Raw genomic sequence first — 288,358 nt, 5'->3', positions numbered from 1 at the left:
AGAAGAACTCAGCACACAAGTCTGCGTCCATCCAGAGTTTACGGGGAAACCTGCTTTTATCTAAACTCTGAAGAGCAATATCTTTCTAGGTTATATGTACCAAGACAATTCTCACCAAAATCTGTGACCACCTGTCACCTCAAATACAGCCTTGCACCTGTGCTGAGATTGCAGTCGTAATTGAAGTCTAGGTCACTGTCACATGCAGTTTCCTAGCTTCAGGGTAACTCCAGGTGAATGCCAATGATCCTGGCCACATTCTGTTGGTTGCCACTGCCTCATCTCACCAAAGCTCCAAACTTAAAGGGGAAAGTGCAACACCAGTAGTAAAAGGGCAAGTTGTACAGTAGTTGATTAACCGGCACACTTCAATAATCAGCTCATTATGTCAGTACAGTTCTGAGAGAGCTCTGGGATGATTTTGGGATAACGCTGAGGGAATCCCCAGATCTACATTGTGACACTCTTGACAGAATTCACTCATTCACCCCAGGATAGCACGCTAACCAGCAGGGCCACAAATCAGAACATCTAGAATACATAGAAACATAGAAACATAGAAAATAGGTGCAGGAGTAGGCCATTCGGCCCTTCGAGCCTGCACCGCCATTTATTATGATCATGGCTGATCATCCAACTCAGAACCCCGCCCCAGCCTTCCCTCCATACTCCCTGACCCCCGTAGCCACAAGGGCCATATCTAACTCCCACTTAAATATAGCCAATGAACTGGCCTCAACTGTTTCCTGTGGCAGAGAATTCCACAGATTCACCACTCTCTGTGTGAAGAAGTTTTTCCTAATCTCGGTCCTAAAAGGCTTCCCCTTTATCCTCAAACTGTGACCCCTTGTTCTGGACTTCCCCAACATCGGGAACAATCTTCCTGCATCTAGCCTGTCCAATCCCTTTAGGATTTTATACGTTTCAATCAGATTCCCCCTCAATCTTCTAAATTCCAACGAGTACAAGCCCAGTTCATCCAGTCTTTCTTCATATGAAAGTCCTGCCATCCCAGGAATCAATCTGGTGAACCTTCTTTGTACTCCCTCTATGGCAAGGATGTCTTTCCTCAGATTAGGGGACCAAAACTGCACACAATACTCCAGGTGTGGTCTCACCAAGGCCTTGTACAACTGCAGTAGTACCTCCCTGCTCCTGTACTCGAATCCTCTCGCTATAAATGCCAGCATACCATTCGCCTTTTTCACCACCTGCTGTACCTGCATGCCCACTTTCAATGACTGGTGTATAATGACACCCAGGTCTCGTTGCACCTCCCCTTTTCCTAATCAGCCACCATTCAGATAATAATCTGTTTTCCTATTTTTGCCACCAAAGTGGATAACTTCACATTTATCCACATTAAATTGCATCTGCCATGAATTTGCCCACTCACCCAACCTATCCAAGTCACTCTGCATCCTCTTAGCATCCTCCTCACAGCTAACACTGCCACCCAGCTTCATGTCATCCGCAAACTTGGAGATGCTGCATTTAATTCCCTCATCCAAGTCATTAATATATATTGTAAACAACTGGGGTCCCAGCACTGAGCCTTGCGGTACCCCACTAGTCACCGACTGCCATTCTGAAAAGGTTCCGTTTATTCCCACTCTTTGCTTCCTGTCTGCTAACCAATTCTCCACCCACACCAATACCTTACCCCCAATACCGTGTGCTTTAAGTTTGCACACTAATCTCCTGTGTGGGACCTTGTCAAAAGCCTTTTGAAAATCCAAATATACCACATCCACTGGTTCTCCCCTATCCACTCTACTAGTTACATCCTCAAAAAATTCTATGAGATTCGTCAGACATGATTTTCCTTTCACAAATCCATGTTGACTTTGTCCGATCATTTCACCGCTTTCCAAATGTGCTGTTATCACATCTTTGATAACTGACTCCAGCAGTTTCTCCACCACCGACGTTAGGCTAACCGGTCTATAATTCCCCGGTTTCTCTCTCCCTCCTTTTTTAAAAAGTGGGGTTACATTAGCCACCCTCCAATCCTCAGGACCTAGTCCAGAATCTAAAGAGTTTTGAAAAATTATCACTAATGCATCCACTATTTCTTGGGCTACTTCCTTAAGCACTCTAGGATGCAGACCATCTGGCCCTGGGGATTTATCTGCCTTTAATCCCTTCAATTTACCTAACACCACTTCCCTACTAACATGTATTTCGCTCAGTTCCTCCATCTCACTGGACCCTCTGTCCCCTACTATTTCTGGAAGATTATTTATGTCCTCCTTAGTGAATACAGAACCAAAGTAATTATTCAATTGGTCTGCCATGTCCTTGCTCCCCATAATCAATTCACCTGTTTCTGTCTGTAGGGGACCTACATTTGTCTTTACCAGTCTTTTCCTTTTTACATATCTATAAAAGCTTTTACAGTCAGTACCTACTGTATACACACACACACATATATATATATTTCTTCTGTGGGGAGCCAAAATTGAGCTGAATACTCCCGTCTCTCCCAACCGATGAAGTCAAAGGTTTTAGTGAGATTAAAGAAGCAAAGGAATAGTGGCTAGTGCTGCTCCCTGCATTTCTCTTCAGCTGCCACACGGTGAAGATCGCTGCAACTCTAGATGAGTGATATCCACACTGGGATTCAGGAAACAGTTCATAAACCATTAAGAAGGAGTTGAGAAGGAGTCTCTTAATGAATTTCCCTGAGACAGACAGGCAGCAGGAAGACTAAACTGTAGTTACCACAGCAGAATGTCTCCTTACTTGAAGGTGGTCAAGATTACAGCATGTCTGATTATCTCTGGTATAGCCTCACTTTCCCAAATCTCAATGATGTGATTGTGCATTCTTGACTCAAGCTTAGAAACATAGAAACATAGAAAATAGGTGCAGGAGTAGGCCATTCGGCCCTTCGAGCCTGCACTGCCATTCAGTATGATCATGGCTGATCATCCAACTCAGAACCCTGTACCTGCCTTCTCTCCATACCCCCTGATCCCTTTAGCCACAAGGGCCATATCTAACTCCTTCTTAAATATAGCCAGATGAACTGGCCTCAACTGCTTCCTGTGGCAGAGAATTCCACAGATTCACCACTCTCTGTGTGAAGAAGTTTTTCCTAATCTTGGTCCTAAAAGGCTTCTCCTTTATCCTCAAACTGTGACCCCTCGTTCTGGACTTCCCCAACATCGGGAACAATCTTCTTGCATCTAGCCTGTCCAATCCCTTTAGGATTTTATACGTTTCAATAAGATCCCCCCCTCATTCTTCTAAATTCCAACGAGTATAAGCCTAGTCGATCCAGTCTTTCATCATATGAAAGTCCTGCCATCCCAGGAATCAATCTGGTGAAGCTTGTCGCTGTTTGCCTCATGATAGCATGTAGCCCACGGTCCTAACCATCAGGTCTACAGCAGAACCCTTGTCAGTAAAGACCAGCATCATACAGAAATGTGTCATTGCCCCCAATACTTTTTCAATTTCTCTCACTGCAGGGCTGCATCTTACCTCTAACAAACTTCCCACAGAGTCAGAACTAATGGGAAACTATTCAACCTAGAGTAAATGCACTCCAAAGCCAAGACCACTGAAGAGCTGAAATGCAGTATGCAGGTGGCATTTGCATTTGAGCACACTTGAAGAACTATCTCCAGGTCACTGTTTGACTCATTCAAAACCCAAGAGGGTGAGCCTTATACTCAACACTCGCAGGATAAACGGCTTCCACCAACATACCCGGCCACACCACATTCCCACCTAATGATAAAGGTTTTCATTAGTTCTTGAAAATTGTGGACAACTCCCATGCCTTGGAGATCACCCCTCTGCAAAAGCCGACACTGAATATGAAATTCACTGCCACCTTCATTGAACTAGCACTGCCTTTGGTCAATTAAGAAAAAGGGATATTTGAAGATCAAAACATTACATCTGGCACAAAACACATGGTCAACTGGACAGCAGTGATCCCTGTCCTCCAACATTGTTTTGAGCCCTGGGCTACCAATATAGCAGTCACCTCAAGTCACTGCAAAGATACTACCAACACTGTTTCTGCAAAATTTTCAATTGACTGAAAGGATAAGCAATCCAATGTTCTCTCAGGCTAATATCCTAGTTATCTCCATTGGGCAGGCTACATTGATTGCATGCCCAACACCAGACTCCTGAAATAGACCCCCTATTTCAGACAGACAGGTGAAAGGATTCAAGGATATGTTCAAAGCTGCCTTGAGAAAAATTCAACATTCGCACTGACTATTGGCAATTCCTGGCCCACGACTGCTCAAAATGGAGTAAGAGCATTCAGGGTGGTATTAAGAATCTCAAGTGCATGTATCGGGAACACATGCAGACTCCTTGCAAATGACAGAAGGAAAGCGCCACATCACAAGCCACTTATCATACCTACCCTGCCAGGACCCTCCTACCCTATCTGTAGAAAAGTTTGCAGTTGCTACACTAAGCTCATCAGTGACATTAGGACGTAGAAAACTGGGGTGGAAACAATTCATTCTTGAATCCTAAGAATAAGATTGATATTCAGTTGTATAATCAAGCATTGTCAGAGTTATATGATACACTAAACCTCCATTGATGGATATGTAAAATTAGTTACTTTCCTCTGCCCTACAAATTCACTGATAAATATACGTATTTAATTGAGCTGCAGAGATCAACAAACTTCCTATTTCTATCATTAATCCCATCTGCCAATTCTCACCACGTAGGCTCGTATATCAATTACACAAGAACAAAGATATTTTATAGTGCAGAAGGCTATTTGGCCCATCTTCATTTATCTAATGTCATCTCTTTGTGGCATCCAATTAATTCCTGAATGCCAGAATCACAAACAAGAGAAAACCTGCAGATGCTGGAAATCCAAGCAGCACAGACAAAATGCTGGAGGAACTCAGCAGGCCAGGCAGCATCTGTGGAAAAAAGTACAGTCGACGTTTCGGGCCGAGGTCCTGCTGAAGGGTCTCAGCCCAAAATGTCGACTGTACTTTTTTCCATAGATGCTGCCCAACCTGCTGAATTCCTGAATGATTCCAGGCTTATTGCCACCCTTGCTCTATTCATGAGTCAATAAATGTGTTGGAGCACTTTTTGAAGATCCTATCTTCCTATGTTCCTAAGCTGCCTTTGACACTTCAGTGTGATCTGTCAAACAAGGACAGAGCAGCTTTGAGAAATTTTGTTAAATTCAAGCCTATCAATCAGAGTATTTGCTTGTCTTTATAAATAAAGAGAATTTCTCTTGCTATGTATGGAATGGGGGCTCAGGGTAATTTACAGAGTAGTGAGTTTTCTCAATGCATGGAATGTTTGTATGGCCATAGGATGGGGGAGGGAGGTTGTGGCTTTTCTCTCCACCTGCTTGCTCTCCGTTCTTTGGAACCGGACCTTGATGAGTCATGGAAACCGTGAAGCAGGAGGGAGGAAATAAATAATTCTTGTTCTTTCAAACTGAATATCGACCACAACCAGCAAGTAAGTGCCAAGCATAATAAAATCAGAGACTTGTTCGAGAATAAACCATTGATTTCTACAGAAGCCTTTACTGCAGAGAACCCAGGGATTTGGAATTAAATTCCTGTCCTTGCAGCCACTAGAAATACAGAGCAAAAGATGCCATTCAATAACCTTTTTTTTCTGAAAACCTGGCATCAGCCCTGACCATACTGTGACATAATAATATATAATCAAACAATCATCCAGCCAGATTAAATAGGCCAGTTCATTTAGAAACAATTTACTTCTGATCAATCAAAGTTGCTTTTGTAATTAGTATGAGTGCATTGTCCAACTATTTGAATTCAGCAACCCCGAATTTAGAGTAGGAGTCTATACCTAAAACTCACTTCCTGAATAAAATGCAATTACTGGCCTTTCATCCACACATTTTCTATCTCAAACCAAGTTGAATTCACCCGTCAATGCTATCCTTGTAAACTTACACTGGTCTTAGTATCACAAAGGCTTCAAATGCAAGATTCCCAACCTGGTGTTTAAATCACACACAGCTATCTGGACTATTCCTCTTCTCACCCTGTCTCTTGCAAAAACGCCATCCCCTTCTCGCAATTCCTCCGTCTCCGCCGCATCTGATCTCAGGATGAGGCTTTCCATTCCAGGACGAGGGAGATGTCCTCCTTTTTTAAAGAAAGGGGCTTCCCTTCCTCCACCATCAACTCTGCTCTCAAACGCATCTCCCCCATTTCACGCACATCTGCTCTCACTCCATCCTCCCGCCTCCCCACTAGGAATAGGGTTCCCCTGGTCCTCATCTACCACCCCACCAGCCTCCAGGTCTAACATATTATTCTCCGTAACTTCCACCACCTCCAATGGGATCCCACCACTAAGCACATCTTTCCCCCCCCCCCCGCTTTCAGCAGGGATTGCTCCCTACGCGACTCCTTTGTCCATTTGTTCCCTCCCATCCCTCCCCACTGATCTCCCTCCTGGCACTTATCCTTGTAAGCGGAACAAGTGCTACACATGCCCTTACACTTCCTCCCTCACCACCATTCAGGGCCCCAGACAGTCCTTCCAGGTGAGGCGACACTTCACCTGTGAGTCGGCTGGGGTGATATACTGCATCCGGTGCTCCCGATGTGGCCTTCTATATATTGGCGAGACCCAACGCAGACTGGGAGATCGTTTTGCTGAACATCTATGCTCTGTCCGCCAGAGAAAGCAGGATCTCCCAGTGGCCACACATTTTAATTCCACATCCCATTCCCATTCTGATATGTCTATCCACGGCCTCCTCTACTGTAAAGATGAAGCCACACTCAGGTTGGAGGAACAACACCTTATATTCCATCTGGGTAGCCTCCAACCTGATGGCATGAACATTGACTTCTCTAACTTCCGCTAATGGCCCATCTCCCCCTCGTACCCCATCCGTTATTTATTTATATACACACATTCTATCTCTCTCTCCTTTTTCTCCCTCTGTCCCTCTGACTGTACCTCTTGCCTATCCTCTGGGCTTCCCCCCCCCCCTTTTCCTTCTCCCTGGGCCTCCTGTCCCATGATCCTCTCATACCGCTTTTGCCAATCACCTGTCCAGCTCTTGGCTCCATCCCTCCCCCTCCTGTCTTCTCCTATCATTTTGAATCTCCCCCTGCCCCTCCCACTTTCAAATCTCTTACTAGCTCTTCTTTCAGTTAGTCCTGACGAAAGGTCTCGGCCCAAAACGTCAACTGTACCTCTTCCTAGAGATGCTGCCTGGCCTGCTGCGTTCACCAGCAACTTGATATCTATTGTTTAAATTCCTTACTGCTGTTTGCTATAATGCTTCCTCGCAAAATTTCAACTCTCTGGTGCATCCTTTGCTCTAATGTATCACCACAAGCTGTCACATTTTCAAGCACTTTAGCTTGGCAGTTGTGCTTTGAGATGGTCAAGGCCCAGAATAAAGATGTTATGGATGTTATGGGAGGTGAGGACCTCAATGCAATCGCTGTCACTAAAGAGGTAACAGTGAGCAAACTAGTGGGCCTAAAAGGTGGACAAGTCCCTGGTCCCAATAGGATACATCGCAGAGTACTGAAAGAACTGGGGGAAGTTATTGTAGATAATTTCCCAAAATCCTTTGGGCTCTCGACGGGTCCCAGCAGTCTGGAAGACAGCAAATGTCATGCCATTGTTTAAAAACGGATGTAGGCAAAAAGTGGTAACTATAGGCCAGTTAGTCGGAAACATGCTTGATGCTATCATTAAGGAAGAAATAGCAAGACGTTTGGATAGAAGTGGTTCCATCAGGCTGACATAGGATGGATTCACGAAGGACAGGTGCTGTTTGACAAACTTATTGGAGTTCTTTGAGGATATAAAGAAGGCAGTGGACAGAAGGGAATAGCTGAATGATGTACAGTTGTATTTCCAGAAGGATTTCGATATGATGCCATATGAAAGACTTATCCATGAGATAAGGATTTATGAAGTTGGGTGTAATGCATTAGGATGGATAGAGAATGATTAACCAATAGAAGGCAGAGAGTTGGGATAAATAGCCATTTCTCAGTTTTGCAGTCAGTGGTGAGCAGAGTGCCACAGGGATCAGCGCTAATTGTTCAGGATATGCATGAACGATTTGAAAGAGGGGGCCAGGTGTAATGTTTCAAAGTTTGTTGATGACACTAAATTGAGTCGAAAAGCAAATTATGCAGAGAGTTTGCAGTAAGATACAGATAGGTTAAATGAGTAGACAAGGGTCTGGCAGATGGAATACAATGTTGGTAAATGTGAGGTCATCCGCTTGGATGAAAAACAGAAGATCAGATTATTATTTAAATGGAGAAAGATTACAGCCTGCTGTTAGGCAGATGAATTTGGGAGTGCTTGTACATGAATCGCAAAAGATTGTTTTGCAGGTGCAACAGCTTATCAAGAAGGCAAATGGAATGTCGGCCTTCATTGCGAGAGGGATTGAATTCAAGAGCAGAGATGTTATGCTGCCAATGTACACTGTGGAAAAAAGGAAAGTAGTTGGAGCTGAGTCTACAGTCAGGTCAGCCATGATCTTATTGAATTGTGGAGCAGGCTCGATGGACCAGATGGCCTACTCCTGCTCCTGCTCCTGCTCCTACTTCTTATGTTCTTAACAGCCTGACTTTACTGTAGGGGGAAAAGTCAGGGTTTCGTAACAAGTTAAGGCCTGTACCTGAAATCTTTGACCCCTGACATCATGAATACCACTAACATTCCATAGTTGGCAGAATCTCAATGTAATCAGCAGGACTGCATCTTTGGGGACTATTTCTTCCTGTTCGTTTATTACTGTGACAGTATAAATGCACATTAAAAGACAGAAGAATCTAGTGTCCAACTGAGAGCATGTTCTGAGACAGTTGGAACAAGGCACCCGTTAAGTGCCTGTCATCAAACTGCTAACAAAATCCCCACAGGAACAAAATAAAATCTCAGCTGTCATGTTTCATTGGGAAGGAGCCAGAGCCAGCTCCATTTGAATGAGTTCAGTCCTTCACTTGTAACAATTTGTTTGACGTCAGTAACAGGGAAAGCCCTCATCACTGGCTCTATTCCAAATATGTGTGCAGCTCCTCCAAACTGTTTCAATTTTGATTGATTACACATTATAGAAAATTACCCCACATATTTTACAAAGCATAGAGCTGGCCTATCAATCTCACTCTCTTCAATCTCATAAAACCATCCATAAGTGATGCATTAATGGACCTTCACATCAATTAACTCCTACACTTCCTCAATACACAGATACTTTGTCAGGCTGTTCTGATATCTCAGCCACTCTACACACCATTGCCTCACCACTTCACCCTTTTCATTGATACCCTCCCAATATGGAAATCAGTCTTCATGAAAAGCAAAACTAGAAAATGGAAATATGTTTTCATGTTTAAGCACAAGTTGCACATCAAACTGATTCTCTCCAGGATAGGCAACATTAGGAATCATCTTTGAGCCAATTGATACCCAATGCACAATTGGTCCAGGCACTTCCACATGCTCATCAACCTTGATTTCATTGGTTAGCAGAGCAGGATCAAATAGCTGAATGGTCAAACCCTGCTCCTTTTTTTTCCCCTACGCACTACAAAAGCTCCCACCACCCCGCCTCCCCAACCCTTTGCTGCTTGGCCCACAGTAATTATTGCAAGGCCGGCCACAGATATCTCACACTTAGCGAAGTAGTTTGGATCTGTGTGTGTCTGCTGGTATGATCTTCGCATTATTTTCTGATCATTGCAGTGCGAATATTATCCAGCTCTTTACTGCTGCATTAAAAATTCAACCGAAAGTGCATTGTAAAGAGAATTGAAGTTCCAGACATCAGGAGACCTACATGTTTGGGCTGCTTCAGAACTCAATGTCATCTCCTCAAACATATCCCATAGTCTACACAGCATGCTTAAAGTAAAAGGGAGTGCTTTTTTTTTAAAGCAGTTAACTGTTGGCATATTCATTCCATGAGTGTCTCAGTGGTGGCCATGCTGGCAGCACTCTATTACTGGAGGCTTTGTTATAGCAACAACTGGTGTGAACCTGAGGGGAGAGGTGAGCACACCTATCAATGAAGAGCCTACTCCCATAGAGTCCTCAGAGACATTCTACCTTGACACCTTCTCGGCAACAGTGCATTTGCAGGCTCAGCTTTTCCAAACCTGTCATCACTGGGATCTGAAAAATGCTGCAGAAAGATGTTTGGGCTCACTCGAGCCTGGGTCCTTCCTCCATGGAGTAACCTTGACTCTCAACTTCATTGCAATAGGATCTTCTCAAGTGACAACAGCAGCTGTCTGCCATGCCTTCTGGTGTGCAATATCAGAGACGTCACCCAAGCAATGTATCCACAAAAAAGAGATCTCACTTATTTCAGTTTCAGTGAGGAACAGCTGCATTCACATGCTTATAAGGAGTCCCATTCAGAATCTGGACATTTTCATCTACAGAAAAGATGGACACTCTCTCAATATCCATAGGGTTTTGAATCTTCAAAGGAGTTCCCTCATGGTTATTTTCATGTGCCTACCCACAGAGGAACCAAACAGCCAGACAACTTCTACAGCCAGCTCTGCCTCGAGGGATGAGATCCTGGGTGACATGGGCTACCCTCTACTTCCCTGTCTTCTTACACCTGTTTGTTGACCCATAATGGCTTCTAAACACCACTGCATCCCGATCATACATGCACAAGAAATGACATAGAAAACACTATTAGTCTTTTGAAAATGTGACTCCTTCACCTGCCTCAGTAAGGGGACAGCCACTAGTATACTGGAAGCAGATGTAAAGATTTCATCATTGTGTGTTCTATGTTACACAACTTAGCCAAATGAAGATAGAAGTAGATCTGGGTTTGAGGAAAGTAAAGCATAGGCTGGAGCAGTGAATGACAAAGGTTACCAGAGGATGTTTTTAACAGACCACCTGCAGTCTAAGTATTAGACATTGGTGAGGCCTAATTTGGAGTATTGTGTGCAGTTTTGGTCACCTACCGACAGGAAAGATGTAAACAAGATTGAAAGAGGACAGAGAAAATTTACAAGGATTTTGCTGGGTCTGGAGGTCCTTATAAGGAAAGATTGAATAGGTTAGGACTTTACTCTTTAGAATGTAGAAGATTGACAGGAGGCTTGATGAGGTATACAAAATTATGAGGGGTATAGCTAGGATAAATGCAAGGAGGCTTTTTCCACTGAGATTGGGTGGGATAACAACCAGAGGTCATGGGTTAAGGCTGAAAGGTGATATGTTTAAGGGGAATATAAGGGGAAACTTCTTCACTCAGAGGGTCATGAGAGTGTGGATTGAGCTACCAGCACAAGTGGTCCGTGGGAGCACAATTTCAATGTTTAAGAGAAGTTTGGACTGGTACATGGATAGTAGGGATACGGAGGGCTATGGTCCCGGTGCAGGTTGACGGGAGCAGGCAGTTTAAATGGTTCAGTATGGACTAGATGGGCCAAAGGGCCTGTTTCTGTACTGCACTCCTCTACGACTCATTTCACACAGACAGCAAAAGGAAGCTCCAACTACAAGGCAATAAGGAATTCCCTGACAGAGAGACATCTCTCCTAAGCACCCTGAAAAATGTTAGACCCCAGTCTAGACTCTGACCTTCTTCCATACCAGATTAAACACTAACAGATTTCATATTTCACTTGTAATTAGCCAAGAAATGATACATAATAATTTCTGACGTCCTGCCGTGCAGGACCACCCGCTTTGCACAGCTGCCAATTGTCATTAGTGGCTTGTCAGTATTGCAGCTGTAGCAGCTGAAAGTAAAGCTACATAACAATTAATCACCTTGGCTTTCATTGGATAGGGAGATCTATTAGGGACTAACATTTCAAACCAGTGAAGTGCACACTCATTCTTTGATTAAGGGCCATGGTGGTCCAGTGCACTGATTGACCATTTCCAGTGACACATTAGGGCACAACTGATATAGTTTCAGAACTAGAAGCATCTGGTTTCACTCAGCTCATAAACAACTGAATCTCAGTCACTTTTCTGTCCTAGTCATCATTTCTTACTTGTGACCTGTCACGTAATCATATCCCTTTTAATTCCCTGCATAACAAATGGCTCTGCAATAAGCGGGTGGGCAACTTGGCACGGATGTCATCTGGGCTCAAAACAACCCTCAAATTTCTCTGCCTCTCTTAGGTATCCCTCCCACATGTGTGTGTCTGTGTAACACATACAAAATGCTGGAGGAACTCAGTAGGCCAGGCAGCATCTATGGAAAAGAGTAAACGGTCGATGGGTCTCAGCCCGAAACATCGACTATTCACTCTTTTCCATAGATGCTGCCTGGCCTGCTGAGTTCCTCCAGCATTTTGTGTGTGTTGCTTTGATTTCCAGCATCTGCAGATTTTCTCTTGTGTGTGTGTGTGTGTGTGTGTGTGTGCGTGTGCGCACGAGAGACAGAGAGAGGCAAGACAGAGTGGGACCTGGCTTGTTTCCACTGTCTTGTTTCAAGGGGCTCTGGGCAAGAAGGGAAAAAAAGCAATGCATCAAGAAATTGAGAATTCCAACTCTTAAATCACAAAGTGAAAGGTGTATCACATGTGTGATTTTTTTATCCTTTGGAAGTCGGGGACAGAGTCATATTAGATAAACAGCACTGTGATCCTTCATTTCCCTAAACTGATCTGGACTGAATGTTGCTACCCTGCATGAATCATCCAACTCAAATTCTATCTACCTCAAATCTCAAGCATCAGTTTCCTTTCAAAAACGTCTATACTATTTGCCTCAGACAATTCCAGAGGAACAGGTTCCACATTCTATTTATTTCTCCTTTTTCCACTTTATATTTTTTGTAAATGTCTCGGATCTACAAGCACTAGTTTTGGATTTCCTACAAATGAAAGCAATAGCCTAGAAATTTATAAACATTAAAGCTACACATTTAAAAAATGGAAATTATGCTGATATACAGGCTGAATCATGATGTTCTTGAAGTTCACCTGGTCATAAATCACACTTGCTTTGACTGCATGATTTTGTTTCACATGCTCATGCCAGTCCTTGAACATTCTCAAAATACATCCCCAATTCGACCTGGCAACTCACTCACTTATGCTCCCTCATTTAACTCCTTGCCTTCAGGCTTCACTCACAGCCATCCTCCCATCCCTCTAAACTTGGTTAAAGGTCCCTATTCCATCAATCTCACCCCCTTACTTTGCCTCCTACACTTACTCTTATTGCCCCCTAATTCTCTTGACACTACTTATTTCTGCCCCTCTCCCAAATGAGGCGAGAACGCAACTCAAGGCCCCCAAATGTCAGCTCTCTCTCTCTCTCTTCTACAAACCCCACTACCACACCCCCTACCCCAAATCTGCCTTTGACACCAGACTTACCTAATAAATTCTTTTGCACAGCTGCGATGGCACAATGTGCAAAAGAAAGTGTGTAATGGCTACTCTGTAGCAGATGATACCGCGAATCTAAGGAGTTGCTGATTTTTGCTGTGGCAGACTGCACAATCATCTCTCAGATACCTCCAGTGGCCCCAATGAATGACTGAACAATTCCTTCACCATCTACCAGTCCTGCAGAAAGTGAATAAAATGCAGCCTATTCATGATGGTTGTTATTTCACAATTCAGAGGCTCTTCTTGAAAGTCTTATTTATAAAACTTACTGCACTGTTTTCTGAACATCATAACTGTGTAGAATTCTCCAACATAGACCTGGCCAGGTCTTATGCAAGTTTAACAAGCTTCATTGATAAATCGTTTACCTCAAGAAATGAATCCCAATGCTTGGTCCTTCAATGTTAATTGTTTTGTTAATTGATTCCTTCAATGGCTGGGTTCTTCTATCCAATTCCATTTCTTGCTGCCTAACATTGAAATAATATTTCTTAACAGAGTGCATTATCAACATTAAATTGTATTTTTAGCTTACAGTAACTGGGCAATTTCTGAGTTTTCTGTTGTCTCCTTTTCATGAATTTGAACTTCTCCTGAGTTTAAGCCATTATCCCTGGTTCAAGGTCATCATCAAACTTTATAATTGAGTTGCTTATTCTTCTCCAGGTCATTAATATGAATTATTAATAACAGTGCCCCCAGCACTAATCCTTGTTGAACACCTTTTTCAACCTTACTTCAATATGAATAACAACCTTTCACCCATAATTTTCTGCTTTCTAATTGTTAACTTGTTATTCAGATTTAGAGGCAACACTATGTAAAGTCAGCTGATGGGATCTGTCAGTGGAAATATATTAAGTGAAGTGCAATATCCAACCATTAGCATCCAGCACTTATGTGGTTCCTTGTATAAGCAGCCACCTAAGTTAAATATATCCATCTTCTTTTGCAGTGAGTGCTCTGCTCCAAATGAAGTGAACACGGATATGCCCATGAACAAGCAATACTATTGTGATCTAAATTCACATACAAATATAAGCTTTATATTATTTCACATAATTTGTTAAAAGAAAAATAACTTACTCACTTGTTCAAGATCTGGACTGAGCCTGAAACTGTCCCTTCCATATGAAGCATATAACAAAGGTACTTTATTTTCACTTGAGTGACTATTTTGTTCTAAAGTATACTTTATTAAAGTGACGAATAGCACTTGATTAAATGTGGCTCCAAGAACATAGTAAGGTGTGGGGACAACCTTAGAAAACAGTGAGTGTAAGAATATCTGTTGGAGAGGTGCGGTAAAATGCCTTTCTTTGGTAATCAGACTCAGCAAGGCAGCACCATTACTCCATATCTATAAAAGCCCCGACCCATTTTACTCATTTACTTACAGAAATCACCAGCATGAATTCTACTGAGGCCCTCCGTTGTTCGGGGTTGACCATGGTTATTATGTTGTAGCTGTCTACGTGATACACAGGCCTGGGGAGTACAATGTGGAGAGCAAGCTATTGCTCATGTAGCAGGCTCCCCCTCTCCATACAGCTGATGAACCCAAACCTACGGCAGAGCCCGATACAGTTTGGCACCAGCAACGTCGCAAGAGTTGCCAGTCAGTGTTGAACTCAATGTGGGACTGCCTCAGGGAGTCCAGCTCCAGATTTTTCCTCAGGGTTTACTCCTGAAGCCTTGTCCATAAAGGGGTATAGACACAAGGCAGTGGAGGTTTGAGGTCAGAATACTTATTCAGTTCATACGTCATTTCCTTGTCCCCCATTACTACCTCTCCAGCATCATTTTCCAGCAGTCCAATATCTACTCTCACCTCTCTTTTACTCTTTATATATCTGAAGAAACTTTGGGTATCCTCTTTAATCCTATTGGCTAGCTTACATTTGTATTCCAACTTTTCCATCTTTATGACTTTTTTAGTTGCCTTCAGTTGGTTTTTAAAAGCTTCCCAATCCTCTAACTTCTCACTAATCTTTGCTCTATTATATGCCCTCCCTTTGGCTTTTGTGTTGGCTTTCACTTTCCTTGTCAGCCATGGTTGCATCATCCTGCCTTTAGAATACTTCTTTGGTTTGTATCTATCCTACACCTTTCAAATTGCTCCCAGAAACACCAGCCTTTGCTGTTCTGCCATCATCCCTGCTAGTGTCCCCTTCCAATCAACTTTGGCCAGCTCCTTTCTCATGCCTCTGTAATTCCCTTTACTCCACTGTAATACCGATAAATCTGACTTTAGCTTCTCCCTCTCAAATTACAGGGCGAATTCTATCATATTATGATCACTTGTCCCCTCAGGTTTCCTTTACCTTAAGCTCTCTCATCAATTCTGGATCATTGCACAACACCTAATCCAGAATAGTTGATTCCCTAATGGGTTCAAATACAAGCTGCTCTAAAAAGCCACCTTGTCGGCATTTTACAAATTCCTCCTCTTGAGATCCAGCACCAATCTGATTTTCCCAATCTACCTGCATATCGAAATCCCCCATGACTATTGAAACATTGTCCTTTTGACGTGCATTTTCTGTCTCCCATTGTAACTTGTAGCCCGCATCTTTGCTACTGTTCAGAGGTCTGTATGTAACTCCCATCAGGGTCTTTTCACTCATGCAGTTTCTTAGCTCTGCCCACAACGATTCAATACCTTCTGACCCTATGTCACCTCTTTCTAATGATTTGATTTCATATTTTACCAACCGAGCCACCCCACTCCCTCGGCCTACCTGCCTGTTCTTTCGATACAATGTGTATCCTTGGACTTTAAGCACCCAGCTATAATCTTCCTTCATAGAAACATAGAAAACCTACAGCACAATACAGGCCCTTCAGCCCACAGAGTTGTGCCAAACATGTCTCTACCTTAGAAATTACTAGGCTTACCTATAGCCCTCTATTTTACTAAGCTCCATGTACCTATCTAAAAGTCTCTTAAAAGACCCTTTCAGCCACGATTCACTGATGAGCACAACATCATGCATGTCAACCTCTAACTGTGCTACAAGTTCATCTACCTTATTTTTGTATATTCTGCGAGCATTCAAATATAATACCTTCAGGCCTATATTCATCACCCTTTTTGATTTTGTCCCCCTTTTATATTGCAGCTCATCCTGTTGACTGCAATTTTACCCTATCATCTGCTTGTCCTTGCTGGCAGTCTCACTACACACTGCCCCTCTTTGTCAACCAACTTCCCCATCCTGTGCCCTATCACTCTGGTTCCCATCCCACTTCCAAATTAGTATAAACCCTCCCAAACAGCTCTAGCAAACCTGCCCGCAAGGATATCAGTTCTCCTCGAGTTTGGGCATAACCTATCCCTTTTGTACCTTCCCCAGAAGAGATCCTAATGATCCATAAATCTGAACCCCTGCCTCCTGCACCAGTTACTCAGCCACACATTCACTTGCCAAATCATCCTATTCTTACCCTCACTGGCATGTGGCACAGGCAACAATCCAGAGATTACTACGCTGGAGGTCCTATTTCTCAGCTTTCTACCTAGCTTACTAAAATCTCTCTGCAGGACCTCATCACCTTTCCTACCTATGAAATTCATACCCAAAAGTACCAAGACTTCTGGCTGCTCACCCTCCCCCTTTAGAATACCATGGACCCGATCCAAGACGTCCCTGATCCAGGCACCTGGGAGGTGACATACCATCCGGGTGTATCCATTGCACCCACAGAACCTTGTCTCTGTCCCTCTGACTATGGAATTACCTATCAATACTGCAGCCCTCTTCTGAGGCACAGTGCCAGAGACCCAATTGCTGTTGCCCCCACCCCATGGTAGGTCATCCCCCTCAACAGTATCCAAAACATGTAGTTATTCAGGAGACCATACGTCTCCCAGAATTGCTGCATCTCCTCCTTGCTGACAGTCAACACTAGCACACCTCGAGAGTGCATGCTTAGCCCACTGCTCTACACCCACGTCTGTGTGGCTAGGCACAGTTCAAATGCCATCTATAAATTTGCTGAGCTATAAATTTCCTATGAATGTAGGACAGCTATTATTGCCAGAATTTCAGACGGTGACGAAGAGGCGTACAGGAGCGAGATAGATCAGCTGGTTGAGTGCTATCGCAACAACAACCTTGCACTCAATGTCAGTAAGACCAAGGAATTGATTGCAGACTTCAGGAAGGGGAAGTCGAGGGAACAAACATCAGTCCTCACTGAGGGATCAGCAGTGGAAAGGGTGAGCAGTTTCAAGTTCCTGGGTGTCAACATCTCTGAAGATCTATCCAAAGGTTCAAAGCCTCAAATGTTCGTTTATTATCAAAGAATACAACTCTGAAATTCTTGAATTCTCCAGGTAGCCATGAAACCGAGAAGGAAAAGAAAGGCAACCCAATCATGAACCCCCAAATCCCACCTCCCTACAAAAAAACAGAATGAAAACGGATCAGGCACATTGACCCTCCCAAATCCCTCCTCCTGCACAAAAAAAATGAACAAAACAGAGCAGGCACATCGATCCCCAAAATCCTCCTCCCACACAAAAACCAAGCAAAATGGATCAGGCACATTGACCCCCAAATCTCCCTCCCCACACAAAAAGAAAATTGAGAAGATCCAGCAAAAAGAAACACAGAATTTAAAAAGTATAAGACTGAAAAATAGAGTCTATATTCCAAGTCACATCCAAAATGGAGAAAAAACCTGGGCAGCACTCTCCGGGAGCAGTAGCAGGCTCTCCCCTCTCTAGTACAGAGGAACCGATCAAAAGGCAAGCAGTCGGCGCTCACCTCCTGCACACACTACGATATTTCAGTCTCCCTCATCGCTCAGTGAACAATGGAAGCTATAATCAGCAAGACTGGGGCAAACATCAGCTCGTGTGCCATCCTGCAGCCTTCTCCCCTCGAGGTTTGTTCAGGCTGTCTCTGTCTTGGAGACTGCAGAGCACTAGAACACCCAAATGATCCAAACCGCAAAACATAGGTTCCAACAGTTCCAGAATCACATTTATGGTGAGAAACAAACGTAAAAGACATAAAAAAGTGAAAAAGGTGGTTTTGTCATCTATCCAGAAGATGTCAACCAAAGGAGCGTTGTACGCAGACGCCATCTTGACCGGAAGGGCCCAACTTATTGATGCAATTGCAATGAAGACACAACTGTAGCTATATTTCATTTGGAGTTTGAGAAGACTTGCTATGTCACAAAAGACTCCTGTAAATTTCTACAGGTGTACCGTGGAGAGCATTCTAACTAGTTGCATTGCCGTCTGGTATGGAGGGGCCACTGCGCAGGATCAGAAAAGTTGCAGGATGTAGTAAACACAGCCAGCTCTGTCATGGACACTAGCCTCCCCAGCATTAACCAGCATCAAAGATATCTTCAAGAATCAATGCCTCAAAAAGGCGGCATCTGTCTTGAAGGACCTCCATCACCCGGAACATGCCCCCTTCTCATTGCTACCATCAAAGAGGAGGGACAGGAGCCTAAAGAGACACACTCAACATTTTAGGAACAGTTTCTTCCCCTCCACCATCAGATTTCTGAATGGACAATGAACCCATGTACACTGCTTCACTATTTTCTTTTCTTTTTTCCCCTCATTTTGCACTACTGATTTACTTTATAAAATATATTTATTGCTTATTGTAATTTGTAGTTTTTTAGTATGTAATACACTGTGTTGCTGTTGCAAAACAACTTATTTCACACCCTATGCTAGTGAAATTAAAGCTGATTCTGATTCTGAGAGTACCCTGCCAGTGCTTAATTGACATCTTACCAAATCTGATCTCATACCATCACAAGTAGCAGCACGAGGAAATCTGCAGATGCTGGAATTTAAAGCATCCGACAAAAAGTAGCAGCATGTATAGTCACTCAAGTATAGTTACGGTGGTGCACCTGATACAGCTACTGCCTCACAGATCCAGTAATCCAGATTTGATCTTGACAATACCTTCACAATTTATCCCTTTTCTCTGCATGAGTCCGACAATTTAGCATGATTGATAATTTACTGGACAATTTGATAAATCTGAAATTTAAAATAGAAAAGTTTTTGTAACAGCAAGCACAAAACTACTAGATTATTATGAAAACCAATATGGTTCACGAATGCCCTTCAAGGAAAGAAACCTCCTTACCCAGTCTAGCCTATAAGTAATTCTAGAACCAACAATGTGATTCACTCTTAATTGCCTCCTCAGTTCAGGGGTACTTAGAGATAGACAATAAATGCCTGTAATGCCTGTGACATCCATTTCCCATGAATGCATGAATAATTTTTAAAAGTTATTCAACGTTCCTTGTGCCACTGTTCTCCTTGCTAAGGTGGACAGCAGAACAGCAGTCTGGGAACTGAAAATGATGTTGAATATATCAAATAGTTGCTGAGGCAACACTAACTCTGCCCTTTTCCCAATGGAAGTGAGCTCTTTGCATCACAATATTAAGGCATAGACTGTATCTGCTGTTACTCTTTTGCCCCCAACTCCCAAAATTCCCCTTAGGACTAATTAGTCTGCCATCAGCACTATATGAGAGGGCTCTGAGCTATCTTACTGGGCACTGATAAGACACCATAGGAAAATGAAATTCTCTTTCAGATCCCTGGCACTAAACAGACTGGAGGATCATGGGATTTCTTCCGATATATGAAAATTGAAAATGCCGGGAATGCTTAGCAGGTCAGGCAGCATCTGTGGAAAGAGTAAATGAGATAATAGTTCAGATCTGAGACCCTTCATCAGAGGGGAACAGGAAGCCTGAGTCAACAGAAAAGCCTTCCATTGCAGACAAATATCTAGAATATCTCCGAGAAGTGATTTTTTGGAAGAAGATGATTGTTCAAATGCACTTCATCCATAGACACTCCAAAGTGCCATGTCTAGGAGCACACTTTGAATCCTATAGCCTTTGAACTCTGAGGTGTTCTTGCATGGTTAATTTTTATGTATGACTTTAATAACTGTCCTAAAGAAGGATGCTTAAAACAGCAAACTACAATAACTTAACTGTTGCCTAATCACACATCTCATATAACTTTATCATTTAACCTTTAGTGCAAATTGCATTCTATAGTTAGTTAGTAATTCAATTGTTTTTGTATCATATATCTACGAGGACAACAAAATGTAAACTAGATGAATCTGGCGATTTTCATGAGATTCAAATAACTGTAAATGGTGAAAATCTGAAGAAGAAACAGAAAACGCTGGAGGCACTCAGTAGGTCAGACAACATCTTTGACCTGAAACAGTCCAAGTGTTTCCATAATCTTCTGTTTTGATGTCTATCAATGCATATGTTCCTAATGATATAATGTTTCTTTTTCTAAAATCCAAAAACTCATTGTCCTCTTTTATGACTGCAAGTACATTCAGAACAAATTATTTGTTTATGAAGCGCATTCTCTAAAAAGTAAAAATTAAACCTAATAGGCAAATGAGCCACGAATCAAAGTGGAACCAGCAATAACCTTTCAGCAAAAATACTTCTGAAATGTCCCCCTTCTTACAGAAATGAGGCTTCCCCTCTGCTCTAGCCCCTCTTGCTCATATTTCCTTCATTTCATGCATGCTCGCTCTCAACCCCACCACCCCACCACCCTTCCCCAAACAGAGCAGAGACAGAGTCTCCTAGAACTTCACCTTTCATATCACTAACCTAACAAATCATAGCCTACAAGCAATGAATTTTCCAATTTCAGATAACCCATTTTCCCTATGTTCCTCTCCCAATCCCATCAGTCCACCTAGGTTTTCTTTCCCTTTGTGCACCTTTCCACCCCCTTCCCCTCAATAACATGTTACCCTCACCCACCTTGTCCCATCTGCCAATCACCCACATACCTATCCACCTAGGGTTCTTCTCCCTTGGTTCAACTTTCCTATTCCCTCCCCTACCTAGTTCCATCTGGAGATCATCTCTCCCTTCATCCTTCATCTGATTCTAACTAAAACCCACCAGCTTCTGTTGCAATCTCCCTCTCCTGGCTCTATCTGCCCATCCTTACCACCCACTTCACCTGGCTCCAATTCACCTGTCAGCCACAGTCTCACCTCCTCCTCTTGCTTCTATACACTGGCCAACCTCCGCCCACACTCTCAGTGCTGATGCAGGGTCTTGACCAAAAACATTCACCATCCCTTTCCCTCCATAGATGCTGCTTGACTCATTGAGTTCCTCCAGCAGTTTGTTTTTTTGCTCCAGTTTCCTGCATCTGCTGTCTCTTGTATCTCCAGTAATAATCTTGATGTTATATACCTTGTCTGTCCTAAACAATATCCATCAATCCTTTGTTTCCTGTTGGCAAACCAAAATTCCATTCATGATTCAACATTCTTTATACCATATCCCAAAATTTTTCTAAGAAGTCTGTTATGTTACATATTTACAGAATTACTTTAAGCTATTCAGTAATTTTTATTAAAAATGATTATCACACATGAAGATACAGAGAGTAGTAAGCACAGCCCAGTCTATCACTGGCACAGCCATCCCCACCATTGACAGGATCTACATGAGATGCTGCCTTAAGAAGGTAGCATCAATCACCAAGGGTCCACACTGCCTGGGCCAGACTACCTCCTCACTGCTACAACAGGTAGGAAAAGCCTGAAGCCCCATACCACCAGGTTCCAGAACAATCACTTTTCTACAACCATCAGATTCTTGAACTGACCTGCACACTCTTAATCCTACCACAGCAATGGAACACTACACACCATTTCTTGCACTCCCATGGACCTGCCTCTTATTGTGTTTGCTTGCACTAATGTCTTGTTTTGCATGGTCTTTTTCTTCACTATCTTGTACAATGTCTTTGTGTTGTCTATACCTACGTGTCTGTGATGCTGCTGCAACTGTTTCATTCATCCCTATACTTCACTGTACTTGTGCAAATGACAATAAACTCTAGTCTGACTTGATTTGAAATACCATTAATACACACTAGCTGTCCTTTTAATTCTGTGCACTTTTTTCCTCTCAGGAGGACATAAAAAACCTTATGGCATTATCCTACAGGACATAATTTATGGGATATCAGCATTATGGGAACTATCATTTATTACCCATCCCTAAATGGCCATGAGAAGGTGGGGCTGAACCATCTTCTTGAAACACTGCATTCCATGTACTGAAGGTGCTCCCATGGTGCCTTTGGGAATTTTGATATTATTTGCTAGCTCGCTTTCATATTTCATCTTTTCCCTTCTAATGAATTTTTAGTTGCTCTCTGTAGGTTTTTAAAAACTTCCTAAATCCTCTATCTTCCCACTAATTTTTGCTTTGTTGTATACCCTTTCTTTTGTTTTTACAAAAGCTTTGACTTCCCTTGTCAGCCATAGTTGTACAATTTTGCCATTTTGAGTATTTCTTCATTTTTGGAAGACACATGTCCTGCACCTTCCTCATTTTTCCCGGAAATGCACACCATTACTGCTCTGCTGACATCTCTGCCAGCAGCTCCTTCCAATTTACTTTGGCCAACTCCTCTCTCATACCACTGTAATTTCCCTTACTCCCCTGAAATACTGCTACATCAGACTTTACTTTCTCCCTATCACATTTCAAGTTGTGATATTGTGATATTGTCATATTGTGATATTGTCATATTGTCATATTGTGATCACTGGTTCCTAAGGGTTCCTTTACCTTAAGCTCCCTAATTGCCTCCAGTTCATTACATAACACCCAATCCAGTCTAGATGATCCCCTAGTAGGCTCAATGATAAACTGCTCTAAAAAGCCATCTCTTAGGTATCCAACAAACTCACTCTTGAGATCCATCTCCAACCTGATTTTCCCAATCGACCTGCATGTTAAAATCTCCCATGACTACTATAACATTGCCCTCTTGACATGCCTTTTCTATTTCCTGTTGTAATCTGTGGTCCACATCCCAGCCACTGTTGGGAGGTCTGAATATAACTGCCATCAACGCCTTTTTACCCTTGCAGTTTCTTAACTCAACCCACAAGGACTCAACATCTTCTGATCCTATGTCACAACTTTCTACTGATTTGATGCCATTCTTTACCAGTAGAGCCACGCCATCCCCTCTGCCTATTCCTCCGATACAACGTGTAACCTTGGACATTCAGTTCCCAACTACATCCATCCTTCAACCACGATTCAATAATGGCCACAACAGCATACCTGGCAATCTGTAATAGTGCAACAAGATCATCCACTTTATTTCTTATACTACGCGCATTTAGATACAACACCTTGAGTACCATATTTGCTATCCTTTCTGATTCTGCATCCCTAATGTTTTGATACTCAGCCTGTTGGCTGCAACTAAGTCCCATCACCTGCCTGCCCTTCCTGACAGTCTGACTGCACGCTATCTTTACTTTTTACCATCTGTCCTATCCTGAGTTCCCTCACTCCGGTTCCCAACCCCCTGCCAAATTAGTTTAAACCCTCCCCAACAGCTCTAACAAACCTGTCCGCAAGAATCTTGGTCCCCCTAGGGTTCAGGTGCAAACCGTCACTTTTGAACAGGTCATACCTCCCCCAGAAGAGATCCCAATGATCCAAGAACCCGAAGCCCTGCCCCCTGCACCAGCTTCTCAGCCACGCATTTATCTGCCAATTCATCTTGTTTCTGCCCTCACTGGCACGTGGCACAGGCAGCAATCCAGAAATTATGACCCGGGAGTCCTGCTTCTCAGCTTTCTACCTAGCTCTCTAAATTCTCTTTTCAGGACCTCTTTGCTTTTCCTTCCTAGGTCATTGGTACCAATATGTACCAAGACATCTGGCTGCTCCCTCTCCCACTCTAAAGTGTGTGGACATGATCTGAGACGTCCCTGACCCTGGTACCTGGGAGACAGCATACCAACTGGGTGTCCCATTCACGTCCACAGAATCTCCTATCTGTTCCCCTCGCTATTGAGTCCCCTATCACTACCACTCCCTCTTCTCTCTTTTTCCCTTCTGCACCACGGACCCACGTTCAGTGCCTATAATCCGGTCGCTGTGGCATTCTCCCAGGAGGTCATCTCCCACACAAGTATCCAAAGCGGTATACATGTTTTTGAGGAGAATGGCCACAGGGGTTTTCTGCTCTAACTGCCTATTTCCATTTCTCCTGACAGTCACCCATCTACTCGCCTCCTACAACCTTGGGGTGACTACTTCTCTGTAGCTTTGATCAATTGTCTCCTCGCTCTCCCGTAAAAGCCGAAGGTCATCCAGCTGCTACTCCAGATCCCTAACACGGTCTTCAAGGAGCTGCAGCCAGATGCACTTCACGCAGATGCAGTTCCCCAGGAGACTCTGGGTGTCCCAGTTCTCCAACATCTGGCATGAAGAACACACCACAGCCATTTAAATGGTACGGTAAGAGGGAAAAAAAAACAAAAAGGAAACCTTAACAGATGCTTTACACAGAGCTGACGCTTCTTCCTTCGATGGGAGTTCAGTGAAACCATCTCTCACTGCTCCCCATCTGTAATTTCTTTGGCTCTTCAACTTTTCAACCACAGCGTTCACCAGCAACTTTGATGTGGGTTGCTTCTTCCGAGCCGAAACTTCTTTTGAGCCAAAGCCCGTCGCTTCTACTCTCGCCACTGGCCTACTCCCGACAATGGCCGCTCTGCCAAAGGCCGCTCTGCTTATCCCTTCTGTACTTTTATTTAGTTTGCAGAGCTCAGTTGACGCCGCTGATAGGCCCTGTAGAATGGACAAACGCCCACGAAGCTCTCTTTTTAAATACTCGCCGCCGACCTGCGAGAAGCTCTGTTGACGCCACTGATAGGCCCTGTCTTTGAATTTGTCAAGGTTGTTCCATCCTACAGAATGTTACATCCTACTCCTGATTTGTAGCTTATAGATGGTGCAATGATTTTGGGAGTAAAAGATGTGTCAAGGTTTGCACTCTTCCCATAAATTGTTCATGTGGCACATTGGTATAACTAATTCCCTGTGGATACTGTGAAGCAGAGGCACTCCACTTGTTTTTTGTAGATCCTTCTACTCACTATTTCTATGGTATGTTGCCACATCTCTGACAGTTATCACTGTGCTGTGTTGGTGCTACTAATATGTTATGTTAAAGGCTATCCCAACTGAAAATAAAAAGGCCTCAGGAGCAGAATAAATCCCACTGAAGTTCTAAAACATAGTAGTGAAGACTAATTCACAATTTCATGAACAAAATTTGGGAAGAGGAAGATACATCAAGGGACACTGACATACCATATGCTTGATCATCTCCAAGTGAGGAGAGAAAGTCCAGCTGTGGTGTAGAGCGGTCTCCCTGCTGTCTGACACAGGAAATATCTTTAAACTGGGTCCTCCTCAATCACCTCACAGTGGCCAGAGGTACTCTTTGAATCACAGTGTGGATTCTGCTCAACTAGAGGTGCAGTGGACATGATCTTCAGCACCCAACAAATCCAAGAGAAATGCAGAGAGTGGCACACGGAGTCTGTGAGAATTCTTCTTTAATTTTCCTGCCCTCAGAAAGCCATCTCATTCATTCATTGGTTTCATGATGTCATGATATTAACCAATGGCAACCTCAGCGAACCAGTGTCCCTATCTTAACATATTCTCAATCACTTTGATCACTTTACTGCACCTCATCTCCAACAAACGACCCATGGTGAAGGAGTTATTCTTCAGAACTAAGGGAAAACCGTTCAACCTACAGGATTAACTTCAGAACCAAGGTCACCCGAGTGACCATGATTAGGTTTGTGCACGTGCACTCAAATGCCAATCACCAACTTGCTCACTGAAGCATACAACAGGATAGGGCTTACAGTCACAGCTGCAAGACAAATGTGTTCTGCCAACATGCTCCTGGTGCACGATAGTACACTCAAATGATAAGGGTTCAAGGAAAACGTGAATCACTTAGCATGGCTTTGTGAAGGGCAGATTGTGTCTAACAAGCCTGATAGAGTTCATTGAGGAGGTGACCAGGCATATAGTGCAGTGGATGTGATCTATATGGATTTTAGTAAGGCATTTGACAAGGTTCCACACGGTAGGCTTATTCAGAAAGTTAGGAGGCATGGGATCCAGGGAAGTTTGGCCAGGTGGATTCAGAATTGGCTTGCCTGCAGAAGGCAGAGGGTGGTGGTGGAGGGAGTACATTCAGATTGGAGGATTGTGACTAGTGGTGTCCCACAAGGATCTGTTCTGGGACCTCTACTTTTCATGATTTTTATTAACGACCTGGATGTGGGGGTAGAAGGGTGGGTTGGCAAGTTTGCAGACGACACAAAGGTTGGTGGTGTTGTAGATAGTGTAGAGGATTGTCAAAGATTGCAGTGAAACGTTGATAGGATGCAGAAGTGGGCTGAGAAGTGGCAGATGGAGTTCAACCCAGAGAAGTGTGAGGTGGTACACTTTGGAAGGACAAACTCCAAGGCAGAGTACAAAGTAAATGGCAGGATACTTGGTAGCGTGGAGGAGCAGAGGGATCTGGGGGTACATGTCCACAGATCCCTGAAAGTTGCCTCACAGGTAGATAGGGTAGTTAAGAAAGCTTATGGGGTGTTAGCTTTCATAAGTCGAGGGATAGAGTTTAAGAGTCGCGATGTAATGATGCAGCTCTATAAAACTCTGGTTAGGCCACACTTGGAGTATTGTGTCCAGTTCTGGTCACCTCACTATAGGAAGGATGTGGAAGCATTGGAAAGGGTACAGAGGAGATTTACCAGGATGCTGCCTGGTTTAAAGAGTATGCATTATGATCAGAGATTAAAGGAGCTAGGGCTTTACTCTTTGGAGAGAAGGAGGATGAGAGGAGACATGATAGAGGTGTACAAGATAATAAGAGGAATAGATAGAGTGGATAGCCAGCGCCTCTTCCCCAGGGCACCACTGCTCAATACAAGAGGACATGGCTTTAAGGTAAGGGGTGGGAAGTTCAAGGGGGATATTAGAAGAAGGTTTTTTACTCAGAGTGGTTGGTGTGTGGAATGCACTGCCTGAGTCAGTGGTGGAGGCAGATACACTAGTGAAGTTTAAGAGACTACTAGACAGGTATATGGAGGAATATAAGGTGGGGGCTTATATGGGAGGCAGGGTTTGAGGTTCGGCACAACATTGTGGGCCGAAGGGCCTGTACTGTGCTGTACTGTTCTATGTCCACTCCCCATACCTTAGGAGCCACCGCTCAATGAGGGCAGACATTGACGAGGAAATTCACCACCTCTTTCAATAAACCAGCACACCTTTTAATCAATTGAAGAAAAGGATGTTTGAAGGTCAAGATCTCAGACATCACAAAACTCATGGTCTACAGGGCTACAGTGATTTCTGCCCTTCTATATAGGTAGTTCAGAGCCTGGACTACCCAGAGCAAGTACCTTAAAGCAATAGAAAAAATATCACTAACGTTGTCACTGCAAAAACCTTTAGATTTACTGACAGGATAAATAAATCAACATCAATGTCCTTTCCCAGGCCAACATCCCCAATGTTGAAGCCTTAGTTACATTCAGTTGTCTCCATTGAGTAGGCCATGTCAGAATCAGAATCAGAATCAGGTTGATAGTCAATATCATATGTTGTGAAATTCGTTACTTTGCAGCAGCAGCTCAGTTAGTACATAAAAAATTAATATTGGTTCAGAAAGAAACATAAATAAACAAATAAATAATGCAAAAAGATAACAAAGTAGTGAGGTGTTGTTCATGGACCATTCAGAAATCAGATGGTGGAGGGGAAGAAGCTGTTCCTTAAACATTGAGTGTGGGTCTTCAACCTCCTGTACCTCCTCCCTGATGGTAGTAATGAGAAGAGAGCATGTCCTGGATGATGAGGTTCCTGAATGATTCTTTCTGAGGCACCTCCTTTGGAAGGTGTCCTCGATGGTGAGGAGGGTTGTGCCCGTGATGGAGCTGACTGAGTCTACAGTCGTCTGCAGTCTTTTTTCAATCCTGCTCGATGGAGCCTCCGTACCAGTCGGTGATGCAACCAGTCAGAATGCTCCCCACGGTACATTTTTATTACTATTATTTGCATACCCAACACCGGACTCGCCACAATGCATTTGATCCTGATTGTTTTCATGGGAAGAAATTACCAGACAGACAGAGGGAAAAAATGAAGAGTGTGCTCAATGTCACCTTAAAGAAATGCAGCATGCCCACTGTGGAGAAGCACTTGGGATGGTACTAAGAACCTCAGATCAATACATTGGGAGCACACAAAAGCTGTGCTTAAATGGCAGAAGGGGTACATCTTACCAACTTTGGAAGAGTCTGCAGGTCTGACATTAACTTCTTTGGGACCTACAAAACTGGAGTGAACACTAAGGAGAACTTACAGAGACAGAGGCAACATTACACAGTAACACTGGGTGGAGCATGGTAACGCTTTAAAGTAGCAATTTAAAAATGTAGCGAATACTTCTGCAACACAGACAAGATGTTAGAAGAACTCAGAAAGTCATTCAGCATCTATGGAGGGGAATAAGCAGTTGACATTTTGAGCTGAGACCCTTCATCAGGAAAGGAAGGGGACAGAAGTCAGAATAAGAAGGTGAATGTAGGGGAAGGAGTACAAGGGAATATTTCTGATAGTTAACCAATTAAAGATTTTAAAAGATCTTTAAAGATTAGCTTTATTTGTCATACGTACATCGGAACATACAGTGAAATGCTTCATTTGCGATAACGACCAACACAGTCGGAGGATGTGCTGCGGACACTCTGCAATTGTCACCATGTTCCCAGTGCCAACGTACTAACTCCTACTAATCCACATAAAAGTTGCTGGTGAACGCAGCAGGCCAGGCAGCATCTCTAGGAAGAGGTACAGTCGACGTTTCAGGCCGAGACCCTTCGTCAGGACTAACTGAAGGAAGAGTTAGTAAGAGATTTGAAAGTGGGAGGGGGAGGGGGAGATCGGAAATGATAGGAGAAGACAGGAGGGGGAGGGATGGAGCCAAGAGCTGGACAGGTGATTGGCAAAAGGGATATGAGAGGATCATGGGACAGGAGGCCCAGGGAGAAAGACAAAGGGGGAGGGGGGGAAACCAGAGGATGGGCAAGGGGTATAGTCAGAGGGACAGAGGGAGAAAAAGGAGAGAGAGAAAAAGAATGTGTGTGTGTGTGTATACGCAGGTTGGAGGAACAACACCTTATATTCCGTCTGGGTAGCCTCCAACCTGATGGCATGAACATCGACTTCTCTAACTTCCGCTAATGCCCCACCTCCCCCTCGTACCCCATCTGTTACTCATTTTTATACACACATTCTTTCTCTCACTCTCCTTTTTCTCCCTCTGTCCCTCTGAATATACCCCTTGCCCATCCTCTGGGTCCCCCCCCCCCGCACCTTGTCTTTCTTCCCGGAGCTCCTGTCCCATGATCCTCTCGTATCCCTTTTGCCTATCACCTGTCCAGCTCTTGGCTCCATTCCTCCTCCTCCTGTCTTCTCCTATCATTTTGGATCTCCCCCTCCCCCTCCAACTTTCAAATCCCTTATTCACTCTTCCTTCAGTTAGTCCTGACGAAGGGTCTCGGCCTGAAACGTCGACTGCACCTCTTCCTAGAGATGCTGCCTGGGCTGCTGCGTTCACCAGCAACTTTCATGTGTGTTGCTTGAATTTCCAGCATCTGCAGAATTCCTGTTGTTTGCCCTACTAATCCATACGCCTTTGGAATGCGGGAGGAAACTGGAGCACCCAGAGGAAACCGGAGCACCCAGAGGAAACCCACGCGATCACAGGGAGACCGTATAAACTCCCTGCAGTCGGCGGCGGGAATTAAACCTGTATCACTAGTGCTGTAAAGTCTTACGCTAACTGCTTCATTACTGTGTGCTTTTCCATTGTTGGCTGTGTGTAGCACTGTTACTATGGAGTGCTGGCACTGCTCTTGCCCATTGCTACTGTGCAATGTCGACACTTCTCCTTTCCACTGTTACTAATGAATGTTGGCGCTGTGCTTTACGGACAATGCTGCCAACAATTTTTACAATGAAATGCTGGCACTGCACCTGCTCAGTTACTGGGGAGAGCAGACATTATCCTCGTACACTATTGCCTTTCTCATTATTGCTGTAAATTTTGCACTGCTTGGACCCATATTTTTTAGTTGAATTGACATTGTTACTATGCAGTATTACCACTACTCCTGGCCATTGTTACTGTTGCATTGCTCCTGTTTGTTATTAATTTGCAAAACTGCCACTACTCCTGGCCATTGTTACTCTATATTGTCTATACTACACCAATCTGTTATTACTAAGTATTGTCATCACTGTGTTTTGTCCTTTGGTAAACTGTGGGCACTCATCCTGCATATTGTCACGAGTGCGGGGACTTGTCAACTAAAGCTAGTGGTCAAACAGTAATCAAAATTATTTACTGAAACACTCTGTCAGCTGATAATTTACTTATTTGTCTTGAAATGAAAAATTAATTTGGCCCTGCAATAGCACCCAGATGATCAAAAAAGTGCCTAATTCATACTTGACTCCAAATAGGCTTGTGTGGAATCCCGGAATATACCCACTTTTTGGCATCACACATCATTGAATTTTTAAAAGTCAATGGCACTCTGCCAGCATGCAATGTGTAGTCATCTTTTAATGGACTCAGTGCAGAAAAAGTAACAGGCCATGGGCATGAAAAACCATAATTGCCTTTTATTGGCAAGGCACACCCAGTAATGGGACTTCTTATTAATGTCAGCCTTTTTATACAAGATGTAATATTCGTTTTGGTAACTTCTATTTTCTAATTAGCTGTGCAAGGCAGCAACCTCTAGTGGCCAAGTAATGCAGTACAACCTACTGACACGAAACCCAACAATGTACTGTAGATTGGCACAAAAGTCTCAATGTTCCTTTTCTTCCCCCAGGAGCTGCTGGATTGCCTGGACTGCAGGAAAATCAGCTGAGAAGATTTCAGACTCCCAATTCACCATTCTAAAAGGACTGAAAATCCGATGGTCTCCTTTACAGGGATGTACTCCCTCATGCCTGACAATCTATCTGATGTATACAGACAAGTGTAACAGAAAAATCTATTCCATAACTCAAGCCACAAGCATCAAGGTAAATGAGTATTTTGACTTAAGACCAAAATCCATAAAGCCAGATCTGGGTAAGTTGGCCTTCTAGACTTACTTCAACCGAAATGGGTGGGTGACTCCAATTAAAATATTATAATACATTCAAATGAAGCCTACTGCAATTTTCCACTTGGCCAGGGGAATGATTCCACCTGGAAATGAGCCTGAGTAAAGCTTCATAAGAGATCAAGCTCTGAAAATGACTGTCAATTTTTAGCCATAATTTTATTTTGCAGTTTTATAGTATCAGTTTAATTTTGGCTAGAGCTATTACATTTTTTAATCCTTTCTACAGAGATATTTATTGCTAACACAATTTTCCAGAGGCTCCTTCTACTCTATTGACAACATTTTTTTTTAAAAAACACAAGTTGAGCAACCCCCTCATTTACAAACATAGACAGGGTTTCCACTAACCTATTGCCAAAAATATGATTGTGGAGTGAGGAAAGTTTGGGTAAATCCCAGCAAAAAATTCCAAGCAGCATCTGAATTCACTGGTCATGGAAAAGTTTCCAAACTTCAGTAAAATTAGAATTAATTTTCCTTTATGATAGGTTTATCACTGGACTTGCACTTGTTAAAAATTAATTTTCATGACAATGTTGGTAAGGCCAGCATTGATCCTCAATGCTTTGAGAAGACAATAAACAGACAGCATTCTTGAACCACTGCAGTTTAATAAATGTCGGTGGCTGTTTTCAGAGAAAGGTAAGGACCTATGGAGTAGGTTTTAACTCTGCAATGGCATGAAACAGGTAATAGTGAATTCACAGCTCATTTTTGCATCTCTCCTTACTTTTATTTCTATTGAAGACAGACATCTCCAGATGTAGGTTGCAGATTAACACTTTGCTGTTATAAAAATGCAATGCACTGCAGTAGCTAAGGATGGCATTTTCATCTCAATATTTCCCAGTACTCCATAAATGTGCGCTTCTTGAGTTTAAGTACATTCCATTCGCTGTTGAACATTATCTGCAGTTCATCAGTAACATGCAGGAAGCCCCAGGTTACCTTTTATAAAACTCACTGTCCTTTACTCATACCCAAACAGGTTTGAAAGCTGTAAACGACTCACATCATCTATGTTATCTGATTTCTTGCATCCGTTCTTACTCCCATTCTGGCACCTGAGCTGCATTCCATACGATGACATAGAGGAGGTCTTCACATTCTCTGCCTCCTTCTTAAAAGGGAAAATATTTCGCAGTCAAAGATAAGGGCATGCCAACTTAGGTCTCCCAGAAAGTCATGGTGGAAAAGACCAGACAGAAATACTTAACCCAGATAGAAAACAAGAGGAAATAGTGAGCTATGATATAAAGAACAGCAACTGTAAGCATGAAGGGGAGATGAAGTGGTTGAAAAAAAATCTGTAATAAGCATAGATTCTGTTTTATTAAAATGTATTCTTCAATAGTCCACCAACCATGTACTAACAGAGTGGTCCAAGCGCCAGCACACATCTCCCTCAATCTACCATCATTGCACCCTGTCTGCATAATCTCCTGCCATGTAACAGTAGGGAGCTTCATCCTTGCAGGAGCATTATACATGGAGAAACGAGTTAGTGATACTGCTGTGCCAGAAATGTGATGCTAATCCTCATCATCCGCTAACGCTACCATGAGCAAAGAATCACCCTTCAGCTTGGTGCAGAGAGGCTACTGTAAGGACTGGGGTGAGTAGGGCAGATGCTTAACACTGGGCTGTGAGATTCAAGACTGCAGCCATAGCTGGGGACTGACAGTACCCGCTCCATGTGTTGACAGACAGCACAGATCCTAGTTTCCTTCATCACCACCTGTTGGATGTGATGGAAACTGTTGCTTCCATCTCTCTCTGTTTGACTGTACAGCTCTTCTCAGTGCAGAGACTTTGCAACAGTATAGAGCTCAATTATTGGCCAAGTGCACTATAATGAATCAGCACTTTGCAGGACAGTATTAAATAGGATACCAGTGTAGATTGTGAATTGTTGAATGCCAGTGTGGTACCTCACTTATCACAACTAGCCAACTTGAGACAGATCCGTTTATTCCTACTCTCTGTCCTCTATCTTTTCCTCAACTCTCAATCCACGTTAATCTATCACCCCTAATACCATGTGTTCAAACCTTGGTCATCAACCTCTTTAGTGGAATCTTACTGTAAACCTTCTGAAAATCAAAATACATCACACCTGCTGGTTCCTCTTATCTATACTACTAGGTACATCCTCAAAGAACTCCATTAAATTAAACAAACAAAGATTCAAAGTACAAAGTACATTCAAAGTACAGTATACAACCTTGAGATTTGTCTCCTAACAGGCAGCCACACAACAAAAAAACCCAAAACCATACCTCATATATAAGAAAAAAAACTGTCTAACACCAAATGTGCAGAGAATGAAAAAACACATCATGTCCCTATGAAAATAAAAGAATGAAATAACTCATAAAAAAGACCTTCAAATAGCCAATGTGTAACTGGGGGGAAAAAAGACATTATGCAAACAGTAACTGCAAGCAAATAGTGTTTCTGAACTGAAGTCCACAAAGAGAGTCTGAGACCCATAGTCCAGCGCAAAGCCAATTAAACGTTATGGGGCAGTGATCTTAATTGGCCCGTACTTGCCTCGGGCCCCGATACTTTGTCCTTTTCTATCTGCCCCGGCACTTCACTCTCCATCCGAACATCTGGTTCTGCCACTTCAAGCAGCAATCTGAACCTGCTCACTTCTCACCACCCTGACTTTTCAATCTGCACAAGCTGCCGAGGCAAACATAGAGCTATATAATGATTATTATTACTATGGTTATTATTTTATTATGGATTTATTGAGTGCATCCACAAGGAAATGAATCTCAGGGTTGTATATGGTAACATGTATGTACTTTGATAATTAATTTACTTTGAACTTACTACTATGATTATAGTACAGGAGACCATTCATCCAACTCCCTACCAGAGCAACTCTCCAGTTTCAATCACCAGCGTTACAAATTTTTCTTCACTATAGACAGTTGTTATCTAATTCTCTATTGAAGGCAACAATGAAATCTACCTCCATCACATCTGCAGGCAATGTATTCCAGACTCCAACCATATGCTGTATATAAAAAAAGTTCTCCTCATGTCACTACTAAAGCCCTTGCCCTTTATTTTGCACCTGTGGCCTCTAGTCCTCAACACTTACACCAAAAGTAATAGTTCCCCCCCCCCATTACCAACTCTGTCCAGATCCCTCATTATTCAGATCTCCCCTCAACCTTCTCTGAAGAAAACAGCCCTAACGTTCTAACTGTACTTCCCTGTTCTTCTCTCAGTTTAAGTGGGCTCTAGAATTAGTCTCCCAATGTCAGTAAAATTTAGAGGCCATATATATACACACATACATATACACAACTTAATTTATGGACCACGGACTCTGGAAAAATTCAGTGACCATTTATGGCAAGTGACTAAACAAGGGACCAATGATAGAAGTCAATTCTTTCAACTACAAACACAATCACAACATGTATAAGGTCCACTGACATTAGGACATCAAATCTAGACAATACAAGAGGAAATCAGGTTGTTCTAAGAGTCGGTGTAGGCTCGATGGACGTCGTATATGAAACATTTACCCAATAGATTCGAATGGAATCTACTTCTTGGTAGCAATGATACAGGTATTTGGTCTCTTGGTGTAAGTAGATTGTGGATTTGTTCTCTGTGTCCCTTAATAGGGACTTTGTCAGTGCTACCTGGACATAGTATCTGAGAAACTCACCATGATGTTGCTGGCTTCACATTTTCTTCCTCTACCAATCTTTCTTTTTTGTCCTAACTTTTGTGTTTTGCGCAGATTTTCTTCAATGTGAAGTGTCAACAGCTTGTATCCCAGATGTAATTTTGTTACTTTCTGATAAAATGATGTTTCAACCAAACATTACAGAAGCAGAAGTTACAATGCCTTCAAGAGTCTAAACCTGACTGTGGAGAGCTGTCAGAGAATTGTAGGGGAGGCTTGCTGAGCAGAAGAGACAAATTAGCAGTAAATGATATTTTACTAATAAACAGCAAAATAACAAGCCACAAGGGGCCACAAAACAAGAGAGAACAGATACTTAACACCACTAGGCAACAAGGTAACTGAAAGCTAGGAGCAACTGGTTGAGGCTGACAGGCTCAGTGAATGAACAAGGACTGTGGATGTGAGCTGGGTTTAAATAGGCTGTAGGTGATGAGCTGGAAATGAGTGGCAGGTGACTCCTGTTAGCTGGGAGGAACTAGGAGGTGCCTGGCTCTGCAGGCCTGACAGGACTCTCACCTCCTAAAGTGAGCACTCAACGGCCCAGGATGATCTGGATGGCTCTGGTGGAACTCCTCGATGAGCGATGGATCCAAGATGAAACTGGACAGCATCCAAGCCCTCTCCTTCCAGCTGTACCCTTTCCAGTTGACCAGGTACAGTCTGAGGTGGATTGAGTGGTCCATGGACAATGGTCTTGAAGCAGGGCACATGGAAGGTAGGTGTGATCCTGAGGGACAGGGGCAGCCGGAGATGGTAAATAACTATATTGATGTGATGGGTAATCTTAAAGGGACTGATAAACTGGGGCAAGAGCTTGTGGGAATCGATGTGCAGGGGCAGATCTCAGGTGGACAGCCAGACACGGTCCCCAGACCGGAGTAGTCTGGCTGAGCACTGATGACAGTTAGCCTGGTGGCAGTAGGCATGGTTGACAGCTAGGGTGGCACTCCGGCCCTCTTCCAAACATTCTGACATCGGTAAACCAGAACCCTGGCAGATAGGACCTCCACCATTGGTTCCTCTGTGGGGAACAACGGAGGTTGGTAGCCATAAAGCACTTCAAAGGGTGATATACCTGTGGCAGAGAAAGTATTGTGTACAGATTGTGGGACAGCTCAGCCCAGAGCAGATTCTTTTTCTAAGTGGAAGTGTTAGAGTCGGCAAAGCATTGCTCAAGAAGCTTCTCCAATTGCTGATTGTCTCTTTCTGACTGACCATTGGTCTGTGGATGAATCAGTGGACAAACTCAATGAGGTGTGGAGGAGGGAGCAGAAGGCTCACCAGAAGTGGGGAAAGAATTGTGGGCCCCAGTCTGGCACAATGTCCTGAGATAAAAAGTGGAGACAAGCTACATGTTGGAGGACCAGGCTTGCCATCTCAGCGGCTGACAGAAGTTTGTAAAGGGCAATGAAGTGGGCTACCTTTGAGAGCTGGTCCGCCACTGTCATAATCACCATGGACCCATCAGAAAGTGGAAAATCTGTGATGAAATCCATGGCAACATGGGACTACGGGCATCTGGGATCCAGTAAGGGCTGCAGGACCCCAAAGGGCTGTTGACTGGAGGAATTGGACTGGGCATATTGAGGGCTGGCAGTGACAAACTGATGTACATCTGCGATCTTGGTGGGCCGCCCTAACCAGTATTGCAGAAAATCCAGAGTCCATCGTGTGCCTGGATGGTCAGAGAGGATTGAGGAATGGACCCACTGGAGTGCCTCAGAGTGCATGGCCACCAGCAGGTCAGGGGTGTCTTGCTGAAGGGCTGGCGGATCTGGTTTTCAACCTCTCAGATGACTGGAGCAAGTTATCGGTGAGGATGGAATGATGGGCTGAGGGTGAATTGTGGGTCTGTGGTGAAGTGTGGTGAAGTGTGGTGAATTCCTCATATTTACGGCAAATGGTGGTTTTATTGTCCCGGTTAGTGGTGGCCCAGGTCATAGCTTGCCCAGTCAAGAGAGAGATAATGAAAGAGGTCTTGGCTCACTCCGTAACATATAGAGATAGCTGGGGCCCAAAGTGTAAGATGCACTGGAACAGAAAGTTGTGGGACTGGGTTTGGAATCCGTTGAAGCATCCAGGCACCCAAATCCAGGGCTCCGAGGGAGGAGGTTGACTGGCGCGATGTTGCTGTATCGAGACGGAGAGTTTGTTGAGAGTAACGAGCAGATGGTCAATAGTTTCCTGCTCATTCTGGATTGCGTGCTCATGTCGACTGATGACATCTTTTAGGATAGCAAACTCTGTTGGGTCAATCTTTGGATCACTCATTCTGTCAGGAGGCTTGGCCCAAAAGCGGAGCAGCAGAGACGATTTAGCAGTAAATTATATTTTACTAATAAACTACAAAATAACAAGCCACAAGGGGCCCCAAAACAAGAGAGAACAGGTACTTAACATGACAAGGCAAAAATGTAACTGAAGGCGAGGAGCAACTAGTTGAGGCTGGCTGTTTCAATGAATGAACAAAAACTGTGGATGAGAGCTTGGTTTAAATAGGATGTAAGGGATGTGCTGGAAACAATTGGTAGGTGACTCCTCTTAACTGGGTGGAGACTGGGAGGTGCCTGCCTGTGCAGGCTTGAGAAGAGCGGGAAATTGCCATACTCTGATCAGATGATTGGCAAGAACATGCGGGAAAAGGGTGTAATGTTGTCTGGTAGGGCAGACCTGCAGGAATTGAGGTGAATAGTATACTGTCAAGATATCAGAGGAGATGCTGGGAAGTTGGCTCACTTTTAACTCTATTAAGTCTGCGGGCTGAATAAAATTATTTGCAAATTAGCAACATTTGATGCCACCTCACCACCCATCCCCACTAACAAGGAGCAAAGCAGTCAAAGAATTAGATCTGAGATCGCTGAGCTATAGAGACTTTGTAATATGGTTGAATGGAGCATGGATTTTGTTTTATTACCAGTTCTCAGCATATTTTTGTTAACACGTACCACGGACAAGAGAGCGTTTTGATTTGTTGCTTGATTGTAAGTTTTCACTCTCAACTGTGGCTCCAAACTGACAAAAGATCCATTTGTTTAAGTCATTATTGTGTGGATCAGGCCCCTCACTTCAGATTAGTCCTTCACAAACACAATTATTGCATGCTAAAAATGCTTATTTAACAGTCTGCTGCCTTTTAGCACATTCACTGATAAATTTGAAGATGAAAGCCATGAAGCAAGGTAATAGACCAGTGTTAAATAAAATTTGTGCATTGTTTTAAGAGGTTAAAATAATAGAAAAAATATTTTTCTGTTACAACATTGCTCCATCTTTCCCTCAAGTACTTGTTTTTTTTATATATTATTCTACAGATAAACTCAGCAATGGGCGTGAGCAAATTGGAGAACCATAGATGAAGGTGATGTTATGTCAGAGAAGCCAGACCATTCATTCTGCCCAAATCCCACATTTTTATTTAGAATGCATGGAAGCACTGAGCAAATTCTCATTACTGGTGCTGCGGATGCTAGAAATCAAGAAGTATTTGTTCAAGTTTGTCTTACCATTGTGATATAGTTTCTTAGTTCCCAACCCATACCTTTAAGTAGGTTTGGCTGGCCATATAGTAATGTTGTTTTAATTTAAAGCATGAGGATTTCAGTGTCTGAAATTCCATTACAATCTCAAATTTCATTCAGGGCTTGTGCTTGCAACACCAGAAGGAACAGAGGAACAATCTATAAGCAGCATTTTCAGCAAGGCGTTCTAAAATGAAAATCAGAAGGATGGTAAAAATGACTTTAAAATAATGCATTAGAAAAGTTAGGAAGTTAAAGAAAAAAGGCCAATATTTAAGTGCATGGTAGCAATATGAAAAATAATAATCAGAGTATAAACAAGAACAGACAAAGCATACAAATGTTAGAAAAGACAATGGTTACAAGCCTAACAGTGTACCCGAGAATAGGGAAAAATGGGAAAAATGCAGCTAAAACCATTTATAACAAGATGTGAATTGATGGCAAAAAAAGAACAAAATGGGTATGAATCTAACAACCATTACAAATATGAGGTTGCAAGCTAATCAAGGCAAGGAAATGAACATACTGCTAACATTTCAGAATGTTAGGTAGAAGGGAAAGAAGATCAGTTCAAAAGTTCAAAGTTAATTTATGATCAGAGCACATATATGTCATCATATACAACCGTGAGATCCATTTTCTTGCAGGCTTACTCAGTAAGTACAATCACCATACTAGAATCAATGAGAGACTGCACCAACAGGACGGACAACCTGTGTGCAAAAGATAACAAATTGCAAATACAAAAAGAAATAATAATAATAAATAAATAAGCAATAAATATCAAGCACATGTAAGGAAGAGTCCTTGAAAGTGAGTCCATAGGTTGTGGTAACAGTTCAGGATTGGGCAAGAAAAGTTGATTGAAGTTAACTCCTCTGGTTCAAGAGCCTGATGGTTGAGGGGTAGAAACTGTTCCTGAACCTGGTGGTGTGAGTCCTGAGGCTTTTGTACCTTCTTACCTTCTTCCTGATGGCAGCAGTGAGAAGAGAGCATGACCTGGGTGGTGCGGGTCCCTGATGACGGATGCTGCTTTCCTGTGACAGCCTTCTGTGTAGATGCGCTCAATGGTGGGGAGGGCTTTACCCATGATAAACTGAGCCATATCCATTACTTTTTGTAGGATTTTCCATTTAAGGGCTTTGGTGTTTCCATACTAAGCTATGATGCAGCCAGTCAATATCCTCTCCACCACACATCTATAGAAGTTTGTCAAAGTTTTAGATGTGATGCTGAATCTTCGCAAACTTCTAAGACAGTAGAGGCACTGTTGTGCTTTCTTTGTCATGGCGCTTACATGCTGTTCCCAGAACAGGTCGTCTGAAATGAAAGTACTGAGGAGCTTAAAGCTGTTGACCTTCTCCACCTTTGATTCCCCTGATGAGGTCTGGCTCATGGACCTCTGGTTTCCTCCTGAAGCCAATAATCAGCTCCTTGGTCTTGCTGACACTGAGTGAGATGTTGTTGTTGTGGCACCAACCGGCGACATTTTCAATCTCCCTCCTTTATGCTGATTTGTCACCACCTTTGTTTTGGCCTACAACAGTGGTGTCATCAGCAAACTTGAATATGGCATTGGAGCTGTGCTTAGCCTCACAGTCGTTAGTGTAGAGCAAGTAGAGCAGGGGGCTAAGCACGCAGCATTGTGGTGCATCTGTGCTAGTGGAGATAGTGGAAGAGATGTTGTTGCCAATCAGATCTGTTTGGGCTCTACAAGTGAGGAAATCGAGGATCCAATTGCACAAGGAGGTATTGAGGACAAGGTCTTGAAGCTTGTTGATTAGTTTTGAGGTGCTGATAGTATTAAATGCTGGCTATAGTCGATAAAGAGCATCCTGGTGTATGCACCTTTGCTGTCCAGATGTTCCAGGTTGAGTGAAGAGCCAATGAAGTGGCATTTGCTGTGGACCTGTTGTACCAGTGGGCAAACCGGTGCGGATCCAAGTCGCTTCTCAGACAGGAGTTGTAGTTTCATCACCAACCTCTCAAAGCACTTCATCACTACAGACGCAAGTGCTGCTGGACAATATTCATTGAGGCAGATCACCACATTCTTCTGAGGCACAGGTTCAATTGAAGCCTGCTTGAAGCAGGAGGGTACCTCAGACTGCTGAAATGAGAGGTTAAAGATCTCAGTGAACACTCCAGCCAGTTGATCAGTGCAGGTCCTTTGTACTCAGCCTGGTACCCAATCTGGGCCAGATGCTTTCTGTGGGTTCACTGTCCTGAAGGTGCTGTCACATTGACCTCAGAGATTGAAGTCACAGGATTATCATGGACGGTGGGAGTTCATGATGATTTTCCCATGATGGTAGCTATAGAGCAAAAGATGAGATCAGCACAGGAGCGAGAAACAATATTGCTCAGAAAATAACGATTTCAATTAATTTGGGTGGATAAAAGAAAAAAACAAGGGGAATTTAAAATAATCAGTGCTCATAACAAATGTAAAGCAGTAACCCTAGAAAATTTTTAATCTTCACATGGATTAGACAAATCAAATTGGCTAACATAGCCTTTAGGACATGTGCATAGAGTGCATTCAAACATGTTCCATGGATCAATGTTTTGATCTAAAAGTGATTCTAGTGCAGATAGTCCTTGTTGCCATTTTTGGAGCCAAAACAGGATATCGATATTGCAGTCCCTGATATCTGTCTGACTATTGATACTGCATTTGCCAATCCGAAAGACTGACATAAAATATTGGACTTGCAGACACGCTTCTATCTTTTCCTATCCTCTGATATGATTCAATGAAGAAGTTAGAGTATTGTCTTAAGATGTGTATATTGCAGCTCAAGGCTTTTGATGACCTTGATTCTGGTGTATAGTCACTAGGTTGAATGGTTTCCCTTTAGTGGTGAAGATCAGCTTGATTCCCACAGAAAATTTGTTGGAGATAAGTTGCAACTTTGCTAAGAGTAATCCAGGACCACCAGTCAGTCGGTGGAAGGTTCCATGACTTTGATGAACAGGCAGTAGAGTGAGGTCAGAGTGGCATGGCTTGATATTGGAGAGCAAATTGAATACATAATTGGGTTGTGGGTAACCTTAATGGACATTTCTTACTACTAAAGTTTGGTGCAATAAGGTGCTGTACTTTCTGCACAGGCAAGCATCCTGATACAGGGTGGATTCTGACCTCTTCACTTGTCTCAGCCTGAAATCTTAGTACTGCTCTCCTCAGATTCCCTATAGTATTACTCACCACCCTCCAACTTTACTCTAATATCCATTCTTTGAATGCAAACTTGAACTTTACTGTTTGATGACAGGAAGGCTCAAGGCAGAGTGCATTCTTATCAGATTGCACTACCTGAACTGTACAGCAGCAGCACTGGATAGACCATGAACCCTGACAAAGTATCTTCGAAGAAAAATCTCATTGAAGGGAGTTGTAGTATTTCAACAGCTACTGCAGGCAAGAAAGCCAACTCTGCTGAGACAGGATTTGAAATTGGTTGCCGGTGATATTAAACCTGATTCTGATTTTGATTTCAAATCCTAAGCTTGCCGAGGATGAGTCGTATCAGGAGGTTCTGATTTCACCAGGGGAAGCATCCTCAGAAATTTGTCTCAGGAAGATCGCATCTCACTATGCTAAATGGTGGATAACATAGGCTGAAGCTACTCTTTCAGTCCTCATGAAATTAGCCCTTTATACCATGAATCAGTTTACTGAACCTCCTTACCATTGCCTCGAAGACAAGTATACCCTTCCATAAAGTAGGAGACTAAAACTATGCACTGCTCCAGGTGTGGCCTTCCTAATTCCTTTATTAGGAATTCCTTAATTCCATTAAGAAAGAGGATGTGCTGGAGCTTTTGAAAAGCATGAAGTTAGTTAAGTCACCAGGACCAGATGAGATATACCCCAGGCTACTGGAGGAGATTGATGAGCCTCTGGCAATGATCTTTGCATCATCAATGGGGACGGGAGAGGTCCCGGAGGATTGGAGGGTTGCAGATGTTGTTCCTTTATTCAAGAAAGGGAGTAGAGATAGCCCAGGAATTTATAGACCAGTGAGTCTTACTTCAGTGGTTGGTAAGTTGATGGAGAAGATCCTGAGAGGCAGGATTTATGAGCATTTGGAGAGACATAATCAATTAGGGATAGTCAGCATGGCTTTGCCAAGGGCAGGTCGTGCTTTACGAGCTTGATTGAATTCTTCGAGAATGTAACAAAACACATTGAGGAAGGTAGAGCAGTGGATGTAGTGTATATGGATTTCAGTAAGGCATTTGATAAGGTTCCCCATGCCAGGCTCCTTCAGAAAGTAATGAGGCATGGGATCCAAGGAGACCTTGCTTTGTTGATCCAGAATTGGCTTGCCCACAGAAGGCAAAGGGTGGTTGTAGATGGTTTGTATTCTGCATGGAGGTCGGTGACCAGTGGTGTGCCTCAGGGATCTGTGCTGGGACCACTCCCCTTTATGATTTTTATAAATGACCTGGATGAAGAAGTAGAAGGGTGGGTTAGTAAGTTGGGGGTGTTGTGGGTAGTCTGGAGGGTTGTCAGAGGTTACAGCGGGACATTGATAGGAAGCAAAATTGGGTTGAGAAGTGACAGATGGACTTCAACCCAGATATGTGTGAAATGGTTCATTTTGGTAGGTCAAATTTGAAGACAGAATATAATATTAATGGTAAGCCTCTTGGCAGTGTGGAAGATCTGAGAGATCTTGGGGTCCGAGTCCATAGGATACTCAAAGCTGCTGCTCGGGTTGACAGTGTTGTTACAAAGGCATTGGGTGTGTTGGCATTCATCAACCATGGGATTGAGTTCAAGAGCCATGAGGTAATGTTACAGCTATATAAGAACTTGGTGAGACCCCACTTGGAGTACTGTGTTCAGTTCTGGTCACCTCACCTCAGGAAGGATATGGATACTATAGAGAGAGTGCAAAGGAGATTTACAAGGATGTTGTCTGGATTGGAGGGCATACTTTATGAGAATAGGTTGAGTGAACTTGGCCTTTTCTCCTTGGAGTGACGGAGGATGAGAGGTGGCCTGATAGAGGTGTATAAGGTGATGAGGGGCATTGATCGTGTGGATAGCCAGAGGCTTTTTTCCAGGGCTGAAATGGCTAACACGAGGGGGTGTAGTTTTAAGGTGCTTGGAAATAGTTACTGAGGGGATGTCGGGGATAGGTTTTTCACTCAGAGAGTGGTGAGTGCATGGAATGCACTGCCAGCGGAGATGGTGGAAGTGAATACAATAGAGACTTTTAAGAGCCTCTTAAGATAGGTACACAGAGCTTAGAAAAATAGAGGGTGATGTGCTAGGAAAATTCTAGGAAGGTTCTAGAGTAGGTTACATGGACAGCACAACATTGTGGGCCCAAGGGCCTGTAATGTGCTGTAAATTTCTATGTTCTATGTTCTATGAGATTGTTACCATTGTGGTTCTGCTTGTTAATCTAGTCAACCTCGCCTTCCCACTTTAAGTTCTTCTCCAGCCTCGAAGACAGCTCATCAGAATCAGAATCAGGTTTAATATCACCAGCATGTGTCATGGAATCTGTTAACTTTGTGGCAGCAGTACAATGAAATACATAATAATATAGAAAAAGTAAATAAATAAACAAAACAATCAATGCAGTAACTACATGTACATTGAATAGATTAAAAATACTGTAGTGCAAAACCAGAAATTTTTTTTTAAAGGTGAGGTAGTGTTCGTGGGTTCCATGTCCATTTAGAAATTCGATGGCAGAAAGGGAAGAAGCTGTTCCTGAATCACTGAGTGTGTGCCTTCAGACTTCTGTACTCCTTCATGAAGGTAACGATGAGAAGAGGGCATGTCCTGGGTGGTGGGGGTCCTTAATAATGGACATCGCCTTTCTGAAACACCGCTTCTTGAAGATGTCTTGTATACTTGTCTCATTACCCTAAACCTGACTGTGCAACAGTGTTAAGAGTCAGGTTCGCAGCTACAGTAACACACCACACCTACCACCATTTCTACATTTTTAAAAAATCCTTCTCCCCCCACTTCGCAGTCTTGCTGACATCCATGAGCTTCACATACAGTTTACCTTCTAAATAAATACACAGTCTGAGGCTGATCAGAAAGTACTTCCTGAGTCTTTCCACCTGTTTTGATACAATGGTCACATCCTGACCTCCTTGCCACCACCTAACCTAGGAGAGACTATTCCTTCCTGGTTGAATGTCCAGGAATCTTTCTCCCATCATCATTACATCTGCTGCTTAGACAGGATACAGGCATTTACTGCAGATGTGTTACTAAGAATCTCACTGCTCTGCTATGTATGCATTAACATAGTTTAATGAATTAATAATTAAATTGTTTACATGGGTATAATTTTAATTAGAATCATTAAAAAATCTAATTTTCATATGCTAATCTCAGTGACACTATTCATTCTGGATTAAATTTTAGTGACACAATTCACTCTGGATTAAATTTTACAATGAGCCCTTTTAAAATAGAAATGAAATACAATAGTCACCAACCATTGTCTTCCTGTGATGTCATGCATATTTTCTGCACCTACCCCTCCAACCCTGCCGCACTGACCTCACTGATCTTCACACTCCCACTGACTGCAGCTATCCTGTAATCCCTGTTAAATCTTGTCTATTCAAAAAGACGAGGTTTCTGTTTACTTTCTATGATCATTTCATTTTCACTTGTTAAGATATTAACACTTTGGGGCGGCATAGTAGTGCAGTCATTAGCGTAACACTGTTACGGTGCAGTGACCCGAGTACAATTTCGCCACTGTCTGTAAGGAGTTTGCATGTTACCCCTGTGACTACCATGGGTTTCCTCCTGGTGCTACGGTTACTTCCCACATCCCAAAGATGTATGGGTTAGGAAATTAATTGGCTACATGGGTGCAATTGGGCGGCACGGGCTGGTTGAGCCAGTAGGGCCTGTACCATGCTGTATCTCTAAATAAATTAAATCATCCATTTATAATCCACATTTATTTTTGCAAATAAAACACCATACAAGCCTTATTAACTACTTTCTGAAGCTTAGACATTGAAAACAGAAACAGCACCCATTCCCCTCCCACACTCCAATTCACAAGAAACCCAAAATCTTGACTTTTGCATTTTATTGAAGCTACACACTGGCAACCACTATGAAATTTAGAAAGGTTGATTCATTTAATTAAGCCCATCCACATTTCCAAAGTAATTATTCAGCTTTTATTGGCTATAACAACCGCTTATTTAGCAGTTGTAGCTGACCACCAAATTAACTGTTAAATTCCAAATGCCAAAATCTAAATCTTAAGTGATGCATAAAATTGACATTGATCCCTTACTAAAATTCCTGATTTTTACACTCTTGAAGCTGCAACTAGTTTCTTGATTCTGCCTGGACCACCAAATGAACAAAGATTCTTTGCTGAAATGTTGAACAAGTATCCTTGCTGCATATCTGTGGTTTGGAATGTTTCATGGACCCCTTGGATGAGCTAGTCAAGCAGTATCTAGGCTCTGATATGACTTTCTTTGAAGGAGGCGTTGTATGTAATTCTCATGGTAAATCCACTCACTTCCCTATATCCCAAATGAGGACTTTAGTCCCAGCCTCAACTGATCATGTGTCACCAACTGAGATCCTCTGGCCCAACCAGTAGCAGTAGGCCCCTTCTGACCCATGCCAATGCAGGAAAGTTTAGGACTTATCTGCTGAGTGCTTGCTGTTAATAGTTCTTCCTGCACCAGAGAGAATCTTCCTTCTCCAGCTTCTCGCATAAATCAACAGACTCTGATGTGCCACAACATCAGCAATGTTAAGCCCTCACTTATCAACTGAGCTTTGCTTGATAGAGTTTTGGATATTTACACAAGTTTTATAGGAGAAGCATGTGGCATATAGTCAGACCTTCCAGTGTGTCAAAGTTCTGGGTGGGGTAAAGTTTGTTCAGTGGTTGCTGTAACATTGAAAAAGGAAAGCCATTTCATATTTAATATTTCCTTCCAGCATAGGATACCAATTGGCCCGTCGAGCCTAGACCAGCTCTCAGAGTAATCGCATCATTCCTATTTCCCTACTTATTTCCATTAACATATCATGGAGGGGGTGCACTATTTTGTTGTAAGGATGGAGGGTGAACACTGGAGAAGTGGGGCAATGCAGGGGTGAGGTTATACAGAGATATCATAATAAAGTCAGTATATTGAGTAGTTCTCTGGAAACAGAAATGGGTTCATGGTCTTTTTTAACTTGAAAGGTTATTGTCTCCACAACTTAGATCTATATTTTGAAGGTTGCCCCTTAGGAACCAGTTATTGTGTGGCCTCACTGAACAATGACTATTTAATTTTACAAAGTTATTTATGTTATTGTTATTCAGAGATACATTGTGGAACAAGCCCTTTCAGGCCAACCAGCCACACTGCCTAGCAACCCACTGATCTAACTCTAGCCTAATAACGGGACAATTTACAATAACCAATTAACCTACTAACCGATATGTCTTTGAACTGTGGGAGGAAACTGGAGCACCTGGAGGAAACCCACGTGCTCACAGGAAGGACGTACAAACTTCTTACAGTTCTTAGTCAGAGGGAGGAGAAGATAGCGGCACGACGCAGCGCACGCGGCCGTTCTGAATGAATATCGATATGTGTAACTAGGGGTGCCGTGCACAATCCGGATTTGATGGGGACAGCCGTGAGAAGCACAGAGGAACATCTGGAGTAACTTCTGAAATGCCTGCTTTGCTGCCGCTGCTACTGTGCAATCGAGAATCTCCGGAGACGAAGGCCCCAAATCCTCAGCTTTGCGTATCGCCTGTGGCCGGGGCCAGGGACAAAACACTCGGCAGAGATGGTGCTCGGTGCTCGGTGTCAAATAGGTGGTCAGAGGCTCGGATTTTTTTGGACGGACTCGGAGTCGGACTGTGGTCGGATGCTTCTGGGATGCTGCATCGGCAAGTTGGCGGCGCTGGAGGTTTACCGTCTGCGTGAGATGATGGGACTTTCAAGAGACTCTGAGACTTTTACTGTGCCATGTCTTATAATTTAATCTTATCAAATTATGGTATTGCTTTGCACTGTTGTAACTATATGTTATAATTATGTGGTTTTTGTTAGTTTTTAAGTCGGTTTGTCATGTGTTTTCATGATATCATTCTGGAAAAACATTGTATCATTTCTTAATGCATGCATTACTAAATGACAATAAAAGGGGACTGCGTGCCTTCATAATCATATAATCATAATTGAACTCTGAACTCCGATGCCCAGAGCTGTAATAATTAACAATGTTTCAAATTGATGACTCTGAGGAAATATTTCACTCACTGTTCTATTTATCCTGGTACCGAAAAGTTATTTTTCATGCCCGTGCTTGGCACCGGCGACTGATGTGCACAAAGTAGAAGAGGACACATGAAAGGATTGCCTGCAGGGGGTAGGGGGATGTATTTGTGACAGATTTGCCTAAGTTCTGACCTTGGAACATTCTGGCTGTGGGTGAGATAAGCTATATTCCTGCCCAACAGTTCTTACATTCATAGTCAGATACAGTGTGGTATCAGGAACTATAAAGTGGGGGAAGGTTTTTTCATAACTCTGAGAATATAAGTCCTTAAACTCTCCAGAGGGGTAGCCTCCTCAAGGCTGCAATTCAGACAAGTGATATCTGGAGGATATAGGTCATGGTTTCCCTTCAGTGAAAATATCAGAGAGCAAATTGCCTTTGGCCACCGCTGCTCAATGTGACTGATTCAGATTCAGATTTATTTATGTATTCATCACAGGTACATGGAAACATACAGTGAAATACATTGTCTGTGTTAACAACCTAAGGACGTTCTGAGGGTAACACACAGTATCACCACACATTCCAGCGTCAACATAGCACACTCGCAATGCTCAGCAGAACAACACAGAACACAAGAGGCAACAAAAAAAAACAGCCAAACAAGCCCCGTTCCTCCGTCCCACCCGCTCACACAGGCAGTCCTTCAACTCCAGGTTTCAGCCATCAGGCTTCAACTTCTAGACCACTGATCGACTTTCGGGCTCTAACCTTCAGTATTGGCCCTGAACTCTGGGCTTCTTGCCTCCTGCTTATAAGGATTCCTGGACTGGAGATGTCCTTCACCAGCCGACCATGTTTCTGGCCCTGGAACACAGCGCCTTGAAAACAAACTCCTTCCACCAGTTGTATTCACCTCCACATATTTGATTCCATTGTCTTCAAGGGAAAAATACGATTATTATGCATGTTGACATAGGCTGTAGTCTCATGCAATAACATTGATTTTAAACAAGGGTTGGACCTGCTCAGAGGACATTAAATTCTGTAAAAGATAGATGCTATAATCAGGCTACCTGAAGGATTTCTCTGATGAACCTGGGTTGTATTTATTTTTCCACCTCTCAATATTTTATATGGCTATATATAAGGTAGGAAATATATGTACAAGACATTGTATTTGTGTTAGACGGCCAGATGTATCAGTAGAATTTTTCCTGTTTGTCATTATCCTAAGCTCTTACTTTAACCACTTCAGTAGCATGTGTGAAACCACTTTAGGCCACGTGTTCTAATATTAGTAGGAAATATTTTAAACAAAAAAGGTAAATGTATTTCACATTTGTATAGTTAATTTTATATTTCCAACCACCATTCAATGACCAAGAAAATAAAAATAAACTCATAATGATCAACAAACACCCACACACACCACTTTAGTATTACAACTTCACCAAAGGACATAAAATAAACTTAATTTACTCTTTGCAAGTATGCTGTACAAAGAATACATAGTTTGAGTGTGAGAAGGTCTCTCTCTCTCTGTCTCTCTCACACACACACACACACACACACACACACACACACACAAATACTGTTTTCCTTTGGAGTGCATGTAGAATTGCAGTCAAAATGTTTAATTGGTTAGCAAGTACACTATTTAATAATATTCATTATTATGTAGGGTTAACTAATAAACTTGTTGTGAAGGAGCCGCTGGGGAAAATTACCATAATATAACAGAATTTTTACATTGCATTAAATGTGGTGTGGTTTAATCTGACACCAGGGTTTTCAATCCGAACAAAGTATGAGGGAACAGAATGGCTGTGATCAACTGAGAATCTACACTTAAGGCTGTGATAGTAGACAGGCGACACACATACACTCAGTGGCCACTTTATTAGGTACACCTGTACACCTGCTCAATCATGCAAATATCTAATCAGCCAATCAGGTGACAGCAATTCAATGGATAAAAGCATGCATACATGCTCAAGAGGTTCAGTTGTTCATACCAATCATCAGAACAGGGAAGAAATGTGATCTAAATGACTTTGACCATGGAATGATCATTGGTGCCAGATGGGGTGGTTTGAGTATCTCAGAAACTGCTGATCTCCTGAGATTTTCACACACAACAGTCTCTAAAGTTTACAGAGAATATTGTGAAAAACTAAAACAAAAGATCAAATGAGCGGCGAAAACCCACAGAACTGCCACTCATTCTGGTAAGATGCTGGCACACTTGGATGCAGAAGCCTCTCTGGATCCAACCAAAAGTGTTATTGCCTTTTTTAAAGGTATTTTTTACAATCACAAGACAGGTATAGGCAGAATTTATAGTAGGAAATAAGGAAACGGAGGAAGAATTAAACAAATATTTTGTTTCTATCTTCATGGAAGACATAAAAAATCTAGAGATACTGGAGAACTGAGGGCAAGCTTGGAAATAAAAGAAGCTAGTAAAGAAATACCACTGAGGGAGGTAATGGGACTGAAACCTGATGGATGTCATGGACCTGATAGTCAACATCCCAGAGTTTCAAAAGTACTGACCATTAGTATCAACTTCCAAAAGTCAATAGATCCTAGAACAGTTACACAGATTGGAAAGCAGCAAAAGTAACCCCACTATTTAAGAAAAGGAGGGAGAAGGAAACTGGGAACTACTGTCCAATTAGCCTAAAATCAGCAGTTGAGAAAATACTGGTATCTGATATAAAGGATGTGATATCAAGATACATAAAAGATAATATCATTGAGCAGAAGCAACCTGGATTTATAAAAGGGAAGCAACACACATCAAAGTTGCTGGTGAATGCAGCAGGCCAGGCAGCATCTCTAGGAAGAGGTACAGTCGACATTTCGGGTCCTCTTTTGACTGTACCTCTTCCTAGAGATGCACCCGAAACGTCGAATGTACCTCTTCCTGGAGATGCGGCCTGGCCTGCTGCATTCACCAGCAACTTTGATGTGTGTTGCTTGAATTTCCAGCATCTGCAGAATTCCTCATGTTTGCGTTTATAAAAGGGAAATCATGTCTCATATGGAAAAATCCTTATAACTGAACAGTGGGCTTTCTCGCAGGATGATCCAAGTGCAGTTGAGGCACATTCGATGTGAGGGCAAAAAAACAAACAACCCCAGAGCTTTCTGGATGATGAAAGAGAAACAGAAGAAGATAAAGTTAAAAATTAAATGGGTATGACAAGTATGAAATTGTAAATACCAGTGAGAACCTAGCTGCTTGCAAAAGAATCAGAGCTGAAGTGGAAATTTATATGAGAGCTAATGATAGTATACGAGAGAAGAGTAGCACATGGAGAACTGGAGCCTATTAAGAACAAAATACTAAGAGACTTCTTAAGATACAAAATGTGTATTTTGCATCTGCTTTCACCAGGGAATGGGACGCTTCCAATGCATTAACGAGGAGGGAGATGCTTGGATGGGAATGCATGCAGGTATTTTGAGGGAAGTGTGGGAAGAAACCCCAAGAGCACGGGCCAAAGTCTCTCAATGCATTTTGGATCTGAGCGGCGGTGCCAGAAAACTGGACCATTCCAAATATTACTCCCAATTCAAAAAAGGAAGTAAAGATAAGCGCAGAAACTGCAGGCCACCTAGTTCAATCTCAGTGGTGGCAAAGCTTTTAGAAACATTGGTTCAGCACAGGATTACTAGTCACCAGGAAGAAATTTAATTAATTAGGAAGCCAACTTATTTATCAAGGGGAAATCATGTTTAACTTACTTAGCCACATTTTTTGATGAAGTAACAAAGAATTGCTGTTTGTAGTTGATGTGGGTATAGAGGCTTATTTGTTTGTTTGTTTATTTATTTAGCAATACAGTGCAGAGTAGGCCCTTCTGGCCTTTCAAACCACACCACCCCAACAACCCTAATTAACCATAACCTAATCATGGGACAATTTCTAATGACCAATTAACTTACCGGGTACATCTTTGAACTGTGGGAGGAAACCAGAGCACTCGGGGAAAACCCTCACATTTCGTGGGGAGGATGTACAGAGACTCCATATAGATAGTGCTGGAAATTAGCTCCCAACTCTGACGTCCCGAGCCGTAATTGCGTCATGTTAGCCACTATGCTACTGTTGCGCCTGATTCCAGGAGGCTTTTGATAAAGTACCACATAAGAGCAAAAGAAAATCTGCAGATGCCGGAAGTCCGAGGGACATGCACAAAATGCTGGAGGAACTCAGCAGGCCAGGTGGCATGGATTTTGGCCCAAAATGTTAACTGTGCCTTTTTTCCATAGCTGCTGCCTCGCCTGCTGAGTTCCTCCACCATTTTGTGTGTGATGCCACATAAGAGGCTTATCAGCAAAGTGGAAGAACATGGTGTAAAATGGACAGTAATACCATGGATATGAAGTTGGCAAAGTAATGTGATTGTTTTTGCAGAATGTAGTAAGTTGAATTGTGCCATTCCCCAGGAATCAACGGCAGGACCATTGCTAATTTGATCTATATTAATGACTTAGATGGAGAAGTACACATTTTCTAAATTTGTAGATAATGCAAACCTTGACAGTTTTGTGAACTGCAAAGAGGTCAGTGCTAAATTGCAGTGAGATATAAACAGACGGGTAAAATGGGCAGAGGCACAGCAGGTGAGGGTTAATGCTGAGAAATGCTATGTGGTGCAATCTGGGAGGGAGAATGAGGAGAGGCAATATACAATAAAATATTCTTTTCTAGAATTGGTACAGGAGCAGAGGAACCTAGAGCTATAGATGTACATAGTGGCAGGATATATTGAAAAGCAATTAATAAGGCACACACGTTCCTAGATTCAATCAACAGAGGCACTTTTTTATTTCAAAAATAGACTTTATTCATGATAAAAATATATACACAGGAAGGAACAGTGCAAAAACATTACAGTTTGTGGTTAGTGCATTCAGTAGTGTAAACCATAAGACCATAAGATATAGGAGCAGAATTAGGCTATTTGGTCCATCAAGTCTGGTCCACCATTTGATCATGGCTGATTGATTTCTCTCTCAACCCCATTCTCCTGCCTTCTCCCCGTAACTTTTCACTAACTGACTAATCAAGAACTTATCAACCTCTGCCTTAAGTATACCCAATGACCTGACCTCCACAGCTGCCTGTGGCAACAAATTCCACAGATTCACCACCCTTTGGCTAAAAAAATTCTCCCTCATCTCCATTCTAAATGGATGTCCCTCTATTCTGAGGTTGTGCCCTCTGGCCCTAGACTCTCTCTTCTCCACATCCATTCTATCTGGGCCATTCAACATCCAATATTCATTGAGATTCCACCCCCCCCCACCCACCCATTCTTCTAAATTCCAGCAAGTACAAGCCCAGGGCCATCAAATGCTCTTCATAGGATAACCCTTTCCCTCATGAAATTATTTTTAAGAACCTCTCTTGAACACTCTCCAATGTCAGCACATCCTTTCTTAAATAAGGGACCCAAAACTGTTCGCAGTACTCCAATTGAGGCCTCAACAATGCCATCCTTGATTTTATATTCTAGTCCTCTTGAAATGAGTGCTAACATCACATTTGCCTTCCTCATCTTTTCTCCCCAGTAAGAAAATAATCTACACTTTTATTCCTTCTACCAGAGTGCATACACTTCCCATCACTGTATTCCACCCGCCACTTCTTTGACCATTCTTCTAATCTATCTAAGTCCTTCTTCAACCTCCCTGTTTTCTCAACAGTACCTGCCCCTCCACTCATCTTTGCACTGTCCGCAGACTTGGTCACAAAGCCATCAATTCTGTCATCTAAATCATTACTATATACCGCAAGAATACATGATCCCAGTACCGACCCCTGTGGAACACCACTAGTCACAGGCAGCCAATCAGAAGTGGCTCCCTTTATTCCCATTCTTTGCCTCCTGCCAATCAACCAAAGTTCTACCCATGTTAGAATCTTTCCTGTAATACCACAGGCTCTTATCTTGTTAAGCAGCCTCATGTGCAGCACCTTGTCAAAGGCCTTCTGAAAATCCAGGTACACAACATCCACTTTGTCTATCCTTCTTCTTAATTCCTCAAATAATTCCAACAGATTTTTCAGGCAAGATTTTCCCTTAAGAAAACCATGCTGACTTTGGCCCATTTTATCATGTGCCTCCAAATACCCTGAAACCTCAACCTTAACAATCGACTTCAACATCCTCCCAGCCACTCAGGTTTAGCTAAATAGCCTATATTTTCCTTTCTTCTACCTCACTCCTTTCTTGAAGAGTGGAGTGACATTTGCTATTTTTCAGTCTTCCAGAATCATGCCTGATTCTAGTGATTCTTGAAAGACCATTACTAATGCCTCAACAATCTATTCAGCTACCTCTTTCAGAACCCTGGGGTGTAGGTGATCTGGTCCAGGTAACTCATCTAACTTCAGACCTTTCAGCTTCTTAAGCATTGTCTCCCTGGTAATAGCAATTGCACTCACTTCTGCCCCCTGACACTCTCCAACTTCCGGCATACTGCTAGTGTCTTCTGCAGTGAAGACTTATGCAAAATACTTATTCACTTCATCCAGCATTTCCTTGTCCCTCATTACTACCTCTCCAACATCGTTTTCCAGTCATCTAATATCTACTCTTGATTCTACTTAACTCTTTATATATCTGAAAAAAACTTTTGGTGTCCACTTCGCTATTATTGGCTGACTTGCCTGCCATTAGAATTATCCTTCATCTTTGGAATGTATCTATCCTGCGCCTTCCAGATTGCTCCCAGAAACTCCAGCCACTGCTGTTCTGCTGTCATGCCTGCTAGTGTCCCCTTCCAATCAAGTTTGATCAACTCCTCTCTCATACTCCTGTAATTCCCTTTCCTCCTCAGTAGTGCTGATATATCTGACTAAAGCTTCTCCCTCTCAAATTGTGGGGCGAACTATATCATATTATGATCACTGTCTCCTAGGGGTTCATAGAAACATAGAAAATAGGTGCAGGAGTAGGCCATTCGGCCCTTCGAGCCTGCACCGCCATTTATTATGATCATGGCTGATCATCCAACTCAGAACCCCGCCCCAGCCTTCCCTCCATACCCCCTGACCCCTGTAGCCACAAGGGCCATATCTAACTCCCTCTTAAACATAGCCAATGAACTGGCCTCAACAGTTTGCTGTGGCAGAGAATTCCACAGTTTCACCACTCTCTGTGTGAAGAAGTTTTTCCTAATCTCGGTCCTAAAAGGCTTCCCCTCTATCCTCAAACTGTGACCCCTCGTTCTGGACTTCCCCAACATCGGGAACAATCTTCCTGCATCTAGCCTGTCCAATCCCTTTAGGATCTTATACGTTTCAATCAGATCCCCCATCAATCTTCTAAATTCCAACGAGTACAAGCCCAGTTCATCCAGTCTTTCTTCATGTGAAAGTCCTGCCATCCCAGGAATCAATCTGGTGAACCTTCTTTGTACTCCCTCTATGGCAAAGATGTCTTTCCTCAGATTAGGGGACCAAAACTGCACACAATACTCCAAGTGTGGTCTCACCAAGGCCTTGTACAACTGCAGTAGTACCTCCCTGCTCCTGTACTCGAATCCTCTCGCTATAAATGCCAGCATACCATTCACCTTTTTCACCGCCTGCTGTACCTGCATGCCCACTTTCAATGACTGGTGTATAATGACACCCAGGTCTCGTTGCACCTCCCCTTTTCCTAATCGGCCACCATTCAGATAATAATCTGTTTTCCTATTTTTGCCACCAAAGTGGATAACTTCACATTTATCCACATTAAATTGCATCTGCCATGAGTTTGCCCACTCACCCAACCTATCCAAGTCACTCTGCATCCTCTTAGCATCCTCCTCACTGCTAACACTGCTGCCCAGCTTCGTGTCATCCGCAAACTTGGAGATGCTGCATTTAATTCCCTCATCCAAGTCATTAATATATATTGTAAACAACTGGGGTCCCAGCACTGAGCCTTGTGGTACCCCACTAGTCACCGCCTGCCATTCTGAAAAGGTCCCGTTTATTCCCACTCTTTGCTTCCTGTCTGCTAACCAATTCTCCACCCACACCAATACCTTACCCCCAATACCGTGTGCTTTAAGTTTGCACACTAATCTCCTGTGTGGGACCTTGTCAAAAGCCTTTTGAAAATCCAAATATACCACATCCACTGGTTCTCCCCTATCCACTCTACTAGTTACATCCTCAAAAAATTCTATGAGATTCGTCAGACATGATTTTCCTTTCACAAATCCATGCTGACTTTGTCCGATGATTTCACCGCTTTCCAAATGTGCTGTTATCACATCCTTGATAACTGACTCCAGCAGTTTCCCCACCACCGACGTTAGGCTAACCGGTCTATAATTCCCCGGTTTCTCTCTCCCTCCTTTTTTAAAAAGTGGGGTTACATTAGCCACCCTCCAATCCTCAGGAACTAGTCCAGAATCTAACGAGTTTTGAAAAATTATCACTAATGCATCCACTATTTCTTGGGCTACTTCCTTAAGCACTCTAGGATGCACACCATCTGGCCCTGGGGATTTATCTGCCTTCAATCCCTTCAATTTACCTAACACCACTTCCCTACTAACATGTATTTCACTCAGTTCCTCCATCTCACTGGACCCTCTGTCCCTTACTATTTCTGGAAGATTATTTATGTCCTCCTTAGTGAAGACAGAACCAAAGTAATTATTCAATTGGTCTGCCATGTCCTTGCTCCCCATAATCAATTCACCTGTTTCTGTCTGTAGGGGACCTACATTTGTCTTTACCAGTTTTTTCCTTTTTACATATCTATAAAAGCTTTTACAGTCCGTTTTTATGTTCTCTGCCAGTTTTCTCTCATAATCTTTTTTCCCCTTCCTAATTAAGCCCTTTGTCCTCCTCTGCTGAACTCTGAATTTCTCCCAGTCCTCAGGTGAGCCACTTTCTCTGGCTAATTTGTATGCTACTTCTTTGGAATTGATACTATCCCTAATTTCTCTTGTCAGCCATGGGTGCACTACCTTCCTTGATTTATTCTTTTGCCAAACTGGGATGAACAATTGTTGTAGTTCATCCATGCAACCTATAAATGCTTGCCATTGCATATCCACCGTCAATCCTTTAAGTGTCATTTGCCAGTCTATTTTAGCTAATTCACGTCTCATACCTTCAAAGTTCCTTTGCCTTAAACTCCCTAATCAAATCTGATTCATTACACAACACCCAATCCTGAATAGCTAATCCCCTAGTGGGCTCAACCACAAGCTGCTCTAAAAAGCCATAGCATAGGAATTCTACAAATTTAGTAGTAAACGAAACAAACATAGCACCATTGCCGCTCCCGTGGCTCCCTGAGATTATTTGATTATTTGAGGGGCTTCCCCACTCAACTCTGACCCTCCATGTGCTGTAGCAGAAGGAGCCGACACCATGGTCCTTTCCCTGAGAGCCTAAGCATTGGTTGCTCTGTGTTTCAGCGCATCCCTCAGCATGTACTCCTCCAGCCTGAACTGAGCCAGTTAGCAGCACCCTCTTACAGGCATCTTGCTGTGCTGGAAGACCAACAGGTTTTTTGGCAGACCAAAGGGTGTCCTTCACTGAGATGATGACAAACCAGCAGCACTTGATGCCTGTCTTCGTTGTGTCCTGGGAACAACCCACAGATCAGAGAGCTATGGGATGAACTGATAAATGGACCCTTGCATTCATCTCCACACCCTCTTTGTAAATCCACATTCCGCAAAAAGATGGGTGACCATCTTTTCCCCACTGCAATCATCCCAAGGGCAGCATACTTTTGGGGTATATGTCTGTAGAAGAAAGCTCTGACTGGGAGGGCGTGAGATCTTGGTGCTTGTTGATCAGATCTGGTAATGAGTCATTCTCCCATATGAACATGGAGCACAGAACAGTGCAGCATAGTACACTCCCTTCAGCCCACAATCTTGTGCTGACCTTTAAGGAACTCCAAAATCAATCTAACGCTTCACCTTTGCATAGCCCTCTATTTTTCTTTTATCATTGTGCCTATATAAGAGTCTCTTAAATATCTCTGTTGGATCTGCCTCTACCACCATCCCTGGTAGGGTGTTCCACTACTCACTGTGCAAAAGAAAAAGCTACCTCTGACACTCCCCTATACTTCCCTCCAATCACCGTAAAATTATGCCCTCTCGTATTTGCCTGGGTAAAAGGTGCTGGCTGTCCACTTGTTCAATGCCTCTTATCATACACCTCTATCAAGTCACCTCTCATCCTCTTTCATTCCAAAGAGCAAAGCCCTAGCTCACTCAACCTTTTTCTGCTCTCTAATCCAAGCAGTATCTTGGTAAATCTCCTCCGCACCCTTGCTAATGCTTCCACATTCCTCCAGTAAGTGAGCTGACCGGAAAGGAACACAATATTCCAACTGTGGTCTAACTGGAGCTGCAACATTACTTCATAGCTCTCGAACTCAATCCCCAAACTAATGAAGGCCAACATACCATACTCCTTCTTAAACACCCTATAAATCTGCATAGCAATCTGAGAGAACAGTGGATATGAACCCCAAGATCCCTCTGATCATCCACACTGCTAAGAATCCTGTCATTATCCCTACCATGGGGAACCTTGACATTACTAAAATCCATATATACATCATCCACTGATCTAGCCTCATCAATTTGTTTTGCCACTTCCTTAAAGAATTTAATCAGGCTCATATGGCATGACCTGCTCCTCACAAACCCATGCTGATTTAACTTTTATCAGCCTAATCCAAATGCTTGTCAATCCTGTCTTCAAGAATCCTCTCTCATAGCTTTCCCACCACTGAAGTAAGACTCACTAGTTTATAATTCCCAGGATTATCCCTATTACCATTCTTAAACAAAGGAATGTCATTTGCTACCCTCCAATCTTCTGGTACTATTCCTGTGTTCAATGAAAATGCAAAGGTCATTGACTAAGGCACAACAATCTCTTCCCTTGTTTCCTGTAGTAACCTCAGGCATAGCTTGTTCAGCCATGGGGCCTTTATCTATCCTAATGATTTTCAAAAGTTCCAGCACATCCCTTATCTTAACATCAACATGTTCCAGCACATCAGCCTGTTTTACGCTGTCCTCACAAACGTCAAGGTCCTTCTCACTGGTGAAACCTGAAGCAAATTATTCATTAAGGACCTCACCTAACTCCTCTGACTCTAGGCAAATTTCCTCTTTTATCCCTGTTCAGTCCTACCCTCATTCAGGTCATCCTCCAGTTCTTCACATACGTCTAGAATGCCTTGGGGTTCCCCTTAATCCTACTCACCAAGCTCTTCTCATGTCCCCTTCTAGCTCTCCTAAGTCCTTTCTTCAGCTCCTTCCTAGCTGCCTTATAAATCTTCACAGCCCTGTCCGATCCTTGCTTCCTAAACCTTAAGTATGCTTCCTCTTGGCTAGATGTTCCACATCTCTTGTCAATCATGGTCCTTCACCCTACCATCATTTCCCTGCCTTAGTGGGCCTATCCATAGCTTCATGCAAGGACTCCCTAAACAACCTCCACATATCCATTGCACATTTCCCTGGGTACATCTGTTACCAATTTATGCTCCCAGATTCCTACTTAATACCATCATAATTCACCATTTACTCAGAGAACAAACCTATAGAATCCAGAGTATCCCTGTCCCACAGTGTCTGCAGTACATCCCACTCTTACCATTGCCCGATGGCCTTGTGGTTAAAGGCGTTTATTTGGAAGAACTCTTGGACAAAGAACAGGTAGTGCAGTGATGTTCAGCTGACCGAGGCATTTGTGGTAAAGGGGCCAAGCCAATCTTCTACAACACCAGGGACAGTGAGAACCTCAGTAGATAGGGGCACAGACTTTGTGTCAAAACACCAACTGATACGGCCACAAACGAAGGCGGTCATCAGGTTGAGGGCAACGCTGGATACACTTTTGCCACCATTCTTGGGGAATGTGCATTGTGACCTGTTGGATTCTCTCCAACTTGGACTGCCAGTTAAACGGGAAGATATCCCAGGTGTTTACTGAGGCAGAGGAATGAGGAACAAGCCACACCTTTGCCAAGTACAGCAGCCATGAGAGCACATCGCACTGAATGACCAAGTTCTTCCCAGTGCCATACCATCAACACATTTTTGTTTGTCCTTCTCAATCTGCTGCAAACAGTTCAGGTTACATGCCTCAGTTCCTCCAAACTAGATCCCCAGCATCTTCAGGTAGTTCGACCTGAAGGGTCAAGAGTACATTCAATTGGTTGGGCCAATTATCAAAGAACGAGGCCCTGCCTTTCCTGCAGTTGACTCTGGCCCCTGATGCCAACTCAAACTAGTCATAGGTGCTGATCAAACTGCAAACTAACAGTGGATCCAAGCAGAAGACAACAACAATTCTATGTAAGGGAGTGTTTGACTTGTGCGCTCCACTTTTTTAAAAAATCAAAATAAACCTTATTCAGAATTTTGAAAATGTACAAGAATAAACTTTTCTTTCTAACATTCATAAACAATGCATGTAGTGTTTGACTACATTTCTTAAAACCAATAGGATTGCTGCCGCTCATGTGGCCCCCTGGGGTAACCTATACTATGGTCCTTCCCCTTGTGGTGGCGACACCATGCTTCATCGTGTCCCTCAGCTCGTAGTCCTGCAGCCTCGGCAGCGTTCTTTCACTGAGTTGATGGTCTTCCAGTAGCGCTTGATGACCATCTGTGTGTGTGTGTGGCCCAGGAACAGCTCCTGGATCAGAGTCCTCTGTCAATCAGCTGCTCAAGGTGAATCATCACCACAGGAACCTGCACCTTTCCCCATTCCCTTTTTGCAAACCCACAGTCTACAAGGAGGTGGACATCCATTCTTCCCCACTACAGTCATCTCACTCAGGGCATCCGGGAAGGATCTGACTGGGAGGGCTCCTCTCACTGCCAGCCAAGCAGGGTCTTGGTGCCTGTTGGGGAGATGTGGCAATGAGTCATTCTGCCAAATGGTCTGGACAGCTTGCTCAGAATAACACTCCACTGAGGTCCTGCAGGATGTCCCATGCTAACCACTGCCTGATGGACTTGTGGTCAAAGAAAGCTTCAATAAAGGACAGGTAGTGCAGCACCATCCAGCTGACTGGAACGTAGCATGGCATGGTGGTCAGTCACATCCTCCTCAACACCAGGCACAGGTACAACCTCGGCACATAGTGGTACTTGGTGCCCACATACTTAGGTTCTATACACAGCTTTAATGCAGCCACACAGGAAGGTGGTCAGCAGGGTGAGGGCAACACTGGATATGCTTTTCCAGGGACTTATGCATTGTGACCCATCCGACTTACTTGATCTTGGATCCCCAGATGAACTGAAGACAGCTGGGGTGATTTCCAAGTTGGGGGAGTGGGAAAAGTGCAGCAAGTATATGATACTAGGGCACCACTGAAGCAGCTGCGGGGAGGGGGGGCGGTGTCAGAGCTAGGATTTGAATCCCAACATTCTCAGTAAGGAGTTTTTACGTTCTCCCCCTGTAAAGCATGGGTTTACTTCGGATGCTCCGGTTTCCTCCCACAGTCTAAAGACGGATAGGTTAGTAGGTTAATTGGTCGTTGTAAATTGCTCTGTGATTAGGCTAGAGTTAAATTGGTGGGATGCTGGGCAGCACAGCTCGATGGGCCAGAAGGGTCTATTCCATGCTGTATCTCGAAATTTTAAAAAATACAGTATTGCTGAGTACAACAGCCCTGAGAGCATCTCATACCTGATGACCAAGTTTTTCACAGTTATTGAGAAGAAGCATCCACTCCACCGTCCCAATTTCTGTTTTACCTTCCCAATCCACTCCAGACAATTCTTGTGGTATCTCCAAACCAGAATCCCAGCACCTTCGGGTAGTCTGGCCTGACGGTAAAGGGGATAGTGGATCGGTTAGGCCAATTGCCAAAGAGCTTTGCATGCCTCCACTGTCTGGTGATGTCAAAGCATAGAAATCAGAATCACTGGTCTGGTCTCAACTAAAATATTGTATTCAATCCTAGTGATCACATTATAGGAAGGATGAGAGGGTGTGAGGGAAGATCTAGAAAAGATTTACGAGAAAAGATCTGTAGATGTGAACTTCCCACTATTCAAGACATTTACAGAGACAGGTGTGTGAAAAGGGCCCTAAGGATCACTGGAGACCCAAGTCACCCCAACAACAAACTGTTCCAGTTGCTACCATCTGGGAAACGGTACCACAGCATAAAATCCAGGACCAACAGGCTCCTGGACAGCTTTTTCCACCAGGCCATCAGACTGATTAACTCATGCTGACACGATTGTATTTCTATGTTATACCAACTGTCCTGTTGTACATACTATTTATTAACAAATTACTATAAATTGCACATTGCACATTTAGACGTAGACAAAACATAAAGATTTTTACCCCTTGTGTATGTGAAGGATGTAAGAAATAAAGTCAGTTCAATTCAATTCTGAGATGAGGGGCTACAATTACAATGATAGATCAGAGTAGTTGGTAGTGCTTTCTTTGAAAAGAAGACCAAGAGAAAAGATGATAAAATATGTAAATTGGTGAGAACAATTTTGCAAGGTTATGGAGAAAAGGCTGCAGGGTGGAAGGGTAAGAGGCTCTGAGAGAAAGCTGGTGTGGACATATTGAACCAAATAGCCACTTCCTTTGCTGTAACCTAGGATTCTAACAAATCACACACCAGTGACACTTTGGAGAATGAACCAAGGAACCAATCACACAGAGTGTGCAAATTCAGGTGAAATAGGCATGGAAGACAATTGGGTGGTACCAGCTTCTTATCAAGATGGAAGTTGACCAATTGTGACGTCAAGGAGCCTTTGCTCAATGGACATCAAAGAAAAAATACTCCAATGATTAGGGTCATTCCTTACACAAAGAACAATGGTGGTGTTGTTGGAGGTCATTTATCCTGGTCAATGAACATTATTGCAGGACATTTTCAGGGCAGTATCCAATGATCCACATCTTCAGCTACTTCATCAATTATTTTTATTCCATTATAAGGGATGCTTGATAATGGTTGTAGAATGTTCATTTCCATTCACAACTCTTTAACAAATGAAGAAATCCATGCTCACATGTAGGTGAATCAAGATAACATTCAAGCATGGGCAGATAGGTGGCAGTAACCAATAAAGGACAATCTCACCACCTACCTTTGACATTCAGTTGCATTACCATTGTGGACTCAATATCATAACTCCTTGCCAAAGTATGCCCCTTTTGTTTATCCCTAAACTACCTGTCTCCAATAATCTAACTGGTCAAAGTCTCGTACCTTCATTATTTCAATCAGCTCAATCATATTTCCTATAAAAATGCTTCCTTTATTCTAATATAAATATTAATAACAACCAAAGACTTTCTCTGAAAATTAAAAGTCCTACATGTTTCAGTTTATTCAGATTACTTTTCTTGATATTAGCCAAAATCCTATTTACTGTCCCAATAACTTCATCGACTCCACAATGGAGTTTGTGGCATAGGTTTGGCATAGGGCTGACAACCACATCCCATATAAACCCAGTGCTACAGAAATGCCAAAAAAGACCTGGAGGCCTCGTCCCTGGGGGGAAGAGGGACATATCAAGAAAAATTGGTGGACTGGCCCAGTTTGGAGGACTCTGGTGAGCTGCTGTTGGCAGCCTATGCCCCAGTAGGGATGATGGGCTTCAGAAGAACTTTATCACAATATTTGGGGAGCTTAAATGGTTTTATCATTTATTAACACAAGAGTTTATGCAGATGCTGGAAATCTAAAGCAACACATACAAAATGCTGGAAGAACTCAGCAGGTCAGGCAGCACCTATGAAAATGAATATAAACAATCGATGTTTCACTTATCACTTTATCAACATTATTACTTATTGCCTCTAGTCCTTCTTTGCTTCCTAACTTTTAATTGAATACTCAAACATTAAATGTACCAGTTATTGCAAATCAAATAAACCTGTAATCTGAAATAAAAACAGAAAATGCTGAAAACATTCAACAGATCAGGTAGGGCAGTATCTGTGGAAAGAAAGTTCATGTTTCATATTGACGGACCTTTCTGCAGATGCTGCCTGATGCAGTGTTTCAAATATTTTCTGTTTTTATATTAAATACACCAGAAGCTACCTAACATCAGTGTACAAGGTGGGACTTATGCATGTTAAAAAATATCTGTCACATTATCTGAATCTATCTGCAGTAATCAACCTAGCATTTTTGGTCTCCTTCTCCAACTCAATGTGCATATTCACAGTATCTTCAAACTTTTAAAATATTTCATTAATACCCTCAACAAATCATCAATGATGTTTTGAACAGCAAAAACAAATCATTAATGAATATTTTGAACAATAATAGCCCATTTGCCTATTAACATTTTATTTTTTATTGTCATACATCTAGAGCCATGGTGAAAAGCTTGTTTTCTGAGCCATCCAGACAGATTATGCTATTCATTATTATATTGGGGTAGGTAAAAAAAAAGCAGAAGACAGAATATAGTGTAGATTTAAAATTGTTGAACAATTATAATATATGTAATGAGACTACAACTAATCTCTTGTCCAGCAAAGATGGCTATATGATAAAATCTTTCCTAATAGCCTTTTCTTTTATTGAAACCTCTTAAGGAGAGCAAAATTCTAAAATAAGATCCCCCATTACATGAAGTGAAGCCAGATTTGATAGAAGATGAAGAAAAAGTCCAACATAATATTTCAGTGCAGTTAGTTGCACAAAGGTTGGTATGCGTTTAATGTGCTGCTTATCTACATTTGTCTTTTTCAATTTCTTTTTTATTAATACTATTCAATGTTTCCATATTAATCCTCCAAAATTGCCTCACTATACTTTTCTTTGCATTGAACTTCATCTGCCATGCTTCTTTACATTTGAGGAGCCAAGAATCACTCACATCACAATGCAGTCCTATATCAAGTTTTGTGTCACATGTAAACTTTATAGTGCATATCCATACTCTATGAAACTTCATTTTCAAAATTGAGAACTGCAGTGGACCCAAAGCAACACTCACAACACGCTGGAGGAACTCAGCAGGTCGGGCAGCATCAGTGGAAACGATGAGTTGACGTTTTGGGCCGGAACCTTTCGTCAGGACTCCACTGATGCTGCCCGACCTGCTGAGTTCCTCCAGCATGTTGTGAGTGTTGCTTTGATCCCAGCATCTGCAGATTATTTTCTGTTTACAATGGATCCAAAACTGGCTCTGGGAAACAGATCACCTGCCAGTGTGAAAACTATCAACCTACCGCTTTACTTCTTGTCACTAAATTAATTCTATACCATAACACCACTTAGTTCTGAGCTTCCAGTGTCTAAATTAGCTTCCTGTGTGACAACTAGCCCATTGCCTTCTAAAAGTCCACATATATAGTATACTGTATATTTACTGTACTATCTTGTAGTGTTTTCTGTTGGGTTAGTAAAGTTAGTCAAGAAATATCTGCCTTTAACAAATTCATGTTTGCTTTATTTGACCCTAATGAGTTTCATATAATTTCTAACTTCTCCATCACCAGTCCTGGGCCTTCACGCCAGCACATTACTAGTTTATCCTCTTCTCTATCCTGAGTAATGCTGCAATATTAGCAATGTTCCAGTTTTCTGACTTCAGTCCAGTATACAGTGGTCACAACATTTCAATACTCAATGCCTCTGCTATTTCTATCTTGTACCTATCACCAACATGGCATGCAATCCATCTGGACCAGTTGACCATCAACTATCAGCAATGCAAACCTTTTTTCTAAATAATCTATTTTTCCCTATCCTGTCAATAAATTCCTTCTCATTCAGTGTAAAATTCAAGTTATTCTTTTGTGCAAAAAGATGTACTTATTTAATATTTTAACCATTACCCATTATCCCCTACCTCTGCATGAAGCTTCCTTTTTGGGCTTTTAATAAACTTTTCTATCTCAAATGTATACTTATTTACAAGTTGTTTCAGAGTTTACTTGAATTTGCCTGGCTTTTACTTCCTCCCATTTACTCCCATATTGACTTTTAAAACTCTATTCTGTAATATGAACATAAGTAGCTCCTCAAAGTTAATTAACCATTGACTGTGATTATAGCAAATCTGGAACTTCTTCCTATGTGCCTGCTTTTTATCCCATATCTCTTAATACTTCTGGTTAATGAAAATCTATCAATTTCAGGCTTAAGATTAATAATTTACTTTGGATCAATCTGTGGAAGAGAAATTCAAACTTCTTCAACCCTTGCCTGGCAGAAATCTGTTTTAACTTCACTCCTAAAAGGCCAGACTCTGTCCAAATCCGAGTACATCACTCAATGGGATCTGTGCAAGGCCAGAATCAGCTGGCTTGCCATTCTAAAAATAATTCTGCCTCCCAGAATTCTCAGTGGTCAGCAGAGTTCAACTCAGGAAATCACAGCATTGAACCCATAATTTTATGGAAATACACACTTTCGTCTAATGTGTCAGCACAATCTTTGAATAAAAGGGTATTTCAAGATCAAGACCTGAAACAGAACTCACAGTGATCCCTGCTTTTCTGAGACCAGGATTACCTAAAGCAGGCATCTCAAAGCCCTGGAAAACTACCAACAACACAGTCTCCACAAAACCCTTTGAATACACTGGAAGGATAAGCAAATCAGCCTCAGTGCCCTCTCATAGGCTAACATCCCCAGACTGTGGTCCTAATTACCATCAGCCCACTACATTGAGTTGGTCACATTCTTCTCCTGCATGCCATCAGACTCCTGAAACTGACACAAGCGCCCACAGATGCTGGAACAGGAAGCAGCAAATTGCTGAAGAAACTCAGCAGACCAGGCAGCATGTGTGAGGGGAAATGGACAATCGACATCTGTCCGGATGAAGGATCTCAACCAAAAATGTTGACTGTCCATTTCCCTCCACAGTTGATGCTTGACCTGCCAGGTTCTTCCGACAGTTTGTTGTTGCTGAAACAGATACTCTATTCTAAACTCTGTCATGGGAGGAAATTATCAGGGGGACATAGAAAAAGAAATGCAACATCTTCACTGACTCCTGGGAACCCCAAGCCCATTCAATGTGGAGGCAGATTTGGTTAGATTGAGAACGTCAAGTCCATGCAAACCTACCCTGTCCTTTATCCACCTCCTGCTCCGTCTGTGGAAGGATCTGTGGTTACCACATGGGCCTCTTTATCCACCTCAGAACCCACAGAGCCAGAGGGGAAGCAAATCATCCCTGATCCTGTGGCTCTGTCTAAAAAGAAGAACAGACAGTAAGTTTCAAACTGCTGGAGGAACTCAGTGTATCAGGTAACACCATCCCTTTGCCTCCACAGATGCTGCCGAGCCCACTGAGTTTCTCCTGTAGTTTGTGTTTGCTCCAGATTCCAGCATCTGCACTCTCGTGTCCCCTTTTAGACAGCAAATTTCTTGGCTTGTCTGGAAAAAAATATACCCCATATGCCCTTGTGTTTCAGATTTATCTTCAGTCTTCTGTTCTGAAAATTTGACTTGCCCGTTTATCCAACCTGCTATATCCTACAGACATGCCACCCTCCACAGAATGGGTAGCTAGCTTTCTCTTTATCCTTTCCGCTGGCTGGCTAGTCCATTGTGGAACCTGCACCACGTGACAACGGCTCCCCGCCCTCTTTAACACCTGGACCAATCATCTTAGGGTATGGTTTCGTTCTTTTTATTCCCATTGGTCAGACTTGCTGTAACGTTCATTCATCAAGTAGCCGTTCTTCATGGAAGCAGCCATCCAACAGCCCCCCCGCCAAGAAAATCCACAGGAAGAAGTTGACTGGGGGAGGGTTCCGGCAGCAAAAAAAATCGTTTCCAAATGTTACAGTCCGTTGATTTTCATCTAAAAATGCGTTAAAAACAAACAGTTTCATTATAAGATTGTCAAGTGTGGCGACAGACAAAAGCTAAAGTTAGTTGGAGAAGGTCTATTCGGCTGAGATTGGAGAACAGGCGCAAATTGTGGGGGGGGGAGGGGTAGGATCTTGGGAACAACACTTACAATGTGACGCGGACACGAAACAAAGAAAAGCGGACATTGATGTCTGGATTGAAGACATCCGCAACTAAACCCCAGCGTAAATTCATGCACACCGCTGCCCCAATATTTCCGTCACTGTAGGAAATTTAACGTTTACTGTGCTCCCACCATCAACGATATCTGACTTAATATGTGTTCGTTAACATTGGCCAATTAATTAGCCCAGCTCTGTACCTTGTATCGGGGCTCCTACGTCCAACCGGCAGCACTTCAGACCGCACAGGAGCAACTAAAAGCGATGGGATCATTTTAAAATCGGGGTCTCCGCGTGTGCCAGAACCCTATCGTTGAATGCACTTCATACATTCATCCCCCTGTATTTGAAACTCAAAGTTGCGACAGGTGAATAAAGTATCAAATACATCGTGATTCTTTCCAAGTAATAAACTGCAAGAATGAACTGTGCTCTACAATTACTCACATTTCTCCTATTCAAAATAGTGGATTAGTGAAGAGTCGATTATTAAACAGGTATGCGACGCTTTAAAAAGACTAGATTCAAAGTAACCGATGTTAGCTAGAAAGGCGCTATGTTATCTACATGTCCCCCATCTAGAAAAAAAATAAATAAACGTTATCTTTAGATCCCGGCCGGTCTTCTAAAGTACCGTAACTTCAGATTCGAACGGAATTTACAAACACAAAGTAACGTTTTTCACAGCAATAGATGCCTGTTCTAGTCTGAGCTTGCGCTGCAATGTTGCAAAAAAAAAGTTCTGAAGGTGAAGCTTCCTGAAACCCCGAGAACTGAAACGGGAAAAGAGAATGCATACGAGAAACTTCCTTACTGACGCAAATCTTTGATCAGAATCGGTCAAAGTTTGCGATTGTAAATCGTCTCTATTTCTTAAAAAGCCTTGAGTTTGTGACTATACTTTAGCCTTATCTCACCCCGGAATAGGTAGAAATCGGAGAGACTAAGGAACTCTTAAGCTTCGAAACACAAGTTCCTGCAATCCACTCTCGAAAAGCCTTCATAAAACTGCACGAGATATACAACAAAACGACTGTTTCTCCTAGACTGATTCAAAATGAACATTTTGTTTAAAGAGGCATGTGTTATAATTGACTTAACTGTAAATACTTTTTAGCAAAATGCTAAAGTTCACCCAAGGTTTTTTAGTAAGTTAGTAAAACAAACTATTTAGGGGGCTGCTAGTTCGGCTGGAAGGAGGGGCCTCGGTGAACGGGGAGAGCAAGCAAAGGATTGGAGAGTCTCGGGTTACAGCACGGCTGGGGGGCAAGGGGTGGATCGAATTCACAAACAGTGGGGATATACGCAGTCATTGAAGAGTGAGTGCACTTAAAACTGCGGTACCCGGCCCAGAGCAGAGAGCGCTGAGTTTCTGCTGGGGCCCGGTACTGGATACCCTTTTTCACCCGTTCAAGATTGACTTTATGACGGCTCGGTAATCGTGGGACTCCTCTCCTCTCCATCCACATAACAACTCTGCATGTCTAATATTTAGATATGTTCAGGTTTGTGGACTCCCGAACATTAGTGCTGCTTGCAGCAACGCAAGCCATTCTATTATCTGTTGTCAAATGTGAACCCAGAATACGCAGTAAGTATTTTTTAATTCTAAAAAAACGACAGTTTTGCATGTATCGGAGAATTCATATAAAGTAAAAGCATGGTTAGTTTTGGGGAAAAACTTTTTCAATTAGAAACTCAGAGTGAGAAGATAACTGTTGAGATAATTTAGCTTTATATTTAAAACGTTTGCGGAGCTTTAAATACAAAGGGGAAGTCATCTGTGAGAATTATTAATTTCCTTGAGATGTGGTACCGATGTGAAATCTTGACACTTTGTGAAGTTAAAAGAAAGGGTTGAATGTTTTTTTTCTCTCGCTGAAGTGAATGAGGCTGGGATGAGAGTGGATTCTGAGATTCAGGAGCAGTGTCAAAGTGTGAATCAATCTCGAGTGGAATGGTTTGAATCAGTAATACCAGATAGAACTGACGATCGGGACCCCCCCCCCCCCACACACACACACACACATACATACACACACGTTCATCGACATTCAAAAATGTTGCTTTTAATCTTCAACTTGCAACTTCTGGCACTTTCGGTTAGGATCCAAGAGCAAGCAGTGGGTTGGAATATAAATTCAGCAGGATGTATGAGATGGATAAAATAAATTAAACACTTGGCAAAGAAAATACGTTAAAACGTTCTTAAACTATTTTGAGCATTGAGTGTGCGAGGATCTGGACGAGTATTTCATCTTGGGAGGAATTGTTTGAATTCCCCAGCGAGGGTGCTGATGCTGAGATCAAGACAATGAAAAAAAAACTCGACTGAGAGAAGGGGAAAGGAATGGCTCCTGTGTCAAGTTTTGGCAGACAACCTCATAACACAGGCAGTGGAGGCGAACGAGGGGAAAGTTAAAAAAAACTTTTACGGTGGGATGGCGTTAGGATGGATAGAAACTGTAAGGCAGATTGATAGTTGGCTAGGCTGGAGAGGGCTGGTGAGAGGGTGAAGGGGCGGGGAGAGGGGCTCCTCCAGAGAGGCCCAGCCTCGGGATCAAACAAACTTACCCAAGACTCTGACAGACTGCTATTCACGGTAACATTAGCCTCCGGAGAAAGAGGAAATCAGATTACTTGGACCCGCTTGAGCATAATCGAGGAAAATATTCACATTCCACATTGGAGTTGTTTAATTCAACTCAATTCACCAATATTTTAGCCACGAATAGTAGCTAAAGTCATAAATTTATGTTTTATTCCATTTGCTACTTCCTTTAACCTGATTCTGTATCTATCGCAGAATTTAGACGAATCCCACATGTATTTTGAAGTTAAATGCATTTGTCTAAACTCGGCAACGGCAGTAAAAAGTCCAGTATTTTGTAATAAAAAAATTAACAAGAAAGGACGGGTTTCTATGTTACTTGATACGGTCTGTCTTTCTGCCCCGTCGGTTCGCACTTCGGGCGAAGGCAGTCAGTGTCGTTTTACAACCAACCAGCGCCCCGAGGGCTCCAAACATCTATCTCTGATACCTCTGAAAGTTTTAAACACCTGGCCAGGATGAGCCGGATGCAATGCGTCTGATCCTTGGTTGTAAGATTAGAGACTTCAATTTGTAAGCAGAAGTGAAGCTAATTTGAAAGCAGGGAAAGAAAACAAATCTTTGTAAATTTGATTCTCAAAATGAATTAGAATTGCAGTTCAGATGGATTTGGAAATACATAAAAGACTATCCCCTCTTTTAAAAGCTCTTTATATTATAGCGTGGCGAGAAAACACCAATTAGTTACCAAACTTCTGTCTCTTCAGCCCAGGAATACAAGGAACACTTCAGAAAAGCGGAGCTGGTAAACAGTAATATAGAAAGTCTTGTCGTGTGAAAGTTTGCAAACTAACCACACCTCGGTACACTTCGGGGCCCCTGAACCAAACCTTCTGAAAGTGAGCTTGTAATTTGTGCAAGAAAACTTTCCACTGTTTTGGAAGTGGACAGTACATTAAAGTTGCTCATTATTTTTCATATATATTCATATTAAGTGCAAATATTTGGAAATAATTTCAACGTAAGGTACTATAAATTCGGTTATTTGTTTCTGGCAGTTGGACTGCATTTAAGATATGCATTGGAATGCAAACAAAATCTGGATGTGAGCAGGTTATGAATGATGCTTTTGTGGCTGTTGTTTGCCTAGGAGAGACTGGGAGTTGTGTGTGTGTGTGTGTTGGATTGATTGCAGTCTCCTTATTATTTATTTAAACTGGTCCCGACAGTAAACTGTGATTCGGCAACTCTGTGTCAATTGAGAATGAAATCTATTCATTCAGTCTGAGGGTCTAGCGGGCTCACACATGGGAGTGAACCGAATTCAAAACGATTAATTGAGATACACTAAGAGGAGAACCTCTGTCATGCCTGGACGGCAATTACTACCTTACATTGACATGTTTCGAATATTGATGCATTACGGCTTGAAAGGCATTGTTACTAATTTTAAACCGTTTTGCATATTCATATATCCACGTTTAGTATTCTTATATGCCTAAGATCCCGTTCTTAGTTTCATTCACAATATATAAAAAACACACTGCTCAATCGCACGTCAATTAGCAGTCGAGCTTTGTAACGAGAATATCGAAATAAATGTAGTGGTTTCAACAGCGTAATTGTAAAACCCGTTTTACACCGCGATTTGATTGTTCGTGTTAGGTGTTGTGGGGACAGGGGAGAGTAATTCAATGGGGCCATCTGGTGGTAATTGTGCGCACTTTCTTGAAGCTATTTTCATCATATTGAAAGAATTTAAATTGTGTGTACATTTAGACAATAAATTCAGTTTTTTAAACTTCTAATTAAGATAATTTATCATCAAATACAGACATTTATATACGATATTTGTTATGTATTTTCAAACATTTTAACTATGTTGACATTTTAGCTATGTCTTAAATATTGTTCGGTTCCAAAATAATTAGCATTCAACGAGAAGTTGTTTTACAAATAAATATTTAAATCCAGCAGAGGTGTGCAGAAACTGGTAAATGTTTTACTATGTGTTCTATTTATCTTTTCTCCTCCCCGTCCGTCATTCACTTACAGAAGACCTGCAAGTGAAGTGCACTCAAGAAGGGCATACATATTTTGACAAAGATGTGTGGAAACCCGAGCCTTGTAGTATCTGTGTCTGTGACAATGGGGTTATCCTCTGCGACGAGATAATCTGCGAAGACCTTAAGGATTGTGTTAATCCTGAGATTCCTTTTGGAGAATGCTGCCCTGTCTGTCAGAACGACCGAGCTCCTCCCATCGATCGTAATTTATTTATTTTATTCCTACATAAATAAATTACCGTAAATTTCCCATTTATGGACACAACTGCCAGGGTCCCCCTGGAAAGATTTGTCCATTAGTGGCTGCTATGTTTTTAGGCAAAAAGGTGAAATCTGTATTTTTCTTGTACTTTCTATTTTGTTGTGTTTTTATTCACTGCTGCAGTAAGTTCAAGAAGGTCTGAGTTTTGAAAGATATCCCTGATCAATATAGGGTATTTAGAAAAAGATAATTTTGCAATTAACCCAATTTCTCCAATTGCTGTCTATCAATGCCCCATGTATGCCCACAGAACGCAGTCCTCAAATAAAAGCCATGTTTCAAAGGAAGCCAGATCCAACAGTCACGCTTTACTTTTTCAAAAGCCAATTCCAGCAAATTGCAGCTATATCTGAAATATGACTACCAAAGCACCAAACATAGAATACCTGAACTCAGCAGAATAAATATGCAGATCTCAATTATTGTAGCATGTGAATATGCAAATAGCTGCACCCGAGATTAACATCAACAATTCCCATGATTCAATCGGTGTAGCTGTAAAATACACCATAACTTCAATTGGCCACAAGCTTAAAATGAGGGATCTTGCTTCTATATATATGTGTGTGGAAATCACAAATCTCTATGTATAAATGCCAAATGTGCAGGTGTTCTTCCACTTTCCCCCAGATGAGTTGCATACTGTTGGTCACCTGTACCAAATAAGACAAATTCAGGCACAACTCTGAACATTCCTTACTGTTTGCACCTGTGAATAAAAGAAGCAAAAGTGAAGTATAGGATTCTTTTGAATCAGATTATACCTTTTTTTTTGTAAAGAACTATTTGCTGCAAATGTTTAAAGATAGATTCTTAATTATGCTTATCATCTAGTCAAGCCTTAATGCCAACAAAGCAATCTTGTTCTGCTAAAAATGCTGACTTTTAGAAGCTTTTTCCCTATTAAATAAATAAACTCTGCTCAAGGATTAATCATTACTTGATAATTTGCATTTAACAGGTCATTTTGCTAGCAGATATTTTGACATTCTGATTTATGTTTGCTGTTTTATTGCATTGAATTATGCATACTAAACAGACGTTGATCTGATGTTTGCAGAGATAAATATTTCTTATCTGGATAGGCAGATATTGCAGTCATACCTCAAATGCAAGGACACACCCTCTGTGCATGGCATTGCCTCTCACCTTTAACGGAAAACAAGGCTGGGTTTTTATAAATACCTCCCACTTAGCTAGGGTAGTACCTGTCAGCCTGTGAATGGCACATTATGTAAGTATCAAAAGAGCTCTGATTAAAGATACTATTTAATTTTTTTTCTTTCCCCGTCATACACAGATACAAGAGGTTTGAAGGTAAGATCTCACTATTAATAACCTCATGTTTAGATTGACTTAAGCATCAAATGTACAAGAGTGAATTTTAACTGTAGAATCAAAGTAACATCCTGTTGCATCACCCTAAAGCACAGCTTTGTTACCCAGGCCAGGCATATAGGAATATGATCGAGAGCGAATGATTTAATGAACGAAGTCCTTAGTACTGATACCACAACCTGAACCTATAGAAGTGAATATATTTGCACTTTGGATCCTAAATGAAATCCTTTCTGGTTCAGTGCAGAAGAACTTTAATCATTGTTGATTGACAAATTTATAGTGATTGCTACTTAGTATGAAGGGTGAGCAGTAAGTTTATTACACAAAACTGGAAAGAGTATGGGTGAAATGTTAACTGACTGACTGGTATTTGCCTCTGGTGAAGTGCAATGCAAAGGACAGACTATGATATTGTCTTGAAGCAAAATCAGAAAGCAGCCACAGGAGTCAGTACAGTATACAGTAATGATGCTCATTAACTCATTTCATTGCTTTTCAAACAACTTTTTGAACAAGTGAACATTCATGTGTAATACAATTCCAGCAGAACATCTTACACTTACCTGAGAACAGTCCTTGACAATGGGCCAAAAAAGTCCCTAGCACAAGCCTGGGTAGAAATACTGAGACAATATTGATCCACACCTGAGTAAAGTCATTAACTAACTTTGATTGAACCTAACCTGAGGAATGTCACCAATCTTTTGCACACTACGGCTATCAGTCCTAACCCAAGGAAGGCCACAAACTTTTCTCAGAATGCAGTCTTTAGCATAACTTCCTACTTCTATTGATCTTGCAATTATTAAATGATTGACCTTGCAAGAAGTAAAATTAGTGATACTGTCATAAATAATTCTGCCAGTCAAATTTTTCCTGTAACTTATAGTCCCATGTTCCCATTAACATCCCCACCACAAACTCTACCACTCACCTAAACTCTAGGACAAATTCACAATGGTCAACTAACCTACCAATCTTTGAGATACGAGAGGAAACCGGAGAACCTGAGGTAGGCCCAAATTGTCACAGCAAAGTCCACACACAGCATCAGAGGTCAGGCTGGAGCCTGGGTCTCTGGAGCTATGAGACAGGAGCTCTACTAGCAGTGCCACTGTGCTGTTCTGTGCCATTTCTTGATAATAGCAATACTGCGCTGACTACATTCACGATCCTGCCCTGAATATGTTCACTGATCCTGCCTCGAAAACACCCACTGACCCTGCCCTGACCACATCCATGGACCTTGCCCTCATGACACTTGTCCCCCTGCCCTGACCACATTCACTGTCCCTGTTCTCTCTACACTCACTGCCCCTACTCTCTCAATACTGACCCTGCTCTCTCTACACTCACTGCCCCTGCCCTTTCTACATGCACTGACCTACCCAAAGTATTCATTATATTCTTGCTCTGACCATGGTTACCAACTTTGCCTTGATGACTGTCAATGATCTCAACCTGCCTCAAAGTCTTACCCTATCTTGACTGCTTTTACTAATATTGATCTGAATATGGCTGTTGACACTGCCCTAAGGAGTGTTCCTGTGCTTTTCATGCATTGCACCATTTACTCTGCCCTGAGGAGTCTCAATTTTCTTATAATAACCTTAGACACTGATTTGTGTTGAGAGTTAAATGAATCACCTTTACTGCCCATTGTCATTGACCTCGTCCTGTTGAAGTGTATTTTCCCTTTCCATTGGTCATGGTCCTGTATTGTGAATGAGAATGTCTCAACTCTTTCAATAACATTGCTCCTAGTACCATTTTTGACCTTGCTCAGGTGCAGTCATTGATCCTGTCCTTATTACACTCTCTAACACAGTCCTCAATAATGTCAGTTCCCCTATTCTGAGCACATAATAGCCCTGAACTTAGTTTAGTCACAAGATAGTACCTTGCGTAGAATTCCCTTGAGTCCAATTGCTGCTGTTTTACATACGCGGTTTTTGTCTTACATACAACTATTGACACTGCTCTCAATGTATTTCTCAAAAGGAAGAGGCATACCCATTCCAAAAACTCCTGAAGAAAGCTTCAATAACCCTACCCCTTTCTGCCACCTGTTCTTAAAATAGCTGCCATAGTACCAGTAATGTGTTCCAGCTATTGTGTAATTAATGCAAAAAATTATGTGTTCTTGGAAATAGATTAAAATGGAAAATTGTACAATGCATGAACATGTAAATTCTGCACTAAAATACACATTAACTCAATGAAATGAGCTTTATTAGAAACAAAATAATAAAATATTCAGCAGATCCAGGAAGAGAGAAAAAAAGAAATAACATTTCAGGTTGAAACATTCACTCCTTTTATGGAGTATTTCCGGCATTTTACGCTATTATTTCAGATCTTTTCTATTTTCCTAAATTATTTTTAGGGGCAGAAAGGTGAACCAGGGGACATCAAAGATGTAAGTTAAATGCATGTTTTTAAGTATTATTGAAAATTCTATTAATTTCTCTGATTTACTCTGGATCACACTCTTTTACCACACTAGCTGTTGCATTAACTCAATCTGAAGGAAATGGTTGTATATGTTTTTTTAAATTATTTGCTGCAGAATTTATAAGATCAAGACATGAACTAAAAAGATTTACATGAAAGCATTGAAGACTTCACCCAATATCTCTGAATAACCATCAGATTGATCTAAATAATAATTAATGATAACACTTAACTATTTTGAACAACTCAAATGTTAATTGTTATTATTTACTTAACAAGATTTGCAACCTTTCTGAATTATTAATCGAGTAAGATTGATGATTGCAAATCTTGATTTTTTTTTCCTTTCTATTTTCCAGGTTGTAGGACCAAGAGGACCTCCAGGCCCACAAGTGAGTGTCATATTTAAAGACTCCTTCAAAATTTAATGTCAACTATTGGAGTTTTAAGAGGCATTTTGAATCTCTTAATTATTCTTCTTTGTTTCTTCCTTAGGGACCAGCTGGAGAACAGGGAATAAGGGGATTACGTGGAGCAAAGGGTGAAACAGTGAGTGAATTTTCTTTTTAACTAGTTTTATGTAATATAATAACTTTGATAAATTCAGTATCTAATGCTATTTGGAGTGCAGCACGATTCAGCAAAAGGAAGTCTCTAAGATTATCAGCACCACCAAGTGGACGTTAAGGCTAAATAATCTCTAACATTATCTCAAAATAAAAATATAAAGAAAGCACTTCTCTAAATAATAGCACATTCTGATATATCTTCTGTAGTCCTATGCATCATTTTCATTTTCTTTTCTAATCTGGAGGTATTTTTACCTGATTTTAGGGTGCACCTGGTCCCCGTGGTAGAGATGGAGACCCTGGAACACCTGGCAACCCTGGACCACCTGGCCCACCTGGAACATCTGGCATGTCTGACTTTGGCGGAGTAAGTACTCCTCAACCAATAAGAAGTTAACCTGTTCTTCAATGTGCAGCACAGTCCCTCTGCTGCTCTGGTCCAATTTATATCACAGATGCATTTAAGCATTCTATATGTCCTCTCTCTTTAATATTTAAAATTTGTATTTTAATTAGAAAACAAATTAAGATAAAATGGACACATCCATTGAGTCCAATTTGGGGCTTTGTGATTCTCTATTGTCCAGTGTTACATCCAGTTTTTTGTGGGTGTGAAGCTGCCTCAGCACTCCATGAACATGTAAAGGAAAAAAGAGAGCCAAAGCCCAGGTTTTCTATCAAATCTGTTCCACCTTTAAATGGTAGAACTTCTGCACTTTGTGCCTGCATACCACAACTTTATTTTAGGAATTTATTTGTCTTGTTGGAGGAATCAAATTCAAGCCATTCCACACTCATCCACATACAGACTCCCCAACTGGAATCAACAGATAATTATTTGACTGAATGTTTCCATTAATGTATCCCAAGGACAATGAGACCATTAGGAATTTATTTGCAAGCTAAGATGAACTAACTCAGCACAGCCAAGGAATAGAACCAGAGCCGTTCATTTTCAGCTGATGAAATGCATTTACCCATAAGTGCATCACAAGCCTAATGTAAAATTCTGAGCTATAGATCTGAATCTGTCAGTTGAATGCATCTTCTTTTCAGGTTCTTAACCTCCCAATCTCTTTCAATCATGACGGGTCATTTTATTTCAAACTGAAGTTGTCAAAATGGAAACATTAGGAGTATTTCCTAATAAGTGTTGCCTTTTTTTAACTGTAGACCTAACTTTTTTTGGCCGCGGGTGTTTTTCCTTAACAAGATTAAACAATTTCTCATACTGGGATACTGGAGTATCAGCTCCAAATGCTCAGTTTTAGAAGTCTACACAGTACATACGATAGGGACTTTCCACTCATAAGATTAAGAGTAATGAAATTAGTGAAATATGAATTAGTTGAGCCTGTAACAGCTTTATAAAGAGACAACAGAAATAGAAATGGGAGATGTGAACAGATTCTTTTCTTCCATTAATTATCTGAAAAATGAGCTATTTTGACAATTGAATCAGCCAGCTTAAAAATGTTAGATGTTAAAGAAAGAATCCAAAAGACAAATTTCCATTTATCTCAGACTTGTTAGCAAAGTCTCAAAATACTTAGTATACAATGAATTACCAATGTTAAGAAAACACACAAGATTTTTTTAAAAATCTGTCTAATGGCAAGATTGTTATTGTGAGAGAAATGTTTCAAATTTTCTCCGTATGACACAAACTTCGAAAGTGACACCCTAGTGTTGATGGTGTACTTGACTCATAAAATAAACTACAAATTGATGAGTGGCTGGGGTAAGGGCACAATAACAGAAGAGATGGTTTTCTCATTATGTAACTGACGTGATATAATTGAGACCATCTGATATAGGAGCAGAATTAGGCCATTTGGCCCATCGAATCTGTTTTGCCATTTCATCATGGCTGATCCAATTTCCCTCTCAGCCCCAATCTCCTGCCTTCTCCTCGTATCCCTTCATGCCCTGACTAATCCAGAATCTATCAACCTCGGCCTTAAATATACCCAATGACTTGGCCTCCACAGCCACCTGTGGCAATGAATTCCTCACATTCTCCACTCAGAAATTCTTTCCCATCTTCGTTCTAAATGGACGTCCCTCTATTTTGAGGTGTGTTCTCTGGTCCTAGACTCCCCACCACTGGAAACATCCTCTCTACTTCCACTTAATGTATGTTAACTCTTCTTTTGTAAATAAAATGAACACCTTCCTCTGTTCTGCCTGACGAAGTGCCTCAGCCTCAGTTTCTCACTCCCCACTTTGTGTGGCATGAATGCCAATTTCCACCATTTTAGGGATTATTTTGCAAACTAGCCTCACATGCACTAAAAAATGATTGGAACTACACAATGTATATTATATCAGACCCAACACAGAGTGGGAGACTTGGTCTCAACTGTCCAGGTTGGAAGCCAGATTCCCTGTGGCTAAAGAATAAAATGCAAATTCACTAGATTCACTATTTCCCTGATAAATACCCCCAAACAATGAGTTGAGATTTTGCAACATTGCTGTGATGTTATGCATGTGGACCTAAAGTTTAAGATTTTTCACTCTGGTGTTTCTGCATAAGATAATCATTTTAAGGTGATGAAGCACAGCCATCTAACTAATGTGAATTTTGTTTTACTTCAACAGAACTTTGCTTCTCAGATAGCGCCAGGGTTTGATGAGAAAGCAGGAGGTGCTCAAATGGGTGTTATGCAAGGACCAATGGTAAGAAAGGCATTTACCTCCTAGCAATATTCAAGGAGTGTCAAAATTGTATTCATCAGATACCTCTGGTCTCTTTTGATTGTAATGAAATAAGTAGGTTTTAATAAAACAATTAATATTTCCGTGCATATAAGGCTAGGTATCCAAATCCAGCTACATAATGAGATGGTATATGCAATGTTAAACTAGTACCTATTTTGTGTGCATCCATCAATTCCTATTTATAGAGATAGATAGATCCATTTCTTTGCCTTCTCATCCTGCTGGTTTATGCACATATTTTGCATCCACTTTTTTACCCCTGTTTATTTTGTTACCCAAATTTATTGCCTTTTATTTTTCCGGGCAGTATCAAACAGTTTACCCTGTGGTTACTCATTATACTAAGACGTGCAGCTTCCTGCGCCAATTGACAGACCCAGTCACAGGTTCCTTGTGCAACTATTTTCCGATTTCTATCTGTATTCAAAGCTCAAACGCATTCTGTCACCTTACATCACAGAAGCTTTAATTTTCATATCCGCTGCAGTGCTTTTGGCCACATATAAGGTTCAGTTTCTACTTGATTACGCTGACTACTTTCAGCACAACTCACCCAAAATCAGCAAAGGATTGAAAAATTAAATTCAAAATAAGTGGGGAGATATTCTTGATGGGATTGCTCTGACAGTCAGCATTGATTCAATGGGCCAAATGGCCTCCTGTGTCATAAGTACATATGACACACGAGAGATACATGCTTTGAGCAAGTGAAGTTTCAGTAGAATTTTCACCTAGATGTAAAAAAAATTATGCTAAATGCTAACACCAGCACAAAAGTAGTTTAATCCTAGATTATATTAATTACCGTTGCAAGTTTCAGCTAATTGTGACATTTACAGGCCTTCAAAGAGGGTTTTAAATTTCATCCATATTTTGGGTGCATTTTAGAAGTTTTTCTTAACTTATTAAGTTGCTAATAAATGTATGGCAATGTGTACTGGTAAATGGTTCTGCATTGGCTTTAAAATAATTTTCACCTATTCAAAATCAGCTTACTCAGTTTTTAAAAAAATTCCTTATTGTGCTGACTTCGGGCAGATTTTACATTCAGCAACATGTAAATAAATTTGAGTGGAAAGCAGAGGTGTAAATACTTAACAATAATAGAAATAATAGGCCATTTATTCATCTTAAAGTTACACTAAAGTTCAAATGCCTCTTTTGGAATTTGTATGTTTTGCTGAATGTCACCATTACTTCTCCTATCTTATGTTATGAAACTGTTATATATCTATGTATTCTGTCTACTAGATCTATTTTCAAACAGTTCAATAAACTCGAAGTTTTGGGGGGGGGCCTTCAGTACAGCTTAAGATTCAAAGACATTTTGGTTTTCCACTGAATTTGATTCCAACAAATTTCTCCAGTCTGCCCATTAAAAACAATTCAGGATATATTTAACACAATCAAATCCAGGTTATCAATTGACTCTTACATTGCTTAATCCAATCCGAACTAAATTTTGTTATTGCCGGCATATCTAGATATGCTTATTCTGATCCTTAGTTTTCCCAGTGATTGTATTGTTTGGCTACGCAACTACTATTTGTCATTATTTATCATTCCAACTTGTAAAAATATTCTTAGAATAGGATAATTTCAGTAAGCTAATTTCTTTAGCAGAGGGATGGGGATCCAAGATGGAGTTACAGCAATGCTCCATGATAATCGAGGATGGGATTACAGGAACTTTCCACAGGGATCAGGGGAAAAGGATGAGCAATGTGTCGATGGGATTATGGTATAGAGATCACAAAGACCCATGTGATCTTGGGATAGGATTCACAGCAATATCCTACTGGAATCACTGGCTCAGATTTAATGCTATTCTAATGCATTCAGAGACCAGGATTAATGTTGTACTGGGATCATGGTATCCCATTTTGACGATAGGAATTAACAATATTCCATTGAGATCATGGAATAGAGATCAATGTCCACTGGAATCATAATAAAGGGACACATTTCCCACCGAGATGATGAGATAGAGCTAGGTGGTGTCTCACTACAACCTCAAGGTAGGGATTGCTAATAACTGACTGGGATCATGGACTAGGATTCAGTTATGTCTCACTGGAATCATAGAATAGTCATCAGCAATGACCCTCTCAGATAATATCATAGGGATCAGTGCTTCTCCATTGGTACCATGGGAAAAGGATCAGCAAAGTCCAACTGGGATCAGTGATTTTCCACTAGGATCATGGGATAGAGATCAAGGTTGTCCCACTCCAATTCTGGACTAGGTATTAGTAATACAAATTGGGATACAAATCAAAGGTGTCCCATTGGGATTGATAGGATAGGAAAATAGTTTTCCATTAAACTCCCATTAGAATTGTGGGGTAGGAAGCAACAATGACCCATTGGCATCCTGGGATAGGATTCAGTATTATCTTGCTGGGATCATTGAATAGGATAAGCAATGTCTGACTGAGTTTACTTAGCCATGTTCACTGATGTCCCTTAGAATCATAGGGTGTGGATCAGTAATGCCACACTGCATGGATGGGAAAGAGACAAGTAAGGAGCACTGTGACCTTGCAAAGAGATTAATGATATGCCTCCGAGATCATGGACGTGGTTCACCAGTGTGCTGCTAGGATCATGGGATTGGGTTGGAATGGTGTCCTACTAGTGTCAGAGAATAAGGATGAACATTGTTCCACTGGAATCATGGGTTGGAGATCCGAAAAGTACCACTGTTCTGAAAGGATACAAATAAGCATTGTACTATTGGGGTTATAGGATGGAGATCAAGAATGTTCCATTGCAATGATGAAATAGGCCTGAGCAATATTCCACTGGGATTGTGGATATGGTGTATCACTGTTACCTTATTATCATGGGGAGGATTCAGCAGGGTTCTACTAGGGTCACATGAGTCACCTATGTCCCACAGCAATCATGAGATAGAGGTAATGAATGCTCCACTGGGATCATGAGATAGGGATCCGCAAAGTACTAGTGGGATTACGGGACAGGGATGGGCAATATCCTACTGAGAAATTGAAATAGGGAGATTTTCACTAAAGAGATCAGCTAAATTGCACTAGGATCATACCTAACAATTTATTTCTGGCACCTCAGGATGGGGATCTTTATGTCCCACTGGAGTCATGAGATTGGGATCAACAGTATCCCACTAGGATATCAAAATAGGAAGAACAGTGTCTCACAAGGTCATATAGCAATGATCAGCAATGTCCCACAGGAGTCAAGGGATAGAGATCAGCTGTGGTTCATTAGGATTAATATGTCATAGAAGGAGGCCATTCAACCCATTAAAGTCTTGCTGGCTCTCAGGGAATTCCACCAATCCCATTCCCTCAGCTATTTACCCAAAACTTAGTCTCTCTTACATGCTCTGATTTTCCTGTCATTCACTTACACTAGGTTAGTTACAGCGGCCGTCCTACCAACCCACACACCTTTAGGATGTGGGAGGAAACTGAAGCATCCAGGGGAAACCCACCCATTCACAGGGAGAACATGCAAACTCCACACAGACAGTACTGGAGGTCAGGATTGAATGCAGGTCTCTGGAGCTGGGAGGCACCTGCTGTGGCACTGTCCTCTGAGTGATAGGAATCACCAGTGTCTCACTGCAACAATTACATAATGGCCAGCAGTGTCTTCCTGAGATTATGAGCAGGGATTTGCAACCCTCCTCTAGGAACATGCCATTCGAATCAGCTGTACCTCACTGCAATCATTAAGTCACTCAAAATATCGGCTTGAGTTCAACAATATCCCAAAGGAATCATGGGATAAGAATCAATCATGTTCCTCCAGGATTGTGGGATAAGGTTTTACTAAATCTGATAGAACATTAGACAAGGATTATCAGTGTCCCATGTGAATATGGGATAGAGATTAAATGTGTCCCACAGACATCATGGGACAAGGATCATGTCTCCCACTGGGATCATGGGATAAGAATCATCAAGAATCCCTCTGGGATCATAGAACAGAGATCATGGAATTAGGTTCAACAGTGTCCCACTGATGTCATAGGAAAGGTATTATCTGTGTGCCAATGAGATCATGGGATATCGGTAAGCAATGATTATCCCTTAAGGTCATGGGATAGAGCCACCAGTACCATAAGATAGAGACTAGCAAAGTTTCACTGGTATCATGGGAGAGAGTTGCAACAGTGCCCCTTTGATTTATGAGTCAAAGATTAATACTGTCCCAGTGAGATTGATGGATACAGTTAGAGTGGTGACCCTCAGTGAGAGATAAGCAAATCCCACAGTGGTCAGTGGATGAGGATCATCATGTCTCACCTGAGTCATGGGATTGTAGTTATACAATGCCTCCTTTTACTTCTACTACCAACGTGCCTAGTTTCTTTTTCATCCTTTCTAGATTAGCCTGAAGTCTTGTAACCATATTCTTGATTTTATTGGTGGGACTTGCCAAAGTCCAGAAATAAAATTTGTCCCTTGAGAGAATTGAATAATTTTGTTCGTAGCACTTTGTATGCATCATGAAATATTTCTGTTAGTATACAGGCATATTTACCTGACTCTCTTTGAGTGTCTTCTTTGTTTCACCTTATATACCTTTACTACATCCTGACCTAATTATGCCTTTTAAACTATTTTGATTCAAGCACTATTCCTAGTTGCCCCAGGATTTTTTCTTTCTGTATCCTTTTTAAATTCCTCAGTCTGTGCTTTAGTCCCACAACATTCCTCTTTGTGTGATCCTTTTTAAGACATTGGTGTTAATCCTTAACAAAGCCATGTTTTTGCTGACATTCCTGAGCTCTATTTTGTTTCTGTTGTAACTGGAGCTGTTGTACTCAACTGTTGTTAATTTGTAGTCTGCCTCAGGAATGCTTTCAGTAATTTTTGTACTTTGTGTTCTTTTCATGTATGTAACCTCCCTCAGCATTGCCAGTCTGTATCACATTTGCAGACCTCTCTTGCCCTACTTTAGCGTTCATGCCAGTGATGCCATTGTGACTTTTTACCATTTTCTGTTATGATAGCATCCTCTTTATAATCTGTCGTTAGTGTTTGAAATCGAATGATGTTTAGGAACTTACAATTTCACTAAAGTTATCCTGTTAGAAGAACACCAGTAATCTCTGAAACATGGTTAAAATGGTTTTCATACCATATGAGCTTGACACTCAAATACACACTATAGCGCGCAGGTGGGAATTCATCCTGTATGAAACAAATTTCAGAAGCAGCTATCAATGAACAAATGTTAATACATCATGCATTAAGGTCATTGAATCAAGGATGAGTTTCACCATCCCTTCTGTTCTTTCCAGAGTAGTGCAACTATAATAGCATATAATATAGTGTGTGGCACTGTATATTATGCAAAATTATGGACTTATGTCTTTATTAACTAATTCTGCCTTTCACTTGCAGGGCCCCATGGGACCCCGAGGACCCCCAGGACCCACAGGTGCTCCCGTAAGTATTGATGTTCTGACCCTATTTTGTAGTAAGTGTATAATTGCCAAATTAAGAATGGGACTACTTCGAAGGAATTAGATTTAAAATATATTGCATTTTAGTTCTCATGATATTTGTCACTAATGGGTTTATTATGTTGACAGGGTCCTCAAGGTTTCCAAGGACCTCCTGGAGAACCTGGTGAATCTGGTGCTGCTGTAAGTATCCCAGATAACATTGATTGGATCAGTTTTTTTTTTCAGATTTAAGAAGGAATGTGCTTAAGTAAAAGGGGAAGTAACTGCCTCCTTACTATGGGATAACTTTGTAATTTGAAGTGTAATAACTTATCTCCAAGGAAAAAATATCTGTTGTGTCTGCTGAGAACTCTGAAATGTTGTCCCATGAGCAACTAGGCAATACAGGCTTGGAAGATCTCTGCAAAATTCCATGCCATGGGAAATGGGTAGTGTAATGGGAATATCTGTTGGGGATCTGTAGTTAATAATGGGAAATGAGTGGAATAGTAAATTTACATATGTTAAATATATCTTTGGCTGTTGATTGAGTTTGCATGTGATCTTTATCATTTGGGAGGTGGGGCAGGGAGTTGTCATGTCTTGGTCCTAGGTTAATGTCTTTATGTGATTCCCTCTTGTAAATGACTGTTTCTTTATTACAGGGTCCAATGGGTCCCCGTGGTCCTCCCGGACCTTCTGGTAAACCTGGTGATGATGTATGCATTTGATTTAATTGTCAGATTTTTCATTTGATTTGGACAGCTCTTCATGGTTTCGCGCAGGAGGACTAACAATGTGATTCAATTTATCCCACAGGGTGAGTCTGGCAAACCCGGAAAATCAGGTGAACGTGGACCCCCAGGACCACAGGTACAGTGGAATTGTGATCTAAATTTCAAACTGAGCAGATATCTCTGCACTAAACCAGCTCACAGGTGTGCTTGTCCGTGTGATAGTATCCAGATAGACATCATAAAATGATGCACAAGAACTAGAAATTCAAGTGAGTCAAGGCTGATCCATTTCTGGAATCTAGGAAAACTAAAGTAACCGTAGTATCTAACTAGAGCTCTTCAAATTGTGCTAATTCCACTGAAAGTACTGACCCCAATGGTTGAGCTATTTTTCTCCTTCCTCTATTATCTAGGCAAACATTTCTTTCCCATTTACTGTCTCCAATGTGTATTTTTCATTCCCAGTTATATCTTTATTTCATATTTCAAAATCTCATTAAAGTCATCTTAGTTACTACATGCCTAGGTATGCTAATAATTTACAAAGCAATATTACAGTACTCATACTATATCTTAAGACAGGCCAGTATTGAGGTGCCATGGTAGCATAGTGGTTAGCATGACACTATTACAGCTCGGGGTGTCAGGGTTCAGAGTTCAATTCTGATGTCATCTGTAAGGAGCCCATATGCCCTTCCCATAAGTGCGTGTGTTTCTTCGGGATGCTCTGGTTTCCTCCCACAGTCCAAAGACATACCGGTTAGTAGGTTAATTCGTCATTATAAATTGTCCTGTGATTAGACTGGGATTAAATGTGGTGGGTTGCTGGGCTGCTCATTGGGCTGGAAGGGCCTTCTCCATGCTGTGTCTCTAAATAAAAAGCATTCACATGAGTAGTTATCCAATACCTCCAGTGCATTGTTTACATGAAGGCATATCATGTTGTATATACTTAGCACATAACATTCAGTATAGGCAAGAATCTTTTGGCTACTAAACCAGTATACTAAGCATGAAGCATTCTGTTTAGGTCTTAGTGTTACCAAAGGGCATTATTAGGCCAAGCTGTTTCATATATTAATCATAAATAAAAATTAGTATTGAGAATATTTTGTTCCAAAATGAATCAATTATTTTATGCTCTGAAAATTAGTTTCCTTCTTATTAAAAAACATTACAACAGGGAATATTAAGTGTCCAAACAAACTGATTTCCATAATGAATAGCTTTAATTTGCTGAACTTCTACCTGACCGTTTACTTTTCTTGTTTATTTTACCAGGGTGCTCGTGGTTTCCCAGGAACTCCAGGTCTTCCAGGAGTCAAAGGTCACAGGGTCAGTACCTCAGTCATCATTGCTAGTTGGGAGATCCGAAAATGCTAAGGATGTAATATGTTAATATCTTTTTTTTACAAAATCAATAATCAATTAAGTAAAAACCTATGTTTCAAAGCCAGATATATTACTACTTTTATTACATTAAATAAAAATAATTTTGACTTATATATGTTATTTTATTATTGTACCCTACAGGGTTACTCAGGTCTCGATGGTGCAAAGGGTGAAACCGGTGCCGTAGGTGCAAAGGTACAGAAAATACACAGTATTTCATTGAAGTGTAACTCTACTGTCAGATTTGGTATTCTGAAGCCTGTATCTTCTCGAATTCTTTTCTGAGCTAAGATGTTCCACACTCAATAGGCCTGCTCAGAATGAGCCTGTTTGAGACAGAGCTGATTGCAGAAATTGCAGGCTGGTACAGAAATGTGCCATTTTTGGATAGGGCAGGTCAAATATGGGATGGATCTTACTATATATAAATATGTTTGATTCTGGCCGTTTTGTATATGGAGTAACAAGTGTTAAAAAAAACTCTGAGATAGGACAATATGAAATATATGGTTCAGCAGATGTATATCTAGTAGTTTAGTGAAACATGAGCCAAATGTCAATTGTGGCAGTTTATGCTTAAACTAAATCAATGCCTCGTCACAAACAGGATTCAAACCTGTGCAAGGAGTTCCCATTGGATTTCGAGTCCAACGCCTTAACCACTCGGCCATTGTGACTGATATTATTCCCAGTCTGGAATAAGCCTATGATGTAATGTTTTATTCCAGGATAGGCTTGTGACTGAATATCCCTTTGTGGGATATATCACTATTAAATTATGTCAGTGTGTTCTGATCTAGTCTGTGTCGGCCCACTGGTCACTTTAGCAGTGGGCATAGTTTTCCACTGCTCGCAGCAAGTGAAGCATGCATCATTGCAACATTTCTCTCAGGTGGACACCCGAAAGGAATTCAGCTTAGAAACTGAGTGTCACCCTTATTTAGTGTACTCAATAGTCAGTCACGCCTTTAGCCTGAACACCCAGAGGACTCCAAGAATTCTGAAACTAGGGAAATTTACTTTTTAAACATTGTTGAGGTAGTTTTCACCAGATTCCTGCAATGAAGTACAATCTGAACAGTTCCTAATTCCAGCGGCCCGAGAATTTTATAGCTGCTGTTTGTTATTTGCCACTCAGAATCTTGAGACATGAGTCAGTGCACTAAAGTCTAAACTAATAGACTCCATAGAAATCAGATTTGACTTCAGTGCATGTAGCATTCTCTTCCTTCCCCTCTCCACCCAGGAGCTTCACCATGCCCTACCCCAATAGTCAGCATAGATCAAGCCTTAGACCATAAGACCATAAGACATAGGAGCAGAATTAGGCTGTTCAGCCCATTCCATCATGGCAGATCCCAGATACCACTCAACCCCATACACCTGCCTTCTCACTATATTCTTTGATGCTCTGACCAATCAGGAAATAATCTACTTCCGCTTTAAATATACCCACGGACTTGGCCTCCACCACAGTCTGTGGCAGAGTATTCCACAAATTTACTACTCCATAGCTAAAAAAAATTCCTCCTTACCTCTGTTCTAAAGGGTCGCCTCTCAATTTTGAGGGCTGTGCCCTCTAGTTCTGGATACCCCCACCATAGGAAATATTCTCTCCATATCCACCTTATCTAGACCTTTCAACATTCGGTAGGTTTCAATGTAGGGTTGCCAACTTTCTCACTCCCAAATAAGGGACAAAGGTAGCAGTCAAATACCGGACACTTGTGTTTACCCTGAGAAAGACTACCATGACCATGAAGCCTTGCGCGGGCACCTCTGTGCACATGCGTGATGTGCACATATGTGACGTCCGCATGCGTGTACATGCTGATTTTTTTCTACAAATCAGTCTTGATTTAATCTTCCAGATTCTATTAAGTGAAACTACACCGTACCTACATTATTTCTACTTTATATAGGCTGTGTATTCATTCCTGCTTTTACTATATGTTAGTGTTATTTTAGGTTTTATGTGTTATCTGGTATGATTTGATAGGTTATTTTTTGGGTCTGGGAATGCTCAAAAATTTTTCCCATATAAAGCTGCTTCGCTTTACGCCATTTCCGTTTATAAACAGTTTCGTAGGAACGCTCTACCTTAGCGGGGGAAATACCGGACAAGGACAGTCCCGTATGGGACAAACCAATTTAGCCCAATATACGGGATGTCCTGGCAACCCTATTTCAATGAGATCCTCACACATTTTTCTAAATTCCAGTGAGTACAGGCCCAAAGCTGTCAAACGCTCCTCATATATTAACCCCTTTATTCCTGGAATCATCCTCGAGAACCTCCTCTGGACTCTCTCTAATGACGATACATCCTCTCTGAGATATGGGGCCCAAAACTGTTGGCAATACTCCAAGTGTGGCCTGACTAGTGTCTTATAAAGGCTCAGCATTATCTCCTTGCTTTTATATTCTATTCCCTTTGAAATAAATGCCAACATTTAATTTGCCTTCTTTACCACAGACTCATCCTGTAATTTAATCTTCTGGGAGTCTTGCACAAGGACTCCTAAGTCCATCTACACCTCTGATGTTTGAACCTTCACCCCATTTAGATAATAGTCTGCACTATTTTTCCTTTTAACAAAGTGCATTATCCTGCTCTATGCTGTAAGTAGCCCCAAACCATGGTGCCCCGGGTTCATCACTTAAAGAGAGCTGCAATATGTATTGTGAGACCCAACAATGATATGTGAAATCAACAGACAACTAAAAACTCTGTAGGCAGATGCAGACAGCAATATATAAAGGTCCTAAATGGACTCATTAATTGATGTCTCCTTTCTGACTTGCTGCTTGTTTTACTGGAGCAAAAAAATGAGACACGCATTACACATTATTGTTCCAACTTCTGCTTGTAAGACAGAGATTGGTGTGCACATTGATGATGTCATCATATGCACAAATGATGTCATACAAGGATCAGCAGCACAAAAGGAAGTTATACCTTAAAGTGCCCAGCCCAGATTCCCAGTGGATATAAGTTCTAGCACAACTATTCATAAAAACATTCATAAAATGACTTTTATACACATAAAAGGAAAACTATGTACTTCAATTTAAATGATCTCAGACCTAAGTGCTTCAGAGTCATGAATTAATGGTAGTACACAAAAATCAAGGGTGACCATAAATGTCACCCATTTAATCTGTAGTACAAAACCAAAGGTATTGTGCAGACTGGAAAAAGTAATTGCTTTCAGATTAATTAACTATACTAGTCTGAAAAATCTCTGTCCCTGAAGCTAATTATGCTTTATTAACTAACATAACTTATAAAACACTTGAGATGGGCTTTCCAAGATTGTTGGAGCCATATAGTGAGTGAAGTTGGTGCATCTTGAGTGGCAAAAAGGATGGTGCTCCAGAACAAGTAAGAAGAGGAGTGGATCATAACTAGTTTCATTTTGAAGAACTAGTTCAAGTGTGAGGTATGGTGGGTTGGATTTATCTATCATGAGAATCATATTGGGATGAAAGTAGAAATCATAAATTAAGTAGTGCCAATTTTGTGCTTAATGTCAGGCATCCACTCCTGTAATAATGGGATCAACATTTTTGAATGATGCTTAATATTCTGTTTTTAGCCACATTATTACCATTAACCATTCTGAAATTAATAACCTTTCTCCATACAGGGTGAAGCTGGTGCTCCAGGGGAGAACGGATCTCCTGGTCCCATGGTAAGTGCCTGTTTTCCTTTTAACCGCAGGAATATTTTTATTATATAAAACCATAAGGCAACTCATTTTAAACTTCTGGCAAGATTTATTGTGATAACTCCAAATACTAATTTTTATTGTATAAAAATGTCATAAATTGCACCAACATTAAAACAGCGTCACTTACTTTACTAGCAGGAAATGTTAACTGTAGAACTCAAAGAAGATGCTTTCTTTTCTTGACAGGGTCCACGTGGTCTACCTGGTGAGAGAGGTCGTCCTGGGGCACCTGGTTCAGCTGTAAGTACAACTATATGAATATAAATACTGGACCATAAAGTCCAATTCACACAGTATGCATAGTTTACATCAATCAGTACATGTCACAAATTTCATACTCATAGGTTTAAATCTGTCCAAACATATTACCCTGTTTTGAAACCATAGTAGACCCAAGAAGGAGAAGAAACAAGGGAGCAGAACTAAGGGGAAAGTCCATATATAGAACAGGGTAAGGGAAGGAGGTCAGATGAGGAAAGGCCAGTTGAATGGGAATAAGAGGAGAGCTGTTTGAAAAAGCCAGCTCAAGCATGTTAGGTTAAATTGTGTAAAATTTGGTAGTTACAATTTAACGTAGTAAACACAGGAATTATCTCCATTCTTTCACAGTTGATAGAAATGATAGCTACTTTTATTTCATACTTAATCAAATCTTTTAAATTTTACAACTATTTTGGACTTTAAAATAATTCACCAATGTGCTCTTGCATCAAAACCGATCTGTAATGTTGACCCTACCTTTTTGTTTCACAGGGAGCACGTGGCAATGATGGTCTGCCTGGTCCAGCTGGTCCTCCTGTGAGTATCTTAGATATGGATATAGGAACATGATAATTAGAAGTAGGAGTAATCCATTCAATACCTCAAGCCTCTTCCACTGTTTAATAAGATCATGAACTGATGTGACTTTAACCTCGACTCTGCATTCTTTTGTAACATGGCAACCTTTCATTCACTTACTTAATAAAAATCTATCCACTCCTCCTCAAAAAAAGTATCAAAGGCTCTGCATCCACCACCCTTTAAGAGAGTTTCAAAGATTCATGACGTTCTGAAATACAAAAAAATGCCTAATTTCTGGTTTAAATTGGTGGTCATTTGTTTGTAAACAGTGACCCCTAGTTCTAGATTCTCACATAAGAGGAAACATCCTCTTTGTTATCTACCCTATCAACATCCTTCAGGGGGCAGCCCGCTTTATTTTCCTGAACTCCAATAGATACATGTCCAGCGTCTGCTATAGTCAACAATTTAACCAAGTACAGATACTGTTTTGTACTGTTTACTAAAATTATTATCTAGGCAATTTTACCAACTTTCTTTCATAAAGGTGAAACTTTCTATTGTTAGTATCAAATTATTTGTTTAATTGTTAAGTTTCAGTCATGACAATACAATATGTAATAGAAGTTTTACTCAGCTCAAACAATAAAGTAGAGCACTCCAGAAATGAATAGGTTAAAAATGAAGAATTTTATATTAGCTCTCCCCTCTCCATCACCCTGCCCCCAACTCCAGTTTCTCTAAACTGGAGCATTCAAATCCAATGGCGTCCATTTACCTTTGGATCGCTAAAGATAAGGGAACAATTATTTTTGTGTTGTTTCTTACTATTGCTAATTCTATTCAGACGATGTATTTTTGTCTCTGTTTTGTAACTGATTCCCATGTCTTTTCCCTTCAGGGTCCAGTAGGTCCTGCTGGGTCTCCCGGTTTCCCAGGTGCTCCAGGATCTAAGGTGAGTGGAGGCAGCAGGAGGTAATCGCTCAACCTATTAATTACTGCTGACACCCTGAATAGACAGCAGCACTAATGACATTCCTCTGTGAGAGTTGGTCTGAATACAAAAATTTGTCGGGGCCCCTTCTTTCCCTTCTTTCCCTGCACCCGCCCTCTGTTTTCTGGTTCAGAACAGAGAAAGAATGAGAGAGAGAGAGAGAGAGAGAGAGAGAGAGACACAGAAAAAGAGACAGAGAGACAGAGAGAAAGAGAGAGAGAGAGAGAAAGAGAGAGAGAGAGAGGGAGAGAGGGAGAGAGGGAGGTTTGGCAGGATAACCAAAGGGCAGGAATTCCAGGTTCTGTGAGCCACAAGCTGATTAAATAAAGCAAGCCTTTGAGCTGGGAAGTCACTAAGAGCTGCACAGAAAGAATTTGAGGCCACAGGCAACATTCTTTCTCCAGTTCATGACACTCAGGGGACAGTAAGGCATGAGGTAGGAGATTTGCATTGACAAGTGAGATTTACTTACATCCACCTGCAGGATAGGCATTTGGAATACTTGACTGGGCCTGGACTTAAAGGTTTTAAACCCCCATGCTGTTTGAAAGACTTTGAAGAAGCTGTTACATTGAAAGGCTGATCAAACACTCAAGCCTGAAACAAGATGGTATTTTTCCATCAGATAACTTATCCATTATCTTTTAACCTGGGCCAGTGATCAAGGTTATATATGTACAGAAATGTCCTATTTTGTTTAACTTGAACAAAATCCCTGCCTTGCCTTTTTCTCTGTCTTGTCTATAGATAACATCACGTCTTAAAATGTATCATGCTAAAGTAGCCGCTATTTAAAATGCTCTTAGAAATATTCCTCACAAAATTATCTAGTTAGATAAAATTATTGGTGCTGTGTGCAAGGAACTTGTGTAAAGCTCAAAATAAAGCTCCAGCAAAAATAAGATGCTTTTGACATTTGAGGCACAAGTGAGCATACATTGTCAAAAGGCAAGTGAGTTGATTTATAGCACAGAAAGCTCAACCAGTTTTATAGATACCTGGGCATATTGAGAGGGAGAATGGAAGCAAATAATAAAAGTCAGAGATGGCACAATAGATTTAAATGGACAAAAGGGATATAATCCTGTGCCATTCCACTTCCACCAAATGCCCCTCCTTCCACTCATCCTGACACAGCAAAGTTAAGAAAACTGTATTAAAATACACATTGTGAGATGTCTCATCATTCACTTCATACTGCTGAGATGAAACAAGTTTATGTAACGGGGAATGTTATTAAAAGCAAGACAAAAGACAGGATAAGGAAGAGTGAAGAGAACGTCTCATTGTATAATATGCATTTATAACCTTTGTCCCATTGTTTCAACACAAAGTTAATTACAAATAATAGTTCCATTATGTTTTGCTGACAAAGCGAGGTAGCTAGATAGCGTTAATGACCTTGCACTCAGCTATTACTCTCCTACAATTCAAAACATGCAAAGGCACATTGCTAAGGAGTCAGCTATGGCAGTGCGTTTTGCATTTAGTATCCACAAAGCCACCAGATGCGGGTTGTGTTGCTGCTTTAGAATATCTATCACAAACTATTCCATACCCATACTGACTCCCTATTCTCATTGTTATCTGTCTGAAACTGAATTAGACACAACCTTGCTGACAAATTTGACCTCAAGATGATCTTACATCAGCACAATCACTTAAAAAAATGCTTATTTCCACCCTGAGACGTCATCTGGTGTGTCCCACCTCAGCACACCTTCTCCTGAAACACACCCCAAGCCTTATGAGCTCTTGGACTAATGCACTCATGGCACACTTCTTTGTTCTATCCTTTACACATTAGGTTAACCAACACTCTGCTGCCTGAATCCTAACTTGTTCAAAGTACTGTTCATCCATCATCCCAGTGATTGTGTCTTAAATTCAGCATTCGTATTGCTCTAATGTTAGATTTGATATCAGCATTAACCAACCACCCACTTGATTTGATTCAATGTTCCTGAACACCCAGCTGATTGCTCTTTGAACGACTGCTGTGTTCACACTTCATGTGGGTGTTTATGACTTCTTCCAACTGAAGCTTGACAGATGCATTGTTGCTTTGTAAAGTTACCAGTGAGAACTCTGTAATTACACTGTGTGTAGTTTAGATGATGTAACCAAACAACATTGCCTTTAATACACTGCAAAGAGGCATTAACTACCATCAATAAAAACTATTTCAGTATCAGGCATTTAAATTGTGAAGAAAGGTTAGGCAAGTTTGAATAATTTTCTTTAGGAAAGAGAAGACTTTAAAATGATCTAATCAAAGGATTCAAAGTTACAAAAATAAATCAACAACCCTTTTAGAGGGAAGAACCATGGGACTGGATTGGAAGGCATATAGGTGAAACTGAATTATGAAAAAAAATACATCCCTCTAATATTTAATAGTCCTTTGCTGCTCCTTAAAATTGTTCTTAATATTTTCCCATTAATATGTTCTCCTTTATGTATTTATTTAGCAAGCTCTGTAAATCCTTTCTCTGCCTTATATGTCCTTAAATTTCTGAGATTTTTAGTATTTCCTTAAAATGCTTGCATTGAGAGTTTACCAATGGTCATGATCTTTTATTAATTTTCATCAGAACCTTTTCCCAGATTACTGGATATACTTCATAGTCATACTACTGAGCTCAGCCATACCCAAATTGATGAATTTTTTCTATTTTAATATGAGTGAGTGCATGGTCCATATCAAAACTGCTCGGAAAAGCTACACCAAAATACTTGGAACACTTCATATAGAACAACACATAGCCATGCTCAGAACTGGAAGTGTTCCAGAACCCAATCTACTGGCACCGCCTCATCCAAATCATTCAATGTACTGTATGCCAATTCCACCGGGAACAGCTTAACCCAAAATATTGGGCACATTGCATACAAGCACAACTGAACATTATGATACATAAGTCACTGGCAGTATCCAAAACCATAGGAGACAACTATATCTGCATTTTTGGACATATCCCACACCAACACCACTGGAAAAGCAACTTGAATTCTGGACACTCAGAAATGAGTTCAAAGCTCACCAAGAGTGCTTGAATTTCAATGCAAGTAATTCTTTAAAATTTACAATTTAATAGAAAAAGCAAATAACTAACCTCAAAACTACTAGATTGTTGGAAAAATCAATCTGGTTTACCTGTGCCTTTGAGAGGAGGAAATCTGCGATCCTTACCCTATCTAACCTCTCTGTGTTTCCAGACTTATGAATCTGGTTGACTCTTAACTGCCTTCTCAGATTCAGAGGAAAGTAATGATGGACAATAATGGCAGCTCTGCTAACAAAGTCCCCTTTCTATGAATGAATAAATAAAATAGTTTATTATCCTCAACCATGACTTACAACTTGTGGTGATGCAGGCGTGACTTTTGTCCCTATCACTAGGTGTGGCTTTTACCTATGGCATACTCAAGTTCTAAGGCATAATTTACTATGAGATTGGCCTTATCAATGTCCAATAATTTAACATGGGAGTGGCTTCTTATCATTAACCAAGGTCTAGGGATTGGCAAGAGTGAGTCAAATGTTCATTGGTAATTGATAATTATTATGATTTGATATATAATATTTCCATCGCTCAAACTATGGACCATTATGACCTTAACTAGGTCTCCATAACTAGGTACATCAGTTTGCAACTTCCCCATTTCCTAAACCTTTCTTCATAAGCACAATGGAGATAAATATTTAGTCATAGTCATAGTCATACTTCATCGATCCCGAGGGAAATTCGTTTTCGTTACAGTTGCACCATAAATAATTAAATAGTAATTTATTCTTTCCAATGGCAAATTTGACATGGAGGAGCAAAATCAGCATTACTTTAACACTAATTGTATTTGTCATAATTTTGGATTACGGCAGAGAAAGTCATAATATCGTTAAGGTTCCTGCATTTTGAACTAAAGCCTGATTTCTTGTTATTCCTACAGGGGGAAGCTGGTCCAACTGGTGCTCGAGGCCCTGAGGGTGCCCAGGGCTCAAGAGGAGAGTCAGGAAGCCCCGGATCCCCAGGTCCCGCTGGAGCTCCTGTAAGTTACAAACTGATTATCCAGGGTATAGTTTGTAATTTTTATTACCAAATGTAGGAATATAGTACCACAAATCTTTGTAGAAGTTGTCAATCATAAATGAAGTAGCAAACAGCCTGCCTCTATTTGTTGAAAGCCTTCAGGCTACTTAGCCGTGGCAAAATATCAGATTTAAGTTGATTCTATCCTCACAGTAGTTAGCTAGATTTTTCTCCACTCTAACTCAGAGAGACCGAGTTCAATTCTAGTAATTTACTTTCCTGGGCAAATCTGTACTTCCAAATATATCTGTAGAGTTCTTGGAAACATAGAAACATAGAAAACCTACAGCACAATACAGGCCCTTCGGCCCACAAAGTTGTGCCGAACATGTCCCTACCTTAGAACTACCTAGGCTTTACCTATTTTTCTGAGCTCCATGTATCCATCCAGGAGTCTCTTAAAGGACCCTATCGTTTCCGCGTCCACCGCCACCACTGGCAGCCCATTCCACGCACTCACCACTCTCTGTCTAAAAAAACTTACCCCTGACATCTCCTCTGTACCTGCTTCCAAGCACCTTAAAACTATGCCCTCTCGTGCTAGCCATTTCAGCCCTGGAGAAAAGCCTCTGACTATCCACATGATCAATGCCTCTCAATCCTTATCCTTAATATTGTACTCTACATAACCCTAACTACTAATGTGCAACAGTTTGGTCTTCAAAAAAGTACAGTAACCTCCTGCAACCATTATACAACATTGTTATGGAAATATGCCCTCATTTTTCTCTTGCTGTTTAATGTTGCTGAGTTACAGTGACTTGTATCTCTTGTTTTATAGGGCAATCCTGGTACTGATGGTATTCCTGGAGCAAAAGGTTCAGCTGTAAGTATGGCCCAAATATTTTATCACTTCTGCTTATTTTTAAACATAAAATAAATCCCAATTCCCAAGAATCAAAGTAGATATGAATTTGCTCACCTAGCAATGATTTAACCCAAACTGATTTTAAAATCTCTGGATAATTCTAGGTTTGTGATACACCTAGTAAGGCAAAACACTTTTAATTCACAATATAAGTGTTCTGCAAACCAAATATTGATCTTTTGATCATTACCTTCCAGTGCATTCTTCTAAGTCTTAGGTGCAACATGAGAATAATGCCGTTGCATAAAATGATGTCAGGAGTAAACATTGCAGAGCAAGCAGTGTATACCTGTACAAAGTACTTTACGTGCACATTTTCAAGATCTGGCCATTTTGGCATTTACTTAATGGGAAATTTTCCCTGATTAAGTAACAACCGAATCCAATCAATTGATTTAGAAATCTGGAATTTGCACACATCTTATGAAAATTGGTGCATATCATTTTAATTTTAATATAGAAAACATAGAAACATAGAAATCTACAGCACATTACAGGCCCTTCGGCACATAATGTTGCGCCGACCATGTAACCTACTCTAGAAACTGCCTAGAATTTCCCTACCGCATCGCCCTCTATTTTTCTAAGCTCCATGTATCTATCTAAGAGTCTCTTAAAAGATCCACCTCTACCACCTTCTCTGGCAGTGCATTCCATGCACCCACCGTTCTCTGTGTGAAAAATTTTATCGTGATATAACTATCATATCTTTTTCTGCTCTGAACTCAGCACTGCTCTTAGTTTTAACGCCTTTATATATCCTTATTAAAGCCAAATTCTACCATTATACATCTGTTTGCTCATCATCTTAAAGTAAATGAGCATGATCACAGATATCAAGCCTACACTTGTTACCTATTTGTTAAATGTTGGTGCTGTCAAGGCCTTGTATCTTCTTAGTGCACCATCAACCATTTGATATTAACTTCTCTTGTTTTATTCCCAAAGGGTGCTCCTGGCATTGCTGGCGCTCCTGGTTTCCCTGGTCCACGTGGGCCTCCAGGCCCACAGGGTGCTACAGGCCCACTTGGTCCTAAAGGTCAACAAGTAAGCAAATATATTTGATTTTCCTTGATTTCTTCTGGAATCGTCATGAAATGTGCAGTTTCAAAATGATTTAACGTAGAGCTAGAGCTAGAGCGTGTTCCCAACTGGAACCTTCTGGGCTTTCTTTGCTTTCAGTGGAGTTTTTCTGTGCTACTCTGATCATTATCAACAGATAGCATTACGTGCAACCAAGATGTATAATATTAATTAAACATACTGCATCACAATATGTTAAATGTCACCACTACAAATTAAACTATGTGATATGACTTAAGTTCTACATTAGACATTTTTAAACCACACCGTACTTCACTTTGCCAACCCATGTTGAAATTACATACTGAAAAATGATATAAAATATAACAAACTGCATTATTAGAAAACTCCCCCAAACTTTATATCTCCTCTATAGAATGATAACACACCAAACTTCAGCATGCTAAACTTTCATGAAATTACCCATTGTTATACTGCACTGAACTTCATAATGCTAAACTGTACCACATCAAAATTGGGCCAAGTATCCTATTATTGTCAAACTCCACTACACAATGATCATTCCGATGTAGTATCTTTGACCAGAAATGTGATCTCTCTTTCACTTTCTACAGATGCTGCCCTATAACCGTGTTTCCTCCATTTTCTGTTTTTATTTCAGATTTCCAGCATCTGCAAGTTTTTTTTTGGATTTCCATTCACTACCCAATGCTTTACTAAGCTTCACATTGTCAACCTGTACCTTTCACATGGGTCACTAACAGGATGTTATGGAGGGGGAAAAAAAGCAAGAGATTTGCTTTTGTAGTACTTTACAGCATGAAGCACCTGGTCTCTATCACATAACTATGGTCAGATTTCAAATAGAGGCCAAGCACTTCTCTGCAGGAAGAGAAGGTAGAATTGGTAAATATTTCTATTTTAAAGGGCCATTTTGATCGCTGGAGAGAGGCTGGAATAATCTTGCATTTTCCTGCCTGCCTTTGCTGTAGAATGAGAAAGAGTGTTATCATTCAGTCCTTTTGGCATATAATGTCACAAGATCACATATAAACCAAATAATTGTGCTGGTGCACAATGCATTTATATATTTTTTTTATTTTTGTTAAATTACTATTCCACCAGAGTCAGACCTTTAACTACCAACAAAGTTCTATGAACCTCAAAATGTTGCCCTCAAGTTTAACAAGTTTGGAAGAGTTGAATAGGATATTTCTTCTGAGCTTTTCAATTTAAGTGGATCCTGTGGAAATTTTTCACAGCTGGCATTGCACTGAATTGATTAATATGATTAATATTCAATATGATTAGCAAGTCTATCAAAGGCCACAGTTTGTGAACGCCACTAAGCTAATCTACACCAGTTTGACATCTTGCTGCTACATGAGTGCTTCCACTCTCCATTTTAACCCTGCTATTGTCTTGTCTGATAGGGTGAACCCGGAGCTCCAGGATTCAAGGGAGAAACAGGCCCAAAAGGAGAGATTGTAAGTATTTAAAATTATTTTTGTTTTATAGTTCCGTTTTCAAAAGAAGAGGTACCCCTTATTAGTTCGAACAATAAATACGAACAAAAATGTCAGAAGACACAAAGATAAGTAATTTAGAGGGAAGTTAGGTGGAATTTTGGAGCACAAGTTAAGACCTTATGCAGTGAGTAATCAAGTGAAAAAATTAGTATAGACATTAAATTAGATTGAAATGATTAGAAAATATATTCTTAAAAGGAGATTATATATTGAGAAGATTAGATGGTATGGAAGAGTAAGTAAGGCAGGGGTTGATAGATTCTTGATTGCTCAGGGCATGAAGTGATACAGGGTGACGGCAGGAGATTGGAGCTGAGAGGAAAATGGATCAGCCATGATGAAATGGCAGAGCAGACTCCATGGACCAAATAGCCTAATCTGCTCCTATCTCTTATAGTCTTATGGTCCTGGCCTTGTCCAGTTCCTTAACAAATCAGCAGCTCATGATAGGAAGCACACAGTAATATCTCATTAAAAAAATGTTTCAACTTATCTATTAGGTCTCCTCTTTTGAACAGTTGTTGTGCAATTGAAATTAGAATTTGCATAAATAAAGCATGCTCACTTTGTGATTGCATCTGATATTCCTTTTCTGCTGTCTCTGTAGGGCCCCGTTGGTCCTCAAGGAGCTCCTGGACCTGCTGGCGAAGAAGGCAAGAGAGGCCCTCGTGGTGAACCTGGTGCTGCTGGTCCAAATGGTCCCCCTGGCGAGAGAGTGAGTTTCCCAAATTTAAACTGCTTGTTCGTAACTTACACAGACAATATGCAGCACAATAGATATCTCAACCATTAGTGCTGTACTCTACCCATTATAATCAAAGATAAAAGTATCAATACTTACACAAGGCTGTGTATTTCTCTAATTATAATAAGCAGAACCCATTTTATTAAGTGATTTGTTCCTTACTCTGATCATATAAGCTGTACAGATTTATATTGAAACAGAAGTGTTTAAGAAATAGTTGCAGGAGTAGATCATATTGCTCCTCGCTTTATAGTTCAAGAATCTCAGCCTGGGGTATGCCTAATGGATCAAATTATGCTTACCTGCAGCACTGCTGACTGTTAGAAATTTGACCTCCATTGTGTCTCGTACTTCTGCATTTTGCAATGTGGTTTTCCTGACCTGTTCTGCTACTGGACCTACCATCAAGCTGCATAGAGGATATGAATGCCATTTGTATCGAATCCTCTGCATAATGCAGGGAAGGATAGGCATGAAAACAGCAACTCTATTCATTTGAATAATGTTAAACCTGTTCAAAGATATAAACGTTTGAATTATTTTACTTTATTTAATTTTAATGTTGGAATTGAATTGACTTTATTGCTTACATCCTTCATATACATGAGGAGTAAAAGTCTTTACATCACATATCCGTCTAAATGTGCAATGTGCAATTTATAGTAATTTGTAATAACCAGTATGTACAACAGGACAGTCAATATAACATAGAAATACAGTTGTGTCAGCATGAATTAATCAGTCTGATGGCCTGGTGGAGGAAGCCTGTTGGTCCTGGCTTTTATGCTGTACTACCGTTCACTGGATGGTAGCAGCTGGAACAGTTTGTGGTTGGGGTGATCCTTCAGACCCGTTTTACACACCTGTCTTTGTAAATGTCCTGGATCATGGGAAGTTCACATCTACAGGTGCGCTGGGCTGTCCGCACCACTCTCTGCAGAGTCCCACGATTGAGGGAAGTACAGTTCCCATACCAGGCAGTGATGCAGCCAGTCAGGATGCTCTCAATTGTGCCCCTGTAGAAAATCCTTAGGATTTGGGGGCCCATACCAAACTTCTTCAACTGTTTGAGGTGAAAGAGGTGCTGTTGTGCTTTTTTCACCACACAGCTGGTATGTACAGACCGTGTGAGGTCCTCGGTGATGTGTATGCCCAGGAATTTAAAGCTGTTCACCCTCTCAACCCTAGATTCATTGATGTCAGTAGGGGTTAGCATATCTCCATTCCTCCTGTAATCCACAATCAGCTCCTTTGTTTTTGTGACATTGAGGGAGAGGTTGTTTTCTTGGCTCCACTGTGTCAGGGTGATGACTTCTACTCTATTGGCTGCCTCATTATTATTTGAGATTAGGCTAACCAATGTAGTGTCATCAGCAAATTTAATTAGCAGATTGGAGCTGTGGGTGGCGATACAGTCATGGGTACACAAGGAGTAAGGGAAGGGACTTAGTACACAGCCCTGAGGGGCTCCTGTATTGAGAGTTAGAGGGGTAGAGGTGAGGGAACCCACTCTTACCACCGGCCGGTGATCTGACAGGAAGTCCAAGATTCAGCTACACAAGGCAAAGTGAAGGCTGAGGTCTCTGAGCTTCTTGTTGAGCCTGGAGGGAATTATGATGTTGAATGCTGAACTGTAGTCCAAGGACAGCTTTCTGACATAAGCATCCTTCTTCTCCAGATGTGTAAGGACGGTGTGTAGAGCAGTGGCTATTGCATCATCTGTTAATCGGTTGTGTTGGTAGGCAAATTGTAGGGGTTCCAGTTTGGGTGGTAGCAAGCTGCAGACGTAGTCCTTGACCAGCCTCTCAAAGCATTTGCTTACTATCGAGGTGAGTACGAAAGGACGCCAGTCGTTCGGACATGTTACTTTGGTCTTTTTTTGGTCAGGGACAATGGTGGATGTTTTGAAGCAGGAGGGCGCTCTATGCTGGGAGAGGGAGAGATTAGAAATGCCTGTAAGCACACCTGCCAGTTGTGCCGCGCACACTCTGAGTACCCGCCCTGGGATGCTGCCTGGTCCTGCGGCCTTGCAGCCTGCATATTTCAGCCTCAGAGATGGCCAAGGTGCAGGTCTCTTTGGCAGCTCTCCTCAGGGGCTCAGTGTTAGTAACATTGAATTGAGCGTAAAAAAGATTTAGCTCATCTGGGAGAGAGGCAGCGATGTAGGAAACTCCACTGTGTTTAGCTTTGAAGTTTGCAATGGTGTGCAGACCTTGCCATAAGCTGTGTGTGTTGTTGGTGGAGAGTTGAGTCTGAATCTTGTCCATGTATTCTTGTTTCACTGCCTTGATAACTTTATGCAGATCGTAGCTGCATTTCTTGAGTTCCTGTTGGTCACCAGCAACGTAAACTCTGTGTCGCATGGTAAATGCTGCTTGCACGGAACTGTTAATCCAGGGTTTCTGGTTTGGATAGACCCTGATCGATTTCTGGGGGACAACATCCTCGATGCACTTCTGGATGAAACTCGTGACCCCTTCCATGAACTCGCAGACATCCTCGTCATGGAAGACATTCCAGATGACGTAATCAGAGCAGTCCTATAGCATGGAGACGGATTGGTCAGACCAACAGTGGAATGTTTTAGCTATGGCCACCTCTTGTTTCAGCTTTTGCCTATATGTCGGCAGCAACAAGATGGAGGAGCAGCAAGTGCAATGAAATACTAAATTTTACTATATTTTATAATATATACTATATAATATTTACTATATAATACTGTATTTTAGTATTTCATTGCACTTCGCTTTTTTAATTAGTTAAATCTCATTATCGGGAGATATTTCAAATCTGTTGCGAAGCTGTTGACAGCAGTGACCTTTTAAAGATCATGAGGAAGTTCTAGGGATGGATGTGTTGTCCAAGGCCTTTTCGTCCATGGAGCCCTTATTGCTTCAGAGGGCACATCACAGGTTTAGAAAGTCAGGTCCTTCGTCCCTCAACCTCTGTAAAAGTAACATAGAAACATAGAAAATAGGTGCAGGAGTAGGTCATTCGGCCCTTCGAGCCTGCACCGCCATTTATTATGATCATGGCTGATCATCCAACTCAGAACCCTGCCCCAGCCTTCCCTCCATACCCCCTGATCCCCGTAGCCACAAGGGCCATATCTAACTCCCTCTTAAATATAGCCAATGAACTGGCCTCAACTATTTCCTGTGGCAGAGGATTCCACAGATTCACTACTCTCTGTGTGAAGAAGTTTTTCCTAATCTCGGTCCTGAAAGGCTTCCCCTTTATCCTCAAACTGTGACCCCTTGTTCTGGACTCCCCCAACATCGGGAACAATCTTCCTGCATCTAGCCTGTCCAATCCCCTTAGGATTTTATACGTTTCAATAAGATCCCCCCTCAATCTTCTAAATTCCAACGAGTACAAGCCCAGTTCATCCAGTCTTTCTTCATATGAAAGTCCTGCCATCCCAGGAATCAATCTGGTGAACCTTCTTTGTACTCCCTCTATGGCAAGGGTGTCTTTCCTCAGATTAGGGGACCAAAACTGCACACAATACTCCAGGTGTGGTCTCACCAAGGCCTTGTACAACTGCAGTAGTACCTCCCTGCTCCTGTACTCGAATCCTCTCGCTATAAATGCCAGCAGACCATTCGCCTTTTTCACTGCCTGTTGTACCTGCATGCCCACTTTCAATGACTGGTGTATAATGACACCCAGGTCTCGTTGCACCTCCCCTTTTCCTAATCGGCCACCATTCAGATAATAATCTGTTTTCCTATTTTTGCCACCAAAGTGGATAACTTCACATTTATCCACATTAAATTGGTAACGGTGGGCAGATACCAAATGATACAGCCCAATAACTCAGCATCTGTAGTTCTCTTGACAGAGATTTTCAAAAATTCACAATGCTCAAGGAGAAAGAGATTTCTTCTCATCTTTGTCTTAAATGGAAGACCCCCTAATACTGACACTAGGCTGCTAGGGAAAACATACTTAAGGCACCTACACCGTCAAACTTCCTGAGAATGTTACATATTTCAATGAGATCACTGATGAATAAGATTAATGCAAAGACTAATTTTAGTGGTACTGTGATGAGACCTTAATATACTCTTTAATTCTTTTGTTTCCATTGCTAGGGTGCTCCTGGTAACCGTGGTTTCCCAGGTCAGGATGGTCTGGCCGGTCCAAAGGTAGGTAAAATGTCCCATTGTTTAAGGTCAGCTACTTGCCTGTAAAGTTAAAAGAACACAAATAATTATTTAATCACTTAATTATTATGCACGTAAGATTCAGTACATCATGACCCAAAGTTGGTTCTTTGAAGTGGAAGGTTCTTGGGCAACCAAAATCCACCACCACTCACAAAATTCAATCTCCAACTTGAACTGATTTTCAGTTCCTTTAAAACTACATTTTACAGTAATGTAATGAGAATATTATATAGCCAATGCCATACTCTGCAAATTGATCTTACCTTGAACCTTGCCTTTTTCAAGAGATGAATGGAATTGTTACAGGAGCAGGAGCAGTATCCTTCACTGAAAAATTCCTGTGTAAATTCCAAATGATAATTGCTAACTGGTGTTAAATATTAGTTTTTCTTTGAATGTAAAATCAATTTGAAGGACTGTGCCAAAGGGGAGGGCACTATCATGACTGAAAGAATTGGAAAGGCATCACTGTTTATGGAGATGTAATGGTCGGGTGATGCAATATCCCAGAAGGCTCCAGAGAGTCAGGGTCAGAAGGGGGTGAAGTTGAAATAGGGAGCAAGCAGGTTGAAGCTCTGCTTAATAGGAGTCTTAGGCACATTGCAATTCAAATTAGTAGGGATACGAAAGAAAAACTTGCATTTATGCAGCGATTTTCATAACTTACGGACCAATGACCGAAATGCTTCACAGCCATTGAAGTACTTTTGGAGTGCAGTAATTTGTGGACAGGATATAAGGACAATTTGTAGGACAATGCATTTGGAGCTGAGGAGGATAAAAGATAATCAATGTCTTTTGAAGACACAGGAGATACTGGAATCTGGAATAAAACAGCGAACTCCTGAGGAACTCAGCATGTCAAGCAGTTACTAGGGGCAGAAAGATAATTGACATTTTTGGGTTGAGACACTGCATCAGGGACTCAAAGGCTTTTGTTCAGAGCAACAATAATACTTTATACTTTATACCTTATTGTTGCCAAACAATTGATACTAGAACGTACAATCATCATACGATATTTGATTCTGCGCTTTCTGCTCCCTGGATTACAAATATTAAATACTAAAAATAGTAAAAATTAGTAAATATTAAAAAATTAAATTATAAATCATAAATAGAAAATAGAAAAATGGAAAGTAAGGTAGTGCAAAAAAACTGATAGGCAGGTCCGGATATTTGGAGGATATGGCCCAGATCTGGGTCAGGATCCGTTTAGCAGTCTTATCACAGTTGGAAAGAAGCTGCTCCCAAATCTGGCCGTATGAGTCTTCAAGCCCCTGAGCCTTCTCCTGGAGGGAAGAGGGACGAAAAATGTGTTGGCTAGGTGAGCAATAATGTTGAGCAAGGGAATAAAGTTTATAACATGGAAAGGAAGAAGAATCTCCCAAATATGGAAGCAGTGGCTTTGGACTAACCAAGGCACCAAGGTGCCTTGACTAACCAAGGTGATTAAAAATGGCTGCATTCTAAATAGGCTTGATAATGCTCTTTTTTAAATAAACTAATTTTTATTTTGCTTCCTATTGCAGGGTGCCCCTGGTGAGCGTGGTGCTCCCGGTGTTTCTGGGCCTAAAGGTGCTAATGGAGATCCTGGCCGCCCAGGTGAACCTGGCCTTCCGGGTGCAAGAGTAAGCAAGAATTTTACAGAACCAAACTTTCATACTTAAAATTGACACAAAATGTTCATAATAACCATTTAGTAGAGAATATTTTGAGGGAACATTTGCCATATAGATGCACAACACAATATTTTATTTCCTATATTTGTTAATTTCTTCGAAGCTTCTTTTCAAACGTACTCCTTCACCATTCAAAGTATGAGTTTCACAATCATGAGATAACTATTTCAGAAACTGAGTGGAACACTAAATTTCTCTCACCTCTGGGACTAAGGTACATTTTTGGAATAGGGTGTGGTGCTGAGATTGGGTCCTTGAATTCACTATCAGTACTCAGTGTTCCTGAACTTCGTAAATAATTGATAAACTATTTATGCTCAATCTGTGGAGCATTTTGAGCCCTGAGTGAGATAGTCCCCTTCATATACATTGTGCATTCAAATCTTCTTTTTCCCCCTATTATTCTTAGTTTTGGTAAACATTTACAATACCAGCCAATTTTTGCTGCCCATGTGCCAAGCTTACATTAAAAGGATACACCATTCTATATGAAGGACGAATTTGTGTTGCTCCGACAGCTTTCACACCATGATCCAAGTATTATTTTTTGGTCACTGGACAGCAAAAGAGGGTACTGAATTCCAGCCCAGTCATTAGTGAATCCCCCAAATAACATAAACTCTGTTCACTTAAAAGTTGGAGAGAGGTGATAGGGATCTGGAGAGGTGAGGGGGGAGAAGAGTGACCAACAATTGGTCCCCTGACCAGACTGGCTATATTCTGAACACAACTGTATGATCTACGTGCTCTTGCAGATCACATGGCACATTAATTTCACAGATTCATTGACCTAAAGGAAAGCTTGAGGTAGAAAGATGTTTTAACACACAGTAATGGTAGATCAGAACTTATCACCAATAATTTGGTGTTTTTGGTTTTGTTCATTCAGCCTTTATATTGAGAAGTCACATACAAATGTCTTTCAGTATTGCCAAACAAAATAGAAATTCCCAATAATGGAATATCTAATCATCTGTCATTTTAACAGTTGATAAATGTGCATGACTAATGATTTTTTTAAAACCCTAATGTCAGCTCTTCTGTTTCTCCCAAAAGAGTAAGTTGCCAAAAGTGACATTGGAGGTTCTTAATGGAACTAACTGTCAGTGACTGACAAAACAAAAATCTCTTACTAATGAATGAAGAGTATGGATATTTGGTTTTTACTGATTTTTGAGTTTTTATTTGGGTTATGTTTTGTTTAGGGTCTTACAGGTCGCCCTGGAGATGCTGGTCCTCAAGGAAAAGTTGGAGCTCCTGTAAGTTCAAATAAAGGTTTCCTGAATTTTATTGTCACTTTCTAGGGTTTCCCTATTTAATGTCAAACAAAAGGTTTAGAGGATTTGAGCTAAGTACAGGCAAATGATACTAGCTCAGGAAGGCATTTTGGTCAGCATGGACGAGCTGGGCCAAAGGATCTGTTGCTGACCTTTTATCTCTATGATACTATGAAAATAGCTAACTTTGACTGAGGTGTAGAGACAGTCTCTGCATGGACTGTGCTGTTGTTTCAGCTGAAGAGCAAAAAATAACAGAGGATACACAGAGGTCACAGAGTCAGGTTATTTGACCCATTGAGTCTACATTGGGTCACATTTCACCATTCTATATCAATAGCCCTGCAAGTTGATTTTCCTCAAGTGCCTGTCCAGTTTCTTTTTTACAATCGGTCATCATGTCTGCTTCCATCACGTCTGTGGGTAGCAAATTCCAGGTCAATACCACTCATTGCATAAAAAAATGTTCTTCCTTTACGGCTCAAAGCCTTAATTCTGTGCTTCCCACCCCCACTCCTTGTAGCATGAGATGGAAACAACTTATCTTTTCCTCCCTTATTTTAATTTATTATTATCTTGTGCATTTCTACAATGTCTCCCCTCAGTCTCCTTTGCTCCAAGAAAAACAAGTCTCATTCCTCCAAACTAACCTTGAAGCTAAAAGCCTCATCCCTAGTGCCATTCTGGCATAGCTCCTCTGCAACCTCCCAAGGACAAAGACCTCCTTCTGATCTGAACTCTATGCAACCGATTGATTGTGGCCTAATTAGAGTTTTATCAAAGATCAGCACAGCTTGTCAGCTTTCGAACCCAATGCCTCTATTTAAGAAGCCCACAATCCCACATACTTTGCTAACTAACCTTTAGAAATGTCCTACAACCTTCCGAGATAAAAATACCTGTATATGATGAGGAAAATATCAATTCATTACATTCTCCTGGGTCGTAGAATCTGCGGGCCTTGGAGTCTTCATATCATATCTTAGGTGGAAGACCTAATGTTGAAGAGTAAATGTGCCAACATTTGGAGCATCGCATTCAAATCTATAAAAGAGGGTATATGTTCCACAGCATTCACCCCATTTCATTATCTTAGGAAGGGGGTACGTGTTTCAAGCATTCAGACAATCTGTCAAAGGTAATTGAGGGTATTCTTGCCAAACCTTTCAGACTTCCATTGTGCTAAGTAATAAAAAATATGGGTGCCGAGCATTTTCTTGGGCATGCAAAACATTCAGATCACCATTTCCTAGTGAAATGAGAGCATGATAGACTAAGCTGTTCCTTAAGTAATCAGTCTTCAGGAAGATAGGGATAACATGCAACCATCAATGAAATTTCTAAGAATGATTTAAGCTTCACTGTGTTGGTTCCTTTTTTACAATTTATTAGTGTTCAGGTTAATGCAGAATAAATGTAATCAACATTAACTGCTGTACAACAGGTAGCAGATTAACCTTTCTCTCTTGTCTGAAGGGTGTTTCTGGTGAAGATGGTCGTCCTGGCCCACCTGGTCCACAGGGTACTAGAGGTCAACCTGGTGTTATGGGTTTCCCCGGACCAAAGGGTGGAAATGTAAGAAAAACACTTAACTTGCTTTCATTTCTGCTTCTATCTTGTATTCTGATTTCAGTATATCTTGTGTTGTACTCCCTAGTACTTTCAATGGATTTCTTGTAAAGATAAAACAAAACAATTTGATTGACCCAATGTTCTGCCATGATTAAATGTAAAATTATTTTGTTTCTTTCTTTTCACTAGGGTGAGCCTGGCAAGGCTGGTGAGAAGGGTATCCCTGGTGCTCCTGGGTTGAGGGTAGGTAACCCTATATTTTTCAGAAGAATTGTAATTCAACAAGTGAAGGCTATCAATCATGATTGACCACGCTTCAAAGGATCATACCATGGTCACCGTTAACATACGTCTTGACTAAATACAGTATCTATGTATGATATATTGGTCATAATATAATTTTCTGAGGCAACTGATAGAAACATTGCAAATAGAGGATACATAATTGGAAACAGCAAGACACATTGTTCATTAGAAAGGATTCCTTAATGGAGGATGTCTTCTGAGTATCTTGTTGATGAGTGGACACATTGAGTACCCAACCTATCTTACCATATAGTCTTCCTTTACAGATGTTAATAACCTGAAGCAAGTGGCCTAACTATATGTAAATTTATGGAAATGCACTAAATGTAGTCAATTGCCACTGATATCAAAATGAAGTTGTTATTACACTGGGAGATCTTGCAATAGTATACTGAAATATTAACTAATGGATTCACCATCAAAATTATAGCATGATTTGCCTCAGTACAGAGTAGCGTAATAAAATGCTATGATTTAATACTGTTTTTATACAGTATCGTAAAGCAAGATACAAGCAAGTGTAGAATATTACGCATAAAAGCCGTGATTTTCCATCACCAGGGCTGAGTGAGAAAATTGACACTTGTGCTGCCGCACTCTTATCGCCATTTCCAGTTATTTGAGCATTCTTCATTATGGGACTGTGGGTTTAGCTAACTCACTTCATACATTCTGCACGTCTTCATAACACAAACCAGCAATAGTAACCGATTCATTGGTCTCACCAAATATAATCTATAACATATGTCATACCTGTTATGAGTAGTGTGTATTTTGTATTACAGAGATAGATAATTTATTGATCCCAAAGGAAATTTCAATGTCATAGTAGCATTACAAGTGCACAGATATACAAATGTTAGAAGAGAAGTAAGAAACAATAAGAAATAAGTTAGCACAAACAGTCTAACAGGAAGGAGTCATCACTTCCCCTGCTATACATTGATTCATTATAGAGCCTAATGGTCAAGGGCAAGAATGACCTCATATTGCGCTCTTTGGAGTAGCGCAGTTGTCTTCGTCTATTACAGTATACTATATGTGCAATATACATACATTTCTGAAGTGCTACAGATTTCAGATATAATGCAGTATGTATATTTACCATATATCATATTATTTTACAAACAATCCACAATATTCAGATTAAAAGAACACCAAATTATATTAAATCCAACAGATTTATACATTACATTGTGTAAGAGTGAGTTGGGAGTGCTATATCATGCACAGCGTTATATAATATGACATATGTGGGGAACTATATTGGCAATAGGGAACATCACAATATATAATGTATGAATAAAGGCATCCGTTAGTCTTGCAAGACCATGGATCTGTGCTTGGAAAGTCTTCACTCTCCAGGGTGCAGGCCTGGGCAAGGCTGCATGGAAGACCAGCAGTTGCCCATTCTGCAAGTCTCCCCTCTCCACGACACCAATGTTGTCCAAGGGAAGGGCGTTAGGACCCATACAGCTTGGCACCGGTGTCGTCGCAGAGCAACGTGTGGTTAAGTGCCTTGCTCAAGGACACAACACGCTACCTCGGCTGGGGCTCGAACTCATGACCTTCAGGTCGCTAGTCCAATGCCTTAACCACTTGGCCACGTGCCCACAATGTATGAATAATACTGTATGTTATAGTATAATAACATGTAACGGTTTTAAAGTGCTGCACTCGCAGGATTAAAAGAATATTCTTAAAATCTATTTGCTAATTCCTTCACTACATACTAAATGATATTCTTTATTCTTAATAGGGTTTGCCTGGCAAAGATGGGGAGACAGGCGCTCAAGGTCCTTCTGGTCCATCTGTGAGTTCAAATACTTTGGATAATTTGTTGTATGAGCAGACATATTTCATTTGAAAATGTGTAATGTCTTTACATCACCTGTCACGGTCCTCCATATTGATACAGGCTCCATGGACTGCCACAGAGACTCATGGTTCCATATTTCATGGGAACAGGTCCTTTGGCCCATTGAGTCAGCACCGTCAAACACCCATTTAAATATCATCATATTTTAATCTAACATAAAAATTCAGCTACAAAAATCATTAAATTATTAACTTTCATTTAAGTAAAATAAGGACCGACTCTCAAACATTTCAGTATTACAAGTGCTGTTTTCATTATTTTATACTTTACAAATGCTATTTCAATCAACATACTTCAATGTGGCCACTAATACTTTCATGAAAAGTGTGTGCCTGGAAATATTTTTAGTGTTATGCAACTGGAAATTGATTTTTCCACGTATGAAGCATAATAACATTTTTTCCAGATAATTTTGCATCACTCAGAATAGTTGACCAGGCCACCCCGCTGTGGCCCACATTTTCCATACAAGGGTGCACAAAATGATCTTCTCCCCACTTTTTCTGGAACATTGTTGTAATACTTAGCCAATAATATCCAAGAGGCTCCTGTCCTGGGACGCTCCTGGAACAACGTAGCCTTACTCCTGCAGCACACACATTTAAAGAGTAGGTTAGTTACTTGTGTATAGATTTAGGCCAGTCCTCCATCATTACCACTGCACATTTGATTATAGAGATGTGCCACACCAATGCTCTTACAACCAAGACCTCAGGTTCAGTTGGAACTGAATTTTGACCAAAACAGTCATTGTACCACCTCACTTGATCCATTTTTACAAATCATTAAGGGTGTACTATAATTTTGATTCAATACTGTGTTAAAAGCTGAAGTGTTTGTTCACTCCTGACATTGCTCTTGTTTCATTTTACAGGGTCCTGCTGGTGAGAGAGGTGAACAAGGTCCACCCGGTCCTCCTGGCTTCCAGGTATTTAAGATAAAATCTGCTTAATATCATTTAAGCATCATGCTAAGGAGCTGAGGGTAATCAGCAGATCAAGCATCTGCTGCCTCTTGTGTCTGAAACTCTTATTTAAATCATACTCACAGTTAGCTATCGAGCACAGACACAGACGCTTCAGCCCACTGAGTCTACGCCAACCATCAAGCACGTTTATACTAACCCTAATTCCACTTTATTCCATCCATATCGGCATCAATTTCCTCCTCCCACCAGATTTTACTTCCTCACCAACACACAAGGGACAATGAGCTTGAGTTCCGCCAGCATTTTGTGTGTGTTGCTTGGATTTCCAGCATCTGCAGATTTTCTCTTGTTTGTGACACAAGGGACAACGTTTTACAGAAGCCAGTTAAACCAGAGCTGCTTTAAATTTGTGATATAGAATTAGCACACTGTTTTGAATTCTAAATAATTTAAGATTCTAAATCTATTGCAGTCTAAAGTTACATTTTTATACATATGACTATGTTATATTTATTGAACAGGAACAGTAAATCTACTTCTTCTGTTTCCGTTTATTGTTAAGTATATCAAATCTTTAGTACAGGAAAATCTAAAACTAATCAATCTGTTTTACTCTTATTCCAGGGTCTACCAGGTCCCCCAGGTCCTCCTGGTGAAGGTGGCAAGCCAGGTGACCAGGTATGTAATCCACTGATCACAGGCAATGCTTCCTTTAATAGTTTAACGTTCATCTGTTCAGATTTTAGCCCTTCATATTTATTTATTAGGCCAATGTTAAAGACAGTGCTAGTAGGATGGGGTAGATAGGTAGAAATCAGCAGTTGCAATGTATAGCTTGTCAAAACACATCATTGTGTTTCATACAGTAGGTTATTAATGATCAGTGAACCTATGACTCATGCAGCACAGAAACCATTCACAATAATCCCAGTTTTATTCTTTCCATCAACTCCCCCTATACACGAGGGAATAACTTACAGTGGCCAATTAATCCACCAACCCACGTCTTTGGGACGTGGGAGGAGACTGGAGCAGCTGGGGGAAGCCCACACGGAAAAAGGGAGGATGTCGGGATTGAACCTGTGTCTCTAGAACTGTGAGGCAGCCACTCTACTAGCTGTGCCACCTGCTACTGTTACCTGGCACTACATTTGGCCTTTGTAAGATTATATTAGTGAAGAAGCACTGGATAGACATTATCTTGGGTCTCAAGAAATAAAGGAATTAATTTAGATTCTGGTGGGCAAATCAGAAGGTGGTTTTACACTTGTGGTTTTGTTTCATTAAAATTAATCAAAAAATAAACCAACCAACATCTAAAATGAGCTATTGTTTTATTTTTGTTGCTTGTTTATTGATTGATTAAAATATTCTAAATAATATGGATTTATCTTGATTACAATGGAATCAGGATTTGGGAATGAAGAAGAGGACGAAGGGTAATTTATTTTAGGAGGAGCAAGGAGAAAATATTCTGAGCGCAATTGCTGAGTAGTCTGAATAAAATAGAGGCGGAAAAATTTCCAATAACAAATGATATTTGGAAACCGAAGTGAGAGAGAAATTAATTGTGACCAGGCCTCTCTGAGGTGGTAATAGTATTGATCTTTGCTACATTGAGACTAACTGTCCAGCTGGTAAATTAATTTTGTAAAGAAGACCCAAATAAAACGTTGTAGAATTAGTATTGGCCATGCTTCAAACAGGCCGCTTTCATACAGGTTTGAAATCATCGAATGATAGAAAATTCATGTCACAGAATGAGGCCTTGCAGGCTATTTTGTCTGTCCTATTTGTAAAAGCACTCCCTACTTTCCAGCACTGCAGTTCAGTGCCCTTTACATAGAAGAGCGATTTAAATGTGGAAAGGCGCCCTCTCGGACAGTGAGATGCAGACCCCCATGACCCCATGGAGTGACTGAAATGACTCAACTGTTATGCTCCTATGTATAATGGCAAAGGGTGCAATGGTTACTGTCTGTCATCACTTACCTGTGCTTTCTCTTTCTTGAACAGGGTGTCCCAGGTGAGGCTGGTGCAGCAGGTCCGACTGGTTCAAGAGTAAGTATCACATTCTTTCTTAAATATAAATATATACTCGATACATCAATCACAAAGTTACCCACCTTAGTGTGCCAACCTTCACTGTCAACTCTTAGACAGTTCTATAATATCACAAAGTGCTACCATGATCTGCTAGGTTGCATTTGCCTAAACTATTACAAATCCCTACAGTGTTACAGATTCTTAAGCTGCTTCATATCACACAATATTACAGAGCCATTGCAATTTTACAAATCATGTGTTACATATCCTTTCAATGTTACAAACACTTACAGTGTTCCACCTCCCTTTAACATTACAAGCTCTCTGTAACCAATCCACCTTTACTTTTACAGACCCTTTGCAGTGCTGCTAAATCCCTACATTGCCAGGTGCCTCTGTAGAATTGCTGTTAGATTCTCTCCCCATACTGTTACAGATCCCCTGTCTGTGTTACTCAGAGACCTCTGCAGAATTACATATCTTGGGGTTAGAGAGAGATACAACATGGAAAGAGGCCTTTCAGCCGACTGAGTCGGTGCCGACCATCAATCATCCATTTACACTGATCCTACACCAATCCAAATTTTTATTATTCTCCTCACAGTCCCATCAACTCCGCCCCCCCCCACCAATTCTATCCTTCCCCCATCTACTCACCGGCAGCAAATTACAGCAGCCGATTAACCTACCAACCTGCACACCTTAGGGATGTGGAAGGAAGCTGGAGCACCCAGATGAAACCCACACAGTCACGGGGAGAACTTGCAGACTCCACACAAACCCACAGCCAAGAATGAACCTGGATTTCTGGCACTATGAGGCAATGGCTCTACTAGCTGTGTTGCCCTATATCAGTCCTGTTACAGTTCCTTGTAATGTTACAGACCACTCTACAGGTAAAGGTCCGTGTAGAAACATAGAAAACCTACAGCACAATACAGGTCCTTCGGCCCACAAAGCTGTGCCGAACATGTCCTTACCTTAGAAATTACCTAGGGTTACCCATAGCCTTCTATTTTTCTAAGCTCTATGTACCTATCCAGGAGTCTCATAAAAGACCCTATCGTATCCGCCTCCACCACTGTAGCCGGCAGCCCATTCCACACACTCACCACTCTCTGTGTAAAAAACTTACCCCTGACGTCTCCTCTGTACCTACTTCCAAACATCTTAAAACTATTCCCCTCTCGTGTTAGCCATCTCAGCCCTGGGAAAAAGCCTCTGGCTATCCACACGATCAATGCCTCTCATCATCTTATACACCTCTATTCAGTCACCTCTCACCCTCCGTCGCTCCAAGAAGAAAAGGCCGAGTTCACTCAACCTATTCTCATAAGGCATGCTCCCCAATCCAGGCAACATCCTTGTAAATCTCCTCTGCACCCTTTCTATGGTTTCCACATCCTTCATGTAAGGAGGCAACCAAAACAGAGCACAGTATTCCAAGTGGGGTCTGACTGGGGTCCTGTAGATCTGTAACATTACCTCTCGGCTCCTAAACTCAATCCCATGATTGATGAAGGCCAATACACCGTATGCCTTCTTAACCACAGAATGTAGTTTTAGTCTCCTGCGGTATTACATATCACTATAGCTCGCTAAAGTATTATATAGCCCAATATCGATGCATATCCCTACAGTATTTCAGAGCCCTTGTACTGTTAGAAATTGCTATACACTTACACATCCCAACCATGTTACAAACCCACTATAGGTACTAATCCCTATAATGTTACAGTTCTCTATATTGCTATACATCCCTTTTGATATGTAGACTTCTCTAACTTTGCAGGGTTACACATTCATGCAGTGTTATATTTACTCTTACAGATGCCTATATTCTTATAATCTAATAGACTCTCACTGGCCTTCCCTATACTGTTTCTAAATGCCTGTAGTGCTTCAAATTCCTGCAATGTTTCAGGCCCTGAATTGTTGTTACCTGTATAATTAAGATATTAGTGTTGTTACAGACCCCTTTAGTGTTGAGTATTCCTTTTTAAAAAGTTCCCCTGCACTGTTAGACACCCATATCTTTTTAACAGTCTCCATAATATTAAACATCCATATAATGTTACAGACCTCATTACTTTCTCAGACCCCATATGCTGCTATAGATCCCTGTGGTTTTATCTATCCCTGGACTATTACACATGCATTCCCATGCAGTTAGTATTCTCAATCAATTACTGAACACCCCTGTAATCTTACAGAGTCCCCTCACCTCACAAAGTTATAATTCTCTCTAAATTTTACATATGCCTATGTGAATACTCCATCCCCCACACCCCCCAACCATCTTATGCTATTGCAGATACTCGTGTACAGTTACAGATCTTGTTCTGTTACAGGCCCTTATACATGCAGACCACTGCAGCATACCACTGTGCTATAATGACCCACCTGCATGCTGTTGCATACAGATCTCTGCAATTTTACACTATGCTGTAATAGCCCACCTTCATACTGTATCATCCACTTCTGTTGCAAATCTCCATACTTTTCAGATCCCTCTACTTTCTTAGAACCCTTTACTGTTACACACTTTTGTGGCATTCTATTTCCCTAATACTGTTACACACCCTGGTGGTGATACTCTGTACTGTTACATTCTCTGGACTTCTTCAGACCCTGTTGCAGACCCCTAAGTTTTACATATACCTACAAAGATACAGGCTAAGCTCTCACTGCACAGACTGCCACCTCTTGTTTTTCATAATGTTGTGGACCCTTGCAATGTTATACATCCATATATCACTGCAAACCTAGCCCCTTTACATACGCATCACTGTCAAAGTACAGATTCCTGAAGTGCTACAGGCTCCTGCAGTGTTACATGTCTGTACACTGGTTTACACATTTCAGACCCCAATGATATTATGTTGCCTTCTATGAAAACTATTCCATTGTCATTACAGCCCCATTCCATCTCCATAGTTACAAACACACAGTTACGGGCACTTATATTGTTATATATTCCGATAATACTCTGCCCTATAGTGTCAAAGATTGCTATAATATTACACATCCCTACTGTGTAACAAGCCCCCATTGTTGTTTATGACTCTTACACTGTTACATATACCAACCGTGTTATTTATCCACATAATGTTACAGACACTCCCCCTATACCATTATTGATCTCTGTATAGCCTTTCCTCAATTTATGTAAGTGTTACATTCCTGGGAAACATTTCACTAAACAAAATTTGATGAATTGAAAACAGAATGGAAATTGCATTATGAGAAATTTTATTCAGTGGACTCTATTCACAGGTAGTAGGCGCTATTTGTTAATAGCAAAAAGTGGCTTCATAAATTGAAAACGTATGTCAAAGAGTCAATGATGTCATAGCAAAAAACTTCATAAATCAGAAGTTCAGGAATACCTGTACTGTTATATATCTGTATACCACTACCCCAGTCCCCTGTTGTCACATGGCCTTTTTCTGTTACAGACCTGTTTTGTTAGATTCCCTTTATGTACAGTTGGATTTGTTACAAGCACAGATGGTACTTTACATCCCAGTAACATTACTGGCTATTATACTGTTTCTTACCACTATACAGTTACAGACTTTTGCGGTGTTAAAGATCCCAGTAATGTTACAGACATTTTATTTACTGTTACTGATGCCCATGATTTCACGTTATCCAGTTATACTCCTGCTCCTATAGTACTCCATATCCCTATGAGTTACTGAAATCCCCATACAGTTAGACACCCCTGTACTGTTTTAGGCATGTATGGTGTTACATATCTATCTACTTTCTACTGCTATATTCAAAGCCCTGTACTATCTTAGATTCCATTACTGTTACAGATCCTCCCCCATACTGTTTCAGTTCTCCCATACCTTTGCTAATCTCTGTAATGTTTCGGATCTCTATACCAGTACATAACCCTAAACTGTTAGTCCCCTGTTGTGTTATGTATTCTTGCATAGTTGTAGACCTCTTTTCATCCTGCAGACTCTTCTAATATTATATGTCCCGATACAATAACTTTCCCTATGCGGTTTAAAAGTGTTTTGCATCTTAATAATTTTACAATGCTACTATATGTTACAGACCAGCTCCCTACCCACTCAAAACTGTTACAGATGCTCCTACTCTGTTACGACTTTGTTGGTGTTACAAACCATTATACTTTTACAAATTCTTCCCTTCCCCTGGTGAATAGGGTTACAAGTTCTTCTACTTTTGCATACATCTGATTGTATTACTCATAGCTATAACGTTAAAAAGTTATTGACCCCCATGATATTGCAGATCCCTATAGAGTTACATACGTCTATATTGTTACAAATCTCTCTATATAATGTTATATACAGTACCTCATGGCCTGTTACAGATTTCTCTGCTCCTACAAAAACATGTAGTGCTACATGTATCTGTACTATTACTATCCTCCTGCATTGTTGATTCATACCTCCAATAACACTGTTATTGGCTGCCGTTGTGTAATATAGCCATTTGCCATTAAATAACACTGTACTTTTACAGAACCACACCCATACTGTTACAGGCCCCTATGGTGCTAAACATTATGACATCCCAGTCCATCCCATATTGATACAAAATCCAGTGTTACAAATACACATGCTGATACAGAACCTACCATACTGTTACACAACCTTTTAATTTTACATATCCAAGTAGTATTACAGATCACTTTGCACATTCTTTTGCAGATCTGTGAAAGGCTAGATTTCCTTAGGCAGTTATATCCTCACAGTGCTACAATACCCATGTTGTCCAAAATCTATTGTGCCACACACATCCCCTTAATGGTGCAGACACCTGCACTATTACACATCTCTATACAGTTATACATCTACTATATATCATGTTATAGACTCCACACTGACACAGACCTCTTATATAGATGGCGCTCGAATTTATAGCTGTTCGGGTTACAGAAATTTGCCCTTTCAGAATTCACAAAACTCAACTCGAAAATTTGAGATACAGAATAAAATGCGCTAACATGGAATTCATGAAAAAAGTTTAGAATTAAACTCTTTTTTTTGTTCAGCTTGTGTTTCTTGACATGCACAGTTGATGTCGCAGTAAACCGCAGTATGGGCATTTTTTTGGAATGCAACCCCTCCCTAACATGGGCACGCCTGTACTTTTACAGCCACCTATAGCTTTACAGATCACTGTGTTTTTGTACATTCTTCTCTGCTATTACATACTCTACGGTTTTACATCCATATCTTGTTACATATCTATATCCTGCTATATGCTCCTATCCTGCTTCACGTTCCTCTCATGTAATATATCCCTATACTTTTACTGATTCAAGCATCAACGTGCTGGGGGTTACCATTGACTCGAAACTTAAATGGACCGGCCCCAGAATTGCTGTGGCTACAAGTGCAGGGGGGAGGCTGGGAATGCTGGTTCACCTCCTGACACCCCATACACTTTCCACCATCCACAAGGCACGTCAGGAGTGTGATGGCATGCTCTCCACTTACCCAATTCCAATAGCTCTCAGGAAGCCCAATACCATCCAAAACAACACAGCCTACTTGATTGACACACCATCCAACACTCTAATATGCATTCCCTCCACCATCAGTGCACAGTGACTGCAGTGAGTACTATCTACAATATACACTGCACTTACACACTCAGGATACTCCATTGCCTCTGCTACAGAGAAGGACAAGGACAGCAGGCTCAGTGGTATCACCAGCACCCATAAGGTTCCCCCTCCAAGTCACCACTATCCTGATTTGGAAATATCACCAGCCCTTCACTGCTGTTAGATCAAAATCATGGAACTCTCTCCTCAACAACACCAGAGGGACTGCAGTGGCATACCACTGCCTTCTTGAGGGTATTCAGCTATGGCCAATGAATGTAATCTTGCCAGTGGCGCTCAGATCCCAACAACTGAATAAATTGTATTTTAAAATGTTGTTACATACCCAGTACACTTGTATATTCCTGGCACTAATCACCACATCCCATTGTGGTTAAACACTCTGAGTCTAGCATACACCCTACCTTGCATTATGTATTCTATTTATGGTATAATTTCATATCATGTAACATACCCTATTATATTCATTTTCTTGTTCTTTCTAAGCTTATCCAAGTTGTGCTTTGGCTTTACCTTTGGTCAAATCCCTATTAAGTGACATGCCTGTCCTTGTCCTCAGGGCGAACGTGGTTTTCCAGGTGAACGTGGATCTCCAGGTTCTCAGGGTCTGCAGGGTCCCCGTGGTCTTCCAGGTACTCCTGGTTCTGATGGTCCTAAGGTAGGATTCTACCTTTACTCGTATGAAAACTACCATTTTATTTAAGCATTTATGAAGACCTTTCTCTAACTAGGCTCTCGTTTCATTTCACAGGGTGCAGCTGGTCCTTCTGGTCCCAATGGTGCTCAAGGTCCTCCAGGTCTCCAGGGTATGCCAGGTGAAAGGGGTACTGCTGGAATTCCTGGCCCAAAAGGCGACAGAGTAAGTTTCCTATCTTAGTCCTTCCTACCTTAATTAAATGTGTGACACTAATAGACCACACTTTCTGCAAGTCATTCTCGTTTGTTGGCATTGCTATGCTATTCTTACTCTAGCCTGAGTTCCTAAATCTTTTCCTTAGAAAAGAGACTTTTTCACAAGCTGGCTGAGGGTTTCGGGATGAAGACAGGAATTGACAAAGCTGATCATGTGAACTTCTTAGGAACAGGCACAAAAAATGATGAGATTATGAGTTACACAAAATATTTGCACAAAGGACAATATGGGGTGGAACAAGTTACCAGAAAGGCAATCGAAGCAGACAATATCAGCAGATTCAGTGAGCCACTGGATATTCACCTAGCCAGAAAAAAAATTAAGAAGGCAGCAAGCAGACTGGGGTTGATCAATCAAAAAGTGCAGTCTTTTGGGGCCTAATAGTGTGTTTAAATTTCTCACATTCTCAAATGTTCATGCTGTTGAGACCTGGTTTAGTTCTTTGAGCGCTAGTAGTGCCATATTTGTAATGAACAAAAATTCTTCTATTTTACATAAAATTTGATGATGGGAGGGGTGGGGGGGGAACGATGTTTATGGGATCAGGAAGTAAAGTAAGTAAAATTTCATTGTTATACTAGCACAGAACTCATTTGCCTCTCCGCCTCATTTGTTTCTCAGGGTGACAGTGGTGAGAAAGGTCCTGAGGGCGCACCTGGCAAAGATGGCGGACGAGTAAGTTAAACACTCCACAATCACATTTTCAACATTGTTTTCAATTTATATGTGTTCATTAATGTGTTGCTTCAAAAAAGATGGGCATTCTGGATTGTGCCACATACGCTGTGAACATAGGAGATTTCGGCCTGTATTGACACCCCATACTTGATATGGTTACCCAACCTCGTGCAATCTTCGGCAACTGCAAAATTCGAGGACCTACTACAGATATTGCCCTCTGTCGAATAGTCTGTACAATGGGAAGCACTTTAGCTTTATAATGGTGGACTGCCCAAAGCAAATTGGGTAAATCCAGGTCCGGGTCTATGGATTGGGGTGGGGTCAGTAAGGAAAGAGGCCCAGGGGTCTGAGATAGGAAGTGGGTATAGGTGGACATGGTTTGAAAGGGGAGTTGAGACAGGATGTTGAGATGGAGATCATAAGAAGGTCACTGGGGAGGTTGGTGCAAGAGTCAGTTTCCTGAATCAGTATGCAGGATCAATAAGTTAGTAGAGAGGAGAGAGTAGAGAGAAGCTTACGGTGGGAGATTGATAGAGTGGTATAAGCTGCCAGAGGGTGTTTTGCTGAGGCAATGGTCAGCAGCTTGGGTCAAGTGGGGGGAATAATAGTTGGTAGGTCAGTAGTCTGCGGGGGTGGGGAGATGGCAAAGAGATACTGAGGAGGCAGGATCACTGAGCTGTTGATCTGAGCTTGCTGGTGGCAGGGAAGAGTGGATGGTGGAAGTTGTCACCACAAACAGAAAGAACGTGTATGGGATGTCCAAAGGGGAGCCATATATAAGTATTTTGCCTAAAGTTCAAAGCTCAAAAGTTCAAGGTAAAATTTATTATCAGTGTACATACATGGCACCACATACAACCCTGAGACTCTTTTTTTTCCTGCAGGCATACTTAGCAAATCTATACAACAGTAACTGTAAACAGGATCAATGAACAACAAAGTGTACAAATGCAAATATAAGTAAATAGCAATAAATAACAAGGGCATAAAATAACAAGATAAAAAGTCCTTAAAGTGAGACCACCAGTTGGGGAAACACCAGAAATATAATGAGTGTAGTTATCCTCTTTTGTTCAAGAGTCTGATGGTTGAGGGGTAGTAACTGTTCTTGAGCCTGGTGGTGTAAGGCCTGGGGCATCTGTACCTTCGACCTGATGGCAGCAGCAAGAAAAGAGCAGGCCTGGGTGGTGAGGATCTTTGATGACGGATGGTGCTTCTCTATGACAATGTCTCATGTAGATGTGCTCAATGGTTGGGAAGGCTTTATCCATGATGTCCTGGGCTGAATCCACCACCTTTTAGAACATAAGAAATAGTAGGCCATCTGGCCCATCGAGCCTGTTCCGCCATTCAATAAGATCATGGCTGATCTGACCATGGACTCATCTCCACCTATTTGCCTTTTCACCATAACCCTTCATTCCCATACTATGCAAAAATCTATCCAACCTTGTCTTAAATATATTTACTGAGGTTTGGGGGACTTTCCACTCAAAGGCATTGGTGCTCCCTCCTTAGGCAAGTTCTTAGCACAAGACTCCACAAACTCTGTGAATGCCTATTTTGGCATGAAAATCCCAGAAGAATCGTCCAAGTGTACTTCCGTCACCATTGGATGCCATTGCCCATGGCAGGGCTCCTCTGTGTATAGGCCCAACTGAAGCATGCAGGCTATGAAGATCACACTGAGAATGCAATGTTCCTTTATGCTTTTTTTATTCTTGAAACGGAATCATATAGCACCTAAAAATTTGGCTCTATGCAATCCAACTTGCAGGTGACTGTCACCTGGAAATTCCACTGTCAGTTCAATTCATTCCTTCTGCTTTCAAGTATACAGTATTACTGACGGTAATGAATGTGTTATCAACAACAGTTCATGTAGTGGCAAGCTCCATGTGTTATAACTTCACTTTGAAATCTAGTGTGATTGTTAATTCTCTTTCTTATTCTAGGGTTTAACTGGTCCCATTGGTCCACCTGGCCCGTCTGGTCCCAACGGAGAGAAGGTAAAAATACTGAATTTTATTTTTGTACAAAATGCTAACAAACCACCTTAAATCATATTTGCAGAGGTTACTTATATGTTGCTTCTCACCTTAAATAAACAAAATATATATATTGAAATGCTTCGATGTTTTCCTTTTTATTACTTTGGCTGCCCCCTACTTCTTAATAACACTTATTTTTCTGTCTTCTTTAGGGTGAGGCAGGTCCTCGTGGTCCAACAGGCGCTGCTGGTACTCGTGGTGCTCCTGTAAGTGTGAAAGATGTTCTTCTTTACTTCAAAAATAATATAGCATAGCTGATGAGATTTTTTTAGATCCCACATGAACTCTGGGATTTATACTGAATTTAAAAACCCAATTTGGGAGTTAAGATAACATACCTTGTTCAGTGCCTAATTACGCAGATACTAGAATTCCATCCTGCAGACTTAATACAGGTTGAAACTCTCTCGTCGCACTTGACCAGACCACAGAAAATCTGGACCACAGAAATTGCTCCCAGTCATCTTTCCCTGAGCAGGAGAACTCTTCATTTTAAGAATAGATGCTTCCTGCATTACATAAGTTTCTAACGACAGTCCATAACCTGATATTTCCCTAAATTGGGAAATGTGTCACTGAGATCGCTAAAGTTGCACTGATAGGTTAAATAGATACAGATTAGTGCAGACCTTAGTTAATTTTGGATCTTTGTTAGATCTTAATTAGAATGACTTTATTAGTACAGATCTGTACTATCAATTCAATTCATGCCAGATCACAGATTGTTGGACAAGAGAGTTTCAACCTGTAACTAATGCTCATGATTTATGGCTCAAAATTTATAAAGTTGTCTCTAGCTGTAGTTCCAGTCATATCTTACTGTAGTTTCTTTCTTACCTTCACCTATGCCCTCTCCAAACTCATCTTGCCCATCAAACCTACCTCTTAATCCCATTAAACTGGCATCAATCCTAGCTTCCTATTGATTGATATTTTTAATGGTTCTGTCTCTCGGGTACTAACTATTTCCCCTTCATATGTGCTACATCACATTTCCCAAGGCCCTTCATTCCTTTGTCTTTCCAAAATACCATCCATTCTTCAATCTCCCTTTCGTCTGCAAAGTCATTGAATGTACTGTAGATTTTCAAATTCATGTTTAAGCACTTGGACATGTTACTGAAACTCAGCATGTAAGTGAGGCAGATGAGTAGAAAAGCAAATGATATTTTAGCCTTTATTGCAAGAAAATTTGAAGCCAGGAGCAAAGATGTATTGCTGCATTTATTTATTTAGGACTTAGGTGAGATCACATTTGGGAGTTTTGTGCACAATGTTGATCTCTTTACCTTAAATAAAAATTTACTTGCCAAAGAAAGATAAGGATTCACTGGACTGAGTCAAGGGATGGCAGGTTTGCCATTCAAGGAAAGATTGAGTTGACAAGCCTGTATTCTCCAGAGTTTAGAAAAAAGAGAGATCTAAACTTACAATATACAGGGCTTAGTGGGTTAGATGCAGGGGTGGATATTTCACCTGGCTGGGGAGAACATTTTGGAGGCAGTGATCATAATATGTTAGAATTAACACAGTTATTGAAAATGACAATGAAAAAAGGAGTAACATTTTCATGTGAAGGAAAAGGATGTAATTAGGAAAGTGTAGGTTCAATTAGATACCAAAACCGTGTGTGTGAAGGCAGAAAACGCATATAGTTCTAAATGAATAACCTGTATCTGATTTCACTGAAGGGGTGGATAGTATATACACACCATGAGGCTGGAAGTATAATAAAATATTGGAATTAAACAAAAAGTGTATATATTAAGAGTTATAGCATCTTTAAAAGTGCACCAATTGCCAAGCATGGATGAAATATATACAAAGCTTTTAAAAGAAGCAAGGAAGAAATAGTACAGGCCCTGACTATTCCAGTTCCTTTTGGCTACAGGCATACTGCAACAGGGTTGGAAAATAACTAATGAGGAACTGTTATCCAGTAAAAGAGAAGGGAATGGACTGTGAGATCAGCCTCACATTGGTAGTGGGCAAACCGTTGGATGTAATTATGAGGGGCAACATAAATCAGTACTTAGAGTGGCAAAGAGTAATCAAGGAATGTCAGTAATCTGATTGAAGATCTTGAGGAAGGGCACTGAGGGTACCACATTTAATATGTTCAGGAAAAGCATTAGGTTTACTTGACTGATTAGACCACAGCCAGAGTAATATGTACAGTTCTGATCAGCACAGTGCTGGAGAGACGTGTTTCCACTAAATGGGGTGTAGAGATTGACAAGGGCATCACCAGGTTTAGAAATTTATAGTTATGAACAGTGACTGAGTAGTCTTAGAACAAAGGAAGATAAGCAGAGATTTAATGTGTTAAATTCTGAGAAGTATGGTCCAGGTGAGCAGGAATGATGTCTTTCCCGTGGCAGTGCAGTTAATAACTACGGAATATAGATTAAGTAATTGGTAGAAAGATCAGAGGGGAATTGGAGGAAATGATTTTTCACCTAAAGGGTGGTGGGGTCAGGAACCTGCATCCAGCAAAGATAGTGCAGCAGGAACCTTGCCGCACTTGAAAGGCATCTAACTAAGCATTTGAAAGGCCGTAACCTGTAAGTTTCAGAGAAAGAGCTGAGCAGAGTGCATAACCATAGGTAGGTTTTTGGCAACAAGGAGTGGTATGGAATAGTCAAGTTTAGAGAAAATAAAGACGTGCATGAGCAAAAAGGGTACAAGGTCAATGTCAACCTGGAATGGATCAATTTGAAGTTATCAATTTTGATTCGCACTCACCAGATATGATGCATGGTTCCTCATCACTTAAGGGCTGGTCAGTGTGAGACTGGGATGTGAAGGAAATGCTCTAGGGTTGGGAGACCTGAAAGGGTTATTTCTTATGCTTCTTGGCCTTTGGGATCAAAATTTGTTCCTTTAATATGGGCTGTGCATTCAATGCTGCTGCAACTATTATTGCAACATCACCTAACCAGTTTCATCTCCTTTGGATATTATGTATGCTTAGTAATAACTGCCATATTATTTATTATTTTGTCATTCAAAAATATTCAAAAGCAGTATCTTTTATAACAGCTTATGAATTATATCCATGCTAAAATTCCAAAATCCAAGCTAATTGCAGCATTGATTTGTACAAAGAAAATACAAAATAATGACAGATTGTGTGAATTAACTCCTTTAAGTACAGAATAGCTTTAAGAAATTGCATGTTTTTTAAGCTTAAAGTGGGGACCAAATTGAATCATCCTCAAATGAGAACAGGGCCTGATGATGAGGACCTGCAAAAGGGAAACAACTATTTTATATATTTTGTTTAGTTCTAGATACATAATGTTAAAAGCTCGGTCCTTTCAGCCTAAATTTATCTTAATGTTCAGTGTGAACTTTCAATTTTTGTTGATGTGAAATAATAAGTTATTCATGAATAAGCTGAATATAAACAACAATCCTTTGGACGACATTCTTCATTGGTCAGTGCCCTTCATAACACTGGACAACTTAAGGTCACCTTTATGCATAACCTACTATCTTTGTATTTCAGGGTGAACGTGGTGAGACAGGTCCTCCTGGTCCTGCTGGCTTTGCTGGTCCCCCTGTAAGTATTGATACAGAAAGATTCAAATAATTGAATAAGTTATAGATGCATATTAGCACACTACACAGTGATCAATTTCATATAGGATAAAAACATGCAGGCATCTTCTATTAAATAGCGAACATAGAGTGGGTACATGTAAACCCATTTGGCTCCAATTTATTTCTTTGTGTTGTTTAATTATATGTATTATATTTCTATTGTTACTTTATAGTATTCAGTTTAATGTTTTTTCCATGCAATTTAATATGAGCATTTATTGCTTCAGATGCACAGGCTAGTAAACTGTCCTCAACAGCCATTATGTCCTCTGCAAAATCAGTGGCTCTATTAAGACTAGTGGCATCAATATCCCCTAATTCAGTAGTATTATTGCTATTTCAACCAGCAGCTGAAGGGCAGAATCATTTGCCCCATGTGATCAGGTACAACTCACTCTGGATGATTGCGCTAAGATCCTCCCTCCAGAATCTCTGGGTGGTGAAGATACAATTGTGTTCATCTGATGGAGACCAAAATCTATCATGGACGATGGAGAATGATATCTCTTCCTAGATAGTGGAGGTTGAAAGTACTCTCAGAGTTTCTGATCTGAGCGAGAAAGCGTGACCTAGGTATTAGAGAATGCTTTTATAGCAGCATGCAGAGTAATACAGTGGGGCTACAATCATTTAGATGGTTGTGGATCCATCCTCATAATATGGATGATACTGAAGGTCTTGGAACTTCATGGTGACCCAACGGGCATTGTTCATTTTCAGAAATGAAAATGTGCTGCTTGCTACAATTATCAGAGGGTGAGAGGTGCTCAGCCTAAAACCAGCTGAGTAGCCGTGAAAGCAACTGGGAAAAGTGGGGGTGGGGGCTAAATGCTGACTGAAGGCCCAGGGGACTGAAGCAAGGCTTGATGGCTGGGTGGGTGGTTCCATGCAAGGTTATACCTGGATGCCTGTACTGGTCATGTATGGGAGTCCTTTCCAGTATTATATGAATAAAATACAGCTATTCAGAGTATGGCCACCTATCATCAACTAACCTTTGCCCCAGGATTGAATTTCCTGCTGAAAATGCATATTCACTTGATAGATAGATAGATCGATAGATAGATAGATAGATAAATAGACATATTTTATTGATCCCGAGGGAAATTGGGTTACATTACAGTTGCACCAACCAAGAATAGAGTATAAATATAGCAATATAAAACCATAAATAATTAAATAATATGTAAATTATGCCAGTAAATTATGAAATAAGTCCAGGACCAGCCTATTGGCTCAGGGTGTCTGACCCTCCAAGGGAGGAGTTGTAAAGTTTGATGGCCACAGGCAGGAATTACTTCCTATGACGCTCTGTGCTGCATCTCGGTGGAATGAGTCTCTGGCTGAATGTACTCCTGTGCCCACCCAGTACATTATGTAGTGGATGGGAGACATTGACCAAGATGGCATGCAACTTGGACAGCATCCTCTTTTCAGACACCACCGTCAGAGAGTCCAGTTCCATCCCCACAACATCACTGGCCTTACGAATGAGTTTGTTGATTCTGTTGGTGTCTGCTACCCTCAGCCTGCTGCCCCAGCACACAACAGCAAACATGATAGCACTGGCCACCACAGACTTGTGGAACATCCTCAGCATCGTCCGACAGATGTTAAAGGACCTCAGTCTCCTCAGGAAATAGAGACGGCTTGGACCCTTCTTGTAGACAGCCTCAGTGTTCTTTGACCAGTTCAGTTTATTGTCAATTCGTATTCCCAGGTATTTGTAATCCTCCACCATGTCCACACTGACCCCCTGGATGGAAACAGGGGTCAGCAGTGCCTTAGCCCTCCTCAGGTCTACCACCAGCTCCTTAGTCTTTTTCACATTAAGCTACAGATAATTCTGCTCACACCATGTGACAAAGTTTCCTACCGTAGCCCTGTACTCAACATCATCTCCCCTGCTGATGGATCGAACTATGGCAGAGTCATCCGAAAACTTCTGAAGATGGCAAGACTCTGTGCAGTAATTGAAGTCTGAGGTGTAAATAGTGAAGAGAAAGGGAGACAAGACAGTCCCCTGTGGAGCCCCAGTGCTGCTGACCACTCTGTCTGACACACAGTGTTGCAAGTACACGTACTGTGGTCCGCCAGTCAGGTAATCAAGAATCCATGACACCAGGAACTTGGAATGGAGGACTGGAGTTACAAGGAAAGATTTGATAGGCTGGGATTTAGATAGGTTATGAAGACACGTAGTCCCATTTTATTGTCATTTAGTAATGCATGCATTAAGAAATGATACATTACCTCATTTGGAATACTGTGTGCAGATTTGGGCCCCCTATCTTAGAAAGGATATACTGATGTTGGAGAAAGTTCAGAGAAGATTTACGAGGATGATTCCTGGAATGCAGGGGCTAACATATGAGGAGCGTTTGTCGGCTCTTGGATTGTATTCATTGGAGTATAGAAGAATGAGAGGGGATCTCATAGAAACTTTTCGAATGTTGAAAGGGTTGGACAGTGTAGATGTGGAAAGGTTGTTTCCCTTGGTGGGTGAGTCCAGGACAAGAGGCCATAGTCTTAGAATTAGAGGGTACCCATTTAAAACAGAGATGAGGAGAAATTTTTTTTGCCAGAGGGTCGTGGATTTGTGGAATTCGTTGCCACATATGGCTGTGGAGGCCCGATCATTGAGGGTGTTTAAGGAGGAGATTGACAGGTATCTAATTAGTCAGGGTATCAAGGGATATGGGGAAAAAGCTGGAAATTGGAACTAGATGGGTGAATAGTTTAGTTCATGGGGGAGCTGCAGAGCAGACCCGATGGGCCGAATGGCCTACTTCTGCTCCTTTGTCTTGTGATCTTGTGATCTTGTGATTTCCTCCGGTGTGATATCACAAAACACGGGACAAACCAAGACTGATAAAACTGACAAAACCACATAATTATACATATAGTTACAAACAGTGTAACTATACCATAACTTGATGAAGAAAGTCCATGAGCACAGTAAAGTTCAAAGTTTCTCAAATGTCCCACATCTCACGCAGACGGGAGAAGGAAGAAAAACTCTCCCTGCCATGCCGACCACAATCTGACTCTGAGTCATCTGAAAACTTCGAGCCTGCGAATCAGCTCTCCGACACCGAGTACTGAGCGACATCTCTGCTGAACGATTCGACCTCCTTCTCGATCGCCAAAAGCAGGCAAGGCCGGGGATTTTGAGGCCTACCCTCCGAAAGATTCCCAACCACACAGTAACGACAGCAGCGAACGGGCGTTTCAGAAATTTCTCCAGATGTTCCTCTGTGCTTTCACGTCCATTCTCCATCAAATCAGAGTTGTCCATGGCCCCTATTTAACAGATACGACATCATTTTTCACCGGAGAGCTGCGCACGCGCAGCGCGCTGCCATTTTCTCCTCCCGCCGATTTTTCTCACTGAGCACAGGAGATGAGAGGTGACCTTACAAAGACTTATAAAATTAGAGACATAGTCAGTTGTGTTTTTCCCTTAAGGTAAGGGAGTCTAAAACTAGAGGGCATTGGTTTAACATGAGAAGGGAGAAATTTCAAGTTTTTCACACAAAGGGTGGTGAATACCTTGAACAAGTTACCAAAGGAGTTAGTGGATGCAGATACAATAACAATATTTAAAAGGCATTGGACAGAAGCTTTGCTGGTAAGGTGTAGGAGGATACGGGCCTAATGCAGGCCCATTTCTATGCCATATGATTCTGTCATTCTCCATGAAATGATATATTTGAAGTTAACCAATATCAAGATTGGCACAATGCAGCCACATTTCCAGTGCTGAGTTAAACATGACATAAAACATTGTAATTGCATTTTGTTATCTACCAATCAATTTTGAATCCCATTTCTAGTAAACAATCCCTATTGGCTCATGAAAGTTGGACCAACTGCTGGCAGATCTGGCCTGAGCTAACGAAGGAATGGAATTGTTCCTATTGTTTGCTATTTATTTAGTTAGTTCACATGATTCAATTGTTATTTAATTCACATCGACAGCCACTGACTTGGTCATATGTCACTTCAACAGTTATTGCATCTGTTGCAAACATTATGTCCTGTATGCCCTAATTGGAGCTGCAATGAGTATTAATGCCCCTACTGGTCAGTGGAAGTCAGGTCGAATGCATACCCTTGCCTTAGCTGAGAAAAGTAGGATCTTGTTAAGGACTTTCCTGAGTTAGCTGAGATCACAATTTCAAAATTATTCCAGGCTATTTTTTACACTCCCATTTTTCTTTGCCAACAGGGTTCAGATGGTCAGGCTGGTCTCAAGGGTGAACCTGGAGAAACTGGACAAAAAGGTGATGCTGGCGCTCCCGGTCCTCAGGGTCCATCAGGTGCTCCTGGTCCACAGGTAAGACAAGAAATACATTATAAATTAGCAGAGATTCAACTTTCACAGATGATCCCATTGAAATTACTTTCTTCTTTATCTTAGGGTCCAACAGGTGTAACTGGACCCAAAGGTGCTCGTGGTGCCCAAGGGCCTCCTGTGAGTATGGTTTTATTCAATTTGAGCTTTAAAATAAAATGAAAATAAGAATTCCTCTCAATAAAAGACTAGTACAATGTTGCAGTGAGATCAATAGTCTGAAACTGTTGAAGTCATGTTGAATCCCAATTTGCCTGTGTGGAAGACAAGCTCCAGGAGGTTTCTGGAACTGCAATCCAGGAAACCATGTGTTAGAAATTAAGAGCAGGTTACTAGGTGCTCATGTGAGGTGTAATTCTGAGGTAAAAGGTACCCATAATCTGGAAACCCCCACTTTGGTGGCTAAAGCCAGAAGATGGGAGCCTAGAACAGGGAGAATGCTTCTTAGGGCCAGTAGCTAGAAGCATTCAGCCAAACATGAGCACCTGACAGTTAAGATTTGGGACTCTGATCCCAAGAAATGAGAGCTAAAATTTGCCGGGAGCCAGCAGCTAACTGCTGGAGACTGAACCTAAGGCACTACTGGGAACCATTAGGTAACAAGACCAGTTCCAGACAGGAAGATACTAGAAATTTCCAGAAGCCAGAAGCAAACAACTGGCACTTAAACTTATAAAAACTTTTGAGACTTACCGTTTGCTTGGCCTCTTGAATTGGATTATTATTCTAAACTGTAGGTTCCAACAGATCAGGCATGGCTATGTTATCCTGCATAGCTGTGTAACTTAAATATGTTGAAATGTGGAAGCAGGAACATGATATTTGCTCCATACATGTTGAGAAATTGAATCACACAGCATTCCATTTTAATGTGCCTGATTCAATTTCTTCAAATGTTAATGGAAATGAGGACATTCATTGTGTAGTTTAGTGTTCACATGTTCAACACCATTCCAGGATTACCTGTGACATCTAAGATGCCCACATCGTCCATTGCCTGCATGCTTACAATGTGCCTGAGGATGCAGCTTCCGCATGATTTAAGGCAGTCTTCCACAACACATACCAGGCTGGGGCTGGGATCCTGACTCAGGTGGTTTCCCCTTTCAGTTAATTCCACAACTTCTTCAGAATCTTTTCAGATGCACTCCTCCCACCCTCTACCTCCCTCGCCACCAGAAAATCAATGCCCTTAATTCTCTTAACATCCATTGCACTGTCTTTCATATCTGCCATTTTAATTCCTTTCGCAACATTCGTATGGTCTGCCATATTATAGGTCAATCTGCCCACTTAATCCTCGTCCACACCACACTTACTTTGTAATCTATTGTGGACGGTGGACATCCACTTGATCCCCTTTCACAGTCCACGCACATGCTACCCATTTTCCACCCATTTAATGACTGCCCAAGTTATAGCCTCTCCTGACCCCTGTAACTGAGATGCATCGTGTCTTCTGGTTTATTTAATCATCTTAGTTTACACCCATTCTAGTGATGACCATGCATGTTCCAAGGCCAGATGTTCTATTTCAAGTACAGTAACCTCTTATGGAGGAAAGTACTAATGGAATTTTGTATACAAAATTATAAAGGTATAGATAGGGTAAATGCAAGCAGGCTGTTTCCACTGAGGTCGGGTGAGACTAGAACTAGAGGTCATAGGTTAAGGGTAAAAGTGAAATATTTAAGGATGGCTTAGGGGGGATCTACTTCACTCAGGATGGCATGAGTGTGAAATGAGATGCCAGCAGAAGTGGTAGATGTGGGTTCAGATGCAACATTTGAGAGAAGTTTGGAAAGGTAAATGGATGGGAGGGGCATGGAGGGGTATAGATTTGGGTGCGGGTCAATGGTACAACCATTTGGCATGGACTAGATAGGCTGAGGGACCTGTTTTTGTGCTGGAGTGGTCTATTACTCTTAGTGAAGCATTACAAGCACATAGGAGCAGTGAAGGTAGTATTATTCATTATATAGAGAGAGATAAGTCAGGTACTAAAGCCACAATGCATAAAGTGTATGCTAACTCAGCATTAGTGTAAATTAAAATGATGTATCACTTTCAGATTTTTTTTCCTTTCTTAGGGTGCAACTGGTTTCCCTGGTGCTGCTGGCAGAGTTGGTCCTCCTGGTCCTAATGTAAGTAAAACTCAAGATTGGCTTTTCTTTTGAATATATGGATACAAATTATTCTTGGGAAGTAAGTGATAAAACAAAAGAAGCACTGATTTTTTTTTTAAGAAGACTGCAATGGCAATAGGGCACAACAATTGGGCTCACTGCTTGGGGCTGTTGTGGAAGATGGTGATAATTAGTCAGGAATTTTCTCTGCTCACCCTTGTGGGTGGAAGGATATGAAATAAGACCAGCATCAAGCTTGGCTGTGATACTTTCTAAGGTTACTAGCCCAGACTAACTGCCAATGATCCTAAATAAAGATGGGGAGCTTCTATATATGTACAATGGAACAATAATCAATATTCTGATTCAGAAAAAAATTATTCTACTATACAATTGAATGTAGTTGTCAGCAAAATGCAGGTTACAACTAACAATCCCATCCCTAGCAGATAATGGAACTTGGCAAACAATCGAAAATCTGCTATATTTGATTGGCTATATAAAGTAGTACTGACTTTGACGGAAGATTGGATACATGTACAATTTAGATATCAGAAATTAATTGTAACACTGTTTGGGCTTTGAGGCTAGATGAGAATAGATTGGTGATAGGCCCACCCAGTGTATCACATATTGTTTTGTCTTGCAAGTATTTAGATAAACCAGAACATTAGCTGGGGGTAGTTTAATTGGAACACAAATATAGAATTCCTATTCTCATCATAGTATAAATTCAGAAAAATGGCTATGAATTTAAGTGCATAAAAGAACCCATTTTAAGTCAATTATGTTACGCAGCAATTCAAGAAATCAGTCACTTTGCAACATTAATTAAAGTCTCAGCTGAGAATCTTTTACTCTATTCTCATCATTCTTGAATTTAAATTTCTTTTGTTAATGTAGGGCAACCCTGGTCCAGTGGGTCCTCCTGGTGCTCCTGGTAAAGATGGCCCTAAAGGTCTGCGTGGTGATCCTGGCCAAGCTGGCCGTGCTGGTGACCCTGGTCTTCAAGGCCCTGCTGGTCCTCCTGGTGAGAAAGGAGAACCTGGTGAAGATGGTCCTCCTGTAAGTATAACGCTAGAGCAAATAAAGCACTGACAACTGCCTGCTTTATTTTGTATTTATAGTCAATGTTTTGCTTTTCATTGATTGGTGCAACTAACAGAGCTGCTGGCTCACAGCTCAAAGAGACCCAGGTTCAATCCCAACCTCTGTTGCTGCCTTCATGGAATTTGTATGTTCTGCCTGTGACCGAGTGGGTTTCTTCCGGGTGCGCTGCTGTGGGTTGGTTAATTGGATGCTGTAAATTGCCCCTAGCGTGGTTTTGGAATCTGGGGGAGTTCTCTGTCATAAGGAAACATGGAGTAAGTCACGTATATTAAATGTTGTTGTTCTTTTATTCTCTGGTAGGGTCCTGATGGTCCTTCAGGTCCACAGGGTTTGTCTGGTCTGCGTGGTATTGTAGGTCTTCCTGGTCAGCGTGGAGAAAGAGGTTTCCCAGGTCTCCCTGGTCCTGCTGTAAGTATAGCACAAGATTACATAAAACTGTCTCCCTTTACCTTCTGTACAGTTAGTCCCAACTTAATGGAGGAAAATGGTTCACTTAATGTTGGGTTATGTTATGCTCTCAGTAATAGTCAAATCTAATCAAATTCAACAATATTCACACTCGAAAGATCCAGAAGGTCTTTGGCTCAATTCACTAGTCAGTAATATTAGCAAAAACGCATTAATAATAAAAAGAAAATGGAGCATGAACGAATGTATACTACAAAATGCCAAGACATTCAGTAATAGTAAAAAGGAGAGACAATCCACGTGATATAGAGAACACAGGGCCATAGGAAACCTAGCATAGGGAGCAGTTCTGTAGTACATCTTGTAAGACTCTGTTCTGTAGAGTATATAGGAGCCTATCCTGTACCATTTTCAGTACAGAGACTATTCCTGTAGAATGTAAGGTATCAGGACCACTCCAACAGAGCAGTCCTGTAGTTTGTACAGAATAGAGACAATGTCAGTACAATAGGGTTTCTTACATATATATGCAGACCTATAAGAGGTACAGTAAAGGAAGTAGAATTGTAGCGCATACGTCATACAGAATCATATGTTGTATGTACAGTATAAAAAGCAGCCTAGTAGAATGTACAGAAATGGATCATTTCTGCTGAACAAACTGTTTGTAGACCAGAACTGTAGGAAGTATGATGATGAAGCCTGTCAAAATTAAAGTATACAGACCAGGCCTATAGGACGCATAGTACAGACTCCAGTCCTGTAAAATTTACAGTAGTGCCTTATAAGTTGTACAGTGTAGGGATAAACACTATTACACGTTTAGTATAGGGACCAGTACTGGAGTAAGTATAGTATAGGGACGACTACTGGAGTAAGTGTGGCATGTGGCCAAGTGGTTAGGGCTTTGGGCTCAAAATCTGAAGGTGGTGGGTTCGAGCCTCGGCCAAGTCAGCGTGTTGTGTCTTTGAGCAAGGCACTTAGCCACACACTGCTCCAGTCCACCCAGCTGAGAATCGGTACCGACAAATGCTGGGGGTTAACCTCGCGATAGACTGGCGTCCTATCCGGGGGGGGGGGCCGGGGGAGTCTCGTACTCTCAGTAACCGGCATAACCCCTGGCCTAATGAGCCACATGGCTCGGGACAGACTTTAACTTTAATTGGAGTAAGTACAGTATATAGTGTGCAGAAAGTACATTAGAGGGACCAACCATGTTGTATAAGTACATTATAGGGATTGATCCTGAAATATGTTCTGTACAAGTACCAACTAGGAACCAGAAGTGAGTCCCATAAAATATTCTGGATGGAGAACAGTCCTATAGTAAGCACAGTACAGAAACCTACACTGTAAAATATACAATATAGTGAATAGGCTTGTCTGTTCATTATAGAGACTAATGCCTAAGAATATATTGTACTTAGACAGCATCTTTATAATGTATAGCCCAGGGACTGGCCATGTAAAATGTGTATCATAGGGGCAAGTCTTGCAGTAGGTAGCATAGAAACCAGCCTTGTAGAATGTACAACATAGGAACCAGGTTTGTAGTGAGTACCCTATAGAGGTGACCCCCACAGAAGACGCAGTATAGAATTATTGTAACTGCAGTATAGGGACCAACTTCTTCAAACCTTTATGAGGTACAGTGAAGGGACCAGCCAGGCACAATGACCAGCAGAGGGATTAGTCCCACATTATGTACTGTATAGGGACCAGCCTGATTTAATATATTGTGGAGGATCAGGACTGAATAAGTGCAATACAGAGACCAGCACACAAAGTGTAGTTAAGAGACCAATCGTTAAGATTGATTGTTCAGAGATCAGATCTTATTATACATAATAAAGCAATCAGTCCTGCAGTATGCAGTATTGTAGGAGGGGCATCATACCTGTGAAATGTACAGTGTAGACCTATCTTTTGAAGCTGCACTATATAACACATCCTGTAACTTTCTCTGAACATCTTCCAATACATTAGATCATTCCTTAAATAAGGAATCCACCATATGCAATCCACCAGATGTGGTCTCAATAATGCATATTAAGTATACCCTCCCTAATTTTGTATTCAGTTCCCCTGCAATAAATAATCTTTCCGAATTACTTGCTCTACCTCCATACTAGCCTTTTGTGAATCATACAGTAGGACACCTGATCCCTCTGCAATTGTTCCCTATTTATTTATGTTTCTTTTCTTATTTTACCTGTCAAAACGGATAATCTCACATTTCCCATGTGATACTCCATTTACAAAATCTTTGCTCACTTATTTAACCTATGTACACCCTTGTATAGAGGCCAGTCCTGTAGATTGGACAGTGTAGAGGGCACCCAAATGGAATGGACTGAGTGGGCGGCAATCTCGTATAATGCACAGTATATAAAGAAGTCAAGCCTGTATAGTACCAGACTCTAGGATGTTTATTATTTTAGAAGAGCCCTCCAGAATGTACTGTTTGAGAATCAGCCCTGTAGGATGTACAGTATCTACATAAATCTTCACTGTATACATGTCCTATAGAATGGACTGTATATTTATCCTATAAAATGGACATAGATGAATTTCCTGTGGAACCTATATATTGCAAATGACTTAATAAAATGTATAGGGAACAAAATATACACATGTAGTATAGGGACTAGTCCTTCAGTGTACTCAGTAAAAGAAGTCCAGTGCTGTATACAATGTAGAATTATAGATTTACGACCATCTCTGTAGTGTGTACAAAAAGGAGGGGCTGCTCTGTACCATGTATAGAATCTAATCTAATCCTGAAGTATCCAAAAGAAAGATGGGATCAAGCCTATAATATACTGTATACAGTATTCAGAACAGTGCCATCGTAGGTCACAATATGTCTAGTTCAGAAAACTGAGATGTACTGATTCACATAGTGTATTTGATTGCACTGTGCACTGGATCACATTGTGCACCTAATCTTACCTTGCTCTGAACTATATTATGAACTGGACTGAATTGTATTACTATATTATTGTATACTGGATCACACATTTACTGTGTCATTGGAGCCCATTGGGCACTGAATCACATTATTGAGCGTTTTGTCAGAGTAGTTACTAGATTACAATCTGTGGTGCTTTGAACATTTTCAAGATACTGATCCAGGACGAATTTTGGAAACTGTTGTGATATTTATGATGTACTGTTAAACGTGATATATATTCTGCTAAAATGTGTAAGTAACTTTTCATAAAACTTGAACGAATCCTGTCATGTGTACAAATAGTAGGGTGCAGCTCTGTACCATGTGTATCAGAAACTGGTCAAGGGCTGTACCTATTTGTCATTCAGAGTTGCATTTTAAAGGCAAGCAATTATTTTTGCACACATAAATTTTAATTGCAAATTGCGGATGATTGCATAAGAGTTATTAGGGTTGTAGTGCACAATCTGGCTGAATTTCTTACAATGCGCTACAACGATCGCAAAATGCGGCATCCAATGAAAGTGCAGCATTGAGCGTGATGACAGCACATTGCTTAAAGAAAGGTTTGTATAGTGCTTTACCATGTCATGCAGAAATATTTCAAAAGCGCAAAGAGGCAACGGATTATTTCTGAACTGATGTGATTGTTGTTATGTTGCAAAATGCGGCAGCAAGTCTGCAAACTGCAAATGATAACCTGTTTTTGATGGTGTAGGCTGAGCGCTAAGCAACTGCTTAAAGCATTGATCTTGCGCATTGTCAGCCCAGTGCAGCTATTTCCACAGCAATTTTCCTCGGACAGTGATGTGTACCAGATACAGCAAGTACCATTTTGACCACAAGGCGCTAAAGGCTTTAATTAAAAGAAGTGAGCGAGCATACACAGCATGGAGGGCTGCTCCTCCTCAGGGAAACCTGGTTCAGCGGGTATGAAAAGAAATCGTGGAGCATATAAATGCTGCTTCCAGAACTCGCCGAACCTGACAAGATGTTAGGAAGAAGATGAGAGATCTCAAGAAATCGGCTAAGGTAAGTCAATAATATTCATATGCACCTGCCATAAATGGGCATGCAAAAAAAGTCAACCTGGCAAACTTCTCATTTTTTCCTGCTTTTCTCTGAAAACTGGCATTTGGAAGTTCATTTGTCTAGCACTGCCATGACATACAAGGGCAATGAATGGATAGCATGAATGGGGATACTTATATATAAGCTATGAATTGCTGATGCGGGATGTAAACAATGAAGTGAATCTAGCAGGGTAATACCCATTTAATGAAAACATCTAGTACACCACAGGAACTGTGCAACTGCATGTACAACTGTCCGTGCTCTGGGTGCATTCAACATTATCAATACTGTTCTTCTGCTTGCAGGACAAGATGGCCTTCAATCAGCGAGAACAGTGCTGCATTGGACCCAGCCAATTCGAGCCCCCTACCCTATTCGAGAACGACACTTTGGAAATAATGTACAGGGAGAGTATAGAGGGAGTGGGGGACGACAAAGCTGGAAGCTTCCAACAAGTTCATGGCTAGTATTATAATATTTTTGTTGTATCATTTTGATCTGTTAAATAACTGTCATTCAGGCACATGCTAACCTAAGTTACCGTGCAGGTAATACCATGGAATGACACATTATCTTCTCTTTTCACAGAAATGGAAAAACAGCAAGGAAGGCCACAATCACGACACTTTGTATCACAATCACTATGTCAAACACCAAGTACAGCTACACACTTCAGAGAACATAGATAGTGAGGTTTAGGAGGAACTTCAGGGTAAGTCGCAGTTCACGGATGAGGAGAAGAAAGAGGGCCCATTACTGAACAAAAGCCCAGTGTGGTTACCGGCACTGATGCAACACGAGGATATCGAACCCAAAGGATCTGCTTAAGGACCTGTCTGAGCAAACCGTTCACTGGAATCATTTACGTACGTGAAATGTTCTCTGCAAAATCGTGAAAGGATTGTGGAGGCGTACACAACCTGGATCTGTGCTGTTATGGAGGAACGGGTGGTTGCACTGGAGTTCTACATAGAGTGTGTGGTAGCCCCAGGGTGCAGATCATTGGCACACTTGGGACACTTCTCATGAATGTTCATACTACCACTATAGAGAGCTAAGGCTCAGTTAATGTGGAAATTGGATACAGACAACCTTAAAGGATTTACAGATGTTATAGATGCCTGAATTCTACTCTCACACTAGTGGGCATTGAGAGAATGCGCATTGGTAAGTAGCCATTAAAGAGATGACTGGGTCATATTGAGCCAAACTATCAAGATTCTCTACATGAGTAACAGAAGATTCCCTACGTCAGTAACAGTAGGTATGCCAGAATGTATATAAGAAGCAGTGGTGAACATGACTGAGATGGAGGCCAAGCTCCTGGAGTCCATTCCACAGACATGGTCTCATGCCACTACAATTCCAGAAGCCTGACTATGGAACTCACCGCCAGACTGTACAATTACTCCTTTTGAGAGGGAATCAACAAGGAGGAGATGAGGTAGGCCAGGTGTTCTACCCCAACAAATAGACACAAAGTACAATTTTCACTATTTATACAATGATTGGAATAAAATCAATGGAATTAATTTGCACATTCTGCTGTGTGTTTATTTGTCTGTAGTTAAAGTTAAACATGGTCCAGGATTCTGGTTGGGAAGAGATTACATCTGAGTACGAGAGAGTACAACTGCAGTTGGTTTAGCGATGCCTCACTAATTTATGTGGATGGCAATTTTATTATATGGAGCAACACCAGCCAGCACCTTGAATTCATGTTTATACATCAGGCTTGCTTGCTGCCTAGCTAGTTCTGCGGCTGCATCTCAGATTGATATATTACCATGGCTTTGACATTCTGTTCTTCCTTGCAGAGCAAGAAAAAGAAACTTGCATTTATGCTGTCCTCTTCCATATCCCCAATTGCTTCACTGCTAATAAATTATTTCTAAGATGGACTCGCTGTTGTTTTATAACCAAATGCGGCAGGCAATTTTGCGTACAGCACGATCGCACAAGCGGCAAATGAGAATTATGACCACCTAATCTGCTCTTGCTCTGGTTGCTTGGAATTAATATTGGCTAAGAAACCAGGGGATCTCCATGCTTTTCATTGAATGGATTCTTTGCATCCACCAGAATAATCACTAGCAAATTAGGCTATAAACATTTAGTGTTTATAGACATGCTTTTCTGATTCAGGAAACAGAATGCTATCATCTGAGCCAAGCTGCCAGAGCAAAGTCATGTCGTATTCTTTGGTTATTCATAAAATATTATATCACTTGATCAGTTAAGACATTTGAAACGCTATTTTAAGATAACTTAAAATAGTATTTTCTGTAAGATTTCTGGCTTGTAACAAGGCCTGTGACTCAACTGTGTATATATTAGTACATGGATGTCATGGGCCTTGGTCTTCCTGTTATTCCCTCATCCACTTCAGATAAAGATGGCACAAGAGATTGCCTTAAAGTGAAGATGTCTTGAAAGATACTGAGGAAGCAAGAATTCACCTGCATCACCTGGTGCTGGAGCTGCACACCAGCTGACCTCTTATTAGAATAAAATACCCTCCCATTTATCATAGTACACAACTTTGTTTTCATGGGCCCAAACACAGGTGCAATTACTGCCTCCTGAGTTCCTGGAAATCCAGCAGATATAAAGAACTCTGATGGTTTGTTGCATCGCTGGTGTTAATCATAACCAATGTAATGAAGTGGCCAACTCTGTTAAATATTATGTGTGTGTATTTGTTGATGTGCGAGAGCCACATCAGCAAATATGCTTGCCCTTTAGATATACCTAATCCTTGACTAGAAAGAACAAAATGTGTAAAGTTTGATGGCCTTGGACAATTTTATGGTAGTTAACAATATAACATGGATAGTTGTCTGATTCCAGAAGTCCTCATTGAGGAGAAGCTGCTGGCTGTGTCTTAGCCCTCAGACAACATTGCCACTGTTCAATTGTTTCTGGGTAATATTTTGCCATGGTTGATAACCCAGAATGATTTTCTTTCTGTAGGCGATGTTGCATCCCAGACTGCGTCTCCTCAGCTCATTAAGTTTGGGTACTGCACTGATTCCAATACATGCTGACCTAAACAGCTGCAGTTGTACCTCTGTTCTGTAGCAACTTAGTAAAATGAAATAGTGGTGGGAAGATACCTTATATGTGAAATGGTTGTCTCAACAAGTGGTATGTAAAAAAAAACTTTGTTGAGTTTAACCAGGTTTACTCATGCATTCAGAGCTGTAACACTGAGTAGCCATCTCAGCCCACCTGCAAAGACTGGTTGTGTGTTGTATCATCACAGTCCAGAAATTATCACCAGGAGTAGAATGGTAACAATGATATCATCAGTCATTTCCAGACTTATGTAAATGAAAAATATAGTGCATCAAGGACATTGATTTGTAATCTCCATTTTTCTTTTCCTTCTAGGGTGAGCCTGGGAAGCAAGGAGCTCCTGGTTCTGCTGGTGACAGAGGACCCCCTGGCCCAGTTGGTCCACCTGGTCTTACTGGTCCTTCTGGTGAACCTGGACGTGAGGTTTGTAAATCTTTCAAACTACACCGATAATTATATTTTTGTGTGTTCTTTAGCAGTCCTGACTGCTTTGTGTTCTCTTAACAGGGCAACCCTGGTGCTGATGGTCCTCCTGGCCGAGATGGTGCAGCTGGCGTGAAGGTATGGTGAATAATTTGTACATTAACACCGAGGATTAGTAAGTTACTGATAAATAAATTCAAAAATGTAAGTGCTCAATATAACACTTCACTGAAGATCAGGAATAACATTGTTTACAAAATAGAGCTCCCTTTGTCCAAATCCTAATTCCAGAAAGTAAGATCTTTCTGGATTCTAATTTCAGAAATGCAGCTTCCTGTGGAGCTGGGTGAGGTTAGGGCCAAATGTCACATAGAATCTAAATAGAACAGTATTTCATTGGTCTGTGTCACCCTTGGTAATTATAGCTGAGAGCCTCTCGACAGTTAAGACTTAACTCACCAGGTAATTGAAGGGTAGGATATTGTGGAGAAAGTAAAGGCATATGAGATTAAAATTACTAATCGTGAAGGCTAAAGACCAAGATGGATTGGTTAGACCAAGCAACCTGTTTTCATGCTGCTGTTTCTAAATAAATCCACATAATTCTGAGTGTATCTATAAATTATATTATAGAGGTCCCTAACGTTCCTCAAAAGGTGAAGCATTTTCATGTCCTCACTGTGGTGAAAACCTGAATCTCCAAGAATGAAGATTTTGAAAAAAACTAACATATTGTGCCAATCATGTCCTCAATTCAAATGCTCAAACACCTAAATATTGAATGTACACAAACAATGTTGCATCCTTGTTCCTTTCCAACCCAAGGAATGCAATTACCCACAGAACTCCTGATGCTGTGTGAAAATATAATAAAATATGCAAATCTATGAAGTTAGGCACTGCTAACAAAGTCAATAAAATAAGAGAAAAATTAAGAGGTTAACAAAATAACTGGTAACCTACAATAAACAATTAAGTGAAATAATAAAACAGTAGATTAAAAGATCTAGATAAATAAGTGGTTTATTCATTAATAAATTAAATCTTCTATAAACATTGTTAACATTTTCTGAATTTCTTACATATTCAAATTCTTTTGCTTCACTCTATTGAATTTAAGTGTGATATCTGTTGAATTCACTTTAATAAATATGTATAGGTAATGCTAATGTCAAAGCAGAGAAATAGTTCACAGACTGCATATTTGTGCTGAGATACAGGGAAATGGATATGGACATACACACAGTTGTTACCGGTCATGTGTGTCTACCAGTTATTACAAGTCAGAATGGAATGGGCATGTATTCAGTTATTACCAGTCACAAAGAGAGTTGGGGATGTACCAGTTATTACCATTGAGTGGGATGGTCTTATTACAAGTTACTGCCGGTCACAGAGAGGGGTGGGCCTATATACTGTTATTATCAGTTACAAAGGGATGGATATGTGCCAGTTTTTAACCTGTGAAAAAAAAAGGACTTATGATTACCTAATTAGTATCAGTCATAGAGGGATTGGTGTTTACCCAGTTATTACCAAAGACAGAAAGGAATGGGCGTATACTCAGTTATTACCAGTCTGGAAAAGATGGGCATGTATAGTTATCACCAATGACTCATGTACCAGTTATTTCTAATTCAACTAAGATTTGTGGAAACTAAGTTATTATTAGTCATAGTGAGAATGGGCATATTCCCAATTATTACCAGTCACAGAAAGAGATGGGTGTGTATCGGATGTCACCATTCACAAAAGAAGTTTGGTATGAACCAGTTGTTATGAGTTATAATGAGAATTGCATGTACCCCGTTATTACCTATCACTGGAGTATGGACATGCACCAAGTACTTACTACCAGTCACAGAGGATTGGTGCAAGTCCGTGTTATTATAGCACTTTTTGGCAAATGTTAATGTATCTAGTTATTAACAGTCACAGAGGCTTAGACATAGCCCCCAAGTTAAAGAGGTAAAGAGTGGGAATAAAGGGGGCCTTTTCTGGTTGGTTGCCAGTGACTAGTGCTATTCCACAGGGGTCAGTGTTGGAACCATTCCTTTTAACATTATATGTCAATGATTTAGGTGATGCAATTAATGGCTTTGTGGTCAAGTTTGTGGATGATACTAAGATAGGTGAAGGAGCAGGTAGTGTTGAGGAAACAGGGTGTCTGCAGAAAGACTTAAACAGATTGGGGAAATCCGCAAAGAAGTGGCAGATTGAATGCACTCTAGGGAAGTGTATGGTCATGCCCTTTGGAAGAAGGTATAAAGGTGTAGACTATTTTCAGAATGGGGAGAAAATCAAATGTCAGAGGTGCAATAGGGACTTGGCAGTCCTCGTGCCAAATTCCCTAAAAGTCAACTTGCAGATTGAGTCGGTGGTAAGGAAGGCAAATGCAATGTTAGCATTCGCTTTATAAGACATTGGTCAGACCACTCTTGGACTACTGAGAGCAGTTTTGGGCCTCTTATCTAATAAAGGATGTGCTGGCATTGGAGAGGGCCCAGAGGAAGTTCACAAGAATGATTTCAGGAATGAAAAGTTTAACATACAAGGAGTGTTTGATGGCTCCGGGCCTGTACTCGGAGTTTAGAATGAGGAAGGATCTCATTGAAACATATCGAATATTGAAAAGCCTAGACAGAGTGGATGGGGAGAGGATATGTCCTGTAGTGGCTGAGTCTAAGACCAGAGGGCACAGCCTCAGAACAGAAGGACATCCATTTAGAACAGAGATGCAGAGGAATTTCTTTAGCCAGAGAGAGGTGAATCTGTGGCATTCACTGCCACAGATGGCTGTGCAGGCCAGGTCATGTGGTATATTTACAACGGAGGTTGATAGGTTCTTCATTAATCAGAGCATCAAAGGTTACAGGGAGAAGACAGGAGAATGGGGCTGAGAGGGATAATAAATCATCCATGATGGAAAATCAGAACGTGCTCGATGGGCCAAATGGTCATTAACAGTTACGGTATTTACCCATAATATTCAAGATTTTAAACATGTTTATTGGATCTTTGTGTGGCATCAAATGTTAGAGCCATGTAGGATAAAGCATTGAAAGGCCATGTGGACTATTGTGTCTTTGCCTGCTGTAACCATCTATAAATAATTCCACTTCCCTACTTTCTCCCATCTTCCCTGGATCCTTCTTTGCTTCAAATATTTATCCACTTGTCCTTTAAAAGTAGTCTCCCTTCAACTATTCATTAGGGTAAAGCATTTCATATTCCAACAGACATGAGGAAGTGAAAGCTCATACTAAAAAAGATTTGTGTCAAGCTTTCCTCCATTGATTGGTTCATGATGACTTTGTGTTTCTTCCCAACAGGGTGAGCGAGGTCAGACTGGTCCTGCTGGTGCCCCTGGTGCTCCTGGTGCCCCTGGCGCTCCAGGTCCTGTTGGCCCAACTGGCAAACAAGGAAACCGAGGTGAAACTGTAAGTAGCAGTGGCTTCAGAACATCTATACTATTTAATTTACAGCAGCTGTTCAATAATATGTAAAAATGGCTGCACAGATCACAGATATTAAATACTGATTTTTTTTTACACTTTGCTATATTTTTGCTATGCAGGTAACTTTGATCACTGGCAATCTTTACATTGACCATTTATCCTGGCTGTATTTTATTAATAAACTAATAACATTATTTTCCTTTGATTTAGGGTGCTCAAGGTCCAATGGGTCCTGCTGGCCCTGCTGGCGCTCGTGGTATGCCTGTGAGTAATCTTTGTAATTTAATGTTTTGTACAAATCTGGTGGGTTTGTTCAATTAGGTTGAATTTGGTAAAAGCTTAGGTTAAAAATTCAGATTTAGTGTTAATGAGAGAGCGAACTTATTGCATCAGGAGTTGCACCATGCTGAGGTAATGCTAGTTACTGAAGAAATGAGGTCGCATTTCAGAGATTCCTGATTTAGTAGCAGCACAGAGTTGTCTCAAAGACAGACATTTTGGGAAGATGGAATATATCTTTTCATCATCCAAAGGAAAGCCCCAGTCCTCCAATGGTGTAGGTACTTTACTTACCTTTACCAAAGTTTAGATAGTATATGCGCACAAAGCTGTTAAAAATATATATGTGCTTGGAGTAACATTCAAATATAATATCTTATTTTTATGCCTTGATTAAAATAATGCCCAATTCAGTTTCACAAAAACATGTGAAGCTCACATTGTCATATATTCCTGAAATGACAACATGACACTGTTTATTTTTGATAGTTTTAGTTCAAAAATGAGAATTCCAGCAGTGACACTTGATGACAAGCCTGTCTTAACCTCCTGAACGTAATCTCCTCTTCAGGGTCCTCAAGGTCCTCGTGGTGATAAGGGTGAAGCAGGTGAAACAGGCGAAAGAGGACAGAAAGGTCACAGAGGCTTCACTGGTCTGCAAGGTCTACCTGGACCTCCTGTGAGTATTTCAATAGGTACATTTAATGTCAGAGAAGTGTATACAATATACATCCTGAAATTCTTTTTCTTCCCCACAAATATCTATGAAAGCAGAGGAGTGCCCCAAAGAATGAATGACAGTTAAATGTTAGAATCCCAAAGCCCCCACCAACTCCCCCCTCCCACGCATAAGCAGCAGGAAAGCAATGACCCCCCTTCCCCCACCAGCAAAAAAGCATCGGTGCACCCCCAATGAGCACTCAAGTGTGCAGCAAAGCATCAATAAAGACACAGACTTGCAGTACCCCAAAGACTACTCGTTCACCCAGTATTCAACATACCACAGGCTCCCACACTCTCTCCCTAATAAGGGAAAAAGAGGTGTCCCATCTCACAGCGAGAGGAGAGACATAACAAAACAGCTCGCTGATTTATGGTGTTAAAAGTCTATTGCGACGCTTTTACCGAGCTCTGTGCCCAAAGATCTCGGGTCTCTGGGCACACAGCCAGCAGCCAGCTCACTGCTTACGACCTTCTGTGTACTTCCACGACACAGCAGGCGGCGGCACCGGCCTTGAATCAGCCCGTCTGCAGCACCACGAAAATCTGGCAACCTGAAGGTGCGCTAGTCTTCCAGGCTGCGTACTTAGCAAATCAAAAAGCGGCTGGTCATGAGACACCGAGAGCGGGTCCCATTTCCGCAAAGAACTGGAGTCAGAGTGTAACTCCAGGTCAGGGTCTTCAAAAGAACCCTGAAAAGGGGAAAAAAAAGGAGATATCAAAGATAGAATTAGAGCTGTTTCTGAAGATGCAAACAAAGGAGTTGCCGTTAGGCGCCATCTTCCTCCTGACCTCCGCCCCAATTCAAAAATTTTTAACCCAGTTCAGGCTGTACAGTTCATACTGTAAACCTATTGGAAGCAAATCACTTTCGTTTTGTGGAGGGTCCTTTATATTATCTAATGTATCACTGTATCTGTATGCATATTTGCATCCATATTGCATCTCATCATACACTGGAAACACTTTAAAACACTTCGCATTCGGTGAATTATTTTGAACTGTAGTGAACAAAGTAAGTGACTTAAGTTAGACAACCAAAATGCACTCAGCAAAATCCCACCAACATTTGATGAAAATTATAGCCATAAAAAACCTGTTTTTGGAGATATTCGTTAGAACACCAGGAGAATTCTCGATTACCTTTCAATAGTGCTACAGGATTAGTATTATCCTGAAGAGGCATGCATGGCTTTGATTTTAATGTGGCAGAAACACCAACTTAGCTGTGAGAACACCATTTTTATACCCAACTGATAAAAGGAGTTGAAATCCACCTGACAGTTAGTAAAGGCAGTGTGTAACAGAACCAAACCAGAAGACCCAGTTTCACAACCCTTCAGCATAGAAGTTCAGTGAAATGGCAGTGGTGGAAACTGGGGCCCAACAGTTGGATCTAGTCCCTTAGGTGGGGGGGAACTATTTAAAATTCCAGCTCCTGTATGTCATCCTGTGATCCCATACAGTCAAGTTCAAGTGTGGATGTGAGTAATAGACAGGATTGAGTTTGAGGGAGAGTCCCCCTAACCCCATCCTCACCCCTCCATGTTCACTTTACTGCTTCAAGGATGGGTATCTGGTTGAGAAGTTCAGAGATATCCTTCACCCACAGAATCATATTGTAATCATATGGCGGGAATGTCAGATGTTGTAAGATTGGAGCGACTGGGCTTGTATACACTGGAATTTAGAAGGATGAGAGGGGATCTGATTGAAACATATAAGATTATTAAGGGATTGGGCACGCTAGAGGCAGGAACCATGTTCCCGATGTTGGGGGGGTCCAGAACCAGAGGCCACAGTTTAAGAATAAGGGGTTGACCATTTAGAATGGAGTTGAGGGAAAACTTTTTCACACAGAGGGTTGTGGATCTGTGGAATGCTCTGCTTCAGAAGGCAGTGGAGGCCAATTCTCTGGATGCTTTCAAGAAAGAGTTAGATAGAGCTCTTAAAGATAGCAGAGTCAAGGGATATGGGGAGAAGGCAGGAACGGGGTACTGATTGTGGATGATCAGCCATGATCACAGTGAATGACGGTGCTGGCTCGAAGGGCTGAATGGCCTACTCCTGCACCTATTGTCTATTGTAACAAAGGGGTGGAAGAGGAAAATTAAAAGATAATATTAAGACATTGCTTATTACTGTTGTTAAGAATATATATAATACCTGAAGTTGGGCATATGCTTAGTGTCGAGGCAGAAGAGACTGCAGCTGCTGGAATCTAGAGCAAAACACAAACTACTGAAAGAAACTAGCGGGTCGAGCAGCATCTGTGGAGGCAAAGGAATTTTCAATGCTTCATTTAGCATAGCTTACCGGTGCATTCCATTCTCTCGAAATGGCCTCCGCCTCCATGTACGGCAGTGATCACCTGTATCTATTCTCATCTTCTCCAAAGTTATTAGGAACACAGGATTAGTTTCTATTTGCTTGGCGGAATGAATCGATGGCATTCTACTCCAACTCATCAGTATAGTTGGTGGACACAAGTTCAAACCTAGTGTCATGTTGACTATGAAAGTACCAGATTGTCTTAAAAACAGTCCTGACGAAGGGTCTCGGCCTGAAACGTCGACTGCGCCTCTTCCTATAGATGCTGCTTGGCCTGCTGCGTTCACCAGCAACTTTGATGTATGTTGCTTGTCTTAAAAACATTCTGGTTCACTGAAGACCTTTAGGGAGGAAGATCTGTCCTTACACAGTGACCCAACACCCACAGCAATGTAATTGATTCTGAGCAGTCCTCCAAAATAGCTTAGCTGGCCACTTAGTTCAAGGGTAGTTAGGGAGGGATTGCATTAAATCCTAGTCTTCACGGTGATAGAATGTGAATGGATGACAAACTAAACATTGTGCCTTCTTCTTACTGTGGATTGTAAATCTACAAACATCTAATCTTGGATGCAAGTTTTTTTTCCAGGATATTTTGAATTTTTTTATGATTTCATCTCTCATTTTAAAAGAACTCTTAAAAAAGGAACAATTTTAATATCATAAAACCAACCTCTTATTTAGTACATCAACCCTACCAGCAACACCTATCCACATTCTCATTCTTCCTCCAAAACATATCAATTTCAACAGCAGACAATGAATTGAATCCTATCCAAACTCTATCCCACTGCCCAGCTGGATTATGCAGACTTGAACCTCTTAGATGTAGGAATTTCAGAACTATTTCGCTATTTACCTGTATTCACCAATTTGTGAAGTTCATTCTATTTTTTATATCTTTATTGTGAATACGTGACATTTATGCTCTTTCTTTCTTTTCCAGGGCCCTGCTGGTGATCAAGGTGCTGTTGGTGCTGCTGGTCCTTCTGGTCCTAGAGTGAGTATTAACCTCAATATTGTATTAAATTCTAATTAAGCAAAACATAATGCAAAAAATCTCCAGAGTAGAAATTATGGATAGTATACCACCACATGAATAATACTCTCCAAATTCAGTTCATTTCAGATTAAAAATTGATAGTATTTTAAACTTGTACTGTTTAGTGGATATGGTAGCTTAGCGATTATGGTCCGGGTAAAACAATATGAGAGTGCCAAGTTAAAAGATGAAGTACACAAAGACAGGCACTAAGATCTGGTCATTTGTGACCAGGTATCAAGAAAATTCACCATGACAGCTGCCTAATTGTTGCAACATCATAATTGGATCATTGGGGCTGGGATTATAACACATCTACTTGGTCTGATGAAACTATATGTGACTCTAGTATCACAGTACACTTCAGGTTCTTTGAAGTGGCTCAACTATAAAAGTCATCAGTATTGACAACTAGGGATGAGCAAGGCAGTCTTACCAGTATCACATACATGAGAACAATACAAACGAAACCTTAAAAACAATAATCCATTGTTTAGGTTTTCACCCCAAAGAAATATTGAAGATGGTCAATCTGCATTATATTGTACTATATACTATAATTAGATATGATATGTTACATATGACTTCAACCTCTCAATTCTTTTGCTCCTTTGAGTCTGGTATTTGTGTTCTCTAAACTCCAGAACTCTCTCTAAAACTCAACTTTACTACTTTCTTACCATCTCAGCCATTTAAATGTTCATTCTTGGCATCCCTTTGTCTTGGTATCTGTGGTCTTCTATTAAATTTTAGGCTGGACAATATTTCTATTAAGTCCTTTGGGACATTTCTACCTCAGGTTTACATTCTCATCCAATTCCCATATCCCTATAATTTGCCTAGTACTCAAAGATCTATTGATCCAACCTTGCCTTCAGTGTACTTAACCATTCACCATCCACAGCTGCCTGATGTTCAGAATTCCAAAAGTTTGCCCCCAAGAAACTTGTCCTGACCTGAGTTCCAAACAGTATCATTATATCGTTAGACATTAACCAATAGAACTAGACTCTCCAGCCTAGGCCTTCTATTCTCCTCACAGTTTACTATCATACATAGTTTTGTATCACCAGAGAGCTTGAAAGGATTTTATCCTTTCATTTCAGCCATTAATACAAGTTGATTTCCCTTTCATAAAACCAAGTTAATGCTGCACAATAATAATCAATTTACTAACGACCTATTTCCATCTCTTAATAACAAATTTTAGAATTTTCCTGACAACTGATGAATTGACTGTCCTTAAGTTCTCAATTTTCTCACTTCCTCCTTTCACAATAGTTGTTTCACTTTATTCCAGATTCCAGGGAATTTTGGAAGATTACCAATAATGCATCTGTTATCACTACAGCAATTTTTCTTTCAACTCTAACATGCAGTCCATCTAGTCCAGGAGATTAGTTGGTTTTTAGTCCCTTTAATTTCTCCAATACTTTCCCTTTCACTAACATTAAGTTATTTGCTGTCACTAGATCCTTGTTACCCAGGCGTTCTAGTATATTATTTATTCCTTCTAATGTGAAGACAAAGGTGAAATATTAGTTTAAAATCTCAACCATTTTCTTATTCCCTATTATAATTTTGTTTCCCCTTTCTCTAGAGATCCCCATACTATGAGATTACTGATTAACCCCTCTCATTTCAAGTTGAAGTTTGATTATCAGTCAACCATACATGAATACCCATGAACACAGCCAAACAAGGCACATATAGTACAACATAGCAGTAAACATACAGTCACAGGAAAAAAAAAATATAGCCCAAGTCCCTGAGCAATTTGTCCTGTAAATTAGTGCATGGGTGTTGTCGTTAAGAACAAACAGTTCTTAGCAGTCAGCATGGACACCATGCCACACTGCCTCTGGCATCTCCGCTCCTGGACTGCTACAGCAGGCAAGCCCATGCCATAAGGCCTAGTCCTCGCTACAACTGAGGCCACACACTCCCCCACCATTGGTCTTGGCAAGAAACCAGTGAACCAGACTGGCAGTATTTTACATTATCAATGTCCAACAGGGTCTTGCAGTCACAAAGAAATATCCAAGACAATTTCACAAGACAAGATCTAAAATGACCTGTTTCATAACTGGTTCCATGACATTTTGCCTCCAGAAGCTCCTGAATAGATTCTGTAAACCTATCTTCCACATTACTTTTGTCCATTTTATGAAAATTAATGATGCATTCACTATTGTATTACCTTTTATTGAAGACGCCAGTTACTTCTTGATTAATAGTCTCTCTAACTATGCAGTTGATATTGGCTACCTTGTAAGTCAGTTTCTAAACAGCTTCTTGTCACTTCTTGTGTCAAATTCTTCACATATTGATTGTACTACCAATGCAAGATCATTCTCTATTACTTACGTTAGGCCATTCTTCAGTGCTAGCAACTTCCCTGCTTGTCCACTTTGTTTGCCCTTTCTAATTGTCAAGGATCTTGGAAGTTAGTTCTAACATTTTAGTCACCATACACATTTCCTTGATTTAACCTCATTTATCAAAACATTGATTTTTAAATTCTCTACCTTCCCCCTTACTATGACCCAGATTGCTATTTTGTTCACTATTCTTGACCTATTTAAATTTATAAGTTTCTGACCCCCTGAACCTAATATTACATCACACCAACCCCACCAACACTGAGCACCCCCCGACACACACACTTTTTAAAATTTAAAACCTAGCTTTCTGCTTGGCCAAGAGCCAACTGCCATCCCAGTTTAAGAGAGTGCCTCTGTACGGAATAGCTCTCTGCTTTACTGCTGGTAACAATGCTAATGACTAAGAACCTTTGTCTTCCACATCATTGTTTAAGCCTCACAGTCAACACTTTGACTCTTGGGGTGATATACTGCGTCCGGTGCTCCCGATGTGGCCTTTTATATATTGGTGAGACCCGACGCAGACTGGGAGACCGCTTTGCTGAACATCTACGCTCTGTCCGCCAGAGAAAGCGGGATCTCCCAGTGGCCACACATTTTAATTCCACATCCCATTCCCATTCTGACATGTCTATCCACGGCCTCCTCTACTGTAAAGATGAAGCCACACTCAGGTTGGAGGAACAACACCTTATATTCCGTCTGGGTAGCCTCCAACCTGATGGCATGAACATTGACTTCTCTAACTTCCGCTAGGCCCCACCTCCCCCTCGTACCCCATCTGTTACTCATTTTTATGCACACATTCTTTCTCTCACTCTCCTTTTTCTCCCTCTGTCCCTCTGAATATACCTCTTGCCCATCCTCTGGGTCACCCCCCCCCGTCTTTCTTCCCGGACCTCCTGTCCCATGATCCTCTCGTATCCCCTTTTGCCTATCACCTGTCCAGCTCTCGGCTCCATCCCTCCCCCTCCTGTCTTCTCCTATCATTTTGCATCTCCCCCTCCCCCTCCCACTTTCAAATCCCTTACTCACTCTTCCTTCAGTTAGTCCTGACGAAGGGTCTCGGCCTGAAACGTCGACTGCGCCTCTTCCTATAGATGCTGCCTGGCCTGCTGCGTTCACCAGCAACTTTGATGTATGTTGCTTGAATTTCCAGCATCTGCAGAATTCCTGTTATTTACTTTGACTCTTCACCAGTTTTATAGCTGGCAAAGGAAGTAATCCAAAGATCACCACCAACGTGGTCCTGTGGGTTTCAGTTTTGATCCCAGCTCCTCAAACTTGCAGATTTACCTATGCCATTGGCACCATGTTGGGTCACAACAAATGGATTCTCCCCCCTCCTGCTACATCCTTCTCTCACTGCAAGTACTTGTTGCTTATCTATTAATGATTTTGTTTTGATTTAAAGAGATAAAAGTTTGAGCTAGTTTGTAACTGTGTTTGCTGCTTCCCATTTCAGGGTCCCCCTGGTCCCGTTGGGCCAGCTGGTAAGGATGGTTCTAATGGTCTACCTGGTCCCATTGGCCCACCTGGTCCACGTGGTCGCACTGGTGAAACCGGCCCAGCTGTGAGTATCATGCCATCTTCTACCCACTATCCACATTAGAAGGTAGCAAAGGAATTAGTACTAAATTTAACCAAGTCAACACTCATCCTTCTCCTTGCTGTTAAAATCAAGACATTCTTTCTCTAACTCCTCTAGATTCTCTCCTCAAGTACCTGTAACACAATTTAATGCTGCACTGGATGTTCCTCAACAGGGTCCTCCTGGTAATGCTGGTCCACCTGGTCCTCCTGGCCCACCAGGCCCTGGCATTGATATGTCTGCATTCGCTGGCCTGTCACAACCCGAGAAAGCTCCTGATCCACTCCGGTACTTCCGGGCTGACCAGGCTGCTCCATTCCTTCGTCAACATGATGCAGAGGTTGATGCCACTCTGAAATCCCTGAACAACCAAATTGAAAACATTCGTAGCCCAGAAGGAAGCAAGAAGAATCCAGCTCGTACTTGCCGAGACCTGAAACTTTGTCATGCAGACTGGAAGAGTGGTAGGTAGACATGAATATTAGGATGACATTAGAATGTCGGCCTACGGTATCATGGTAAAAGAAGATTCATTCCTGTCTCACAGACCCAAAATTCTGATTCAGCTCAATCTTTGCTGAATTCATCAACTTACTATATTTTAACAAATGAGTGTACCATTACATTGGTGTTTTTCTATTGTCATTCTATGTATATTTTTGGTTCATCAGTTTCTTTGGAACATTTGTTTAGCTTTATTTTCTGATGTCTCCTTCTAAAATAGCATTATTTAATAGAAGTGGGAATTTCAATGTTTCAGAGTTCTGTAGATCATGCAAGTCTGCTCTGATTTTTATCACAGGTGATTACTGGATTGATCCTAACCAGGGCTGCACACTTGATGCCATCAAAGTCTTCTGCAACATGGAAACTGGTGAGACCTGCGTCTATCCCAACCCTGCAAGTATTCCACGCAAGAACTGGTGGACAAGCAAGGGCAAAGACAAGAAGCACGTATGGTTCGGTGAGACAATGAATGGTGGTTTCCATGTAAGTTCCTTCATAATCATTAACTAAAAACATGAGAGATTAAGAATATAGATCACCAAAAGATTTTGCATCTCTCCCTTGTACTGAAAGAGGATCTTGTACACCAGCTGACCAATTTCAGTATGTGTACAACAATAGGGTACCATTAAACCACTTAGCTACAGTAAGCTAATTGTCCCACTTTGGCTGCCTCAACTCTCGCTACGTCTTTCTTAATTCTTAATTCTCTGCTAAAGTCACTGAATGGTTGAGTTAATGTACTGGGTGAGTGGTTTAGCAATGTCAACCAATAAGCCACAGATACAGCCAACAAAGTCTGTGCTGACTTAGCCGATTTCAGTAAGAGCACTAGTTTCAGCACTGGGGTATCCTTATATCCTTTGATTGGGGTGGGACAAAGTGGCTGGAGTTCATTTTATTCAGATCTGTCTCACAACTTCAACTCCTGATAGCCTGATGTTCAGATGCTCTTCTCTCCAACGTTCTTTGCTGAACTCCATTCAGTTACTTGGAGGTTTGTCCAAAGCTCTGGTCTAAGCTTTCTCAGGATACTCATTTCCTCTTTTAGCAGCTACAGATTTTCAAACACGTTTCTATAATACAATAAATACACAGGGAGAAAATCCACTTTTTCTCCCTTTCTAGAAAGGGAGTTTCTCCCTTTTTGAATACAGGTGGTACTGGGATCAGCTGTAGTGCCTTCAATACTTCTGTCTGAGACCGCCAGCAACTAAGACAGTAAACTTAATCTAGATCCTTCCCAATCTGTGTATTTTGAGCTGATATAGCATTCTTATGAACATTTCTGTAATTTTTCCAGTGTATTGAGCCTTCTTTTCCCTCCTCTTATAGTTCAGCTATGGTGATGGCAGTCTAACAGCCAATACTGCTGCCATCCAGATGACTTTCTTGCGTCTGCTGTCCACCGAGGCTTCCCAGAATATCACCTATCACTGCAAGAACAGCATTGCTTACATGGACAGAGCTACAGGCAACCTGAAAAAGGCCCTCTTATTGCAAGGCTCCAATGACATTGAAATCAGAGCTGAAGGAAACAGCAGGTTCACATACACTGTCCTGGAGGATGGCTGCACGGTACGTTTTTAGAATTTTATCTAATTAAAGAAAGAATATTAGATATTACATCAATTGCTTTCATCCTAGGGAAGGGGAACTACATCTGAATGTAGTCTATGTAATCACTCACCATACTGGGGAAATCATGCATCATTTCGGACAGGTTGTAAGATGAATTGTTTCATGATGGCAAATAATTACAATAGTAATTGAAAGTGATATAATGTGGGAGAAATTAGTTAGGTATTCTGCTAATTTGCAAAGTACATGGATATTAACTACTATAAAGCAATGATGACCAACACTCTGAATCTCCTCCCACTTTGGCAGATGGAGAAACACTGACAAAGATAAACCAGAGTAAACATGAAGGAGAGAATAATTGTTAAGTTATGTTTGAAAAAGAAAAGTAGATTACAACTAAAAATATGTATTTTCTTTCAGAAACATACTGGGAAATGGGGCAAGACAGTCATTGAATACAGATCACAGAAAACAACCCGTCTGCCTATTGTGGATGTCGCACCTTTGGATATTGGTGGTTCAGATCAGGAATTTGGTGTTGACATTGGCGCAGTCTGCTTCTTGTAAAATAATAAGGACCTCAGTACTTTCCAATCACTTCTAGGACTTCTGCACTGAATGGCTGATCCAATCCATCACTCCATTCATCCACACGCTTACATTTTGGACTTCATGGCCTAGCTGGACAGACGGTGAAAACGGTTAATTTATTTATTGTTTTCCTGTAAGATCTTCAGGTCAGGCGAAAGTGTTTACTGATATCTGTTGAAGGCCCTCCCTTGGATTGTACCAGCACAGGTATTACTAATATTCATGCCGTACCAGTCTGTAAAAAGGTTACTAGCAGGAGACTGTGTAAAATATAAAAATGGTGCTATGTTGTAAAACCAGTCTGTAACATGGAGAACAATTGATATAAAAAATGTGGAAAGTACAAGTTGATCTGGGCGTTTTTTTGTGGATTTCTTTTTTTTTTTTTTGCAGACTTTTAAGAGATTCTAAGTACTCCAGTATCTAACTTTGCCTGCCCTCTTTTTCTATCAAGATGAAGGAAGTTTGGAACACAACCTAGAACTTCCCCAGTTTAAGCTACCTCACACTAATGATCTTGAAGGGACTAAACACACAGTAGTAGGAACAGAAGCTGGTGCGGAGATAAAGACAAATCCAAATTACTCTCCCATATCCAGTTTAATTCAGAAAAAGGGTACTTTTTTTTTTAGCTTCTTGTTCCTCCTCCTGGGACAGTTTAGTGAACTAGAGATCCAGTCAAGATTTGATGGTGCTGAATAAAATAATTCTGAAGCTGCCATTTGCTGTTAAAATTTGTAACACCTATTTAACATCCAGTCATTTTACTAAGTAACAATCAGTATTGCAGCAAAAAATTCTAAAATGTATGATGTGTGATCTCATCTCTAACCAAATCTTGTAAAAAACCACAGAATTTTTCCCCTATGTTTTCCAAAGTTAGGCATGTGGATAAAATTAAACCTTTTTTCCTCCTATGACTTATTTTCTCCCTAACTCCATGCATCTCTAGCTTCTGTGCAATTTTTCTTGTAACTAGAGGGGGAAAAAAAAGAGGTAGGCTTTTTGGGGGGCAAAACAAACCAAGGATATGTACTATTTTGTATATGTAAAATAGTTCAAATGTTTTTAAATATTTTGCAATACTGGTTTGAAGCATGGTAGATTAGAACATTCCCATCACAACACTAATGATCTTGTTTCTTGTGAAAAGCTTCTGTCACTTTGTACTTTTTTTTCTCAACCCACTACCCCTCAACAGCAATAAAGATAGAAAGCTTTTCTATTAAAAACACATTTGTTTTGATTTTTTTTATTTGTATTACGTCCATCCTATGATGTATCTTTGTTGAAAATGTTTATCTATTCTGGGATATTTCATGACAGAAAAACGAAACAACACAAATAAAACTTAATTTAAAAAAGTACCCACCATGGTTTCAGCTGTTTTTTGATCAGAGGTTACTCACCATGACCTACAAACAGGGCTGTTACCAGGACAGACCAAAAGAGACATGGTCCTTTTAGATCCCGACCAAATTTTCCCTCTACTTTTCTTTTTTAAATTCCACCACCCAATGCTTATTGGGTGTCAGCAGCCTCTCCCTCCCTGAGGGAGGATCTCCATTTGTCAACCCACTGGCTGTCTTTTCCCTCACTGGAGATGCAATAGCAAATTGTTGTACACGGACTGATTATCCCACTGAAACAATTGCAGTACCCCAAGTGTTCTGTAAGAAAATATCAGCCACATTAGCAGAAACCAGGAGGAAACTTTGATGGGTATGACCATCACCAACCACCTGGTGTTGGAGGAGTTCCACACCAAATTCAACAAGATTTAATCATCAAGGGTGGAGTTTGATACAGAAACAGGATTCAATTGCAACTTAACCTGCCTGCCCAGCAGCTGGACAAAATCAAGTGCAATGTTAATTTAACACCCTATTCATTTTTTACTCTTCACTGAGGCAACACTCTCCTCAACTCCAAGGGATTCCCAGTCAATGAATTCCATTAAAACTCCCCTCAAAGTTTCATTATGTTATAGAGTGACCATATAAATCCCACATGAACTGAAAGTGGATTTTGGGAATACGTTTAAAACCCAATAAGGATATTAGAGAATTACAGTAACTCCTGCACACAAATTCTTCAGAAGGATGAAAATCACATACAGAAAAGGAAAAATATTGGTGTAACCTTCTGGTTGCAAATAGTGAAAGTCCACCATTTCAACTCAATGAATCTCATAAAAGTGTAATGGTCAAAAGATTTCAGATCCTGCATTGTACCATACTGTAACACCATGGCTCAAATTTTACTTTCTTAATGCTTCAATCTTGACTGGCCTATTTGAGTAGAGCCATTGTTCCCATAGAAGGGAAGGGCATGGGCAAACTGGAGAGTGCTAGGAACCCGGTGCTGACCAGTTATATGGTAGGTAATTTCACTGTCCTCTTCACCTGGGGCACAATGAACACCAAGGGATACAAAATGATCATTTGAAACACAACATGGTATGACTGGTATAATGACATTTGCAAATATTGTACCAGAGATGATCTGGTATAATTATTTGCCAAAATAGGTTATGTATTTTCCAGGCAAACTACTTAATAATAGAACAAATCCTGCAATTGGCTTTCTGGCTTTTAGTTTCTTACTCTGACTCCTTGCTTAAGAATAAGTTTACAAGAGGTAGGTACTGAATGACCTTTACTTATCTCTGGCCTATTTTATTCTCCCTCATCTCAAAGTAGCCCAAGATCACATCTTATCGCCAATTATGGTGCTGCCCCTGTTTATCTCTTAATACTTATGGATTTTAATCAGTACGTACTCAATTGATTAGCAATTTCTGAACTCGTGGAAGTTGAATGGTCAGTCATTTGACAAATATGTGAGCATGACTCTATCATTGTTTACAAAATGTATGCCCCACTTACAGAAGTCATACTTAAAGACATGAAAGAATTCTACAAAATTAGATTAAGTTTTTTTTAACAAAGCATAGACTGCTATGTTTAGTGTTGAACCCAAGATATTGGGTAGGATTAATAGAGAGTGGCAGAGTAGGATTAAAAATACTTCTGTCTGAATTAATTGCTATTCAATCTGAGAAATTCACATCTGTTCAGTTTTTTTTTAAAGTATCAGGTTATTTATCATCAGCAAGAACAACATATGGCTGTGTGATCAGCTGTTTATCACAAACTAAGATGACTTGCAGTTCAAAGGAGGAACACAGTGCCTTACTTTCTGCCACTTTCAGGCCCTAATCGGCTAGACATGATGCATGTAATGGGGGAAAAGAAGGCAACCTTACCAGCCAAGATACTCTCTCCAGAAAAACTGGAATGCTTAGCAGATAAGTGAACAGGGTAAAAGCTCTCTAAAACACCCATATTTACAATTGGGTTCTCAAAGTAGTGAGAGACCCAAGGAAAGTTAGGGTAACAATACTTAGCAACTTCCACACAGGCAACTGTTTCAAGCATTTTTAAAACAAGCATAATGGACTTTTAATCTATTAGCCAGGGGGAACAATGCAGAGTAAAAGCTTTTGGGGAACTTCTTGCCTTTTGGAGAGTTGATGTACAGAGGTGCAGTTTTCATACAGCCTAAAATAGTTGTGACAATGAGCTCATCCTTCAATTTGCAAAGCCTATTCTATATCACTGCATGAAAGTAGCTTGAAATATAATTTAACCACAAATTAAGCTGTCTGCATAACTGGAGTATGACCAGATTTGGACATTTTGAAGAACATGAGACTTGCACAATTTAAGAACTTTGGAGCAAGTCTTGGAAAAACAGAAGACAGTCGTGCACACACTCCCAGACAGCTACAGTTAATGACCAAATTAGGTTTCTGACATTACCCTGTTGTTCAAAAGTGGCATATCCATCTTTGAGAAGGCAACATCTTTGATGTCTTAAAAATGGCTTCAGAGTACATAACTTTAGTCCTGAATTGCAGTATTAATCCAAAATTAAAGGCTCCAAATGCCTGATGTAAATTTCAAGCAAATAAACTTCTAACTGTGCCATAGCTGCAGAAAGATCATGTAGATACAGTACATGGTTTTGATATACATTCAGTGCTTAATTTACTTTGCAAAGCACCTTATAGAAACATAGAAACATAGAAAATAGGTGCAGGAGTAGGCCATTCGGCCCTTCGAGCCTGCACCGCCATTTATTATGATCATGGCTGATCATCCAACTCAGAACCCAGCCTTCCCTCCATACCCCCTGACCCCTGTAGCCACAAGGGCCATATCTAACTTCCTTTTAAACATAGCTAATGAACTGGCCTCAACAGTTTGCTGTGGCAGAGAATTCCACAGATTCACCACTCTCTGTGTGAAGAAGTTTTTCCTAACCTCGGTCCTAAAAGGCTTCCCCTCTATCCTCAAACTGTGACCCCTCGTTCTAGACCTCCCCAACATCGGGAACAATCTTCCTGCATCTAGCCTGTCCAATCCCTTTAGGATCTTATACGTTTCAATCAGATCCCCCCTCAATCTTCTAAATTCCAACGAGTACAAGCCCAGTTCATCCAGTCTTTCTTCATATGAAAGACCTGCCATCCCAGGAATCAATCTGGTGAACCTTCTTTGTACTCCCTCTATGGCAAAGATGTCTTTCCTCAGATTAGGGGACCAAAACTGCACACAATACTCCAGGTGTGGTCTCACCAAGGCCTTGTACAACTGCAGTAGTACCTCCCTGCTCCTGTACTCGAATCCTCTCGCTATAAATGCCAGCATACCGTTCGCCTTTTTCACCGCCTGCTGTACCTGCATGCCCACTTTCAATGACTGGTGTATAATGACACCCAGGTCTCGTTGCACCTCCCCTTTTCCTAATCGGCCACCATTCAGATAATAATCTGTTTTCCTATTTTTGCCACCAAAGTGGATAACTTCACATTTATCCACATTAAATTGCATCTGCCATGAGTTTGCCCACTCACCCAACCTATCCAAGTCACCCTGCATCCTCTTAGCATCCTCCTCACTGCTAACACTGCCACCCAGCTTCGTGTCATCCGCAAACTTGGAGATGCTGCATTTAATTCCCTCATCCAAGTCATTAATATATATTGTAAACAACTGGGGTCCCAGCACTGAGCCTTGCGGTACCCCACTAGTCACCGCCTGCCATTCTGAAAAGGTCCCGTTTATTCCCACTATAGACACTAAATTCTGCTGTGATCAGCAGGTAAAAGCTGGATGACAATACAGAATAAAGAGGCCAAGGTCCACACTGAGAATTTCAACTATATCTTTGGTGCATTTCACTCTGAGCAGGACAATGATTGTACCACCTCTGGACAGATTTATGGATAACATTTACATACAATACTCAAGTAAGTTTGGCATAGAGAGAAATTCTTCATGCAAACATAAGCAGCTTACACCTAAGCAACCTCATATATAAGCCAACCACTCTGAAGATGGATAGGAAATAAATCACTCGAAACTTGAACAAAAGATTTGCAGCAGAGATGATTGCTTAAATTATGGCATACTGAATTTATTCATAAACAAGAGTTATAAGGGCAAAGAGAAACAAGGTATTCATTGTTGGCCTTCGGAGCCAGGCCATTCAAATAGGCAAAAACCCAGCCTCTCACGGAGAGCAAAAACAACTGTAACAAAAGGATATTGTGGAAGCTTGAAACTGATGATATTATTGTTCTCTGCAATCAAGTCCGGAGATTTTAAAAATACAGAATAAATTTATGTAATGGTATTTATTACATTTAGTTTCAATTTTACATAATTTCAAGTTGGATCATTCTAACTCAACTCAAACTCTTTGCACAAATTGTATTACTTATTTGTTCATGGAAAATGAACCACAGAAAACCCTGACATTCATTGGCTATCCCCAATTGTGCCATATCTAGGGAGCCAGCGGTCTGGAATTACAGAGGGCAGATTTGTTAAGTATCGCAGGTTTCCTGAAGAACCAGATGGGTTTTTACAATAATCCAGTCTCATGGTTACATTTACTGAAAGCAAACTTCTTAAAGTTGAAAAAAAGATCTTGATTTCAATTCATGCCTTGGTGAGATTTAAAGTCGTTCTCTATATCAATAGTCCAGAATTTACTGGAATATTTGTTGCTTATCACTATTCAACCATAATCAGATTTATTATCACCAGTATAGGATGTTGCCTGGACTGGGGAGCATGCCCTATGAGAATAGGTTGAGTGAACTCGGCTTTTTCTCCCTGGAGTGGCGGAGGATGAGAGGTGACCTGATAGAGGTGTATAAGATGATGAGAGGCATTGATCCTGTAGATAGAGGCTCTTTCCCAGGGCTGAAATGGCTAACATGAGAGGGTACAGTTTTAAGGTGCTTGGAAGTAGGTACAGAGGAGATGTTAGGGGTAAGTTTTTTTTTACATACACAGAGAGTGGTGAGTGCGTGGAATGGGCTGCCGGCGACGGTGGTGGAGGAAGATACAATAGGGTCTTTTAAGAGACTCCTGGACAGGTAAATGGAGCTTAGAAAAATAGAGGGCTATGTGTAACCCCAGGTAATTTCTAAAATAAGTACATGTTCAGCATGGCGTCATGAGCCGATGGGCCTGTATTATGCTGCAGGTTTTCTGTGTTTCTAATAATAAATAAGTAAATCAATTACAGTATATGTATATTGAATAGATTAAAAATCATGCAAAAAACAGAACTCATGTATACTTAAAGTGAGGTAGTGTTCACAGGTTCAATGTCCGTATAGGAATCAGATGGCAGAGGGGAAGAAGCTCTTCCTGAATCGCTGAGTGTGTGCCTTCAGGCTTCTGTACCTCCTACCTGATGGTAACAGTGAGAAAAGGGCATGCCCTGGGTGCTGGGGGTCCTTGATAATGGACGCTGCCTTTCTGAGACACCGCTCCCTGAAGATATCCTGGGTACTTTGTAGGTTAGTACCCAAGATGGAGCTGACTAGATTTACAACCTTCTGCAGCTTCATTCAGTCCTGTGCAGTAGCCCCTCCATACCAGACATTGATGCAGCCTGTCAGAATGCTCTCCACAGTACATCTATAAAAGTTTTTGAGTGCAATTGTTGACATACCAGATCTCTTCAAACTCCTAATGAAGTATAGCCACTGTCTTGGCTTCTTTATAACAACATCGATATGTTGGGACCGGGTTAGATCCTCAGCGATCTTGTCGCCCAGGAACTTGAAGCTGCTCACTCTCTCCACTTCTGATCCCTCTATGAGGATTGGTATGTGTTTCTTTATCTTACCCTTCCTGAAGTCCACAGTCAGCTCTTTCCTCTTACTGATGTTGAGTGCTAGGTTGTTGCTGCGACACCACTCCACTAGTTGGCATATCTCACTCCTGTACACCCTCTCGTCACCACCTGAGATTCTAGCAACAATGGTTGTATCGTCAGCAAATTTATAGATGGCATTTGAGATATGCCTAGCCACACAGACATGGGTATAGAGAGAGTAGAGCAGTGGGCTAAGCACACACCCCTGAGGTACACCAGTGTCACTCATTAGTGAGGAGGAGATGTTATCACCAATCTGCACAGATTGTGGTCTTCTGGTTAGGAAGTCAAGGATCCAATTGCAGAGGGAGGTACAGAGGCCCAGGTTCTGTAACTTCTCAATCAGGATTGTGGGAATGATGGTATTAAATGCTGAGCTGTAGTCGATGAACAGCATCCTGACATAGGTGTTTGTGTTGTTCAGGTGGTCTAAAGCCATGTGGAGAACCATTGAGATTGCATCTGCTCTTGACCTATCATGGCGACAGGCAAATTGCAATGGGTCCAGATCCTTGGTGAATCAGTTCAGCCTCGTGATGACTATCCTCTCATATCCCATAGATTCACTTGCATCAACATATCAAGACTAAACTGCAACTGGATCCTTGACTTCCTCATTGGGAGACTATAGTGCAGATCAGCAATACCATTTCCTCCTTGCTGAAGATCAACACAGGTGCAAGTTCAAATTAAGAACTGATATTAAAGTGTAACACACTTGCCTGAAAGAGGTCTGACTGGGGCAGGGGGATCATTTACAGGCACAGAACTAGCTGTTTGCAATAGTCAAGTTTGAATATTAGAAATCTAGACTATTACAATCTGGGACAAGAGCAAAATGTCAATTCTGGTAATCAGGGGGAAGAAAAGTTTAAGCAGAATACTGCCTTATGAGCAGCCAACTATGCTCTCCAGATGTGAATGAGATGCAAGGTGAACCTTAAGCCTATATGAATAATGGCACCAAGTATTACACATTATTGAATTGACTTTATTACTTCCATCCTTCATATGAATTGAAAGTGCAGATTGTTATTAATGATTATGATATAGTTGGGATCACAGAGACATGGCTCCAGGGTGACCAGGGATGGGAGCTCAACGTTCAGGGATATTCAATATTCAGGAGGGATAGACACGAAGGAAGGGGAGGTGGGGTGGCGTTGCTGGTTAAAAAAGAGATTAACGCAATAGAAAGGAAGGACATAAGCCGGGAAGATGTGGAATCGATATGGGTAGAGCTGCGTAACACTAAGGGGCAGAAGACGCTGGTGGGAGTTGTGTACAGGCCACCTAACAGTAGTAGTGAGGTCGGAGATGGTATTAAACAGGAAATTAGAAATGTGTGCAATAAAGGAACAGCAGTTATAATGGGTGACTTCAATCTACATGTAGACTGGGTGAACCAAATTGGTAAAGGTGCTGAGGAAGAGGATTTCTTGGAATGTATGCGGGATGGTTTTTTGAACCAACATGTCGAGGAACCGACTAGAGAGCAGGCTATTCTGGACTGGGTTTTGAGCAATGAGGAAGGGTTAATTAGCGATCTTGTCGTGAGAGGCCCCTTGGGTAAGAGTGACCATAATATGGTGGAATTCTTCATTAACATGGAGAGTGACGTAGTTAATTCAGAAACAAAGGTTCTGAACTTAAAGAGGGGTAACTTTGAAGGTATGAGACATGAATTAGCTAAGATAGACTGGCAAATGACACTTCAAGGATTGACGGTGGATATGCAATGGCAGGCATTTAAAGGTTGCATGGATGAACTACAACAATTGTTCATCCCAGTTTGGCAAAAGAATAAATCAAGGAAGGTAGTGCACCCGTGGCTGACAAGAGAAATTAGGGATAGTATCAATTCCAAAGAAGTAGCATACAAATTAGCCAGAGAAAGTGGCTCACCTGAGGACTGGGAGAAATTCAGAGTTCAGCAGAGGAGGACAAAGGGCTTAATTAGGAAGGGGAAAAAAGATTATGAGAGAAAACTGGCAGAGAACATAAAAACGGACTGTAAAAGCTTTTATAGATATGTAAAAAGGAAAAGACTGATAAAGACAAATGTAGGTCCCCTGCAAACAGAAACAGGTGAATTGATTATGGGGAGCAAGGACATGGCAGACCAATTGAATAATTACTTTGGTTCTGTCTTCACTAAGGAGGACATAAATAATCTTCCAGAAATAGTAAGGGACAGAGGGTCCAGTGAGATGGAGGAACTGAGCGAAATACATGTTAGTAGGGAAGTGGTGTTAGGTAAATTGAAGGGATTGAAGGCAGATAAATCCCCAGGGCCAGATGGTCTGCATCCCAGAGTGCTTAAGGAAGTGGCCCAAGAAATAGTGGATGCATTAGTGATAATTTTTCAAAACTCGTTAGATTCTGGACTAGTTCCTGAGGATTGGAGGGTGGCTAATGTAACCCCACTTTTTAAAAAAGGAGGGAGAGAGAAACCGGGGAATTATAGGCCGGTTAGCCTAACGTCGGTGGTGGGGAAACTGCTGGAGTCAGTTATCAAGGATGTGATAACAGCACATTTGGAAAGCGGTGAAATGATCGGACAAAGTCAGCATGGATTTGTGAAAGGAAAATCATGTCTGACGAATCTCATAGAATTTTTTGAGGATGTAACTAGTAGAGTGGATAGGGGAGAACCAGTGGATGTGGTATATTTGGATTTTCAAAAGGCTTTTGACAAGGTCCCACATAGGAGATTAGTGTGCAAACTTAAAGCACACGGTATTGGGGGTAAGGTATTGGTGTGGGTGGAGAATTGGTTAGCAGACAGGAAGCAAAGAGTGGGAATAAACGGGACCTTTTCAGAATGGCAGGCGGTGACTAGTGGGGTACCGCAAGGCTCAGTGCTGGGACCCCAGTTGTTTACAATATATATTAATGACTTGGATGAGGGAATTAAATGCAGCATCTCCAAGTTTGCGGATGACACGAAGCTGGGTGGCAGTGTTAGCAGTGAGGAGGATGCTAAGAGGATGCAGGGTGACTTGGATAGGTTGGGTGAGTGGGCAAACTCATGGCAGATGCAATTTAATGTGGATAAATGTGAAGTTATCCACTTTGGTGGCAAAAATAGGAAAACAGATTATTATCTGAATGGTGGCCGATTAGGAAAAGGGGAGGTGCAACGAGACCTGGGTGTCATTATACACCAGTCATTGAAAGTGGGCATGCAGGTACAGCAGGCGGTGAAAAAGGCGAACGGTATGCTGGCATTTATAGCGAGAGGATTCGAGTACAGGAGCAGGGAGGTACTACTGCAGTTGTACAAGGCCTTGGTGAGACCACACCTGGAGTATTGTGTGCAGTTTTGGTCCCCTAATCTGAGGAAAGACATCTTTGCCATAGAGGGAGTACAAAGAAGGTTCACCAGATTGATTCCTGGGATGGCAGGTCTTTCATATGAAGAAAGACTGGATGAACTGGGCTTGTACTCGTTGGAATTTAGAAGATTGAGGGGGGATCTGATTGAAACGTATAAGATCCTAAAGGGATTGGACAGGCTAGATGCAGGAAGATTGTTCCCGATGTTGGGGAGGTCTAGAACGAGGGGTCACAGTTTGAGGATAGAGGGGAAGCCTTTTAGGACCGAGGTTAGGAAAAACTTCTTCACACAGAGAGTGGTGAATCTGTGGAATTCTCTGCCACAGCAAACTGTTGAGGCCAGTTCATTAGCTATGTTTAAAAGGAAGTTAGATATGGCCCTTGTGGCTACAGGGGTCAGGGGGTATGGAGGGAAGGCTGGGTTCTGAGTTGGATGATCAGCCATGATCATAATAAATGGCGGTGCAGGCTCGAAGGGCCGAATGGCCTACTCCTGCACCTATTTTCTATGTTTCTATGTTTCTATGTATATACATGAGTAAAAATCTTTGTTATATCTCCACCTAAATCTGCAATGTGCAATTTATAGTAATTTATAATAAATAGTATGTACAACAGGACAGTCAATATAACATACAGATACAGTTGTATCAGCATGAATTAATCAGTCTGATGGCCTGGTGGAAGAAGCTGTCCCGGAGCCTGTTGGTTCTGGCTTTTATAGTGCGGTACTGTTTCCTGGATGGTAGCAAATGAACCAGTTTGTGGCTGGGGTGACTTGGGTTCCCAATGATCCTTCGGGCCCTTTTTACACACCTGTCTTTGTAAATGTCCTGAAGAGTGGAAAGTTCACATCTACAGATGCGCTGGGTTGTCTGCACCACTCTCTGCAGAGTCCTGCGATTGAGGGAAGTACAGTTCCCATACCAGGCAGTGATGCAGCCAGTCAGGATTGTGCCCCTGTAGAAAGTTCTTAGGATTTGGGGGCCATACCAAACTTCCGGAACTGTGAGGTGAAAGAGGTGATGTTGTTCCTTTTTCACCACACAGCTGGTGCTTACAGACCACGTGAGGTCCTCAGTGATGTGGATGCTGAGGAACTTAAAGTTGTTCACTCTCTCAACCCCAGATCCATTGCTGTCAATAGGGGTTAGCCGATCTCCATTCCTCCTGTAGTCCACAACCAGCTCCTTTGTCTTTGTGACACTGAGGGAGAGGCTGTTTTCTTGACACCACTGTCAGGGTGATGACTTCTTCTGTCAGCTGCTTCATTGAGATAAGGTCAATCAATGTAGTATCATCAGCAAATTAAATTAGCAGATTGGAGCTGTGGGTGGCAATACAGTCATGGGTATACAGACATTCAAGCTACACTTTCCTTGCATTGTATTACATCCAGCATTATTCACGAGAATCAGTGCCTAGTGTCAAAACCAGAAACAGCCAGCTACATTATGGTACTGGCAGCATAACAGGTATTTAATAGCTGATTTGCCAATTTGCTCAGAAATGAAAATATTCTGCATGAGTGATAGACTGGTCAAATGTGGGGACAAAAGCAGGCCCCCTTGTGCTTACTTAGAAGAATAAAATGCATTTTGCGCCATACCTGCATAACTATTATTTAACAAAGTTGCAGCAGACAAGTACCCACTTTTGAAAAAGAATTTTATTGTTGTATTCAATGGGATTAAAAATGCAGAGTTCAAAAATAGATGAGAGATCAGTCAAAGCAGTTTAAGGTTCAGGAACTAATGTGAGTAGAACTACAATTAAGTGAACAAACTCTATGCCTGAACTTAACCAGAGACCAGGTAGTCAGAATGCTTCATCAAATTTTTGAACAACTATGTTCAATACAAAACAGAAAATTTATTGGGGTGAAAGTTTCACATCGAGACTAGAGACAGAGACAGAGACAAGATAGTCAGACTGCTTCATCAGATTTTTCAACAACCATATTCAATACAAAACAGGAACTTTATTGGGGTGAAAGTTTCACACCCTGACTGATATAGCACTGTGCGAGAGACAGAGAGACACATTTGCACAGTACTGTATTTGTCAATCTGGAGCAGAGCTCGAGCTTCTGTCTCTGGTGCCATGCTGACTATCCCTAATCAGTTTATGTCCCTCCAAATGCTCATAAATCCTGCCTCACAGGATCTTCTTCAACAACTTGCCCACCACTGAAGTCAGATTCGCAGGTCTATCATTTCCTGGGTCATCTCTACTTCCTTTCTTGAATAAGGGAACAACATTTGCAATGCTCCAATCCTCCACAACCTCTCCCGTCCCTATTGATGACGTAAAGATTATTGCAAGAGGCTCAGCAATCTCCTCCCTCGCTTCCCACAGTGGTCTGCAGTATATCTCATCCAGTCCCAGTGAGTTATCAAACAATACTTTTCAAAAGCTCCAGCACACCCTCTCTATCTTAATATCTATATGGTCAAGCATTTCAGTCCACTGTAGAGAACTATATCAGAATCAGGTTTATCAACTTGCACTCAGTGTCAGCAAGACCAAAGAGCTGATTGTGGGTTTCAGGAAGGGTAAAGCAAGGGAACACAAACTAATCTTCAGAGAGATCAGAAGTAGAGAGAAGAGCAATTTCAAGTTCCTGGTTTTCAATATCTGAGGACCTAATCTAGACGCAGTATATTGATGCCGCTATAAAGGCAGCAAGAGAGTAGCTATACTTCATTGAGTTTGAGGAGATTTGATTTGTCAACTAAAATACTCAATACAGCAATGCCTATCATTAAAGATCCCACCACCCAGGGCATGCCCTCTTCACACTGCTACTGTCGGGGAGGAGGTACAGAAGCTTGAAGGAGCACACAACAATTCAGGACAGCTTCCTCCCCTCTGCCAGCTGATTTCTAAACTGGCATTGAACCCAGGAACACTACCTCACTACTTTTTTTTTTAAATCTTGTTGTTTTTTGCTTTAACTTAACTATTTAATACAAATATACTTCCAGTAATTCAGTTTCTCCCCCTCTATATTATCATGCATTTCATTGTACTGCTGCTGTAAAGTTCACAAATTTCACGACATATGCTGGTGATATGAAATCTGATTCTGATCACTCATGTGTCATGAAAATTGTGTTTTTTGTGGCAGCAGTACAGTGCAAAATTACAGTACTGTGCAAATGTCTTAGCTATATACATGTGCCCAAGACTTTACAGAAGTTACTCTATACTCTAACCAATACTCTACAGAATGTCAGCAGTAAACATAAACCAGAGATGGAAAATTGAGTGTTTGCACACAAGGTGAGAACAAGTGCTATAAAAATTATACAGCAGCCATAAGCAGCTCAGCTATGAATGAATCTTTGCGCAAGATTTTCAGTTGATTACTTTAATAGCTCATTAGAAACTTTACATAGTCACAGCGTAGACCAATTGCCTATTTGTCACTAGGGAGCAATAGCAAGACATTTAAAAAGCCAAAAGCAGTACTTCACATCACTGAAAATTATAGAAGTCAACACACTAGTCCCTTAATGAATATTTATTTGGAAAAAGTGCTTGTACCTGACAGCATTACATTTAAACAATGCACATCAGCCCAGTGCTAAAGACATTCCAGCCTGGTCAGGCCTCCTGGCCTTTCCCTTTGAAAACAATCCTGTATGAAACATGATTAAATAGAAAATCTAGTTTTGTAAGCCCAGAATTTATAAAGTTATTGTATCAAAATTCATGATAGGATGGGCTGAATTTGTCACAGAAAGCTATCCTTCCAGGAGTGCGGGGTGGGGGAGGGGGTGAGAACTGGATAAACCAAGGATCACAAACGATTTTGCTGAAAGTTCACAAGGGTCTATTTTTTCCTCGAATTGCAACCAATGCATATTTTATTTTTTTTTGGGGGGGGGGGGTGAATGCTGACTTACTGACCACAGAAACCAGCTTTTTAAATTTTGAAACTGAAATTAAAAATTGTTATCCCATCAACTCCTCACTGGTAGAATGCTGGACCTGGTGGACAAGTGCAAACACTAGTTTCAGGAGCAAATAATTTTGTTGCAAGATCGGTTTGAAAAGGCATGATAATTATTGGCAAAGTCAATCTGTCAGTTAAGTAAGATCGGTGGATAACTGAGAAAGTACAAATTCAGTAAACCCAGCAGAACCAGCCAGTAAACTAAGCCAAATTTTATTGTTTTCCCTTTTCCCGCAGCACTCAACCACGACAAAAATTTATGGTCCCATCATATTTGCAACAATGATTGTGCTACATCATGTACAGAACTGGATCTCACTTAATTGAACATATTTGGACATGCCAAAACATCTGTCAACAACCAATAGCTTTAGTCATTAAAATAAATAGAGCAATACCTATCTGAGTCACGAGCTGAAGTCAAGTCAAAAGAACATTACAATTTGTTGGTGTCTCCTTCCTAACCCCTCCAAGTGTACTTTAGAGGTTATAATACAAACACATCTGGGAATAAATTACACCACAATAAAATTCATTTTCAAAAATATTTTTCATGATAAATCACAGTAAGATTCAGTCTTCCTCCTTTGTCTAGATTGCTCCACTGGAAACCAAACTTTCAAGTTCCCTTTCTGATCTTATGCAATTGGCAAGGCAGGTGGTGACATAGTCACAAAATATAGCAGAGGCAGCCAATGAAGTTAGCTTGAAGATTTGTTATCTCCCATGTCACTTTGAGCTTCAGTAGTTAGGGATTTATTTTCTGCACCCAAGGTACATAGCCATTTAAACACCCAGCTTTGAACAGTTAATTAGCCACTGGCACAACTGAACCCGTCCTAAAAAAGACAGATGCAACCAAACGATCTCCGCTCCAATTAAAGGGAATGAAGTGAAATTATCAAGATTGCATCAGGCTAGATCACTATCAAATTTAGTGTTTTTAGTGATGGAACAAGCATATTAGAATGTATTGCTACAAGAGCAGTTGCAAACTCAGTACAATACAACTTAATACATGCAAGTGAAGAGGACTAGTTTCTCCTTACGGTACTGTCAACTGCTACCAGGTTATGTTTTAAACAGTTTTTGCAATTTTTTTAAAACTCTGGTTACGTTTAATTGAAATGTGATTACTGAAGCTGATGTATAAAAAAACTATTGGTAACAACTTGGATACAAGGTTTTAAATGTGAACTTAACAAGTTTTTAAATAAGATAGGCTGCATTCCAGTGGCCAAATGCATTTAAAGTGTATAGAAGGAAAAAAGGGGAATAAACAAAAATATCAGGACCAGAGTAAAGGACAAGACCCAAATTCAGGATACAAAAGGGATCAGAGAAAGTGAGCAAGATTGGGCTAAAGTGCATATGCAATTCAGGAGCTAGTGTGCGGGGCACAAGGGTTGAGAAAGCAGCCAGAATCATATACTGGTTCTGGAATTTTTAATTTCCAGTGCTTGGCTATGCTACAAGTGCAACAATCCATTGTATGGAACAGTGGAGACTCAATGGGTGGATTGTTTAAAACAAAAACACACAAGCTTTCTTCAAGAGGATCAAGGTATAGTAGTCACCAGGTTAAAATCCATATTCTTGGGCATTACTTGATAAAAATACCACATAATTAAATAAGTGATAATGGCCACTGTAACAAATGAGGCAGAAATAGGCCTTTCAAATATTCCAATGAGAGCAGCCTAGTGTTTAATGAATACAGATTACATTGAAATATTTTGGGGATGGATAAGAGCTTAGATGCAGAAAAGCCAGAAATCAGTGATTTAGAGCAGGTCTCCTGTATGCTGTAGAATTGGAGCCACAATCCAAATAGCGGTATGCTTCCAAAGAGTTCTGTGATGGATGTCCCAAGTAAGAGCTTTTCACTGTCGTCCTAAGAAAGAAAAAAGATAATATGGCATGAACGTCCTTGTCTGAACATTAAGAACAGTTTACATTGTTACAAGTAGTATTACTGGCAATATTGGCACTCCTGTCCTTGGATAGGACATCCTCATACCATCACACATTATGTTGTGTAATATCAAAATGGAGATAGATTTGAACAGACATAGCAGAACATTGCTCTGGGGTGCAAGCAAAATATTCTATACATATCCAAAGACCAGTGGCACAAGAGATTCCTCAACTCCACCCCCCAAAAAACAACAAAAAAAAATCAGGAATAGGCCACCAGACCAAAGAGGCCTGTCCCACCTTTCAGTATGCTCATAGTTGATCATGCTAGCTTCTGCATCTTAATTTTAACATATTTTATTTTCACTCCAGCCCCGCTGTCAGCTCTGGCACTCTGGTTCCCATCCCCCTGCAAATCTAGTTTAAAGCCTCCCCAATGCACTAACAAACCTCCCTGAAAGGATATTGGTCCCCTTGTAGTTCAAGTGTAACCTGTCTCTCTTGTACAGGTCCCACCTACCCCAGAAGAGCTCCCAATGATCCTGAAATCTGAAACCCTGCCCCCTACACCAGTTCCTCAGCCACTTGTTCATCCTCCAGAGCATCCTATTCCTACCGTCACTGGCACATAGCACAGGTAGCAATCCTGAGATTACCACCCTTGAGGTCCTGCTCTTCAACTTCCTACCAAGCTCTCTATACTCACTCTCCAGGACCTCCTCACTTTTCCTTGCTATGTCATTGGTACCGATGTGCACCACGACATCTGGCTGATCACCCTCCCACTTCAGAATGTCATACAATTGTCATCTTAATTATACCCAATGATCTGCTTCCACTACCTAAGGGAAGAATATTCCAGATATTCACTGTTAGAGTGGATTTCTTTTTGGGTAGATGATTTGTTTACACTTAAATGACTTTGGCCACCAAAATTCTATTTTAACTGTTTGACAAAGGACTGTGGATTGAGTCTACCACAATGGGCTTCCTAAAAGGTGTGAATACCAGATACTTCTGGTAGTTTGACCTGATACTGTAGTTTCGAAGGCAGTATCACCTATACATTATAAATACTAATTGTCTTCTATGTTAGCAAGGGAAATGCCAAATAAAAGTATCGTAGACTTAACTTGCATTCCTAAAGGCTGTGCATACCAACCCAGACATGGTGGTGTCGGAAGGATGGTGCGTTATTTTGTATGTAGCTTCAATAGGAAGCATTGTCTATAACTTTTAAGTAGCGATTGCCTTTGTGTTTAGCATATAAATATCGAGCCCACATTGAGCTAACAGACCTTTCGGCAGAAAGCATCTCCGTCCGTAAGATGCCTACTGTACCTTGTTGTGTCAAATAAAGAAGCTGCTTTGTATCTACCAGTGACTCTGTTTCTCCGGTAATTTCATCCACTCTACAACATTCACTGCCCTCTGACATGTCCCAATGCCTCAGTCTGCAGCCATGCCTCCTGGCTCCTAACTCCACCGCTATTGGAAGCGTCCTAATATCTACCTTATCAAACACCCCTTAGGATCTTCTGTTTGAACAAGGTTCTTTTAAACCCCAAGGAATACAGACCCAAACTGTATAATGAGAACTCTCATCCCAGGAATTAACCTTATCATTCTCCTTCGGACTACCTCCAATGCTACTATTACTTTTGTAGGTGAGGGAGAAAAACTGTACACAAAACTGTGGTCACACCAACACCCTGTATAATTGGAACAAAACCTTCCTATTCTTAAATTCCAACCCTTTGGTAATAAAGGTCAATATGCCATCTGCTTCCTGAATTACTTATGGTGTATGAATCACTAGAAGCAGGCAAGTCCTAGAACATCTTGATCCCATTTGCCATCTAACTTCATTTGGATGATCTACTCAATGACCTCACACTTCCCTACATCAAACTCCAGTAGTCTGGTTTTCACCCAATCACTATCTGTATGCAGATTGAAAGTAAATCTCACTGACAATCAATACAGGTGCACTCAAGAATGTAACTCACTCCAGGTACAGAGGCAACAATGCACAGGATGGAAAAATGCTTTAGAGGGCTGTAAACTCTGCCAGCTCCAACATGGACCCAGCCTCCCCAGTATCAAGGCAAAATCTCAAGAAGACAGCATCCATCATTAAGCACCGTAACCATCCAGGACATGCCCTCTTCTCATTACTACCATCAATGAAGTACAGGAGCCTGAAGACACACTCAACATTATAGGAACAGCTTCTTCCCCTCTGGCATCAGATTTTTGAATGGTCCATGAACAGTACTTCACTATTTTGTTCTTTTTTGCATGACTTATTTTTTATACATCTTGTTGTCATTTAGCAATTATGTACTGAACTGCTGAAGCAGACAAATTTCATGGAGTCAGTGATTTGATGCAGATCTCTGCAGAATCATTATGCTCTCATCACATGCTCTCGTACAGATTTGTCTCAACATTTTATTCCCTCCTCCAGGTTATTAATGTTAATAGTAAACTTAGAGACTTGGTCACTGGGGCACTCCATTAGTTGCATCCCTCCAGCCTGAAAAGGAGGCTTTTATTCCAGCTGCTTTCCATAAAAGCCAGTTTCCATTGCTACATTCAGTTCTTAATGCACCAGCCTCACATCACCTTGTCAAATGCAGTTAGGGAATTCAAATACACTATGTCTACAGCTTCCTATCAACCTTGTCACATTCTTAAAGAATGAGCAGATTTGACAAACGTGATTTATATCTCAAAAACCATGTTCACCAGGTTTAATTCTATTCAGCTTCCCCAAATGAAAAATAAAAACAGGAAATAATTTTCAGTCTGGCAGGATGCATAGAGTGGAAATGAAGGGAGTTTGTCTGATTGACTACAGTGACAAGTGGTGTTCAACAGGAGCATATGTTAGGACAATTTCTTTTTACATTGCACGTCAATGACTCGGGTGATGGAATTGATGACTTCACGGCCAAGTTTGTAGATGACACAAAGGTAAGCAGACAGGTAGATAGTTTAGAGGAAGCTAGAAAGCTACAGAAGGACTCAAGACAGATTAGGAGAATGGGCAAAGTGGCAGATGGAATACAGTGTCAGGAAATGTATTGTCATGCCCTTTGGCAAAAAGAATAAAAGTGTAGAACATTTTCAAAAGAGAGAAAATTCAAAAATCTGAGGTGCAAAGGGATTTAGGCATCTTCGTGCAGGATTCCCTAATGGTTGATGGCTCTGGGCCTGTACTCACTGGAATTCAGAAGAATGAGGGATGACCTCATTGAAACCTATCAAATGTGGAAAGGCCTCAATGGAGTGGACATGGAGAGGACGTTTCCTATGGTGGGGGAGGAAGACTGGAGGACATAGCCTCAGAATAGAGGGACATCCTTTTAGAACTGATGGGGAATTCCTTTAACCAGAGAGTGGTAAATCTGTAGAAGTCATTGCCACAGGTGGCTGTGGAGGCCAAGTCATTGGGTATATTTAAGGCAGTGGTTGATAGATTCTTGATTAGTCAGGGCATAAAGGGATACAGGGAGAAGGCAAGAGATTGTGACCGAGAGGTAAATTGGATCAGCCACAATGAAATGGCAGAACAAATTTAGAAACAAACATAGAAAACCTACAGCACAATACAGGCCCTTTAGCCCACAAAATTGTGCTGAACATGTCCCTACCTTAAAAATTACGAGGCTTACCTGTAGCCCTCAATTTTTCTAAGCTCCATGTACCTATCCAGAAGTCTCTTAAAAGACCCTATCGTATCCACCTCCACCACCATTGCCGGCAGCCCATTCCATGCACTCACCACTCTTGAGTTTAAAAAAAACAACTTACCCCTGACATCTCCTCTGTACCTACTCCCAAGCACCTTAAACCTATGCCCTCTTGTGGCAGCCATTTCAGCCCTGGGAAAATGCCTCTGACTATCCACACAATCAATGCCTCTCATCATCTTATACACCTCCATCAGGTCACCTCTCATCCTCCATCGCTCCAAGCAGAAAAGGCAGAGTTCACTCAACCTATTCTCATAAGGCATGCTCCCCAATCCAAGAAACATTCTTATAAATCTCATCTGCACCCTTTCTATGGCTTCCACATCCTTCCTCTAGTGAGGCAACCAGAACTGAGCACAGTACTCCAAGTGGGGTCTGACCAGGGTCCTATATAGCTGCAACATTACCTCTCTGCTCCTAAATTCAATTCCACGATTGATGAAGACCAATACATCATATGCCTTCTTAACCACAGAATCGATCTGCTCAGCTGCTTTGAGTGTCCTGTGGACTCAGACCCCAAGATCCCTCTGATCCTCCACACTGCCAAGAGTCTTACCATTAATACTATATTCTGCCATATTTGACCTACCAAAATGAACCACTTCACTTCTCAGCCCAGTTTTACATCCTATCAATGTCCCGCTGTAACCTCAGACAGCCCTCCACACTATCCACAACACCCCCAACCTTTGTGTCATCAGTAAACTTACTAACCCATCCCTCCACTTCCTCATCCAGGTCATTTATAAGAATCACGAAGAGTAAGGGTCCCAGAACAGATCCCTGAGGCACACCACTGGTCACCGACCTCCATGCAGAATATGACCCATCTACAACCACTCTGCCTTCTGTGGGCAAGCCAGTTCTGGATCCACAAAGCAATGTCCCCTTGGATCCCATGCCTCCTTACTTTCTCAATAAGCCTTGCATGGGGTACCTTATCAAATGCCTTGCTGAAATCCATATACACTACATCTACTGCTCTTCCTTCATCAATATGAAGGAAGATTTGACAGGCCAAATGGCCTAATATTACTCTGATATCTTATGGTCTTAATTATGCCACATTAGCATCATAATGAGAAAACCATCTCTTCTGTTATTGTACTCTTACACCAGCCACTCATCAATTTGCAGTTTATTTTATGAGCCAAATACACCATCAACACTATAGTGTCACTTTCAAGTTTTGTGTGATGCATAGAAAATTTGAAGCACTTCCCTCACAATAACAATCTTGCCATTTAATTGATTTCTTCTTTTTAAGTTCTTGTGTTTTCTTAACATTGGTAATTGGGGTTAGGATTAGCCCAAACTGCAGCACCTTGCCAACAAGGGATGTATAGTTCACCACTTCTGCCTTCTTTTGAAGGAGGAGCCACACTAGACATTTTCCAAATCTTATGGTATTCTCCTAGAATCAGAATCAGGTTTAATATCACAGGTATATGCTATGAAATTTAACTTTGTGGCAGCAATATATGAGAGAAAAAGAAAACAGAATTATAGTAAGCACATGTATTACATAGACCTTGGATCATTAGGATCTCTTCTGGGGGAGGTATGACCTTTTCAAAAGTGACAGGTTGCACCTGAACCCAAGGGGGACCAATATTCTCGTGGGGAGGTTTGTTAGAGTTGTGGGGGGGGGGGAGGGGGGGGAACCTGAGTGATGGGACTCAGGAACTCAGGATAGGATGGATGGTTTAAAAAAGAGCAAAGACCGTGAGGAAGGGCAGGCAGATGATAGGACAAAATTGCAGCCAGCAGGGCAAGTATCACTGCAATAATGATGCAGAATCAAAAAGGGTAGCATATACAGTACTCAAAGTGTTATATCTCAACACACGGAGTACAAGAAAAAAGGTGGGTGATCTTATTGCACTATTACACACCATCAGGTATGATGTGGCCATCAATGAACCGTGGCTGAAGAATGGTTGGAGTTAGGAGCTGAACATCCAAGGTTACATGCTGTATTGGAGGGATAGGAAGATGGACAGAAGGGATGGTGTGGCTTTGCTGGTAGAGAGTAGTATCAATCAGTAGAAAGATATGACATAGGATTGGAAGATGTTGAATCCTTGTGGGTTGAGTTAAGAAGCTGCAAGGGTAAAAATACACTAATGGCAGTTATATACAGGCCTCCCAACAGCAGCTGGGATGTGGACCACAGATTACAACAGGAAATAGAAAAGGTGTGTCAAAAGGGCAATGTTATGACAGTCATGGAAGATTTCAACATGCAGATCAATTGGGAAAATCAGGTTGGAAATGACTCACAAGAGAGTGGGTTTGATGAGTGCCTACAAGATAGCTTTTGAAGAGCAATTTGTCGTTGAGCCTACTGGGGATCAGCTATACTGGATTGGGTGTTATGTAATGAACCAGAGATGATTACTGAGCTTAAGGTAAAAGAACCCTTTGGAGACAGTGGTCACAATATAGAGTTCAACTTAAAATTTGATAAGAAGAAAGTAAAGTCTCACGTAGCAGTATTTCAAAGGAGTCACGGAAATTAGTGGTACGAGAGAGGAACTGGCCAAAGTAAATTGGAAGGAGATGATGGCAGGGATATCAGCAGAGCAGCAATGGCTTAAGCTTCTAGGAAAAAGGAAGGAAGGAGCTGGATAGGTGTATTCCAAAAACACTCAAAATGGCAAAATAGTACAACCATGGCTGACAAGGGAAGTCAAAGCTAATGTAAAAGCAAGAGGGCATACAACACAAAAATTAGTGCCTAGAGATGATTAAGAAGCTTTTAAAAACCTACAGAGCAATTAAAATCATTGAGGGAAAAGGAAAAATATTAAAGCAAACTAGCAAATAATATCAAAGTGAATAGTAAAAGCTTTTTCCATGTATGTTAAAAAAAAATAAAGGGACAAGAGTGGATATAGGACTGCTAGAAAATGAGGGACAAGGAGATGGCAGATGAACTAAATGAGTATTTTGCATCAGACTTCACTGTGGAAAACACTAACAGTGTGCTAGATGTTGAAGGGTGTGAGGGAAGAAAACTGAGTGCAGTTGCTATTACAGGGGAGAAGGTGCTCACAAAGCGGAAAGACCCAAAGGGACACAAGCCTTGGGTCAGGTTGCCAGGTATGACGTTGTGGCCATCACTGAATTGTGGCTGAAGGATGGCTGTAGTTGGGAGCTGAATGTCCAAAGTTACACTTTATATCGGAGGGATAGGCAGAGGGGGTGGGTATGGCTCTACTGGTTTAAAAAAAAAGGCATCAAATCAGTAGAAAGGTGTGACATGGGATTGTAAGATGTTGAGTCCTTGTGGGTTGAGTTAAGAAACTGCAAGGGTAAAAGTACACTAATGGCAGTTACATACAGACCTCCCAACAGTGGCTGGGAGGTGGACTACAGATTACAACAGGAAGTAGAAAAGGCACGTCAAAAAGGCTATGTTATGATGGTCATGGGAGATTTTAACATGCAGGTCAATTGGGAAAATCAGGTTGGTATGGGATCTCAAATAGCATGAGTTTGTTGAATGCTTAAGAGATGGCTTTTTAGAGCAGTTTGTCATTGAGCCTAAGGGATCAGCTGTACTGCATTGGGTGAGGCTTCGGCGAGAACAGGCAGAGGCCAGGGTAGGTTCTGGTAAGTTTTTTGTCCAGATTGTTTAGAGTAGAGAGAGTGCCAGGCAGGATGTTGGAAGTCAGGGAGCCCTCCAGTGTCCCTGACGACACCTGCAAGAAGTGCATCCAGCTGCAGCTCCTAACAAACCCCGTCAGGGAACTGGAGCAGGAGCTAGATGACCTCCGGATCATTCGGAAGAATGAGATTATAGGTAGTAGCTACAGGGAGGTAGTTACACCACAGGAGCAGAGCACAGCAAATTGGGTCACTGTCAGGCAAGGGAAGAGGAAAGGGCAGGCAGAGCAGGGTTCCCCTGTGGCCATTCCTCTCAACAAGTATACCGCATTGGATACTGTTTGGGGGTGGGGGGGGGGATGACTTACCTGCGACAAGCTGCAGCAGCCAGATCTCTGGCACTGAGTCTGGTTCTGCAGTGCAGAAAAGGGGGGGGGGGGGGGAGAGGAGAGCGGTAGTGATAGGGGACTCGATAGTTAGAAGTACTGATAGGAGGTTCTGTGGTCGTGACAGAGAATCCAGGATGGTTTGTTGCCTCCCGGATACCAGGGTCAAGGATGTCTCTGATCACTTGTATGACATTCTGAAGTGGGAGGGTGATCAGCCAGATGTCGTGGTGCACATCGGCACCAATGACATAGCAAGGAAAAGTGAGGAGGTCCTGGAGAGTGAGTATAGAGAGCTTGGTAGGAAGTTGAAGAGCAGGACCTCAAGGGTGGTAATCTCAGGATTGCTACCTGTGCTATGCGCCAGTGAGGGTAGGAATAGGATGCTCTGGAGGATGAACAAGTGGCTGAGGAACTGGTGTAGGGGGCAGGGTTTCAGATTTCAGGATCATTGGGAGCTCTTCTGGGGTAGGTGGGACCTGTACAAGAGAGACAGGTTACACTTGAACTACAAGGGGACCAATATCCTTTCAGGGAGGTTTGTTAGTGCATTGGGGAGGCTTTAAACTAGATTTGCAGGGGGATGGGAACCAGAGTGCCAGAGCTGACAGCGGGGCTGGAGTGAAAATAAAATATGTTAAAAGTTCCAGCAAAGCCGCAAATAGAAAGATTGTGAGTGGTGGTAAAAAAAATCTTCTGAGGTGTATATATTTCAATACTAGGAGTATTGCAGGGAAGGCAGACGAGTTGAGGGCGTGGATTGACACGTGGAATTATGACGTTATAGCAATTAGTGAAACTTGGCTACAGGAGGGGCAGGACTGGCAGCTTAATATTCCAGGGTTCCGATGTTTCAGATGTGATCGAGGCAGAGGAATGAAAGGTGGGGGAGTGGCATTGCTTGTTAGGGAAAATATTACAGCAGTGCTCAGGCAGGACAGATTAGAGGACTTGTCTACTGAGTCCTTATGGGTGGAGCTGAGAAACAGGAAAGGTATGGCCACATTAGTGGGGTTGTATTATAGACCACCCAATAGTCAGCGAGAATTGGAGGAGCAGATCTGCAGAGAGATAGCAGGCAACTGCAGGAAACAAAGTTGTGGTGGTAGTAGGGGATTTTAATTTTCCACATATTGATTGGGACTCCCATACTGTTAGGGGTCTAGATAGTTTAGAGTTTGTAAAATGTGTTCAGGAAAGTTTTCTAAATCAATATATAGAGGTACCAACTAGAGGGGATGCAATATTGGATCTCTTGTTAGGAAACAAGTTAGGACAAGTGACGGAAGTGTGTGTAGGGGAGCACTTTGGTTCCAGTGATCATAACACCATTAGTTTCAATTTGATCATGGACAAGGATAGATCTGGTCCTAGGGTTGAGGTTCTGAACTGGAAGGCGGCCAAATTTGAAGAAATGAGAAAGGATCTAAAAAGCGTGGATTGGGACAGGTTGTTCTCTGGCAAGGATGTGATCGGTAAGTGGGAAGCCTTCAAAGGAGAAATTTTGAGAGTGCAGAGCTTGTATGTTCCTGTCAGGATTAAAGGCTAAGTGAATAGGAATAAGGAACCTTGGTTCTCAAGTGATACTGCAACTCTGATAAAGAAGAGAGTTGTATGACATGTATAGGAAACAGGGAGTAAATAAGGTGCTTGAGGAGTATAAAAAGTGCAAGAAAATACTTAAAGAAATCAGGAGGGCTAAAAGACGTGAGGTTGCCTTGGCAGTCAAAGTGAAGGATAATCCAAAGAGCTTTTACAGGTATATTAAGAGTAAAAGGATCGTAACGGATAAAATTGGTCCTCTTGAAGATCAGAGTGGTCGGCTATGTGCGGAACCAAAAGAAATGGGGGAGATCTTAAATGGGTTTTTCGCATCTGTATTTACTAAGGAAACTGGCATGAAGTCTATGGAATTAAGGGAAACAAGTAGTGAGATCATAGAAACTGTACAGATTGAAAAGGAGGGGGTGCTTGCTATCTTGAGGCAAATTAAAGTGGATAAATCCCCAGGACCTGACAGGGTATTCCCTCGGACCTTGAAGGAGACTAGTGTTGAAATTGTGGGGGCCCTGGCAGATATATTTAAAATGTTAGTGTCTACAGGTGAGGTGCCGGAGGATTGGAGAATGGCTCATGTTGTTCCATTGTTTAAAAAAGGATCAAAAAGTAATCCGGGAAATTATAGGCCAGTAAATTTGTCGTCGGTAGTAGGTAAGTTATTGGAGGGAGTACTAAGAGACAGAATCTACAAGCATTTGGATAGACAGGGACTTATTAGGGAGAGTCAACATGGCTTTGTGCATGGTAGGTCATGCTTGACCAATCTACTGGAGTTTTTCGAGGAGGTTACCAGGAAAGTGGATGAAGGGAAGGCAGTGGATGTTGTCTACATGGACTTCAGTAAGGCCTTTGACGAGGTCCCGCATGGGAGGTTAGTTAGGAAAATTCAGTCACTAGGTATACATGGAGAGGTGGTAAATTGGATTAGACATTGGCTCAATGGAAGAAGCCAAAGAGTGGTAGTAGAGAATTGCTTCTCAAGAGTGGAGGCCTGTGACTAGTGGTGTGCCACAGGGATCAGTGCTGGGTCCATTGTTATTTGTCATCTATATCAATGATCTGCATGATAATGTGGTAAATTGGATCAGCAAATTTGCTGATGATACAAAGATTGGAGGTGTAGTGGACAGTGAGGAAGGTTTTCAAGGCTTGCAGAGGGACTTGGACCAGCTGGAAAAATGGGCTGAAAAATGGCAGATGGAGTTTAAAACAGACAGGTGTGAGGTATTGCACTTTGGAAGGACAAACCAAGGTAGAACATACAGGGTTAATGGTAAGGCACTGAAGAGTACAGTAAAACAGAGGGAATACAGATACAAAATTCCCTAAAAGTGGCGTCACAGGTAGATAGGGTCATAAAGAGAGCTTTTGGTACATTGGCCTTTATTAATCGAAGTATTGAGTACAAGAGCTGGAATGTTATGATGAGGTTGTATAAGGCATTGGTGAGGCCAAATCTGGAGTATCGTGCTCAGTTTTGGTCACCAAATTACAGGAAGGATATTAATAAGGTTGAAAGAGTGCAGAGAAGGTTTACAAGGATGTTGCCAGGACTTGAGAAACTCAGTTACAGAGAAAGGTTGAATAGGTTAGGACTTTATTCCCTGGAGCGTAGAAGAATGAGGGGAGATTTGATAGAGGTATATAAAATTATGATGGGTATGGATAGAGTGAATGCAAGCAGGCTTTTTCCACTGAGGCAAGGGGAGAAGAAAACCCAGAGGACATGGGTAAAGGGTGAGGGGGGGGGGGGGAGTTTAAAGGGAATATTGGGGGGGGGGCTTCTTCACACACAGAGTGGTGGGAATATGGAATGAGCTGCCAGACGAGGTGGTAAATGTTAAAAAAAGGACCCGCATTTAAGAATAAATTGGACAGATACATGGATGGGAGGTGTATGGAGGGATATGGTCCGTGTGCAGGTCAGTGGGACTAGGCAGAAAATTGTTCGGCACAGCCAAGAAGGGCCAAAAGGCCTGTTTCTGTGCTGTAGTTTTTCCTATATTTTCTATGGGTGTTAGAAACAGAAAACCTACAACACAATGCAGGCCCTCCGGCCCACAAAGCTGTGCCGAACATATCCTTACCTTAGAAATTATCTAGGCTTACCCATAGCCCTCTATTTTTCTAAGTTCCATGTACCTATCCAGGAGTCTCTTAAAGACCCCATCATTTCCACCTCCACCACTGCCACCGGCAGCCCATTCCACACTCACCACTCTCTGCGTAAAAAACTTACCCCTGACATCTCCTCTGTACCTACTTCCAAGCACCATTATGTAATGAACCAGAGGTGATTAGGGAGCTCAAGGTAAAAGAACCCTTAGGAACCAGTGATCACAATATAATTGAGTTCAACATGAAAGTTGATAGGGAGAAAGTGAAGTCTGATGTAGCAGTAATTCAGTGGAGTAAGGGAAACTACAGTGGTATGAGAGAGGAGTTGGCCAAAGTAAATCGGAAGGAGATGATGGCAGGGATGTCAGCAGAGCAGCAATGGCGTGCATTTCTGGGGGGTGGGGGGGGGGGGTGCAGGGCACGTGTATTCCAAAAATGAAGAAATACTCAAATGGTAAAATAGTACAACCATGGCTGACAAGGGAAGTCAAAGCTATTGTAAAAACAAAAAAAGGGCATACAAAGCAACAATTAGCGGGAAGATAAGAGGATTGGGAAGTTTTTAAAAACCTACAGAGAGCAACTGAAAAAATCATTAGAAAGGAGAAGATGAAATATGAAAGCAAGTTAACAAATAATATCAAAGAGGATAGTAAAAACTTTTTCAAGTATGTAAAAATAAAGTGGATACAGGACCGCTAGAAAATGAGGCAGGAGAAATATAACAAGGGACAAAGATGGCTGATGAACTAAGTGAGTATTTTTGCATCAGTCTTCACTGTGGAAGACACTAGCAATGTGCCTGATGTTGTAGTGTGTGAAGGAGGAGAAGTGGATCCAGTTACTATTACAAGGGAGGTGGTGCTCAAAGAGCTGAAAGACCTAAAAGTACTTAAGTCACCTGGACCAGATGAACTGTACCCTGGGGTTCTGAAAGGGGTAGCATTAGAGATTACAGAGGCATTAGCAATGATCTTTCAAAAATCATTGGGCTCTGGCATGGTGCCAGAGGACTGGAAAATTGCAAATGTCACTCCACTTGAAGAAAGGAGGAAGGCAGTAGAAAGGAAATTATAGACCAGTTAGCCTGACCTCAGTGGTTGGGAACACATGATAGTCAATTATCAAGGACAAGGTGATGGAGTACTTGGTGACACAGAACAAGATAGGGCAAAGTCAGCATTGTTTCTTCAAGGGAAAAATCCTGCCTGACAAACCTGTTGGAATTCATTGAAGAGATTGCAAGTAGGATAGATAAAGGGGATGCAATGGATGTTGTATATTTGGACTTTCAGAAGGCCTTTGACAAGGTGCCACAATGAGGCTGCTTACCAAGTTAAGAGTCTGTGGCATTACAGGAAAGTTACTAACACGGTTAGAACACTGACTGATTGGAAGGCAGCAGCAAGTGGGAATAAAAGGATCCTTTTCTGATTGGTTGCCAGTGACTAGTGGTGTTCCGCAGGGGTCAGTGTTAGGACCACTTCTTTTTATTCTGTATATCAATGATTCAGGTGATGGAACACATGGCATTGTTTCGAAGTTTACAGATGATACGAAGATTGGGGGAGGGGCAGGTAGTGTTGAGGAAACAGGTAAGCTGCAGAAGGATGGATCAGGAGAATGGGCAAGAAAATGGCAAATGAAATACAACATTGGAAAATGCATGATCATGCACTTTTCTAGTAGAAATAAATGTGCAGGTTATTTTCTAAATGGGGAGAAAATCTAAAGATCTGAGATGCAATGGGACTTGGGAGTCCTTGTGCAGAACACTAAAGGTTGACGTGCAGGTAGAGTCGGTGGTGAGGAAGGGTTGTGAATACAAGAGCAGGGATGTGATGCTGAGGCTTTAAGGGCTCATCTTGAGTGTTGTGAACATTCCTGGGCTCCTTATCTGAGAAAAGATGTGCTGGCATTGGAATTGAATTGACTTTATTACTTGCATCCTTCATATACATGAGTAAAAAAATCTTTACATTACATCTCCGTCTACATGTGCAATTTATAGTAATTTGCAATAAATACTATGTACAACAGGACAGTCAATATAGCACCGAAATACAATTGTATCAGCATGAATTAATCATTGTGATAGCCTAGTGGAAGAAGCTTCCCTGAAGCCTGTTAGTTCTGGCTTTTATGCTGCGGTACCATTTCCCGAATGGTAGGCAGCTGGAACAGTTTGTGGTTGGGGTGACTTGGGTCCCCAATAATGCTATGGGCCCTTTTTACACACCTGTCTTTGTAAATGTCCTGAATAGTATGAAGTTCACATCTACAGATGTGCTGGGCTGTCCGCACCACTCTCTGCAGTCCGGTGAGGGAAATACAGCTTCCATACCAGGCAGTAATGCAGCCAGTCAGGATGCTCTCAATTGTGCTGCTGTAGAAAGTCTTTAAGATTTGGGGGTTCATACCAAACTTCAACTGTCTGACATGAGAGGCGCTGTTGTGCTTTTTCCCCCACCACACAGCCAGTAGAGACAGAGCTCAGATAAGGTTCACAAGGATGATTCTGGAAATGAAAGGGTCATCATACTAGCTCTGAGTCTGTACTTGAGTACTGACTGAGTCTGTACTGAGTCTTAGTAGGATGTTTGGGGGGTGGGGGAGAGAAGGAGGAGAAGAGAGAAGGGGAGGAATCTCATTGAAACCTTTTGAATGTTGAATGGCCTAGACATGGTAGATGTGCAAAAGGCCGTTTCCCATGATGGGGGAGTCTAGGACAAGAGGGCACAGCCTCAGGATAGAGGGGTGTACATTTAAAATAGATGCAGAAAAAATTTCTTTAGCCAAAGGGTGGTGAATTTGTGGAATTTATCACAGGCAGGTGTGGAGGCCAGGTCATTGGGTGTATTTAAGGCAGAGCTTGATAGGTTCTTGAATGGACACGGCATCAAAGGTTATTAGAAGGTGGCCAGACAGTGGGGCTGAGGCGGGGTGGGGGGGGGGGGAGAGAGAGAGAGCAGGAAAGAGAAAGGATCAGCCATGATTAAATGGCGGAGCAGACTCAATGGGCCGAATGGCCCAATTCTACTCCTATGTCTTATGGTTAAATTAAATTAGTGCAGAAAAGGATATAAAAATAAAGTATGAGGTAGTGTTCATGGGTTCAATGTCCATTCAAAAATCAGATGGCAGAGGGGAAGAAGCTGTTCCTGAATTGTTGAGTGCTTTCAGGCTTCTGTACCTTCTTCCTGATGGTAGCAATGAGAAGAGGACATGTCCTGGTTGGCAGAGATACTCAACGATGGATGCTGCCTTTCTGAGGCACTGCTTAACAAGGCTTTGAAAAAAAATTCCTTTAAAACCCTTAGTGCAGTCCATCATGTCCCAGTGACTTGTCACACTTTAGGCCCATGAATTTCTAATACTTCACCTCTTGGAGGAACTTTAAAAATGTATTTTAATTTAAATTAATTTTAGGTGGCATAGTAGCACGAGTTAGCACATTACTTTACAACACCAGCAGCCACCAAATGGGGGCTCAAATCCCTCCGCTGGCTGTAAGGAATTTGTACATTCTCCACATAACCATGTGGGTTACCGCCAGATTTTCTAGTTTCCCTCAACATTCCAAAGACATACTGTTAGGGACAGTGAGTGGTGGTTCCAGAAGCAGGACAACACTTGTGGTCTGCCTAACACAATCCTTACTGATTTAACACAAACAATGCATTTCATTGTCTGTTTAATGTACATGTGGCAAGCTGAGCTTTTAATCTTTAAAGCACCAATGTTATTTAAAATTAGTGCACCTGTCATTTTAGGGATATTTATAATGCTGTATATGAAAACTGAAACAAGAAAATGACTCAGTACGTCTGTCTTTTCATTTCCTCATTAATTCACCAGCCCGATTTTCTGGAGGTCCCACACACTTACCTTGGGAAGAAGGCAATTACTTACAAGTCCATAGACACTCATTTTATATTTACAGAACTGCATGGCTTCAAACAGCATTAGTGTGAAAGACATTTGTAGAGCTTTTCCCCCCCACAATCTTAGCGACTGACAATCAAGCATTTTTGGGATATTTAAAATACACTTCAGAGAATGCAAAACACAAGATCCTAGCGTGCAACCTTCAGATACTGTAACATTGCTTGAGGGATTACATTTCTAGCAACCTGATCAATGTAATGGCCCCGCTCTTCAAGACTGTGATATGCTGTTCAGCCAAGTGAGCAGACAAGGTTTTGGTTTACTATTTCAAATACAACATCCATCTGTATAGAAGAACATGTAAAATTGGACATATTACAGAGAAACAACAGGATGGACTACCAGGCCAAAGTCCTAACTGGGCCATTTCCAGCTTTGCAAGTGTTTTCAAACTTCCCTACATCAAAATTCACTTTCAAACACAAGCTTTACAGGATTGCTCCAACACTGATGAAGAAAATACATTAAGGTTCATTGTACACTGTGCCATATAGCTGTACTTGTTATCTGCACACATTAAGCCTTGCTCTTCAAGAACTGACATTTATTAATAACCCTTAAAGTAAAGCAAAAGCCAAAATCTGGCACAGTGCCCAATTTTGGCTTTTGTTTTATACATTTTAAACTGTCCAATTTCAAGGATCAACAATCCTCCAAATTGTTCACATCAAACAAGTGCAAAAAAATGATCAGTGATGATAATGCAAGGGTAAAGTAGATGAACAAAACATTTGTCTAGAAATTCATTAACTCCAAATTTTAGTCTAAATAATTGTGTGACATCCCTGCGTATAATGAAATAAACTGCAGATCACAGATACATGCGTTGATAAAGACTGCCATTTATGGCCAATAAAACTTATGCCATTTACATTGAATTTCAAGCAGCTGTATTTACTTGTAGCAGCCCCTGCATGCCTTTAGATTCAAGATACACACTTGTAACACATACAATGGAGAATAGTAGTCAGCACCACAACATATGGATTGCAATTTTGACAATCCAGTTAATGGAATACACACCCATAGGGAGGTGCATGCATTGGGATGGGGCAGAGAGCCAATGTCAGGGAGGCTAGCTGAATGTTGTGCAAGTGCTAGGTTCCAGAAAAAAAAAAATGGAAATTGCATGATCAAGGAGAGCACTTCACATTCAAGACTCCTGAAGGATACTGCTTCTGTGATATTCAACACCATCTTCTCAAATTTAGTCTCTTGCCAATGATACTAAACCATATATGCCCACATATACAACTCAAGGATGTTGATGATTGACTGTAATGAAGAGTTTCCTCTGCATTTCGTGCAAGAGCTCCAAGTAGCTATCAAGTCCAACTGGGCCAAATTTTCTTACCTCAAAAAGGTATTCGGCCAAGCCAGGCATTCTGTAGGAAGAGACACACTGCCCAGGATCATGCCCATTTCCAATGACCTAGCAAAACCCTGGAGGCCATGACAGAAGTGAAATCTGGTCATTATTATTGACCCAGTCAGCCAAGTTCATTGGCATGTGGAGAATGACATTTCTGCCATTTTTTTTCTTACATAATCACCTGTTTTCAGTCAAAACATTAGTCCACCTGAACTGTTTGCTGCAGTTCCATCAAGGTCAAGTGCTAATCCCATATCTCTATCATATTTCTGAAGGACCTCTAAATGAAAGAGGATAGCCTGGCTAGTCACTGGGTTTTTGAGGCACAAAAACCACAGTAACAGACCTTAAGAGCTGGAAAGCACAGATATACAGTAAACTGATAACTCAGCTTGCTCAGGACATTGATCTACAGGTCATTTAGGATTAGTAAAGGCATCCGTTAGTCTTGCGAGACCATGGATCTGCACCTGGAAAGTCTTCACTCTCCAGGGCGCAGGTCTGGGCAAGGTTGTATGGAAGACCAGCAGTTGCCCATGCTGCAAGTCTCCCCTCTCCATGACACCAATGTTGTCCAAGGGAAGGGAATTAGGACCCATACAGCTTGGCACCAGTGTCATCACAGAGCAATGTGTGATTAAATGCCTTGCTCAAGAACACAACACGCTGCCTCGGCTGGGGCTCGAACTCACGACCTTCAGATCACTAGTCAAACGCCTTAACCACTTGGCCATGTGCCCACATTCAGGATTATTGGGGTGTTAATACAATAAATCCAATGCATTTAATTCACTAATTAACACAATAGATAAGTTTACTCAGGACCTGTTCATTGGAAAGGAATGCAGGAATCTGCTACCAGTGAGCCAAATGCAAAACAGTTGGAATTTGGCTAGATAGCATTTATTTTATAAGAACATGAAGTCAGCATGCAGAATAACCATCTTGCTAGAGATAATTACACAACTCGCCACTGCTGCTGTATCAGGAGGCAATGAACATGTGGGAAACAGTTGAGATGGACATTATGTCATGGCCTGAAGGAAACTGATAGGTAATGACTATTTCAAGGTATCTTTATGGTGGCTTGGTTTATAGATGCAAGCAGACCTTTGATATTAAATGAATCTGCAGCAAAAAATACAAATAAAACAAATGTGGAAACTATCAGATCAGGCAGCACATTTGGAAAGAAACAATTAACTATGCAGGCTAAAGACACAGTTGAGTGTTTCCTGGTAATTTTATTCAGACTTCCACCATCTGCAGTTTAGAGTTTTTCCATCAGGCAAGCTCAAAATTTGAATGGATGTCAGATTTGTCACCTTTGATTGAACATCAATAGACTTTCAATCCAAGGTACCGTGCTCTGCAATATTTCGTGATCATGCTCTCACCTTCACAGTAGCTTCAGAATAGCAGGCGGAGTGAAGTGATGATGCCGCTAAACGCTGACTCCTTTGCTTGCATCTTCGGAAACAGCTCCATTTCCATCTTTAATATCTTTATTTTTTCCCTTTCATGGTTCTTTTAAAGACCCTGACCTAGAGTTGCACACTGACTATGGTTCTTTGCAGGAACGGGACCCGCTCTCGGGGTTTTAGGACTGGCCGTTGTGCGGCACACCAAGGGCTCAGCTTTGGAAGCCTAGGATCTCGGGCCTCTGGAGATGGGCGGATCGATGGTCAGTGTCATGACAGGAGAACCGTGTGTCGTCAGGGGAGTCAGAATATCTGCAGCTGTGTGCCCAGAGACTTGCTCTCTGCCCAAAGATAACACGAAAAAAAGCGATGTGGTGGACTTTGTTATGTCTCCCTGCTCGCTGTGAAAACAAACACCGCTTTCTCCCTTATTTGGGGGGGGGGGGGGAAGAGAGAGAACCTGTGGTATGTCAAATGCCAGATGAACAATGCAGTCTTTGGGGGTAACTGCGAGTCTGTGCCACACGCTTGAGTGCTCGGTGGCGGGTGCCAATTATTGTTTTAGGCCGGTGGGGGGAATTGTTGCTTACTGCCGCTTACCGTGAGAGGGGGAACTTTGGGGTTCTAACATTTAACTGTCGTTCATTCTTTGGGCCACTCTTGATTTCGTGGATGGTTGCAAAAAAAAAAAAAAGCAGCATTTCAGGATGTATATTTCATACATTTCTAACATTAAATGTACCTTTGAATACTAAAAAAAAACACATTGCCAATTCATTAACAAGGGGCTACGTGCAGTAACTGAGCTCAAGCATGGCTTTCCTTCCTTGCACTTGCCCTGTTGGAGTGCAGCTGCTGAGTGACTTTCACTCCCAAGTTCAGTAATCAGTGTGCCATACTTCAAAAGAAATCAATTTGATGGGAACCTGGCCATTTTGATAGATATCAAAACTCATCTTTGACTCACATCAAATGTTTCCCATTATGTTGCTACAAGTACAATTGGAGGAACTACTTTGAAAATCTCAACTTAATCATGCTATACCATGACAACTCATTTTAGAGTGCTCATTGTTTAAAAAAAATAACTGGTTGCCATCAACCAATCACAAAGCTATTTGCCTCCAATGGATACCAAATACCAGTGACCATAACTGCTGTGTCTATTATCTGTCCTTAGACAAAGCACAGGCTTGCCCATATCCTTTCTTCTCACTTTCCCAATTTCCCTCCAACTAACTCATTAGCAGTGTTTGTGTGCCAAGTCTGTGAAGCAGAGCCTGGTCTTCAATCATCTTGGACCTCCTTGCTATTGAGCAAAGACATAGTTGATCAGGTCTAGTCATTGGTATGCAAGTCACCTTTTAAAGCCCTTTTAGCAAAGGCACTTACACAGTGCACTGCCACGTGTCACATAACAGACACTTATTTGGCTTTGAAGACAAGAATGCTTTGTGTATGACTAAAGTATTGCTTCTAATTATGTGATCCCCATCCTTTGGCTTTTCAATAATAAGGTACCTCTTCATTTCCCTCCTGCAAGGTGGGATATATCTGAATGGAGCATTAGCTATGCCCTAGTGACACTTCAAGTGAAGTACAATAAATGAAGCTGAAATCTACTGCCTGGTTCGTCACAATAGAACACATTTGATGACGTAGATACAACAGACCGCAGCTGCTGGAATCTGGAGCAACAAACTGGATGAACACAGTAGGTTGAGCAGCAACTTTGGGAGGAAAGGAATTGTTAATATTTAGTTGCAGGATTGTCTATGGGGAGCACCTGGCTGTTAAGGTACTCCAACTTAGTTTTCAAATATAGGTTCCCTTCTGTAATGCACCATACGTTCTGCACCACTTTGTCCTTGTTGGGCCCCAATGACGCTTCTTCACAGTTTTCTCCTGCAGTGGACCCGGAGACAAGGGCCAATTTCTCCTGTTGATGTGGTGTAGGATGAAGCAGGGAAGAATGTGAATCTGCTTGGTGTGCTACAGGGCATACCCCTGTTGAGACAAGATTCTGGTGCCTGTGCACAGCCTGAACATTCTTCTAGGGCCTCATTACTACCATGATTTTCACTGTGAAAACACTACAGGAGTTGGGAACACGTACAACTATCAGAAGCAAGCCAAGTGGAAGTTCTCAGTCATCCAAGATTCAGCCACTGGAGCAGTGCTGACCATAAGAGACTTGGTTACTCTTGTAAAATAGAGTCAAGACAGCTTACTGAATATAGAACATAGAATAGTACAGTACAAGCCCTTCAGCCCACAATGTTGTGCCAACCCTCAAACCCTGCCTCCCATATAACCCCCCCACCTTAAATTCCTCCATATACCTGTCTAGTAGTCTCTTAAACTTCACTAGTGTATCTGCCTCCACCACTGACTCAGGCAGTGCATTCCACACACCAACCACTGAGTAAAAAACCTTCCTCTAATATACCCCTTGAACTTCCCACCTCTTAACTTAAAGCCATGTCCTCTTGTATTGAGCAGTGGTGCCCTGGGGAAGAGGCGCTGGCTGTCCACTATCTATTCCTCTTATTATCTTGTACACCTCTATCATGTCTCCTCTCATCCTCCTCCTCTCCAAAGAGTAGAGCCCTAGCTCCCTTAATCTCTGATCATAATGCATACTCTCTAAACCAGGCAGCATCCTGGTAAATCTCCTCTGTACCTTTCCAACGCTTCCACATCCTTCCTATAGTGAGGCGACCAGAACTGGACACAGTACTCCAAGTGTGGCCTAACCAGAGTTTTATAGAGCTGCATCATTACATCGCGACTCTTAAACTCTATCCATCGACCTATGAAAGCCAACACCCCATAAGCTTTCTTAACTACCCTATCCACCTGTGAGGCAACTTTCAGGGATCTGTGGACATGTACCCCCAGATCCCTCTGCTTCTCCACACTACCAAGTATCCTGCCATTTACTTTGTACTCTGCCTTGGAGTTTGTCCTTCCAAAGTGTCCTTCTCCAGGTTGAACTCCATCTGCCACTTCTCAGCCCACTTCTGCATCCTATCAATGTCTCCCTGCAATCTTTGACAATCCTCTACATTATCTACAGCACCACCAACCTTTGTGTCATCTGCAAACTTGCCAACCCACCCTTCTACCCCCACATCCAGGTCGTTAATAAAAATCACGAAAAGTAGAGGTCTCAAAACAGATCCTTGTGGGACACCACTAGTCACAACCCTCCAATCTGAATGTACTCCCTTCACCACGACCCTCTGCCTTCTGCAGGCAAGCCAATTCTGAATCCACCTGGCCAAACTTCCCTGGATCTCATGCCTTCTGACTTTCTGAATAAGCCTACCGTGTGGAACCTTGTCAAATGCCTTACTAAAATCCATATAGATCACATCCACTGCACCACCCTCACCTATATGCCTGGTCACCTCCTCAAAGAACTCTATCAGGCTTGTTAGACACGATCTGCCCTTCACAAAGCCATGCTGACTGTCCCTGATCAGACCATGATTCTCTAAATGCCCAGAGATCCTATCTCTAAGAATCTTTTCCAACAGCTTTCCCACCACAGACGCAAGGCTCACTGGTCTATAATTACCCGAACTATCCCTACTACCTTTTTTTGAACAAGGGGACAACATTCGCCTCCCTCCAATCCTCTGGTACCATTCCCGTGGACAACAAGGACATAAAGATCCTAGACAGAGGCTCAGCAATCTCTTCCCTCACCTTATGGAGCAGCCTGGGGAATATTCTGTCAGGTCCCGGGGACTTATCCATCCTAATGTATTTTAACAACTCCAACACCTCCTCTCCCTTAATATCAACATGCTCCAAAACATCAACCTCACTCACATTGTCCTCACCATCATCAAGTTCCCTCTCATTGGTGAATACCGAAGAGTATTCATTGAGGACCTTGCTCACTTCCACAGCCTCCAGGCACATCTTCCCACCTTTATCTCTAATTGGTCCTATCTTCACTCCTGTCATCCTTTTTTTTTCCTTCACATAATTGAAGAATGCCTTGGGGTTTTCCTTTACCCTACTCGCCAAGGCCTTCTCAGCGCCTTAAGCTCTTTTTTGCTTCCCTATAATCCTCCATAGACCCATCTGATCCTTGTTTCCTAAACCTCATGTATGCTGCCTTCTTCCACCTGACTAGATTTTCCACCTCACTTGTCACCACCCATGGTTCCTTCACCCTACCATTCTTCATCTTCCTCACCGGGACAAATTTATCCCTAACATCCTGCAAGAGATCTCTAAACATCGACCACATGTCCATAGCACATTTCCCTGCAAAAACGTCATCCCAATTCACACCCGCAAGCCTTATAGCCTCATAATTTGCCCTTCCCCAATTAAAAATTTTCCTGTCCGCTCTGATTCTATCCTTTTCCATGATAATGCTAAAGGCCAGGGAGCGGTGGTCACTGTCCCCCAGATGCTCACCCACAGAGATCTGTGACCTGACCTGGTTCATTACCTAATACTAGATCTAGTATGGCATTCCCCCTAGTCGGCCTGTCCACATACTGTGACAGGAATCCGTCCTGGACACACTTAAACTCTGCCCCATCTAAACCCTTGGAACTAATCAGGTGCCAATCAATATTAGGGAAGTTAAAGTCACCCATGATAACAACCTTGTTATTTTTGCGCCTTTCCAAAATCTGCCTCCCAATCTGCTCCTCTGTATCTCTGCTGCTACCAGGGGGCCTAAAGAATACCCCCAATAGAGTAACTGCTCCCTTCCTGTTCCTGACTTCCACCCATACTGACTCAAAAGAGGATCCTGCTACATTACCCACCCTTTCTGTAGCTGTAATAGTATCCCTGACCAGTAATGCCACCCCTCCTCCCCTTTTTCCGCCCTCTCTATCCTGATGCTTCTTGCATTGAGGTACACACATTTCAGCCCTTCTACCTTACTGTCTTTACACCATTTATTCTGCTTCTCTTTCCTCAAAGCCTCTCTATATGTTAGATCTGGCTTTACTCCATGCACTTCTTTCACTGCTCTATCCCTCCGGGTCCCATCCTCCTTGCAAATTAGTTTAAACCCTCCCAAACCATGCTAGCAAACCTACCTGCAAGGATTTTGCTCCCCCTCGAGTTCAAGTGCAACCCATCCAATCTGTACAGGTCTCACCTTCCCCAAAAGAGATCCCAATTATCCAAAAATCTAAAACCCTGCTCCCACTCCTCAGCCACGCATTCAACTGTCATCTCCTCCAATTCTTACCATCACTGTCACGTAGCACTGGCAGCAATCCTGAGAACGCCACCCTTGATGTCCTGTTCTTCAGCCTTCTGCCTAGTTCCCGAAACTCACACTTCAGGACCTCATCCCTCTTCCTGCCTATGTCGTTGGTCCCAACATGTATCACGACTTCTGGTTGCTTTCCCTCTCATACCAGGATGTCGTGCACCCGGTCAGAAAAATCCCGGACCCTGGCACCCGGGAGGCAACAAACCATGCGGGTGTCCTTCTCATGTCCACAAAATCTCCTGTCTGCTCCCCTGACTATAGAATACCTGGCATTAAACCAGGGGAATATTTGTGTCGTCAGGAACAAATTGTGCATGAAGTGGAGAAGAACCCCTCATGGTTCATAAAGGGCTCCAAACACAAAAGGAGACCAAATTGCCACATGCAATTTAAATACTGAGAAAGCAACCAAATCCGTGAACAGAAATATGGCATAGACCATCCATAGCCACAGTGACACTAAGACTAAGTAGGAGTGTGAACAAATTTGATCTTCTTTGACCTTATTTATTTAGAGTCCAGAAACACATGCTTTAAGAGGTCCACACACTATTTTGCATCTGCAATAATTGCCCATGCAAACTATTCCTACAGAGACACTACTTATGTTGGTTGGCCTCTTAGGAGTACAATTATGTAGACCACAAAGTATGTGATCCATCCCTATAGATTGTGGATATAGGGTCTTTGGATTCACACACTTGTCTCCTGACTCAATACCCCCAACCTTGCAAGAAACTCAGATCCATATTGCCAACATCACCATGGAAACCCCTTTTGGAAATAACCTAAATTTTTCAGCCGAGAAACATCTCAAATAGTACTTTTTTTCCCAAACCTGAGAAAACTGCATTGCTAGATAGCAAGCATGTTACAGCGACCTGTTACTTATAAGCCAAATGTGTTCCTTGGACCATCAAAATTTACAGTTATGATTGCCAAAAACTACTGCACAGGGATAGAGGTAATTCAATGCATGGCTGATACAAAATGTTAGAAATGCATGCATCCTGATGAAGTGGCTGGCTGAATTCCTGGAGTAGTGCAATGCTGCCCAGAAGTGACCACAATAGCACTCCACCCTGGATTAAGCAAATTTTCATAAGTGTGCTGTAAAAACAAATTAACCCTTCTGATTGCTGGGCAAAGTTTAGTGCTTTTGTCCAAACGATTGCTGCCACTTTGAATGCATCATTTTTGACAAACTGAACTTAAAGACCACATTCAAAGTGGACTAGGGAACATATTTAAATTGTTCTTTGTAGCTTTGATTCCAACATAATTTAAAAACAATGATAGAACCATGGACATAAAACATGCCACATGGATCATGGCGAGCACAGCCTAGATTTACTTATTTTTAATTTTTTTTTTAAAAAAAAACATGGTAGCCTTTTCTAAATATAGAAAAAAACCTCTTCAAATTTCGAAAAGCAGTTTTTTCCTGTCATGCAAAGCCAAAAGAGATGCTTGCTCCAGACTAAACTCATCCATGATTGAAAAGAATTTTATGACTGATGAAGGAAGAACCAACACAAAAAGGCTTTGTATAGCTTAGCTGGGGCAATTCAATGCCAAGCAATTATCCAGTAACTATTTTGAAAGAAAACTAGAAACCTCAGATAGTGGATAAGAGTGCTTTAGAAAAGTGGATAGAGATAGCTTGAATTTCCAAGTTTACGAAAAAAACATTTTAGCCTTTATTCGGCTTCTGAACTAACAGCCTAGGCTTGAGTCGACAATGTAGTAGTAGATCTAACAGCACTTTAAAATCTAAACTTCAATCATCTAAGACATCAAGTACATTTCACTCTAATGGCCAATACAAAGGTTTCACACTTGACTGAACTAGAATACCTCATTATGGTTTTGGATTCAAATAGCCAAGTAGAAGCAAAGCTTCTAACCAAGTCTGTCTGGCAACATCAGCTAAAATACTAAATGGTAGAGAAACTTAGGTCAAGCATGACTGATCATAGATAAAAGATGTAACCTTCCAGGTCAATGACTGGTCATCAGGACTGCTGAAAACTCCAATACATTGGATTGGTTTTGTTCATTTATTGCCCAATCCTAGCATTTCCCCAACAACTACATTTTCAGCCACGGGAGTGCCACTGTATGGCATGGAGTGTATCCTTTTGTAAGGAATGTTAATCATTGGTAACCAAAGCATTCCATATTGCTCAGACTATTGTATTTTAGCTGAAGTCAACCATCTCCCAAAACAGTTAGCAACCTACCCCAATCCCTCCTCTTCTCCATTATAAGACAGTGAATAGCAAAGCATTGGAATTCCTGAGTTTTAGAAGCATAGAGCACAAGAACGGTGGTAAATGAATCTTTATAAAAAGATCAGCCAGACCAAAACTGGTATAGAATATTATATTCAATTCTGATCACCACACTTCAGAATACTAAGGCTATGTCCACACTAGACCGGATAATTTTGAAAACGCCGGTTTTACGTAAAAACGAAAGGCGTCCACACCAGGTGTTTTTGAAAATATCTTCGTCCACATTAAAATGGATATTTGGGCAAATCTCTTCCTACTGGGCATGCGCAGGACACAGAAAACAAGCGAAGAGGAAACGGTATACTTGGTGCATGTTTGTCCAGATACAAACTAGAAAACCTTAAAAAGAAATTGCCAAATAAAAGACTTGGTGTGCGTTTGTCCAGAAACATTTCCTACACCCATAGTCTCTTCACCAATGAAAGGGACGACAACTACAACTAAATGCAATAAGACAAAAGTGAAATTTGCTAACACAAAATGATCTGCAGATGCTGGGGTCAAAGCAACACTCACAAAATGCTGGAGGAACTCAGCAGGTCGGGCAGCATCCGTGGAAACAATCAGTCAACGTTTCGGGCCGGAACCCTTCGTCAGGACTGTTAGCTCATTTGTTTGCCTTTACTTTTGCCATGTCTTTCTGTATTATTTTGCTGTATTTAACACGTGCAATAAAACGAGTTACTGGGCAAAAGTGACAATTGCATCTATTGAATGTTTGCACAAGCAATACATTAATAAAGCACCTTGTTAAATGTACAAGACATGTCTGCATCAGTGTTATCTTGCATTTCCATACAATGTTACATTAGGCTGCTACATATCTATTGTCAGATGTTGTGGTGTTGGAGGTTGCGTTCAAGAAAACAATGAAACGTCGCGCTGCCTCCACCATTTGTTCCAGCACGTCATGACAGCGCGGTTTTATAAATAGCCGGTTACCCCGTACACATTACGCTGGATATTACACGTTTTCAGATTTATTCACTCTGGAGAGTGTTTCTGAAAAGCTCTGTTTTCGGGGGAGGAAAACGCCGTTTCAGTGTGGACGGAGGGTCAAAACGAAGAGAGAAAGCTTCGGTTACAGATTTATCCATTCTAGTGTGGACGTAGCCAAAGGATTCAGAAAATAGAGGATAAGCAATCTCAACAACATTACACTAGGTAAACTGGAACCATTCTCCTTACAGCAAAGAGCAGATTTGATAAAATGCATGCAAAATAGAGGGGATTAGACAAAGCAAATAGGATTAGGGCAGGGAAGGGCTGAGTGGAAACAGAGACAGAAGGACAAAGGTTTTTTCTCTAAAGTGGTTACAATCAAGAACAAATTGCCTGAAAATAACTTGCAGTGCTATGGATTGGGGGAAAGGGATGCAAAGGGCGGGGAAAATATGATTGAGCAGACAGCTCCACACACAGAAAAAGCATTAACAGGAACTCAGATCCAGAAAGTTTGTTATGGTTCAAGCTTTCCCAGTTATTTCTATAGCTGAAACTGAATCTGATTGACAGAGCTCAGTTTACTTAGACAATATAGCATAATGCATTTAAATTAACATTTAAGATGTTGAATTGATTTTTAAATAAACAGTACTTGTAAAGAGCAAGCTTCATTCTATTTAGTTACTAAAATCTTAATGAACTTACTGCATGAAGACAACAATATTATGGACCTTGATTGATGGCATTGTGCAAAAAGTACTGTGGAAGAAAATAAACTGGTTAGATCACTTCAACCATGGTTGGGCAAGTCACATAGCTCATCATAGGACCATACATCTGTTTCTATACAAAGGCTACAGCACAAATCAGTTCCAAATGAACTGTAGGCCTCCTTCCTTCCCTCCACCTCAAGGAAAAAGGTCAGTAATAGTTCAAAATTCCTAACTACTTGACCATCACAGGAAAGTGAAATTTAAGGCAGAAAATATCAAGCAGCTCCACTCCAAAATGCTGCCCATCTCATACTTACTGAGATGCATAGAATCAAAATTGTTACAAGTGGAGGCTTAAATTTAAATTGCCATAAAAAAAGGCCATTACATTTTGAATTTTCAGTATGGTTTAAAACCCTATTTGCACTCATGCTCAGGTTCCAGAAGCATTCAAGTGTCGGAAGCATGCACTAGATCACAATTTATAATTGTAACTTCCATGTGGCCAATCATGGAATAGCATGAGCCTTACAAAAGTAACTTATGGGTTGAATAATGTAGACTTGGTTCAGAAATAGTAGACCAAACAGAAAGTGGAAAAAAGGCATGGAGAGTGAAGGACATCAAAATATTTTCCCCAGGGAAACACCTGAATGTACTATTAATTCTCTATACAATCCCCAAATCTCAGTCACTTTAAGGAATAGAAAGGACAAATTCAAAAGTGAGTATGCATGTAATTTTAACATACCTGGATTAGATTACCACATTCAAATGAATCAGGTATTCGTGTTATATTCAATTATGTATACCACCCAAAGGGACAAAATGACATTGGATTCTATTTGTTAATGGAAAGATTGAATATTGAATTACTCTTTTCCCATTTCCCCATCCTCCTCCAGCCAAGTTTTAGACATCCACTTCCTGGCTATAGCAGCTTTCAACAAACAAACAAATTGATCCTTGATCTTAACCAAGAAGCTCCATTGCCCAGATCAACAGGCAAATAAAATTATTTTCAAACTACAGTATCTGGGATAGTTTGTATTGGAAGAGATGCTATTTGGTTGGTTTTTAAAATTTAGCATAGATTTATTTAATGCTATTTTGCATGCTATTTATATAGAAATTATTTTACATTCAAGACAGTGAACACAAAGTTGGAAGTGAAAAATCTACTTACTACACATATGTTAGAGATCCACTAAATTCCATTTGAACTGTGTAGTTAACCTGCAATATTAATAGATTCAAAAAAAAGTCATTAATGGAACAAATATTCAACTTTTAAATATTATCACTTTTACTTATGCAAATAAAGTTACCAGAAGCTGTCCTATTTACTACCTACGAAAGTGCAAACATGGTTTAGGCAATTTAGTGCTGAAGTGTCAAAGCCTCATTTATGTTTGTTTACAACATGTGAACATCTAAGGCTACATCCACACTAGACCGGATAATTTTGAAAACGCCGGTTTCGCGTAAAAACGATAGGCGTCCACACCAGGTGTTTTTGAAAGCATCTCCATCCACATTAAAAATGGACATTAGGGCAAATCTCCGCCTACTAGGCATGCACAGGATACACAGAAAACAAGCAGAGGAAACTGTATACTTGGTGTGCATTTGTCCAGTTACAGACTAGAAAAGCTTAAAAGGAAATTGCCAAACGAAAGACACGGTGCGCATTTGTCCAGAAACATTTCCTACAGCCATACTCTCTTCCGATGAAAGGGATGACAGCTACAACTAAATGCAATAAGGCTTGTTACTGGGCAGAAGTGAAATTTGCTGTTACCTCATTTGTTTGCCTTTACTTTTGCCATGTCTTTCTGTATTATTTTGCTGTATTTGACATGTGCAATAAAATGAGTTACTAGGCAAAAGTGGCAATTGCATCTATTGAATGTTTGCACAAGCAATACATTAATAAAGCACCTTGTTAAATGTATAAAACATGCCTGTATCAGTGTTATCTTGTATTTCCATACAATGTTACATTAGGCTGTTACACATCTATTGTCGGATATTGTTGTGGTGTTGGAGGTTGCGTTCAAGAAAACAATGAAATGCCGTGCTGCCTCCACCATTTGCTCCGGCACGTCATGACAGCGTTTTTAAAATTAGCTGGTTACCCCATACACACTACAACGGCCAACCAGCGCTCAGATTTAAACACTCTGGAGAGTGTTTTAGGAAAGCTGCGTTTTTGGGGGAGGAAAACGCTGTTTCAGTGTGGAGAGAGGGTCAAAATGGAGAAAAAGCTTGGTTACAGATTTATCTGGTCTAGTGCGGACGTAGCCTAAGAGAATGCCAGCATTTGTTTATTCCTATTTACCTCTGAACTAATTTAATTGACCACGTTTGTGTTTAGAACACAAGGCTATGCAAGAATGAATGGTCCAGAACTCTAGCTGTTAGCCTAGTACTCCTATCACTGTTATTCTACACCAACATTAAATTTGAGCACAGTATAATCTCTGGAAGAGCCTTTAGCCAATCACTAGTGTCAAGGTGCACGTCAATGGTATATACTCATAATTAACAATGCAGGGCCAACAGTTTCTTTTACAGAAAGACTAAGGCAAATTGTCAAACCTGCAGTGCAAGAATTAACATGGGTACAGAGCATCAACAAAAAAAAGTGAAGTGACATTCTAGTCTCAAAGAGAATCACTTGATTCAAAAGTCACTCTAGGGAACTCAAGGGATTACCCGAATGCCAAATCAAAACTGTGGAAGATTAGGTGTTCATTTAGCCTCAAGTGAATGTCATAGTTTTATGACCATGTTCCATTGGCCAATGACAGTATATTTATCCAAAGGAGGAATGAAATTACATGACACAGGCACCAAGATTTTGTATAATAACAAAGTCAGAAATCAGTGTGGCATTTCTTTCCAAGGGCAACATAGTAGTGCTGTTAGTGTTATCTTGGTTCACCCCTGCGTGTGTGGAGTTTGCACATTCCCTATGTGACTAAATAAGTTTCCTTCAATATCCCAAAGGCTTGTGCTGGTAGATTAATTGGTCCTATTGATCCTAGGTGTTTAGGCAAGCAATAGTTGATGGGAATGTAAGAAAATGGGTCAAATGAGAATTGGAGTCAATGACTGTTTACAAGCTGGCACAGCCCTGGGTGGGCTGAAGGGTCAGTTCTTTATTGCATCCATTTCACACCAAGAATATAGCAGGTCAAGCTATACTCCACACAAGTGGCATTAAAATGTTCAGAAGGACATTTTGCAGACCCAGTTCAAGGAGACATCGTAGAGGCAGAGCAGAGAGAATTTAAAATCGAGCTGGAACAGTAGGCACATTTCACGCACTATAGTTCCCAAGGAGACCTTATTTAAAAAAGAAATAGATAGATAGGCATCCATTAGTCTCGTGAGACCATGGATTTGCGCCTTGGAAGGTTTCCAGGGTGCAGGCCTGGGCAAGGTTGTATGGAAGACTGGCAGTTGCCCATGCTGCAAGTCTCCCCTCTCCACGACACCGATGTTGTCCAAGGGAAGGGCATTAGGACCCATACAGCTTGGCATCAGTGTCATCGCAGAGCAATGTGTGGTTAAGTGCCTTGCTCAAGGACACAACACGCTGCCTCAGCCAAGGCTCGAACTAGCGACCTTCAAATCACTAGACGAACGCCTTAACCACTTGGCCACATGCCAACACAAGGAGACATTGCATTGTGCATAATTAGGCACTTAACAAGGACCAATAAAATAAGCTAGATTTAAGCAGAGCAGCCATTATGGGAGTGGGCCAGAGTTAGTGGGGAGTTGAGGCTTTGACACAAAGGCACAAGCAGAAATTTTTCATCATCTATTATTTCTTATTGCACATTTAGAGCAGTGGGGATACCAGGCAGGATAATGGAATGTTCCTCTTGCAGGATGTGAGCGGGCAGAGAGACCTCCAGTGTCCCTGATGATTATATCTGCAAGTGTCCATCAGGGACCCCCACCACCCAGGTCACCTCTTCTTACTGCTGCCATCAGGAAGGTACACAAGCCACGGGACACTCATCACTAGGTTCAGGAACAGTTATTACCCCTCAACCATCAGGCTCTTGACTCAGGGAGGAACTTCAATTGCCCAGTCATTGAAAAGTTCCCACAACACATGACTCACTTTCAAGGCCTCTTCATCTCATGTTCTTGATATTTATTGCTCATTTATTATTTTATTTTCATTTGCACAGTTCTGCTGTCTTTTGCACACTGGTTGAACACCCAAGTTATTGTAGTCTTTCATTGATTCTATTATGGATTTAGCATGTTCACAAGAAAATTAATCTCAGGGTTGTATATGGTGACATGTACTTTGATAACAAATTTACTTTGAACTTTGAAGAGCATCCAGATTCAGCTTCTAACTGACCACGTTAAGGAGTTGTAGCTAGAACAGAATGAACTCGATCATTTGGGAGGCGGAGGTGTAGATAGACAGGACATACAGGGAGATAGTTACACCTAAGGTGCAGGAAATACAACTGGGTGACTGTCAAGAGGGGAAGGAGATAGGCAGCTACTGCAGAGCAGAGTACACCTGTGGCTGTTCCCCTCAACAAGTATACCAGTTTGGATACTGTTTGGGGGGGGGGGGGGAGAGAAAAGAAGAGAAGAAAGAAAAAGAAGAAAGAGGGAGAAATGACCTAGCAAAGGAAAGCCACAGCAGCACAGCAGTTCAGTCAGGTCTCTGGCACCAAGAGGCAAGCTACAGTGACAAGGGATTCATTGAATAGGGAACAGAAAAGAGGTTCTGTAGACAAGAACGAGATTCGGGTAGCATGTTTTCTCTCGGGTGCATCTCAGAGTCCACAACATTCTTAAGTGGGAGTGTGAGCAGCCAGAAGACGCGGTCCACATCAGTACCAATGACATGCGTAGGAGGGGTGACAAGGTTCTGTAAAAGTGAGTTAGGTGCCAAGGACAGGACTGCGAGGGTTGAGATCTCTGGATTGTTACTAGTGCCATGTGCTAGTGAGGCCAGAAATAGGAAAATCATACAGCTTAACACGTGATGAAGGAGATGGTGCAAGGGGGAAGGCTTCAGATTTTTGGATCACTGGGCTCTTCCAAGGAAGGTGGGACTTCTGCAGGAATGATGGTTTGCACCTGAACTGGAGGGGAATTAATATCTTAGTGGGAAGGTTTACTGGTGCTGCATAGGGGGTTGTTTAAACTAGAGTTGCAAGGGGATAGGAACCAGGGCACCAGAACGGATAGTGGTTGTGGAGAAAGATGTTGTTAAACTTACATACAAAGTCACGGATGAAAAGATTGATCATGGTGAGACTAATGCTCAAGCTGCATATACTTCAATGCAAGGAATATTGTAGGAAAGGTAGACGAGTTTAAGGCATGGATCAGCACATGGAATTATGATATTGGCCATTAGTGAGACTGTTGCAGGAAGGGCAGGACTGGCAGTCAATGTTTCGGGGTTATCGTTTTTAAACATGATAGAGCGGGAGGGGTAACATTACTGGCCAGGGAAAATATCACGACAGTGCTCAGTCAGGACAGACTGAAGAGTTCATCTGAGGTTTTATGGGTAGAAGAGGAATAAGAAATGCATGACCATGTTAATGGAATTATATTATGGACCATCCAACACTCTACTGGATTTAGAAGTGCAAATTTGTAGAGAGGTTGTAAAAACACAAGGTTGTGATAGTAGACGATTTTAACTTTCCACATACTTACTGGGTCTCCCATACTGGGAAAGGGCTGGATGGAAAATAGTTTATTAAATGTGCTCAGGAAAGTTTCCTTATACAATACATAGGAGTCCCAATGAGACTGAGTGCAATACTAGATCTCCTATTAGGGAATGAGGGAATTGGGGAATGTACTGTACTGCTGCATCATAATTTTCATAACACATGCCAATGATATTAAACTTAATTCTCAGACAGGGCAAGTGACAGAAGTCTGTGTAGCAGAACACTTTGCATCTAGTGATCTAATGCCATTAGCTTCAACGTAATTATGGAAAACAACAAGTCTGGTCCTCAGGTTGGGATTCTAAATTAGAGAAAGGTCAACTTTGATGGCATCAGAAAGGATCTGACAAGTGTGGATTGGACAGGCTGTTTTCTGGCAAAGGTGCACCTGGTAAGTGCGAGGCCTTCAAAAGTGAAGTTTGTATGTTCTTGTCTGAAGGTAGCAGGTTTAAGAAAGCTTGGTTTGAGAGATATTGAGGCATTGATTAAGAAAAAGGAGGCATATAGCAGGTATAGGCAGGTGGGAACAAATAAGGTACCCAAGTACAGGAACTGCAAGAGAACACTTTTAGGAAATTGGGAGGGCTAAAAGTAGACAAGTGTCTACTCTTGCAGACAAGGAGAAGGAGAATCCCAAGGGATTCTACAGATATATTAAGAGCAAAAATACAAGATAAAATTGGCCCTAAGATTAGAATGGTAATCTATGCGTGGAGCCAAAAGAGATGGGGAAGACCTTAAATGGATTTTTTTTGCATCTGTATTTACTCGGGTGATGAACAAAGCCTATAGAAGTGAGGCAGAGTAGCAGTGAGGTCATGGATCCTACAAAGATTACAGAGGTGCTGTTTGTTGTTTTGAGGCAAATTAGGGTGGATAAATTCCCTGAGTCTGACAAGGTACTCCCTCAGATCCTGTGGGAAGCTAGTGCAGAAACTGCAGGGGCCTTAGCAGAGAGATTTAAAACATCCTTAGCCACGGGTGAGGTGCCAGAGGATAGCTAATGTTCTGTTTAAAAAAGGCTCCAAGAATAAGCCAGGAAATTATAGGCCGGTGAGCCCAACATCAGTAGTGGGAAAGTTACTGGAAGGTATTCCAAGGGTCTGGATACATATATTGGATAGACATGGACCCATTAGGGATGGTCAGCATGGCTTTGTACATTGTAGGTCGCATCTAACCAATCTTTTTCAAGGAAGTTACCAAGAAAGTTGATGTAGACAAGGCAGTGGATGTTTCTACATGGACTTTAGCAAGGCATTTGACAAGGTCCCACATGGGAGGTTGGTAAGGAAAGTCTAGTTGCTCAGCATTCAAGATGAAGTAGTAAATTGGATTAGGCATTAGCTTCACAGAAACCAGAGAGTGGTACTAGATGACTGCCTCTGACTGGAAGCCTGTTGTTAGTGATGCACCGCAGGGATCAGTGCTGGGTCCATTGTTTGTCATCTGTACTACATCATCCAGATCACTGATAAACCAGATCAGCAAAATTGCATTTGACACCAAGACTGGGACTGTAGTGGACAGCGAGGAAGACCATTAACACTTGCAGCAGGATCTGGACTAGCTGCAAAAAAAAAAAAAGAAAGAAAGAAAGATGGAATTTAATACACACAAGTGTGAGGTGTTGCACTGTGGAAAGACCAACCAGCATCACATGTAGATCGGGTCCCAAAAACAAACAAAAAAAAATAAACAAACAAACAGACAGACAAGCTTCTGGCACATTGGCCTTCATAAATCTGTGTTGAGTACAGGAGTTGAGATGTTATGTTAAAATTGTCCAAGATATTAGTGAGGTCTAATTTGGAGTATTGTGTGCAGTTTTGGTTGCCTACCTCCAGGAAAGATGTAAACAAGACTGAAAGAGCGTCAAGAAAATTTACAAGAATGTTACCAGGTCTGGAGGGCTTGAGTTATAGGGGAAGGTTGAATAGGTTCAAACTATTCCTTGGAGCATAGGAAAATGAGGGGTAATTTGATAGAGGTATACAAAATTACGAGGGTACAGATAGAGTAAATGCAAGCAGGCTTTTTCCATTGAGGTTGGGCAAGAATAGAACTAGCAGTCATGGGTTACAGGTGAAAGGTGAAACACAAGGAACACAAGGGGAAACTTCTTCACTCAAAGGGTTGAGTGTGGGGAACAAACTGCCAGTACAAGTGATGGATGGGGGTTTGATTTCACCACTTAAGAGAAATTTGGATAGGTACATGGATGGGAAGGGTATGGAGGGCTATGGTCTGGGTGCAGGTTGATAGGACAAAGGGAGGTTAATGGTTTACCATGGACTTGATGGGCTGAAGGGCCCATTTCTGTGCTGTAGTGTTCTATGATTCAAGTCGTAATAGTATAAATAAACACATACCTGCTTCTCACTTAGAGGTGGTATAACTGAAACATTACTCATCTGCTTTGTTCCAATCACAGTTTTCATGTACTGGACTTGGCTGGTAAGTGTATCCACAGAAACTGTATAAAAATTGGAGTTACTAATGTTCAGTGTACTCTGAAATTTAAAAAAAAAGCTGTTTCAGGAAGAATGCCTCTGATGGTATTGTATCCACATGAGTCAAAATGTAGATCAGGTAACCACCTTTCAGCATCTTCAATTCACAAGTTACTTCCCCCCCTTCCCCCAACCCCCCACCCCTCAGAGCCATCTGCTTCAATGCTTCTTTTTAATCTATTTCTACATGCCAGCTTTTGAATCAGGGCCCAAGATCTGCAAGTTCATGCATTACCTTCTCCAGAGATGCGACTTGACCTTGCCAAGTATTCCCAGCACTATTATCTTTGCTTTGATATTTTGGTGCATGGGAGACATGGAGTGAAGGAATGCAAAACTACTACACTTTTGTACAGTGAATTTTCAGAGGAACTCTAACATTAAAAAAAAGCTCCAAACCACACAATGCCCAACATGCAACTTAGCTATACTCATTGTCTTATGTCAAAACCATTTTGTAAACTAAACCTGGATCATTACAAGTTAGAAGTTACATAATGAGCTACAGAACTTAGAACAAATACAAATTTAGATATCGTCAGTGGAATATCGAGTAACATCGCTACTCAAAAACTGGTCACCAAACCGTTAAACATCATTGCTGCAGAATCCTCTTTACCACTGAAAGAGGAATAGTATTTCACATCTGATTGTTTCTGTTACCTCATTTTAAATTAACTTCACAGCCTGCCAGACATAATTTTGGTCCCTCAGCTGAAGGATACCTTGTCAACTCCATATCATGGGCTATACCAATTTCCCAAGTGCAAGTGGCATCCTGTTATTAGTAGTCAAATGCCAGTGAGCTACCAGTTCCCGTCTCACAAGCATTTCATTGATGGTTAATTTTGAGGTCACTTAACAGCTATCAATACCTTAAATTACCAATTAGTTGAGGCAATCACAAACCTTCATTATTCATACAGCCTCAATATGCAAAAATAGAACTGTGGCTACACTACAATAGAGATTACATTCAATTATTTCAAAATGTTCCCAAGCAATTCAGTAAAGCAGATAACATCTTTCTATGGCCATTTTCTAATTCACAACACATTTAAAAACAATTAGGCCACCAAAATAGATTTTATTCAACAACCTTATACAAATGGGGGGGGGGGGTGGAAGAAGGGGAAAGAGGGGTGAAGGAAGGTCTGGGGAGAGGGAAAGTGTAAGAAACTAAAGCAGAGGTATTACTTTAATGGAATAAATGAGAATTACTTATTTTCAAACATTACCGTCATATCAATGATGACTCTGGAGTTATTGGCATCAAACCTTACAATAACCACTCTGATTCCATCATCATTCACTACCACTGAACGGGGGAACAAGAAGAAAACAACCAGTCCAGATATGAATAGGCACAGAAAAATGGATATGAAGACGTACAACTTCCTGAAATACAAAGGTAACAAGATTAAAAATGTTTCCTTTAGAGTATTCCTTTCCCAAAGTTCAAGTCCCAGAATGAAAATACAATTCACATCCTTCATTATGTTAGCTACAAGTTTTTAAGCATTAGTAACATGAAACTTTTGGGCAACCTAATAATTGGCAGTATAATAGGCAGAATTGTATCAGTGGGAATTTTAATTTCCCACTATTGACTGGGCCACCCAGAGCGCGAAGGGTCTGGATGGGGTGGAAATCTGTGAAGTGAGTTCAGGAAGGTTTCCCCAAATCAATATAAAGAGGGCACTACTCAGGAGGGTCTTACTTGCCCTGCCTCACTGAAATGGCAGTCAAGGAGCAGTGTGGCTTTAGTGAGATAATTCAAAGTAAATTAATTATCAGAGTAGATATACATTACCATATACAACCACAAGATTCCTTTTCTTGCAGGCAATCACAGTAAATACAAAAAGTAATGAATCAATGGAAGACCACACCCAATAACTAACGTGCTTAAAAAACAAACTGTGTAAATACAAAAAGTGAGACTTGGTTGCAGGAGGAGCAGGACTGGCAGCTCAATATGCTGGGGCTCTGTTTTAGGCATGACAGAGTGGAAGGGATTAAAGGAGGGTGGCAGCATTACTAGTCAGGGAAAAGTATCATGGCAGTGCCCATCAGAACAGACTGGAGAACTTGTCTAGTGAGATGTTATGGGTGGAACTGAGAAATAAGGGTATGTTTACATTAATGGGGCTACATTACAGACCACTCAACAGAATTAGGGATTGAAAGGAACAAATTTTAGAGATTGCAGACTGTTGCAAGAAACAAGGTTGTTATAGTAGTCAATTAACTTTCCACATATTGATTGGAAATCCCATACTATAAAAGGACTAACTAGTGTGTTCAGGAAAGTTTCCTTATTTAATCAGTACATAGAAGACCTAATGAGGGCTCATGTGATACTGGATTTTTATTAGTAATGAGACAGGGCAGGTTACAGAAGACTGTGTTGGGGAACACTTTGCATCCAGTAACCACAATGCCATTAATTTCAAAGTAAATATGCAAAAAGATAGGTCTAGTCTGCAGTTAAGATTTAAATTGGAGAAAGGCCAATTTTGATGGCATCAAAAATGAGTTGGCAACTGTGGATTGGGACAGTCTATTTTCTGGCATAGGTAACTTAAAGTGGGGAGCCTTCAAAAATGATATTTTGAGTACAAAGCTTGTATGTGCCTGTCAGAATAAAAAGGTAAAGATAACAAATGTAGGGAACTTTGGTTTTCAAGAGACACTGAGGTTCTGGTTAAGAGAAAAAAAGAGGTGCATAGCAGATGTAGGCAAGTAGGAACAATAAGGTACTTAGGTGTACAAGATATGCAAGAGAACACAAATAAATCAGGAAGGCTAAAAGAAGGCATAAAGTTGCTCTAGCAGACAAGGTAAAGGAGAATTCCAAGGGATTCTACTGGCATGTTAAGAGCAAAAGGATTGCTAGGGACAAAAAATGGTCTCTGGAAGACCAGAATGGTAATCCATGCGTGGATCCAAAAATATTGGGCGAAATCTTAAATGCATTCTTTGTATCTATATTTACTCGGGAGACAGAGAGAGTCTTCAGAAGTGAGGCAAAGCAGTATCAACTTCATGGACCCTGTACAGATTACAAAGGAGATGTAATACAAAGCAAATCAGAGTGGATAAATCCCCAGGGCCTGACAAGGTGTTCCCTGAGAACCCACCGGAGGCAAGTGTAGAAGTTGCTGTGGCCCTAGCAGAGATACTTAAAATATCCTTAGTTGACAGGAGAGGTACCAGAAGATTGGAGGATAGCTAAGGTTGTTCTGCAGTTTAAAGAAAGAAAAAAAAACAACAGGAAATTACAGGCCAGTGAATCTGACATCAGTTGTGAGAAAGTTATTAGAAGGTAGTCCAAGGCACCAGATATACAAGTATTTGGATAGATGTGGACTGATTAAGGATATTCAGCATGGTTTCATGAGTGGTAGGTTAAGTCTAATCAATCTTGAGTTTTGAAGTTACCAAAAAAGCAAGACAGTGCATGTTGACTACATGGACTTTAGTAAGGCATTTGACAAGATCCCACATGGGAGGCTGGTTCGGAAGGTTCAGTCCTTCAGTATTCAAGATGAGGTGGTAAATTGGATTAGACATTGGCTTTGTGGGAGAAGCCAGAGAATGGTAGAAGATGGTTGCTTCTCTGACTGGAGGCCTGTGACTAGTGGAGTGACACAAGGATCGGTGCTGGGCCCATTGCTGTTTGTCATCTATACCAATGATCTGGATGATAATGTGGTTAACTGAACCAGCAAATTTGCAGATAACACCAAGATTGGGGGTGTGGTGGACAGTGAGGAAGGCCATTATAGCTTGAAGAGGGATCTGTATTAGCTGGGAAAATGGGCTTTTTAAAAAAAAAAAGGCAGATGGAATTTAATGCAGACAAGTGAGAGATTTTGCACTTTGGTAGGATCAACCAGGGTAGGTCTTATACAGTGAACAGTAGGGCACTGAGGAGTGTGGTAGAACAAAGGGATCTAAGAATACAGATACACAATTTGTTGAAAGTGGCATCACAGGAAGATGGGTCGCAAAGAAAGCTTTTAGCACATTGGCCCTCATAGATCAGAGTGCTGATCACAGAAGATGGGATGTTATGTTGAAGTTGTACAAGATGTTGATGAGTCCTAATCTGGAGTATTGTGCCCAGTTTTGGTCACCTACCTACAGGTAAGATTGTAAACAAGGTTCAAAGAGTGCAGGAAAAAGCAATTTACAAGGAAGTTGCCAGGACTAGAGGACCTGAATTATAAGGAACATTGAATAGCTAAGGACTTTATTCCTTAGAACATAGAAGATTGAGAGGAGATTTCATAGATGTATACAAAATTATAAGGGGTATAGATAGGAAACATGCAAGTAGGCATTTTCAACTGAGGTCAGGTGGGACTACAACCAAAGGTCACGGCTTAAGGGCGAGACGTTTAAGGGGAACACAAGTGGAAACTTTTTCACTCAGTGGCACGAGTGTGGAATGAGCTGCCAGTGCAAGAGGTGCATGGAAACTCTATTTCAATGTTTAAGAGAAGTTTGGATAGGTACATGGATAGTAAGAATTGGGAGGGCTACGGTCCTGGTACACATCATTGTGAGTAGGCAGTTTAAATGACGAGATGGGTCAAAGGGCTTATTTCTGTAGTGTACTTCTCTATAACTCCAAGGGGTAAAAAATAATAAATAAGCAATAAAAAGAGAACACGAGATGGAGTCCTTGAAGGTGAGTTTAGTTGAGAGGAAATAGTTCAATAATAGGGTGAGTGAAGTTACTGTCCTCTGGTTCAAGGGTAATAAGTTTCTGAACATGATGGGGCAAGTCCTGTGACTCTTGTACCTTCTCTCTGATGGTAGCAGAGAGAAAAGCATGGCCTGGATGTTTGTGGGGGTGGGTGGCAGTCTCTCTTGATGATGCTGCTGCTTTCCTGGGACAGTGCTCCATGTAGATGTGCTCAATGGTGGGAAAGGCTTTGCCTGTGATGGATTGGGCTGTATCCACTACTTTCGTAAGATTTTCCTTACAAGGGCATTGGTGTTTCCATACCAGGCTGTGATCAACCAGTCAATGGGGAACATGCCTTACGAGAATAGGTTGAGTGAACTCGGCCTTTTCTCCTTGGAGCGATGGGAGGATGAGAGGTGACCTAATAGAGATGTATAAGATGATGAGAGGCATTGATCGTGTGGATAGTCAGAGGCTTTCTCCCCCCCCCCCCCCATGGCTGAAATGGTTGCCACTAGAGGACGCAGGTTTAAGGTGCTGGGGAGTAGGCACAGAGGAGATGTCAGGGGTAAGTGTTGTTTTTTTTTGTATAAACTCAGAGTGGTGAATGCGTGGAATGAGCTGCCGGCAACGGTGGTGGGGGCAGATACGATAGGGTCTTTTAAGAGACTTTTAGATAAGTACATGGAGATGAGTAAAACAGAGGGCTATAGGTAAGCCTAGTAATTTCTAAGGTAGGGACATGTTTAGCACAACTCTGTGGGCCGAAGGGCCTGTATTGTCTGTAGGTTTTCTATGTTTCAATATACTCTCTACCACCCATCTATACAAGTTTGCCAAAGTTTTAGATGACAAGCTGGATCTTCACAAACTAACAAAATAGAGGCACTGTCATGCTTTCTTCTTAATAGCACTAATGTGCTTGACACAGGACAGATCCTCTGAAGTAACAGGAATTTAAAGTTGCTAGCCTTCTCCACATTTGATCCCCCAATGCAGACTGGTTCATGGACCTCACACTTCCTTCTCCTGAAGGAAATAATCATCATCTCATTGGTCTTGCCGACAATGAGTGATGTTGTTGTTGTGGCACAACTCAGCAGATTCTGAATCTCCCTCCGATATGCTGATCTGTCACTGCCCTTGATTCAGCCAACAGTGTGGTGTTGACAAACTTAAACGTGGCTTTGGAGCGCACTCAGTTCACAGTCACAAAAAAAAACTTGTAGAGCAAGGGACTAAGCACACAGCCTTGTGGGGCACCTGTGCTGAGGAAGATTGTGGAGATGTCAATCCAAACTGTCTGGTCTTCAAGTGAGGAAATTGAAGATTCAATTTAATTTCTCGATAGTGATGGAAAAGGAAAGACAGGTCTACAGTTTAGGGTCCCAAACTGGGGTGGGGCTTATTTTGGGGGAAATTAGGCAGGATCTACAAGAGGTTGTTTAGGTGAGCCCTTTTGAAAGGAAAAGAATGAATGGCAAGTGGGAGGCTTTTTAGAAAAAAAGTGATAGCAAGTGTCCAGGAGCAGCACATTTCTGTTAGGGTGAAGGGTAAACCTAGCAAGTTTTGGGAAACTTGGCCAATGAGGGAGATGGAGGCTGTGGTCAAGAGAAAAAAAAACATACATTGGGCCTGAGGTTAGAGACAAGCAAATCCCTTGATGACAAGATTAAGAACACTTGAGAAAATAGGGAGGGCAGAGCAAGAATACAAGGAACTTCATTATGTGGTAACTTGCTGCATAAATGACAAACCAAGTCCTCCTCTACTTGCAGTCAGGTTTTCTCAGTCTAACAGTCAAGTCAAATAAAATCATCCCATCCTGCCCTCAATACAGACTGAAGCCTAACATAGACCTCCCTGTCTGAACTAACACCATTTAAAAAAAAAAATCCATGGACTCAATTTAGAGGAGACAATACAAACTGTTGCAAATCACTGCCCAAGTAGACAACTACCAGAACAGCATCAGATACAATTCTACCTGACATGCAAATCTGCCCCAACTTGCACAAGCAGCTGATTAGCTTAGCTCCATTTCTTTACTGTGTTACGATCTTTCATGAGAAGCCACTTCCAATCTCACCTCAATACCTGCAAGGACTTGTACAAATTTACACTGGCATCCAAGAGACTGCTTTGGTATGCTACGTGTTCTCCAAACCAAGTATTTACTTCTCAGCTGCTACCCACATTACATCTTTAACAAGACCCAATCTTTGTCTTCAATCCCAAAATACAGCTGCCATTTGGGGGCAAGAGATTCTGCAGATGTCAGAAATCTTGAGCAACACACAAAATGCTGGAGGAACTGAGATCAGATCATCAACCCAGTCCTAATGAAGGGTCTTGGCATGAACATTGCCTGCTTCCCTTCACAGATACTGCCTGACCCAAGTTCCTTCTGCATTCTGCGTGCTCTCCTATTAGAGGATCTCAAAAATTAACCAAATGAAAAACCTGCATTCAACACTTAAATTAATCTTTTAAAAAGTTGTTCTAAATTGGCTCACAACCTCAAATTGGTTATCTGACTTGTGGATATGTCTACAGATTTACAGGACCTGTTGAACTAAAACCTATTGACTCAATACTCTTATTAAATACTGCAACCTTTGTATTGCACTTACAGCGTGTAATTGCCATTTCCAGTTTAGTACCAAGTTCAGATCCAATAGACTCCGACATGTGCCTTTAACTTAATTGCAGATATTGTCAAGTTCTGTAATAGGACAGTGATGGCAAATTACTGCCACCAAAATCACTACTGGACTAGGCTATAAATTAAGAGTCTTGGACGTCAACTCCTCAAATCTGTTCAGGCCTCCCCATTGATATTTAGCATTGAGAACTGACCAATTTAAGCCCTACCAACTCTAATCACACTATATGCAAAAGTATGTTACAGATTATAGTCCTTGCATGACTTACGTCCTTTGTGGCTGCAGCCTCTGGTCACTGTATGGGATCAAAGCCACCAATTCATTTACTTGACCTGAAAAATAAAATGAAGGAAGCTCAGCAAATGGGACTTACCCCTTTATAAAAGAGGAAAGTAAAAATAAATTTTTAAATACTTAAAAGACTTGCAGTTTTCCTCCACAGGTTATGCAACCTGAACAAGTATACGAAGGGAGGTCCAAGGAAGAGCAAGAACTCTGGTACAAAACCAAAGTTGGGGGTAATGGGAGAAGGAATGATAGTGGGTGCCAAGCAAGTGGCAAAAACTTAATTGCAGATAATGGATCTGGAAGTTGTCCAAACAAGAATGAGACACCAAATTCAACAGTTTCAGACAGTGTTGCAAGGCCTGTAACCTGCATACTTAGAAGACAAGTGATGTACCTTGAGCTTATGTAGGGCTAAGTTAGAACAGTGTAGGTGGCCAGGATGGGAGTGGGATGTAGAACCAGGATAAGCAAATGGAAGTTCAAGGTCAGTTGCATGTTGAAGAGCAGTCATGCACAGAACACCTTTTGCATTCTCCAACATTGAGACAAGCAGCATGAAAATAGAGTAGTACAAACAAAATTATTGCCCAATTGAACAAGGTGAAGCAAAGAGGTAGAAAAAACAAATGTTGCAACTCCTGCAATTGCATGTAGGTATTACCAGAAAGGGGAGTGGGCATTGGTGGAAATGGAAAGTAAACAAGGGAATTGAGCAGGAAACAGTTTCACTAGAATACGAGGAGGGGAGGGAGGGAGGGAAGGGAGGGGAGGGAGGAAAGCAGCATCATATTGCAAGGATCCCTCAAGGATCTGCTGAATCTACAGTCTGGTGCAGGTAGCAAGAGCAGAATTATAGAAAGTGGAACAGGTGCAATGTGTCCTGTCAATTATGGAGGGGAACCTTGGTCAAGGAAAATAAGACACCATCTCAAACATTTGTGGAGAAGCTATCATAAGAAATACAATGGAGCTGGAGAAATTAGAATAGAATTCTTTATAGGAAGTAGGGTGTGTTATCAGGACAGTGATTAATATCCATTATGCCTACAGTCATTTGTGCATTTCAGGAATAGGCAAGTCAAGAGCCAGAAATGTACCATGTATTGACAGAGTTGGAGGGAAGCTAGAAAAGCTAATGAAGTGGGTTTTGTATTGGAGCAGGAATCAGCATCAAGTCCTGTCAATCTCAGTGATTCACTTATACTTCCAATTCAGTGTACCACTTAATACCATCTTCAGTGGAGAAAGGAATTGCAGTTTCAGTGGCTGATAGCACAAAAAGCATTTTCAGTTTTCAAATCCAACTAAGGCTTCCTGTTACTTGTCACCAACACCCATTTGCCATCCCTCTCCAATTCTACTACTCTTTGGTCACCTCACTTTTATTTGTTCCAAAGTTGAGGAAAGCAGCATGTCATCTGATAGAAAATCTTCCATGAATACCAAAGGCTACATTTAACTGGCAGTAAATGAGCCTTCCCACTTGGATAGTTCTGATTAAAAGAACCTGCAGCAGAAACCAAAAACCTACAGCACAACACAGGCCCTTCGGCCCACAAAGCTGTGCTGAAAATGTACTTACTTTAGAAATTACCTAGGGTTACCCACAGTCCCCTACTTTTCTGAGCTCTATGTACCTGTCCAGGAGTCTCTTAAAAGACCCTATTGTATCTGCCACCACCACTGTCACCAGCAGCCCATTCCACTCACTCATCACTCTCTGCATAAAAACTTACCCCTGACATCTCTGTACCTTCTTCCAAGCACTGTAAAACTGTGCCCTCTCATGTTAGCCATTTCAGCCCTGGGAAAAAGCCTCTGACTATCCACACGATCAATGCCTCTCATCATCTTATACACCTCTATCAGGTCACCTCTCATTCTCCATCACCCCAAGGAAAAAAAAGCAGAGTTCACTCAACCTATTCTCATAAGGCATTCTCCCCAACCAGACAACATCCTTGTCAATCTCCTCTACACCCTTTCTATGGTTTCCACATCCTTCCTATAGTGAGGCGACCAGAACTGAGCACAGTACTCCAAGTGGGGTCTGACCAGGGTACTATATAGCTACAACATTACCTCTCTGCTCCTAAACTCAATTCCACAATTGAAGGCCAATGCACCATATGCTTTCTTAACCACAGAGTCAACTTGCGCAGCAGCTCTGACCCCAAGATCCCTCTGATCCTCCACACTGCCTAGAGTCTTACCATTAATTTTAAATTTTTTCTTCTTCCGTGAATAAGTACCAACCAAAATTTCTAGCATCCTCTCAGATCGCCTTGATTTGCAGTACTTCCCCCCGACAGTTCCAACAGTCTTCTCCACCCCACCCCCAAAATGGCTTTTACTACTGCCATGATTTAGACATCCCTCAAATCTCCATCTCACTTCAAACTTCGCTTTTGTTTTCTCCACCCCTCCCCATTCACAACTTAAAAAACGATTCCGAACATTTTCCTAGTTTTGATGAAAGGTCAAAGATCTAGATCAACCCAACACTCAGGGTTTCCAGCATCTACAGTGTCCTTTTCAGCTTAAATTGTATACACTTGTAGCCATTTTAATGGCTTTGATCAACTCTAAAATGCAAGTTACAACTTCCTACCCAATTTCAGAAACATTCAAGACCCCGTGTTCAGCTGGTAGGAAAATTAGGCACATCTACCCATCTCAAGTATTGAAGTTACAGGACAATCACCAGGTACACAAGCATTTCCCTCAACCAAATGTTTAGATCGCATCCAAATGTGGATCTCTACAAAGGCTTATTTCTTGTTATGATAGGAAATTGACTGCCTGCTTCAACATTTCTGACGGTTATAACATGATCCTACCACAAGTGACAACTCACTACCACATTGTCATCTGCGCAGACCACCATCTCCCTGGTTTCCTCAGCCCTCCGCACCTCCAGACAATAACCGGGAACTGCAGGGGGTAACAACACCCTACACCTCAGCTGGGGACCCAACCAGTCCTTCCAGGCAAGGCAGATATTCACGTACATCTCCTCTAACCTTGCTTATTGCTATTGATGACCTTCTCAAGACCTAGTGCAGAGTAGGCAACCACTTTGCCAAGCATATCCCCTGTTCACTATGGCTATCTGGACCTTTGGTTGCTAGCCATTAAATGTCTCTTTCCTCCTCTTCCCCCACACCCCACCCCTATTAAAAAGGAAAACACACCCTGTCTGTCCTCAGCCTCTTCCACTGCCAGGGAGAGAGGATACGAGACCAAACTAAAAGAACAGCACCTCATTCTACACCTCACTCTACAACCTGATGGCACAAAGGTTGAATTTCCCCAATTAGGTAACCTGCTTCCCCCACACCAGTCTATTTCTCACTCCTCTATTGGAGTGTCTAAATCCACCCACACCCCAACCCCACCCCCATTTTCCCCAACACCCCTCCCACTATTCCAATCTGCCCACCTGCCCCAAATCCATTTTGCTTCTATGCTCCACTGCTTTATTAGATTCCATCAATTGTAGCCTTTAGTCTCCACCCACCATTTTCCAGTTTGTCACTATATCCATCCTTCCCTCCCCCATCAAGCTCTATCTTCCCATATCTGGATCCACTTAACTCTTGCACCATTCCATTATTTTGTACATCTCTACTCTGTCCAGATGAAGGGTCTCAACCCAAAACTACTGTATTGCCTGTCTTACAGAGTTACTCCAGTTTGATTTTACTCCACAAGACGTAGGTGCAGAATTAGACCATTCAGTCCAGAGTTTGCTCGCAATTTCATCATGACTGATCCATTTCCTTCTCAAACCCATTCTCCTGCCTTCTCCCCATAACCTTTCATGCACTGACTAATCAAGAACCTACGAATGTCTGTCATTAAATGCACCCAGTGACCTGGCCTTCATAGCCACCTGTGGCCACAAATTCACCACCATCTAGATAAAGAAATTCTTCCTCTCCTCTGCTCCAAATGGGCATCCCTCCATTTTGAGGCTGTGTCCTCTGTCATAGACTCCCCACCATAAGACACATCCTCTTCACGTCTACTCTATCTAGGCTTTTCAGCATTTGATAGGTTTCAATGAGATCCCCCTTCATTAGTCCAAATTCCAGCAAATGCAGGCCCAGAGCTTCCAATTGCTGCTTATATGGTAACCTTTTTGTTCCCAGAATCAATCTCATGAACCCCCTCTGAACCCTCTCCAAATTTCAGCACATTCTTTCTTAGGCAAGGGGTCCAAAACTGCTCACAATATCCCAAGTGAGGCCTCACCAGTACCTTGTACAACCTTTTGAAATGAATGCTAACATTCTATGCGCCTACTTCACCACTGATTCAGCTTCTCAAATTAGCCTTTAGGGAATCCTGCACAAGAACTCAGATCCCTTTGCACCTTGGATTTTTGAATTTTCTCCCCATTTAGAAAGAAGTGATCTTATTCCTTCTACTAAAGTGCATGACCATACACTTCCCAGTACTATTCCATCTGCCACCTTTTTTGCCCATTCTCCTCATCTGTCCATGTCCTTCTGCAGCCCCTCTGCTTCAACACTACCTACCCCTCCACCTATCTTCACATCTATGAACTTGGCCAAATTGTTGGCATACAATGCAAGCAGCAGTCACAACACAGATCCCTGTGGAACACCACTAGTCACTGGCAGCCAACCCTTTATTCCCACTCCCATTAAAAAGGAAAACATACCCTGTCTGTCCTCAGCCTCTTCCACTGTCAGGGAGAGAGGCCTAAGAGGCTCCCTTTATTCCCACTCTGCCTCCTGCCAATCAGCCACTGCTTCATCCATGCTAGAATCTTTCCTGGAATACCATGGGCCCTTATCTTGTTTGGCAGCCTCATGTGCAGCACCTTGTCAAAGGCCTTCTGAAAATCTAAGTACAGGTTCCCCCTGCCATCCGAAGGTAGAGCGTTCCTACGAAATGGCTCGTAAGCCAAAATGTCGTAAAGCAAAGAAGCAATTACCATTTATTTATATGGGAAAATTTTGTGAGCGTTCGCAGACCCAAAAATAACCTACCAAATCATGCCAATTAACACAAAACCTAAAATAACAGTAACATATAGTAAAAGCAGGAATGACATGATAAATACACGGCATATATAAAGTAGAAATACTTTTCCACAATCATTACTGCACTGTTCTCCGAAGCAAAAATCTCACGCAAGCGCTGTTGGCAAAAACACTCGCAAGCGCTCTCCAGTAACCTTTAAACTATGAAGCTGCCAAATCATACCAAATAATACGTAAAAATACACAGCCTTTATAAAGTAGAAATAATGTACAGTGTAGTATCACTTACCGGAATCGGGAAGACAGTGCAGAGCACACTGATGATGGTGTGTTAGACTGAGTCGTTGCAGGTTGGCTGGTGCAGTGGCCCCCACCCTCCAGGCCGCAAACCGATACCGAACCGTGAGGCACGCAGGGGTCCAGCGGTAGCCGGGAGGCACACAGCACGTCTTTAAGGAAAAAAGCCGAAATAAACATACTAATTAATTAGGTGCCACCCAACACCTAATGGTCAGCCCAGATCAGTGCCAATTTCCGACTGCATCGTCTATGATCTAGGCTGACAATTACATTTCGGGCGGCACCTAATTAATTAGCATGTTTATTTCGGCTTTTTTCTTAAAGATGTGCTGTGTGCCTCCCGGCTACTGCTGCATTCTCCGCAAATCAGTATCTGTCCGTGGCCTGGATGTTGGGGTGGTGGGACACTGGGGTGTCATCTCGTCATGTGTTTCCATTCGGGCAGGCAGCTCATCTTCCATGACTGCCCGCCTTGATGTTGGAGGTCGAGGTTCGTCATCTGCTGTGGAAGGCTTGCTCGACTGCTGAGCCTCGCGCATTTTTCTATAATATAGTTCTTTGTAAGGACTCAAACCATCTTGCAACTATCCCCTAAACTTACGTACCCTTTCAAAATTAAAGTCATACTTTATCATTGCAGCGAAAATCTCACGTAGTTGCTTCACTTTTGCTACTGCATTCGGTTTCGATGGTTATCCTTTCCTCTTCCAATTGCATCAGCTCTTCATCTACCAGTTCTTGGTCATGGGATGCCAAAACGTCTTCAACATCATCTTCGTCAGCTTCCACAAGCCAAACTCACTTTGTCTTAGTTCGTTCACCATGATCGAAACGCTTAATTATGTCTAGTTTTACACTCTTTCAGGCTTTTCCGATACCATAGAACTCATCTTGCAAACGGCTGCTCACAGACAGGTGTTTAAGGAATGCTGGCTAGAATGCAGTTCCGAATCCGGGGGAGAGCAGCTGTTCGGGGGTGCGCGCTGATTTTTTTCGTAACAGTGAAAACACCTTCTGAAAGTGAAAACAGGGTACTAATGTAGGTCTTTCATAACAGTGAGGTTTCGTAAAGTTAATGTTTGAAAAGCAGGGGACACCTGTACATAACATCCATCGACTCTCCTTCGTCTATCCTGATTGTTATTTCTTCAACAAATTCCAACAAATTTGTCACGGCAAGAGTTTCCCCTCTTGGAAACCATCCTGACTGGCTTATTTTTATCATGTGCCTCCAAGTATCCAGAAACCTCACCCTAACAATCAGTTCCAACATCTTCCCCCACTGAGGTCAGATGAACTGGCCTTTAATTTCCTCTCTTCTGCTTCTCTCCCTTTTTAAAGGATGAAGGGACTTTGCAATTTTCTAGTCCTCCAGGACCATGCCAGAATCAATTGATTCTTGAAAATAAAAATTAAAAATATTCTACAATCTCTTCAGCTTCTGAGCTCAACCCCCAAGAATTCTACATCTTCTGGTCCTATGTCATCCCTTTCTAAAGATTTGATTTCATTATTTTTTTTTTAAACTAGTAGAGCCACTCCTCTGCATATCTGCTCTTTAGATCAGTGGTCCCCAACCACAGGGCCACGGACTGGTACCGGGCCACAAAGCATGTGCTACTGGGCCGCAAGGAAATGATGTGATCTGGTGATATAAAACCTTACGAGTCAGCTTCTCCTTTCCTCATTCCCCATCACGCCCACTGTTGAACTTGAACGCACCCGAGGTCAGTCAGTCATTAACCTACAACTACTCGATGAGTAAGCAGCAAACGTCACTTGAGTTTCTTTGGAAGAGATGGTAGGGGACATAAAAGGCCTAACAATGACGATAATGCAGAGACAGCAAAAAAAAGCTTCCTTCAACAGAAAATACGACGAGTCATACATAAAATATGGCTTTATTGCGACCAGTGACTCGCACGCTCCAAGGCCCCGTGTGTGATATGTGGAGACAAGCTGTCTAATGAGGCAATGAAGCCCTCAAAACTGCTTCAGCATCTTGAGTCCAAGCACCCCGCACTTAAAGACAAACCCGTTGAGTTTTTTTTTTGAGTGGAAAAAACGTGAGCAAGCGGGACAGAAGCAAGTGCTGAGAGCCACCATCTCCACAAATGCTGCTGCTCTGAGAGCGTCGTACTTAGCGGCTAGCCGTATTGCTAAGGCTAAGGAGCCTTACACTGTTGGTGAAAAATTGATTCTGCCTGTTGCCAAGGACATGTGCCGTGAACTGCTGGGAGAAGCTGCAGGTTGTCTGGTTTCACTACCCGAGTCAAAGACGTTGCTCCTGAATGCCAGTCTACACACTGTGTCACACACAGGGAAATGCTGGCTAGCTGAAAAATGTCACCTGATCTTAACAGCGTATTGAGTGACGTTGTTGAAGTTATCAATCACATCAAAGCAAAAGCCCTTAACTCACATCTGTTTGAGCAGCTTTGCGAGGAAATGGATGCAGAGCACAAACGCCTTCTCTTACACACTGAAGTCAGGTGGCTATCAAGGGCGAGAGCCCTGGCCAGGGTTTTTGAGTTAAGAAAGCAGCTACGGAGATTTTTTTCAGGAAAAAAGTCACCACTGGCAGCACATTTCAGTGACAAGGAGTGGATAGCAAAACTCACTTATCTCTGTGACATCTTCAACCTGCTCAATGAACTCAATTTATCACTTCAGGGGAGAATGACAGCTGTCTTCAAGTTGGCAGATAAAGTGTCCGCTTTCAAAGCCAATCTGGAACTGTGGGGACGGCAAGTGGACAGGGGCATATTTGACATGTTCCCAAAATTAGCTGGGATTTTGGGAGAGACTGAGGCTGCATCGTCCTTCTCACAGCTGGTGCACGATCACCTAACTTAACTGTCGACAGAATTTGAGTGTTATCTTCCCAACCGCAAATGACCCAAGACGTGCAAAGGAATGGGTCAGTGACCTATTTGTGAATGTCCCCGGTGAATCATCCATGTCAGCAAAGGAAGATGATCAACTCCTCAAGCTTGCAAATGACGGCGGGCTGAAAAGTACGTTTGACATAACATCTCTGCCAGCATTCTGAATCAAAGTCAAAGTTGAATATCCTGAGATAAGCACGAAAGCGCTGAAAACGTTGCTTCCATTTCCAACATCATATCTCTGCGAAGTGTGCCCCCCCCAACCACCGGTTGGCCGGTCTGCAAGAATATTGCCAATATTAAACCTGTCCGCAGTTGGGGACCCCTGCTTTAGAGATTGTGTATCCTTGGATATTAATCTCCCAACTACAAAAGTCTTTTAGCTATGACTCTGTGATACCACATCATACCTCCCAAACTCCAACTGCACTACAAGATCATCTACTTCAGAATCATTTTTATTATCACCAGCATGTATTATGAAATTTGTTAACTTAGCAGCAGTTCAATGCAAGACGTAATATAAAAATATATATACCCATGTATATTGAATAGATTAAAAAGTGCAAAAATTGTCTGCACGCCTTCAGGCTTCTGTACCTCCTTCCTGATGGTAACAATGAGAAGAGGGTATGCCCTGGGTGTGGGGTCCTTAATAATGGATGTCATCTTTCTGAGGCAGTGCTCCTTGAAGATGTCTCAGGTACTACAGGGGCTAGTACCCAAGGTAGAGCTGACTAATTTTATGACTTCCTATAGCTTCTTTCGGTCCTGTGCAGTAGTACCCCCAACCCTGTACTAGACAGTGATGCAGCCTGCCAGAATGCTCTCCGTGGAACATCTGTAGATGTTTGTGTTTTAGTTGACAAACACAATCTCTTCAAACATCTAATGAAATTAAGCCAGTTTTGCCTTATTTATAGCTGCATAAATACATTCAGACCAGGCTAGATCCTCAGATCTTGACACCCAAGAACTTAAAATTGCTCACTCTCCACTTCTGATCCATCTGTGAGGATTGGTTCATGTTCTCTCATCTTACCCTTCCTGAAGTCCACAATCAGCTCTTTGGTCCTACTGACATTGAGTACAAAGTTGTTGCTGAAACACCACTCAACTAGCTTGAATATCTTGCTCCAGTATTCCCCCACATCTCCATCTGAGATTCTACCAATAATGGCAGTATTATCAGCAAATTTTAGATGGTATTTGAGCTATACCTAGCTAGTCGTGAGTATAGAGAGAGTACAGCAGTTGGCCAAGCACACACCCAAGGTGCACCAGTGTTGATAGTCAGCAAAGAGGAGATGTGTGCGGATTGGTGATAATATTGCGGTCTTCTGGTTAGACAACTGAGAATCCTATTGCAGAGGGAGGCACAGAAGCCCAAGTCCTGAAACTTGTCAGGATTGTGGGAATGGTGTTAAACACTGAGCTATAGTCAATGAACAGCATCCTAACATTGGTGGTTGTATTGTCCAGGTGATCTAAAGCCACACAAATAGCTGTTGAGATTGTGTCTGCCAGTGACCTATTGTGGCATTAGGCAAATTGCAGTGGGTCCAGATGCTTGCTGAGGCAGGAGTTCATTTTGGCCATGACTAACCTCTCAAAGCATTTCATTACCATAGTCATTAAGGCAGCTCACACTACTCTTCGTAGGCTCTGGTATAATTGTTGCCTCTCTGAAGCAGGTGGGAACTTGCGACCATAGCAGAGAGGAGTTGAACATTTCCTTGAATACCCCTGCCAGTTAGTTGCCACAAGTTCTCAGAGCTTTACCATGTACTCCACTGGATAAAGGTGGAGGGCAAGGCCTTGCGAGGGTTCAACCTCCATAAAAGACAGCCTAACATCCACTTTATTTTCTATACTGCGTGAATTCAAATATAACGCATTCAGTCATGCACTTGTCAGGCTTTTCAATTCTGTCCCCTTTACACTGCAACCCATCCCACGGATTGCAATTTTGCCCAATCTGCCCGTCTTTCTCAGCTTGAAAATCAACATTCCCATCTTCAGTCCCATCACCCCTTCCAAATTAGTTTAAACCCTCCCTAACAGCTCTAGCAAAACTGTCCGCAAGGATATTGGTCCCCTTCAAGTTCAGACGTAACCCATCCTTTTTGTACTCTAACACTGCCCAGTCCAACAATGACTGCTCTGTTTGCCCCTGCCTTTTTTTTAAATTTGACCTTGCTAATGAATCTCAAACTATGATTGGCCACTGTTCAAGTTCTGTTAAAAATAGCTACGAAGCTCTGATTTTTAAAAAGGTCTCTCCTTGACTTGGGTGAAGAAACATTTCACCTCAAAACTCCAGCTGGCTGCTGTTCAAGTTCATGTTGGTACTCCACATAGCACTACCCCACAGAGCACCAACGCATTGCTATACTTTAGTAAAAAGACACTAGCTCAACTGCACCCTTGTGTACCAGGAGTCTTGCACACACATTTGTCAGATCCAAGTGCCCCATTTGCTATATAGCTACATTTGTGTATACAAAATCAATTATAGGATTTTTCACATTACTTATGTAAGGCTACAAGTCTTTAGTTCCCAGGTTCTCACCCAGTCTTTATGGAATTTTTCCCCCATATACAAGTTGACAACCAGCATATTATCAACATCACCTCAAAATCTTTGGATGTAGGTAACACAAAATGCTGGAGGAACTCAGCAGGCCAGGCAACATCTGTGGAAAGGAGTAAACAACCAATGGCTCGGGGCAAGACACTGACTGTTTAATTTTCCATAGATGCTGCCTGGCCTGCCGAGTTCTTCCTGCATTTTGTGTGTTGCTTTGGATCTCCAGCATCTGCAGATTTTCCTCATGTTTGGGAGGTAGGTTATTAATTTCCTTAATGATTCAACTCTATTTCTTCCAGCTTTGTATTCACTCCAGGCTCATTTACTTGCCAGCAATTACAGATAGTTTTGAGTCAGCTGTCAGGTTAATCAGTTCCAGCTCATTGCCAAATAACTCAGACTGGCAAGCTATTTGCTGAGCACTGCAAGTGAAGAGTTAAGAAAAATCCAAAAGTAAAACTGATCAAATTAAAGTTATATCATCCGCTAACCTGAAGCCCATACCATGCTTGAAGACCAGCATTATAACAAAGTTTGTTTTGCTTCACTTTTGGCAGCTTGTTTTTTCTCCTCACCCCTTCCCCTAATGTTATTAAGGAGAATGATTTTACAGCTGTGTTTTGTTAAATAGCTATATCCTAGATAAGTAAACCAAATGCACTTCACACGGTGAATGGGATAAAGTTTCCCAAATATTCTTGAAGGTATGAGCAATTGGTTGCATGCAGGACTCCAAATATGGCCCAACTTAAACAGTTACTATTTTCCATTATTTAGTTTTACTTGATAAGCAACTTTCAGAAATCCTGAAGTATAAAGTATACACTGAAAGAGGTACAAGAGCCAAGTTCACAACATTATGAACATCACATACAAGAAGTGCAACAGGTCCAAAGTGACTTATGGAAAGTCGGCAAAGGAACTACTGCATTGGATTGGGATTCGAGCATACTGTTGGAGATGCCAAATCATATGGCAAAGCAATTCAAAGAGCAAAGAAAATGGATGTCCTATCATTACATTCATTTCAACACCAAAGTTATCTAGGACAGAAAAATGACAATGATGCAAAAACCATAAATACCATTTTGCAGCAAGTATAGGCCATTTGCCCGGTCCACCATTTAATAGGATCATTGATCATTTACCCAACACTGTCCAACACTAAATCCTGGATTCCCTTAAAATGTCAGTCTTGGGCTTGAGTATCTTAAGTAACCAAGTACCCCACAACCCACTTGGGGCAAAGATTCACTATACTCTGGATGAGGAAATTTTCAACTTTTCCCAAATTAAGTTTTAGTGACAGTGGCCCCTGGATTGTGTGCACTCCAGCCATGAGAAAGACCACCCCTATGAGTATCATGCCAAGACCAAAACTTTAGTAGATTTCCAAGAGATCAGCTCACTGAAATTGTTCTAAAATCTATACAAGCAGACTGAGATCTATGAAGCGACTAGGCCCAGGCATCAATCTGGCAAGCCTTCACTGCATTCCCTCAAAACAGAACTGTGCACAATACTTTAGATGCTATCTCACCTGTACACCATATAACTGAAGGAAAATGTTTTCTCTTGTCCTCAAGTTCCCTTGAATTCAAGGCTGACCATACCATTTACCACCCAAACTACTACAACAGTTGGCTCATACCTTGAAAGCTTCCTCACACCCTTGCAAAATTGCCTTCTACATAGCCTTTTTTTGCTTAAATGTTAATTGATTAAAACTTACAATAGTACAGCAAGAAAATTCACAAGTTTGATTAGAATATTATTAGAACATTTCCAATTCTGGCCACTCTTTGGAATGACTCAAATTGGTCAAATAGCCTTTTTCTTCAACAGCTGTTTGCTATTGCAATCCAAAACTAACCCCATCAAACCATCTTGCCCCAGTTATTGTACTAACAATCTAAAGGGCCTAAATTAAAATGATCAAAAAGTTCAAGTAAATTTATTATCAAAGTACACATATCACTGTATACAACCCTGAGATTCCTTTTCTTGTGGGTATACTTAATAAATCCAATAACCTTAGAATCAATGAAAGACCGCACCAACTGGGCATTCAACAAGTATGCAAAGATAAACTATAAATACAAAAAGAAATAATAAGTCATAAATATTGTCATGAGATTGAGTCCTTCAAAATGAGTCCACAAGTTGTGGGAACATTTCAATGATGGGGCAAGTGAAGTTCAGTGAAGTTGTACCCTTTGGTTCAACAGCCTGTTGGTTGAGGGCTGATAACTGTTCCTGAACCTGGTGGTGAGAGTCCTGAGGCTCTCCCAATGGCAGCAGCGAGAAGAGAGCATGTCCTAGGTGGTGGGGGGCGGGGTCCTCAGATGATAGACAATGCTCCGTGTAGATGTGCTCACTGGTGGGGAAGGCTTTCACCATGAGGTACTGGGCTATATCCACTACTTTCTGTAAGATTTTCCATTCAAGGGCATTGGTGTTTCCATACCAAGCTGTCAGTCAAGTCAACATACAACCTGTGACTATACCCTCCACCAGAGCTGGAATCCCACCACAGTAGAAATGTCATTTAAATTAAGTGAACTGAATAAGTTACAATAACTAGCAAGATCAACTAACCAGACTATTGTATTGTAAAGGGTTAAATTGAAGTTGTGGGGGGTGGGGGGTGTTGGGTGGTGCCTTTGAAAGAGCCTATTCCATGCTGGATCTCTAAACGAGGTAATAAAATAACCAGTTGGGGAAGGAAACTAGTTGCCTTTACTCAAATGAATACCCCTCATTTGGACCACTGCTCACGTGTCAATTTCATGTGCATGTGGGGAAATGTTGTCCCCATTTATAGCAAGATGAAAAAAAATTTCTCTTTAGACAAGTAATTGGAAACACTGATGCTATTACCTTTGATCCTTAACCAATTAATATTCTATTTCCTAAGTAGCAAATACCCCCAAAAAAGTTGGGTTCTCCTGCCACAGGAATAGCCCTGCCAATTTTTATTATCACACCTTTAAGTATTGGTCCACCCAATAAAATTTATAGTCAAACAACTTACTCTGGTTTCCTGATGCTCAATAATGTACAAGAGATAATCCTGCATTTTCTCACATCTCCATAGCATACTGTGTTGTATAGCAAAAACAAAAACAAGTTTCTTCTTTCATTTTCACGCCATGACTGTTATCAACTTCTGCAGTATCTCCCTTACTGCCAAAAACTTTGCACCTTTGATATCAACTGGACTAGTCCAATGCAGTGCTGGATCGTTTTCCCATTTTCTATCCCAGTTAACAGTTCTTCAGTCCTATCAATCTGTTGCTCATTAATCCATATTCAACAAAACACGATGGTTTAAATTTTTTTAAAGTCTGATCCTCATTCAAGCATCTGCACATTGAGATGTTTCCTCTCCATCCCAAGACATTCCTTACTACTGCAAAAGACAATTTGTTCCAGGTAAACCAGTGCTACCGATGCCCATCTCATAACTAACCAAGTTACCAGTTTACGTTAGTTTCTAGCAACTTCCCCTAAATAGACATTAGTTTAATCCTATTACTGCACTTCTGCCTCCCATTCTTATGGGACTGCTGATTCTCCAAGCCAAATACCTTTTGACACCATGTGTCAAACTCAGTTTATTGGGTGTTAATTTTATGTGTCATATCTGCAGGTCATATTTACAAGTTGCTTCATTTTGTGATACGGAGACCGGGTTACTAGCACTGTGCGTGAATCCATGGTGCAGAAGGGAAAGAGGGAGAAGAGGGGACTCGGTCAGGGAGCAGACAGGAGATTCTGTGGACGTGAACAGGACACCCGAATGGTATGCTGCCTCCCAGAGTCAGGGACATTTCGGATTGGGTCCACAGCATTTTGGAGGGGGAGGGAGAGCAGCCAGATGTTTGGTATACATGTACCAATGCCACAGGAAGGAAAAGCAAAGGAGGTCCTGAAAAGAGAATTTAGAGAGCGAGGCAGAAAGCTGAGAACCAGGACCTCCCGGGTAGTAATTTCTGGATGGCTGCCTGTGCCACGTGCCAGTAAGGGTAGAAACAGGATAATTTGGCGGATTAATGCGAGGCCGAGAAGCTGGTGCAGGGGGCAAGGCTTCAGGTTCTTGGATCATTGGGATCTCTTCTGGGAGAGGCATAACCTGTTCAAAAGTCACAGGTTGCATCTGAACCCAAGGGGGACCAATATTCTTGTAGGCAGGTTTGTTAGAGTTGTTGGAGGGATTAAACTAATTTGGTAGGGGTGGTGGGAATCAAGTGAAGGGACTCTGGATAGGATGGATGGTTTTTTAAGAAATGCAAAGATAGCATGCAATCAGACTGTCAGGAAGGACTGGCAGATGATAGGACAAAATTGCAGCCATCAGTGCATTAAGGATGCAAAAATCAAAAAAAAGGTACCAAATAGAGTACTCTGTCATATCTCAATGCATGGAGTGCAATAAATAAGGTGGATGATCTCATTGCACTACTACAGATGATGTTGCGGCCATCACTGAATTGTGGCTGAAGGATGGCTGTAGCTGGGAGCTAAATGTCCAAGGTTACATGCTGTATCGGATGGATAGGAAGGTAGGCCGGGGGGGGGGGGGCGGTGTTGCTCTAATGGTAAAGAATAGCATCAAATCAGTAGAAAGATGTGACATAGGATCGGAAGACGTTGAATCCTTGTGGGTTGAGTTAGAAACTGCAAGGGTAAATGGACACTGATGGCAGCTATATACAGGCCTCCCAACAGTAGCTGGGATGTGGACCAGATTACAACAGGAAATACAGAAGGAGAGTCAAAAGGGCAATGTTATAATAGTCATGGGAGATTTCAACATGCAGATCGGTTGGGAAACTCAAGTTGGTAATGAATCTCATTGCTTTTTTTTAAAAAAATTTAAAAAAAAAACAGCTTGTTGTTGAACCTATCTGGGAATCAGCTGCACTGGACTGTGTGTTGTGTAATGAATCAGAGGCAATTAGGGAGTTTATGGCAAGAACCCTTAGGAGGCAGTGATTACAATATGATAGAGTTCAATTTGAAATTTGATAGGGAGAAAGTCTGACATAACAGTATTTCAGAGTAAAGGAAATTACTGTGGTACAAGAGAGAATTTGGCCAAAGTAAATTGGAAGGAGATGCTGGTAGGGATGACAGTAGAGCAGCAATGGCTGGGTTTCTGGGAAAAATGAGGATAGATGTATTCCAAAAACAAAGAAATACTCAAATGGCAAAATAGTACAACTGTGGCTGACAAGGGAAGTCAAAGCTAATGTAAAACCAAAAGAGGGCATACAACACAAAAAGTAACAGGAAGATCAAGGATTGGGAAGCTTTTAAAAACCCTACAGAGAGCAACTAAAATAATCATTATAAGGGTAAAGATGAAATCTGAAATCACATTCCCAAACTCTTAATAATGCAATAACCAAGTATAGCTGTCAATAGCATTTTTGCACCATTCTGCTGTTTTGCACCATTACATGTATACAATACATACAGTACCACTGTGCAAGGAACTTCAATTCAACATGGGTGCACAGCGATAAACTAATCAAAATATTCTTAAAATTACTATTGCTATGGACTTTGTTATTTAAGCTATTATTTCTTCCTTCTTGAAACTCTGCAGTAACAAGGGTTCAGGTTCACAGATAATATCTGGCCTCCGTGTGGCCTGTCCCAGAAGATAGCTCCTCCCTGTTGCAGTATTGTACCCATGTCATACAGTAGAAGTGGAGAAGCACTTCATTTAAGGGGAAGAAAGTGGCTGTTTTTAAAATTAAAAACAGACAAGAAACAGCATCTCGCATTCAGCTACTGAGGCATGTGCAGCTGAACATATGATAGTAAGAGCTGTGAAACAGTGACCCACTAAAAAGCATCCACAATACCACATGACCAGAATACAGCCATCTGTATGGGTGGAGTACAAATATGCAGAAAACAGACCAGAATGCAGCCATCTGTATGGGTGGAGTACAAATATGCAGAAAACAAACCAAAGTGGTGACTTATCAGTGTCAAAGATATGCAAACCAAGAAACAGGAACCTTTTTTGTGTTATAATCACTACTTAAATCTTCAAAAGGTATGATTCAAGTCTTTAACCTCTTAAAAGCCTTACAATAAAGGGCCTTTGAAAGAGAATAGGACTATTAAAAGTTATCAATACATTAAAACTCAGAATCTAGAGAGATCCTGTATGAGATAAGGGACTAAAAGAATGTTAGGCAGGAGTGAGACGAGGCAATAGGAGTTACAACGACATGCAGTACATACAGAAAGGTGCTGGAAAAAGGCCAGCAACATCAGAAAGATTTCCACATACCCTGTTCTCCCACTCCTATTGGGGAGGAGGCACCATAGTATCCACATCAGGACCAACAGACTCAAAAACAGTTACTTTCCCCAAGTAGGTTGTTTATCTACTCCTCCACACCACCACTATCATTTCCTGTCAGAATCACCAATGTACCTAGCATCACTTAATGTACATACAATGTACACACAAACACATAGCTTATGTATTTCTGTGCTGCATCAGATTCAGAAGAAAAATAAAAATTGTTCTTCCTACACTTATGTTCTGGAAGTGATATTAAACAATCTTGAAACTTGAAGGAAATGCCAAGTGACTTGTTATTACTGGTTTTGTACTCCACTTTGTCTGCATTGAAAATATATTGTCAAGCCAGCTCTGGTGATGTAAGCACATACAGCAGAGAAACAGGCCCTTTAGCCCAAATCTACACTGATCATCAGGAACACTTCACACTAGCCCTATTTTTATTCTCCCTAAATGTCCAATGAACCTACCAACTCGCCTTTGGTAATGGAAGAATGCCAAATCCCTAGACGAAACCAATGTGCTAACAGCAAGAACATGGAAATACCACACAGACAACACCAGAGGTCAGGATCGAACCTGGGAAGCTGAAGCGGTGATACTACAGTTCTACCACTTTAACCCGAGGTCTTTTGACAAAGTAAATCCTCCAAAATTTATTTGCTAACTTGACATCATCGCTGACAAAGTGTTTCAGACCAAACAAGTTGATAATCTTTCCATAGATGCCACCTGACCTGGAGTTCTCCTATGCACCACTAAGTTCAAATTTGCTGAAGTAAGATGTTCACAAATGTGAGAATGAATGGATCCCAAAGATCAAAAAATTACACCATTGTTCTCCCCAGGATAATCCCATCCTTCAATCTATTCCTTCTCATTATTTTAACCTAAACAGGTATTTAGCACGAGGGGGTAGGGGAGGTTAGATAATTAGGATCTATGACCTTAGAGAGTGCCAGCACTTTAACTGATATTCAATACAGTAAACATTTTGCAGTCACCTCAACTTTTGCCTTTTGATCATTTTAAGGTTTCACCAAGGTCATTGTAAGTGTGATTTTAGTGTGAAGTCAAGTGCACCACCAATTATACTCATAGGTAGATACATTGAGATGTTTTATAATGGGAACTGCTACATCAGATCAGGAAACAGTTGGGACATTGCAATACTTAAACCTTTTGTAACTTTCCCCATATACTGCTTCACACCCTCATGACAGAATCTACTTGTAGACAGGTAGAGCAGTACATGATAGGTTTTCAATTTGCAAAATAGTTAGCTAATATCACAGCTTCCATAGCAATAACCCAGGCAGCTGTTGTCTACCAATGCGGGCAGCACATTAGTATAGAAAGATGATAAAGCCAGTCTCACTGACTGTGCACAAAAAATGGGAGGTGAACAAAACGGTTGTTTTAGATCTGGGTTTCTTTTGGTACAAATGGGGGTGGGGTTCAGATGGAGGTTCACAAAGGGGTTGATTTTTTGGTTTCCCCTGGTCTTGTATCCTCTTCAAAGAGGCAGCTCTCACCAGCATATACGTGGTCACACATTTGTCATTGTGCAGGGTACACATTCACACTGCATATCCCCTAGAGTGTTTTTTTTTAAATGAAGTCTGGAGACAAAAGGTTATTCGAACAGTCTTAAATACTTTCTAACAGCACTGAGTGCTATGACTGTGAACTGGCAGTTGAGAGGTCTAGTTATTTAGAAGATCTGATGTGCAGGCACATCTATACACTGAACAGCAGATTCCCCCCCCCCACCCCAAAGTGTTGCTTCCTCAGTCTTTTTTTGTTCATAATAGACTACTTGAAGCTGAACACAAATACAATTTCAGACTAGTATCATGCAGGAATGTGGAGAAAAAAATTAACTTTTTGTATATAATCACAAAACAGTGCTGATGCTTTGCAATAGTTCAAGCTAAAAATGTTTTGTTGATGATTTTTGTTTGTACTCAGTATGAGGCTTCTCACTTAAGTGCCTAACAATAATCAGCCAGCATTGATGGATTCCAGTTGCAACGATACCACTCCTCCATGATCACGATGTCCTGGTGAACCATTTCACCATATTGGTCACTGGCAATGCCAAGATTTGCAGGGAAGAATTCTAAATGGAAGTACAGAAAATGAATCTTCAGTGACATGTTGCACTTCATGATTTTATATGCTTGAAGCATGTTGTCAATAAGCTCCACAGTTTAGTGTTCTGTAGTTGCCAAGAAAACTTAACATCCTCAAATGTCTTCCATGCGATTTTCTCCAGTCCCACTAGAAGTTCTTCAAATTACCTGTCATTAATGATCTGTTTGATTTGTGGACCAACAAAAATGCCTTCCTTAAAATGGCTGATGCCAAGATTGGGAAACTGTTGTCTCAATCAAAATCCTTTGCAGAAATTTTTGTGCCTGGTGACAGCAGATTCCATCTTTGTATTCTTCAACCCAGTAATTCTGCTTTTGCTTTTGGCAAACCCAAGTCTGACTAGGTCATTTAGCTCAGACTGTTATCTGATGATGTCCACATGACACAAAGGGTTCAAAATCTATCAGTATAGTTTTCCATTCCTGGCTCATGTATTATGGCATTTTAGGCTGCCTCCTCTAGACTCCACGTCTCTGGTGGCTTTGGTACTGGTAGACTATCATCATACAGCACAGGTCTCATGGCTGAAGGGAGATTGATATTCTTTTTAAGAGAGAAACCAAATATACTGGTCAGACAGAAGCAGTCTGTCACATGATTCTTCTACTCTCACCATATCATCGGGACAGCAAATGGCTTCGTCTTCAGAGCGCCTCTGAGACAAGCTCCAAGATCAACAGTGAATGTTGCACAACAAATGTGAGAAGCCCAGGCTTCGTCTTGGTCGCCAATTTTACACCCAAAGCAGAGCTCATATGCTTTCTTACTAAGAGTCATGCTGTCCTTAAGACCACAAATATAACAAAAAGTATCGCAGCTGTTGCAACATTGGGAAGAAATTTCGCTATCACAAATACTGCTGAAAATATTATGAGTACACACAATATGCTATGCACGTACAGCATGTGCATCAAGGGGATTACAAACCGATATACATGCAAACCCTATCCTGCAATGCAGCACCCACTTTTCCAAAGCATGCCTGGACAAGATAGAAAACTTCTTAGCTCACATTGTGGACAACATTTTAATTGACTTGAATAATGAATTGAAATAACATAGGAAATTTTTTTAAATGGTGCATAAAAGGGAAATTTTCTGCTGATATGAAATCACCATCTTAAAAATCCACAAGTACTCAGGAAGCAAAATGTTTGTCATCTAGTGTTATTACAAACTCAGAACAGTAGAGCCAATTAATACAGCCCATGAATGCCAGAGGTTCTCTGGGTAGGCCTGCACCAGTCTCATGAGCTGGATGTGACTGACAAACAGAAACCACACCATGGCTTAATGTGACAAATCGCCTACTGCCACCATCCTGCTTTAAGATCAAGGTAACCAAGCCTTGCTGGGCACATTAACTCAAGTAATGCTAATATGGTGCAAATGCTCATTTGAAATACTGAGTGCAGGAATACTTTGGATAAGGACCAGGTTCAAGAACAGTTAAACCATCAGGCCTTGAACAAGAGGATAACTACACTCATCTATTGAGATGCTCCCACACCTAATGATCTCACTTTAAGAACCAACTTATTTGTTTATATCTACACTTGCAGTTTGTCACCTTCTATGCTCTTTCATTGATCCTGTTTATGGTTACTGTTCTATAGATTTGCTGAGTATGCCCACAGGAAAAAGAATCTCAGGATTGTTTGTGGTGACATTTACTTTGATAATACATTTTACTTTAACTTTTGAACTTCAGGCCACAATCTCCCCACACCAAAATAACTATTGTGCAACTGACTTAATTGTAACTATAAATATCATTGTTGCAAGAGCAGGTCAGAAACCATACAATCAGCATTTTACTCTCTCCACTACCGCAAGTTGGTTGTAGCACATGCTCACATTCAAATCCAACATCAACCTTCCTGCTTCAACAAGCACCACATTTTCACAGCACCTCCCTCCATAGCAGTTCTCACCCCACCACCCAACACCTATATTTAGGAAAATATCATGAATCACACCTAGAGTTTCTGCCACCCATAAAAAGCCTGCTGCTTATACTGAGTATGCTCTGGGGTTTTTTGGTACTAATGCTTCCACTCCATTAGCATTTAACCTATGCCCCAGAAAATAGTAAGCAGCAAAACTGCACTTCCAGTCACCCAGAAGTCAGCCATTTGCAGCTCAAATTTCGGGTTGCAGAAATGTAAGCAAGAACACCAAATTGTTGGCCCAGGTCAGCAGGTTGAATGTGCAAGCAGCTCTTCTGGTAACAGAATTTATGTACAAGCAATAAAAGGTGTTGTTCTGGAGGTAGTGGTCCTAGTTACTAAAAAAGAATGTAGTACCATTATTGCAATATTTCCTTCAGGATTAATGAATTTTGAAGTCTCAGAAATTTTATTGGTATCTGCAGGCGTGTTAATTGATGAGCTAAGAGTTTTGGTCAAGTTCCTGCCACTTAAATTGACCAAGGAATACGGCACTGCAGAAGTGGTCTTTCATTAAGGCAAGATTATTTCTAGGCACAATACAATATATAAAAGATTTGATAAAGAAAAAAACAGTAGACAAGTGTGAGGTAAAGTTACATGATAACAAAGAACTATGCAAGCTTGTGAACACAAAATACTCCGCAGACAAGGAGGGGGAAGGGATGGAGCCAAGAGCTTTTGGATCTCCCCCTCCCACTTTCAAAGCTCTTACTAAATCTTCCTTCAGTTAGTCCTGACGAAGGGTCTCGGCCTGAAACGTCGACTGTACCTCCTCCTAGAGATGCTGCCTGGCCTGCTGTGTTCACCAGCAACTTTGATGTGTGTTGCTTGAATTTCCAGCATCTGCAGAATTCCTGTTGTTTGCGTTTAAAAGAAATACTCCGCAGATGCTAGGGTCAAAGCAACACTCGCAACACGCTGGAGGAACTCAGTAGGTCGGGCAGCATCCGTGGCAACGTTGACTATGCAAATCTGATTGGGCCAAGAGTAAAATGTTCAACAGGCACACTTAAAAACCATTCTATTCTCCCCCCCCCCCCCGCCCCAGTAACAGTTAAGCTGGTCAGCAAATCACAACAACGTGTAAAGTGAACCAGTCAAACAGGTCGGTTTATGAATAATAGCAATTTCACGTCACATGCCGGTGATAATAAACCTGATTCTGAAATGGTACAGAAGAACCAGAAATGGTAACCACATTGGAAGGTTAAGTTTTCAGGGCCAGGTTTTCACTCCAGAAATAAAATTGACTTCCAGAGACTGTAATCAAATAAACCAAAATGAACTTCAGGGATTCAAGAAATTATTCATTTATTTTTATATGAAATACTTCCACAGCAGTTCTTTCTGAAATTCCCAACTGTGGCGCAATTATCTGTACATCTTAGGACATTTCACTGCATTAAAAATCGCATAAACAAGTTACTACGTGCACTTCAAAATCTTCATGCTTTGAACTTTTTCTTCGATATTTGGAATTAACCACACTTTTCACTTACAATTTTGCACCCGATCGGCTTATTAAATATCTCAAGCAAAGAAATGAAAGCGACACACCGACTTTTGTTCTGCCTCTTCCATTAAATTCTCAAGTCACAACAATAGTACACGACAATTAAGAGCCTACAACATTAAACAAATGTCAAAGTTAAACAGGATTTCCAGAGCTTAAAAGCCAACAGCAACATCCTGTGTAACGTTATCCGCAGCGTTTATTCGCCCTCCCGCGGTTACAATGGATGCTACGGCATCAGACATATTGTGGTAAAGTTACACAACAGATGCTTTGAAGTGGACAAGCTGAAAACAAACTCCGAGAACGGATACAGCTAGGGTTTCGAAAACTTCGAAAAGTGTAGCAGGCGCGAACGATCGCTCACGCACGACGAACGAAAAACTCATTCCACAACCCTCCTTCATTTACCTTTAGGGATGCGGCCGGTGCCCTGGCACGTCGGACAGGTGACACTATCCTTGCCGGTGAACTCCACGTAAGGAAAACGCGCTATATCCTCCTGCCGGTCATCGCTATCTCCCAGTAAATCTTCGCCAGCATCATCATCCAGGGTCCGCTCTTTCCGCAGACTACTTCTCCCAGCTCGCATTGACATCTGCAAACCCATTACTACGTACGCAGGCCGTTCCTTGCGTGTGCCTTCTTTATACCGCGCGACCACGCAAACCGCGCCCTACCCACACCCGGCTTTCCCTCACCATCCCCTAACAGGGCAAACTACGCGCGTGTCCGTCTCGGCCGTAATGACGTCACAGTCGGTGACATGGCATACGCGTCATGCGCTCTGTGTTTTGAGACACCATGATTAAATTTGACCGACTCAGCACAGCTGGGGCGTATGTCTGAGGCTGGGCGGCGATGTTGTCGGTAAAGAAAGCTCAGGGTGGACCTTGTGGGACAGTATTAATTTTTTTAAATTTCAAAATATACTTTATTCAAAAATAAATATATACAATAAACCATTCAATAACTTTTCATCCTTTACATACATTTCCATTATAGTCAGTACATATCCGTATTTATAGCCACCCATGTGGCACTCCAGTAGTTCAGCTTACCAGATCATTGTTGAGGGGTATACTCCCCGCCCCCCCTCACTCCCACGGGTGGAGAAACCTATACTGTGGTCCTTCCCCACCGGGCCCTTGCGGTGGCTGCACTGAGTTTCAGTGCGTCCCTCAGCACGTACTCCTACAGCTGAGAATGTGCCAGTCGGCAGCATTCTCCCACGGACATCTCCATGTGCTGGTAGACCATCAAGTTTCGGGCCGACCAAAGAGCGTCTTTCACCGAGTTGATGATCTGCCAGCAGCACCAGATGTCGGTCTCCGTGTGCGTCCCCGGGAACAGCCCGTAGATCAGAGAGTCCTCTGTTACGCAGCTGCTGGGGATAAAACGTGACACTAGCCTGTCCATCCTCCTCCACACCCTCTTTGCGAACTGGCAGTGTGCAAAGAGGTGGGTCACAGACTCCTCCTCACTGCAGTCCTCCCGTGGGCAGTGGGGTGTGGAGACGAAGTTCCGGGCGTACAGGAGGGCTCTGACTGCGAGGGCCCCTCTCACCGCCAGCCAGGCGAGGTCTTGGTGCCTGCTGGTGAGATCTGGCGATGAGGCATTTTGCCAGATGAACTGGACAGTCTGCTCAGGGAACCACCCCACTGTGTCCATCACGTCCTTCTTCTGCAGTGCCTGCAGGACATTACGTGCCGACCACTGCCTGATGGCCCTGTGGTCAAAGGCGTTCTCCTGGAAGAACTTTGCTACGTAGGACAGGTATGCCGGCAATGACCAGCTGACTGGGGCGTTGCGCGGGAGATCCTTTGTAGCCAGGGCGACAGGTAGAACCTGGGCACATAGTGGTACTTGGTGCCCACATACCTGGGTTCTACACACAACCTGATGCAGCCACATACGAAGCTGGCCATCAGGGTGAGGGCGACATTGGGGACGTTCTTGCCCCCGTTGTCCAGGGACTTGTGCATGACGGTCTGTCTCACCCGCTCCATCTTGGATCCCCAGACGAATCTGAAGACAGCCCGGGTGATTTCCGAGCTGTAGGAGTGGGGACGGGCCAGACCTGCGCCAAGTACAGCAGCCCTGAGAGCACCTCACACCTGATGAGCAGGTTCTTGCCCGTTATCGACAGGGAGCGCCCTCCCCACAGTCCCAGTTTCTGTTTCACCTTGGCAGTCCGCTCCTGCCAGTTCTTGTTGCATGCCTCAGCCCCTCCGAACCAGATCCCCAACACCTTCACGTGGTCAGACCTGATGGTGAAGGGGACACTGGATCGGTCGGGCCAGTTGCCGAAGAGCATGTTTTCGCTCTTCGTGCGGTTGACCCTGGCCCCCGATGCTAGCTCGAACTGTTCGCAGGTGCCAATCAACCTGCGAACTGACCTCGGATCAGAGCAGAAGACGGTGATGTCGTCCATGTACAGGGAGGTTTTCACTTGGGTCCCTCCACTGCCTGGCAGCGTCACCCCTCTTATGCCCTCATCCCTCCTGATGGCTTCCGCAAAGGGTTCTATGCAGCAGACAAACAAGACAGGGGAGAGGAGACAGCCCTGCCTGACTCCAGACCTGATGGGGAAGCTGTCGTTTCCCACCCGTTGACCTGGACTGCACTACGGATGTCTGCGTAGAGCAGTCTAATCCAATTCCGGATTCCCTCCCCAAATCCCATTTTGGAGAGCACATCTGCCATGTACGTGTGTGATATCCGATCGAAGGCTTTCTCCTGGTCCAAGCTGACCAGGCAGGTGTTCACTCCACTGTCCTGCACGTAGGCGATGGTGTCCCTCAGCAGCGCGAGGCTGTCTGAGATCTTCCTGCCCGGTACAGCACAGGTTTGGTCTGGGTGAATCACCTGTCCTAGCGCAGACTTGACCCTGTTGGCGATAGCCTTGGACAGGATCTTGTAATCCACATTCAGGAGAGAGATGGGTCTCCAATTTCTAATGTCCTCCATTTCCCCCTTCTGCTTGTAGATGAGGGTGATGATGCCCTTCCTCATGGACTCAGACATACTGCCGGCCAGATGCATAGCGTTGTACACTTCCAGCAGGTCTGGACAGTATTAAATTGGAGCAGGGCCAACTGAGAGAGCATTAGGCCAGAGTTCATTGGGAACACCTGTTCTTTAGACAAGTCCACATCTGACATGTGGAGGGGGGCCAGGTGGGTGCTGGAGCAGGAGAAGAGTTTGAGGGAGAGACTGGCAGTTGGGGCTGTTGATTGAGTGGGTGGGGACTTTGGTGTGGAGGAGCCTAGTAGTTTGGAAAGGGTTAGTTTGTAGCCTATGGCTGCAAAGGGGGGGGGGGTTGAGACTGAAGGGGGAGGGCAGGAGACTGGGGAATACTCCGGAAGTAAGGGTAGCCGAAAAAGGGGTGCATCAAGTGAAAGACCTGAAGTAATGGGGGACAACAAATTGAGGAAAATGGGTGAATTGGAGGAATTTATAGTTCTGTATAAAATTAGAGGTCAGAACGAAGGAGAAAGAGGATTTAGAGCCCTTAATCCTTTGAAAATGGCAGCAGCATTAGAGAACTAAATAGGTAAAGGTTCCAGGCCAAGGTTTTGTCTGATGGATTGCTGAAAATTTCTTGCAAAGATATTGACCAATGTAACAGTGCTAAAATGGTGGAAACAAAGCGATTGCGCAACCACCAACTGCGACTCCAGCCTTGAACTCCAGGCCGGGTCTTTATGTGCTGCTGTTGTGACTCCCGTCTCCCCATCCCCCACCACCACTCTGCAACCCCGTCTCCCTCAGATCCCACCGTCAGCTCCTGGGTACTCAGAGGCTCCATCTTCCTCTCACCCCAACCCTCCCCTCTCCACTGACACCCCCAGCCTTCCCCCTCTGATCCCAGCTCTCATCTGTGCCGGGTCTTTACCATCCCCTCCGACCTTCAACTGTCGGAGGCAGAACGCTCTGTTCTCAGTAAGGGCCTCACCTTTGTCCCCCTTCGCCCACACCTCAGCAAGTTCCGTGTTCGCCACGATGCGGATCTCTTCTTCCGCCGTCTCCGTCTCCGAGCCTACTTCTTCGGCAAGGACTCTTCCACCCCCACCGATGACCCCTTCTCCCGTCTTCAACCCTCCTCTTCTTCATGGACACCCCGCTCTGGTCTTCTGCCTGCTCTGGATCTCTTTATTGCTAACTGCCGACGGGACATCAACCGTCTCGACTTCACCGCACCTTGTCCCCATTCCAACCTCACTCCTTCGGAACGCACTGCTCTCCACTCCCTCCGCACTAATCCTAACCTTATTATTAAACCCGCTGATAAGGGGGGTGCTGTTGTAGTCTGGCGTACTGACCTCTACCTTGCCGAGGCACAGCAACAACTCTCGGATATCTCCTCTTATTTACCCCTCGATCGTGACCCCGCTAAGGAGCACCAGGCCGTTGTCTCCCACACCATCACCGACTTTATCCGCTCAGGGGATCTCCCATCCACTGCTACCAATCTTACAGTTCCCACACCCCGCACTTCCCATTTCTACCTACTACCCAAGATCCACAAACCTGCCTGTCCTGGCAGACCTATTGTCTCAGCTTGCTCCTGCCCCACCGAACTCGTTTCTGCATACCTTGACACGGTTTTATCCCCCCTTGTTCAATCCCTTCCTACCTATGTTCGTGACACTTCTCACGCTCTTAAACTTTTCAATGATTTTAAGTTCCCTGGCCCCCACCGCTTTATTTTCACCATGGATGTCCAGTCCCTATATACTTCCATCCCCTATCAGGAAGGTCTCAAAGCTCTCCGCTTCTTTTTGGATTCCGGACCTAATCAGTTCCCCTCTACCATCACTCTGCTCCATCTAGCGGAATTAGTCCTTACTCTTAATAATTTCTCCTTTGGCTCCTCCCACTTCCTCCAAACTAAAGGTGTAGCTATGGGCACCCGTATGGGTCCTAGCTATGCCTGCCTTTTTGTTGGCTTTGTGGAACAATCTATGTTCCGTACCTATTCTGATATCTGTCCCCCACTTTTCCTTCGCTACATCGACGACTGCATTGGCACTGCTTCCTGTACGCATGCTGAGCTCGTTGACTTCATTAACTTTGCCTGCAACTTTCACCCTGCCCTCAAGTTTACCTGGTCCATTTCCGACACCTCCCTCCCCTTTCTAGATCTTTCTGTCTCGATTTCTGGAGACAGCTTATCCACTGATGTCTACTATAAGCCTACTGACTCTCACAGCTATCTGGACTATTCCTCTTCTCACCCTGTCTCTTGCAAAAACGCCATCCCCTTCTCGCAATTCCTCCGTCTCCGCCACATCTGCTCTCAGGATGAAGCTTTTCATTCCAGGACAAGGGAGATGTCCTTTTTTAAAGAAAGGGGCTTCCCTTCCTCCACCATCAACTCTGCTCTCAAACGCATCTCCCCCATTTCACGCACATCTGCTCTCACTCCATCCTCCCGCCACCCCACTAGGAATAGGGTTCCCCTGGTCCTCACCTACCACCTCATCAGCCTCCGGGTCCAACATATTATTCTCTGCAACTTCCGCCACCTCCAACGGGATCCCACCACTAAGCACATCTTTCCCTCCCCCCCCCCCGCTTTCCGCAGGGATCGCTCCCTACGCAACTCCCTTGTCCATTCGTCCCCCCCATCCCTCCCCACTGATCTCCCTCCTGGCACTTAGCCTTGTAAGCGGAACAAGTGCTACACATGCCCTTACACTTCCTCCCTTACCACCATTCAGGGCCCCAGTCAGTCCTTCCAGGTGAGGCAACACTTCACCTGTGAGTCGGCTGGGGTGATATACTGCATCCGGTGCTCCCGATGTGGCCTTCTATATACTGGCAAGACCCAACGCAGACTGGGAGACCGCTTTGCTGAACACCTATGCTCTGTCCGCCAGGGAAAGCAGGATCTCCCAGTGGCCACACATTTTAATTCCACATCCCATTCCCATTCTGACATGTCTATCCACGGCCTCCTCTACTGTAAAGATGAAGCCACAGTCAGGTTGGAGGAACAACACCTTATATTCCATCCGGGTAGCCTCCAACGTGATGGTATGAACATTGACTTCTCTAACTTCCGCCAATGCTCCACCTCCCACTCGTACCCCATCTGTTATTTATTTTTATACACACATTCTTTCTCTCACTCTCCTTTTTCTCCCTCTGTCCCTCTGACTATACCTCTTGCCCGTCCTCTGGGTTCCCGCCCCCCCCCGTCTTTCTCCCCGGACCTCCTGTCCCATGATCCTCTCATATCCCCTTTGCCAATCACCTGTCCAGCTCTTGGCTCCATCTCTCCCCCTCCTGTCTTCTCCTATCATTTTGGATCTCCCCCTCCCCCTTTCAAATCTCTTACTAACTCTTCCTTCAGTTAGTCCTGACGAAGGGTCTCGGCCTGAAACATCGACTGTACCTCTTCCTAGAGGTGCTGCCTGGCCTGCTGCGTTCACCAGCAACTTTGATGTGGGTTGCTAAAATGGTGGGAAAATTGGTTGTGAAAGTGGAGTGTATTACTCCGAAAGAAAGGAAGGGAGTTAAGGGGGTAGTGTATGGTATTTGGTCTGGCATAACTGAAAAGGAAATTTTGGACAATATTAAAGGTGGTCGAGTGATTGAAGCCAAACGATTAAAATCAAGAGAAGGTAGTGATTGGGATTCTCCTGTTCTACTGGTTTTTGCAGGTGATGTCCTTCCAACTAGAGTCTATCTTGGGTGCATGTCTTATCAAGTTAGAGAATACATTAGGCCTCTCTTGCGCTGTTATAATTGCCAGAGATTTGGACACGTTGCTGGTTCATGTCGAGGTAAAAGAAGATGTATGAAATGTGGAGAGGATCATGATATTAAAGCATGTAAGGCAGCGGTGCCTAAATGCAGTAACTGTGGAGGGGACCATATAGTGGCGTTCAGAGGATGTGAGTGTTTTAGTAAGGCAAAGCAGATTCAGGATGTTAGTATCCAACAAAAAATATCACATGCTGAAGCAGTAAAGGAAGTTGATAGAGAGCAAAGGATAAGTAAAGAAAAGATGGGAATGATGGGGAGTCAGTTCTTTCCGAGGTCTCCAACTATGGTTCCTTCAGGCATGTTGTTGATGACTAAAGAGTCTTTTTTGGCATTTGTTGTTGATGTACTGGTCGGGGCTAAAACTACAGCCAAGAGGTCGGATATGATAAAAGCAGTTGTTGGCGCTGCGGAGAGATTCCTTGATATAAAACAGATTTTGCCGGAAAAATTACCTGAGTATATGACAGACAAACAATCACTGAATACTTCCCAGTTGTCGGGATCAGAGAGTACGGAGGAGCTTTATGTGGATGAAGAGGCCAATAATTAGTATTTCGATGTTTTTAATATTACAATGGAACGCAAGAAGTTTATCTGCAAATGGTCAAGAATTAAAAAGATTTGTCGGAACTTTTAAAGACAAGCCTGATTTGATCTGTATACAGGAGACATGGTTAAAGCCTCATTTAGATTTTGTGATCCCTGGATATGGTAGTTTGAGAGCTGACAGAACAGGTAAATCTGGTGGAAGGTGTGCAACTTTCATAAAAACAGGACTCCAGTTTAGAAGACTTGATTTTAAATCTAACCTTGAAATTGTGGCTGTGGAGGTTTGGAGCTCTGGTGGTCAAATAACTTTGATTAACTTTTATAATCCAGGTAATATGATGTTATCAGATTTGGATGAAATTATGAATAAGGTAAGATCCCCAGTAATCTGGGTTGGAGATTTCAATGCCCATAATCCTATATGGGGTAGTGAAAGTAAAGATAGTAACAGAGCGTTAATAGAGAAGTTTCTAGATAAATACAACATGGTACTGCTAAATGATGGAAGGCCTACAAGATTTAATATTGTAAAGAATACTTGTAGTCACTTAGACTTATCTATCACTTCCTCAAACTTAGCCAGGGTTGGGGAATGGGATGTTATGGAGAGATGCACACTAGGAAGTGATCACTATCCTATATTATGTAGATTTGGTAGAAATTCGGTAGTAGAAGTTGAGGAGAGGTCTGCTAGGTATAATTTTTCTTTGGCCCATTGGGATGAGTACCAGGAGAAAGCTGTGGATATAATAGAAGAGATTAATAGCGAGGGCTCCATAGAGGATTGGAATGAATCCCTCTGTTCTATAATTCATAAAGTTGCTCAGTTGACTATTCCGCTACGGAATGTACTTAAGGCTCGAGCATTAGTTCTGTGGTGGAATAAAAATTGTGATACAGCAGTAAGAAACAGAAATAGAGCTTACAGGAAATTGAGAAAGTACCCAGTGTTAGATAATGTTATGGAGATAATGTTATGAATGTTTGAAAAAGGAAAGAGCAGTAGCAAGGAGAGTAATTAAAAATGCAAAGAGGGATAGTTGGAGAAGATTTTGTGGAACTCTGGGCCCTGAGACACCTATAAAGCAGCTATGGACGATCATTCACAGAATGTTAGGGATATATAGGAAACCATCTATCCCAGCTTTGCTGGAAGGAGATATTGAAGCTGTAACCAATAAGGAAAAGGCTGATATGTTTGTAGAGGTGTTCCAAGCGTAAACAGTTCTGGAGAGTTAGGTGATTTGAGAAAGGAAATTATGTTAAAGGAAAGTTGGAAATTGGACAGGAGTTTGGATGATAATAGCTCCATAAATTTGTTTTTCTCCCTTCAGGAATTGCAGGAAGCTGTCCTATCAGGTTCAAACACTTCTCCTGGTAGGGATGGACTGTGTTATGAATTGCTTAAGCATTTAGATGACTCTGTATTAATAGAAATTCTAGCATCGTTTAATTCAGTGTGGAAAGAAGGAAAATTACCAGTAGAATGGAAGCATGCGGTGGTAGTTCCAGTTTTAAAGCCAGGTAAGGACGCGTCTAGTCCTAGTTCATATCGGCCTATAGCTTTAACGTTGGTGCTTTGTAAAACTATGGAACGAATGGTCACCAACAGACTTGTTTATTTTTTGGAAAATAAGGGACATTTTGCTGCCTATCAAAATGTTTTTAGAACTGGAAGATCAACAATGGAATCTGTTGCCCTTTTAGATCATGATATTAAAAAAGCGTTTCAAAATAGAGAAGTAATGGTAAGTGTATTTCTAGATATTGAAAGAGCGTATGACTCACTATGGAAGGAGGGCTTATCAATTAAACTCTATGATGCGGGAATTAGAGGGAGAATGTTTAATTGGATCAAAGATTTCCTTAAGGAAAGGACAATTCAAGTAAGAATAGGTGGAACAAGCTCCAAGTCAGTTAAAATAGATAATGGTACCCCTCAAGGAAGTGTCATTAGTCCAGTTCTTTTTAATGTCATGATAAATGATATCTTTGATCAGGTAGGGACAGGATTTGGCAAATCATTGTTTGCAGACGATGGTGCAATCTGGAAAAGAGGAAGAAGCATCAAGTATATATTAAGGCAGGTACAAAAGGCTTTAAGATCAGTTGAAAACTGGGCTAGTAAATGGGGTTTCAGGATTTCTGCTTCTATGTTCAAATACATGATTTTTGGCTTTAGAAGAAAGATTCCTGATTGTGAATTGTGTCTCTATGATTCTCCACTAGAAAGAGTCAAGGTATTCAAGTTTTTAGGTGTCTGGTTTGATGAAAGACTTACTTGGAGGGTTCATATAGATAAAACAATTGGAAAGCGTGAGAAAGTTTTAAATGTTATGAGAAGTATTGCTGGATGCGACTGGGGAGCAGGGCGGGAAACTATGTACTTAATATATCTAGCTATGATTAGATCAGTTATAGATTATGGTTATATTGTTTATGGTTCCGCTGCTACGGCAGTGCTTGGAAAATTAGACACTGTGCAGTCCAAAGCACTTAGTCTCTATTGTGGAGCTTTTAGAACAATATCAGTCCCGGCATTATGTGGAGATGGGAGAAGTGCCTCTACATTTAAGACGAATTCAGTTGGGCCTGCAGTATTGGGTAAAACTAAATGGATTCAATCACAGCTGTCCATCAAAGTGTCTTTTGCAGAATTATTAGCAATCCTCTGGGCCTTATGGTGGATAGAAGACTCTTGACCACGTAGGGTTATCATCTGTTCGGATTCTGCTGCTGCCTTAGAGGCTATAAAAGGGAGTAAATCAAAAGCTCTTCCTGACATAGTTATTGAGATTTAGTGTTGTTTAGAGTAGGGAAGATGGGTTGGGCAGTTAGATTTTCATGGATACCTGGGCATGCTGGGGTGGAGGGAAATGAAATTGTGGATGGCATTGCAAAGTCTTCCTTACAGAGCAGGCAAGTAGAAATTAGAGTTCCCCTAGGCAGAGCAGAATTGAGAAGTAGGATTTAAAAAGGTATAGAGAAGAAGTGACAGGAGGATTGGAAAAATGAATTAAGGGGCAGGCATTATTTTTTTAGTCACCCACTGGTTAAAAAGCTCTCAGACTGTTACCTTTTAAGTCGTAGAGATATGGTGAAATTAACAAGACTTGGGTTGGGGCATTGTGGGCTAAACTATTATTTAAAGATAATAGGAAAACATCCTACTGGATTATATGACTGAGGTAGTCCAGAGATAGTCCAGCATGTTTTGCTGAGCTGTAATCGATACAAAATTTGAAGAAGCATGTTGTTCAAGAGGCTATCTGGCTTAAATTTATGTTGGTTTTCTATTAAATCTTTGTTTGGCCATCAAGAGAATCAACATCTGATTGAAGAGTCTATCATTCAGTTTATACGTGAGACTAGGTTATATTCAAGAACTTGAGTTCCTTGAAGTTCTGTAATTTATTATACATCCTGCGGAGGGCTGTAATACGCCTAGATGCGTCTAAACAGCCGGAAATAGAAGAAGAAGAAAGCTCGGGATTTTCGTTGGGCAGAGATCACATTGACTCAAATTGGGGTTGGGCCAAAGGGCTGAGCCTACTGTCGGGATTTGCTCTCAAGCAAGATGGGAGGTGGTTTGGATGACAGTTGTATGGAGGAAGGCGAATGGCTTCTGAGAAACGGAAAAATAAGTGGCCGATTGAGGCATGTAAGGGGTTTATCATTGAATGATGAAGGCAGTAGGAAGGATTTTTTTTAAAGGAAGGAAGAGTTTAAGGTTTTGTTCTATTTTGAATGTGGACTTTTTTCTGCTATCAATTCAATTAGACTAAGGATTTGGGGGGGAAAGGATTAGGAAATATTGTGGGTGCAAAATCATTAAAAATGGTATTTTGCAGAGATAGTAAGCAATATGAGGAAGCTTTGGGGTTAAAAGCTGTGGAAGGAAGGAAAGTAACACCAAGGAATTATATGAACGACAGTGGTTTTGATAAGTAATCTCCGAAGTGCTTGTAGATCAGGGATTCCCAACCTGGGATCCACAGACCCCTTGCCTAATGGAATTGGTCCATGGTATTAAAAAAAGATTGGGAAACCCAGCACTCCATGGCCCAAATTAAAAGTAATTTAGTCTGGGAAAAAGTTATGAATGCTAAATATTTAAAAGGGTTTTATGGTGCAGTAGGAACGGATAGCTTATCAGCATTGATTAAATTTGATGGATTAAATTTGATGAATAGGGTTAATTGGGGTTATTTAAGTTATGTGCCATCCCATCTGAGATGTTGTCAATACAACAAATTTAGCTGTGTAGCAGTTGTGTGTAGGGGTAAAAATGGTCTAGATATATATGGTGGAGAACATATTTATAAGTAATTATGGAGAAGGGGTTTGGCTAAATTGTAGCAACTATGGAGAACATAGCTCAGCTTATGCAGAGTGTCTAGTATATAAGAAAGCTGTGGAAGTGCAGTCTGTTCGGGTGGAAATGGATGTATATGCAGATGCTTTGCAGAAAATACAGAAGACAGGGTTTAAGGTGCATGATTGTATACCAAAGGATTCGTTGAGGTTGATAAGTTTGTCACTTCTATGGCAGATGTCATAAATTGTACAGCACAAACTAAACATAGGATGGAAAAAAATTAAAATTATATTAAAAGCTGCTTTAAAACATCTAGAGCAGAGGTTCCCAACCTGTGGTCCATAGACCCCTCCATTAATGGTAAGGCTCAATAGCATTAAAAAAAAGTTGGGAACCCCTGATCTAGAGATAAAAGACTTCACTCTATAAGTTATAATGATGCTTTACAAGGAGTAAATAATATTCAGACTTCAAAGAAGGGTTGTTAATGTTTTTTTCTAATCTTACAGTAGAATGCTAGAAGCCTGTTAATGGTCAAGGATTTAAGAAATTTATTGAAGATCTGCCCAATAAACATATTATAAACGTACAGGAAACCTGCTTGAAATCATGTCTGTTTTAAGTCTAAGATACAAGGTCATGTTGATGTAAGATGCGATTTGGAAAATGAGCAATGGAGGAGTGGCTACCTTTCTCAAAAATGGGGTAGTACATAGAGTTATGGAAATTGGAGTTGTTTAAGACCATAAGACATAGGAACAGAATTGGGCAATTCAGCCCCTCGAGTCCGCTCTGCCATTTCATCATGGCTGATCCTGGATCCCATTCAAACCCATACACCTACCCTCACCATATCCTTTGATGCCCCAACCAATTAGGAATCCATCAACTTACGCTTTGAATATAACCATCGAAGATATATGCCCTGATTATGTACTTCTGTACTCTGATTCATTTTTGGTTTTGACATCTGTTAAAACAGGTATTTCAAATTGTAGCCAGATATTTTTGAGATTGGACAACATCTGTTGAGGCTGCAGAGTCTAGGCTTGTGTATACATTTCTTATGGGTCCCTGCCCATTTTGGGGTTGAAGGAAATGAGGTGGCAGACATTCTATCTAAGTAATCATTTAAAACGAAGGATATAAATGTGGTGGTGCCTTTGTATAAAGGGGAGGTGGAAGTCATAATTAAAATGTCAATCCAATCACTGTGGCAACGAGTTGGGATAAGGAGAAGAAAGGACAGCATTTATATAACAATCAGCGGATAGTAGAACCCAACTGGAAGATAGGTATAAAAAGAGGTGTAGTAGTTACTTTAAAACAAACAAAAACCACTGAGAGACTAAGCCAGGAGATTGACACTGTATGATGTGCTTTGAAATAACAAAATTCCAAAGTTGAGAAAGGTACTTTAGATCCATTATTACAAAACCAACAAAGACAAACAATCTTGTAGCGATAAAAAAACTAAGTTAGCAATATAATGTTCAACTTAGCAAAGTAACAAAGTTAGAGGTCAAACTAATTTATTTAAGTGAAGTTAGCATTCTAATACGTCCCAATTAGTGTAACTAGGTGGTCAAACTAAATTAGTGTACTATACATATCTAAGTGTATTATTAGCAGTCAACAAAAAAATCATTTTTCTTGGCTTACCCCCTCTCAACTAGACTAAACTAACCAACTAACAAAATGAACATACATAACTGTACTCGTTTCTTTGACCACACCCCAACCCACTAACCAGAAAACAGATACCTGGCTCCTGCGTCCCAGCCTTTAGTTATTACACTATAATAATTACAACTACTGTACATACTACTAAAAAAAGGAGACATGAAGTCTTCAAGGACAAGCATCTTAACATTGGCCAGCTGGTGGCGCAATGGCATCAGCGCCAGACTCCGGAGCGAAGGCTTCCGAGTTCGAATCCAAGTCGGGCCACTCCCCAAGCATGCTTTCCATCCATGCCGGGTAGAGCGTCGAGCTAGCCACTCGGCCTCATTTTTTAAAAAAAGGGTCGAGTCAGGAACGTTCATATTGTGACCCAGTTAATCGGAAAGCAGACCAATCCTGCGCCACGCACCAGACAAGAATGGCTAACTGTCTGGTGCGACACACTAAAAAAAAACTTAACATTTCATACAAATGTCCTCTTTCTTCTTTCTTCTTCCAGTCAAGTCTTGAAACAGCCATCTAAGCCAGAGCTTACCAGCACCAAGCTCAGCACAGAGTGATCTTTACCACCGCTCTGTCAAGTCAATAAATTAAGTCAAAGTCATGAAGCTTCTGGAGCTGTAGCTCTTTAAACCTCTGCCTCCTATAGAAGACAGATGTTGGTTATAGACTTGTCCTCACAGCTGGTCTTGGTTGTGATGTACATCTACCGCACAAATCCTCTTCTCTCTGGAGAGACTTGAATGTCTCTTCCCATGATCCATGAGTTTTGAAGCTCTGTGTCATCAATTATAAGCACAATCTCTCATGGGAGGAAATTGTGTTTTATACCTGTCCATTTATGATGTTCCTGTAACTTAGTAAATACTCTTTGACCCACCATTTGCAAAAAAATAGTTTGACATGTATTGGACCTACTTCCATCTACAATGAGTATAAATATCTTCCTTTTGGAACTCTCCTGGTGGTAGGTATGGTGGGGTCTTCAGAAGCAGCAGATGATTGGATGTTAGTGCTTCCAAATCATTGGGATTGGAGGCTGCCTGAGTAATTGGATGGACATTGATAATGAAGGACTGTGTTGAAACACTACTCATCAAGATTCTGTACCTTCATTGTGGAAATGAGGACCCTTCGCACAGACCTGATCAGTCTCTCCCATGTTCCTCCATGGTGTGAACCAGCCATGGAGTTAAAGATCTACTTGCACATCTCTACAAAATCTTTCCTTAAATTCAATGTCTTTGCTTGACCCTCAAGCTAGCTCAGCTGTTGAGACATAATCTGACTCTTCACTTTGTTCAATCATGTCTGATAGTCTGTCATGTGAGTTGCCACAGAATTAGAGATGGCTGGCACTGGCAGCTTTTTCAGTTACTCCTGAATTTCATTTATTGGTGAATGAAATATTTGGAACTTCATCAACAAATATCATACAACTATCTAATTGTGACTCTTACTTCCTCAGGCTTAACTTTTCTCATATCCAATACATGCAAATCAGCTTTAACACCATCCAAAACACATTTGCAGTTAAGCATTCGTTGCTTAAAAATTGTTGGTTTCTGGAGAAACTGAAATTTTGTTGATACTTAGCTAAGTTTCTTCTGAACCAAATCCAAATGAGTGCCACTCCTGTTATTTACTAATAGAGAGCTTCCCATGTCTTCAACTCTTCCAAACTCGTTTCATGGGCTACAACATTTGCCTGAATTTTCTAAGCTGCTTGTGGTATTTGCAAGGCATATATGCAGTCGGTCAGATATGAGGTTAATTGTTTATCCAGTTGTCTGAGGGGCTCATGCAGGTGATGTTTTCGCTGTTCATTTTCTTAGGACATTTTTAAATGCTGCTCAAGGGAGATCTGCTTGTTCACAGCTGGTGACTGAGCTCTTCATATCGAGCACTGAATGCCTCCAGCTTTTCAGTTATGAGTGCATCCAAAATTCCACCATCAATCAGCATTTGATCTAGTTCATAGATTTGTGGTTGGTTGTCTGCAGGATGGCACAGAACAGACTCAGGGGCCTCATTAACAGCTTTGGTGTTGTCTGAAACATTTTCTGCAGTTTTCAACTTCTCGTCCAGCTTATTTAAGCAATTGTTTTCTGAGTCCAAGTAATGAAACAACTGACCAGCAAGAACATACCTCCTTTAAAGTTAAGTATTTTCTTTCTTTCTGATCACGGAGCCTCTTGTAGTTCTCCAAAACAGCACAAAGGTCCCTATTCATCAATTACTCATCAGCAGGTGGCATTTTCTTAAAAAAGGAGTTTGTTATTTTTCAGTATCTTAACTCTCTCTTCTTCTGCAGCAATTCTTTCTTTGTTTTCTTTATTTCCTCCAAAGCAATCTCCAATTTCCCCCAGTGAGGTATTCAAAGTCCCTTTCCAAATAAGCAACACACACAAACTGCTGGAGAAACTCAGCAGGCCAGGCAGCATCTATGGAAAAAAGTATGTGTTATCCACCCTGAGTTGAAAGTTGCCTTTAGCACAAATGGCTACATGGTCATGATCAAGAGACTCCACTTCCTTAGAGGGCACTGACACAAGGTAGTCATCAGCACAGAAGCAATGCAAACCCTTATGTACTGTCCTGTGGCTGAACTGTTCTTTATTGTCTTTCGTGCATGTCCTGAGAGTAAAATTGACACAGTTCAGTGATTAAGTTGTTCCAAAGAGATGTACTAAGTCTACCATCAAGCCACCAGAGAAACTTCAGCAGATCTACAGTACATTTTCCACTGGTACTTTAACCTGATGAAACATTGACTCGATATCTGCCATGATCTATTTTTGAATCTGCTATGACTCCAATCAGCAAGCTAGTAAGATCTGGTGCGTCTCTGTGGATTGTCACCTTGTCATGGTGGAGAAGCTTGTGTGGTCCTGTGATCCCGAGAGTAATGCCGTTTGGAGCTATGCTGCTGGTAGGGTCGTCCATGGCGGTAAGGTCAAGGGTGAGGGCCCTGACAAAGAACAATCCAACCAAGACCTCAACGGTGGAACAGGCGGACAAAGTTACTTCGAACTCAACGGCTGTGAAGGCGGATGAAGGCTGCAACAAATCCATCAGCTCAAATCGTCGTGGTTTCCATGCCATTGGAATCAGTTGATTGATTTGTGAAGTATTGTGTGCTTCTTGGAGTGCAACATCAAGTACACGTTAAACAAATACACAGGCGTCTTCGCTCTGTGGGTCACTTCTTCAGAACGAAGACCATCATCCTCGACCTCGAGGGATAGCCACGACAAAGATCTGGTCCCTGTAAAAGCTGAGCATTAAGTGAAAAGTCAGCCACAACACAGTTTCCCTTTTCTGGGGTGATGAGCACCAGGATATGAAACATACCAGATACTCCCATCACTGTGTTCCAGATCGTTTGCTGGCACTCCATCGGCATAACCTTTGGAGATGACATCCTTCATGAAAGCTGTGTAGTCAGTGTGAAATGACAAATCCTTAAGCCTCTTCCTTAGATTTAGAGTATGCTAACCTCCTTTTCAAAGGTAAACTAATCTGGTAGTGGCCATCCACCAGTTTTGCGGAATTCGTAACCAGCTCCATGAACTTGTAATCTTCTCTTGACAAACCGGGTGGTTCATCCTGACTGCATTCAGGGAAGTCTGCCCAGAACTGCCACTGCCAAAGCTCATCCAAGTTCTAAACTAAGACCCTGTTAACTGTCAGCTCTGACAAATGTAGTCTCTTCTACCACCATGGTCTCCTTTCAGTAATCCATTCACAGTCCAACCCAACATTGATCTGATTGCATAGGGTCCATCATTAACACTGCGAATCACTTGTGATGGCTCCAATGCTTTAGGCACATTTGTCCCTATCAATTTCTGAATCAAATGGACATGTTTCAGGTGAGACCATTCTTGGAAGTCCCTTTGTGGACAGGCATACTTTCTTGCATTTAGATGTTAGTAGTTCACAATAGTTTTCGCCAACTAAGCCAGCACCTCCAACCCTGAAACAATGGAGCTACTCAGGATGTCTTGAACCACAGTGCATAAGAGAACGCATGTCCTTTTCCCGTCAGATTGAGCTTGTTCACGAGGCCCACTGTGCAGAACACTGCTGCACTTCCTTGATCTAGGAAAGCATAAGTAACCACTGTCTTGTTACCCTTTTTAGCCTTCACTTGTACTGGAACTATGGGGAGTTTACAATCATGATCACCAGCCCCTGTAAAGACAATGGATACTAGGGCACTACTTGCTGCTGTGTCTGATTCTTTCATGACTAGTTCTGAGTCTACACCATTTTCATTGGAGTGGTGCATGCCTCTGTACACCTTGCATGAAAGACGCTTCCTGCAATCCTTACTGATGTGTCCTGTACACAAACAGCCAAAGCAGTGTAATTTGAAGGGTTAGTGCACTTGTCAATCAAAAGCTGCCTCTGCCATGCCAGTTATCGATTGGCCCATTCAAAGGATGCAGCAGCTGTTTCCCATTGGTTGCCCTGTGCGCCATGACACCGGTGTCCGGTTTTTCAGAGGTATAAGAATAGCATGTGCAAGAGACTGACTTCCATCTCACTTAACCCGTGAACCTGCTTCTCTACAACATTTGGCACTGCGAGCAGGATTTGGTGACTGAACAGATGAATATCTTTAGAAGGTTATTTAAGAGAGAGAACCCTCCCCCACCCCCCCCCCATATGAGCAATGGCGAATCCCAGGGTGGACCAACAACAGTGCAGGATTTGGGAGCCTCTCCAACTTACTGGGGTGCTCTTAGATCAGCACTGTGCCACCATGGGTTGGGGGGGGGGGCGGAATAGAGTTGCCTGATTGGCCCAGACCTGGACCACAAACCTATAAGACAAGAAGTATGGAGATAGCCTGTTGGCTAATGAAGGTCCAGCAATTAGAGGTTGCCTGATGGGCTAATTGTCAACCATATCCCATTAAGGTCTGATGCGACAGGGCGATGATCCCAACGTGTGGATGGGGGATGGGGGTGTCAGCTGTATAGTGAGGATGGGCAAGAGAGGGTAGAGTGCAATGCTAGGATTCTCTGTCAAAATGATCACCCTTTTCCCTACACACTCAACAGTTCAGGCCAGGCTGGTGATCACGCGGTCCCATACCTGCCATGGGGTGCATCAGCCCACGGCTTCTTCCTCCCAGGAGGAGGATCAGGAACAGTGGGAATGGTACAATGGTAGCATTGACAGCAGGGATCAGGGAATTCTCCACTAAGGAATTGGTGAGATTAAGGGATAGGTACGGACAGAAGCCTGGAGAGTCACTGGACATTTGGTTGCTGGGGAAATGGGATGGGGAGGGTACCAGAGTAAGCCTATCTAATAAAGAGATGGGCATTTTAGGGGGCGTATTGTTCCAACATGCAATCAGTAATGCCCTGAGGATGCTGCTAGCTTCCCCACAGCATAATACATCATTATGGGATTTGGTGGCAGCAGTGGTGAGGGCCAGGTACCCTTCACTCCTTGAATGGGATTTAAAGCCCAGGGTGGAGTGGAGCACAGTACAGGAAGGGACTAGTGAGACCTTCATCAGCAAGTACTAATTACAGGCTTACGTGTAATAAGATGGGCAATACCTAGACACTGAATGGCACTTACTGTGGATATGGCACTTGATGGATATGCAACTTACAGGCCTATTTGTGGTGGTACGGCTGCTGCTGTCTGGGATATATGGTGTTGTATATACACCAACTCAATGCCCTGGATGAGCACCTTGCCTATGCTGGTCAGTGTAGTAAGAGGGCTATCACAGAAGCAGAAAGGCTTTTGTTGATAGCCTTTCTCAGTAAGGCATGGATGGCCTTAGATTATCTGCTTGCCTAAAAAAAGGTGGCACCCAAAATTGTTCTCAAGTGGTATGGTAAATCTCTTAGATAAGGATCGGTGGTAACGTTTCCATGCTAGTGGATAGGCACAAGGCTAACATGGAGTGCGCATGTGAACAAAATTCTAGAGAAGTGTGAGAAAAGAAGTCCTTAAAAGTGCGCTGGTGTTTAGTTGGGTGTGATTGGGGTGCAAGTAGGAGGTCACTTAAACAACAAATATAAAAAGAAAAAAAAGAAATAAATAAGCAATAAATATTGTAAAGATGAAGTTTGAGTCCATAGGTTGTGGAAACAGTTCAGTGAGGGGGTAAGAGAAGCTGAGTGAAGTTATCCACTCTGGTTCAAGAGCTTGATGGTAGAGGGTTAATAACTATTCCTGAACCTGGTGGTGCAGGTTCTGGGGCTCCTGTACCACTTTTCTGATGGCAGCAGCGAGAAGAGAACATAATCTGGATGGTGGGGTCCTTGATGATGCTGAATGGTGGGGAGGGCTTTACACACGATGGACTGGGCTGTATCTACTTTTTTTGTAGGCTTTTCTGTACAAGGGTGTTGGTGTTTCTATACCAGGTGGTGATGCAACCTGTCAATATACACTTCTCCACACATCTATAGAAGTTTGTCAAAGTTTTAAACAATGTGCTGAATCTTCGCAAACTTCCAAGAAGGCAGGGATGTTGCCATGCTTTCTTCATAATGGCACATACATGCTGGATCCAGAAGAGATCTTCTGAAATGATAACACCAAGAAATTCAAAGTTGCTGACCCTTTCCACTTCTGATCCCCAGATGAGGACTAGCTCATGGACCTCCTCCTGAAGTCAGTAATAATTTCCTCACTTTGCTGAAATTGAGTGGGAGGTGGTTGTTGTGGGACGCGAGTAGGAGGCCACGTAAACAAATATATACTGTTTTAATCAGATCTGTCTTTGATTATGGATGTGTTGTTTATGGACCAGCCTTACCAGCAGTATTAAACCCCTAGATAAAGTTCAAACTGAGATTGTTGTGATGTTATTAAATCATCCCCAATTTCAGCATTACTAGTGTAAATGCTTTAGGTACCTTTACATCTACACAGGTTATTGATAGTGGTTTATTGAGCTAACATAAGAGGACATAAAGTTGGTGATCCAATATTAGCAGAATTAGTAGAGTGTTGGGAGCTGTATTCGTAAGTTTTGGGTGGATGGGTGATTCACCATCAATAATTCCAAAAGACTGGAAGTAGGGTAAATACTGAAAGGCTTTTATTTGCAGTAAAATGTGTCCTCCATGCTGAGTGTCTGCCCCTGGACTGAGGAGGAGGAGCAATGGTGAAATCACCTTTATTCAGGGGTCTGTGGGAGGAGCCACAGGAGCAGTCAGCAGAGGGGCCTGTCCAGACAGGTAACCCAGTTACAACATATACATATGGTTTACCACAATGGGTGCACAATCTTGGGTCGTTTAGTATGGAATATGGTCTGTAGTATATCCCTTTCTGTCACTCCTCCATGGTTCTCCCTTTGCCTGTCGTTGATTTATGCCTTCAAGAAAATATTAAGATGAAGAATGACTGTTTTACAGTGACACAAGAAGTTCACCAATATATGCAAGGCAGGTATTTTGGCTTTTTACATATCTACCAAAATGGTTCAAAAGATCCAGTGACAAGTCATTCAGGTGTTTCTATTTATATTCCAAAGTTTCAGGTGACTATTAAGAAAAGATTATCTGGCAAAGTATCAGTATTCACGTGTGAGATGGTTGCTATCAATTTACCTTTGGAATGGGTTGAAGAAGTTTGCCCAGATTATGTACTTCTGTACTCTGATTCACTCTCAACGTTTCATATGGCTCCCTGCCCATGTTGAGGTTGAAGGAAACAAGGTGGCAGACACTGTTGCCAAGCAACCACTTAAAAGTAAGGATGTAAATGTAGTGGTGCCTTTGCATAAAGGAGAGGTGAAAACTATAAACAATCTATTCGATCACTATGGCAACAAAATTGGGATAAGGAAAAGGAACTACAGTATTAATATAAAATCCATAGGATGGCTGGAAGACAATTGCAAGATGGGCATAAGAGAAGGGAAGAAGTTATACTTGTTTACGTATTGAACGTACCAGCTAGAATAATTCCTTGTTCAGAATTAATATGCATGATATGGGGAATGCACAGTGCCGCATATGTTGTTTGAATGCAATTCCTATGAGGTGCAAAAGAAACATCTAATTGCTAAACTGAGATCTTTGGGACAGACAGTTTAATATGTAAAGTTTGTTAGGACATCACTGCCATCGTAATGTACACAAGTGTGTATTTGACTTGCTGATCTTTTTTGAGTTATTTTAGTGGGTATGCTCTTTGATTCACACTCCAACTCAGTAGGTAGCAGTACTGCACCTTATGTTGGCCTGCCAATTGCCGTTAGATTTTAAAAGGAGAAGAAGAAACATTTTAGATGGACCAGCCCACAGAATTTAGGGTGGAACTGCAGACAGGATTTTAAAGTTGAAACTTCAAGGTGTGTATGTTTGGATGTTGAGACTCGCATGTGAGTTTGATTAAAGTGAGGGAGAGTTGCACTCTCTTGTCCTAGTCTCTTTCCAAAATGAAGGCAGCCATTAATAAAAACCTAAAGCTGAGTAATGAAATGAGACCTCCAAAATGACAGAAGAGATTAAACAGGGTGATGCACAATCAAGAAGCAGGCTGGATTGGGGAGGAAAAGGAATGCACACACACACACACACACACACACAACTGAAGAAATGCAAATACTTTAAGTTACAATTGATATTCTAAAAGTGGTTATAGAAAATACCAAAAATTGGAAAAGTACTGGTAGTGATAATATTGATAACTATTGGTATTAAAAAATTCCTTGTCTTCATACATGCCTGTTAAAACATATCAACAATTTTCTTGAAAATCCTGGAAAAGTGCCCTAATTTTTGACAGAAGGTAAAATATATCTGTTCAATGTTGTGAGATCTGTGTAATTGGACTGTACTTTATACTGGTCTCCTTCAGTTTTACAGCATTTTCTTTCTTGGGGTTGATTGGCGGGTGGGTGATCTGCAAATTCTTTATGTGTGAGTGGGAGAGGAGATGGGGGTTTTGATGCTACTGTCGCTGTTCTTTTTTTGTGAGTGGGGGGGGGTTGGCCGCTGTTTCTTTCTGCGGGGTGTGGTTGGGAATGTGTTGCTATTGTTGCTGTCTTCTTTTCTGCGAGTGCGGGAATCGGGGATTGTATTGTTCCTGTTTTTTTCTGCGGGGGAGAGGGTTGGGGAATGTTATTGTTGCTGTTTTTTCTGCAGGGGAGGGATCGGGGATAGTTATTGTTACTGTTTTTCCTGGGGGATGGGTCGGGGATTGTATTGCTGTTTCTTTCTGTGTGGGAGGGATTGGGGATTCTTATTGTTGCTGTTTTTTTTCTGCGGGGGAGGAGGTCGAGGATTATTGCGGTTTTTGCCTGGGGGATTCTGTGGTCTGTGAGTTTTGTGTCTTGTACTTTTTCATGCACGTTCCATGGTTATCTGGAGAAGACAAATATCAGAGTTGCATTGTATCTTGACAATAAATTGAACCTTGATATCTCTTATCTAAGGGAAATGATCCATCAAAATATCATTCTATTACTTGTTTACAAACTATATAAAATTGTAACATCATACATCTTGCAACTAATCACCACTTGCTTGGATAAGTAAAATAATCTTACAGAAGGGCAGAAAGGATGCTGTAAGGGTATGAAAGGATGTAAAGAACAACTGATAATAGATTCTATAATTCTAAATCAAGCCCGGCAGAAAAGCATGTTGCGAAATTGACTACCGAAAAGCATTTGACTCTGACCCTCATTCATGGTTACTAGAAGTTCTTAATATCTATTTAAACTACATCCAATACTTATGAAATTCCTTTAGCATTAACACCCTATCTATTAACAACAAAAAAGACCAACTACATAATAACTCCAACAAATTCAAGATGATAAATGCAGTAAACGCCAAAGACACCAGAAACAATACAGCACATTACAGGATCTTGCAGCCGTTTAATTAAATCCGATTACTTACACAGACACAATCAAGTGGCAAACATCATTCAACAAGATCTTGCTTTAAAATACAAACTAATAAAAGAAGCTATACCGTATGATAAATACAAGCCCGGTCCAGTTTTAGAGTCAGAGTCCCACAAATTATTACGATTGAGCCGTTATTACAGAGAGGACAATCCATAATAACCGTCTGGATATAATACTACAGGATAAACCAGCAAGGACAAGTTACTTAATAGAGATCGCCATTCCAAGCACACATAACATGCAGAAATGAATAAGTGAAAAACACCAGAAATATGCGGAACTAAGAGAGCAAATTGAAAAACAATAGAACATGAACAAGGTATACATTGTCCCTATAGTAATATCTACAACTGATATCATCCCGAAGTCACTACACAATAGCGTTAAACAATTAGGCGTACACAGTAATATCTATGTAAATCTCCAGAAAGCCACAAAAAACACCACTCGAATAGCCCGAAAGCTCATAGCAAGAGAAATAAGTGTGCTTGACTATCTATGCTCTATCAGGTCCGGACCATGAGAACCAAATGTCTGGACCGCGCCGACCCATTGGCACTTCCGTGAACGCGCCTGTCAAAACACGTAAATAAAGCGACACCTGACCTACGCCCCCGTAGAGCGCGCGATGCCGAGTTAATTAAATTGATATGGTTGGCGAAGTTTTAAGTCATGACGAGAAAACCAAGAAAACGGTTGTTTTGCTATTAAAAACGGTGCCATTGTCAGCTAACACGGCAACAAGAAGAGTAGAAGTTTTAGCGGAGGAGTGTTTTTCCAATCTACTCACCGATTTGGAGAAAGCAGAAGCCATATCACTAGCCGTAGGCTTGTCCTGTGACCGAACCGATATGGAAGAGCTATCTGTGTTCGCTAGATATTTTGATGGGAAGACCTTTCGGGAAGAGCTACTTTGTTTGCTTCCTCTGCCTGGGCGCACAACTGGGGAAATAATTTTTAACAAGTTGACACAGTTCTTTGAGAAGAATGGCTTGGATGTGAGCAAAATTGTGTCCGTTGTCACCGATGGGGCTCCGTCGATGGTGGGACAACACAAGGACTTGGTAAACAGGTTTGCCGCTGTTAACCCAGCACTCTTGGCATTTCATTGCACTACAGTATTCACAAATCAGCGTTGTGCGCTAAACTGTGTGGGGAAATGAAAGAGGCGATGGATACTGTGACGAGACTGGTAAATTCCGTTTGTGAGATTTCTAGTCTGCAAAATCGCATTTTCAGTGCCTTGCTGGAGGACGTGTCAGCAGAACACAAAGAACTTTTGCAGCATAATGATGTACGCTGGCTGAGCGAACGCCATGTGTTGGAGAGGGTGTGTGACCTGCGCGATGAGTTTGTGTCATTTTTATCCAGCCTGCAGAACCAAAAAGCCCAAGGATTTAAGAGGTTTTTAAGTGACAACGAGGTGATGGCACATGTTCTTTTTGTGTGACGTCATGTCTCATCTAAATCAACTTAATCTGCAATTACAAGGCAACAGCCACACTGTTGCGGACATGTACGAGGCGATTGAAGCTTTCCGGTCAAAGCTGACCCTTTTGGAGAGAGATACTCACGGGAGAAAGTTGCACTTTCTACGTCTGCGGGAGCATTGCGGGAACGAAATGCGGGAGGATCCAGTGATGAAGGATTTCGTGACGAGTCTGGCAGAAAACTTCAGGGAACGATTTGAAAGCTCCCCTAAGCTCTCAGGTGACATCCTCCACTTCCTGAGACAGCCGTTCTCCGTTTCGGCTGACGGCCAGTGGACTGCAGAGGCCAAAAGGCTGGTGCCTTCCATAGATGAGGCAACTCTTCAGATGGAGGTCTTGGAAATGGGAACATCTGATTTGCTTAAAGCACAACACAAGGATGTTGGGGTGAATGACTTTTGGATCAACGTGGCTCCCCAACCTCAATTCAAAAATACGAGAGCTATTTCAATGCTCCTACTCACACTGTTCCCCTCCACGTACATATGTGAGTCATCGTTTTCTTTGGTGAACTCTATCAAGAACCAGAACAGAAACAGACTCTCCAATGCACATCTTGGCCAGTGCCTCAGGATTGCCACAACAGAATACAGGCCCGACATCAGAAGGGTTGCCTCATCCCGTCGCTGTCACTTCTCTCACTGATTGGTGAGTGAATCAATTTATTTTTGTCCATTTGTCAGTCTTATTGGGGTATAATAATATTACAACAATAATAATACTGATAATTTCATTTATAGCTACACTTCATACTTCAAATGCTCCATAGCTTAACTAAAAAGAACAAATGGATTAAATGAGAGAACAGAAACAGTGGAAAAGGCAGTACTACTGAAACTCTGTGTGGAAGAGAAGTGTTCTTTGTGTGGAAGAGAAGTGGTGAAGACTACCATGTTTACTGTGTGCGTGTGTGTGTGTGTGTGTGTGTGTGTGTATGTATTTTAAGTCCCAGATGAGTTCTCAATGTGACAGCTGACAGTTATGATAGCTAGAGTCATAATTAAATGGTTCGTTTTGGACTTAATTTGTTTCAAGAGTGCATTTTTTTTTCTTGTGTGGCCCACATCACAGGCTTTGAGAATCCCAGGCCTAAATTATTACTACTACCACTACTAGTACCACCACTACTATTACTACTACTAATAATAATAATAGTACTAGCAGCAACAACAACATCTGCCCATAAAACAACTTACTGGCGCAATGAAAAAAAAACCCTGGACGTTTTGGCCCTTGGCTTGGCATGCTTGACATAACTTGGGCCTTGTGCAAAACTAATTGGGGAACGGTGACTTAGGGCATACGTGAGACAGCACTTGGTGAGGGATGCACAACTGCATGCAGGGCGGGTTTCCATTCTGCAATTTTGGCGGCTCGGCCGACAGCCTTGCAGCAGTAGTTAGGGCGGTCCTGACAAGAGTGTATGGTGCAAATCTGGCGGCAACACTTGGTGAGGGGTTCGCAACTGCACTTAGGGCCAGCCGGGCAATGGCAACTAGGGCCGGCCTGGCGGCAGCCCTTCACTTCCTATCCTGTCTACAATTTGGTCGGGAAGCGCGATTGCATTTAGGGTAGGATTCGCGACAGCGCAATGGGCAGACCTGGCGACAGCAACTTGGGTGTGCCTGGGGCAACGCATTCCTCAGGTATGGTGACTGTACTTAGGACTATTGTCTGTTCATCAAAGGAACTAGGTTATGAAATTCACTACACAACTCGTAATTAATCGAAACTTATACTTTATTGTCTCTGTACGAACAACAATGTACATTGATCCCGGGCCAACAACTCAAAACACGAATTCTACTGTTCCCTCTGTAACAAAACTCACTTAGACCATTTTTCAAATTTATAATACCAAAATAGGGGATCTCTGTTGGCCAGATGATCGATCCTTTCTTCGCCCAGCCCATGGCATGGGGGATCTTCCTTGCAATGGTGGGTCTCTATCACTGACAGCACACTCGAAGTGTCCACTTTAATACTCGTTCCTTACCAATCTAAATATTGCATTCCAGTGTCATTGGCCACAGGTCATCTGATTGTCCTTTAAAGCAGTTTTATTGGCTCTGCTCCAGGTCAACATCCATTTATTGCCCTCTTCCTAGCAAATCACAATCAGTAATTTTTGGCTCTTTGTTCTCTTCAGTAACCAACTCAAATCACTCCAGGCAGGCACCAACCACAACATTCACAAACCTGCATGTTCTGTTATATCAAAGAATACTCCACAAATAAATTCTTATTTGGAAATGATCTCCAGTCCAGCAGGTTACCTGGCGCATCACTGTGTCTACTTTTAAAAGACAGAAAGCAAAGCAACTCCATCTCACAAAATGGAGAACTTAAAACAGTCCCACAAAATGGCAGCCTCCATCTCCAAGCACCTGGCAGGAACAAAGACAATTGATCTACCTGCTTCAACTGTCCTTGATCCATTCGAGTTCAACGTTTTCTTCCATATTTTAAATCCATCATGGCCAACAGGACGGGATTCACGACACCACTTAGGGCCAGCCTGGTGACAGCGCTTCTTCGTGTGTTTCCAGCTGCACTTAGAGCGGGATTCCCGACAGTACTCAGGGCAGGCATCGCAACTGCACTTAGGACGGAATTCACGACAGCACGAAGCACGGGGGCTAGCAACAGCACTTAGGGCAGGACCGGCAGCAGCTCTTCGAGCGGGATTCCCGACTACAATTAGGGCAGGAATCACCACTGCATTTAGAGTGGGATTCCTGACCACACTTAGGACGGGATTCGTGACTAAACTTAGGGCAGGAATCGTGATTGCATTCAGGGCGGGATTCGAGCGCCTAGCAGCAGCGCATCCCATCTACATGGCGACAGCACTAGGGTGGGATTTGCAATTACACTTAGGATCGTGATTGCCTTAGGACGGGATTCCCGACTGCACTTAGAGCGGGATTCCTGACTGCATTTATGGCGGGAATCGCAACTGCCCTTAGAGCGGGCCTGACCACAGTGCTTAGCGCAAGGCTGGGGGCAGCACTTGGTGTAAGGTGCTGTCAAAAGAAATAACTGTGGGGGAGGAGGAGCTGCCGACAGAAATTAGCGGGGTGGGAGGTGGAGCTACTGACAGAATTTAAGGAGTTACAGAGGTCATCGCTATCTCCCAGTAAACCTTCACCAGCATCACCATCCAGGGTCCACTCTTTCTGCAGACTACTTCTCCCAGCTCGCACTGACATCTGCAAACCCATTACTACGTACGCAGGCCGTTCTCCTCCTTATGTAAAGTTTAATGGCGGTTGCAGCCCAACATAAGGTACATTACCGCCACCTATTGAGTTAGAGTGTGAAGCAATGAGACTGGAAATACACCCACTAAGTCAGCTCCCTTCCCCGCCAAACTCAAAAAATATCAACATTTTAATGCTTTTCAGAAAGTCATATATGTATTTACATACATTACGATAACAGTGATATGACAGTGATATCCTAACAAACACTCCATGTTAAACTGTCTGTCCCAGAGATCTCAATTTAGCAATGAGGTATTTTCTTTGCACCTCACAGGAATTGCACTCAAAGAATATATGTTGCACCGTTTCTTGACAAGCACGCTCCCTGGAGATGCCCATATAATGCATTTTAATTCTGAACAGGGAATTGTTGAACGTACTATTTCCAATCTGTAATTGTGTAAGTATTATGTCTTCTCTCCTTTTACACCCATCTCCCAACTGAGCTCCCACCATCCTCTGTATACATGCTGTCTTTTCATCTCCTTATCCCAAATTTGTTGCCACAGTGACAGGATAGATTTTTTAATTATGGCTTTCATCTCCCCTTTATACAAAGGCACCGTTATATTTATATTCTTAATTTTAAGTGATTGCTTGGCTAGAATATCTACCACCTCGTTTCCTTCAACCCCAACATGGGCAGGGACCCATAAGAAGGCCTACAATCTTAAGAATAATGTCTGGCCTACAATTTAAAATACCTGCTTTAATAGATGTCAAGATTGAGAGTGAATCAGAACACAGAAGTACATAATCTGGGCAAATTTCTTTCTTCCACTCCAAAGGTAAAGTGATAGCAACCTTCTCACACGTGAATACTGATATTTTGCCTGATAATCTTTTCTTAATAGTGTCACGTACCCCATGACAGGTTAAAGAACCAGCAGAAATAGAAAACACTTTGGAGTCTGGTATTCCTATTAACTAATGATATTTTTTAGTAACTACGCAATACAGTATATAAATGCAGATAAATCAAACAGGTTAGCAATGATTATATATAAGTAAGTGTGGAATATATAGGAAAACCAAGCTTCTTCAAGTCTAGGGGTAAATAGATAGTCTTACGATAATGAGTGAAATTCAGTTCAGTTCATTGTATTTAGTTGAGTAGTGATGGAGAGAGAGAGAGAGAGGGAGAGATTTGAGTCTTCAGGTGAGCTGATGCCGTCGATCTTCCCGTTGTCCTCCAAAATCCTTTAACAGTCACCAACTGTGACTTCAACAAAGGGGACCGTTCTTCTGTGGTGGACACATGGACAACTCCTCACCGGTCACTCCCTTTTCTCACTGCAAGAGCCACTGATCGATCCACCTGATTGATCCTCCAAAAACCCACTTCTTCTGTGGGCCCAACAAAGCTCATTCAGTGTCCAAAATCATGTGTTGCAGGTCTATCATCTGACCTCCTATTTATCTCACCATACTGAGTACCAACTGTCATTCAAATAACTCCTCCCTTCTCTGTCTGTGTAAGAATGCACTAACAAGCCATGTCCGTGAGAAGTATAAACACGCTCCAGAGAAACCATAACATCGATTGTCCATCAAATAGCACCGTCCTCGGTCACCATAGCGACTTATGAGCTGCTCAGTGCCCTCTCTCTCCGGACTCAGCAGAAATCCAAAAGTTAGTCTCAGTTCTTCCTCGTGCCTTAAAGTGACAGTCCACAGGAAATATGAACCTTAGGGGTTCATAACACCATCTCAAAGCAGTCTTTGACTCTCTCTCTCTTTCTTTCTCTCTCTCTTAAAAACAAGATGTCGGTGTTAAATAACTCTCTCGCTCTCTCTCTCTCTCTCTTTTCAAAAGCACAGTTCATAGGGGTAATTTAGGACCCTGTCACAATAGTCACCTGAAACTTTGGAATATAAATAGAAACACCTGAATGACTTGTCACTGGATCTTTTGAACCATTTGGGCAGATATGTAAAAAGCCAAAATATTTGCCTTGCATATATTGCTGAACTTCCCATGTCACCATAAAACAATCATTCTTCATCTTAATATTTCCTTGAAAGCATAAATAAACAACAGGCAAAGGGAAAAACCATGGAGGAGTGACAGAAAGGGGTACACTACAGACCATATTCCACATTAAACAACCCAAGATCGTGCGCCCATCCACACAAAACTGAAGACCTTTTGAATCCAGTGCTCCCAACACTCTACTAATACCGCCAACATTGGATCACCAACTTTATGTCCTCCAACGTTAACCTAATAAATCATTCCTAACTGTAACCTGCGTAGACGTACACAGGCCGTTACTCGCTTGTGCTTTCTTCATACCGCGTGATAACACGAGCGGCTCTCTACTCGCACCCAACTTTCCCTCACCACCCCCAATGGGGCAAACGCAGCGTGCGCGTGCCAGTCTCTGACGTAATGACGCAACACTCGGCAACGTGCACGTCTGCATCTACGCTACTTGTGTTTTGAGATGCCGAGCTGCATTAATTTGACCGGTTCACACCACTGGTGTGGACAGAAACGGCAGGTCGTTCAGTCGTTTGGAAAATCACAAATGTATCTTCTCCGTGCTTATTCATTAAGGGTTGGGGTTGACTTAATTCTGCTTTGGTTATGTGGGACCTGATAAGACCAATGCAGTAACTGTAGACTTCTAAGGACCGGGGACGAGGTGAAATGACGATGTAGGTGGATAGTCTGAGAGTTGGTGCCCTCCTTCCACCACTTGGGTACAGATTCTACACACTATGAAAGCATAGACTCAAAGTTCCCAATCCCATCCCGAATGCTCCTTCTTCACTTGGAGCGGGCATGGGCCAGAGATCCCCAAGAATTAGTGGGGTCTTTGCATTTTTTCAAGGAGGCTGTGGCTACATTATTTTAAAATACCTCTTAATGTCTTTCTCTTTGGTTTAGGAATTTGGTGTGAGGCATGCGAATGATGTTGGCTCGCCAAAGGAGCCAAATGAAAGTAACAAGTATCTCAGTGCTGGGTATGTTGACCTAGTAAAGAACACTGACATTGAGTTACTTGTGCTCCCAGTAAATTTGGAGGATTAGCAATATTTTCCCAGTTCCTTGAGTTATCTAGTTCTTAAAAGTATTGGGAGGGCAGGGATAATACTGCCTGATAGATCACGAATTTCAGTCTTTCCTGGACAAACACAATCCAATGGCGTAATAACTGATCACGATTATTTTTATTATCTTCACATGTGTACGTCTTCTGCAAAGTACTTAAGAGATAAGACTGAGGTATAGAGAATTATGGAGGTGATATATAGGGTAAATGCAAGCAGCTTTTTCCACTGAGGCTGGGTGAGTACAGCCAGAGGTAATAAGTTAAATGTATTTGTTTACTTATTGAGATACAGTGTGGAATAGGTCCTTCCCGCCCTTTGAGCCATGCTGCCCAGCAATCCTCCAATTTTAATCCGAGCCTAATCATGGGACAATTTACAATGACCAATTAACCGACTAATCAGTAGTCTTTGGATTGTGGGAGGAAACCGGAGCACCTGGAGGAAACCCACATGGTCATAGGGAGAACGTACAACCTCCTTACAGGCAGCAGCGGGAAATGAACTTGGGCTGCTGGCACTGTAAAGCATAGTGCTAACCACTATGCTACCGTGCTGTGAAATATTTAAGGGGAACCTGAGAGGGGACTTCCTAATTCAGAAGGTGGTGTGAGTGTGGGCAAACTGACAAAGGAAGTGGTGGGTGTGGGTTTGTTTGCAATATTTGAGAAATTTGAATATGTGCAAAACAAATTGGTGAAGGCAGAGCAGTGCATGTGGGGTATATGGATTTTAGTAAGGTGTTTGATAAGGTTCTCCATGGCAGTCTCATTCAGAAAGTCAGAAAGCACGGGATCCAGAGAAACTTAGCTGTGTGGATTTGGAATTGGCTTGCCCACAGAGGGTGGAAGTAGAAGGAACATATTTTGCCTGTAGGTCGGGTGTTCTGCAGGGATCTGTTCTGGGACCTATGCTCTTTGGGATTTTTTATAAATGGTTTGGATGAGGAAGTGGAAGGGTGGGTTAGTAAGTTTGCAGATGACACAAAGGTTGCCAGAGGTTACATTGGGACAGTGATAGGATGCAGAGCTGGATTGAGATGTGCCAGATGGAGTTCAATCCAAAAAGTATGAAGAGATACACTTTGGAAGGTCAAACATGAAGGAAGAATACAAGGATAATGGCAGGATTCCTAGCAGTGTGGTGTAACAGAGTGATCCTGGGGCCCAAGTCTATACATCCTTCAATATTGCCATGCATGTTGATAGGGTGGTTAAGAAGGGATTTGGTATATTGGCCATTGAGTTCAATGCCACGAGCTCTCTAAAACTCTGGTTAGACCACACTTGGAATATTCTTCTCAGTTCTCATCACCTCATTGAAGGAAGGATGTGGAAGCTTCGGAGAGGATGCAAAGGAGATTTACCAGGTCTTCCTCCCTCACCACCATTCAGGGCCCCAAACAGTCCTTCCAGGTGAGGCGACACTTCACCTGTGAGTCGGCTGGGGTGATATACTGCGTCCGGTGCTCCCGATGTGGCCTTCTATATATTGGCAAGACCCGACGCAGACTGGGAGACCGTTTCGCTGAACACCTACGCTCTGTCCGCCAGAGAAAGCAGGATCTCCCAGTGGCCACACATTTTAATTCCACGTCCCATTCTCATTCTGATATATCTATCCACGGCCTCCTCTACCGTAAAGATGAAGCCACACTCAGGTTGGAGGAACAACACCTTATATTCTGTACGGGGAGCCTCCAATCTGATGACATCAACATTGACTTCTCAAACTTCTGCTAATGCCCCACCTCCCCCTCGTACCCCATCTGATATTTATTCATGTACACACTTCCTTTTTTTCTCTCTCCTTTTTCTCCCTCTGTCCCTCTCACTATACCCCTTGCCCATCTCTGGCTTTTCCCCCCCTCCCCCTTGTCTTTCTCCCTAGGCCTCCTGTCCCATGATCCTCTCATATCCCTTTTGCCAATCACCTGTCCAGCTCTTGGCTCCATCCCTCCCCCTCCTGTCTTCTCCTATCATTTCAGATCTCCCCCTCCCCCTCCCACTTTCAAATCTCTTACTAGCTTTTCTTTCAGTTAGTCCTGGCGAAGGGTCTCGGCCTGAAGCATCAACTGTACCTCTTCCTGGAGATGCTGCCTGGCCTGCTGCGTTCACCAGCAACTTTTATGTGTGTTGCTTGATATTCCAGCATCTGCAGAATTCCTCGTATTTACCAGGATACTGCTTTGGTCGACAGCATGTCTTATGAGGATTGTTACGTACCCTGTAACTGGGTTGCCAAAGCAGCAGAAATGGATCAGTCAGTTGGAGTCTGGATTACTAGAACTAAGAAAGTTTTATTAAAGAAACAAGCAATGCAGTAATCGAAAGGATAATAAATGCAACAGTTCAGCAATGATAAACACGCATGTGCACAGAATTAAGATAACAGCAGCAATCAAGCTCTATCGTTGTCTAGGGATAAATGATCAATTTCAAAGTGACACAAAAGTTCAGTCCAATTTAGTTCAGTTCGCAGTAATTGTTGCCATGGCGATGGACAACGTGGGGGGAGGGAGAGAGAGAGAGAACGAGAACGACTGATCATTCAGACACGGCTTCCACTCACAGACCGGCGATAATTGCTCACAAGCAACTTTTGGGCGGGTCCTTGGTGATGTCACCTGAGGTCACCGACTGTGACCCCTCCTCCAGATGCGGTCGATCCTCTGCAGTGAACCCGGCACCCAAGCAAGGGCGGACACACACCGGGTTCCCGCTGATCATACCTTTCCACCCTGTGTGTTGTCCGATACTTCCCACCGACTCGTGAGAGGCGCACCGCTTCCAGGGTCTCGTTACCTCGGGTGTCGTGTGTGTCCTGCCTTAGCGAACCGGTCCCTTTTTATCCCCCTGCTGGGGTATCGCCTGTCCATCACTTCAAACGGTTCAGGGTTCAAAGGGGGAGCCGCTCCAGACAGCTCTCTCTCTCCCCCGTCCCTTCATTACACATCTCCAGATGCTGTTTCATTGTGTTCCTTATCTCTCTCTTGAAGACAGGTGGCAGACCAACTGCTGATCACACAGGACAGCTAACATCTTATCTATGTGTATTCTCGTCACAGGATAGACTGAGCAAGCTAGGGCTTTCCCTTTTTGGAGTGAAGGAGGATGAGAGTTGACTTGACAGAGGTGTACAAGACCATGAGAGGCATAGATTGAGTGGACAGCTAGAGACTTTTTCCCAGGCTGGAAATGGCTGATACAAGAGGGCATAATTTTCAGAAAATTGAATGCAAATCTAAAGTCGGAGGTAAGCTTTTTACATAGATATTGATAGGTGTATGGAACATGCTGCCAGAGGTAGTGGCAGAGGCAGGTATATTAAGAACATGTAAGAGACTCTCAGATAGGCACATGGATGAAAGAAAAATGTAGGGCTTTGTGGAGGGGAGGAAGGTTAAACAAGAGGTACAGCATTGTGGGCTAAAGATCCTGTACTGTGCTGTACTGTTCTCTGTTCCATGTACAAGAATGGGAAAGCTATGGAGGGTTATGGTCCATGTGCAGTTCAATGGGACTAAGCAGAATAACAGTTTGGCATTGATTAGATGGGCTGAAGGGTCTTTTTCTGTTTTGTAGTGCTCTATGTTAACAAGATGCAGTTTTATTAATACAGCTGTAGATGGAGCTAGCACCAAAAATGAAAAATTTTAAATGGTAAGGTGCTAAGAACTGTGGAAGCAGCACAATGAATGAGTTTAAAGATAAAGATCACTAAATCACCAGTATATAGGTTCCAAAAAATAATCTTGATCCCAAAGAGCTAAAATGCAAAAAGGTGTGGTTGTTAGCCACAGTGTTTATGTGTTTATGCCACTGATGTTGATGATTGATTTAGTGATGGCAATGCTCTTCAATTACAGGGAGAGGCGGTTAGGAAAGTAGCAACAGACATCCCTTTAACCTCTTCTGCCGTTCAATGAGATTGTGATTGATAGGTGATCTAACTCTTCTATTCCCCACTCTGGCCTCTTACCTCTTCTCCTCATCTGCTATTCCCTTCCCCTGGTGCCCCTTCTTCTTCCCTTTCTCCCATGGCCCACTCTCCTCTCCTATCAGATTACTACTTCTCCAGCCCTTTACCTTTCCCAACCCCTGGCTTCACCTATCACCTTCTAGTCTGTCCTCCTTCCTCTCCCTCCATCTTTTTATTCTGGCATCTTCTCCCTTTCTTTCCAGTCCTGAAGAAATGACTCCCAGAAACATCAACTGTTTATTCCCCTCCATAGATGCTGCCTGACCTGCTGAGTTCCTCAAGCATTTTGTGTGTGTTGCTCTATATAGTACCCCGTCTTAGCCCATTACCCGTAACATCTTGGGTAAACAAAATCTTGTCAGTCACAGATTTAAAATTTATCAATTGACCAATCATCAATGGGTATTCTGGGAGAGGCTTTCCTAAGGTCATTGCTTAAGCTCCAGTTTATCATCTGTCTCTAAAATGAAAGCATAATTATTTAACACAAAGCCAAATCTAGAGCTCCTTGGATAACAAGGTCAGATAAGTCACAAAAGAGATTATGTCAGTCAGTAAGAATAATACAACAGAAAGCACAGAAGTGTGTGGAAAATGACAGAGTGAAAATAAAAGGGGAATTTAAAAGGACAAGAAGAGGGCTTGAAAAAGTATTGGGAAGAAAAACTACACTATTGCAGGAAAGCAGCATTTATCATCAAGGATCCTCACCACCCAGGACATGCTCTCATCTCACTGCTGTCATCTGGAAGAAGGTACAGGAACCTCAGGACCCACGCCACTAGGTTCAGAAACAATTATTACCCCTCAACCGCCAGGCCCTTGAGCCAAAGGGGATAACTTCACTCAACTTTACCCGCCCCATCATTGAAATGTTCCCACGACCTATGGACTCACTTTCAAGAACTCTTCATCTCGTGTTCTTGATATTTATTACTTACTTATTATTATTCTTTCTTTCTTTTTGTATTTGAACAGTTTGTTGTCTTTTGCACATTGGTTGAATGCCTAGGTTGTTGCAGTCTTTCATTGATTCTATTACGGTTATTGGATTCATTGAGTATGCCAACAAGAAAATGAATCTCATGGTTGTATATGGTGACATATATGTACTTTGATAATAATTTTATTTTGATCTTTTGAACTTTGAACTTTACAGAAGAAAATATGTGTGCATAAGTTTCTTCAGGAATATTTTGTAACTGTCTTCATGATAAAAGGGTATAATTCTGATATCATAGTTGAAGCAGACAAGAGTGAACTGTTGGGTTGGGCAAACAAAGTAAAAGTATTATGGACTTTAGCATTTGTTATGGATAGGTTACCAGGCCCAGATATAACACATCTCAGGTTATTAACAAAAGCAAGGGAGAAAAGTGTATAAGCACCTACTTTTACAAGCCTATCAGCATCACTGGCAAGGCCAGCATTTATTTGCCCACCCTAACTGCTGTTGAGAAAGTGGACTCCAACAAAAAGAGCAGATGGAGCCACAGATTAAACAGCCTCTCGTGATGGCGCATGCCCTCTAAACCAAGCAGCATCCTGGTAAACCTCTTCTGCATGCTCTCCAAAGGCTCAACATTCTTCCTATAGTGGGGTGACCAGAAATGTATGCAATAGTCCAGATGTGGCCTTACCAGGGTTTTATAAAATTGCAGCGTAACCTCTTGACTTTTGAACTCAGTGCCTTGACTAATAAAACAAGCATTCCATAAGCCTTCTTAACCACCTTAATGACCTGTGTAGCCACTTTCAAGGAGCTATGAACTTGGATCCCATGATCTCTCTGCTCAGCAACACTGTTAAGTATCTTGCCCTTAACAGTGTACTGTTTTCTTGCACTTGTCCTACCAAAGTGCAACACCTTGGTAGTCAGAGGCTTTTTCCCAGGGCTGAAATGGCTAACACGAGAGGGTACAGTTTTAAGGTGCTTGGAAGTAGGTACAGAGGAGATGTCAAGGGTAAGTTTTTTTTTACGCAGGGAGTGGTGAGTGCGTGGAATGGGCTGCCGGCAACTGTGGTGGAGGCAGATACAGTAAGGTCTGTTAAGAGACTCCTGGATAGGTACATGGAGCTTAGGAAAGTAGAGGTCTATGGGTAACCCTAGGTGATTTCTAAAGTAAGTACATGTTCAGCACAACATTGTGGGCCAAAGGGCCTGTATTGTGCTGTAGGTTTTCTATGTTTCTATCTCACATTTATCTGGGTTAAACTCCACCTGCCATTTCTCTGTCCATACCTGGAACTGATCTATATCGTGCTGTATTCTTTGCCAGTCTTATACACTATCCACAACTCCACCAATCTTGGTATCATCCATAAACTTACAAACCCATACATCTACATTGTCATCCAGGTCATTTATATACATCACAAACAGCAGAGGTCCCAGCACAGATCCCTGTGGAACACCACTAATTACAGACTCTAGCTCGAATAGGTCCTTTCAACCACTATTACCCTCTGTCTCCTATGCGCAAGCCAGTTCTGAATCCAAACCGCCAATTCACTGTGGACCCCATGCATTTTGATCTTTTGGATTAGCCTCCCATGACGGACTTTGTCAAACACTTTACTAAAATCCACGTAGACAACATCCACTGCTCTACCCTCATCAATCTCTCTCATCATTTTGTCAAAAAACTCAATCAAGATAAGTCATGACGTGCCCCACACATAGCCACATAGCTCTCCCTAATTAGGCCATGGGTTTCCAAATGCTCATGTATCCTATCCCTAGGCATTTTCTCCATCAATTTCCCTACTACTGATGTGAGACTCCTTGATCTATAGTTCCCAGGATTTTCCTTTGTTCCCTGCTTAAATAGAGGTACAACATTAGCCACTCACCTGCCCTCCAGGACCTCGCCTATGCTGAGAGAGGACACAAAGACACTGGTCAAGGCCCCAACAATCTCGTCTCTTGCCTCCTTCAATAACCTGAGGTAAATCCCATCAGGTGCTGGGGACTTACCCACCTTAATACTCATTAGCAGGCCCAACTCCTCCTCCTCCTTGACCTCTAAACACCCTAACGTACTTAAACACTCAGCACCGATCTCTTGGTCCTCTATATCCTTTTCCTTAGTGAATACTGAAGCAAAGTACTCATTAAGTACCTAATTCACATTCTCCGCATCCAAGCAAGTGTTCCCCCCTTTATCCTTGAGTGGTCCCACCATCTCCCTAGTTATCTTGTTGCACTTGGTTTATGTATAGAATGCCCTGAGATTCACCTTAATCCTACTTGCCAAGGACTTTTCATGGCCCTTCCTGGCTTTCCTAATCCCCTTCTGTAGTTCTTTTCTGGCTTCTTTATACTCCTCATGTGCTTCGTTTGATCTGAACTTCCAAAGCTTTCAATACTTTTCCTTTTTCTTCTTGACTAAATTCATCACCTCTCTCGACATCCAGGTTCTCTTACCTTTCCATCCCATCCTTCCTTCTAACGGGAGCATATATTTCCTGTACTCTGTGCAATTGACCTTTACACACCCTTCACAAGTCTGATATGGACTTGCCAAAGAAAAGGTATTCCCAATTAACTCTTCTTAGTTCCTGCCTAATGCCCTCGTAATTTGCCCTACTCTCCCACAATGATCTTTCTTATCCTTATCTATAGCTATCCTGAAAATTAAGGAGTTGAGGTCGCTGTTCCCTAACTGCTCACCCACTGAAAGGTCAGTCACCTGGCCAAGCTCATTACCCAACACCAGGTCCAGTACAGCTCCTCCTCGCATTGGACCATCCACGTATTGGTTTAAGAAACCCTCCTGGATACACTTGACAAATTCTGCTCCATCTAAACCCCTTGCACTAAGAAGGTAACAGTTTATATTAGGGAATTTGAAATCCCCCGTGACAACAACACTATTATATTTACACATTTCCTTAATCTGATTACATATCAGTTCCTCAATGTCCTGGTGATTATCATGTCCACAGAATCAGCTTTCTGCTTCTCTAGTTATGGAATCCACTGTCGCTACTGCACTCCATTTCTCTTCCTTCTGTGCCAGGGACTCAGTCGCTGAGCAACCCACCCACCCCCCCCCCCAGGCTAGGTCGTACCCCTCAACAGCATCAGCATCCAGAACAGTTAACTTATTATTGAGGGGAATGGCCACAGGGATACTCTACATTGGCTGCCCATTTCCCTTCCTGCCTCCTGCTTCTTAGAGGTGACTACCTCCCTGTAGCTCTTAAATATTATCTCCTCGGTTTCCCACATGAACCAAAGGTCATTGAGCTGCAGCTTCAGTTCCTTAACACTTTCTCTGAGAAGCTGCAGCTCGGTGCACCTGGTGCAGATGTGGTTATCCAGGAGGCTGGAGGTCTCCCAGGATTCTCACATCTCACACAGCACAGCCCCTTGAGCCATTTCACTGCAGTAACTGATGAAGAATGCAGAAGAAGAGGTTTACCAGAAACTTACCGTGCCCAAGCCTGTTGAGCCAAAGCCTCCCCAGTCTAACTCTGGTCCACTCATACAATGGCCCTACCTTATTTTTATTTGCTCTTGCTAATGAATTGCGATTTGATTGGGCTGCTGAAAAAGGTCAAAAGCCCCCAAAGTTCCTTTTCAAATCTCTTGCCCTGATATGTGTGTAGCCTCCTCTCTCGATTCGATTGGGTCACCAGGGAAAAAAAGTTCCATTCTGTTACTTTCTTTTCTGTCATGTCTGTTCCAATCATATCACTTTCTTTATCAGGATTTTCTTCAACTGTGGTACCCCTACCACCAAGTTGACACAGAGTTCATTGTTTTTTCCACACTTCAGATGCCAGCCCTTATCTCCACTCCTTGAGCAGGATAGATTCCCCTTGTCCCTTTCTCCAAGTTAGATTGACCTTGTTCTTGTATTCGCAGCCAGTGCCAACATGGGCACAATCTTCCCCACCTTCGAGGATGTCTTCAAATGGTGGCACCTGAGGAAGGTGGCATTCATCATTTAGGACCCTCACCATCCAAGACATGCCTTCTTCTCATTACTAGCATCCAGGAGGAAGTACAGGAGGTTTCCATCCAGGGGGTCAGTGTGGACATGGTGGAGGATTACAAATACCTGGGGATACGAATTGACAATAAACTGGACTGGTCAAAGAACACTGAGGCTGTCTACAAGAAGGGTCAGAGCCGTCTCTATTTCCTGAGGAGACTGAGGTCCTTTAACATCTGCCAGACGATGCTGAGGATGTTCTACGAGTCTGTGGTGGCCAGTGCTATCATGTTTGCTGTTGTGTGCTGGGGCAGCAGGTTGAGGGTAGCAGACACCAACAGAATCAACAAACTCATTCGTAAGGCCAGTGATGTTGTGGGGATAGAACTGGACTCTCTCACGGTGGTGTCAGAAAAGAGGATGCTGTCTAAGTTGCATGCCATCTTGGTCAATGTCTCCCATCCACTACATAATGTACTGGGTGGGCACAGGAGTACATTCAGCCAGAGACTCATTCCACCGAGATGCAACTCAAGAGTGTCATAGGAAGTCATTCCTGCCTGTGGCCATCAAACTTTACAACTCCTCCCTTGGAGGGTCAGACACCCTGAGCCAATAGGCTGGTCCTGGACTTATTTCATAATTTACTGGCATAATTTACATATTACTATTTAACTATTTATGGTTTTATTACTATTTATTATTTATAGTGCAACTGTAACGAAAACCAGTTTCCCCCAGGATCAATAAAGTATGACTATGACTATGACTATGACTAGGAGCTTGAATATCTACCCTCAAGTTTTAAGAACTGCTTCACCATCAGGTTTCTAATTGGTTCATGAACACTACCTCACTATTCTGCTTTTGCACTATTTATTTATTTTTGTAACTTGGAATAATATTTTAATGTATTGAACTGCACTGCTACCACAAAACAACAAATTTCATTTCATTGATAATAAACCTGACTCTGATTCCTCACTTTCTACATACCACCCAGCGTTTGCAAATGTCAGCATATCGAATATGTTTCCAGCTCCAGGCGTATTTTCCCTGTCTGCATTCTGTTCTTTTATCTTTGTCAGTACTCAAACTCTTTCCTAGTGGACCTTCCCACACAGTTGCAGGAGATGCAATCCCTCATTTTTTAACATCTTCTGGAGACACACAGTAGGTCAAACTGTATATCTGTGGCAAGAGAAACAGAGAGACATTCCTCAGTGAGAAGTGGGAGTAAAGTTGAGTGACTGCTTTGTGGAACACCTCTGTTCAGTCCACATGTGTGACTTCCAGGCTTACAGCTACAGTACTTGTCACTTTAATACTCCATCCCCTGAAAGCGGCCACACACGTAGATAGGGTGTATAAAACACTGCAGCTGTATAAAACATTAGTTAGACTGCACTTGGAGTATTGTGTGCATTTCTGGTTGCCCCATTACGAGAAGGATGTGGATACTTTGGAAAGGTGCAGAAGGGGTTTACTAGGATGCTGTTTGGATGAGAGAGTATGAGCTGTAAGGAGAGGCTGGACAAACCTGGATTGTTTTCTTTGGAGCGTCAGGGGCTGAGGAGAGAACCCATAGAGGTTTATAAAATTATGAGAGGCCTAGATAGGGTAGATAGTCAAAATCATTTTCCCAGAATGGTTGATCAGATTAACTAAAATTGACATATCAATTTACTTTTAGTGAATCTATACTTTATAAAACAGTTAAGTACACAAGGCTTGGGGGAATGACTCAATGAATGTCTGCATAATCTGCTCACATGTGTTGGTGTAAACTACGATTGATATTGCTGAAGCATGAGAAATTTGATACAATTTGTGCCTTTGTAAAATAAATCTGTCATACCATCACTGAACTTTTGCTTTATTCATCATGGGAGTCTGAGATATATCAAATTACTCTGTGTAAACTGGATTTTGGCCCCAACTGATGTGTGCTTGGTGCTTGTCCTCTGTATATGCAGCATTCTAATCTCATTCAAACATGCCTTGTTAGCATATCTCTTTATAATCTTGTTCTTTGGCACCAACATAATAATCTGAAATGCAGATATAGTTGTCAGCTTCAATCACCAAGTCTGGCAGTGAAGTCCCCAGGGTCACAAACTCTGAAATTTTTCCTTCCTCTTTATCAAAAAGAGATTTACATTTAAGCTTACGTTCACATCTTTACATTATAAACCACTCAAGATTTGGAAGCAGTCTGTTTCACATTTCCCTATCCTATTTTACAACTTTAAATGTTCCCTGTATTTTTAAGATATACCGTTTGTAGTTCCAATACTTGAATTTTTTCTTCATTTTTATACTTCTTCATATCAGGCAGCATCAAAGTAAATCTGCTCCCTCTCTATTGCCTCAACATCCTTTAAAGGGGATAGATATCATACTATCGCTATAGAAGCTCTGGTTGGACCACATCTGGAGTATTGTGAGCAATTCTGGGCACCACATCTTCAGAAAGTACAGCAATGAACTTTTTTTGGTAATTGTAAGTTGTACACCACATTAAAGGGTTGAATGACAAAAACTGAAAGATTTAAAACGTTGTTTGCTGCAGAATTAAACATTGTCGATAAGGGATGGAGACAAAGGAACTTAAAATAATCATTTTAATGACTAGCTGAGATTACTGTACTTTAGGTAAGAAGGCCCAATTCCTACTAATTTATGTGTGGTTCTTTAAGAAATATAAGGTTGGAGCAGCAATTTTTAACATTTGAGCACACAAGTAGATGGGATAATTAGGCTTTCTGAATGAAAAACACATATTCTGCAAACTGTAAGCTTCAAACTGATAAGAAAGAAAGTGTGGCCTGTTTCTGGCCTGACCGCAGATGTAGGAGAAAAAATTATGAGACTATTAAATTGCCTTTTATCTCCCCAGAAAAGCAGTAGAAATGCAAATTCACCCAGCTGCAATTCACAGTTGAAGGGCTTGCTAGCCTTGTATGTGATATAATTTAGTGATTATTTGCTTGTAACCACTTGATAATTTTTTCTCAGAAAATGAAAAGTGAACCAACAAATGTGATGAGATAGAGAAATAATTGCTGACTATGACAGCGAACAAAAGTGTTAAATCCATTACTAGTGGCATGTCAAGGAAAAATATGAGAAGGTCATAACGGGAACTGATGGATAGAAAAGGATCATTTCCACTGGGGGTCATGGAGTTGAGGATTAGAGAATATAATTGGAAAATAATGAGACAAGCCTTTTGGAAGTGAAGTTGGGAAACACTTCTACACCAAGGTGGTAGTAATTTGGGACACTTTTTTGCAAATTGCAGTTTATGCTAAGTCATTTGTTAGTTTTAAATATGGTCTTATGGAGATATTGTCAGGCAAGAGTAATGAAACATGGTAGGTATATGAGTCTAAAAAATGGATTGATTAGAAATTGATTTTTCATGCACAGATCCTATATAAAACTGGATTTATCCGTCTTATTTCATGTGAATAATCATTCCTTCAACAAATTGGTCCAGGTGCTTCTGTAGGCAACTCACCATGGTTGGTCTGGCATTTCCTTGGCGCTAGTTGTATGCCCGATGGCATCATAAGTCATACATCATAAGTTTCTTCCGTTGCCGGCATAAGTTGAGATTTTCAGTTTAACCTACAAACTTTGTTGAACATTCACAAACAACAAGAAATGTGTATTCACTATGACACTGATGTTTTGTGTAAAGGATCTGACAGCCTCATCACTGGTTGCTTCATCAATAACATGGACTGTTTCATTTGTGGAATCATCAGTGAATATCACCTTTTGACCTTAGGAGGGTAATTGAAAATGGTTGGATCTAGGACAGACCTGAGGAACAGTGGATGATACTGGTACTGGGATGATTGACTTTAAACAAACACAACTATTTTCCTTTGTGCAAGATATGACTCCAGCCAATGGGATATTTTCCCTTTGATGCGCACTGACTTCAGTTTTACAAGGACACCTTGATGCCATATAGATCAAATGCTACTTTAATGTAAAGGACAATCACAGTCAACTCACCTCTAGATTCCAAGTCGTCCTATAGAAATCCAAACTGGGCTTCAGTGAGTAGAATACTGATGAGTAAGTGTTGCTTGTGTCAATGACGACAGGCAGGTACATGGGTGACTGTCAGGAGAAGGAAAGGGAATAGGCAGCCAGTGCAGAGTACCCTTGTGGCCGTTCCTCTCAAAAATAAATATAACACTTTGGATACTGTTGGGGGAGATGACCTAGCAGGGGAAAGCCAGAGTAACCAGGTCTCTGGCACTGCATCTGGCTCTGTGATTCAGAAGAGAAGGGGAGAAGGGGAGTGCAGTAGTGATAGGAGATTCCATAATTAGAGGAGTAGGCATGAGATTCTTGGACATGAAAGAGATATCGGGATGGTATGTTGCCTCCCAGATGCCAGGGTCAAGGATGTCTCGGATCAGATTCATGGCTTCCTAAAGGGGAAGGGCGAACAGCTGGAAGTTGCAGTATGTATTGGTACCGATGACATAGGAAGGAAAAGGGAGGAGGTCCTGAGGATAAAATATAGGGAGTTAGGCAGAAAACTGAAAAGCAAGATCTTCACATTAGTAATCTCTGGATTGCTGCCTCTGCCATGTGCCAGTGATCAGATTATTAGGCAGACGAATGAGTGGCTGAAGTATTAGTGCAGGGTAAAGGGTTTCACATTTCTGGATCATTGGGATCTCATCTGGGGAAGGTATGACCTGTAGGAAAAGAATGGGTTACATCTGAACCCAAGGAGGACCAATATCGTGTAGACAGGTTTGCTAGAACTTTTGGGAAGGGTTTAAATTAACTTAGCAGGGGGATGGGAACTGGAGTGATAGGGCTGAAGACAGGGCATTTGGTATACAACTAGATGTAATGTCTAGTGAGACTGTGAAAAAGGACAGCCAGAAGATAGGGCAAATTTGCAGTCAGTGGGGTGGATTAGTGTGTAACAGGGGGCCAAAATAAAAAAAAATGATGAATCAAAGACTGAGGGTGCTATATTTGAATGCACACAGTCTACAGAATAAGGTAGGTGATCTTATACCACAGTTAGAGATTGGCAGGAATGGAAACCGAAGTGAAGGATGGATAGTAAAATAGTAAAGTTAGCGTGCAGTCAGACCGTCAGGAAGGGCAGGCAGGTGATAGGACTTAGTTGCAGCCAACAGGCTGTGTATCAAATCATTAGGGATGCAGAGTCAGAAAGGACAGCAAATACATTGTATCTAAATGAACGTAGTATAAGAAATAAGGTGGATGATCTTGTTGCAGTATTACAGATCACCAGGTATGATATTGTGGCCATCACTGAATTGTGGCTGAAGGATGGTTGTAGTTGAGAACAGAATGTCCAAGGTTACGTGTTATATCAGAGGGATAGGAAGGTAGGCAGAGGGGGTGGTGTGGCTCTACTAGTGTAAGGGGCTTCTTCTTTTATGTTACTGCGTAGTCTAATTAAAATGGCTTCTTTGTTATGTTATAATTGAAATAGCTTCTTTGTTATGATAACTGCTGAGAAAGTCCTCCCGCTAGCAGTTTGTTTGGATCATGTTACTGATAAGAGGATGAACAAACCAATTGGGACAGATGTTATTCTATCTGTGTGTCTGTAAATTAGTGTGATGCGCGGCTTTTGTGGGGAAGGCGGGAGAGAGAGACAGAGGATGGACCAGGTGCTATGAGTCCGCTAATGGGGTCGGACCCCGAGCAGGAGTCCGAGGTCCAGGGTGTTCGGCGAGGAGAGGAGACGGAGACGGACTCGTGTGGAGCGTCTGGTTGACCACCGTTGTTGGTCCCAGGCGGCAGGTCGAGGTGGTCCGAGGGGATCGCAGAGTGAAGAAGGAGGGTCCAGAGCTCCAACTGTTTGTGCACGAAGAGATTGAATTTTGATAAGTGTGGTGCCTTTTATTTTCCTTTTATATTTTATTCTCTATTAATTATATAGTTCCAGTAACATCTAGAAACTGTAAATCATTTAATCGTGTCTGGTGTATTGTCTGTTATTTGGGCGGGGTGGGGTACATCACACAGCATCCACACAAACTATTACCCAGTTAGCCAGGGCCGAGGGCTGTTTCCCTAGACAACAGCGAGCTGAGTGATCCTGAGGCTAGCCAGGGGGGCTACACTAGTAAAAAATGAAATCAAATCCCTAAAAAGAGGTGACATAGGATCGGAAGATGTTGAGTCTTTGTGGGTTGAGTTAAGAAACTGCAAGGGTAAAAAGACATTCATGGCAGTTATATACAGTCCTCCCAACAGTGGCTGGGAGGTGGACCACAGATTACAACAGGAAATAGAAAAGGCGCGTCAAAAGGGCAATGTTATGGTAGTCGTGGGAGATTTTAACATGCAGGTCAATTGGGAAAATCAGGTTGGTAATGGATCTCAAGAGGGTGAGTTTGTTGAATGCCCAAGAGATGACTTTTTAGAGCAGTTTGTCGTTGAGCCTACTAGGGGGTCAGCTGTACTGGATTGGGTGTTATATAATGAACCAAAGGTGATTAGGGAGCTTCAGGTAAAAGAACCCTTAGAAACTAGTGATCACAATATGATTGTGTTCAACTTGAAATTTGATAGGGAGAAAGTAAAGTCTGATGTAGCAGTATTTCAGGGGAGTAAGGGAAATTACAGTGGTATGAGAGAGGAGATGGCCAAAGTAAACTGGAAGGAGCTGCTGGCAGGGATGTCAGCGGAGCAGCAATGGCATATGTTTTGGGGGAAAATGAGGAAGGCACAGGACATATGTATTCCAAAAATGAAGAAATACTCAAATGGTAAAATAGTGCAACCATGGCTAACAAGGGAAGTCAAAGCTTTTGTAAAAGCGAAAAAAAGGGCATACAACAAAGCAAAAATTAGTGGGAAGATAGAGGATAGGGAAGCTTTTAAAAACATACAGAGAGCATGGAAAAATCATTAGAAGGGAAAAGATGAAATATGAAAGCAAGCTAGAAAATAATATCAAAGTCGATAGTAAAAGCTTTTTCAAGTATGTAAAAAATAAAAGAGAAATATAAGTGGATATAGGACCGCTAGAAAATGAGGCGGGAGGAATAATGATGGGGGACAAGGAGATGGCTGATGAACTAAACGAGTATTTTGCATCAGTCTTCACTGGGGAAGACACTAGCAGTATTCCTGATGTCGTAGTGTGTGAAGGAAGAGAAGTGGGTGCAGTTACTGTTACAAGAGAGAAGGTGCTCAAAAAGCTGAAAGACCGAAAAGTACATAAGTTACCTGGACCAGATGAACTGCACCCTAGGGTTCTGAAAGAGGTAGCGTTAGAGATTGTGGTGGTATTAGAAATGATCTTTCAAAAAATCATTGGACTCTGGCATGGTGCCAGAGGACTGGAAAATTGCAAATGTTACTCCACTCTTTAAGAAATGACGAAGGCAGCAGAAAGGAAATTGCAGACCAGTTAGCCTGACCTCAGTGGTTGGGGAGATGTTAGAGTTAATCGTTAAGGACAAGGTGATGGAATACTTGGTGACACAGGACAAGATAGTACTTAGTCAGCATGGTTTCCTTCGGGGAAGATCCTGCCTGACGAACCTGTCGGTATTCTTTGAGGAGATTACAAGTAGGATAGATAAAGGAGATGCAGTGTATGTTGTATATTTGGACTTTCAGAAGGCCTTTGACAAGGTGCCACACATGAGGCTGTTTACCAAGTTAAGAGCCCATGGTATTATAGGAGAGTTACTAACATGGTTAGAGCATTGGTTGATTGGTAGGAGGCAGCAAGTGAGAATAAAAGGATCCTTTTCTGGTTGGCTGCCAAT

General features: G+C 41.8%; 2 protein-coding genes, 1 long non-coding RNA gene and 1 other non-coding gene across 7 annotated transcripts; 1 reads left to right on the top strand and 3 right to left on the bottom strand.

The window, feature by feature from the left end:
* Positions 1 to 69,313: 69,313 nt before the first annotated feature.
* On the top strand, positions 69,314 to 159,398 carry LOC134340616 (collagen alpha-1(II) chain). Of its 3 annotated transcripts, none has more exons than XM_063038062.1 (54): positions 69,314 to 69,592; positions 72,611 to 72,820; positions 74,181 to 74,197; positions 76,608 to 76,640; positions 77,035 to 77,067; positions 77,171 to 77,224; positions 77,510 to 77,611; positions 79,849 to 79,926; positions 85,365 to 85,409; positions 85,556 to 85,609; positions 86,074 to 86,127; positions 86,228 to 86,281; positions 87,427 to 87,480; positions 87,679 to 87,732; positions 91,188 to 91,232; positions 91,458 to 91,511; positions 92,025 to 92,069; positions 92,956 to 93,009; positions 97,000 to 97,098; positions 97,921 to 97,965; positions 98,956 to 99,054; positions 100,485 to 100,538; positions 101,188 to 101,295; positions 105,423 to 105,476; positions 107,030 to 107,128; positions 108,385 to 108,438; positions 109,933 to 110,031; positions 110,218 to 110,271; positions 112,094 to 112,147; positions 113,088 to 113,141; positions 113,766 to 113,819; positions 115,158 to 115,202; positions 121,364 to 121,462; positions 121,556 to 121,663; positions 122,339 to 122,392; positions 124,354 to 124,407; positions 124,602 to 124,655; positions 127,961 to 128,014; positions 132,287 to 132,394; positions 132,479 to 132,532; positions 134,503 to 134,556; positions 135,442 to 135,603; positions 135,949 to 136,056; positions 143,477 to 143,584; positions 143,669 to 143,722; positions 146,917 to 147,024; positions 147,253 to 147,306; positions 147,893 to 148,000; positions 151,319 to 151,372; positions 155,264 to 155,371; positions 155,565 to 155,853; positions 156,192 to 156,379; positions 157,232 to 157,474; positions 157,901 to 159,398. In XM_063038062.1, the coding sequence occupies exons 1-54, from the start codon at positions 69,499 to 69,501 to the stop codon at positions 158,045 to 158,047; spliced, it is 4,476 nt and encodes a 1,491-aa protein (XP_062894132.1). In that variant the 5' UTR covers positions 69,314 to 69,498; the 3' UTR covers positions 158,048 to 159,398. The 3 variants fall into 3 exon arrangements, with proteins under 3 accessions (XP_062894132.1, XP_062894131.1, XP_062894133.1); XM_063038061.1 differs by having other exon boundaries at positions 72,608 to 72,820; XM_063038063.1 differs by lacking the exon at positions 72,611 to 72,820.
* On the bottom strand, positions 86,616 to 96,345 carry LOC134340617 (uncharacterized). Of its 2 annotated transcripts, none has more exons than XR_010016598.1 (4): positions 96,206 to 96,345; positions 92,010 to 92,077; positions 91,399 to 91,521; positions 86,616 to 87,015 (listed from the first exon to the last, which is right to left on the bottom strand). It is a non-coding gene; the product is annotated as an uncharacterized LOC134340617 (long non-coding RNA). The 2 variants fall into 2 exon arrangements; XR_010016597.1 differs by having other exon boundaries at positions 91,399 to 91,509.
* On the bottom strand, positions 88,133 to 88,214 carry trnas-cga (transfer RNA serine (anticodon CGA)). Its single transcript has one exon. It is a non-coding gene; the product is annotated as a tRNA-Ser (tRNA).
* A 12,482-nt stretch (positions 159,399 to 171,880) lies between the features above and the next one.
* On the bottom strand, positions 171,881 to 241,308 carry tmem106c (transmembrane protein 106C). Its single transcript, XM_063038107.1, has 7 exons — positions 240,991 to 241,308; positions 217,814 to 217,877; positions 211,419 to 211,578; positions 210,040 to 210,180; positions 203,116 to 203,165; positions 201,922 to 201,975; positions 171,881 to 174,510 (listed from the first exon to the last, which is right to left on the bottom strand). Exons 1-7 carry the CDS (start codon positions 241,187 to 241,189, stop codon positions 174,393 to 174,395), a joined length of 786 nt encoding a protein of 261 aa, XP_062894177.1. The 5' UTR covers positions 241,190 to 241,308; the 3' UTR covers positions 171,881 to 174,392.
* Between the last annotated feature and the right edge of the window lie 47,050 nt (positions 241,309 to 288,358).

The sequence above is a fragment of the Mobula hypostoma genome, chromosome X1 (assembly GCF_963921235.1).
Source record: "Mobula hypostoma chromosome X1, sMobHyp1.1, whole genome shotgun sequence".
Lineage (NCBI taxonomy): Eukaryota > Metazoa > Chordata > Chondrichthyes > Myliobatiformes > Myliobatidae > Mobula > Mobula hypostoma.
The sequence above is the reverse complement of the archived record's forward strand: the minus strand, read 5'-3'. Positions and strand labels throughout refer to the sequence as shown.

Excerpts from the sequence above, each read along its gene's own strand:
- tmem106c (XM_063038107.1), bottom strand. The coding sequence starts at position 241,189 with ATGGGTTTGCAGATGTCAATGCGAGCTGGGAGAAGTAGTCTGCGGAAA. Across the intron at positions 210,181-211,418 it reads GAGTCATCATTGATATGACG|AGTACACTGAACATTAGTAA; the intron begins GTAATGTTTGAA and ends TTTAAATTTCAG. Across the intron at positions 174,511-201,921 it reads AATATTGTTGTCTTCATGCA|GACGACAGTGAAAAGCTCTT; the intron begins GTAAGTTCATTA and ends TTTCTTTCTTAG.
- LOC134340616 (XM_063038061.1), top strand. The coding sequence starts at position 69,499 with ATGTTCAGGTTTGTGGACTCCCGAACATTAGTGCTGCTTGCAGCAACG. Across the intron at positions 99,055-100,484 it reads TTGGTCCTAAAGGTCAACAA|GGTGAACCCGGAGCTCCAGG; the intron begins GTAAGCAAATAT and ends CTTGTCTGATAG. Across the intron at positions 135,604-135,948 it reads CTGGTGAAGATGGTCCTCCT|GGTCCTGATGGTCCTTCAGG; the intron begins GTAAGTATAACG and ends ATTCTCTGGTAG.